This window comes from Perca fluviatilis, chromosome 21 (genome assembly GCF_010015445.1).
Source record: "Perca fluviatilis chromosome 21, GENO_Pfluv_1.0, whole genome shotgun sequence".
NCBI lineage: Eukaryota > Metazoa > Chordata > Actinopteri > Perciformes > Percidae > Perca > Perca fluviatilis.
The window spans coordinates 5918485-6204533 of NC_053132.1; the positions used below are offsets into that span (position 1 = coordinate 5918485).

Here is a 286049-nt window from a genome sequence, read left to right on the forward strand (position 1 = left end):
TTAATTTCCTCAATCTATCTCCACAAGACATATTTTTCATTCCTGGAATTAATTTAGTAGCTCTTCTCTGGACCCTTTTCAATTTTCCCTACATATTTTAATATTAAGAGTAATGAGCTAAAGAGCTTCAGGCAGTGTGCAGTGTTTCAGTATCTGAACATAATAATAACAGCGGAGTGGCCGGTTAATTGTGCATAACCTTTGTAAGATATCCTACGTTGTCCTTGAAGATGTAAATCTTGTTGCTGGGTTAGCTCAGTTGGTAGAGCAGGCGCACATACATAGAGGTTTATTCCTCGACGCAGAAGGTCCAGGGTTCAAGTCCGACCTGTGATGGTTTCCTGCATGTCTTCCCCTTCTCTCTCATACCTGAGCTTTCCTCTCTATTAAAGGTGGAAATGCCCAAGAAAGTAATCTTGAAGAAAAAAATAACAGCAGCAGCATTAAGGGATGTAGGGTAGAGACAGGCACATGCTTTAAACCGGATTCCTGATAGTTTGAGAAGACGCACGCTATATAATGCTATAAACCGTATCTCTAAATCACGTTTCAAAGTCATGGCCCGCGGGCCGAACCCGGCCCCTCGCAGGTTTTCCAGTGTGACCCTTAAGTCGGTGACACACCAACCCGAGTTGGCCCAAAAAAAAGTGCCTCGGAACACACCGATGCGATGCCTACTGCCGAGGGCAGCTGATTGGACGAACGCGTCACGTGGGTCTGGTTTCTCCGGAAATTCAAAGACAGACTGTGTCATTTCTCATAGTGGACTAAAATAGTTCACCGGAATGTGTTTCTGAAAACATGTTAAGCGAGAAATAGGCCGTGCAGTTGCTGAATCTGTCTTCGTCAAGGTCAGTTTAAAAGATTTTCGTCAGATTTTGCGAGGCGTTAGTCACGCTAATCCCGCTCGTCATTTCCAGGTTAGCACTCCACCAATCAGATTGGTCATTTGAGTCCGACTGCTGGCAGTGCCCGCCTTCCGTCCGAGCATGTCAGGTCGGCCAAAATGAAGGCCGACGGCCCCTCCGACAGACGACGGCACGGGACACACCGAACAGACTCGAGTCACCGACCTCGCCAGACTGTCCGACGGCCGATATTCGGGTTGGTGTGTCAGGGCCTTTAGGGAAAATGAGTTTGACACCTTTGCTTTAAATCAAGGGTGTCATACTCAATTTCACTAAGGGCCAGACATATATTAGTATAGTTTAGTTTATTGACATGCTTTTATTTAACAGAAAAAGTCAAATATGTTGACTGTATTATTGCATGTCTCATATAGCTTTCTAACTTACAGTTTGGGCCTCATAAAGCCCTAAAATAGAGAGATAAAGGTCCTTAGCCTTTGTGGTATCTTGTGAGGGGTAGAAAGCAAGAATAGAACAAAGCCCTTATAAGTCTCTAACAGAGACATAAGTTAAAGTGGAAATCTTCAGCTAAATTCCATACAGGCTCTTAACAGAACAAGAATAGAGCAAGGTTGTAAATCCAGATACTACACCTTCATAGAAAAAAGCGCCCAAAATGTTGAAAAAAACGCCAAAAATGTTGAAAAAAGCGCCAAAAAAGGTGAAAAAAGCAACAAAAAGGGAGGAAAAAGCGACAAAATTGTCTTAAAAAAGCGCCAATAACGTTGGAAAAAGCAACAACAAAAACTAGGTGGCCCAAAATGTATTGTGAACCTAAATGAATATGCGGGCTGGATCAAAATCTGCGAGGGGCCAGATTTGGCCCACGGGCCTCGAGTTTGACACATGCTCTAAATCAGTGGTTCCCAACCTTTTTTCCTTGGTGCCCCCCCTACTCATGTCTAAGAAAAGCTGAGCCCCCCCCCGAAACCGAAGTTGAGGTAACTCTCGAGATAGAGCCTTACTTTCTTTCTTTTTTGATACAGAGCAGTTATCAGCACTGTTACATCTGTCCACCATGTTTCATTCATGAAATAGTGATGCCGTGGCGGCAGGAAAGACGAGGATACAACAAAATATATAGTTTTCATACAGACTTTTGTATACATTATATATGTATTATATGTTTTATATATATGTTTAACATGTGCAAATATTTTGTTTTTTTTACCTCAACCTCAAACCAGATAAAGACTGTGATCTTTGCCGCCCCCCCTGGGGGTGCCCGGACCCCAGGTTGGGAACCACTGCTCTAAATGATCAGTTTTCCAGTCAGTGCATCAGTAGGACTCCTCCAAAAATGATTATAACAGGAATTATAACGGACACAACTGCTGACTGCTGGCATAATAATTATTTTATAGTAAAACAGAATGTCCAAAAGTCTGTCTTAACTCATTTTTACCTACATAATATGTATAGTTATTTCATTTTGTCTTTGTAGGGCAGCTTATTCCCTCAAAGTACTTCCTGTCTATTAACATTCAGGTCACAGTGATATGAAGATGAGCTCATCATCCCACATAAACAACAGACAGGCATTTACACTCCAGAGGACAAAGTAAGGGCCGAGGTGTCTCAGCATTACTTTAATCTCAGAGGGAATGTTTTTATTTCCCCGTGGAAATCATCTGTTTCATTATTACCAGTAAACAACTCAACAGATTTTATTGATGGTGTGCATGCAGAATCATTTCTGTCACCTTCAAACTAAATCTCTGATGCATGTAGACCTTGTACTTTAAATATGTACAGCAGCGGAGCCAGATATTGGGAACATTCAGTGCTCAGCCCAAACCTAGGGGTGTCCGGGGGGCATGCTCCATCTGCGGCAGCAATATGCACTATTTTTCAAGCAATTTGTTAAAACAATCCCTAAAAATCTGCACATCATTTGGGGAAAACATGATAGTTGTCGAGGAAAAGAATCCTCCTGTAGAGCTCCTCCATCCTGTTTTATATCTAACTGTTCTCCAAACTTCTTCCTCATTTTGAAACCAGAAGAGAACAAATGTTAAGGATGACTCATTTTCACTCCTGCCATAAGGGGGGGAAAACTGTCGGATGTTTCTATTTTTTAAGTTACATAACATTGGTAGGGTATAGGCATTTTGCATAAACAGCATTACAAATCTTTAAAGGTCCAGTGTGTAAGGTGTTTAGTTGTTCATTATCAAAATCTGTGTTGCCTGTTCACAAACTTGTCCTTTTTCATGAATATTTACCACCTCCATCAATTCCAAGTATTCCTAATGGCTTGAAATTTTACATTTGCATTTGCTCGACCTGGGGTAGACGCTCCATATTCATGCTCCATCTTGAAATACGTTAGCCGGTAAGGGACATACAGGACATACTGCTCCACCTTTCACGATTTTCGCTGTCACATAATAAAGTCACAGGTGCTGCTAACGCTGCTAACGGGTATCGTAGCTTCCCGGTCCCGGCAAGTTTAAAGAAGAAAACATGGAGGACCACACGTATTCAAAATCAAAATTTCAGGAACAGGAGTCTTCTTCTTCTTCGCCCAGAAAAAGAAAAATGAGATTGAAAAGAGCAAGAGACCGGCTTTTTGACGTCACTTTGACAGAGAATAACTTTACATCTGAAGCGTTAAAGACTCTATTTGTCCGTTGTTTATTTCTAAAGAAACACGACAATGTATAAAAGGCTCCATTACCTTGTACCTCACGTTATGGCTCCGTAGCAGACGCTTTTATAAAAATAGGCTAACGATTGGGTCATAACCACGAGACTTACTGTCACACAGTAGAGGAATTACCGTATAGTACAGGAGAAGCTCTCAGGCAGTTTGACTTCCATTATCTGTTTAGGTTTAATGACTAATGTTAACTAGCATGTTAGTGATCAGTAATTAGCCTGTGCCTATGTTATCTCCTTACATATACCTACGCTCTCCGTCTCTGTAAGATTGGGAATGATTGAGATTTCTCTCGGCACAGCTACCAGAAGACTTCACACTTTCAGACAGGTTGCTCACATCACATCTACGTCTTCAAGCTCAGTTGGAGGCTGCTCAGTAACGCTCAGCCAGCACCGGGAAACAGACTTCTGATATCCTTCACTGGTCTCCGTCGAAAACAATGGCGTCACTTTGTCCACTTCTTTAACTGTCTTTGGATATCTAATATAAAGCCAGAGACACACCGAGCCGATAATCGGCCGTCGGACAGTCTGGCGAGGTCGGTGACTCGAGTCTGTTCGGTGTGTCCCGTGCCGTCGTCCATCCGAGGGGCCGTCAGCCTTCATTTTGGCCGATTTGACGTGTCTAATCGGCGGGGCGGGCTCTGCCAGCAGTCGGACTCAAATGACCCGTCTGATTGGTGGAGAGCTAACAGGGAAATGGGGAGCTGAATGAGCGTGACTAGAGTCTCTCAAAATCTGAGGAAAATCTTTTAAACTGACCTTTGTCGATCGATTCAGCAACTGCATACACACACACACACACACACGGCCTATTTCTCTTAAAATGTTTTCAGAAACACGTTTCGGTGAATATGAGATCGTATTCTGAACGATTCTGAACAGTCTGGCTTTGAATTTCCGGAGAAACCAGACCCACCGCCCATTTTTGGGCGACAATACAGATTAGCGCCGCCTGCTGTCATGGAGACGTATTACTTCTCGTCTCTTCGGTGCGTTCCGAGGCGCTTTTTGGACAAACTCGGGGAGACCGATCAGTCCGACTGGCTTTTCTGCCGAGGGTCGGCCGTCTGGTCGGTGTGTCTGGGTCTTAATGGGCACCCCCCCCCCCCCCCAACGTTGAAACAAAACCATACGCCCTTGCTGATACCAGTAATAAAGTGGTCTGGGCATGCCCAGCCCGGTGGGTTGGGGGGGAGGGAGGGGAGGGGGGGAGGAGGAAGGGAAGAGAGGGAGAGTGGAAGAGTGGAAGATGTTTGAGAGCGGCGTGGGAGCGGCGGAGCAGTGAAGACACCGACGAAGATCTGTCCATTTCATCGCGTCTGTTTCCACCTGACGTGAAAGAGACCTCCCCCCCTCCCTCTCCTTCTCCTTCTCCCCTCCACACACACACACACACACACACTGATCACACACGGATCTGGAGGAAGCGGATATATATGTGGACCGCAGTGTCTCATTTGCAGCATCTCATCACCATCTCTGGGAGAAAAACGCTGCTGCTGCTCCAGAGATAACACCCCGTGTTCTGGTGAGTAGACTCCTCTCTGTAGCCAGCCGCGTTCGTGTTAGTCAAGGAATGACGGGTTTTTTCAGCAGCTCGTTGCGGGTTTTTTTTTTAGCGTGTTTGTTGCCCCTACGTGCAGAATTTAAGTGCACAACTTGAGCCACGTACTGTAGAGAGAGAGAGGGAGAGAGGGGGGGAGAGAGAGAGAGAGAGTGTGTGCACTGCATCACTGACACATCCAGCCGGACCTGTAGGAGGCAGAGCCCCCGGAGACACCTCACAAACACGGCTGCCGTTGACGCATCTGTGCGTGCCGCGCACAGCCCCGCATAGCCTCAGCTTAAGTTTCGCCCTTGGCAGGAAAAGTTGGCACTGTGAGTGTTTAATCTAAGGTGAGTGTGTACGTGAGAAGGTTTTAGATAAGTTTGTGTGCACCTGAACACACACACACACACACACACACACAGGACACACAGGTGAATGCAGGTATGCTGTGTTTTGAATCATATCTTCTAAAAGGTGATTTTGGGCTATCCTCTAAGATATATAGGCTACATTTGTTTTTTGTTTTTGCCTAAAATAATGAGATTTCATTTTTGAATGAATGCAAAAAAAAAATATAGTGATATCTTACTGCAGATGTTTTCTGCATTGCATAATTTGGCGTATCAGTCAAAACAATCACAAACTTTTCAATCCATTCAAAAGACTTCTCTTGCTTTTCATGAATGAAATCTAAACCAGAAACGACCGATTAGTCGATTGGACAGTATATTCATCTGCAACCCTTTTGATATTCTATCAATGTTTTTTTTATAAACCAACGTGTACTGGTTCCAGGACAAACTGTTCATCCATTCATAGACCTTTCTAGATTCTACATAAATTAAATCTAAAGCTAAAACAATTAGTCGATTAATCGATTAGTCGATCGGTAGAAAAATTAAGCTGCAACATTTTTTTTTTTTAAATTGACTAGTTCCAGCTACTCAAATTTGAATATACTTTATCCTGGTTATCTTCTTTGATAGTACAGTTAGTCAAATGTAAAGGCCATTTTCCGAATTTGCTGACATTTCACAAACCAAACAATCAATTGAGAAAAATAGTCAGAAAATGAATGAATAATGAAAATAATTGGTCGATGCAGCCCTAATGAAACCCAATTCTTTGGCTGTATGCGAATGCATGCTCCTGATGATAAATGACACTGCAGGAAAAGTGTCTTCTCTGCAGCTCAGAGAGGACAGAGCTGCATGTCCTGTTGAAGACTCTGTCAAATGCCCCCGTATAAGTTAACCGGAGAGCAGATCCATTCCCCCGCCGGCCGCCAAGGGCAGCTGGAAGCATTTTGTCTTCATTTGTTGCAGTTTATGAATTCCCCCATCTGGGGCTCAGTCTAGACTTTCAGTGAACGTACGGTGGGGGTAAAAAAAAGACTCTATTCTTCTCACCTTTCCAGGAGAGAAGTAAAACACGCACACACACACACACACACACAGAAACACATACATCGACTCCGACACGTCTGCAGGGCTGTTTGTCAGCGCGTCTCTCTCTGTGGAACCAGCTGCACACGCGATCTGCTTGTGTTAGTCACATTGCAGATATAAAACGTCATGTTGCTTTAGTTCTTTCATTGCTGTGACAATCAGGATCAATTTCAGCATCTTGTGTAGTTGATCAGGGATTGCTAAATGAGTTCACAAGAGTGAAAAAGTTGAAGGACAAGGTCAAAGACCAAAGCTACATCTACACTACTACTTTTTGGTTTAAAGATCCCATGGCATGAACATTTCACTTTATGAGGTTTTTTAACATTAATATGCGTTCCCCCAGCCTGCCTATGGTCCCCCAGTGGCTAGAAATGGTGATAGGTGTAAACCGAGCCCTGGGTATCCTGCTCTGCCTTTGAGAAAATGAAAGCTCAGATGGGCCGATCTGGAATCTTCTCCTTATGAGGTCATAAGGAGCAAGGTTACCTCCCCTTTCTCTGCTTTGCCCGCCCAGAGAATTTGGCCCACCCATGAGAGAGAGAGAGACATCATGGCTTTCAAACGAGCGAAGTGGCAGTTGGTCAAGGCCGTTGAAAACGGCGTGGTATTTTAACCTAACCAAGTAGATTTGTTGCCTAAACAGGTTCTGGCCTGCAGGCGCACTAATCACTCGTGTTGCTAATGACATCCATAGGATATAGCACGAAAAATTGTGCATAACCTTTTGTAAGATATCCTACGTTGTCCTTGAAGATGTAAATCTTGTGGCCGGGTTAGCTCAGCTTAGACTCCGACCTGCGGCCCTTTGCTGCATGTCATTCCCCCCTCTCTCTCCCCTTTCGTGTCTTCAGCTGTCTTATGGAAATAAAGGCCTAAAATGCCCGAAAAAATAATCACAGTGACAACTGGTCACAAATATAGTTTTATATTTAAAGGCTATATATTAAATAAGACTCAGCATTTTCCTTAAACACCTGGGATCTGTAGTTTTTATCAAACCTTACTTAAATAGGAGGAAGTATTGTGTTTGTTGGGGATTACTTTCAGCTGCGGATGAACACACATTTGTTGATCTAGTGAATATTAACAGCAGCAGGATGTGTATTTTCCTGACAGCCACGACACCAATGCCTTTAATGATTGTGTACCCCTAATTTTTCATGCAGTCGTTGAACAATGTGATACATCTGCTGGCACCTTATTAACCTCATAAACAGAGCTTGTGTTGGCCTTGTTTTGTAGCTTGGAACGTAACAGCCTGAATCAGCAAACAAGCGTCAATGAGCACAACAACATCAGACAAATTAAGAAATAAGAGGTGTGGGCACAGATTAACATCTCCTCCTCCAGAGAGCTAAACCAAGCTCAACGGCACAGAGGAAGAAGGTACATCAGGATCAATTCATTGTTGGTTGTGTTTTATTATTAAATGAAATGGCAATAATAGAGCTGCAAAGATGAATCTATTAGTTGTCAACTGTTAAATTAAACGCCAACTGTTTTGATCATTGATTAATCGGTTTGTCATTTCCGTCTCCGGTCTCCTGGATGAAAGTCCTGGGTTGTCCCATCCACCACCCCAACCTCCCTATGCGGATTTTCGGGCTTTCACACTACTCGCTACCGTAGTAGCTCTTAATGCTACGTCATCTTCTCATTGACTTTACATTGGCATTGTTTTCCGTGGTGGCCACACAGAGTTTTCACACATTTGACAACAGTTCGTGATCATTTCACAGAATTCTGTGAGACCGGGCTGTGACCGGGCTGTCTTGGGCTTCGGGAAACACTGATCCGCATTTTTTTTCTGACATTTTATAGACCAAACAACTAATAGATTAATAAAGCAAATAATCAACAGATTAATCAACAATGAAAACACTAGTTGCAGCCCTAGACAAAAATAAAAACGCAGAATATCGGCCTGCTTATCCTTCAGTTAGAGGACACAAGGTTGTGTTGTTGGAAGAAGGACACACACACATGCCTGTGTGAGAGCTGTGATAACAAAGTGGTTAGCGCTAACAATGTTTGGGCTCCCATCCGTTCTTATTGGAAGATTTAGATAGTCAGCCCCTCTGCTCGCCTGTTGTCAATGGTGCTGAGAAAACAGCATTAGTGAGCAAAGCGGTCTTGAATTACCGTTTTTGTCTCCTTCCCACGTCTGTTTTTACTTCTTCCTACACTCGCTCACTCTTTGCTCCCTCTCACTACCGCCTCTGTCTTTTTGTCATCATTTGCTCACAGCTTTTTGGTTGCCTTTTTTGTTTCAAAGAACTGAGCAGATTTCGCGAGCACAACAGTGAAGTCAGTGCAAGTGTAATGAAGAGCTATACGCTGTGTTTTCTGCTCGTAATATCCAGCGCTGAAAGCCAAGAATATACGTTTTCAGAGGTGTGACAGTGGGAGTGTTTAGGAGGTGAGAGCGCTGGCAATGAAAGGGGCCTTTTAGCATTTGGATGGGAGTGAGCGTGTGTGATGATGGCGGCCATTAGCATTTTACAATCCTGCTGTGTGTCCGTGTAATGAGTGGTCGTCTGCTGCTAGCTGCTCCAGTCTGCGAGGCCTTTTCTGTGTGTTGGCTGTGGTGCAGATGGAGAGCTTTGCAGGGGCTTGGGTCCTGTGGGATTAATAAAACGCAAATCTGTTGTAAAGGCGCTTTCTACTGACCTTTTTTCAAAACTGTGTGTTCTATTTATTATAGGTTGTATTTATTATTTAGAGGGTCTATTTTAGCTGAAACACTGCAAATGTCATTTATTGTGTACACTGCTGGGCCTGGGTCACACATTTTGTTCCGTTACGTTTTAACATGCTTGAATGACGATAATCCAATCTGAATCTGTATTTGAAACGCCTTCTTAGTGTTGTGTCGTGCTGCTCACTCAGGAACAGTTCAATATGAGTATTGGGGGATATACAGGCTTCAATCTTGGCTGTTTGGTAACATTTGGATGCCAGTAATTGATTTTCCTGACGCTTGATAGCCCACAACGTCTCGCTGTGTGTCCAGCAGCAAGTGATATCACAGTTTATCTAGTTCCAAGTGGTTCAATCAAGAAGCAGAGTTACATAAATTACTCAGGTAAAAATCCTCTGCTTTAATGGAAAAATTCTAGTATTTTTTTAGGTTTTAAGTGTCCAGCATGCCTTTTCACAACTGCTTGTTGGATGGTAAAATAACTTCGGAAACCGCCTCCCTCCACACCTTTCTGACGTCGGATTAAGATAAGATAAAACTTTATTTATCCCTGAGGTAAATTGCTGCAGTTTGCTCTTTTACATCCTTAGCCTGTGTATCTCATTACAGGCACCTCATTAGATGGACAATACAGGACGATGAATCCAAGATCTAATTAAACATCTCCTCTGTGAATAGTCGGAGCAGGCATTTGCTGCAGTTGCAATACAAAGAGGGAATATAAAGAATGAAGATATAAAATGTTGGAGGGGGCTGAGTCCAACCACTTCTGTAACTTTACGAAACCGCTAATCCGACATTCACACTTAACGCTGGGATTGGTCAGCTGTACAGAGGTGAGAAAGGATTATTTTTTTTTTTTTCTAAAGCTGTTTTCTCCCAGATGAACTCCGAACAATATCCGACAAATCAGGTGCGGGCATTGTCTGTAGCACACAACAGGAGATTGTCTGAGTTTGTGTCAGACCCGTTCTCACTTACAGGAAATCCTCCGTTTGGTTTAGATGAGGGGTGGCGCCTGGGTAGAGCGTGCAGTACGCATGGACATGACGTGGATCACGTAGCCGGTTTGTGGTCATTAACAAACCGAGTCTCTTGCCGTTACTTGAATTTGTCTGATGATTCCAGCTTCCTAACCTGATGCGCCAGATGGTTTGTTACACAGAACCATCTGAGGAGCTGTCATTGATAAAAACTGTTTGAAAAAAGGCAGCCACTTTAAAAAAAATACCTGGCCGGTGATTGGGTGAACCATCTGGCTATCATGTCCGGTCCGTGTAACGCTTATCAGTTCAATTTTCTAAGCACAAACGGACATTTGGAAAAACAGAAGAATGGGTTCCAATATCCAATTTTTCATTTTTTTCCGCCTTGACAATTTTTTTTTCTCCAATTTTCTGTTTTTATTCAGAGGATCAGAAATTTTGAAAATTACAAAATTGCGTCTGGGCTCCAATTATTCCATACTGCCATGGTATTCTTTCCCTCGTTCCGCCTAGCTACGCCCTGCTAAGATGGACTGCCCAGATGGATTGCTTCACATTTGCTCGGCATATCCATCTGGGAACTTTCCGTTGGAGAACTTTTGGGAAGGGGCGAAAATACTGGTTAGCTGATTGGATGAACCATCTGTCTATCACCTATGTTGGTGGTAGACGGGCCAAATCAATCAATCAGATCCACGAAGCGTATGAAAATATAACCACAAGCCAGGCTAACCCTGCTGCTGCAGGCAAAGCATAGCTTGTTAGCTCAGCAAGCAAGCAACATGTCGGTAAAGGATATTTGCCGTTTGTGTAACGAGAATTTAGGAATAAAAGGCACCCTTTCAGGTTCCCGGACCGCTGTCTGAAAATCCTGGTTAGCTGATTGGATAAACCATCTGTCTATCACCACCTAACCCACCTCAAAACCAACGCTGATTGGCCCGGTCGTTTGGCGAGCGGCTCCAAATTTTCTCTATCTCATGATGCCAGACTGATCTGCGAGTGGAAAACTGGAGCTCGCGAGATCAGGACGGTCTCACGAGGCTAACGCCCTGCCCCCCCCCACCCCCCCACTCGAAACCATCAGTTGCACCTCTGACCCCAAAGTCTATCAGTTTTTGTTTTCTTTTGTCCATATGCAGTGAATGACCTGCATATTCCACAAAGTAGAGGAAGAGAATACCATGGCAGTATTGAATAATTGAAGCTCAGACGCAATTTTGTGATTTTATCGTTTATCTAATTTCTGATCCTCTGAATAAAGAACAGAAAATTGGAAAAACAGGTTAAAGATTTTTTAATTTTTTTAGTTGTCAAGGTGGAAAAAAATGAAAAATTGGATATTTGAACCCATTTTTCTATTTTTCCAAATGTCCGTTTGTGCTTAGAAAATTGAACTGATAAGCGTTACACTGACCATGTCCGCCACTGTTGTTTTGAACAAACAGTCACGCTGTAGCAACCAGAAACTCTTCATCAGATCGGAAACAAACGCATAACTTGAAGCCCCGGAGCACGTTCAATCTCAAAATTGCGTGCACCGTTTTGCTACGCTTTCTGGAAAAAAATCTCCCTTGGGACAAATAATGAAATGTTGAATCCAGGGGCGGGGCTAGAAGGGAGGCACGGGATTTGCCCCCCCCATAGTGTCCCCACATTGGATATACAATTTGTTTAAATTAATATTTCCTATATTTCTAAGCAGCTTTTCTATGCTGTATTCTAATAAAATGTCCCCCCCAACTGCTGGAATCGCCCCTGGTTGAATCTTTATTATTGTTTTTAAGATTATTTTTTGGGGCATTTTCAGCCTTCAGCTGAAGACATTAAAGGGGAGAGAGAGGGGGGGAATGACATGCTGCAAAGGGCTGCAGGTCGGAGTTGAACACGGGCCCGCTGCGTCGAGGAGTAAACCTCTATATATGGGCGCCCGCTCTACCAACTGAGCTATCCGGGCGCCTCCCTGGATGCATCTTGACCGAAGTTAAGGAAAATCGGTTGATTTTCTGTCGCTCGCCTAATCGTTTTACCACTAATCAAAATGTAGGCTTCTGTGGGGAGTGAAGAACAGATTGAAAGAAAGAGGAGCTCCAATCCTGATCGCCCACTTGTCACATCCAAGGAGTTTATTTTTAAAACATCCTCCCCATCGATCAATGAGTGCCATTGTTTGTCTCAGCCAGACTCTCAAGTTCACTCACAGAGCTCGCCATTGCCCGATGGAGGCAATCAACGTAATCTTTTAATTTGATTGTCCTTAACGTTGTTTGTCTGAAATGGAGCAGCGGTCGAGATGTTGTGTGACTTTCCTAGCGGCTCCTGAAAGCGGCTCCCCGCTTTTAAAGACTGCCTCAGGAGTGCTGACGCTGCTGTTGGGTGTAAAAGCTGACTTGGTGGTGTTTGGTGCAGTCTGCAGAGATGGGATAATCACTGCATGTCATCTTCACCTGTAATCTCATACGCTCACAGAGGGAGACTGTTGACTTTAGTGCTTTTATTGAGCCAGACTTTGAGGAACAGATTTTGATCGATGAATCCCACGTCAGAGGCATGTCATTGTCAAACATCTCCAAACTTTTCAAGGTATTACTGTAAGTACTGTAAGTATAAGCTGCTTGAGCTGTGAGGTTGCCTGATTCATTTTCTGTCTTCTTAGAGGACCCGACTAGCTGATATTGTTACTCAGAGTCAGACGTGATCCTCCACTCAGGAGGACGCTGTATGTTGAGCGCCAGACTTTTGCTGAGGTTTCTGCTGTGGCTTTATTTAGATGAACGAGCTGCCTGCTCCAAGGGCTGAGTGGAGGTCAAAGATAAATGCTACAATGCTTACATTTGTTGACAATAAGAAAACTATCAAATACCGCCAAACTTTTCTTTTAATGCGCGTTTATTTTCCTTAATGGGGGACAGTCTGTATGTTTATCTATGTCTCTATATTAGCCTGTTATCTGTTTATGTCTGAGTGTGTTTGACCTTTTGCCTCCAATAATGTCCATCTGTCTGCAGTTTATTTCTTTGGCTCCCTCCTGTCTCCTTCTCCTTTACCTCCGACATCCCCTTTAACTGCAGCTAAATAATAAATAATGGTTATAGACTAATATTCATTCAGTCAGTCAGTCAGTCAATCTTTACTTAAAGGTGGTCAAATCAGAGTTGTTTACACTCTTTTACATGCGCGTAGAACAATAAAAGGAGAAGCGTTGCATAAAAAGAAAGTGTTTGTGGGGGGGTTTTAGTGAGAAAGATAGTCAGCATTTAAAGAGTTTAGATGGTGTTTTTTTTTTTTACTTTCCAAGACCAAAAACAAAAGAGCTAGGAATGAATTCAGAAGTGTGTTTGTCCGCTCTGACGTAAGGTGCAATCGTTAGCATGCCCAGCTAACTAGCTTACTAGCTACAGTAGAAACGGAGCGTTATTTCCAAAGCTAATTACACCATTAGCTAAAACTACATTAGCTTGTGGGGTTACGTGTGTTACATGCGTTCCTTTGTAACGTCTCCTCAGACAGAAACGTGTTTTTTTTTCCTTGTACCTGTCAGGAGTTAGCTAATCGACCGTTAGCATGTCAGAGTCTCAGTTTCTGCTATAGAGGGAAACCTTTGCCTTTCACTTTCTGTAGAATATCAATTAGTGGGGATGGGATGCCTAAAGGGGAGTTTTGTAGCTTTTTTTGTGATTTAAGATATTAATACATCAAGGCAGTGATCTCGATGTCTGTAACAGAGTGAAATATCTAGGGCATTTTGTTACAGACAGTTTAGTATGTGTTCTGATGCTGTAAAAATGTTTAATGATGCTTTGTTTAAAGCGCATTGTACACCTCTGTATACTAGAGCTGTCAGCCCTACTATATACTGCACACATGTAGGTTAATAACAAGAAAGGAAGCATGAAAAGATTACAGGTAGCATATAATTATGCTTTGAGAATAGTACTTAAAAGGCTTAGATGGGGTAGTGCTAGTGAGATGTTTGTGTCTGCACGAGTTAATAAGCTGTAAGAAATCTTGTGTACAAATTTATCCGCCGACTTAATGCGTTTATGAATGAGATTATCTTGATTATATCCAACATCAGATTCAGTACTGTTGTCAGTCTCAGATATGGAGACACCGGCACAAATGCCTCTTTTTATCAGAATCAGAATCAGAAAGGGTTTTATTGCCAAGTACGTTTTTTAACACATACAAGGAATTTGATTTGGTGTTGTTGGTGGCCATCACACATTCTCTAAATGGAATATTAAACAATATAAGTATAAGTATAAACAATATAAGTATAAGTATATGTACACTGTCGTCTAAGAGTATAGACAAGGTATTTAAATATGTATTTTTATACTTTATATCATGAAATTGTATTATGTCTCTTGGATTATGTATTACGCGTTGTGTGTATTGTGCTGTCACTTCATTGGACCATGAGTCCGTAATAAAGTCTTATATAATACAGGTGCGTTTCTTTACCGAGTGCAGCTTTAACTGAACCTGACAAGCCAGACCCACATCCAGACGTTGGGTCTGGGAACTCACCATTGGCAGAGCTCAATCCGAGGGGCGGGATAAACGGTTGTCTTTCAAATTCCCTCTGTACGCAATAGGATAGCATTACAACCAATCAGAGCAACGCAGATGGTAGCGGAGCTAGTTGATAGATTTAACTTTTGCTTGTCGGCAAAACTCCGAACACATCTTCCTTTTTTAAGAATGACTTCAGTGCCGTTCTTTGTTCTTTTCTCAAAGAAAAGCTGAACTCCAAGTCCTCCAGAGTTGCGGCCAAAGCCGATTCCAAAGACTGCTGTTCGCCAGCAGCAGCAGCCATCTTCTTTGTTTTCAAGTAGCGGGGAATTCACGCAGAACCGTCGCAACTCTGCCGTCATTATGTTAAGCCCCGCCCACCGACTCTATACACAATGTGATTGGCCTGACTAGAGTTTGTTTTTTCTGGCTCGCGAGCCAACGGAGAGTTACTAGACAACCCTGGCTGCAAATTACATTTTCTAGGCTAGCCTTATCTAAAACTTGTGCTTGGATTTGGTCATAAATGACAACATTGTGTAAAACCTTCAATGAATCAGGGATTGGAGGTAGTTTTATATTTATGAAACAAGTCCTATAGCTAGTGTGGATGTTGAGTCAACATGTACTGTACCTTCTTATGAAGATAAAATAAGACTGGAAAAGTGTTTTTCTTTTTGCTTCCTTGCTTCTCTTTAATATTTCAGTGGAGTGAGAGCGAGCCACTCCTTTCTCTCTCATGTTTTCAGACTCTATAAGAGGTCTCTGATACATCATATCTCACAAATGGCACTCTTTTTTTTTTTCTTTTTTCGTCCCTCTTAAAAAACTGAGTTACTGAATATTTGAATGAAAATTATTTACTTCCACAGCATTCAGAGGAACTATGATGTCACTCTTTATGCTCTATTAAATTATTTAAAAACTGGCACAAAATATAACATAAAGCAAAAAAAAACACTGACATATGTGCCAAATATAGATGTTACATAACATGGTCGAAGGTTTGTGGACCGTTGAACATTGCTAAACCATGAACTACAGTCCCAGAACAAAAGTACACAAAGTACTGTTACTATACGTGTCCATATCATTTTGTCGACATACTGTAGTTCTGTCAGATTTTGGAGGTAAAGATGGGGCAGGTTTGGATTTTTTCTTTTAAAAGTCTTTAGTTGTGAAGTTTAATTTAAAGTTTGTTTTTTGGGAACTTTATTGTCCAGAAAATGGGACCTTGTCTTTGGCTTCACCACAATAAAAACACCACAAGACTTAATGAAGAAAGACATCAGAATGGCACCTTCTATCAACATGAGATTTAAAACCGTTAAAAACTGTTATAAAGTCAACATTTAAGAATAAAATTCGGAATGACCAATAATGCTCGTCAATCTCAGGAGGCAGGAGAGATGAGAGAAAATTAAAAGTTTACTCTAATAAAATCAAGAATACATTTGTTGTCATATTTTATCTTTATCTATCTGCTCTTGCCTAGGGGATCGTTCATTTTTATTTATATTGATACCATTTTCGAGACGACAAATTCTTAATCTTAACAGGACTGTTATTGCTTTTATTGCAAAAAGTCTGTAACTGTTTGATTTCTCCTGTCTCAGTCGCTGTTTTTGTTTCAACGAGATGATTAGGCGGTCCACAGTGCTCTCGGCCGGTCCGACTATGTTTTGAATGATTTGCGGTGGGGAGGCTAGTCTTTACTTATGGTCTTTACGCACACACTGATCTCGCAAATCATTTTTCCTGTTCGCGCACGTATCTATTTTTAGACATAACGTTATATGATCCACTAGTCTCGATAGCAGTATCGATAAGCTCGGACCTTATTGGTTTTCAGGTTTTGAGAAATTTGAAACCATGTCTTTAATAGAACCGGGTCTCGAGAGCCATCCCTCCTCGTGCCACCCTGTCTCCAGAAAAAATTTAGTACGTATGTAGTTACGTACATTAAAATACAATGTCGTAACTACATTGTATTTTCCAGCGACTGGCGCATGTTGTAAAATGGTTGATGTTTTAAAGCTTTAGTGCGTAACGTTTTGATATTAATGAACGTCTGTTACATTCAAGCCATCGCCAAATGAGTTGCTACAAAGCTACAGTGCCTTGCGAAAGTATTCGGCCCCCTTGAACGTTTCGACCTTTTGCCACATTTCAGGCCTCAAACATAAAGATATAAAACTGTAATTTTTTGTGAAGAATCAACAACAAGTGGGTCCCAATTATGAAGTGGAACGAAATTCATTGGCTATTTCGAACTTTTTAACAAATAAAAAACTGAAAAAGTGGGCGTGCAAAATTATTCAGCCCCTTTACTTTCAGTGCAGCAAACTCTCTCCAGAAGTTCAGTGAGGATCTCTGAATGATCCAATGTTGACCTAAATGACTAATGATGATAAATAGAATCCAGCTGTGTGTAATCAAGTCTCCGTATAAATGCACCTGCTCTGTGATAGTCTCAGAGGTCCGTGTAAAAGCGCAGAGAGCATCATGAAGAACAAGGAACACACCAGGCAGGTCCGAGATACTGTTGTGGAGAAGTTTAAAGGCCGGATTGGATACAAAAAGATTTCCCAAGCTTTAAACATCCCAAGGAGCACTTTGCAAGCGATAATATTGAAATGGAAGGAGTATCAGACCACTACAAATCTGAAGACCCGGCCGTCCCTCTAAACTTTCAGCTCATACAATGAGAAGACTGATCAGAGATGCAGCCAAGAGGCCCATGATCACTCTGGATGAACTGCAGAGATCTACAGCTGAGGTGGGAGACTCTGTCCATAGGACAACAATCCGTGTATACTGCACAAATCTGGCCTTTATGGAAGAGTGGCAAGAAGAAAGCCATTTCTTAAAGATATCCATAAAAGTGTCGTTTAAAGTTTGCCAAAAGCCACCTGGGAGACACACCAAACATGTGGAAGAAGGTGCTGTGGTCAGATGAAACCAAAATCGAACTTTTGGCAACAATGCAAAACGTTTTGTTTGGCGTAAAAGCAACACAGCTCATCACCCTGAACACACCATCCCCACTGTCAAACATTGGTGGTGGCAGCATCATGGTTTGGGCCTGCTTTTCTTCAGCAGGGACAGGGAAGATGGTTAAAATTGATGGGAAGATGGATGGAGCCAAATACAGGACCATTCTGGAAGAAAACCTGATGGAGTCTGCAAAAGACCTGAGACTGGGACGGAGATTTGTCTTCCAACAAGACAATGATCCAAAACATAAAGCAAAATCTACAATGGAATGGTTCACAAATAAACATATCCAGGTGTTAGAATGGCCAAGTCAAAGTCCAGACCTGAATCCAATCGAGAATCTGTGGAAAGAACTGAAAACTGCTGTTCACAAACGCTCTCCATCCAACCTCACTGAGCTCGAGCTGTTTTGCAAGGAGGAATGGGCAAAAATGTCAGTCTCTCGATGTGCAAAACTGATAGAGACATACCCCAAGCGACTTACAGCTGTAATCGCGCAGCAAAGGTGGCGCTACAAAGTATTAACTTAAGGGGCTGAATAATTTTGCACGCCCAATATTTCAGTTTTTTATTTGTTTAAAAGGTTTGAAATATCCAATAAATTTCGTTCCACTTCATGATTGTGTCCCACTTGTTGTTGATTCTTCACAAAAAATTACAGTTTTATATCTTTATGTTTGAGGCCTGAAATGTGGCAAAAGGTCGAAAAGTTCAAGGGGGCCGAATACTTTCGCAAGGCACTGTAATTAAGACTATCAGCTCCACACAACTCTCTCTGTGTTTCTCAGTGGGACTATGTTCAGAAGATTGTGGCGTCTGGCGACTTGAGAAGCTCGAGTGATGATAATGATCTTCTGAAGAGTCCATCATGTTTTTTTAATCCTCCGTGTCCTCCTTGGCTACTAGCAACTGCGTTGAGGAGGAGGGGTCGGGGCACGTGCGCGATCACGTAAGGCTTGTATCATGTGGACGCGCGGTCAGTTTTGTTGTCATAACTTAGAATTCCTCATGGGGGCGACAGAAACTACACACTAAAGCTTTAAACATGGTTATTGTTGTGAATTAAATCAAAACTACTTGGTTAGGTTTAGAAAAAGACTGTGGTTTGGGTTCAAATAAGTATATTTGATACGAAATTGAAGTTACATATGTCTTAAATTAACGTAACGTACTTGATGTTGGTACATGACCAAGTCAGTGTCTACTTTTGGTTTCACACAGGACACAAACAGCGGCCCATTACAACCTTCTCCGTACGCAGACTTCTCGGACTTTGGCTCGAAACATATTCGTGATACGCCAAAGACAAACGGAATCCGGGACAAGATACGTTTCCCTCGAAACATAAATGAAATACAATTTAGTTGTACAGTAAAGGCAGGTAGTTTTTAGGAAGCCTTTACACTTCTGAGGCACTTCACCGACCCAAAGCTGGAACAAAGCCTTTAAAACATCCGGCTGGCTAACACTGGCACATTTACAGAAATGTTAATTAATGTGTGTTGTCGTTTATAAATAACAAAAAACATGCAAAAATGCACATGTAAAATTCCCAAAAACCACGTGTTGTATGTAAATATATCATCTGAAATGTTGTTCTTCATGTGATGAATTCACGTGTGGTGTAAAAGTTCTTATCTTATTTACCCCTGAAGTGTTTGGAAGGAGGGGGTCACATGCTTGAGATCAGACCACATGTCCAGTTTTCATCCACTCACATCTTCTTCTTTTTTTTCAAACTGTATCCCACTTGGAGAGGGGCCCTGTTTGTGCCTTTAAACATGCGATTGCCCACCCCTGTCTTATGCACATTCGCTCCTTGCAGCACCTCCCCATACCCCGCGCTAACTACTCCACACTGACTCAGCATGTATGTGAAAGGCAGAGGGAAGGGAAGGGAAGGGGGCAGGGCTGTAGGTGATGTGAGCCTGCTAACTGGCTGAGTGGGAGCGTTGCAGGCGAGGAGGGAGGCTGTGCCGGTCAGACAGGTCTGCACTGCTCTGCTGGAGAGAAAGAAGGAAGAAGGAATAAAGAAAGGATGAGAAAAAAGATAAACCATGTGGGAGGTGTAAATACTGTACGGGGGAAGCAGCTGTGAGAGGAGGAGAGGTGAGTGTGAGATTGAGAAGAAGATTGTGTGTGTGTGTGTGTGTCTACAGTACAAATAGCTGTGAGTGTCTCTGGTTTTCTGCTGCCAGATCAGGGTAAACAGGATCAACAACAGCTGAGGTGGCTGATGGGAGTTTGCACCACGATCCAGATGATCCAGATGTCATGTTGTCAGACTTATGAACCCAGTGACTAATGGGCAGAAGAAAGTGGGACTCTTTTTAAGTGTATTGGTGTGTGTGTGTGTGTGTGTGTGTGTGTGTGTGAATGAGAGATTGTGTGTGAAAATGAGGGACTGCACATTTTTGTATAATCAATCCATGTGAGCATGTCAGTACATGCAGTGCCACTGGTGTGTTTAAGACGGGTCGCTTGTGATCAACAGTTAGCTCTACACTCGGGCTGGGTGATAATTAGTATCATTATTGAGCTTCAGCAAATATATGAAGGGAGGATCTGATTCGTGATTGATATTTGCCGATATTTAAACTTTTTTTTAATAACCGTATATATATTTATATATTTTTCCCATACATTCTCTGGTTCCATCTTTTCAAAGTTGAGGATTTGGTCCTATTTTTTTTGTAAATTGTATGTCTTTGGGTTTTGAACTATTGGTGAGACAAAACAAGGACACCACAAATCATTTCCATTTTATATACTATTTTATATCAACATTGCTAGGTTGGCTCAACGCCTCTCCCTTAGCATGGCTTTGTCGGACAACTCTAATTCAAGTGTATGGTGACGCTCCACCATTTAGTTATAAATGTTAGCTCACACCAGTTACTGAAACAGAAGACTTGTCATGGCAATGTTACCTTCGAACAGATGTAGGTGTTCTTATTGATGGTGCTGATGTAGAGCTCAGTCTTCTGCACAGTTTCATCTTCAGGCTTTGGAAATTAAATAAATACCATATCATCGACATGATCAGGACGCCAAGTGTCATTGTTACATATCATCATGACATGTAGTTTGTAACATTTAGCGCTAATGTTGTGCAGGCACTCGAGTGGTGAGATGATGGAGGTTTTTGTTTTGTTTTACCCATAACCGATAAAGTTAATTATTAAAAAGTGTGTTACTTTAGCATCGCTACAACTCTGTAAGCGGTCTGCAAAACTTGCAAACAAACTGTTATCATGGTAAAACTCCAGGAAGCTATTCTTGTTTTTATTAGATTTTTTTGACTGTGTATTATGTTTACAGTTTCAGCTTTATTACATACTTGCTTAAAGCATTTAAACACACGTTTTTGTTCATTTTGACTAAAAGATTTTCATTTTTAGTGTGAAAGCATACCGGTTCCAAAGATGCCTTTTCGGTTTCATTAACTATTAATAATATTATGTATGTTGTTTATGGTCTCATTTATATTATTTATTGATTATTATATAGTGCACTAATATTGTAGGTGGTGGTTTGAGCTGAAGTGATAACATATTTGTTTGCTCCATCTGTTCACCTGTTTTTTTTGGGGGCTTGGACAGAGAGGGGGTGAGCCTGGGAGAGACACACTTTCTGTTGACCGCAACACTTATTTCGACTCACAAAGTAACTTTACATTTGGTAACTGCAGTGCTAGTTGTATTTTACGTGTGGAGAAATAAATCATTGCGATACAATCTCGTGCGCATCACAGTGTGTTTATGCATCTCTCAGTGTTAGGTCCCTCGCGGCAGCACTTTGGTGGACTGCTTACAGCCGCAACAATCGGTATTGATATCGGCCCTGAAAACCAGTATCAGTCGACCCCTAGCTGAAGTATTGAAGATGTTATTAAAAAAACATTGTGGTTCTAATAATGTTCTACTCAGACATGATGATAAATTGCTAGTGGTCTTGTTTGTTGGTCTCAGCGCTCTTTGGCTTTGATTTATCTAGACTGGCGTCTATTATCTCTGGTACTGTGTTAGCGGGCTGCATCAGCGTCCCTGGGCTGCTGCCCTCTCTCAAGTTGTGTACATTGACCCGTTTAGTACGACACGAGATGATAGGCTGAGCAAGGTCCCCTGCTGGGATTTGCTTTGAAATGTGAGTCACTTTTATTTGGATGGTGAAGATGTTGCAGGTTGGGAATCACAAACTGGAAATATAGATATATTGCAAGAAAATGTTTTATTGCTGGTTTTCCTAGTCTAGATCAACAGAAGTACATTTCCAGGGTAAAGACCCCTCCGCTTCCGCTCTCTGTGTGTTGCCGTTCTCCAAATCCCTTCGCTTCGGGAAACGATAACAAAATTAAATCTAGCGAACTACATGCTGAAAATGACAAGTTTTGAAGAAAATTTGGATGGTGCAACAAGGCAGGCCTGCTCGGTTCTTTCAGGGAATGATTGTAAAGATTTACAAAGAATATGTTTACAGTGTTTCCTCTCTAACTGGGACGTTTTGGGACCGATTGGTGGGATTGCTGTGGATGAAGTACACAAGGCGATCCACTAGTAAGAGCAAATGACGTTAAACCATGTATCCGACTAATTTAAATAGCTCACGTTACTGCATTGTGTAAACAGTTAACTACATTAATCCAAACAAGTTCATTTAGCCTACTATTTAAATTTATAAGTGATCTTTTTTCAAAAAGCCTGTCGTATAAGAAAAAAGATCTTTGTTCCAACTTCCAAGTGGCCTATAGCCTACGTTAGTCATGAATAAATTATGTTAAGAAATGTATAAATGACTCATTCTTGACAAAAGGCAAAAGAGCTGTGTGCGTGCGCACATTTGAATAATGTCGTTGTCAGTCCTCAAGACAGCGGCAGTCTCTTTTTTTCTTTCTCTCCCTTTTCCGGCGAGTGGCACGCTCGCGGCGTGAATAGCGTGTCCCCGTTATTCTCCGCCATGCACTCTAACAATCACTGCTGAAAAAAGCTGTCAATCCAAATGTACTTGTCGGGCTCGGGCCGAATCCTGTCGGGCTCGGGCCTTGTTTGTGGAGTCTATGAAGACTCTTTAATCCTGCACGTGGCAGCTCAGAGACGAGTGCAACCAGGAAAGACATCAATTTACTTAAAAAGAGTGACACAGTGCTCAGTAGTGAGAGTGAGGCTGCATGTTATCTTTCCATCTCCAGGTGCATTCATGCAGAAATTACAGTGGGGTTTGTATGCTGCATGTTAGCTTTTTGTCGGTAAATCAAAAATAAAAAAAAATGTTCCTACGGGAATGCCAGGTAGTAAGCGGAGGAGTTGTAGAGGCAGCAAGGTCACGGCCAATGTGGTGTCTCTCCCTTCTTTTCTCCACCAGTGAGCCTCTCCGCATCATTCTTCTCACACACTTTTCTGTGCCTCTGCATGAGTCAGAGGACCCGTCTCTTTTGTCTGAATGTGTCTTTGAAGGCAGCAAAAGGAGACAGCCTTATGTCAAACGCAAACAAAACTCATCTCTCTAAAGACAGCTCTGACACTCGCCTCTTTAATTCCTCTTCATCCTCCTCATCCTGTAGCCACCGCTTGGTTAATTACGATTCAGTGCGAGTGGAAGGAAGTTCGTCGAGCTCGAGCCGTGTATGTTGGGTGTGACAGTGAGCCCTGCTGCCTTTTCTTGGGAATTCGCATGAGTAAGCAGCTGTGCCAAATACAGTGTGATGTAACCTAATATTATGTAGAGAAATCAATAGCCATGAGCGGATGATGAGGGGTTGGATGTTGCACTGCGAACGTCCCTCGTCACCCATTAACTTCATACAAGCCCTGTTAATCCTCCAGGGCTTTAATGTGTTGCTACCTTAAACTGTCACATTGCTGGAATCATAGCTGCTAGTGCACAGCGCCAGCAACAAGCAGAGCTGAGAGCTAATATTAGCACGAGCCCCCACCACCACCAACACAACCTGCAGCCCATCACGGAGCTAATATTAGAGCTGCACATGCTGCCTGGGGTTTCATTACCTGTGCGATTTGACTCGTAAACGCCCGACTAGAGACCCGATGGAGTTTATCCGTGTGTGTGCGTGCGTGTGTGTCCTTGTGTTGTGTTGTGAGCATCGTGTCCCAGAAGGACAACAAGAGGATGAGTCATCATTATCCAGCAGCTGTGGCTTCTTGTGTTTAGGTTGGGTGTGTCAGGTGGTGCTGCTTAAACCTGGTGTTGTCCTTCAGTTTACAGCTCTGCCATCAAGTCTGTCTTTGTTTTTTTAACCCATGTGCATCCATGGAAGCTAAGAAGAGACATAACTATTTGAATTTTAACAGCTGCTGAATACATAATATTGAAGTATTTTACTTTGGCAACATGTATGTGAATTTAGGTTGTTCTGAATTCACCTCTTTTTTTTTCTTAACATAATTTTTTGGGCATTTTTAGGCCTTTATTTTCACAGGACAGATGAAGACATGAAAGGGGAGAGAGAGGCCTTGACCAACTGCCACTTTTCTCGTTTGAAAGCCATGATGTCTCTCTCTCTCTCATGGGTGGGCCAAATTCTCTGGGCGGGCAAAGCAGAGAAAGGGGAGGTAACCTTGCTCCTTATGACCTCATAAGGAGAAGATTCCTGATTGGCCCATCTGAGCTTTCATTTTCTCAAAGTCAGAGCAGGATACCCAGGGCTCGGTTTACACCTATCACCATTTCTAGCCACTGGGGGACCATAGGCAGGCTGGGGGAACTCACATTAATGTTAAAAAGTGAAATTTTCATGCCATGGGACCTTTAAATGGAGTTATGTGGGAAAAGGTGATTCAGGTGAACTGGTCCTTTAAACAGTTGCATTATCTGACTGCAGAGGATGAGGGTTGTGTTTCTGTGTGTTTCTAACACGGACCTTCCTGTAACTCTACACCGCCATCCCTCTGGCCGTCTGCCAGCACAGCCCTCTCCTTCACATCTGTGACTCCCTCATCTTCTCTCTCTCTCTCTCTCTCTCTCTCTCTCTCTCTCTCTCTCTCTCTCTCTCTCTCTCTCTCTCTCTTTGTGTTTCCTGCTCTCCATCCATCTCTCCTGTGCTCTTTCTTTCACCCGTCTTTATCGCTCTTGCTCCCATCAACATCGGTCTCAGATGATGAATTGACGGATCAAATGAAGTTCAGGCCCATCAGCTCTTTTCAACAATCGATAGCAGCCGACATCGTCCTGCAAACTTCCTCTGCAGATGACAAATCATACCTAATGATAATCCCTGTGGATCTATCCCCTTGAGCTGCTCTGTCACATTCATGGTGTAGCCAACAGGCTGTCCATGTGAAGCTCAAAACATTATTTACAGTATGTCCGTCGGCACGCGGCCATTTTCTTATCGATTTTAGTTCACAATAAAAACATCAAAACAACAGAAAAATCAATGCAGGGTTGTCGGGCAAAAAAACAGCTGCAAAAACTTTTGCTGCAATGCAACGCGCTGCATTGGTAAAACAAATACAAGCACACATTTGCGGTCAACAAGTCCTCCAAACCATACGACAATATAGGTCGTTTATTCCTACCCTCTGATACGACACACAGGAGCGTTTTCCGTAGTCACGGTTTTTAACACGTCGTTAACGTTGTGAAACGCTGACGACGTTCGCTAACGGGTTATGTTTAGGCACCAAAACTACTTACCGTATTTTCCGGACTATAGTCGCATCAGTCAAAAAATGCGTCATGAAGAGGAAAATAACATATATAAGTCGCACCGGACTATAAGTCGCATTTATTTAGAATAATTTTTTTTTTTTCATCTGTCGACTACACAATAGCACACAGAACAACAGGCTGAATACAGTAGGTGTCCGGTATGTTAACGTGACAGTTATTGAACTATGCAATAGCACCCAGAACAACTACCTACCAGGGCGTGGAGCATGGATGTATTAAAAGGCGTGGAGACGTTGACAAGCCCCTCCCGACTCGTTCCTCCAGCTCTGGCCGTCTTGCTTTCAGCCCGCGATTAGTCGATTAGCTTTCTTTGTTTTCTTCATTGCAGTAAGAGTCACCTTTTCGCCAGTCTCCCCCACAAGTTTCTCCCTCATTTCAAACATTCTTTCTGCTGTTTTCGGCTGCATATTTTACTACTTGTAGTTTGTTATCTCTTTTCTTTCTCAGTTGTCTTTAGCAGCAGCATTCTAGTTGTCACATGTAAAAACATGTTAAATTATATATATTTTGATATATAAGTCGCACCTGACTATAAGTCGCAGGACCAGCCAAAGTAGGAAAAAAAGTGCGACTTATAGTCCGGAAAATACGGTAGTTAAGTTAAGAAAAAGATTGTGGTTTGGTTTAAAATCAGACATGACTTCACTTTCGGTTACCCACGTGACGTAGTTGTTTGTTATGTCTGTCATGTTTGTCCTGTCAAAAAAAAACTCTCGGTTTACTTTTATTTTAAAAATGGGACATGAACCCCTGGGTCTCCTGGGTGAAAGTCCTGTGTTTGGCTCTCTTAACCGTCGGGTATACCGGAGCGCGTGCATGGGCCGTCGTAGTTAGCGTGCGCGCGCTACGAGAATGCACGGAGAAGTTTATGCTTAACGCATTGTACGCTGCAGTATTCTCCCAAACACCAGAGGGCATACAAACTAAATAATGTGTGAATAAACAAGAGCTAGAAGAGACCGGAAGTTAAGGAAAGCAGGCTGCCTGGCAGCGTATTTACAAATCCTACTATGGCCACGCCAAGACCCGCCCTTCAATAGCATTCACACACTACTATTGGCCAGGCGTCCATGCTTACGCAAGGTAACGTAGCCCCATTTGTTCAGGTCCTATCCCCTGACCAATCGGCTATCCTAACCTTAACCACTCAAGGTCAATGCCTAACCCAACCAATCGAGCTGCTTCGTAGAGAGTGGCCATAGTAGGATTCGTACATACGCTGCCTGTCAACAGTAGTAAACACATCCATGTTAAACACAGACGTACCGTGAAACATTACAATTATCTACTGTAATCGGTAACGTGACTGTTGTTTATCTCCAAATCGAAATGACTGGAAAACTGTTAAGAACACTCTTAGCTGTTTTTTTAGCTTTGACAAAACGATCTCTCCTGTTTTTGCACACGCTCCAGCAAAATGTTTCTTCTTCTCCCAGTGTGGTGTCTCTCTGAACACATGTTTAAGGCTGTTTGACTTCCTGTGGTCTGTACATAGAGAATAACACAGATGTTTGTACAGACGAACCTGCTCTTCCCAGCCGACTGTGTTGAACTGAAAGCGCAGCACGCAGTGGGCGCGTAGTTACAAAAAAATTAGAGGCCACGACCATAAATTAAGCTTTATACTCTGTCACCTTACTTCCTGCTATGCTCCCGTCATAACTGCTACAGCCTCTAGGGGGCGTCACCACTATTGACGTAAATATGAATTGTGATTGGTGCTTGAACAAATGACCTATGTTGGCGTTTGGGGGAGGACAGACTATTCTTGGTAGAGGACTTTGTAATGTGAATGTATATTTCTACCGTTTACCTCTGAGTAAAATACAGACTTCACTTATCCTGTACGAATGTGCCGCACGAAAAACGTAGTGGGGGTAAAACACATGAGGTCCCCCTGGTAATATTGGGGTCAGCCCTATGTTCCCACAGCCCAGTGGTCCCACAGCCCTATGTTCCCACATTTCTAAGATTTTAATTAAAATTAGGCCCTATGTTCCCACATTTCTAAGATTTTAATTAAAATTAGGACCTATGTTCCCACATTTCTAAGACATTTTCAAAATGAGGTCTTGTGTTCCTACATTTCCTTTCAAGGGTTAGGGTTGGGTTAGGGTGGGTTAGGCGAACATAGGGCCTAATTTTGAAAAAAATCTTAGAAATGTGGGAACTGTGGGAACATAGGGCCTAATTTTGAAAAAAATCTTTAAAATGTGGGAACATAGGGCCTAATTTTGAAAAAAATGTGGGAACATAGGGCTGTGGGAACATAGACACGCTAATATTAATCCTGTGAGAATAGGGTGGACGAAAGGGCCAAACCAGAGAGAAAACGGTGTGTTTGCAGTGTGGAAGTACTTTTCTTCTGGTAGTGACAAAGATGACAAATCTACTAATCAGCCAAGCGGCTTCATCACTAAACCATCTCTGTCACGTTAATGATGCAGCGGAGGAGCCACGTCGTCTTCCTCACACCTTGTTAGACAATGGGGCCTCGTGAAGCCACCAACAACTGGACAAAGGCCTTTCTTTGTGAATAGCTGTGGGAACACTAGCTCCGAGGTGTGAAAACGACAGAAAGGTAGGAGTGTGAGAAAGGGAGAGGCGCTAAAAGTTGAAGAAAAAGAAAAAAAGGAAACATTTTAACTTTATTTTTCAACAGTGAAGAGAAAATAAAAGTTAATCAGATCAGTTGAAACAGTGAAACCTACGTTGCTGTGACTCCATGCAGAGAGGCCGGGTAAATTAATTTAAGAATTTGTGATGGGATTGAGTTTGGTCTCTTTGAAGACGAGGGCAGAAACATCAGTTGGGGTCAGGGAGGGAAAGTGGCTCGCCTCCAGTGCCAACTCTCTCACAAGTTCTCTTTGTTCTGTCAACTTCCATTTTCAATGCACACGTTCTCTCCCACTGCTACCATACGGCAACTCCAATCTGTCGCTGCTGGCAGCAGTCTGAAGTTCACCATCCTCCTCTGAGTTCTGTTGTCTGAGGCTTTATTGGCGTGGAAAGTTGTTCTGCATGAGCGCTAAACAGAACGGTGACAATTGGACAGAATTCAGCTCAGTTGAGTTGAGTGAATGCCAAAAGATTTAGCTCAACAAAGAAGAAAAAGAGGCTCCAGCACAGGATTTAAATAGAATAATAAAGACATGTCTGTGATAAGAGTTTGGTAGCCTGGAAATCCAGACCCAAATCTGAAAGATTAAGGGTCTGGCACTGAGTAATGACAATGGCCCAACTCGAGGGGCGGCACCAAGCATGCATTTGAAAATCTCACTGCACACAATTGGATTACACGGGGTGACGTATCCAGAGCCCCATACGCTTAGCTACCAGCGGAGCTAACTGGTAGATTAAACTCTTAGCTACCAGCAGAGCTAACTGGTAGATTAAACTCTTAGCTACCAGCGGAGCTAACTGGTAGATTAAACTCTTAGCTACCAGCAGAGCTAACTGGTAGATTAAACTCTTAGCTACCAGCGGAGCTAACTGGTAGATTAAACTCTTAGCTACCAGAGGAGCTAACTGGTAGATTAAATTCTTAGCTACCAGAGGAGCTAACTGGTAGATTAAATTCTTAGCTACCAGAGGAGCTAACTGGTAGATTAAACTCTTAGCTACCAGAGGAGCTAACTGGTCGATTAAAATCTTAGCTACCAGAGGAGCTAACTGGTAGATTAAACTCTTAGCTACCAGAGGAGCTAACTGGTAGATTAAACTCTTAGCTACCAGCGGAGCTAACTGGTAGATTAAACTCTTAGCTACCAGAGGAGCTAACTAGTAGATTAAACTCTTTGGTAGATGGTAGATGGTAGGCCGAGTCTAACTCGTTCATTATAGCGGCCAAAGCCGTTTCAAACAACCGGTGTTCATCCGTAGTCATCTTGCAGTGTTTACTGATGACTTTGGCGTCACAGCGCTGTCGTCATCTGTTTAGCTCGCCTCTGGCCCGCCTATATCAGATACACCAATGTGATTGGTGCAGCTCGGCTACCAGCGCATAGTTAATGAGCATCGTTACTGAATGCCAGACTGACTCGCTGAGCAAATTCTAATTGTGCTCTCGCGAGAGTAAGAGTTTGATGCACGATGTGTTTGACCTGCATCTGATGTTTGACTCGTTTTCAGATCCTTTACTTTGACTTAAGCATGGACGTGCACATTATTATCATGTTGGTTTGTCCACACCCAGGCTTTTTCCTTATATATATATATATATATATATATATATATATATATATATATATATATATATATATATGTCCAGGCCAGGGCGGGTTCAATATCTGGATCAATATCATTAAGATGTCTTCTTCATCATCTCACTGTGAATGGATGTTTAGAGGAGGCTCAATGTGTAGATGTCTTTCTTCATAAAAATGAATAAGTGAATAAGGCCTCCACTGCCTTCTGTTGCATTTCAGTTGCGTGGCGGCTGCGTGGCGTTTTCTATGTCTTTGCACACCAGAAACGTCTGACGCGGCGCTGCTGCTAGCCTTGTCTGGACACATGGATGTTTCCCATTGATAAAATGAAATACCATGTTAAACATAAATATATACTGATTTGATTACAGTAAAGACAATGTCGGCAGTATTTACGGCAAAATAGGCTACAGAATATTTCGTTCTAGATTGACAGGTGCAATATTTGGAAATTGATAATTATTTATTATTATTTTTTTAAATTACATTCATATCTGCATTTATGTCAAAACCTAGAGACTTTCAAACATCAAATGTATTTGTGTCAAAATGACATATAAACATATCAGACGCGGCTCAAGATGTATAAAAATGAGAAAGGTCTTTGGCAATTGGACACCCATCGTGACCTCATCATATTTTAAAGGGAAGGAAAGGAAATGAGGAGCTGGAGGTGAACGGGGCGGAAGAGGGTCGCGATGATTCACGCTGAAATGAGAGCTGACAGCAACCGAGAGGAGAACATTTAAATGTTGACAGCAATCGGGCGCCTGGGTAGCTCACCAGGTAGAGCGCGCGCCCACATACAGAGGCTCAGTCCTTGATGCAGAGGCCGTGGGTTGGCTTCCGACCTGCGGCCCTTTGCTGCATGTCATTTCCCCTCTTTCTCCCCTTTCAAAGCCCTGTCAAAAATAAAATAAAAATGTCAAAAAAAAGAAATGGATAAATATGTTTTTTATATTATTTTTGGGTATTTTAGGCCTTTATTTTTTAAAGGAAAGCTTTAGACATGAAAGGGGAGAGAGAGGGGATAACATGCAGCAAAGGGCCGCAGGTCAGAGTCAAACCCACGGCCACTGCGTCGAAGCGTAAACCTCTATATGTGGGCGCACGCGCTACCAGGTGAGCTACCTAGGCACCCAAAAAAAGAATAATTTAAATAATAAAAAAATATTGACAACAACAATGTGATTGGCTGATAGAGGTTGCGGCTAAATCTGGTTGGTTTAACTTTAAAGAATTAACACCCCTAATCAGTTGATGGGGGGGGGGAAGAGAGAGAGGGTAGAAAACGAGTGAGTAACATAAGATAAAGTCTTCCTGACTGAACTTGCCTTGAACTGACAACTAGAAGTCCTTTCAGGAGGTGTGTCTTAAGTACACTGAGGCACAGTCATTCAATACATTAACCTGATTTGTACTTAGTCAATGTATATCTAATTCAGTCCAACAAGTCTGTGTTCACAGTAACAACAGCAGCGCCTTTCTAATGCAAGGATTTGCTGTAATGAGGCAGATATCAGCTGGCCTTGAACAGTCTGTACATCCTTATCTGCGTGCGTTTGGAGGAGGTGTAAATGAAATGGCTGCAATAATCTCTGAAGTGTATACCATCGTTTCGCCTATTTTGAGGCACTCGCCCTCTTCTTCTGAAGCTTGGCTAGCTGTAGTGTTTTGCTCCTCTTTTGTTTTTGGCAGAGAGAGTGCTTTTACTCTGTTTGAATATAAATTATTAAAGTATTATTATTTATTGTCGTATGAATCAATTAGCACGTCAAATAGCTTCAGTTTGTGTTTGTTATTTATGGGACAATAAAGAACAGGAAACATTAAGGCTGGAAACACAATGTATTTTTTATCGTTGTCAACAAATAGATATAGCTGCTGCTGTAAATTATTTTTTTATATATATATATTTGCAGTAGTGGAATGTAACAAAGTACTGTACTTACTTCTTTCCATTTTCTCCTTCTTTCTACTTGTACTCTACTACATCTCTGAGGAAAATATTGTACTTTTTACTCCACTACATTTGTCTGACAGCGTTAGTTACTTCTCAGATGACAGTTTTTCATCCCCTTCCTGTCCAGTGAAAACCACGTATCTCCAGATGTGCTGATGTTGAATGTTTGTGATAAACTGAAGGATGAATGGTTCCTTTATGTGTTGAGAAAATTCTCCTACTTTTTAAGCTGAATAACATCTTTAAAAAGCTGTAGGTAGTAGGTAGGTAGAACCTGAATACTTCTTCCAAATGTATGAACAAGCTTGGGGCTGACAGGGAAGTTGGAAAGTATTAAAGTGCCCATATTGTGCTCATTTTCAGGTTCATAATTGTATTTAGAGGTTATATCAGAATAGGTTTACATGGTTTAATTTTCAGAAAACACCATATTTGTGTTGTACTGCACATTGCTGCAGCTCATCCTTCTGCAGCTCCTCTTTTCACCCTCTGTTTTAGCTACAAAGTGAGGCATCTCACTTCTGTTCCATCTTTGTTGGGAGTCGCACATGCGCAGTACCTAGGTAAGGACTACTAGCCAGTCAGAAGGAGAGTATGAGGGCGTGCCCTGACAGTAGCTAGGTAAGGACTACTAGCCAGTCAGAAGGAGAGTATGAGGGCGTGCCCTGACAGTAGCTAGGTAAGGACTACTAGCCAGTCAGAAGCAGAGTATGAGGGCGTGCCCTGACAGTACCTAGGTAAGGACTACTAGCCAGTCAGAAGCAGAGTATGAGGGCGTGCCCTGACAGTACCTAGGTAAGGACTACTAGCCAGTCAGAAGCAGAGTATGAGGGTGTGCCCTGACAGTAGCTAGGTAAGGACTACTAGCCAGTCAGGAGCAGAGTATGAGGGCATGCCATGCTAGCAGCTAGGCGAGCATTATAACGTGTGTTACAAAGTGACCATGTTTGTCTCTGAAGTAAAGGCTGGACTACAATAGAGCTGTTTGGAGCAGTTGGTGAACAGTGTTTTCTGTTGGAGATGGTAAGTCCCTTTGGGGGGGACTTTGGGCTTTTTCACTTTGTAAACCTATAACATGCACAAAAAAGATATATAACACAACAATGGAAAGGGAAAACGCCAAAAAGCATAATATGAGCACTTTAAGAGACAGACACATTGTTGGTTTAGGTCTTTTCATGGCATTTCTTGCCAATAAGAAGAAATAGCAGCCTTATCCTGTTAATGTTGGTATCTTTTCATTTACTGCACAATGAATGTAAATAAAGAAACTGGTGTCACCACTAACAAGTTAATGGAATGGAATATCGTAACGAGTGTGTGTGTCGTTGTGTGCGTAACGAGTGTCAATTGAGGGACTCCAAAGACAACAGATCCTCCTTTTTTATTTCTGTCATTCACAGGTATGAAGAATAGGGAGCTGTTGGAGGTGTCCCATGGGCATGTTTGTCCTCTGGCCGTCCAGCCTGTGTGTCTCTGCTCTGCACACAGACGCTCTGGGAGGGAGAAGAAAGACCGTCTAAAAATAAACTGACACGCACCACCAGCAGAAAAACAAACCGACAAATAGAAGAAGAGGACACAAAAGAGTTTCCCTTTCCCTTTTTTGTCTCTCTCTCTCTCTCTCTCTCTCTCTCTCTCTCTCTCTCTCTCTCTCTCTGCTCCATTTCTGCTTCTCTGTCCTCATTACGGCTTGAGAGGAGGTCATGTCCCAGTCTGGAAAAGTCCTTCATTTGTATGTGGAAGTGAGGTCTGCCCCAGATCAGAGCGGAGGGAAGGAAGAGATTGCTCAGGGGCATTCGGATTCGGTTCAGGACAGTCCAGCGGAGCTCCTGTCTCAGCTAGCGAGCCAGACGTGCGTCACCAAGGCCTCCGCAGCTCACCGCCTGCTTCAGGACTGCACACACAGCCAGTCTCCTTCCAGAAACAGCTTTCAGCTCCAGCAAGCCAGCAGCTCCCCGACAGTCACCAAGCTCCGGAGTACACCGTGTGATGGAGTGTCTGCCGTCCACTCTTCGCCAATGATGCCCTCTTCTGGAAAGGTCTCCGTCCCTCACACGCCTCCCAACTGCCGGAGGTTTACCAAAGAAGAGGTCAGCGATGGCACGCGGTCTGTGGTCACCTTCAGCTACATTGAGAAGTCCAATGTGAAGACCGTGGAGAGTCCACGCAACTCTGTGTGCGAGAGAGGGACCAGAGAGGAACGATCTACCCCCTCTTACTTTCGTAAAAGACTCAGCGACCCAGTTTGGTTCGGGAGTCCCGATTCATCGCGCAGCTCTAGTCCCAAGCTGACATTTCGATCTCCGGGAAGTCACCAGCAGACGTTCTCTCCCGGCCTTCGGCAGTCAGCTTTGGACCCCATCGGCAGGGCAGCTACCCAGAGGGCTGTGGAGGAGTTTGGCTCCCCTCTACTGAGAATTAAACTAGCCCACGCACTTGAGCAATCCTCATCTTCGCGCTTCAACCAACAGCCACGCTGTCAGTCCTGGGCTGGCTCTCCTGTTCAGCGTCAGAACATCAGCGCAAATCTCAAAGACTTCACAGATAGGAGCCAGGCTATTTGTGGGCTGCCTCGGAGCCCCGCGTCAGACCAGCTATCCTCCCAGTCCAGGCAGTCTCCTCACGCAAAGCCAGAGTCCTGTGTCGAGTCCCAGAGCCCTCTTCGCTGGTCAGCAGAGGCCAGAGCTGTGGCAGGAAGTCCAGCCACCAAAAGACATGTTCACAGGTCCTGCAACAGGAGCACTCCCACACAGGGAACAATCCTCCAACTTGGCAATAATGTAGTTGAGGGCTTGAACCAGTTAAGTGACAGTAAATCCTCCTCTCCGGCTCATAGCCCTGAAGTCGCCCGCAGGTTAGCAGAGGAGGCTACCAAACTATCTTCCATTCTCACAGAGGCCCGCAGGTCCTCATTGCACAACGCTTTAGGCGATCCCGCCGGAGACTTTCACAGTCCAGCTCCAAACGCACAACAGTCTAAGCAAACGCTTAAGATGAACATCCCTTTAAACGAGCAACACGCGCAAGCAACTGACAACACGGACTCCCACCAGCCTGAAACCCCCCGTACTAATTATCAAACCCACCAGGAGGACCGCGTTCAGAAGTCCCAGCATCAGAGCTCAACTTTAGCAGCCGCTCAGAGTTCCCCCGCCATTCCTTCACGTGTTTTCCGTCCGTCTCATCCTCCCACTGAGCTCAGCTCTCCCATGAGGGACCCCAGGCTATTCCAAGCGGAGCTCCGAGCCCCAGATACCCCCACCCTGCATCGCCGTCAGCTCCGGTACGCCAGAGACTCCTGGACCCCGGGCCTGGACAAGAGAGGAGACCTGAGCTGTTTCGAGAGAGGCGACTGCACTGAGCTTGCACGCAGGCTCTTTATCACTCAGAGTGTTGAGGAGGCGCCGGTCAGCTGGACATCCAGACAGCAGTGGGGGACGCAGGTGGAGAACAGCCCGAGGCCGAACCCTGAGGCTGGATTTAGGTCTGTTGATGACCAAACGCCTGAGCGTCAATCCAGTCAGCGTCGCCGGCCGCTCAGTCCCACAGCCCAGCAGAAACGAGCTGAGCAGAGGAGGAGAGAGATCCTGCTTCTGGGCCCGGTGGTGCTGGACTCTCCAGAGGAGGACGAGGGTGAGGAAGGCCAGGGCGATGATGAGATGGACGGGTACGAGGCGGAGCAGCAGAGGGTTCAAGAGCCTCCAGAGGCGGAGCACAACGGAGCGATGGGAGGGTCGTCCTCGCGGAGCTCCAGTGGCGTGACGGGCAGCTTGGGGGACAGAGACTGTGTGTCCCCCGAGTCCAGTCAGTCCAGTCACCAGAGCAACGAGACCGGGGCCGCCACCTCAGGAATACAGGTGGGCTCTGTATGGGTGAACTGTTGATACTTATAACTGCTTTTTTTTTAAATTATATATAATTTAGAGACTTTAGAGTTAAAGGAATAGTTTGAAATTCTGGGAAATATTCAAATTCACTTTGTTGTCAAGAGCTCGATGAGAAAATTGTACAACTCTCATGTGTGTGCTGTAAGTGTGGAGCTGGAGCCATGTGGCTGTAAGCTTAGCTTAGCATAAAGACTGGAAGTAGGAGGAAACAGCTAGCGCTCTCCAAATTCAAAAATCTATCAACCAACACCACAAAATCCCACTAATGGTGAAACACTTTGTATATTTTTTTTATTTAATCCCCATACAAACAGACCTGTAAAACAGACTATTTTATTATGGGGAGTTACTTTCTGGAACTATTTCTTCACAAATTTATATTATATATCAGATATTTTATCAGAAATCAAGAAAATGTTGCATGTAACTCCCCCTAAAGCCACAAATTGTTGTTTTCACATTTCTGTTTGAGTGGAGATCAGACAAATGAGATATAGCGTGTCAATTAAGCTTAAAAGATGTTGGTTGATGTGTTTTATAACTCTCTAGTCTCTAGTCTTTATGCTAAGCTGACTAACTGACTCTTGCTTCATATTCACAAACATTACAGTGTTATCGATCTCATCTGACTCTAGACAAGAACAAACGAATTTCCCAAATGTAGTGCCATTCCTTTAATGCTGCACTGCAGAGCTAGCCTAATAAGTATGCCGCTGTGTGTGTGTGTGTGTGTGTGTGTGTGTGTGTGTGTGTGTGTGTGTGTGTGTGTGTGTGTGTGTGTGTCTTTCAGACGGACAGTGGCTGTGCAGTGCCCGTACCCTCGCTCCATTGTCAGAGGATCGCTCGTGCCAAGTGGGAGTTTTTATTCGGGACCCCTGCGGAGGAGGCTGCAAGCAGGGGGGAGAAACGTGAGAGCTTTCATCTAGTTACTGCACATCATGTTATACCAGTTTTCTTTTTATATATATATATATAAGCTATGTATCTCAGATCAACACAAACAGAGAGAGAGAAAGAAGATCAGACTGAAGCTGCAGAAACTTCACCTTCATCAACCTGCAGAGAAACTTAGAAAAGAAGAAGAAAGGTTAAAGGTCATAAAGGCATCTCTTATTGTGAAAAGTCTTAAATGAGCTCAAAAAAAATCATAAGAACGGGCTGATCGGAGCCTGATTCAGAGGAGGAAATCAGGCAGACCTAGACAAAAGTTCTCCAAGTGAATCTTGAGTGCCTTTGTAGCAGAATGGTTAAAGTGAATGCCATGTAACCACAATGTTCTGGGTTCGATGCCAGCTGGGGGCTTTTGTTTTATGCCATGCTGTGTTCCTGTTGAAATGGGTCGAAAATCTCAACCGGAACGCCCCCTGAAGTTGGATTTCACACTCTGATATTTTGGAGACGCGCACCAGCCCTAGTCTGGCGTTGCCAGACCTTACTCCACATCGCTGTAGAGTAAGGCAAATCTGGGTTGTTTGCATTTCTTTAAACCAATCACAATCGTCTTCGGCGGCGCTAAGCTCCGGACGCAGCGACGGTGGCTCTGCAATATAGTCTCGGGAAGGAACTTGTTTTACAAAAGAAAACCTCACAAACAATATTAAATGAAGTTAGCTGTTCACACAATACAGTAATGTGAGCTATTTAAATTAGCTGGATACATAAACCTCATTAGCTCTTACCAGTGTATCTCCGTGTGTTCTTCGTCCACAGCAATCCCACCAATCGGTCCCAAAACGTCCCAGTTAGAGAATGCCCTAAACATATTCTTTGTAAATCTTTCCAATCATTCCCTTAAATGTGATCAAAACTTGCCATATTCATTGTCTAGCTTGCTAGCTCGAAGGTTGTTGTTGTTGTCCCGAATCGAATGGAGTAGTTTGGTCCAGACTACATCAACCCCCGACCTCACAATCACAATACAACACGTTGCTACAGTGTTTGCACGTGTTATCAACTGGTATTGCTAATAATGGCTAACCTGGCTAGAGTCCCCCTGCCACTGTTTTTACGACCTATAACGTTAACTGGAGGACGATCAACTCGGGTGTGACGTCATTCCCAGTTCTGAATTTTGAGGTAAATAGTACGCGGCGCCATACGCCCATTTCCAGTCTGCCTCTCCGCTGTCAACTGTCCAATAAAGGAGAAAATGCCAAAAAAGAATCTTAAAAAAGACAAATCTTACCGGACGTCTTTCAGTACTTTTTTGATACCAAGGTTTGATACTCTGCCTTTAAATATAGTTATGGAACAATTAGAGCAATCAGATGATCTAAATATGTTTTCTGTGCAGTGACAACAGGGAATTAGCAAATATAGCCAATCACATTTAAAAAAAAACATCATTGATGTGGATGTTTAACTCTCTCCATGTGCAGATTCTCTGGAAGCCTCCACAGCTCCTCCCAGCGGTAACTCCAGCGAGTCTCCCACCCCGACTCCCCCTTCCTCCCTCCCTCTGCTTTCTGCCAATCACGAGGTGCAGCATGTGGAGGTCGAGCTGCTGACCCCTCCTCCGGCTATAATCGGGACGTCGCCCAAAACCGGCATCATTCGCCGCACGTTGAAGTACTCAGAAACCGACCTGGACGCGGTTCCGCTGCGCTGCTACCGGGAGACGGACATCGACGAGGTGCTGCTGGCCGAGCAGGAGGACGCCGACTCTGCGTTCGGGAGTAACCGCAGCGTGCAGGGCACCTCGGGGACAGGCAGCAGCCCGCTGGGGGGTCTGGCTTATGGCAGGACGGATGGGGAGGAGGGAAGGGGAGAGGGGGAGGAGGAAGACGAGGAGGAGGAGGAAGAGGAAGAAGAAATGGTGAGCTGGGCCAGTGTGAGGATGCAAGGAGACAACAGGAAGCAGCAGTACGCAGCTCAGGAGCAGTCAGACGTGTTTGGTCACGTTCTGAAGAGGTGAACATGAAACACACTCACTGTCACACACAAACCGAAGAACCGATGAAACACACACACACACACACACATAGTGTGCATTTCACTATCTTTGTGGGGACCTGCCATTGACATAATGCATTGACCATCACAACTAAATGCCTAACCTTAACCCTTACCCTCACCCTAACCATAACCTCATTCTATCCCTATTCCTAAAACCAAGTCTTAACCCTCAAACTGCCCTTTAAAGTTGTGGGCTCCAGCATTTTGGCCCCAGAAAGCTGTCCGGACCCCACAAATATAGTGTATTCCCGGTTTTTGGACCCCACGAATATAGTAAAACAGGTACACAGAGACACACACACACACAAACACACACACAGACACACAGTGACACACAGAGATACACAGACACAAGAAGGATTTTCCCCTGACCTACAATTTGATCCTCGTAACCTATTTTTCAAGTAGATTGTAAACAGAGATTAATCGATTAGTTGTCCCATATTAAATTAATCGCCAACTATTTTGATAATTGATTAATCTGTTTGAATCATTTTTCATTAAATAAAAGTAAAGATTCTCTGATTGCAGCTTGTTAAATGTGAATATGTTCTAGTGTCTTCTCTCCTCTGTGACAGTAAACTGAATATCTTTGAGTTGTGGACAAAAGAAGACATTTGAGGACGTCATCTTGGGCTTTTGGGAAACACCATCTACACTTTTAACCCTTGTGTTGTCTTCTCTGGTCAGAACTGAAAATTGACACATTTTTCTATGCTTTTTTCAACATTTTTCTATGCTTTTTTCAACATTTTTCTATGCTTTTTTAAACGTTTTTGTCGCTTTTTAAAACATTGTTAGTGCCTTGTTTGACACTTTTTTTAAAGCTTTATTTTGCTGTTTTCTAGGCTTTCAATGCCTTTGGTCGCTTTTTTCAATGTTTTTGGCACTTTTATGTCATTTTAGTCAACATTCTTTGACGTTTTTTAAAATATTTTAATTAAATTTTGTTGAAAGAAACCCACATTTCTTTTGAAAAGGGGTCAGTTCTTGACCCGAGGGTTAACAGCACAGCATGTCCTGACTTGATAGAAAATACAGTTGAAGTCTCTTTTTCTAGATGTTCCCACATTTCATTTTCTTCATAAACCATTTTTGTTGCAGTGTTTCTAAAACCTCCCTCTCTGTCCAGACCAATGGAAACGTTTTTTGACAGCCACCACCCGGCCCTGAAATCCCCCATCCTGGTCTCCGGTCCTCGCTGTGCAGCAGAGGACACCTTCAGCCGCCACTTTGAGAGCATCATGGAGTCTCACCGAGCCAAAGGCACGTCGTACAACAGCCTGGACAGCGAGGAGCTGCTAACCTCCAGCACCCAAACCGTCCTGACCTTTGACCTGCCCACACTAACCCCCGCCATCCATGGGCCGGTCTGCCAGAGCGCCAGGCAGATTGTCCAGCTTAGCTTCGCCCCGCTGGCACACGACGAGAGGCCCAGCATCTCTGACTCTATCTTCACCGTGACGGGGGACTCGGACGCCACCAGAGCCCCCTCAAGCGAGAGGCTGAGCAGCGGTTCGGACGACACACCGCCCAAAGGGCGAGGGTGTTCACAGCTGGGGAGCAGCTGGTACAGCAACCCGTCTTTCTCGTTACCAAGGTGAGTTAGCACCATAAAGACATGATTTCTCAATCCTAAGCGGGATGGATAAGCACATAAGAAGCTGTGTCCAGACTAGTTTAACGACAGCCAGACAGATTATTTTCAGAGGATGGAAATATGAAGGGGTGCCGTCAATCCAGGGGTGGGGGGAGATGGCTGAGATGGCTGAGAAAAACGTCAATAAAGGGTTTACCAGATTAGATGTCTATACTAGAAAATGGGGAAAGCAGCTGAACTTTCTGGAGGGCTCCGGTCTGGCGAGGTCGGTGACTCGAGTCTGTTCGGTGTGTCCCGTGCCGTCGTCCGTCCGAGGGGCCGTCGTCCTTCATTTTGGCCGATTTGACGTGTCTAATCGGTGGGGGCGGGCACTGCCAGCAGTCGGACTGAAATGACCCGTCTGATTGGTGGAGTGCCAACCCGGAAATGGGAAGCAGAATGAGCGTGACTAGAGTCTCTCAAAATCTGATGAAAATCTTTTAAACTGACCTTTGTTGATCTGAAATGAAGACAGATTCAGCAACTGTATATACACACACACACACACACACACACACACAGACAGACACACACACACACACACACACAGACAGACACACACACACACACACACACACACACAGACAGACACACACACACAGACAGACACACACACACACACACACAGACACACACACACACAGACAGACACACACACACAGACAGACACACACACACACACACAGACAGACACACACAGACACACACAGCCTATTTCTCGCTTAAAACGTTTTCAGAAACATGTTTTTCGGTGAACTATTTTAGTCCAATATGAGATCGGATTCTGAACGAGCCGCCATGACAGTCTGTCTTTGAATTTCTGGAGAAACCAAACCCACGTGACGCGTTCGTCCAATCAGCTGCCGGTTTTCATTTTTGGGCAACAATACAGATTAGCGCCGCCTGCTGTAATGGAGACATATTACGTCTTGTCGCTTCGGTGTGTTCAGAGGAACTTTTTGGTCCAACTCGGGGAGACTGATCAGCCCGACTGGCTTTTCTGCCGATGGATTGGCCGTCTGGTCGGTGTGTCTGCAGCTTTAAGAAGCTTTGTGCTGGCGAGAGATGTGTATCATGGGCTCATGGTGTTGTCATTTATACATACTGTATGTTCATTTGGTTTATTGTCTATTTTGTTACTATTTTGTTGAATGGTCTGGATTATTGTAGTCACACTGTCAACTTTTCTTGATTGTAGTGAGTGTAGGGTGGGTAGTGGTGACGAGGGGAGGGGAGGGGGGGTGTTCATGTTGTGAGTTGTGTGTTTTGTATGTTGCTAAAAGATGAAAATGAAATGGAAAATTGTGTTAATCACAAAAAAAACAAAAAGAATGATTTCCCCAGTTTTTTTATGGCTTCATCTTGCTAAATTACATGATTGTATTTTGAGGATAATCTTCCACTCCCCAGTGTTCTGTCTAGTTAAAGCAGCCGACAGTGTTGACAACTGAAATGCAGGCGACCTGCTCTTCAGTGATTCACCAAGAATCTGAGTGACGGAGGATCTGGGTCATGTTTGTTGTTGCATATCATTCTCTGTTTTCTGTTCATCTCCACTCTACACTGAAAAAGGGCAAGTGCAATCGTCTTATTAAAGCAACACTAACTGGGGATTTCCACCGAATGCAGAACGCCTGCGAATCTGCTGCGCTGCGTGTCGGCTCGCGAATTCTTGTAGAATATAACCACAAAACCACCACCAGTTAGTTTCCATCCAGAGGAGTAGAGGGGAAACAGCTCTGTGCCGTGTTTTCAAGGTGTAGTGCAGGGAAATATGATCCGCTGTGAGCACGGTGGATTTTATTTTGAAAATTAACCGGATGTTTTATTTTGTTTCTGTGCTCGACTTCCTGTCATGCACTATCTGCCCTGTTCTGAATTGCTGCGGAGCTCTCCGGCGTCCGGCAAAACTAGAAGCTCTGAGTATCAGCTCCGGAGGGCAGCGGACCGCCGGAGATGGGACGCAGTCGGCACGCAGTCAGTGGAAATACACACACTGACTTTAATGGAAACCTATTGACTCTGCCGCAGTTCCAGAGCAGATCCGCAGATGTTCCGCAACCGGTGGAAATTAGCAGTAAGGGCGTTTTCACACCGACAGCCTTTAGTTCGGTTGAATCGAACTAGAGTTTGTTTGCCCCGCTGGTGTGTTTCGTTTGGGTAGGAGAGAACGCGGCAATCGAACTCTGGTGCGCACCAAGAGCGGACCAAACAAGCGTACCGAGACCTGGTTGAAGAGGTGGTCTCGTGGTGGATCTGTAGTTCGAATGAGACATAATGAGACATTACGACAGCGTTAATGGACAATTCCGCTTCCAACCTGTAGGGGGGCCGAAGCGGGAAAAGTGCTTTAGTGTTGCTTTAACGCCATCACACAGTAGTGTCTATCATAGATAATGAGTCTTCTAAGTTTCAACGTGAGTTGAGCATGTTAAGTCTTATTCTGTATCTCATAGACACGTCTCTTTGCATTGATTATAAGGCTCAAAGAAAGACACAAACTTACACACATAGAGATGTTCCAGTACCAATTTTTCCAATACCTGAACTTGCACATCGGCCGATACAGAGTACCGATCCGATACTAGCAGTATTGTATAAAGTAGTTGAAAGCAATACTTGAGTAAAAGTACGTTAAGTATGTTACCTTAAAATGACTTTGGTAGAAGTTTAAGTCACCTTTTTAGAATATTTACTTAAAGTAAAGTCTTAAAGTATCTGATATTTCCTGTACTTAAGTATCAAAAGTAATTTTCAAAAAATTATTAAAAGTAAAAGTTAATAAACGGTGATTATGAACTTTATTGTGGCTTCCTTATAGTGAAGCAGAATATTCATGGTTTCCACACCTTCTTAAACATCAAATTCAAAAGTCTGACATCAACAAGGAGAAAATCAGAAACAGAATTAAAAATATTTTTGTGGGGAAGAATCTTTCACTCCCAACGTACAGAAACATATATATATACACACAATATAACGGCCTACAAGTCCAGCTGAAATGATGAGACCATTAAACACACAACCAGTTGGATCCTTTACACTTTCTAAAATGGGAGGATTTTTCTGCATTGAGTACTTTTACTTTTAATACTTTAATTATATTACATACTTTTACTTAAGTAACATTTTCAATGCAGGACTTTTACTTGTAAAAGATTCTTTTTAGAGTGTGGTATTAGTAAAAGGATCTGAATACTTCTTCCACCAATGTTAGCAAGTAACAGCTTATTAGTAGTTGGTTAGCTAACTTAAATGATTACTTTGCATTGGTAATCATGCTCACAGAAAAAACACAACCTGAACCAGGTCTCATGTCAGCCTGTTTCCTTTGAATGAAAAGTTCATAAACTCTTAGGAAGAAACATCATTAGCAGTTCAGCGTTAATGACTGTTGTCAGTCTCCAGATGAATGAGAGTGCAGAGCACTGCTGCAGTGCTATTCTGGAGCCCAGTAGCTTTAGAGGGAAGGTCGCTAGAAGGCTGCATGTGGTCCCTCTGCTGTGTGTGTGTATGTGTGTGTGTGTGTGTGTGTGTGTGTGTGTGTGTGTGTGTGTGCGTATGCGTGCATGAGTGCATGTGTGTGTCTGTATCTGTGTGTGTCACTGTGTGTCTGTGTGTGTGTGTGTGTGTGTGTGTGTGTGTGTGTGTGTGTGTGTGTGTGTGTGTGTGTGTGTGTGTGCGTGTGTGCGTGTATGAGTGCATGTGTGTGTCTGTATCTGTGTGTGTCACTGTGTGTCTGTGTGTGTGTGTGTGTGTGTGTGTGTGTGTGTGTGTGCGTGTGTGCGTGTATGCGTGCATGAGTGCATGCGTGTGTCTGTGTATCTGTGTGTGTCACTGTGTGTCTCTGTGTGTGTGTGTGTGTGTGTTTGTGTGTCTCTGTGTATGTCTCTGTACCTGTTTTACTATATTCGTGGGGTCCAAAAACCGGAGAATACAGTATACTTGTGGGGTCTGCACCGCCTTGTGGGGACCAAAATGTTGGACCCCACAAGGTTAAAGGGCTGTTTTAGGGTTAAGACTTGGTTTTAGGGTTAGGGTTAGAATTAGGTTATGGTCAGGGTGAGGGTAAGGGTTAAGGTTAGGCATTTAGTTGTGATGGTTAAGGTTAGGGTAAGGGGCTAGGGAATGCATTATGTCAATGACTGGTCCCCACAAAGATAGTGAAACAGACTTATGTGTGTGTGTGTCTCTGTGTGTGTGTGCGTGCGTGCGTGTGTGTATCTGTGTGTGTCTTTGTGCATGTGTATGTCTCTGTGTGTGTGTGCGTGTGTGTGTGTCTCTGTGTGCGTGTGTGTGAGTGTCTGTGTGTGTGTGAGTGTCTGTGTGTGTGTGAGTGTCTGTGTGTGTGTGCGCGTATGTGTGCATGCGTATGTGTGTGTGTGTGTGTGTGTGTGTGTGTGTGCGAGTGTCTGTGTGTGTGTGTGTGCGTATGTGTGTGTGTGTGTGTGTGTGTGTGTGTGTGTGTGTGTGTGTGTGTGTGTGTGTGTGGGTGTGTGTGTGTGTGTGTGTGTGTGTGTGTGTGTGTGTGTGTGTGTGTGTGTGTGTGTGTGTGTGTGTGTGTATGTGTGTATGTGACAGATGGCTGCCGCAGTAGCAGTGAGGGACTCACCTTGACTGTCAAAGTCCCAAAGACTCATCTTTTAATTCTCCACAGACTCCCTTGCGAGAGACTTGATTTTATATCCAGAATCCTTAGTCGTTATGTAACATTCAGAATATTCCTTAATAGCAAAACAGGAGCTCTCTTGATGCATCTTACATCTTCCTTCCCACAAGATAACTGGGATGATAGTCGGTTATTGTGGGGAAGTGATAATCTACAATTCTTATGTGTGACGCTGAGGTAGGCCGGCTTCGTGAAAGTCACCCTAACTGTGACAGCACTGCAGAGGCAGAGCGACTGCACCGGGTCACTCTGTTGCATTGGCCACTAGATGGCAGAAGAGGGTAGTAATCATCCTGGCAGGTGCTTTTTTTAATAATCTAATGCAGGTGGGTAACTGTAAGCAGCAGGGACATAACAGAGGTATGTCTGTGTTTGTGTCTGTGTGTGTGTGTGGGAGTCACAGAACGTCTCAAGTTTAATGAACAAATACTCTCTAAAAGGTTACAAACTGTTTAGCAGGTTCATTTTGCTCTCTTCTCTTCTTATTGAGCGTCTTTAAACATAAACTCACACATTTTTCTCCCCGCTGCCTGATAAAAGTCTTTATATTAAAGCCAAATCACACTAAACTAGCTCAGGTAAATGTTTGCTCAGCAGCGATCTTATCGCACTTTTATAACCGGCCCGACTCCGGCGGCCCCGGAGCTGTGGAATCCAGGGGGCGAGACGACGAGAGAAATATTTCTGAAGTTCATACTTTGATTAAAGTTGGAATTTCACTCCCCTCCCGTGCTCCTCCTTCTCTCCCTCCTTCCCTCACTTCGCCCCTTTTCAGACAGTCTGCACCACTAGACAGTGGCTCATTGTGCAGAGCTGCCCAGTGGACTGAGAGGAGGTTTAATGATGCGGGGATACCGTCGAAGCAAGAGGGCTGACACGGCACGAGGAATCCTCTCAGGACCTCTCGGATCCTGATGAGACAATGCAAACAGGTGGCAAAGCTTAAATCTGAGTGCCAGCTTAATCCTTCGATTGTGACCAATCAGTGCACGGCCTTTGAAAAGCAAAACTAAAGACCTACTTCTTTAATATGGCTTTTAATTGAACTTCTATCTATTTATGTATCCGTCTATTTATGCATTTTAGTCGTTTTTACCTCTTGGTGTATGTCAGTTTACACCAAGTTGGAGTTTGTATCTATTTCTAATCTTGCCTCTGGTGTTTCCTCACTGTAAATTAATATTTATGACCGATTTTCCTCTGCTCCTGTTTTTATTTTTTAGTGACTGCTGTTCTTTTATTTGCTACAGAGCCACGGATGGCTTTGTGTGATTTTTTTGTGAAGCACTTTGTGTTACGTATTGTGTGTGTGTGAAAAGTGCTATACAAATAAAGTCTGATTGGTTGATATATTGATGCAGTAAACAGACTCCACAATGGACTCAGGCGCTGACAAAAGGCCACCTTTTCTCTCCCCTGGGCAGGAAAGAGTTGAAATGCACACACCCAGCAGGTATATCGCTTTGAGTTTCAACCTGACACCTCGTATCTTTGTTTTCTCCGTACGTGTGCTAAAACGCTCCCAACAGAAACAAGGTAGATGAGAATTTGTACAACACCCAGAGGATGGATAAATACTGAGTGTGTGTAATTGGAGATTCAAAGAGAGAAAGAGGGCTAGGAAATAAGGGTAGGAAAAGGAAGGGAGGGGGGGGGGGGGATTTTTAGGCAACAGACAAGCCAAGTTTCATGCCATACTTCGAATCCAAGGTCAGCAGGGGACAGGGAGAGTTTACACAGTGGAACAGGGTGGGAGAAAAAGAGAGAGAGAGAGAGAGAGAGAGAGGGAGGAGTGAAAAAAGGGAACAACAGCAAACAGACTCAGAGAGAAAAAAGATAGAGCAGGAGAGGCACTGCAGGACAAACAGCTCTTTTAATTTGAGGGGGGAAGGAAGCTTGCTGTGAGGATCGAATGACAGAAAAGACAGAGGGAGAGTGAGAAAGTGAGAGGACAGAAAAGGGCTGGACCCACGAAGTCTCAGTTTGACTCAGAACAGAGCAGAGGAATGTCAACGTGTGCGGGCCTCGAGTCGGGACAGACTACAGGTGTGACTCTGCGACGGTGATGCGTTCAGGTAACGAGGCCGTTAGGAGAGGAGGGGTCGGTCGGGTCAGCGGTCTGAGGCGAGGTGGCCGCCAGGGGACACCGTCTGTCTTCTGCTGCCATGGCTCAGCTGCAGTCGGAGAGGAGAGGTATCGGTCGATTAGGCGGTCAGACCACAGGTAGGTCCCTCACCCAGGAACCTGTCTCACCTGTCTGCGTATGTTTATCAGAGGATTTGAATACAAAATATAAACCGGGAGGAAAATTCAAATGATCTTTTTAGGTGTCGGGAGGCATGCAGAGTGTATTTGCAAGCCTGTTTGCTTCATTTTAAAACAGTATTGATCTCCCAAAGGTGTCAGTATTAAAGCTGCAATAGTGAGATGTACACTTACATTTTGTGTTTTCTCTGCACTCATCTTAATGTTAACAAGACTGAAATATCTCAACAACTATCACATGGATTGCCATGACATTTTGTACAGACATTCATGTTTTCCCAGAGGAGCCGAGTGACTTTGGTGATCCTCCTACGTTCCATATCGCCTCCATGATGTTGACGTTTTGTGCATTTTTGTGAAATTTCCCAACACCGGGCTTACAGATACGATGGCCGAGACGGTTCAATGAAAATACAAAAGCCACAACACAAACGGAAGAATCCACAAGACAAACGCAAAATTAAGCCACAACACAAATGCAAGGAACCATGTTTCACTTACTTCTCAAACATACAAGAACTTTCCTCATGCTCATCCGCGGGCTCCCTTTGTCAACAGCACGCTCACTTCAGTTGTCGCTTATGTATTTGTGTTCATCCGTCTCGTCCACTGTATACATTTATCTTTCGGTAACAGTTCCACCTCGTCGTCGCTCCAAGATAATACATCCCTGCTCTTACTTTTTCACCGTTGTTGTTCTTTCTCAAAAGTATTTTCTGTATTTTCAACTTATACAAATTCGTGATTTACAACCGCAGAGTAACGTCAGACTATCTGCTTCCTGTTTACACCGGCACGCACATGCCCAGTGTGTGTGTGAATGGTCATGTGATACGTGTTGTCAGGCGTGTTAATACGGACGCAGATTAGTTCTGCTACTGGGGCTTAAACTCTTGTGTGGCCAGAAATCGGGTTTTTTTGTCTCCAAATGCCACTTAAAAAGGAAAACGTAGTAGTGTAGATGTAGCTTAAAGGAACACGCCGACTTATTGGGAATTTAGCTTATTCACCGTAACCCCCAGAGTAAGACAAGTCCATACATACCCTTCTCATCTCCATGCGTGCTGTAACGCTGTCTGACGTCTCCAGCATTAGCTTAGCCTAGCACAGATCCTGCAGGTAACTGGTTCCGCCCAGCCTACTGCTCCCAATTGTGACAAAAGTGACAACCCCCCATGTTCCTATTTACACCAACATGTTGTATTTTAGATCATTAGCGTGTACAAAAAAACGTAACATGAGATACAGCCATCTTCTAACCGTAAACAAACCGGGAACTATATTCTCAGACAGGCTTGCTGCGAGCATATCACTCCGCCCAAGTACTATATTCTTCCACCTGAGAATATAGTTCGCGGTTTGTTTACGGTTAGAAGATGGCTGTGTCTCATGTTACGTTGTTTTTTGTACACGCTGTGACTCTACAAATCACAACATGTAAATAGGAACATGTTGGTGTTATTTTGTCACTTATTGGGAGCAGTAGGATTACTGGAACCAGTCACCTGCCTGTTCTGTTATGGGCTGATGACGCTGGAGCCGTCAGACAGCCTTACAGCACGCACTGAGATGAGAAGGGTATGTATCGACTTGTCTTACTCTGGGGGTTACGGTTAATAAGCTAAATTCCCAATAAGTCGGCGTGTTCCTTTAAGATGCTTTTAGTAGTCAATCTTCAGAACATTGTAGTTTTACCACGACAGACCAACGTCAATAACATCGGCCGTCGCATAATACCGAGCCGAGTATAAGTGCACTCAGTTCTCTGAGCACTGTGGTTGTCTTGTCCTAAGTCCTTATGACTCCTCCTTCACATCTTTCCTTGACCGTATGGCATTTTCCAAACTCTACACACAATTCCCAAAACTGCACACACAAAATGCAAAATGTCTCACATCTCCTTCAAAATGAAGCATTTGCATCAAATGGCAAACACTTTTTTCATGATAATAGTACATTTTTGGATATACCATGTACACACTGTTGTTCTAAATCTAAAGCTCTTTTGTCTTTCATAGGCTTATATCTACATTTAAAATGTTCTAGAGAGAAAGTAATCTGCTGAGAGTGGCAGTGCACTGTAAAAAACAATGTAATGTTACAGTAAAACAGAAAATATTGATTGGGCAAAACCTCACATTTGTAAGAGTAGCACAATGTTGTATACAGTAGCATGAAACAAGAAAACAAAAGTACAAACATATGTAAACCAAAGGTATCATTTTTAGAATAACAAATGTGTGTTTAGTTGTGTGTGTGTGTGTGTGTGTGTGTGTGTGTGTGCGTGTCTGTGCGTGCTTGTGTGTCGGGGTGGGAAGGGGGTAATTGTATGCACTTTGTGCAAAACAAAGTCTGATTGATGTGTAATGCTGAAATAGTCATTAGATAGTTGCGTGCAGTATGGATGCCACTGTAAAGCTACTCAAGATGGGCTTCTCTCATTGGTCAGTCTGTGGTTGAGCACATGATGAATAAGTGTGGCCCTGATCTCATCATAGATGGCTCTCCTTCTTTCTCTTCTTCCCTCCTCCTCCTCCTCCTCCTCCTCCTCCTCCTCCTCCCTCTTCGTTGTTGTCCCCTGTCTCTCCCTCCTCCTCCTCTTGCTCTCTGTCTATTGTTGGCATCCATTGTTCAAAACCTTGACCTATGTATAGGCCTATACTGAATCAATGATTGGTTAGTGTTAAGTTATGACATAATGTGTTTGCAAATGTGAGGAGTGTGTGTGTGCCCTGGTAAATAAGTGTAGCATTTTGATTGGTTGTGTTTAGAAAAGGAAAGCAAGTCACTTCCTGTTAGATTTTTGTGTCTTAGGTAGAGAATTGTGTGTAGTGTTTTGAAAGAAGTGTTTTATGCAGTTGAAAACTGAGTGAAAGGCTGAGAAATAGCTTATGGTTTTGGAGATTTGCTGTGTAGTTTTGCACGTTGAGTGAGAGGTTTCAAAAATCGTGTGACATGAAAAGATTTTGTGTGTAAGCAGCTGGAAAAAAAGTGTAAGATATTTATGGTCCCAGGATGATGAATCCTAATAACTTGACCTCTTGACTTTTCATGTAGCGCCACCAGCAGCTTGACATTCATGGTTTTGGAGTGAAATGTTTCAACAACAATTGGATGGATTGGGATGAAGAACATACATTCATGTTTCCCTCGGGATGAAATGTGCTGACTTGGGTGATCATCGGACTTTTCATCTAATTTAAATTTGTTTATGACCAAATTAATGACATTCCAGCCTTAGCAGTACTTTGGGGCTTCATACTAATTAGCAGCATGCTAACACACTGACCTAAGATAGTGAACATGGTAACATTATAGCCTGCATCAACATGTTAGCATTTAGCTCAAAGCTCTGCTGTGCTTAGAGTAAGTCTACAGCCTCTCAGTGGCTGGCTGACTTAGTTCTTGTTCTTCTGTGTACTTTGTAAATCCAAAGTTGACCATTGAACCCTCGTAGCCTTCTTACCCAGTCAGCTTGTGTTATTAATTACTGTTTGCTCTGGTGTGATTTCACCCGACTCATTCACAGTGTAAGGATGTAGAAGCGTGGGAAGCAAAGCCCTGGGACTGTGGGTTTTCTTGGCGTGTTCCTGGCGTGCTGTGAAATCCAAATGAGAGCTGTGCTTGTTCAGGAAGTGTTTCTTGCTTTTTGGAATTTCAACTCTCAGCTGTTGAACTGTCATTGCTTTATATCGGCCCGGCTAACGTGACCAGAATGGTCGCAAAGCTCTCGACGGCGTCACGTCGAACTCTAAGTAACTGAACTCAGAGACCTCGTTCCTGTCAACCAGAAGCCAGAAAAGTAGTTCCCTTTCAGCTCAGAGCGAGATAACGTGCTTGAACTGTTATCACAGGATAATTCAGATGTAATAAGTTTTGCACTTCTGAACCGGTTAAAGCTTTGAGGGGGCTTAATTAGGAAGTGATAACAAGGAAGCGAGGAAGCTGGTAAAAAATTAGATTGGTGAAGTGTATAATCATGCCAGATGTTGTGTTTGAATACGAAATGATTTGCATACATTCTGTTATACTTGATACTAAATTAATGTCAAATATGGGCTTTGTTTACGACTGCATATTTATTATACCTTCTATTTCTCCATCAAATCCTCTTTCATCCACTCCCCATTAACCATGCATGCTTTTTTATTCTGTTTCATTAAACAGATATCTATCTTTTTATAGTAAGCTACTTTCTTTTGATAAGCTTTACTCTTTTCATCTCGCCCTTGTGTATTTTCCTGTCTTAAAACCTCTGATCATAAAACAGTTTCCAACTCTGATTTATGATCAGTGCTGCTCAGATCAGAAAAGTATTATTACATTATTAAAATACATTGTGTTATTAGTTTTATTATTATATCACCATCATTCTTTGTTCCTCCTTTAATCCCTTTCTCTTTTCCTTTTCAATTATTTACAAATCGATGTAATTTCTCCCCAAATGTTCTTCATTTCCCATCTTTCCCTTCCTTTCCAAAATCTTTTTCTGTCCGTCTATTTGTGTCTAATCACTATGTCTACCCCTCACACCCTCTCAGCAGAGACAAGGCCCGCCTGGCGACAGATTCGGAGCTGGACCAGGACCTCAGTGAACGACTGGGTCTGGACAGCAGCGAAACCCTCACCAATGGCAGCCACCGTGCTGACGTGGCAGCCGCCAGACGCTTGGCCAAACGTCTCTTCAACTTGGACGGCTTCAGGAAGTCCGATGTGGCGCGCCACCTCAGCAAGAAGTGAGATGCTGTTACTGTGTTGTGGCTTTAAGTGTCTCAAAAGTGAGGTTCTCTGAAGTGTGCTTGTCGTGTTGTATTTGTGCATAACGTAATATTATTATTCCGTTGCTTCTTCTCATAGCTACCACCCTAAACACCCAGGAGACCACCCTAAATAGACAGGCACCAATTAGCTGGTGCTAGCAAGGCCTGCTAGCCACGACCGTTCACAACACCCTAGCAACAACTTAGCGACCAACTACCTACCGCACTTTTCACGCCTTAGCGACCACAAACAGTAGCATATATCTGCTACACACCCAACTCCAAATCAGCGTGATGCCGCGCTAACACAAAAATCGCTTCCGGGTAGACAAATGGCCGGTGATTTGAATTGCGGAGATATGTAAAATCTGTAAACTTGTTTATTTCTGTTGTCATTTTCAGCCGTAACATTTAAAGATATATAGTGAAACACAGAGGTCTGACCTATCGGACGTCTCTGCTGTGCTTATTTTCTGTAGGCTACTTTGTAGCTTTGCTAGCGTCTTTGATAAACCAAATCTAAGATATTGTTACGAACGGCAACATCGCACCGCCGGTCAGACTGACTGCTAGCTTGGGTGGTGTCATTTTCTGTAGTACATTAGTGAAAGAGAAGTATATCCAGTTGTTCCTCGTCCTGGTTTGCTCAGCGCCCTCAAACTGTACAGGAGTTTTCTACCTGGAAGTTAATATAAACATACATTGTTATTGGGTCAGATAGCAAAACACATGACCAATTTGAGTATGCTAAGTGGTAGCCAATGTGTCCAAAGTGGACTAACAATATAAAATGTCTGAAGAAACGACTTCTGCTACTAATACATGCACCTTTACTACCCACTACCACATCATGGATTATGTAATTATGAATAGTTATACCAAGAGTGCCGCTGCTACTCTCTAAACAATAATAGCTAAGCTAAGCTATACAGCACTCCTCTTAACCAACATGCTAAGTATACTCTAAAACTGCAGTGTCATTTGTTTTCGGAAAAATCTCCTTTCTACTGCATCTTATGTTTAGTTAATGAACTCTACTGGTGCACATTCAGTTCCCTCTACATTTACTGTACTTAAATTCTGCCTACAAAGTGTTTTTGAAAAAACAAAGATATGTTTTTCTGCATTCTTGCAGCGCTGCTCGATCAGGCCTTCAGTCTGTCAGCTGCTTGCTCGTGCTGATGAGAAAAAAATTGGGATTAAAGGGTTTCCTCACTTTTTGACAGATGCACCCTGGGAATATCCTCCCTTTCTCTGTTATGTTTTTTGTTTTCTGGCCTCCGGTCTGCATCTCCAGCTGACTGACTGACAGCCCAAACTGATTCCTTCCTCTGAGCTGAGAAAGCTAGCATTTGAACAATTGATTGACATTTTGTGCTTTTATGTTCACTTTCTCAGCTTTTTGTTCTTTTTCTGTTGTTATATTCTTCCTTATATGTCATGTCTGTATCTCGTCTGTGTGTCTACAGTAATGACTTCAGCCGTATGGTAGCAGAAGAGTATCTGAGTTTCTTTACCTTCACAGGCCTCGCTCTTGACCAGGCGTTACGGTGAGAACACAGTAGTTACAGAGTACACACATGCAATTTTAAAAACATATCAATAAAATACATATTCAATATATTTCTTATGTGAAATAAAATATTCCTGCCAGTTTGTTTTTCACATAAAATAACTGCAAAAAGTTAAACGTATGTCAGGCACATAACCAAGTTGTTGTATTTTTAAAAACAATGAACAAAACATTCTTGTGATTAAAGGCTGGTTTTAAATGATGACCGCGTGTCATCTTCCTCTCACATGATTTTGCGTGATGGTGCCTTTGATTTGACCTCAATTTAGATTAAAATCTGCAAATATTAGAATCTTAGTTAGGACGTAGTCAACATTTTCCACTGTTAAACACTGCTCTCTAGAGGGCAGCTTTGGTGTTGCATTTAGAGTGAAATGACAGTTTGTACAGTAAGTACTATTGTTTAACAGAGGTTCATACTGTATTCCTTTTGTTTCACTTTTATTATATTTACTCAGATATTAGTTATACTAAGCATGTATCCTACATACTTTCTACTCACATTCTCACTTACAGTTTAACACATTTGAGTGGGGTATAACCGTAGCAATTGGTTGAGCAACATCCACTATCACGTGTTTTTAGATCTGCTTTTTCCTCAGAAAATAAACAGTTGGTAACTTAATTTAAGGGTAGAAGTACCGAGCTCCATTACTTAAAGCAGCAAAGCAGTAATACTACTATGTAAAGACTAAGTCCTGTATTTATTATTGAAAAGGTGCAGACATAGATATATATCAGGAAAATGTACTTCAAGTATCAAAAGTAAAAGAACTGATTATGCAGACTCCTATCACATAATTATACTACAACATTAAATATATTATATCATTATTGCTATTATTATTACCGATGCATTAACATTCAAGTTGCATGTTAATGTTGCAACAGGTAGAGGTGGAACTCATTATAACTCTTTACCTTATTAAGTAGTTCTGTAAGAATACATCAAATTTTATGAGTTGTAAGTAGCAAGTAGATAAATATAGATAATTATAATGTAGTAAAACAATTTAAAAAAACTTCCCTCTTAGTAGAAGTTAGTAGCATTAAAAGGAAACACTCGAGTAAGGAAGTGAGTTCAAAAAGTAGGTTTGCGCTTCAACAATGGAGACATGGGGGCATGTTCAAAAAGTGAACAAAGGTGGCACATCTCATGTTCCCAAGTTAAGGACAAAATACTCTCATTTCACTTATTTTATTATGCTCACATCACAATCTATGCAGTCTGACACGTTTCAAGTATTTTGTCCTCCTTAATTTAGGAACTTGAGCTGTGCTACCTTTTTTTCACTTAAGTAAGTAATACACTTGAATAAATGTACTGAGATACTTTCCAACTCTGGCCAACTAATTACATTTGATTACATTCAAATAATATTCAGTAATTTGAAAGTTATGTAATTACATGAAGAAAATGGAGCTCATACACAGTAATGTAACACTGCATATTGTTTAAAATGATATACATCTTTATATTCTGTGGTCATTTCAATTTTCAAATTTCAATAGTTTTTTCCAGTGGACTACAATGCTTATTATATTGTTTTTAATCTGTAATGGGTAAGTATTTGGATGGATAAGATCTTCTGTCATTGTGTGTGCGTCTGCAGGACTTTCCTGAGGCAGTTTGCCCTGATGGGGGAGACTCAGGAGAGGGAGAGAGTGCTGTCACACTTTTCTAAGCGTTACTTAGAGTGCAACCCAAAAACCATACCGTCAGAGGGTGAGTAGTGGTGCTATAGAGGAGTGTTTCAAAGGACCAGCAATGGAAAAATATATATTTCAGAAGTTAGTGGAGAAACAGTTAAAAGAGAGTGGCCATAATGTGCATTGGTTTGCAGTTTCAAGGTGACCCAATGTGGGGCACCCTTGAAACCTTTCTTTTCTTTTTTTGGGATCCTTGAAACTGTCAACAGCTAATATCGCTAACGTTAGCTAGCTAGTTAACTAACAGAAATATTCACTTTTAGAAAGAGATGAATGCATGACGAAACAAGCCTACTGTTGAAGTTAAAAAAGTTAAAACATTGGTGATGTTTTAGAGCAATATATTTTTAGGTCATAAATGTAACTTATTTTATGTAAACTGTTGTGAAACTGAGTGACACTGAAAACTGAGCCGAAAATGATTGTTTCAAATCACTGTAAACTTGAATAGAATCGGCACTACCATGATAAAAAACCTTTATCTGTGACCTGGAGTAAACCTGAAATTCAGAGGTTTGTCCTTATCCTGAGAGAATATAATTCGGAAACAGAGATGATTTCAGGACTGTTCTTGTGTGACTCCACAAGGAGAAGCATGATTTCAGTCCACTGTCAGCTGCAGTGTAACATTTGTTTTTGTCATGTCGTTTTCATCATGCTGTTTTATTAAACCTTTTGCGTAACTTTCAATTGGACCCAAGCCTCTCCTTCCTCCTCAGAAATCAAACGATTACATTCTTTTAGAATTTCTTAACACTACCCATTCTAAATTAATACGTTTATTTAATAAAAAACATTTTAAAAAAAGCATGACACTTCATTTTAGTATATTTGGTGGCGTCTTGAAAGACATTGAAGTTACTTTAATCCATCAGTCAACAGTTAGCCTAACTAACGTTAGCTAGCGAGAACGCTGTAGCTAACATAAAGATAATGTTGTAAAAGGTATGTTTACCATTTTTATGATAATTAAAATACTGACTACAGTGTATGCATGGCATATGTTAAGGATTATTTTTACTTCATGGTCAACACTGGACATATTCTAATAATTTTGTTGAATCTGTTTAATGCAATGACAGCAGTGCTGGGCTAGTAAAAGCTAACGGCATATAAAACCGCATTGTTAACTGTTTTTAGCTAATGCAAGGCAAAGTGCTTAACATAAAACTTTAAAGAAAATATAAAAACAGCTAAAATAGAATAAGACGGGTATAAAATACAAGAATAAAAGTTACAGTGCAGTGTAAGAAATGAACAAATAACATTACTTGATTTTAATAGAAGGCAGCATCAAAAAGAAAAGTCTTCAGCCTTGATAACTGATAACTTTAACTAACCTGCAGTTTGTTTCAGATATGTGGTGCATAAAAACTGAACACTGCTTACTTAATGCCATAATACTAGTGGAGGGTAACATTTTGTTGACACACATTGTATTTAAATATCTTTATTTTTTGTTGTATGGGGGGAGAGAGAGAAGTAGACATGCAGCAAAGGTCCCAAGGCTGGAATCGAACCTGAGACGTTGACGAGTATAGCATCAGCAGGCTAGCTGTGGCTGATTTCAACATAAGTGACCCAGGGAAACATACATTAAACATTGGACCTTGGGAAAAAAAACCATTAAAGGTTTTCTTATTGTGTCATATTATGAGGAATCGAGCTGGGGAACATACGACCCTGGCAACATGGATACACTCTAAGCTAACTCACTGTGTTCATCCTTTAGATGCAGTTCACACTCTCACCTGTGCCCTTATGCTGCTGAACACCGATCTACATGGTCAGGTGAGTAATAAATAACTAGTATCTGGTGGCATACATGTGTACATCCATGCGTCAAACAGAACCTACTGTACTGTAAGTGTGCAGGTAACATTACGGCAGGTGTTGCAGTCAGGCAGAGGAGAAACAAAAACAAGATGATGTTTTAAAAGCTGCGTTTTACGCAAATGCCCTTTTGATTAACTCTAGAGTTTGGGGACTATAAGCCTGATCACCAGCTGATCTGCAGATCTGCCTGCTGAGCGTCTTTCACCATCTTTAATGTGCTACTTTTATAGTCAGAGCCTCCCTTTGCAAATCTGGGCCACTCTTCTCAGTGAAAGTGCAGCTCTGCGGATGAATGATTAATTAAAGTGGCTGTAGAGGTGACTGGATAGAGGTTCAGCTCCTTTAGAAGTTTCAGCAAATGTAACAGATATATATATATATATACATTATATATACACACAGTTATACTGTAAATTTGATCTTTGTTGTGACTGTGATCATTCACTACCACCCTCATCATGATTATAGGGGCTGTAACTTTTTAAATGTTTTGATTAATCCAGCAATAATTCCTTAAATGACAGAAATTTATGTAAAATTCACATCATAATATCCCTGAGCTCAGTATGGTGTCTTTAAGTCCAACAGTATGATGTTTTAAAATGATACAAAAACTGTGAAAAGCAGCCACTCCTCACATTTGAAAAGCTTAAACATGTAAATATTATGTATTTTTGTTTACAAATGTCTTAAATTATTCCTTGATTATCAAAATTGTTGCAATTGTAATTGATTAATGGACTAATTGGATTAGGTATCAGTCTAAACTGGTCAGTACTAGTGATACGATAGCTGACTTTCAGATCTGATCTCAAACCAGTTATTTATTCTTTACCTTTCTTTGAGAAAATTTTTTATTTTTCTACACTCATGTTTTTCATTTAACAAATGAAGCAAAACATTAACTTTAATTAGAAAGAGGTGCATTCTTTTACATAAATTTTACATTGAATACAAATTTACTGAGTTAAATGAAATAAACCAAATTGTGTTATAAATTTTGATACTTGAATGCAGGACTTTCACTTGACTATTTCTACACTCTCTTATTGCTACTTTTACTTAAGCAAAAATATCGGAATACTTCTTACACCTCTGTGTGTACTGTAAGTATGAAATTTAAGTGAGTTTCTCTTTGTTCAGAACATCGGTAAGAGGATGTCGTGTACGCAGTTCATTGGCAACCTGGAAGGACTGAACGACGGCCAAGATTTTCACAAGGATCTGCTTAAAGTAAGCTCATGTCTAAAATAGCAAACACACACACACACACATGCTGTCATGTACAGACACACATCTCAAATGAGAGCGAGCAGACTGTGTGTGCCAGCATTGTATTGTCCCTCAGATATGTGCGACTGAGCCTGGCTGTCTGGCCTGCGCTCACTGCCAGCTGGCATTGCTCTCATCTCCAGAGGCCTCCAATCAGAGGCCTGCCGGGGCCCGCCACTTCCTGGTACACTCCAGCTACGGCGCAGGCTGAAAGACTAATTGTTATGTGATCTGGAGACGAGGAGACGTAGGCTGCCCTCGGGTATCTGTGCGTGACTTCAGCAGCATTAGATTAGGATATTAGCTTAACCCAGCTGAGTTTGGCTGCAATAGATTGTAACCGTCAGACAGGGTTCAGACAGAGGCTTGGGGCCACATGATGTGGCGAAATAACCCAATCAGTACAGGCTGTTTGTCCATTGGTGCGCCTAATGATGATGTCGTTGATTAGTTTTGTCTGCAGAGTGGTCCGTCAACATGCCACAGGGCCCCAGAGTGCAAGTCAACAAGTTGTGTTGGGGTATTTATAATTCATGAGAGAGAGAGAGAGAGAGAGAGCGAGAGAGAGAGAGAGAGAAAGGCCACATCATTCTGCTGAAATGAATTCTGAAATGAAAAGCTGTTATTAAGGGCAGATAGTATCCATGCGACCGGGAGCTAAGCGAGGCAGAGAGTGAAAGAAACAGTCCCACAGACGTGCATTAGCTGTTTTATTAATGCTAGATCCAGGAACAGTCATTTTAATCATGCCTTCCACTTTCCACAAGCTCTTTAAGTCTCTTTCTCTCTTGATGAGACTCTTTTTTACCCTCGAGCTACACTCTCGTTTCTCTCATTCCCTTGTTCTCTGATTCTCTAAATGTTCTGCCGGCCCACTCTCGCTTGCTCCTTATCATGGCTCTGTTAAGCTGCCGTGCAGTTTAATCTCCATCCTCAGGCTGTGTCTTACTGCCCCCTTTATCTGCACTCTTTCACCTCCACCCAGTTCTGCCTCCCCAAAACTGACCGGTCATCTCTCCTAACGCTCTCTGTCCTCTGCTTTTCTTTCTTCTCTCCTGGATTGTGTTGCACCAGCTAATATACATGATTAAATTTGAGCATTATGTCTTTTCTATGTTCTTACAACAGGTTATTTACTAAATCAAGTCGCACTACAGAACTGACATGCCTCTATGTACATTTAAAGCTTTAGTGTGTAACTTTTTGATATTAAAGGTCCCATGACATGGTGCTCTTTGGATGCTTTTATATAGACCTTAGTGGTCCCCTAATACTGTATCTGAAGTCTCTTTTATATAGACCTTAGTGGTCCCCTAATACTGTATCTGAAGTCTCTTTTATATAGACCTTAGTGGTCCCCTAATACTGTATCTGAAGTCTCTTTTATATAGGCCTTAGTGGTCCCCTAATACTGTATCTGAAGTCTCTTTTATATAGACCTTAGTGGTCCCCTAATACTGTATCTGAAGTCTCTTTTTATATAGGCCTTAGTGGTCCCCTAATACTGTATCTGAAGTCTCTTTTTATATAGGCCTTAGTGGTCCCCTAATACTGTATCTGAAGTCTCTTTTATATAGACCTTAGTGGTCCCTAATACTGTATCTGAAGTCTCTTTTATATAGACCTTAGTGGTCCCCTAATACTGTATCTGAAGTCTCTTTCCCGAAATTCAGCCTTGGTGCAGAATTACAGCCACTAGAGCCAGTCCCACAATGAGCTTTCCTTAGGATGTGCCATTTCTGTGTCTGTAGCTATTGAGGAGGAGAGAGGGGGGGCAAGGTGGAGGGTGGGGGTGTGGCCTTGACCAACTGCCACTTTGCTTGTTTGAAAGCCATGATGTCTCTCTCTCTCTCATGGGTGGGCCAAATTCTCTGGGCGGGCAAAGCAGAGAAAGGGGAGGTAACCTTGCTCCTTATGACCTCATAAGGAGAAGATTCCTGATTGGCCCATCTGAGCTTTCATTTTCTCAAAGGCAGAGCAGGATACCCAGGGCTCGGTTTACACCTATCACCATTTCTAGCCACTGGGGGACCATATGCAGGCTGGGGAAACTCATATTAATGTTAAAAAACCTCATAAAGTGAAATTTTCATGCCATGGGACCTTTAATGAACATCCGTTACATTCAAGCCATTGAGCCATGAGTTGCTACAAAGCTAATTAAGACTATAAGCTCCACACAATTCTCTTTATTTATTTCTCAGTATGGCTATGTTCAGAAGATTGTGTCGTCCGGTGACTTTCCCGCACAGAAGCTCGTGTGAAGATAATGACCTCTTCTGAAGAGTCCATCATGTTTTTTTAATCATCCGTGTCCTCCCTGCCTACTAGCAACTGTGTGGGGGTTATATTCCCTGTAACACTCTTCAGTCGAAACCGGACACATATTAGCAAGCTAGTTTTGTCACTTGGCAGTTAATAGGTGTAAATATTGAACAACTAAACCTCTACGGAAGAATTTGTTTTTGTAGTGCAACTTAATTGTAAAGCTTGAATCTCCTCTTTGTACCATTTCCTTTCTTGTTTATTCTATCTCTTTTTCTCTGGTATCTCTCAATCATTTCCTGCAACAAAATAAATGCCATTCCTCTCCCCCTCCCTCCATCCTTCCCTCATTTCCTCCACTTATTTTCTTGCTTTTCCATTTCCCCTGGTCTGTGTCTGGTATCTGTGTTTGTATGTGCTGTAAATACATTAGGAATGAGCCTTAGAAATCCGTCACTCTGTCTTCTTTTCTCCCTGGTGCTCGTTATATAGCAACACACTCAGGTTCTGTATATCTCACACATTGTCCCAGACTCAACTCGTGTTTTGTCTGTCACCATTTCTGCAACAGCATCATAGTGGCCATTGTGCTTCCATCACATCTTTGCTTCGTTTCTCTATCGTCCTTCTGTGCCTCTTTCCTTGCCTTATCGCTCAGATTAAAGTGTTTCAGGTTATCATCCAAACCCTTTATTCTTTCTAATTTCCCATCTAGATCTTAATTTTCACATCTGTCTTTACATATTTATATATACAATATAGTTTTTAAATGTACATTAGAAAGTATTTTTCACCAACATTGTCCTGAGTCCACAGCAGTAAAAGAAATCTATTTTGTTGGTATTTATTTTGGTGGATAGTCAATTCATACAACAATACGAAGTAGCAACATGTCTTTGATAAAAAATGTCTCCCAGTCTGCATTATTTTTCCTACAAAAAAATGGGTGGGTAACCTTGATCAGATATTTATGTCTTTCTAAATTGCACAGCAGCAAGCGTTTTATGTTTTTGTTTTTAGCAATGCTAGTCTCATGGCTCTTATGTAAGGCAATGTCTGTTGGTCGGTCCACCATTTTGGCCCAGAATGAAATATCTAACTATTTAACATATTGCTATGAAATGTTGTACAGACATTCATGCTCCCCAGAGGATGAACCCCAATGACTTTGGTGATCCTCTGACTTTTGATCACTAGGACGATGACATACGTGCTTCTGAGTGAAATATCTCAAGAACCACTGGATGGATTACCATGAAATTTGGTTCAGATAATCTGAAATTTTAACTTTGCGGGAGCACAACCGGTCATTGCGTTCTTCAAATCAGCGAGTTTTAGAAGTGCCAAGGTCAAGGTATAAACGTTGGGGTGATCAGGCTTTTGCAGTTGCTGCCCCGAGACTCTGGAACAAGTTGCCCCCTGATATTCGCACTATCACAGATGGAGCTCTTTTTAGGTCCAAACTCAAAACGTATCTGTTTCGTCTGGCCTTTAATACGTAGCAGTGCTGTGACAATTTCATTCTTTTGTTTCTGTGTAACCTTTTCTGATTTTACTGTTTTCTATGTTCATTCTTTCTATTGTATGACATGTTTTTCTGATGTTAAGCACTTTGGATACCTGCTGGTTTTTGTAAAGTGCTATATAAATAAATTTTGATTGATTGATTGATTGATTGATTGATTGATAATCATGGTGTAGAGAGGATCCCTTCATCCCTTTTTTTCTGTGGCACTACCTGCAGGTCAAAGTGTGAAATATGTCAGCATCCACTACATGGATTCACGGTCATGCTCCACTCAGAATTACTTGAACTTTGATCATCCTCTGACTTTTCTTCAATACTTTGGTTTATGACCAAATACCTGCAAAATAATGGCATTCCCTTTAGAGTCCGAAAATATTGGCACTACACAAAATGATTTATACTTTTGATTATAAACTCAATACAAATTGTGAACTAATTATAGTGCTTTTCAAGGATATTTGTTATGTCTTTCTATATATAATAATGACACACAGAGCAGAATTGTTTAATACATTTAATAATGCATTTCAGGCAGTCTTAGGTTTGACATTTATACATTTTGGAGACAAACTCTGCATTTATTCAGAGTTATATAAAAGTCAAAACTCTGCATTAATGTGTGCTACATCCATCATAACGCACAGTAAAATGTGATTATTTAAGACTGTGCCATATGTTGAGGCTTTGCTCTGAGGGACAGGAGGAAACAGTGCTGAGCCCTGTAGCTAAAACAGAATATCAGCTGCCTGGTGGACTGGAAAATAATAAGAGGGGCTTTGCATCCCCATGACACCTCCTGCCACCTCTGTCCCTCAGGTACACTACCCTCTGTCTCTCAGCATCAATTAGTTCCACCGTTTTTTTTGCTTCTATAACTCTCTCGATTGTCGCTGATTTTTCCTCTCTCTTAATTATTCCTTTTCTTTCTCTTTTGATTAAACCTTGTGATATGTTTCCCATTACCACCACAATAGAGGAGCAGAATGGAGCAATCTCCTGAACTGAGCGTGTGCAGCTTTGGCTTCAAAACCCTCTCTTTGTTTCCAAATATTTGTATTATGTTATTTCTTTAAACAAATACACAAATGTGTACAGTGTATGCATATCACAGGAAAAATGAAGAAAGAAAAATACAGCCCATTCCCTAATCCCTCCCCCAAACCACATCTAACGGCCGGTACTCGAACAAGCACACACAGTCTGGAGCTCCAACAAAGAGATAGGTGCTGGAAGTTAGGTTAAATAGTAACTGAACGTAAATACATAGATAAGTAAAAAGCCGATAGTAATCTCAAAATGAAATCAAAAACAAACGAGTAACTGGGGATTTCCACCGAATGCAGAACGTCAGCGGACCGGCTCCGCTGCGTGTCGGCTCCGTGCTCCGCCGTCCGTCAATACCCACCAGGTCTGGATTTGTTGCGTAACGCCTGCGGCCATGGCTGACAGCTGAAGTCACGAGGACCCACGAGATCTCGCGAATTCACGTATGATTGCGCGATATAACAGGATGTAGTTTCTGTGAACAGAACCACAAAACCTATAATCCTATTGTATTTGTTATTTCCCCAGTTGTGACCTGGTTTTATTTGTGCAGCATTATTGCTGTGATATGTGAGAGGAAGTGGATTTTATAGGACTGCTTGGCTAATCAAATAACAATGATCATCTCCCAACTGGCACTGTATTGTGTGTTGTAACGTAACGTCGGCGAAACGGCTGCCATCAGTAACGTTATGGATACAAACAAGATTTTATATTTTATATTAAGCTGTTCTTGTCTTTACTAAAATCAAAACTAATCAAAGGGCAGAGTGCTCTTACAAATCACGAGGGAGCGATTTGACGTAATAGATGCGCTGTTTTTGCTGATGCTGAATCATCTTTAGCATACAATACATTCATTACAAATGTAACTTTAAGTTAAACATGTGTGTTTAAACTTCACCTGGGGAAACTGGCTTCACCTTCAGAGGCTCTGGGGGGGGGGGCAGCTCAGTCTCTCCAGCCGGGTTGCAGGGCCATCATACTGCAGCAGACTCGCTGTGTGTGAGCCAGACTGAGCAAACGCCGCTCGCACGTTTGAATCAGGGACGTAGCTAGGTATTTGAGGGGCAGGGGGCTAATTATACATTTAAAATTAAAAATTAAATTGTTCACTTTTGGTAAATGTATTGTTTAGTTCAATGTTTTGAGAAGCTTGTGGACATAGTGGCGGGTTGTTTTTACAAGTTCAGTTTTTGGATCACCAAAGTTAGGGGGGCAGCTGGGGGGGCAAGGCTCTACAGGGGGGCAAGGGGGGTCACCTGCCCCCCCTTGTCCCCCTGTAGAGCCGCCCCTGAGCTCGGGTGATAATTATCTGGGGATCAGTATGAGCGACTTCGAGAGATATCGCTGTCAGCAGAATTATTTTAGTTTTTCTCATATTTTGTCTTAAAAACGTGTTGTAGACTTTGATCAAGGTCAGTGCATTAAGCAGCATTGTAAATGTAAAGTGGAAACTGTCGCGCCTGAAGTTATTTTTTGTTGTTGCTTTGTTTTGTTGAGGCCCATCGCAGAGCAGAATTAAATCATGCATGAGTTTCCAACCATATGTTCATGTAACTTGATTGAAAGTTGATTAAGTTTTATATACTAATTTAAATCGAATGAAATGTTCCTAGAATATGAAAATGACAATATGATTGTACTGAGCTGATAGGTGCGCATGTCACTACATCTCACCAGTAACAGGATAGATGGAGGTTGCACACAGTGCACATGTCTAGTCGAGTACTGATGCTTGTTTGTCTCAATTAGCGTGTTGTTGTTCCAGGGTTCATAATGAGGCAATAAACTATTTTATTGTGCTCCAGAGGATATTTCCGTCCGCAGTTACCCACACCAGACTATCAGTCAGGGGAGATGTGACAGGCTGACAGGCTGCTCATAAACCGAGCACAGAGGCCAGTCAACAACATTCACCCGCAATCACATACCTGTAAGATACAGTAGCTAGTCCTGTCTTTGACGTTATTGGAGGCCCAGGGTTATTCGGGTGTATTTCAACCTGGGTCTGATTTTAAAAACATCGGTAAAAAGAAGTCAGACTGGTCGGACATCCAGGTCATCCATAGTTGGAAGAGAAAACAAACCAAACTCTAAAAGTATTCTCTGTGGAACATATCCATCACAGTTTACAGACAAAACTTCTGTTTCCACTTTGACTGTAAGTTTTCCAGTGCAATGAGAATTTATTATTACGTGTCATTTAGCTGACGCTTTTATCTAAAGCGACTTACAATTGCTATATATTTATATGCCAGAGGTCGCACGCCTCTGGAGCAGCTAGGGGTTAAGTGTCTTGCTCAGGGACACGTTGGTTGATGTATCACAGTGGGAATCGAACTCAGATCATCCACACCAAAGGTATGTGTCATCTCCACTGCGCCACCACCACCACCACCCCAGTTTGCTCTCTTTCAGTTTTTCCTCCAAATGAAGTAGTTTAAATAATCTGGTTAAAGTTACGATGTGTTTACAACTGCTCATGTTTCTTGCACTGCTGGACATCGTTGTCAAGATATTAAAGTAGTTTGGCATTTTGGGAAAAATACTCATTAGCTCTCAGCTAGATTAATACCACTCTCGTATTTGTTGGCTAAATATGAAGCTACAGCCAGTTAGCTTCGCTTAGCAAAAAGGCTGGTCTGAAGGGCCCACTAGAACCTCTAAACCTGACTTATTAATTATGTCTCGTTTGTTTAACCGAAACTGTGTTTTATGTTCTGGACTATTTCTTTGCTCTAAGCAGTTGCCAGGCAACCATCAAAAATAGTCAACCAAGATGTAACGTGTTGATTAGAAACATTTAGAGAGTAGAATGTGTTACCTTTGGACAGAGCCAGGCTAACTGTTTCCCCCTGTTTCCAGTCTTTGTGCTAAGCTAAGCTAACCAACCTTCATATTTAACCAACATATATTAGAGTGCTGTCAATCTTCTCATCTAACCTCCCACCAGAAAGCGTGTATTTCCCAAAGATGTCTAAACTATTTCTTTAAGAATTTGACATCAACATTGTGAATACATATCGAAAAAAAATTGGCCAAAGTTTTCCTTCTAAGGTTAATCTTGTGAACCAGAAACCATGCGGTACTGTAATTTGTCCACTTTTATACTTAATCTAGATGTTTATTTCTTTGCTAACTAATTTTTGTCAAAGCAGTTTTTGCAGCACTGCAGTGTTTGGACCTTATGTGTCCGTAAGCGGCTCACTGTTTGGGCAATTACCTCAAAAAGAAATGATGAAGACTTGTGGTCCCAATGCCACAATAAGCTTTTAAGCCTTCATAACCACTTCTTGTTCCTTTATACCAGCTTGCATGGAAAACAGAGCTGCTGTGTAGCTACCGCAGCTCCCTGCAGAGTCGGAAACTCTGGCTGCCGGCCCAAGCTAGTGCTTTAGAGGAAACTTTCTTTCTTTATTGTGAGGCTCAGAGATGCATAGGTTTGCACTCCTCTCTCTCTCTCTCTCTCTCTCTCTCTCTCTCTCTCTCTCTCTCTTCTCTCTCTCTCTCTCTCTCTTCAGCACTGCTCAGGGCTTAAAGCTTGAAGAGTGATCTAACGATGCACTGAAGTAGGTTACCAGCCCGCATCAGAGCAGGAGAACAAATTCCGCTGGAATGAAAATGTTGTACAGCTCAATCAAGACGCCCGAACCGCGCTCCTCCAACAGTAATTAGGTGCACTGATGTTATCGATTGCGCAGCAGCATTGATGGCTAGGGAAAAGACGGATGACTTATTTGTATTTGTAAATGAGGGCGAAGGAACCATTCTTGAATGAGCCGCTGCTGTCAGTCTGGCAGTAGCTACGAATGTGTCTGAAATCTGCACAGCAAGCTTTAGTGCCAGCGTTCGACGGCCTCGCCAGCCTGGGCAAAGACAAGCAAGTAATGTCTGAGGAGGGAGAGAAACCAAAGACAGATGCTACTTTTTTTACTCGTATCATTACACGTTCAGTGTGTACAGCGAGGAAATGTCACTGTTTAAATGGTAAAACACATTTTAATAAAATTCTTGCAGGAGAAGGGACAAGAGACAGGGTAGTGAAAGAGAGAGAGAGAGTGTGAAGAAGAGGCAGCTGCTGAGGTCAGCAGAGACGTGAGGATGTGGATCCTCTCCCCCTCTCCCCCGCCCTGTCTGGACCCTCCATGAGTGACAGAGGGAGAGATTTAGACAGGATGTGAAATATTGAGTGGGATGGAGAGACTGACAGCAGACGGGAAAACTGATAGAAGGCATAAGGTAAAAAAAAAGACGGCTGATTTATTTGGCCTTTTACCGTCGTTTGGGTTGCTTTCGGGGAGCAGGTGTTGGGCAGTCTGCTGCAGCGCCGTACCAGAGTACCTCTGGGTTAAGTGCTTTGTTTAAAGGCAACTCGATGCTTTTCTTCAGATTCAAGCTACAAGCCCACAAGCTGCTGCTGCCGCCCACAGAGTGTAAGGGAGGAAGGTTAAGAGGACCGACGAAGCAGAGAGGCAGCGGCAGAAATCAACACGGAAGCTTTGACCTCCTCCTGTAACAGGCTGTCCTCTCGACGCAGGTTGTTTCGGGGTTTTCGCAGTCTAAGGTTAGCTCCACTTCCTCCTCCACCGGCTCGCTGATGTTCCTTTATATCTTCCCTCGTGGTTAAAGTCACGGCTCGCCAACATGTCCTCCCCCCGATGGCGCATGTCAAAAGACAGACGCCGGTCTTGAGAGAGGGACGGGTTTCGTTCGGTCACAGCAGCACCCATTAAACTTTTATTACGTTTTAAATTTAGCAAAGGGCATGCAACGCAGAAGAAAAGCAGGAGGACGAGGTAGTCAATTGGACAACAACAAATACACCGGTGCAGTTCATTACACAGAGGTTTGGACGCATTCATTTTAATAGTTAATGCGCCTAAACCTTTGTGTGATGAAACAACAACAACAGAAGGAATAGAAAGAAGTAGAGCATTAAACAATGTCTGTTTTCTGAGGGTTGTAGGAAGTGGTTTAGGTGGATGATGAGCACGCAAGGTGCAGGACTATGGTTCACACTGTATGGTATCAGGTAACACTGATAGAGTAAACACATCCTGTCTCGTGCTTGAAGTCACTTTTTGACCTGCTCCCCCTGGCAATGTGTTCGCCATTGTACACCTCATTCGATAAAGGGGGGGGGACAGTGGTCGCCTAAAGGTTAGAGACGCGAGCTTGTGACCGGGAGGTCGTCGGTTCAATCCCCCAGACCCGACAGGATAAAATCTGGGGGGGGAAAGTGCAAGAGCGGTGCTTGTCCCTCCCTCATTACCTTTGAGCAACCTCCAACCGCTCCAGTGGAGCTGCTCAGTGCGCAGTACAGCCACAGTCTGACCTGAGCAGACTGCGTATGAATGTGTAATTGTGTGAATGTTGCAAATGAGAATTTGTTCTCAAACAGCTTACCTGGATAAATAAGAAGAGTTATTGTGAGCGGGGGGAATAAAGCTCTACAAACTCATTATCTTATTAGCTTGGTTTCTTATGGGACAACATTTTTATGGGTTATTCAAAAGATGTTTTCGTACCATCGACTCCTGTCTCATAACCTGTCTGCAAACCGAGCAGTTCATACTCCGACAGAGGAGGTTAAATAAAAGTGAATGATCCAACACTCGCAGCTAAAAAGCTACGATACTTTTTCTGGCTCTCCGTCCCATCTTGGGAAACTGAGCTCTGAATCTTTTGTTTTGATTTTCAGACTTAAAATCAGTCCGATCGATACAAGTCTGTGATTGACAGAGTGATTCAATCTCCCGTCACACTCCTGTAGCTCATGTTGTCCCAGTTACTCCCTCTCAAGTCAATAATTCCACTGGGGCGATTTCTCTCGGGGACACACGTCTTCAATTTTGTCTTGTAAGCAAAGGTTTCTGTCAGATGCTCAATTTTCTGAGTTGCCTCCTTTTTTTTTTTTTTTGCTGCTTCCCCTTTTTGTTATGGTTTGTTTTTTGTTTATTTTTCTGGGAGTAATCGTCGAAAGGAATTTGAAGATTTGGCTCCATGTCCGCTTTAGGGCACTTAAAGTGTTCTTTTTATAGATTTGCTGCAGAGGTCATGTTTGGTTGCTTTTTAAATTTGATTTTGGGGTGGGAATAGTTTGACTGAATGCAGAGAAGATTTGTGTCGGCCCTTGTCGGTGGCTTATCAGACGATTTTGCATGTTGAATTGGCCGTCGGTGAGAGAAATCTCTTGGCTGTTCAGCTTAAAGCGTAACTCTCGCCAAAATGCAACCTGTGGTCTTTTTGTGAATGTGCACGAGTCAAACATTGGTTTAAAAGCTTATTTAGGACAGAAGCGCCACTTTTAAGATTTTTAATTTTTAGACTTTTTTGGTCAAATGGCCTTTTGAATGGGAGTGATAAGGGCACTTTCATGCTAGCCTCAAAATAGCTATTTTTAAAACACTAAGAAGGCTCGACACAACACAAAACGTTGCTCGAAGTATCACCAGGGGCTCTACACCTTAACGGAAGCATTGACAACGTTGTTTGTGGACCCAGAGTTTACTAAAAATAAAGGTTTTGAACAACTCACCGTAGCTCTTGTTGTTTCCGGCTGCAGCCATTTTATCAGTCATAAACAATCGATTTCCGAATGCAACATAACAGGGAGGAGAGTAAAGATGGAAAGCTCCTAAAGTTTAGTTCCATATAAATGCACGGATTATTTTTTGTTTTGTCATTAGTGAAAAACAGCATTGACCTTGTAGTTGAAAAAGGAGCCTCGTATGGAGTCTGTTCATTCGCATTCGGATATCGACTCATTTTGACTGCCGAGGTGGTAGCGGCCGGAAACAACAAGAGCTACGGTGAGTTGTTCAAAACCTTTCTTTTTAGTAAACTCTGGGTCCACAAACAACGTTGTCAATGCTTCCGTTAAGGTGTAGAGCCCCTGGTGATACTTCGAGCAACGTTTTGTGTTGTGTCGAGCCTTCTTAGTGTTTTAAAAATAGCTATTTTGAGGCTAGCATGAAAGTGCCCTTATCACTCCCATTCAAAAGGCCATTTGACCAAAAAAACGAAAATACGGTAAATCTTAAAAGTGGCTCTTCCGTCCTAAATATGCTTTTAAACCAAAGTTTGACTCGTGTACATTCACAAAAAGACCCTAAGTTGCATTTTGGCGAGAGTTACGCTTTAAGCGAATCGGTGCACAAGGACAAAAACAGAAGTGAGGAAATCAAGCAAACGACTAAATTCAAGAGGGCGTGAGATTGATGATTTTATTTTCATTGAGCTCATTAGCAGAAATAGTTGTTTGTCTTATTGTTCACTAGCGCACGGTAAAATATCATTTGTTGTCAATGTGGTAGCTGGCTAACTAGCGTCTTGAGTCCGTCCTGCCAGCCTTCCGGTATCCCTTTTTGAATGACGAATACAGACTACCGCCACATGCTGGTCTAGAGAGTTATTTCCTCTCACGTAGGCGCAGAACGTACGTGCTAGTCGGCCGCTGGCTGTAGTCTTTGCTGTGTTTTCACGTGCATCTTTTTGGCCCAGACACAGGCGATGTGAGGCGACGCAACAGTCGGCCTTCGTCGCCGCTAGTTTTTTTATGCCGGTTTGGTGCGTCTGGGCCCTTTAGACATGAAACTGACTCTGATCTCTCCCAACATGTTCAACTATTCCTTTAATTCACAGCGTTGCTGAATACACACATCTTTTCACACTGCCCCTGTGCTGCCCATTTTTTGTTGCATGTTTCTTTCTCCTCTCTCTTTACCCATCTCCCCCACAAGACTAGCACTGAATACTAAATTGCCATTGCGAGTATATTTAAAAAAAAAAAGCATGCATGTGTGCGTAACCTCGCCTGCATTTGTGTGTGTGTGTGTGTGTGTGTGTGTGTGTGTGTAAGAAGCAGACTGTGATTTGCTAGCAATGACTGAGAGAGGGAGGGAGGGAGGTACGCATTGAAGAAGCAAAGGCAGAGGGAGGCAGAGAGAGCGAGAGCACCGTCCCTATCAGCTTCGTTTTTTTCGCTCCGCGATTCAGGCAGCCAGCTCTCCTTTCCTCTCCTCCTCCTCCTCCTCCTCCGCAGCAAAAGCAGCAGCAGCAGGGAGAAGGGAAGCAAGAGGAGCGCTGGATTGGACGTAAATATTGCAACAGATAGATAAACCAGACATCCACATTCTTCACACAGCAGAAGAGGAAGGCATGAAGAGCAGCAGGAGGGCTGCCTTTTTTTCCCCCAAACCCGCCAAACGTACGATGCGAAGAGACTAAAACCAAAGAGTCTGAGAGAAAATACTGACTGAGACAAGTGGATCACAGAGGAGGGGGTAAACAGTCACAGCGGACCTCCACACATGGACAGAGAGCAGCAGGAAGAAATTAGATAATCTGACAATCAGCACTGTGACTGTAAAACTGATGGTATCCATTTTACAGTGGGAGCAACAGGAACGTGCAGCGCTAAATCTCTGATTCTTCTCCATCCGCCTCTTTTTTCGTAGCATTTACTCCTCTTTAATTTCTATCATATTTTTGGGCTTGTGACGAAATCCACCTTGCTCTTTGGATTCCCGTCTCTGAAGTCCGAAGGCGGCTGTCCTCCCCTCCCACCCCTCTGTACCTCCCTCTATTGTGTGTGTGTGTGTGTGTGTGTGTGTGTTTTTTTTTTTGTCTATGTGTTTGTGTTCATATATGCATAAAGAGCTTATTGTAGGCCTGCGTGTGTTTTTTACCTCTTGATTTCCGCATTTTGCACCCATCTGTTTCACACTGGTTGTCCGTTCACACCTCTGCTTTTCGTACCATCTGCGAAAGTGTGAGCTTTTGTCCCTCTGTGTGTGTTCGTGCAAGTGTGTACCTGTGAGTGCAGGTTTAAGCATTCATCTCTGTAGTGTGTTGTCACTGGCTTTCTCTAAAAGAGGACAGCTGGACACCTTTGGGTAACTTGGCAGAGGCTCGTATCCTGCTGAGAGTGTGCGTTCACTCACCTCTACGCACACGTCACCTGGACAAAGTTACACATTTAACTGCAGTTTATTTTCCATTTAAACTTCATAGACTGAGCGCTCACATTGGAAGAAAAGTGCTGGATGTATTGTCACTTGCGGAAGAAAGTCTTGCCTTCCTGATTTGCAGCAAAGGAGTAATTTCTGTACATGTATAATACATGGCTGCCTTATCAATAATTCAGCGTCATGTGGTCTCCCCGGTGTTGCCTGGTGGGCGTTGATCAAGACACTCAGGGGCGCGACTGTTAGGGTTTGATGCATGCTGATAGCCGCTGACAGCAGACTGATGATGTGTTGCCTCTCTATGCGGTCTCCGCTGATCCCCAGCTGCTTTCAGTAACAGCTGAATTCACTTCCAGCTGTCTGGTGGCACATCCACATCAACTGGACAGCATCCAGATCAGACGATCATTTCACACTTTGGATCAACTTATTTTCTCCAGGACTTAAAAATAAAAGACTGAATCATTTGGACAGATTTTTTAATGTCCAGTGTTTTTTGCACCGTTGTCTCTGAGCATGATCGGTGTTAACAGCCTGCACTCTGCGGGGCGCCTACGCTCACGCTCTCTTTGCACCGTGCGCTACGGAAGGGACTTTCGGATGATGGACCCGTTTCGCTGTCCCAGAACCCCACGCTCACGTTCACTCAAACCCCTGGTGTTTCCAGACCTGCTGGGAAAGGCTCAGGACGGACAGAATCACCCGCAGGCCAGAAAGAGGAGGAAGGTACAGAAAAACTCTTGGTTATTTCATGTTACTTTTACTTTTACAAGTCATTCAGACACATCGTTATTCATCACAAAAGTGCTCCTGATCCACATCTTCAAAACTAAATCCCCAAAAGACAGAGATTAATAATGTTTTCCTACTTCATTTCCTGAAACGTGTCATGATAAATGATTTCTTACCCCAGATAACGTGGAATAATAGCTCGCAATAGCTGGTGGATTGCTTATTTCAGCCACGTTTAACTCATCATCCTCACACAACAAACCATTATTGCATTACAAATTCTGAAACTACTATTGTATTATTGATTTATCATCTATTTGTAAGATGTTTTTATACAACCACTCACATATGGATTGTAGAGCGTTTGATGAAGGAGGTTGGTCGGCTGCCAGCATATTGTGTCAAGCCACCAATCAAGGCTAATGGCTCTCATTTGCTGGCACTCGGTGACGTTTATGAAGCAAGTAGGTGAAGGTGACGAACATCCATCCTTGTCTCAATGAGCCTCCAGACTGAGGGAGTCTGACTCGGAGTTATACTCCACCTCAATCAATCCACCTTTTTTTTTATACGTACTTCCCTCTTTAGTCTTCTGTCTTTAAATCCACAGAGTTCCTCTGCTGTTGATACTGCGTGCTCCCTTTTTATTATTTACAACAGGAGGTGTTTTCTTTTTGTACAAATGAAACATTTTCCTCAGGAATAAAATGACCTTTAACACAGTTTCACTTACACTAAATCTGTCCCATGTTGGCTAGGGTAAACTATAGAAATATATGCACACTTATACATTTAACCCCATGAAAAACTTCTCATGAAAAAAGATGGTAAGTTGCACCACAATTAAAAATGTCATTATTAATGAATCTTCGGACAGAAAGAGGCATTTATACTAATTCAATTGTCTAAAGACATTTATCAAGCACAAATGCCAAACAATTCTAGCTTTGTTCGTCTTATGTGATAATAAACTGAATATCTTTGAAGTTTGGAAGTGTTTGTTGGACAAAACGAGCAATTCAAAAGAATAGTTCACCCAAAAACAATATAAATTGTATATAGTACTCACCTTCCTTGGCTCTCTATGGTCCCAGAATTTTTTTTTCTACCAAATGGCGTTAAGGAGAGCATATCGCTGCAAACAAAAGGCCAAACGAAAGACATTAAAAAAGGTTATAAAACATCCAAACACAATTATTGCTACTAAACAAAGCATTTTCGAGTTATCCTCCCATGAAGTGATTTTTTTTTTTCATATTATATAAACAGTGTTTGGTTGTAGGGTAAATGCCTTCTAGCCACAGCTCCAAGCTTAGTTTTATTGCCAAATCTTTTGAAAGCCATTTTCTTCATTCACACATAATGAACCTCTGTAGACAGAATATGTTGCTGTTATGGCACATCATTAAACAATTGAAATCAGCCGACTCCGGTAAGCTCAGCTGTATTTCTTGTCTGTGATTATTAAAATGTATGAGCACATTTTAGTTTGAGTCATAGTTTAATTGCTAAGACTTTTACAGTACAGCGATTATTCAAACCAGAACTTAAATCTGTAATGGTCCAGAGGCTAGATGGTCGTTAATATTCATGGAACTATTTCTGATTAAGCCCAGAAAACTCTGGAAATGAACCTGATTGGGCACGCTGAATCAAAACCCCATTATAAATCCAATTTCATTTGACTAAAAAGTCGCAATACAACAAAATCATATTCATAATAGGTTGGTAAGTCTAAAACAGCAGAATCCAAGTGACGACCATTAGCAGCAGCTCTTTAATCAAAGGAATGTAATGGGAAAGGATCGATTTTAGCTAGGGAGTGACGTTTCTTCCCCCACACATGGCAGTTATAGTCACGGTGGGAGTGAAAGTATGATGTGGGTCTACAAGGGATTCAGAGGTGAACGGGGTGGGAATGAAGTGCCTTTAAGTGTCCTCTCCATCACCTCTGCTGTCACTGCTGTCTGTCAGCTGCACCCACAGCCTCCATCTGTGTGTTTAGCGCTTCGGGTCTGATGGCTCCATGATGTCTGCTCTGTAAAGTGTCCACAGGGCTGGATCGTCGCTACAGATTTTGAGGAAGTTGAAGCCAAAATGTGCTGCGTTTCTGAAGCCTTTCAGAGCAGAGATCACCTCTCTTTTATTCTCCCCGCTGCTATTTTATTGTTGATTCTCATGATAATGAAAGTAAAAGAGTTTTTTTTTTCTCCCGGGAGTGTAAACAATGACCCGAAAAAAATGCAAAAAAAAAAAACTGGTGGAAAGAAGTGAAAAGGTGTGTTTTTTTAACATCAAGTTAGCCCAAATAAAGTGTGTCGAAATTAGGCAGACATGCAGAAACGCCCAATTTCAGCGATATACGTAGCGAACTTGGTGGTGATGCGACAGTAATTTGCCTTTTATTCAAAGGGAGTTATCCCTTTACAGTAATACAGTATGTCTGGTTTTATTAGACCAATGCTGCAAATCTTTGATATTGACATTACGTTGCTTCATGACATTATTGGATTTTTATTGGAGTTTTGCTTCGATTCATCAGGTATTTAATTAGATAGATTTATCTAAAACCGTCACTCCTGTCGGTGATTTTATCCATTAAACAGTTCCTCAATTGATTTTGTAGGAAATATTACTGTATCGTGATCTATCAAGTACACATTTGAGGTACTTTGAGGTACTACTTAAGTAGTTCCATTTTATTTGTTATTTTATACTTCTACCCCAATACTTTGATTTGCAAATATAACACTTTTCACTCCGCATTCATTTGACTGCTAATGATCATATTATAAAATATAATGTGTTATACATTAAACAACCGAGCAGTACATAAGGTAGCTAAAAACTAGCTAAACATTAACCGACTACATTTTAAAAGAATCCATTCTGCATAATGAGTACTAAGTACATGTTGGTGTTAACATGAATGTTTGAATGGAGTACTTTATATATAGTTATATTATGAGTCTTTTTACATGTTATATTGCAGCTGAAGTAACAGATCATCTAACACTGCTCCTAGGTGCAACTAATGGTTGTTTTCATTGATTAATCTGTCGATTAATTGAATCGATCATTTAGTACTATCAAATTAAATGTTGAAAAATGTCCATCGCAACTCCCTACGGCCCAAAGTGACGTCTGACCAACAGTCCAAAACAGGAGTAAGTTCTATGGATTTTTGTCATTGATAATAACTTAAAACTGAGGAAAGCTGCAAATCTTGAGTTAATAAAGACATCCTGCTTCACTAGTCAATCAATCAATCAATCAATCAATCAATCAACTAATTGATCAGCACTACAGCATTGAGAGAAATGTGTAAACTCAGCTGTGTGTTTTCACTAATGTCTTTGTCATATTTTTATAGTTACGTTTTTTATGTTCATGTTCTTAAGCTGTAGCTTAATTTCGCTTCATGCCGGTCGATGCGTTTTCTGAATTATTTATCGGGCTGATTGATTTGCTCGTCTCTCCGTCGACAGGCCCGGGTGCTCTGCGGATAATGGCTTTGTAACTGATGTTGTGGTGGTTGGACTGATTGGATGACTGATGGATTGTTTTGGCAAAATAAAATGAGTTAGGCTCAGGCAAAGAGCAGTTTGAGCAGCGTGAGAAGGGATGACATTTCAGAGTACAATTTATTGAATGAAGCCGGCTTGCTTACTGTGCAGCTTCCACAGAAAACCACAATGGACCTGCCCACCCCTCCTGTAATATGTGATCAAATCGCCAACAGCTGAACATAGCTGCTGTTGACTGAAAATGTGATTTTCTTGTTTTTTCTCTGCAGGCTCTCTACAACTCAATCAAGAATCAGAAGCTGCAATGGACTCTGTAAGTCATTCGATGTTGATATTATTCACCTTAAACTACATTTATGTTTTTTACTCTTCCTCTGTGACTCTGTTTCTGTCCTTTTCCTCGTCAATGATTAACTGAAACACATTCAAAAACACACACGTTGTCCTGAAGGAAAGGAAACATTAAGGGATATTGATTAACTTGTTAGCATCCTCTTTAATGACGTGAGTGTTGTCTGGCATGTGAAGGCAACATTAGTGTGTCAAGGGTTGCTATTCTGGATCACAGTTGCAGAGTGCCTCGGAGATGCCAATTAAGTCACTAGCTTCCCGAGCTTTGTTGCCATAGTTACGGCACCATGGATACGACTCCATGGCTACTGCATTGCTCTTTCCTCCCTGTGTCTCTCAGCAGCAAACACACACGGTAGCAGAGAGATATACTGTATGTACTAATGTACACAGGAGGCATATTTGCATGTGCGTATGCTTCTGTACATGTGAAAATGGAGAAAACAAACAGACAATGACTAAGAGAGAGAGAGAGAGACTCATTTTAAATGGCTCTTTACCTGCATCCTGTACAAAGGTGTGACCACAGCCTCCCACTACCTCTCCAAAAATAGCTGCAGCAGCGCTCCCGAAGCAGCCGAATAAAAGTGGTCAGAGGAGCAGATCGAGGAGGAGATCCACAGAGAGGCAGGCAATCAGTTCAAACATCTCCGCTGACATATAGACAGCTATTTAAACACTGCCACCGCATAAGAGGCCACCCCCTAGTAGAAAAGATGTCGTTTTTTAGACACGTAAACACCACCGAGCAAAGAGAGAATCCACCTCCAAACTAAATGAATTACAGACTTACAGATTCAGCCCACAGCGGTCTGGTTTTTTCTAGCTTTGGCAGCAGAGCATTGCACATGTTCATTTTTAATATTTCAGCTGGCCGAGACCATTGACATAGAGCGAAATCTGTCTCTGCTTTGAAAACCCTATTTGGAAGCAGAGCACAGTGTCACTTCTGCCACCACTTTCACACCCTACTGGCTTAGTTGATGCATATTTCATCACACAGAGGAACATTTTTTCACTTGCTTACTCACTTGACTGAGATCCCAACACACGGACTGACACCGTGTGACGATGCATTCTGAGGCTCCAAATGCTGCTTTTGTTTGTCCTCCTACAGGTCTTGCTGGGAAGTGTTTGCCACGGTTTGTGCGTTTGCAATTTGCACATTGTAATCGCAGCACAAGAAAGTGTGTATTCTGTAGAGCTGTGCAATTATTAATTTGCGATCAAAAAAAACCAATGTGATTGAGAAAAACAATTTAAAGGAATACGCCACCGTTTGTTGAAATAGTTCTTATCACGGTCTACCCTGGCTGTAGATAGGTGGGCCAACGCATTTTTTGTCTCCGTGCAAGTAATTAGGTTGTTTTTTTTTGTCTTTTGTTGGCTCACTTTTACTCACAACATGCTAACCGGCAACATAGGATTCCATTCACTACGCTAAGCTAACTAGCGGCTGCGCTGCCAGTGTTGCACCGGACTAAAACAATGCATGCACAAAAAATGCGTTGGCCCACCTATCTACAGCTAGGGGAGACCGTGATGAGCCCTATTTCAACAAACGGTGGAATATCCCTTTAATTTAAACTGTTATTTTGTCTAAATGACACACGCACTTTCATCCCTCCCGAAAGCTAAACTCATGCAGCCAACAATTTAATATATTATTTATTTTAAGGGGGATTAAAAAAGTTCAACAGGAAAAGTATTAAGGGAAATTTCACAGTTCAAGGTGTCAACTGTTTCACTGTTCCTTTAAATTAAATAAATGCATCTTTCCAAAAGTCATTTTTTCCGTAATCTAGCAGCCCTATATTCGATTTTATTCAGAAACAGGTTCATTGCCAAGTAGCTTCTTTTACATACAAGGAATTTGTCTTGGTATGCTGGTGCATAACGAAAAACAAGTATCGCAAAAGTCACGAATCATCAACATAAATAATAATGGGCAACAAAACAATATACAAGTAGCACTAAAGGAAGAAATAAATAGAAGATGAGAACTTAATTATATTTACAAGGAAGATATTCATTTTTTTATTAACTTTCTTTATTGGGAGCAATTTCACAGGCAACAACATTACAGTTCCATGTAACAGAGAGGGCTTCCATTCTTTCATTTTTTCCCCTTGATTTTTTCCCGCAATCCCACCCCACCCAAGAGAGAACAATTCTCAAGGTAAATCCAAAATTGACATGTGAACAGTATAATGTACATAAAACAAAACAGATATATAAATAATTAAGGATCCACATCCTAAGGAAAGCTCATTGTGGGACTGGCTCTAGTGGCTGTAATTCTGCACCAAGGCTGAATTTCGGGAAAGAGACTTCAGATACAGTATTAGGGGACCACTAAGGTCTATATAAAAGAGACTTCAGATACAGTATTATTTTTTTTTTTTTTTTTTTTTTTAAAAATTTTTTTTATTTTTGGGGCCTAGTTTTTAAAAGAGATTAGATACAGTATTAGGGGACCACTAAGGTCTATATAAAAGAGACTTCAGATACAGTATTAGGGGACCACTAAGGTCTATATAAAAGAGACTTCAGATACAGTATTAGGGGACCACTAAGGTCTATATAAAAGAGACTTCAGATATCATCCAAAAAGCACCATGTCATGGGACCTTTAAAAAAACACTCTCCGGTACAGTGAAAGGCCTGTGATAGAGCTGTGATTTTCAGACACTAAAACAAAGTGTGTGCTGTGATTACATGACTACAAATTGTATATGTGCATCTCATTACAGGTGTGTGTGTGTGTGTGTGTGTGTGTGTGTGTGTGTGTGTGTGTGTGTGTGTGTGTGTGTGTGTGTGTGTGTGGGCATGCAGTGTTTTAATTCAACGCGCAACAGGGCGATGGATGTTATTTCACACCCCCACAGAGAAAAGACACGGCCACTCTCAACGGTGCAGTTAGATGCACCCACATGTTCTTCGCTCGCAAACACACACAGATACAAACACAGACATATACAGTACACACATGCTTCCTCATTCAGGAGCGGGGGTGGAGAGCAGAGGGAGAGAGGTGGGGGCTGTGATCATTGTGCACTGAAAGAGAGACACAACAGGTCACAGATACAGGGAGATCTGTGCATAGAAACTAGGGTTGGGAACCACTGTGTACCTCATACATGGCTCACCATACAGAAATTATGCGATAATCAATGTATTGCTAGACAATCCTATAATGATGCATTACGATACCGGTCTAACTATGAATACAAAATGCCCGTTAAAACGTTAAGTGCAAGGTTTTCTCTCTGCAAATTAAAATTACACAACTATATAGCAACTAGCGGTTCAGACTTTGGACTTAAAGACCTCATATTATGCTCATTTCCAAGGTTAATAATACATTTTCAAAAACACCATATTTGCTGCAGCTCCTCTTTTCACCCTCTGTGTTGAGCTCTCTGTTTTAGCTACAGAGTGAGACATCTCACTTCTGTTCCATTTTTGTTGGGAGTCGCACATGCGCAGTACCTAGGTAAGGACTACTAGCCAGTCAGAAGTATGAGGGCGTGCCATGCTAGCAGCTAGGCGAGCATTATAACGTTTGTCTCTGAAGTAAAGGCTGGACTACAATAGAGCTGTTTGGAGCAGTTTGTGAACAGTGTTTCCTGTTGGAGATGGTAAGTCCCTTTGGGGTGGACTTTGGGCTTTTTCACTTTGTAAACCTATAACATGTACAACAAAGATATATAACACAATAAAGGAAAGGGAAAACGCCAGAAAGCATAATATGAGCACTAGGGCCACGCCAAAGCCGGTCTACAGAAAGCCGTTCCACTCCCTATTCAGCCCCATTGTACCGAATTTGGTTGCAGTTCCACCAGAGTTACACTGGGGGTGATCGCGGTCCAGTGCAAAATGAATGGGACTCTATGGAGCTAGACGGCTAAATTTGTCTCTTTCACCCGATTGTCGTTGAGAAACCTCAGATTTGATTGTAGTTTTTGCAAGTTCAACATGGGTTATAGGTCGAAAGTTGAATGAACGAGTACTTATGTCCTTTTGATTTCTTACAGGGTGAGTCGTTGTTGCCCATAACACACTAGCATTCTGCTAATGGATGCTGATTGGTCAGTGAAGGTCTGATTACGATCAGAGATCCCGCTTGACGGCATCCGAAGCAGAGCCTGAATGTCAGAGTAAATATTTCGGCGTAGTCTTTAAAACATCAGCAAACCTCTTTCTAGCACGTGTATTAACAGAGAGAGTCTAACCTATCAGCTGTGTTGTATTAACAGAGAGAGAGTCTAACCTATCAGCTGAGTTGTATTAACAGAGAGAGAGTCTAACCTATCAGCTGTGTTGTATTAACAGAGAGAGAGTCTAACCTATCAGCTGAGTTGTATTAACAGAGAGAGAGTCTAACCTATCAGCTGAGTTGTCGATGCCTCGAGAGAACAAAGGAAGTGACTCAGAGCTTGCCGTAAAGCAGTATCTCCGGCCGTATATGTGTATGACGTCATTAACATTTTAAAAGGCTTTTTAGAACAAAAAAGCGACTTTAAAAAAATCTAACACACAGCAGTGTGTATTTTCTTAGCCTTTTCGAATGCAACATTCAAATTACTAGACAAAAAATTATATCCTGAGAAAAGGGTTTTGAGGGGTATATCTCCATAGAGCCCCATTCATTCTGCACTGGCCTGTGAGCGCCCCCTATATGGAACTCTGGTGGAACTGCAACCAGTTCAGAAGCTGGAAGTAACGAGGGAGTGGCACTTCTTGATATATTAGAAGTTCTTTGGCCACACCATTGAAAAGCTCTTCCTGTTCAGCCAGTTAAAGGTGCAGTAAGTGGTGCTGCGCAAAGATTGTTGATATTTGAACACAACTGCCAAACATATACAACTGGCTCGAGCGAGAAAATCCAGCTCATCGTCACCCAGAAAACGTCCGTTTGGTTCGATTATGCAAGCAGCTCATAACGACCCACAATTACGTTTCCTGTTAGGTGGCGACCTCTCACGGCTGTGGTAGTTAACGCGAGAGCAAACGAGGAAGTGAGGTGACAAAATATACAAGCGCCTGAATTCTGTAAGGGGGGGGAAGGTTGGGGTGGTTTTGGGGTCAAACAAACGCGGTGAAGTCTGGGACGCCACGTTAAGTCCTCATTTTGGTAGTTTTACGTGACTCTTTTGAAGCCGATCCCTGATGTTTTACTAACCCTAAGTATTTTTGTCACCTAAACATAACTAGTCCTGTTTTACAACGTTAACCATGTGTTTAAAACTGCGCCCGTTACGTTAAATAGAACGGTCACATGATTAAATCGCCACCATGCTGCAGTGAATAGAATGACCGTAGGTGTCGTTTAAGGAGTCCTTGGAAATCAGCCTATAATTTTGGTATGAGAATGAGTTGCAAAAATCAGGCGTGGACTTAGCATTTCCCAAAAAAATAACAATATCCAGTCTAATAAAACACTACAAGACGTTTACAATCTCTTCATATTAGATTATAAATTAGCATCCTCTTTAAAAAGAAGTCCTTCTCAGGATGATGTAAAGGTGAACCTGCCGCCTGTGTGACTGTCCTCTTTCAGTTGACTGCTGTCTCGTCAGAGTCACAGGTGAATCACAGCAGCTCTGTTCATTGGGTTACTGATGCTGCAACATCAGCACAAAGATCCCAGCATGCACTTCTTTCAACTGGCCAACTTCTTCGTCCGTCATTTCTTCATATTGCATCAACACACTTTTCTCTCCCTGTTTCCTCTCCTTCCTGTTTTTTTCTTTTTTTTTTTTTTTTTTTTTTTTTTTTTTTTTTTTTTTTTTTTTTTTTTTTTTTTTTTTTTTTTTTTTTTCTCCTTCCTCCCTCTTTCGCTTTCTCTCCTTCCCTCTTCCTCTCCCTCTTTCCTTTCTCCCTGTTTCCCCTCTCCTCTCCGGTCCTCCCCTCCTTCCCTGTTTCCTCTCCTTCCCTGTTTCCTCTCCTTATGTTCTCTCCCCTCCCTGTCCTTCTCCTCTCCCTGTTTCCTCTCCTTTCCTGTTTATCTGATTCCCATGAGCTCCTTATTCCCCCCCCCCCCTCCCCCCCCCTTACTTTCCTATTTTCAAATGTTTCTTGGTGAAGGGTTGGTTTTGGCTTTTTGGCTCCCCCCCCGTATCCTCATTCGTTCCCCCCCCTTCTTTTATTCCCTTTCCCTCCCTTTCTCTTTATTCTTTTCTTTCTTTTTCTCTTATCTCCCCACTCCTCTCCCCTCTTTTCCTTTAATTTCAAATTTTCGAATTAATTCCTTGCTTTTCTTTTCCTTACCTGTATATTTTCTCTTTTCTTTCCCTTCGTTAGTTTTCATTCCTCTGGTTTTATTTCCTTTCTTTTCCTCTACTTTCTCCTCTTTTTCTTTTTATTTCCTTTCCATTTTGTTCTCATTTCTTTTCTTTCCTCTGCTTTTCTTTCATCTCCTTTCCTTTCCTTTATGTTTTCCTTACCTGTCTTTTCCTCTTCTCTCATTTCCTTTAGTTTCTTTTTGTTTCCCATTTTTCTCTCTCTTTCTTTCTTTTTTTTTCTTTTTTTTTTTTTTTTTTTTTTTTCCTCTTTTTTTTTTTCTTTTTCCTTTTCTTTCTTTTTTTTTTTTTTTTTTTCTTTTTCCCCTCCCCTCTTCTCTTTTTTTTTGGTTGCCATCTGGGAAGGATCAGCTTTGTCTTTTCTATCTCTCCCCCTCCTCTGTCCCTGTCTCCTCATTTCTTTATCGCTCTCCTCCATCCATCCATCCATCCATCCTCCCCCCTCACTTTGTCTCTATGTAGAATGGGACTCAGGCAGGCCAGCAGTTACCAGGCAACAGGCTACATGCTCATTGGCTCCGTCTCTGCCTCCCGTTTCTCTCTCTGGCTCCTGCACCGGGTTAACTGCTGTTATGTTCTGTTGGTTACTCATAGCGTGGTCTCGGGGGGGTTCGGCATCCAGCCATTTTTCTATTTTCGGGCTGAACTTTTGCATGGGTGCCGCCTGGTGAGGTAACAAGTGGAATTGCCATGTTACTTCACCGGGCGGATGCAGAGACACTCGCTGTTGTTTTGCCTAAAGCATCTATCATCTCCTAATGTGACAAATCCCTTTAAAAACACCAAAAGAAGGCATACGGTGCATTGTGAGCGGTTATTTAGACGAGAAAGGATTAGCACTGCTGTAGTCATGGGTACAGCACCGCTACGTAATGTCTGTCTTTCAAACACAATATATACAATACTGTAATATATATTTATATAATAATCTGCATTTGTACTAAAGAACAGAAGTTTGTAATTATTTTAACAAACAGATGAAAATAAACAAGAATGGGTACACAAATAATAAAGATATTACATTTTAAAGAATGGTAGTAAAACAGAAATAGAATGAATACAAAATAAAAAAGGGGCTAATAGACAAGAATATATAGTAAGATGAAAATAAAACAAAACAAATGGTGATAAAATGATAAAATAAATATAAAGGACCTAGTAGACAAGAATGTAAGATGAGAACTAAATATAATGGGCTAAGAAACACAGATTACAAGTTATAACACAATTCTGTCATCATCTAAACTAAAATATAAAGGCACTGTTCACTTGGAGAAAGTCGACTAAAAGTCGTTAAACTTGACTTGTTTTGACAGACTTGTTTGTGTGAAATCGACACACACACACACACACACACACACACACACACACACACACACACACACACACACACACACACACACACACACGGAGTTCAGCAGCTCATCAGAATCCTCATTTACAAAGATGGCTCCCCGAAGCCTGTTTCTAATGAGTGATGTGCACAGAAACTTTAACAACTCTCAGCCTGAAAACGTACTTTAATAAAGAATGGAGTCTGGTAAATGATATTATATTTAGAGACATGTCAGTGCTCTGTAAATACTTCTTTAAAGTTAGAATGAAAGAACATTTATTATTACAACTCAGGTAAGAAGCTTTTCACTGCAGAGACTGTGTGCTGTAAGAGAGAACCAGTTAAACATCAGCCACATGAAAAACAGGAATATAGGTTCAGAAAGCAGCACATTCCCAGAGATTTAAAAACAAAGTCATATACAGCGTATTACTGCACCATCAGAGAGATCAGGACTCGTACCTGGTCTACTTCATGAGAACCACCGAGTCAGAATAACAGGGGAAAAGGAAGACGACAAAAATTCAAAAAAGAAAGAAAATGTAGAAAGAAATTTGGATTCAAAGGACAAAAACGACACAATATCTGAAACCAAACCCCCTAAAAAAAGGTATAAATAATATAATCCCAGTCCAGCAAAATGGGACCAACCTACAATTCAGCAATCCAGCAATAAAACAGTATCATGTTCAAGTTTGTATTTTTTAAGCTACAATTAAAACAATAAAGTTTCAAATAACACGAACCAGAAAGACAAAAGCAAACAGCCAATGTTAGGATTTGGTAGCAAGAATAAAAATAAGGGAAAAAAAGATAAATCAGATAAAACATCAGTACAAATTATAATGCTTGCCTAGCTGCTAGCGTGGCACGCCCTCGTTCTCTGTTTCTGACTAGCTAGCAGTACTGAGCATGTGCGACTCCCAACAAAGATGGTACAGAAGTCTGATGCCTCACTCTGTAGCTAAAACAGAGAGCTCAATACACAGGGTGAAAAGAGGAGCTGCAGCAACGTGCAGTACGACAAAAATATGGTCTTTTTTGAAAACTAAACCTATTCTGGTACAACCTCTAAATACAATTATGAACCTGAAAATGAGCATGATATGAGCACTTTAAAGCGCCCATATTATGCTCATTTTCAGGTTCATAACTGTATTTTAAGGTTGTACCACAATAGGTTTACATGGTTTAATTTAAAAAAACACCATATTTTTGTTGTACTGCACAGCTCTCTCTCACTGCTGCAGATCCTCTTTTCACCAGGTCTCTGTTTCAGAGTGAGACCTCTTTTCTTCTTCTTCTTCTGTACTATCTTTGATTGCACTCACACATGCAAGTTGTATGCGTGTGGAAGCACCAGAGACACAAAATAACACCCCAAATCCCAGAAAAAGTGATTTTTTCATAATATGGGCACTTTAATTGGGGGAATGCTGTTTTACAGCATTCCACCTATTGTTATCCTGTTCTTTATTATTCTTTTTCGTTTTATTCCGTACGTTTTTTGGCTCTCTGTAACTTCTGCATACTTCCACCGATTTAAACCATTCAACTTTTCAAATGTTCAGCTCTTTCAGCTAATGATGGGACTTCTTCAACTTTTTTTCTACTATTTATACTTTTTTTAAATTTTAAGCTTTTTAACACTTTTTTTTACATTGAAGTCAATGAGAGCAGACTTCAACCCCTTAAAATCTTCTTCCGCTCCCAAAAGTTTTCAACTCCTTCATACTTTCACCTACAGACGCCAAACAAACTTTAAAATGTTCACAAATATTCAGCCTAGCCGGGGTCTACTTTTCAGTTTGATATCTTTTACAGTTTTTGTTAAAAAGCTGTTTAAGTTTAGTGATTATTTCAGGAAATTTTATCGATTAAACAGGGTGTGTATTGCGCTGCTTAGAGTGGATGACATCACAGCTAGAGGGGAAGCTTCGAAAAAAATATCTTAGTTCCTGCTGTCGTAGCACTCTCACGCCCACAATATCTACTTGTCATACACAATTTATACATCAAAACGTAGGTATTTTTGTCTAGTTTCAGAAAATCTGCTCGGTTTTGTGATACGTCTCATACTTTTGGCTCAGCGAGCTTCCAAATGACGAGAAAAACAAATTTCTCTCAATCCGCAGCAATGATAAAAGGCGTCCATATTTTCCAGCGAAGAGCAGAACGAACCACTTTTTTAAATTGCTGACATGCCCACATTTTTATGTTTATCCATATAAATTTTATACCGATACGTTCACAAAGGCCGTGTGCCTCTAACGGTCAAGTCGCTGTTTCGATAGCATTAACTGTTGTGGATTTATTAAGGCTTGTTTGAAGGGTTCTCTCACACTGTCTCTCACTCATTAGGTGTGGCGATTAATGATCAAAGGGAGGCTTTATAAATACTGAAGGACCTTGCCTTGTCTGATCTAAAGATAGCTCAGTGGTTATGCTGCAGGGCTTTGGTGTGGAGGACCAGGGTTCGAATCCTGCCGTGGTAAATCAATCAATGTGTCCCAGTGTAGGATGTTGTTGTACTTTTTCAACCACTCTCGCTACTTAAACTTATTCTTACGTATTTAAGCTATTCATCCAGTTTAGCAGACACACACACAAAGACACACACACCCAGACACACACAAAAACACACACACAGACACACACCTATACACACACACACGCACAAACACACACACACACAGACACACACCTATACACACACACACAGAACACACACACACAGATACACACACACACACAGACAGACAGACACACACCTACACACACACACACACACACACACACACACACAGACAGACAGACACACACCTACACACACACACACGCACACACAAAGACACACACAGAGACACAGACACACAAACACAAACACAGACACACAGACACACACACACACGCAAGCACACACAGACAGACACACACTACACACACACACACACCCCCAAAGACACACAGAGACACAGACAAACAAACACACACACAGACAGACACACAGACACACAAACACACACGCACACACAACCCACACACACATACAACATACACAGACACACATACACAAAGCATGTTCATAACATACATCACCACCTGTCTTTTTAATCAAAGTCCTGTTCTGTCTTTCTTTTCTTTCCTCTCTTTTTCTCTCCTCTCTTTCCCTCTTCCTCTCTCTCCTCTTTATTCTTTCTCTCCTCTCTTTATTCTCTTTCTCTCCTCTCTCTTTCTTTTCTTCTTCTCTCTTTCTCTCCTTGTCTCTTTCCTCTCTTTCTTCTTCTCCTTTTCCCTTATTTCCCTCTCTCCCTTCATTGTCCATTCTATGTTCCTTTCTTCTTTCATCTTTCTTTTGTTTTTTTTTTCTCATATTGTCTTTTCTCTCACACCTCTTTTTTTTCCATTTTTTATTCCTTTCAGTTCCATTTCCGTTCTTTCTTTTCCTTCCATTTCCTTTTTTCTTCCTTTCTTCCTTCATTTCTATTCCTTCATTATTCTTTTTTTTCCACTCTTTATTCTCTTTTCTTTTCCATTTTCCACTCCTTTTTCTCTTTCTTTTTTTTTCTTTCTTTCCTTTTGTCTTTTTGTGTTGTTGGCTTTTTGGTTCCCATTTCTTTCTCTGTTTATCCATTTCTCTTCCGTGTTGTCAGATCATGTGTTATATTTTTTTTCCTTTTTTTCTGTTTCCTCTCCTTGTCCTTGTCTCTCTCTCTCCTCTTGTCTTTTTTCTCTTCTCTCTCTTCTTTCTCTTTTTCTCTTTCCTTCTCCTCTCTCTCCTCTTCTCTCTCCTCTCTCTCTTCCTCTGTCTCTTTCCTCTGTTTCTCTTTCTGTCTTCTCTCCTCCTCTCCTCCTCTCCTTTCTCTCTCCTGTCTCTTTCTCTTTTCTCTCCTTCTTTCTCTCTCTCCCTCCTCTCCTTCTCTCTGTTTCTCTTTTCTTCTCTCTCCCTTTTCTCTTCTTTTTCTCTTCTTCTCCCTCTCTCTCTGTCCTCCCTCCCTCTCTCTCTTCTCTCTCTCTTTCTCTCTCTCCTTTCTCCACCCTTCTCCCTCCTCTCTATCTCTCTTTTCTCTTTCTCTCTCTCTCTCCCTGTTTCTTTCTCTTTTCTCTCTCTGTCTTCTTCCATCCCTCCTTCTCCCTCCCTCTCTCTGTCCCTCCTTCTCTATCTCTTGTCTTTCTCTCTCTCTCCTCTCTCCTCCTTCTCTCTCTCTCTCTTTTTCTCTCCTTCTTTCTCCATCCCCTTCTCCCTCCTCTCTCTCTGTTTCTCTTTTCTTTCTCTCTCTCTCCCTGTTTCTCTCTCTTTTCTCTCTCTCTGTCCTCTCTCCATCCCTCTCTCTCTCTCTCTCTCTCTCTTTTCTCTCTCTCCTTCTTTTCTCCTTCCTCTCTCTCTGTTTCTCTTTTCTTTCTCTCTCTCTCTCTCTTTCTCTCTCTCTCTGTCCCTCTCTCCATCCCTCCATCTCTCTCTGTCTCTCTCTCTCTTTCTCTCTCTCTCCTTCTCTCTCATCCACCTTCTCCCTCCCTCTCTCCCTGTCTCTTTCCTCTTTTTTTCTCTCCTTCTTTTCCTCCATCCCTTCTCCCTCCCTCTCTATCTCTCTGTTTCTCTTTTCTTTCTCTCTCTCTCCCTGTTTCTCTCTCTTTTCTCTCTCTCTGTCCTCTCTCCATCTCTCCATCTCTCTCTGTCTCTCTCTCTCTTTTTCTCTCTCTCTCCTTCTCTCTCATCCCGCCTTCTCCCTCTCTCTCTCCCTGTTTCTTTCTCTTTTCTCTCTCTCTGTCCTCTCTCCATCCCTCCTTCTTCCTCCCTCTCTCTGTTCTCTCTCCATACCTCCTTCTCCCTCCATCTCTCTATGTCTCTCTCTCTCTTTTTCTCTCTCTCTCCTTCTCTCTCATCCCGACTTCTCCCTCCCTCTCTCCCTTTCTCTTTTTCTCTCTCTCTCCTTCTTTCTCCATCCCTCCTCCCTCCCTCTCTTACTTTCTTTAACTTATTGAGACCAATTTCTTTTTTCAACTATTCTTCAGCTTCAGCTAAAGACTTCACAATGTTCTACATATTTTTGTTTTTGTTTTTTAAAGGCCAACAATTTGCGATCAACTTTGAACTTTTTAACGATTTCCACTTTTTCAACTATTCTCTCTACTTCAACTTCTTCTTACAGATTTCAGCTATTCAACCAGTTAGCTTTAGCAGTTCAGCTGTTCAGCATTCCCACGCATTTTCCGCAGGAAATGCATTTTCTAGTATAAATATGATTGTCACACAAATTGTTGTGGAGCTTTTGATTGTATCACAGATTGCAGATGAAGTTGACATGGAAATTATACATTTCATTCCCATATGAATTATTTCTGAGCATTTGAAGGACTTCTCATCCACGTTGTCTTATAAATTAAGACTGAGATTGTCTGTTGTATCACTGTGCTAAAAGGTTTGGTTAGCACCATTAATCCTTCCTCTGTGAGTCTGTAGAGCCTCAATTTTTTGTTGTAAGGAAGAAAAGTCTTTCTCACCTCTATGAGGCTTCAAGAGGAGGAAGAGTAACACCCCCCCCCCCTCCGACCCCCCACCCCCTGGGTAAAGATGCCCCTGTTTTTCACCTCAAAGCTGGAATAAGATAGATGGTGTCACTCTTTAGCTGTGGTACTTTTTGATCAAGCAGAGTGGAGACTGCTTCTCCGGAGAACCGGAGCAGGAAAACACACAATTATAACTTTGAAGGCAGCTTCATTCACTCAGTTAACCCCCTAGATACATGAGGCTTTGTAAACGTCTCTGCCAAGACAGCAGCAGCAGCACGTCGCATATTACTCATGTGTTCTTTATGAAATGAAAAGTTTCCCAGTAAGTGTGTGAGTGTGTGTAATCTCTGCACCTCTTGTCCTGTGCTGTAACGAGCACAGAGTGAGAGGCAAACAGACAGGATGAATGATGTGTTTGCTCGCTTGGCTAATGAGACATGACACATAAGTGTTGATTACCATGTCTTCTTTTTTTTATTTCTTTATTTCTTTTCATTATTTTGTCTCCATAGTGACGAGGAAGAGCTGCGGAAGTCGTTTTCGGAGCTCGGGGACAGCCTGTGTGACTCCTCTGCCTCCAGATCGGTGAAGGGGGAGGGCAGCAGCGGGAAGCCCCTGCCGGACGAGCCGTCCGGATCGCTGCTGTACAAGAACGGATTCCTCGTCCGCAAAGTCCACGCAGACTCGGACGGCAAGAGAAGTACGAAGCCTCAGACCCTTCTCTCTTTTACGTTGTTCCATTTCGAGTTTCAAAATTCAGTTGTTATTTCCTCGGAAACAGCAAAACGATCTCAGCTCAAGGTCCATTTAGTAGATGTTTAGGAGCCTCACGTGACCATCATCAGTAGATATAGTTAACGTTATCCATCGTCCCATCCAAAAATGAAGGTAAAAATAAAATAGCATAATCCCAGTTTGGAAAAAAGGGGACCAACCTACAATTTAGTCCAGCTTTGATGTCATCATAAAGTTTCTATTTTCAAAATCATAATAAAAACAATAACGTTTCAAAGTGCTTTCAAAAAAGAAAAGAAATAGAAGGGTGGGGCGACCTCTAGCTCACCCAGTAGAGTGTGCGCCCCACGTACGCCAAGTCCTAGAGCAGCAGATAACGTTCGCTCAGTTGATTTCATCCATCTTGTTTTAGCTAAAATGCTATTCTCCAATAATGTAAAGCGTATATTGTACGGTGTGTTACCACTTCTCAGTTTCTACTGGGTCAAAATATAGACACGTCTGGATTACTGCAGTGGCATCTCACTTTAAAACCTGCCCATAAAACTGGGTGGCATTTGTAGGATTGTGACTTAGTGTCCTATCTTAGTGTCCTATCTTAGTGTCCTATCTTAGTGTCCTATCTTAGTGTCCTATCTTAGTGTCCGGCGCAGCGCAAAGCCTGACGCAAGCGTCTGAAATAGGGCCCTTAGTGTCCTCCTTTCCCCATTTGTTTCACTTCTGTTCTCAGTGTTTATGCTGTTTGTCAAAGTGCAAAATGTAAAGAATCTAACAGCGTGATATAAAACAGCATGATACTGCATCAATGTGTATAACTACAGGTATACTATTAACACTTTCCTCCTCCTCGCAGCACCAAGAGGGAAGAGAGGCTGGAAGACCTTCTATGTGATCCTAAAAGGGCTAATTCTCTATCTACAGAAAGTAAGTCGCTCACTTTATTATATACAGAGTATATGTAAAGTGTGTATATAAGTATATATTTGTGACAGTAAAAAAAAGCTACTACTTAATATTCATTATTCCACCTTTAAAATAACTGCAGCTCCATAAACATTCTGGTTAACTTTGGTAGTATGGCAGCAACACATTCGTAACCGAAGGTGAATCTTTATCCCTGCAGTGGCGATCCGAAAGGTTCCTTTGTATCAGGTCACCTTCTTACACATTATTCCCAAAATGCTTTACTTTTAATTTTTATTTTTTGGGGCATTTTTAGGCCTTTATTGACAGGACAGCTGACTAAATGAAAGGGGAGAGAGAGGGGGGAATGACATGCAGCAAAGGGCCGCAGGTCAGAGTCGAACACGGGCCCGCTGCATCGAGGAGTAAACCTCTATATATGGGTGCCCGCTGTACCGACTGAGCTATCCGGGCGCCCAAAATACTTTACTTTTAAATGCTTTTAATCTGTCTATCCAAGGGAGCCACTTTAGTGAACCCATTTCCTGTTTAGATGTCTAAAAGTGCTATGACGGCTATGTCCTGACTTTGGGGTGGGGCAACCTCTGCCAGCATAACAGGCCACTGTGGCTCAACAAAAAAAAATACTACCTCAGTTTGAGAATGAGCCTCTAGTGACACCCTAGTTTGGTTTTCTTGGGCTGGATATCGAACCTCAATACATTTTTGGTACCGACTAAAATGTGTCCGTATCAAACTGTCGAGTACTGAAAAGTTGGGATTAAATGTCTGCTCGGACTTTCTTGCTTACTTGATCTTGGATTGGATCGTCCATCCATCCATCTTTGTCCGCTTATCCGGTGTCGGGTCGCGGGGGGAGCAGCTCCAGCAGGGGACCCCAAACTTCCCTTTCCCGAGCAACATTAACCAGCTCCGACTGGGGGATCCCGAGGCGTTCCCAGGCCAGGTTGGAGATATAATCCCTCCACCTAGTCCTGGGTCTTCCCCGAGGCCTCCTCCCAGCTGGACGTGCCTGGAACACCTCCCTAGGGAGGCGCCCAGGGGCATCCTTACCAGATGCCCGAACCACCTCAACTGGCTCCTTCGACGCAAAGGAGCAGTGGCTCTCGACGAGCTCCTCACGGATGACTGAGCTTCTCACCCTATCTCTAAGGGAGACGCCAGCCACCCTCCTGAGGAAACCCATTTCGACGCTTGCACCCTGGATCCGTTCTTTCGGTCATGACCCAGCCTTCATGACCATAGGTGAGGGTAGGAACGAAAACGGACGGTAGATCGAGAGCTTTGCCTTCTGGCTCAGCTCTCTTTTACATCTAGCGGTGCGATTTTTTTTTTAAAGAACGGTTAAGTCTGTTTATTAATTTCTAATTTTATTGCAAGTAAATAAAAAAAACAGCGCTTTGAAAGATTTAAAACAATGCCCACTTCATAATAAATTAACCTGTAATTTGAAAAGACTTTTCTAAGTTTGTTTAGCTGTTATGATTATTTAGTTTGTTGAAAAATCTCACCTGCAGTCATGGAAATTCAGGGAACCTTTTTTATGTTTTCATTTCTCAGTGTCGTGTCAAAACATAAAGTAGGGTATCAGAAAAAGCTGTTGTTTTGGTATTGGTACAGAAACTATCATTGATACGCTGCGCTGATGTTCTTCAGTCCATCAGATCTGTTCAGATCAGAGACTCAATCAGTTGTTTTCAGATGGGCTGCTTCCAATGCAGTGCTGTGTTTTTTTCAGCTCTTTAACTCTAATAAGTGTTAGGACCCCTCAGTGTTAATCATAGCATTCATTTCTTATTTATAACTGCCATGCCAGGGGGAGTACAGGCCTGAAAAACAGCTATCTGAGGAGGACCTGAAGAACGCTGTGTCCATCCACCACTCTCTGGCCATGAAAGCTTCAGACTACAGCAAGAGGCCCAACGTCTTTTACCTGCGCACTGCTGACTGGAGGGTGTACCTCTTCCAGGCACCGTGAGTCCTGATTTATGTTCCTCACTGAGCTCAAATGATGTGTAGAGAATTATACACATACTGCACAGTTATCCACACCACAGCATCTGCAGCAGACCTTAAAATTCAATCATATGAAACATATACGATGTGAAAAAAAACTAAACTTGAATCATACGCTGCAGAGACGTCTTATTTTCTGTCTGCTTGAGCCATGTTTCTTTTTCTGTACAAACTACAGGATGTGGTCAAAAGTATGTGGCACCCTTTTAGTTCTAGAGCAGTTTTTTTTAAAGGTTTGGGCTCGCTCTTAATGCTACAGTGGACATTATTGCTACATTAATGCTACAGCATCAGTAGTTTTAAGGAATTGGGTCATGATTTTTGAATTTTTGAATAGTTATTCAATCATTTTTTTTAAAGCGCCCATATTATACTCATTTTCAGGTTCATAACTGTATTTTAAGGTTGTACCAGAATAGGTTTACATGGTTTAATTTTCAAAAAACACCATATTTTTGTTGTACTGCACAGCTCTCTCTCACTGCTGCAGATCCTCTTTTCACCTGGTTTCTGTTTTAGCTACAGAGTGAGACCTCTTTTCTTCTTCTTCTTCTTCTGTACTATCTTTGATTGCACTCGCACATGCTCAGTAGCTCAGATGTAGATCATGTCAGCTAGCTCCATAGAAGTAAAAGACAGGCTGTTTCTCCAACTTCAGTCAGTTACAAGGCAGGATTAGCTGGGAGACTTCTAAATGAGGGCGCACATGTAAGTAGTTCTTTTGTAGATTATGGTGAACTTGTGTGTGTTGTAGCAGTGCTTTGCTATTGAGAACGAGGTACCATGCTAGTGTTAGCATTAGCTACGAGCTAACGGTTGTGGTTAGCCAGCTCATTTCGGACTGTGACGTCACAGTCCGAGCCGATTTTGAACAGCTCACCAGGAGACTGAAGGCAGAACACATTCAGAAACCGTATCTCACTCAAAACAGCATGGATGGATTTTTTCAAAGTTTGTATGTGTGTGGAAGCACCAGAGACACAAAAGAACACCCCAAATCCCAGAAAAAGTGTTTTTTTCATAATATGGGCACTTTAAATCAAATAGTTTATGCGACTTGTTTAAACGCCTAGTAATAGCACCGTTAGAAATGCCAGTAAAATGTGTGTGGCACATTCAGTTTGGCTCTTTCAGAGCATGTAAGCGAAGTGGAGCGCTGAGAATGTACACACAGATCTTCAAAGAATGGTCGAAGAGTGAATCTCTAATAGTATTTTGGCTTGAAATGCCCATCCCTATAGTGCGCTTACATGCACTCAAGTTACCAGGTTACTGTAAATCTGTGTATACATGCAGCACATCAGTAATCAGACTTCTGCCTCACCACAGAGGGCGATTTCCCTCACAGCGCAAATGTGTCTGAATTTAACAAGTAGTCAAACATTCAGTGGGGGAAACTGACTTAATAAGACTAATGCTACTTTGTGTTAGTTCAGTTTGAGTCGCAGTTTGGATAGAATAATTTCAAAATCTATATTTAAACTATCTTTCCTTTCATCCACACACTCCACTGTTACTGCAGTCTTGTTAAAGGCCGATCAGAAGCCTGGTTACTCGTAAAATGGGCAAGAACAGGTTTCTCTAATCCTCTCTAATTTATCCCGAATTACAGTACATGTAGTTTAAGAAATCAGATAGCAACCCAGTTACTTAAGTGCATGTAAACACACTTTTAGACAATAGTGTTCTTCTAGCTTTGTGGCAGCAATTTGGTGAATATCCTCTTCTGTTTCATCTCGACAGTAACCCCTGTGTACAAAGCCAGCTCCATAAAGCAGCTCGGTGGCCCAATGGTTAGCACTGTGGCCTCCCAGCAAAAAGGTACCGGGTTTGAACCCTGGTCGCCCCGGCCTTTCTGTGTGGAGTTTGCATGTTCTCCCCCGGTTTCTCCAGGTGCTCCGGTTTCCCCCACCACCAAAAAACATGTTCCCCACTCTACCAAGCTGAGATGTGGTGAGCGTCTGGCGTCGTAAGGCTGCTTTGCATCCAAAAGATAGAGCACTGAAATGAAATGTTAACCGATCATTAACCATTGACCAACAAGCAGGAGTATATCAGTTCAGTGAGTCTCAGTTCACCCGTCCGGGAGGCTCTGACACATTTTCTGCACTCCGTGTCCGCAGACAGCTGTAGGCTTGGACCGGTTAATGTTCTGTGCATTGTCGGACACATGCAGCCACTTTCCTGAAACCACTGGTCCACAGCAGCCCGTGGCGTTTATGTCCGAGCCTGTCTCCACCACCTCCACCTGCAGGTTGTTAACTCTGTGGTTTGGAATAAAAGGGAGGAAACAGGACAGAGCAACACGGCAGATATCGTTCATATACATTTTTTTGTTGTTGTTGACGACGTAGTTAAGGCGGCAGTCGTGTGTCGTGCAAAGTGCTGCGGGAAACCCTGAGAGCGTAGTCCCCCCCCCCCCTTGAAGCGCTTTGAGTGTCTATGACAAAGCGCTTCATAAATGTAATGAATTAGTAGAAAGAAATGGTTTTCCCAGTTTGGTGTGGAAGAACGTGACTGGTCTGCACAGAGCTCTGACCTCAACCTCATCCAACAGCTTTGGGATGGCGATTCTGAGAGAGCAGGGACGTGCACAGGTACGGGCTATTGTTGCCCAGGCAACAGCCCTTTTGCCCTGTTTGGCTTAGCTGCCCCTCTGGTGAAAGAGCCTAAATACACTTTTCTTTCTTTCTTTTTTTCTTCTAATCATTACTAAAGTTAAATCAAAGTAAATCCCTATTTCATCCAGTCTTGCACTCAGCGATGCCCTCGGCCCCCAGTCACGTGACTTTGTTAATATTCTCACACACGGAGTACCGCATATGAAAGAGGGAAAGCCAAGCCTTTTGCCTTTCACGTGAGTTTTTAAAGTTATGGAGATTATGACAAATGCCCTGTGAATAGTAACCAAAAGAATCCACTTGCCTTTTTTGCCAGATTAGAGCAATAGCCCCTTCAAATGTCTGTGCACGTCCCTGTGAGAGAGACCTGATCACCCAACATCAGTGTTGGACCTCATTAATGCTTTTGTGTCTGAATGTGAGAATATCTCTACAGCAGGTTCAAGCATCTGCTGGACAGACTGAAACTAGAACATTAAGCAGCAGATGAATACCCATGTCTTTGTTCAACAAGCACACACATGTAGTGTAGCTGCGGCTGGCTGACCACAGCTGAGCACCCAACCTCAGCTATAACAGCATGCTGCGCCAGCTGTGCACATGTGCATATGGTGTGCAGAACACATGCACACGGATCAATGAAACACACACACACACATGTTGAAGTGGATGTTAAGAGGAAAGGTGGAGGTGTGCATGTGTGTGTTATCAGGATCCAGGAAGTGGCACATGAGTGGCCACATGCTTCAGCCCCCAGGAGGACAGGCTCTGTGCTCCAGTTGCAGCTTGCATTTGTCCCAGATACTGTACCCCTCTCTGTGTCTCTCTCTGCTCTTTCCGTCTCTCTTCCTCTTTGTCTCTTTCTCTCTCTGTCTCTCCCTGGGGATTTAAGCAAGGCTGTCTGATTCAATCTGATATTTCTCATGGGCCCCTAATGGGTCTGTTAGTGTAAAATAGGCCCTTTTCTCTCATGCATTAATTGGCTCCAAAATAATTTCTTTGTCAACAGCAAGGCTGCATTCTCCGATAATTATTCCCTTTGATGTTGTGAGCTGGCCTTGTGCTGGTGTGAGCATGGAGAGGAGCTGATAAGTGTGTGTGTTTGTACCTACTGCTTTAGATCTGTTGGCAGTTGCTTTTTGTGTGTGTTATCCATCGTAGGAACGCGGAGCAGATGCAGTCTTGGATCACACGGATCAACGCGGTGGCCGCCATGTTCTCAGCTCCTCCTTTCCCAGCAGCCATCGGCTCGCAGAAGAAGTTCAGCCGGCCGCTGCTGCCGGGGACGATGTCCAAGCTGTCCGAGGTATCTCAATGTGAACAGCTATTTCCAGTGATGGAGGAAGTATTCTGATCTTTTGCTTAAGTAAAATACCAAATAGTTCAAATAAAAAGCCCTGCATTGAAAATGTTTCAGTAAAAGTATGTCATTATAATCAGGAAAATGAAGTTAAAGTATAGGAATGTTCCCTGTGACTGTTATACACATTATTATTATACGTGATATTAGATATTCTCCATTAATCGATTGATTGTTTGTTTTGTAAAAATAGTGAAAATAGTTTGTTTCTTAAATCTTAATTCGTGAAGTAACTTACAGTATGCTGTCAGATAAATATAGTGAAGTAAGCAGTACTTTCTTTCTTTCTCTAAGATGCAGAAAGCAACGTTAACAGTTCATTTGACATTTGGGCACCTGTTTGAGGCCACACTTGCAAATGTGCGAAGCTGTCCTTTAAATCAAATCATCTGTGTGTGCGATTCCAAATAAACAGATGCAAAAGGGACAACAAATGTGGTGTAAAAAAGCAACAGGAAGACTTGACACTAAAGCAGAACAATCCGCTGGGAAACTGAGGGGAAAGCGGCCGTTGTATGTGTTGGGATGTGGGAGTCAGTGCTACAGTAAAGATTTAGAAACTGGAAATTAAAGAAGGTGGGTGTTCATTCTTTCCTTCGCCTCCCTGATGTCGGTGTTGACCTCGTGCTTACAGGAGGAGCAGATCAGATCCCACGAAGCTCGATTCAGAGCGCTCTCCCATGAACTGTCTGAGCTGCGCTCCTACACTCCTGACCGCAAGGTCAAAGGGCGCGAGCTGGAAGAGCACCGGCAGCGAGACGAGTATCTGGACTTTGAGGTGAGCTGGACTCAGAGAAATAAATAAACGGGAAAGGCACTGAAGCATTAAATTTAAATTAAATTATTACAGTACTGCAGCTCTCTCTGCCACGGGTGGAGCCAGAAGTTGTAAGTGTGCCATTTGCACTATTTTTCAAGCCATTTGATGAGAATGTATACACAGATCTTCAAAGAATGGTCGAAGAGTGAATATCTAATAGTATTTTGGCTTGAAATGCCCATCCTATAGTGCGCTTACATGCACTCAAGTTACCAGGTTACTGTAAATCTGTGTATACATGCAGCACATCAGTAATCAGACTTCTGCCTCACCACAGAGGGCGATTTCTTACAACATGATAGACGCTGTGGAAAAGAATCATCCTGAAGAGCCGACATCCTATTTTGTGTCTATTGTTCTTTGACTGTCTTCGTCATTTTGAAACCAGAACAGAACAAATGTTGAGGTTGACTCATTTTCACTCTATCCACCTAAAAAGAGGCAAACATTATCTGATGTTTCTGTTGTTTAAGTTACATAACGTAGGTAGGTAGGGTAGGAATTTGGCGTCAACAGCATTACTAATCTTGAAACCTATTTTCAGTAGAGTTTACAGAATGAATTGGCGATATTTCCACGGTAACAGGACGTTTGGTTCATTGATTTGCCGGTCCAGTCAGAGAGACTGCGGAAAAATTACAAAAAGTTAAAGTTATTTTAAAGCCCTAAAAGATATTGGGGCTTTTGAGAAAACATTCGGAGCTGGTGCCCAAGAAGCCAACCCCTCGCTCCGCCCCCCTGTTCTCAGCTGTCCGCTGTCTCTCTCTGCACCTTTACAGAAAACCCGGTACGCGACGTACGTCATGCTGCTGCGAGCTAAAGTCCGGAGCGGTGAGGAGGACCTGTCCGTGTTTGAGTCCAAGCTCCTGGAGGACAACAGGCTGCAGAGGGCTCACTCCAGCCCCACGCTGCAGGACAGCAGCCAGGCCAGCCAGATCAGCCAGGCCAGCAGCGCCAGGGACGGGGGCAACAGCAGCAAAGCCAGCGGCTGCAGCAGCAAGCCTCGACAGGAAGGCCAAAGACACAGCTACCGGCAGGCCGTCAAGAAGTGAGACGGGCCGGGGGGCGCCGGGAGCGGCACAGTGTTGCACTGCCAGCGGCAGGCTGTCTCCCTGCAAAGGTTTTTATTTCAGATCCAGGAGGGTTTGGAGCTCTGCTTGAAGGGGGAGCAGGTGTGAGGGTCTACCCCACACCCTCCCCCAAACCATGAGGCCCCACCCGGCACCCCAATCTTCTCATTGAACAGAGGAGGTGCAGATCCTGTGACTGGCAGAGTGGCTGAGAAACACCAGCGGGAACGTTGGTGGGGAGGACCGGCTGGGAGGTCACAGATCTGCAGAGACGAGGTGTCTTTGAGAACGTTGGCTGGGTGCTGCAGCACACCGAACTGTGCAGCGAGAGGTAAAGAGAAGTGCTAAGAGATCGAACAGAGACATAACATCCAGCATCTTTTCCTTTTCTCCCCTTTTGTTCTTTCAAGGCACCTCTCCGGCCACGTTCTCCCACCTTTTTTCTTGACCTTTTAACTCAGTTTTTGGGACCAAACATTTAAAAAAAAATAAAAAAACATCACATTTTAGACCACTGATGATTTTGACGCCACTCTAATTTGGAAGCGCTGTACAGTCACTGGACTCATAACACATGACCAAGGTTTTTTGGAGCCATTTTACATTCCAGCTCCTTGATTTTTGCCACATCGACGCGGTGTGTTCACATTCCACGCAGGAGTGGGACATTACAGCTTTTTAGCTCCTGTTTCACCGAAGGTGGTATCAAGTTGAATCTACAGACTGTGCGTGTTGAGTGCGTGGCTGCAGTGCACGACGTGAGGAGACGGGTGCAGCTCGTCTTTTTCTCTAGTCACTGATGGCCGATTAGAGGCGACGACGTCAGTCGATCTTCCCAGTTCTCCTGATATGCAGCGACTGCATCTCAACTGGAGGGGTCCTTTTTCTTGCTGTACTTGAACAAGAGACAGGAGATCTCTTTCCCCCGGTTGCTTTGGCTTCTGTCCCGTGGTGTGCTTCTGTTCTCTTTCTATTTCTTGGCCGAATGTTGTTTTTCTCCAGTGATCCGCATGCCTGCATCCAGCACTGCTTCTTTTAGGCCTTTTACTACTTTGAGGGCAAAACTGAGAGCAGCAAAAAAGAAGTTCTCGGGGGTGATTTAAGTCCTTTTTTCCCCCCTCATGCCAGTGCCATATTCAACACGTGTAATCTCTGTCTGTACTTCTAGTCTCTCATTTATAAACCCTATTTTAACACTCACCAGGCAGACCCTGAATGTTCTTGTTTTTTCAATATTTTTACAGTATTTTACAGTCGTTTGTTGATGTTGAACCTATTCCTCCTGTGTACGTCATGTGTATGATGAACTATGATATTGAAAATGTAAAAGGAAAATATGTTATCCATACTCTTTGTAAACACCCAGGATGTGTTGTGTGTATATATAACGCACTGTCAGCTTATATTGTAGGATATATGACGTATATATTTACAATATATTCAAACACAGTATTGTGAAGATGCAGTAGGTGCACTCAAAGTTTCTTCTTGTAAGTCCCAAACGCTCTACACAATAATCATGTGTTTGTTTTTTTCTAACATGGTGTTAATAATTCAGCACAATATGAGTATTATAGTGACGCCTATGTACCTATCAAAGATTAGTAAGTTATCAATGGGTGTTTGTAACGGGATTACACATGTAAGAGAGGATTTCAGCTGCCGTGGGATGTAATCCAAAGACAGCGCATGGTTGGCTGTGACCTACAAGCATGATTTTAAAGGAATCAGGGTTGTTAGAGATGCATGAAAAAAGGTGAAGAATGTAAAAATGAAAAGAAAGGAACTCCTCATGCAGGAGGGCTTGGGCCGCCTGGTTGGAATACTGAAACATATAATCTTTTGGTAGCCATAAACGCCTCATAGCTAGGGATGCAACGATACACTCAACTCACCATTCGAATACGATTCACGATTTCAAGTTCACGATACGATTTTTCTCGCGATCTTTGTTTTTACAGAATGAGCTGCAGACAAATGACTGAAAAATATTCCGTCATTTCTAGAAACAGATGTGTCCACTTGTCAAAAGTGCAAACTGAAACTGTATTTTATCTTAAATAAAAACAGTAAATAAAAAATGAACAATTAGATGTGTAAAAGAAATCACACATCAAAATAACTAAATACACAGAAGAAAAGACGTGACGTCTGAAGTCAAACAAGTAAAAATCAAAAGTAGTTTATGCCCTGGGACGTTTAAAAATTGCATCACGATTCATTTTTTCATCCCAACCGGTCTTTCCCAATCCTTACCCATTTATATTGATATTTCACAGATTCGCGATGCATCGTTACATCCCTACTCATAGCATTATAGCCATTTTCTACTCAGGCTTTAAAATGACACCAACCAACCAGCAGGGAGCGCTGTCAACGTTCATGTTTTTTCAGCCATAATCACACCTGCTGCACCTGCAGTGAATATGCATGGCACCTCACCTGAAGGTGGCGGTGGGTATCGCAGGGCTAAATGACACAACACCTGTTTGTATTAACTTTGGATGTGGGTGTGTGTGTGTGTGTGTGTGTGTGTGTGTGTGTGTGTGTGTGTGTGTGTGTGTGTGTGTTGTCAGTCTCGATGTATGTGGATGTCAGCGTGTGCATGCTACGCTGTTCGAGGACTTTTCCAGCCGGTCGTCATGTCGTCTGACGCTTCTTCCATCCAGCTTCAGTTCCCATCTTGTTTACGCTAAATGTAAAAAAAAATTTAAAGACACATGATTTAACATTCACGCTTAAGCATAGCTAAGTATTAGCCTCTAAATCACGTTTGCCTGTAGTTTCAGAGCTGAACCGATTAATCGATTAGCCGATCGACAGAAAGTTAATCAGCAACTATTTTTCTTTGTGTCATTTTTCAAGCAAAAATGCAAAACATTCCCAGTTCCAGCTTCTTAATTATTATTTTCTCTTTGTCCTATGTGACAGTAGAACTGAGTATCTTTAAGTTTTGGACACAAGAAGAAATTCGAAGACATCTATATTTACTTTCTGTACTTTTGTCAACCAAGCGATTAATCGATAATTCAAAATAATCATAAGTTGCAGTCTAGTCTGTGGGCCCCACGATACGATAACATCACAATACTTATGTCACAAAACAATATTATTGCGATTTTAAACATATTGTGATACTTATATTTCGGTTTACCTTTTGTTACAACGTCAAATTATGACTCCAAAACTTTGTCAACGTCTGTTTTATCTAAAAAGATAAATTTCTCCTGCTGACCTCAGAAACAGAACCTCAACTGCACCATCTAGCGGACTGAAAAGGCAATTCATTTTATCATTCTTGTACCAAAACGTTAAATTGTCGTGCAGTTTAAATAATACAAGAGCGATACTTGGGGTCTGTGTATTGATACAGTATTGCCACGGAAAATATCGCGATACCATGCTGTATCGATTGTTTCCCCCACCCCTACTGTTCTGACTCACCGCGTAGACTTTTTGTAAAAGCCTGCCATTGGCCGCCTATTTTGACTCATTTCCCTCCCCTTCCGCTATCTCCGCTATCTATTCTGCAAGGGCACCGTCGCTGCATCTGGGGCTTTGCGCGGCCTAAGACGGTTCTGATTGTTTTAAAGAAATACAAGCGTGCCAAAGCGTTTTTCCCCCTGTAGCAGAATGATATTGGGTGCAGCCAGTCCTTTCTCCGGTGCTGACATGGCTCTGAGATAGTTGCAGGCAGCCTTTCTGCGGTTTATTTTCATCTATAGCTCATCTCATTCTCTGCTTCTCTTGTCTTTCCTTCACCTCAGTCACTTTTCCGTCGGTGGTTTTTAAAAAAAGCTTTGTGTGGATATTGTTGCCATAGCTGACATCATGTACCTTTCACCAGTTATGTAATTTGACATTACAGCTCTGTGTGTATTAATAGTGTTCGACTCTGCTGTTTATAATGTGGCCAAACTGTCAAAGAGCAGCCAGACTCATGTTGAGTGCCATTCATGGTGTACTGAGTGGAAGGACAATGAGGTTTGATTCATTCACTTACATCAGATAAACACCAATATTTCATACATTTGAAGGCACTTTTCACAGATTTTTATCCTGGAATCTTAAAGTGCTCATATTATGCTCATTTTCAGGTTCATAATTGTATTTAGAGGTTATATCAGAATAGGTTTACATGGTTTAAAAACACCATATTTTTGTCGTATTGCACTTTCCTGCAGCTCCTCTTTTCACCCTGTGTGTTGAGCTCTCTGTTTTAGCTACAGAGTGAGACATCTCCTGTTCCATCTTTGTTGGGAGTCGCACATGCTCAGTACCTAGGTAAGGACTACTAGCCAGTCAGAAGCAGAGTATGAGGCATGCTCTGACAGTACCTAGGTAAGGACTACTAGCCAGTCAGAAGCAGAGTATGAGGGCGTGCCCTGACAGTACCTAGGTAAGGACTACTAGCCAGTCAGAAGCAGAGTATGAGGGCGTGCCCTGACAGTACCTAGGTAAGGACTACTAGCCAGTCAGAAGCAGACTATGAGGGCGTGCCCTGACAGTACCTAAGTAAGGACTACTAGCCAGTCAGAAGCAGAGTATGAGGGCGTGCCATGCTAACAGCTAGGCGAGCATTATAACGTGTGTTCCAAAGTGACCCATGTTTGTCTCTGAAGTAAAGGCTGGACTACAATAGAGCTGTTTGGAGCAGTTGGTGAACAGTGTTTTCTGTTGGAGATGGTAAGGCCCTTTGGGGGGGGACTTTGGGCTTTTTCACTTTGTAAACCTATAACGTGCACAAAAAAGATATATAACACAATAGAGGAAAGGGAAAAAGCCAAAAAGCATAATATGAGCACTTTAAATGTATATATAGCATCTGGATTTTTGGAATGTTTGTCAGACTATTTTTGAACATGTTCATGGACCATTTTCTCAATTAATTGCTTGCTCAGCAGATACATTTCAATTGTGGCTCATGCACTCCTTTCTGTTTGTTTTCCATTTACACAGCCATGGCTGTGTATTAACACTGGATTTTTTTTCAGCGGGCACAGAAAATAAAGAGCTAGGTGACCGTGAGGAGATATTCACTGAATTTGATAAAAATAAATTTATTGGATTAATGTCGCTTACTATGCCTTTAAGAAGCTGGAATCAGAAAATTTGTACTTTCTTTTTTCTTCGTAAAAAAAGGAGTCAAACCAATTAATCGATTATCAAAATAGTTGCCGATTAATTGAATAGTTGGCAACTAATCGATGACTCTTTGCAGCTCTGCTCTCCGTACAGTATGGATGGGTGTAGAATGAAAGGAAGGCAGCTCTTCGGAGCCTCCACCTTGACAAACTCTCCAAGGTCCTCCTGCCCTCTCCTGTCTTCACCTCCCCGCCTCCTCTCTCCATGTCTTGTCACCGCTCACGTACATCAGAGAGCAGCTGCAGCATCTCCATGGCACTGGTTAGCATGGAAATGTCTGGTTCCCCTGGTGACGGCTCTGTGATGCTCAAGTGAAAGTCACCCTGTTTTGTACTTGCGTTGGCAGCGGTAGATGTAATACCTCTGTTAAAGCAGCAGTGCATGGCTGCAGCAGTTTGAGGCAAACTGTGCTCTCAAAAAAACACTAAAATACTGTTTTTATTTCTGCCCATGAACGCCTCATTTCTGAATGTGACATGTAAATAAAGCATGAGATATTATGGCCTGTTTTCATTTATATTATGGTTAGGGTATTACAATGAAGGGTTCATATTTAAGGTAGGTCAACATGTTTGTTTCCTGTCCTTGAGCTCATGGTCATTTTGTTTCTTTTCTCTCAGTGGGAATGAAGGAAATGGCTATATTTAACGCTGTTGTATGCTGTTGTGTTTTAGAGAGAATCGAGCCAGCTCATACAAATCTTTTTACATGTAGAGGTCTGATCGGATCCATCTCAGTGTTTTTAGGCAATGTTCATTTAACGCTACACATACAGTGAGCTTCATGTGTCACTGCCTTGTTAAAACTCACCGAGGAAAATGTTGTTTGTGAGCTTCTCATTTTGGGAGGCATAGAGGGTTAAAATAAAAGTGTTTTGAAAGGGTTAAATGTGTCCGAACATCATTGTGTGGAATGCAGCGATGGAGTACTTGAGTCCGACTCAAGTCGCTATTCTCTGGACTTGTGACTCGAGCTCTCAAGACTTAGACTTGGACTCGCACTCGAGGAGCTCATGAAACTTGGACTTGAGCATTCGGAAGTCGGATGAAGTTTCGTACTAATTCTGTGTGTGATCGAGTAGGCTACTCAAGTTATGGACTCTGATTTGAGTCAGAGTCAGACTCGAGTTGCTATTTTTTGGACTTGTGATTTGACTCGGACTCAAACTCAGGTAATGGTGACTCGACTTAGGCTTTTCTTTGGTGACTCAGACTTGGACTTGGACTCAAACACTGGGGACTCGAGACTTGACAGTTGGTGACTAAACTACAACACTGGTGGAATGTAACAAAGCAATGCAATGCAAGACAATGACTGTGACCCAATAATATAATATAGGATACAATAATACTGACAGAGGCCATTCTGCTGCATAATGACAATTTTATTTTAGATACTTTAAGTTCATCTTGATGATAATGTAGGCTACTTTTACTCAAGTCAAATTCTGACTGCAAGACATTTTCCTATAATAACTATTTGTATAGCACCTTTCATACATTAAATGTAGCTCCAAAGTGCTTTACAGTTTAGCATTAAAAACAAAACAATAGAGAAAAGACAACGCACTGCACAGAAGATAAATAAGTTCACAAGAATAGAATAAAAGGCCTATATCCGACCTGCCCTTTACGACTAAAGTTCTTGAGAAAGGGTTTTTTAGTCGACCTTAATACCTCCGATGCATAACAATCTCAACACCCCCCATGATCCATATCATGTGCACACAATATAGCCTGTAGATCAATAGCCTACCTTGTGTGTTGTAGTCAGTCTCTGGAATCCATCTTTGTTGAGATTGTACATTCATGGTGATAATACTTAAACAAACCTTAACATCCTCAAAAGCCAAGTAATACATGTGAACCTGTGGGTTTTATGGGCCCCTGGGGATCTTTGGCCCCAGGTCAGTTTCCCATTTTGCCTGGTTGGAAGTCCAGCCTTTTTGTGCCCACAAGCTACAAATAAAAAGAAACATTTTGGGACTTCAGGGCCGCATAGATTTGAGGAAATGATCTTAATTTTTCCTCCACCACTAGTGGGAAATAACTTACTGTATGTGAGGATCCAAATACCCAAATGTAATTTGAAGGGTGAAATGAGTGAGAATCCTGAAAATAGTGAATCATATGCCCTTCTAGAAGTGCATACGTTAAGCATCAATATTAACCCGAATTAAAATAAAGAAGTAGGCCTACTAAAAGTACTCATTGTGCACAATGACCCATGACCCATGACCCATACTCATTGTGCACAATGACCCATTCCTGAATATGCAAAGTAACTAAAGCTATCAAATAAATGTAGTGCAGTAAAAAGTACAATATCTCCCTCTGAACTGAAGTGAAGTAGTACGAAAGTTGTATAAAATGGAAATGCTCAAGTAAAGTACAACCTCAACATTGTGCTTGCACTTTGCAATAGATTCCCCCAATGGCCATGCGCAGCAGTGTCATAGGATTAAAACATACACCCATGATTAAAACCTATATTATGGTATATTATAATTATATAGGATTATATTAAATATATTGGGGTATTCATTTCTTAATGTAAAGGTTGTTAAACAGCTTTAGCCGGTTGAACGCAGCAGGTGTTTTTGTTCTTGAACGCGCCCCGGTTACATTTTCAAGAAACACAGCCGGGTGACGTCACGTCGGAAAGTACTGATTATCACGGTGCTGCTGCATTGACTCGAAAACAACCGACATCACGAAGTTATACCGGAATACGGCTCATGACACTTTCATAGAAACGCAAAGTAAGTCTCAAAACTCGCTTTAGCAACGGAAACATTAATTTAAACGTCGCTAAACTGGCGTCGAAGCCTTCATTTCCTAATCCTAGCGAGCTGGCGCCGTCTATTTCCTGGAATGTATTCGGCTTGGTGGGCTAAACTGTTGATGTAGCTAGCTATCCGTTAAGTAGCTAGCTAGTTAGCTGTTTGCCAGTTAGCAAATAATAAAAAACATTTTGCTTTGAGTGTGTATTTTGCATACCTGCTATGCTCATTTAAACAGGCCACATATGTCAAATTGCCAAAAATGTGTGAAATATTTAGACATTGGTATTGTGCAAGCAGTAATGCAATGCAATGCAATGCAATCTGACATTAGCTTGGCAGGTGTTCTGGATGTAGCCATGTCCCTGAGGGGAATTTACGTTTCCTAGGACTGCGAAGGCATGGTCCGCCCTACTCTGCCTCTGATTGGCTTACCTTAATCAATCTCACCCTTCATACCTAAACCTAACCAATCCAACCAACGAAGGCCACGAGTTCTAGCCAATCAGAGGTGGAGTAGGGCGGGTCATGCCTTCGCCATTCTAGGAAAACGCAAATTTCCCTGATTTTTATTTGGCTGGCTAGATAGGAGTTCAAACATCGCAATCAGTTTGTGCCTTTAAAATAAATACTATCGGATATAAGTTAACTCTGTCCTGTACTCGTTATTTCTACTCTTTGGTCTAGCTTGAGAGGCAACAACAATGGAGAAACCTCCCTTCAGGCAGAACCAGAACTGTGGAGACTGGGAGCTGAAAGAGAGACTGGGAATGGGCGGGTTTGCCCATGTTTACCTCTACCAACATCACGTGAGATTGGAGCCATTTAACCCAGACACATACCTGACACTGAAACACTGTCATTAAGAAGTAGACACCCCTGTAAAGCAACCAGTATCCTAACTGTGTCACTATTTACCTCCTTCCTTATTGGGAGTAATACAGTTATCTTTTTTGTTGTGACATGTTATGTTGACATACAGGGAGCAGCTCCTCTAAAACTACACACAAACTGCTATTTTTTGGTATACTTGAGTTCACTGATGTAACAATGGAACTTCTGTCTGTTTTGTAGGAAACAAATGAAAAACTAGCTGTGAAAATGTGCCGTCTGGAGCTCACACCAAGGAATAAGGACAGATGGAGCAGAGAAATCCAGATCATGAAAAAGTTTGACATATTTTATTATACTATTACATTATTCCTTCTGTGGGGCACAGTAACTTTATATAGCACATTGATTTAAATATCATAATGACGATACTTATTCACAGCTATATACGTTAATAAGTATCTAAAGGAAACTGCTGACATTCAGTGGATGACTTTGCACAATCTGTATGGGCATCATTAAATAGTAATGTAATTTTTGACTCCCTCTTCTCTTTCTCTCAGGTTGAATCACATCAATGTCGTGACAGCCCGAGAAGTCCCGGAGGAAATGAGGCACATAGCCTTAAATGATCTTCCACTGTTGGCCATGGAGTACTGCTCCAGGGGAGACCTGAGGAAGGTGACTGACTCCTGGAAAAAAAAAAAAGCTTAGAATATGTCCACATCAAGCCAGCTAAATTTGAAAGTTCATTTTCTTTTGTTTTTGTCTTTTTGTTTCCACTAAGAGAGCAGTTTTTTACCCAACAATTTAGTTTTTTTTATTACTTTAAATCAGTCTCCAGAGTGAATAAATCTAAAACCACCCACGTCACATTGAGTGTAGGTAGGGGAAAAAAGCTTTACTGATCTATTTTCTTCAAGACACCTTACCTACAAATATGAGGAATACTGTATATTATTCACTCCCCTGCCCAGTTAGTGTCAGTTCACCTGCAGAGCAGCCGGCCCAAACTCAACTCCTATATCACCCTACATGAGTCTCACATTTTACTGGTAACGCCCCCTTTTATAATGCATTTGTTCATCATCTTTGAACACATTTACTTACCATCAGAGAAATGGAAAGTATGCATCCTGATCATAGTTCGGTTGTGAAATCTTACAGTGTCTCCTTGGCCGGGTTGCTGACCGCTCTGTCAGGCGAAGAGTATGTCACACTTGACATAGCGTGCACCACCACAGCGTCTGGTTCAAAAGGAGTTTAGCCGACTTCACTGACATTCAACGCAGAGAGCGTCAGAGCAGCCAACAGACATGAGTCAGGCCCTCTGCGTTAACATCACCTTTCTCTAATTCTATCACACTTAGTTTTGTGTTTACACTAAGTCATGATGAGATGACACTCGGTTTAAAAAGTTTATAGCCTGCAATTGCTGTTGCTCTGTGTACAATGACGCAGCTAAAAAAGAAAATGTGCAGTGATTTGACTGATAAAATGCAAATCAACTCAGGGTCTTATCATCTTTTATGGGGCAGCCCTATAGTTCAGCTGGTTAACAGGTAACAAGTCTTTCACAGTGCAGATGTGCAAGGGTTAAAGTTTCATCACATACTGTACATGATGAGGCTGATATTCTGCTCTAACAGTAGTTGTGCAGCTTATCAGATTGTGTCACCATTTTGTCATGTAATGTAGGTTTACTGCGGATGTGATAGAATTGTATTTGTCTGGGTTACAGATGCTGAGCAAACCTGAAAACTGCTGCGGTTTGAAAGAAAGTGAAGTGCTTTCGTTACTCAATGATGTTGGTATGTTCAATGTTTTTTTTTTTATGCGCGGCTTGTTTATTCAGACATGTCTTTTTTTAGAGCCTCATCATTCAGTTAAACCACTGTATTCTGCACCAGGATCTGGTATCCAGTATCTGCACGAAAACAAGATCATACACAGAGACCTTAAACCTGAAAACATAGTGCTGCAAGATATTAACGGAAAGGTAAACTGGCTTTATGTTTTTGTTCTGTTTTACTTTACAACTTAAAGAAACTGTCTTACATTTACTTATTCTTTATCTGCAGCTGGTTCACAAAATCATTGACCTGGGCTATGCTAAAGACCTGGACCAGGGCAGTCTGTGTACCTCCTTCGTTGGCACGCTTCAGTACCTGGTAAGCAAACAAGTAGTTATTTCTTTATCCTCAGATGCACCTTACTTTATGTAATCTCTGAGTAATTACATGCTTAATTTTGTATTGAAATCCTTTCATCTTTTTTTCCTGCCTTCACAAATATATAAATGCCAAATAACACAAGTTGTCGATCAAATGTATTATGTTGAAATGCACCTCTTTTTCTCTGCAGGCACCTGAACTGTTTGAGAATAAGGCATACACTGTTACTGTGGACTACTGGAGCTTTGGCACAATGGTATTTGAATGCAGTTGTGGTTTCCGTCCCTTCCTGCACAACCTGCAACCTGTGCAGTGGTAAGTAATGTAAATGGACTGTATTTATATAGCGCTTTTCTAGTCTTAATGACTACTCAAAGTGCTTTTTACATATTACAGGCACCATTCACACACATTCATACACTGTGGCTAAGGTTACCGTACAAGGTGCCACCTGCTCATCGGATACATATTCACTCACATTTACACACCGATGGTGCAGCATTGGGAGCAATTCAGGGGTTCAGTGTCTTGCCCAAGGACACTTCAACTTGGGACTGGAGGGCCAGGGATCAAACCACGACCTTCCGATTGACAGACGCTCGACCACCTGAGTCACAGCCGCCCCAAAGTTGACCTTATAAGCAAAACATTTAGTGATTTTATTTTACCAGATTGATGAAAGCATATTGGAGACTTTAGTTGGCTCATAAATCAAAGGCAAATTGCCTTAAATCGCCTCGTCAGTCTACGGCAGATGTTGAGTGAAAGGGAAGACCTGAGGCAAAGAAACTGAGTGACATGAAAGAGACAGGTGTATGTTGGTGTTATGAAAACAACAGGCTATTGTCATTGTAGTTTGGTCTGCTCAATTTGTCAGCAGTTGCAGCCGCATAAGAGCGTGACATATACCTCATGAAGGCAATTTAATTACTTTAAAACCTCCGGTACCCGATTTGTAACAAAAATGAAACTCCTCTGAGTCATAACTCAATCAAATCTTAACACACAGACATAATACACATTTTTAGATTCGGTGTCACTACAGTTTCCGAGGATTATAATTATTTCTGATTTCCAACACGAATAAACGTCAAGAAATGAAAGAAAAATATGCTCTTTATAACTGCAGAACTTGCCTGAGAATCATCATGTAAGCATCATTTAAATTTTCTTCTATCAAAATAATCCAGTGATAGCTGACTATACATCCTTAAGTACACTGCAAACAGGTGTTGCAAATAGATCATTTGGCATACTATTAATGGTGCCAGTTTGCCCAAACATTTAAACAAATATAGTAATTATAGCATTGGATAGTTCTTCAACCAATCAGACCAACGATCCGGGTGACGTAGCAGCGACAGCGGCATCAACGGGTTGCTCAACGGTTGTGATTGGTGTGAAGCCCGCCTCAACGGTTGTGATTGGTGTAGAGCCCGCCTCAACGGTTGTGATTGGTGTAGAGCCCGCCTCAACGGTTGTGATTGGTGCCTCGATTTGGAAAATTGGAAATGGGCTTGAATGGGCTCTTGGCCAGACTGACTTGCAGAGTAAATCTCAAATTTGCCAGAAGTTTGTCAGGGCTTTCCCAGGCTAACCTGGCCGGCCTTTGTAAACAAAAAATAAAACAAAACCTTTGCTTACCTCTCTAACCAGAACACAAGTTTGTTTACCTCTCTAAACAGAACTAAGTGCCACCCCTACACCTAGTGTGTTGGACAATGATCATTCCTTCTTGAAAAATGAGTTGTTTTATTGAAAATCTAAAAACCCAATCGGAAGAAGGTTCCTCATTCACAACTGCATCTTCTACGACTACCAAGTCTTATCAAGACTTTTTGATGTATGTGAAATGTTTAATTTCCCATCAAACTACTACTATGCTTTTGTGCTTTGTAAAGAAAATGAACAGGAATCATTTTAAGATGTGAAACTATCCATCCTCTCGCCCCTTCTCATCCACAGGGCCAGCAAAGTGAGGAATAAAGGTCCAAAAGACATCATGGCTGTAGAGGAGCAGAACGGAGAAGTCAGGTTCTCCACACACCTCCCCTACCCCAACAATCTCAGCAGGTTAGGACCCTGTCACTGCAAAAAATTACATCACTTCAAACATTATTCATACCGGGTGTTGATATTTTTTCTCTGCAATGTGAGTGAAAGTACATTGTTGTCCATTAGTCACTTAAATGAAAGCTAAAATAGACTTGAGCCACCGGCTGTGTGTTTCAAGTATTTGGACAGTGTTTGGTGCCAATTTCTCTCCTTGAACATGTACTTTAATTGCTGTTATTTAGGACGCTGTTGGAGCCAATGGAAGCTCTGCTGCAGCTGATGTTAAAGTGGGACCCTGTCCAGAGAGGAGGCAAAGTCAACTCCGACACCAAGAAGCCCATGTGCTTTGAAAAGCTGGAGCAGATACTGAGTATGAAGGTGCGTTACTGGCAGAGATTTATCTAAAGAGTCAGCCTTTCATCTGTGTGTTTGAGCCAGTTGTATCTGGGTCAACCAGCATTTACATATTTTTCTTGTAACTGAAACCGTTCATTTCCTAAATGTTGAAGGTTGTTCTGTCATCAGGGTTTTGTTTGAATTTCATTTATACCGGTCGTGATACGATACTTGCGTTTCTGTACAGATATCCCAACAATGTTCTGTGTTTTCAAATTTGAAATGACTAAACACAAACTGACATAATTTTGAATTAACTCACTATCTGATCGAAGAACGAGTAAACAAGATTAGGAATTTGACTGAACATTTAATGGCAGCTTTCAGTACTTTACAGGTGCTATGAACAAATCACAGTATACAGTACAGTGGCCTTCAGTATACCAAACATTTCAGTAAATGATGACCAGTACTTTGTACTAACCAGTTTTTCTTCTCCGTGTCTCTCCAGGTCGTCCACATCCTGAACATGACCACAGCTCAGGTCCACTCTTTCCAGCTGACTCCGGAGGAAAGTCTCCACAGTCTGCAGAAGCGCATCGAGGCCGAGACGAATATCGAAGTGATGAACCAGGAGCTGCTGCAGGAGACGGGAGTGTCACTGGATCCCAGGAAGCACGCTGCGCAGTGTGTCCTAGATGGTGTGGTAAGTTGACTCTCTGTAACAGTCCTGTTAAAACCTGCATCAGGTGGTGTCCCGCTAGGGTTGGGCATCGTTTTGATTTTAACAATTCTGATTCCGATTCTTCCTTTCGACTCCGGTTCTTATCGATTCCGATTCTTTGAGGGGTGGAGTTGAAACGGGTCACATGCTTATTTCACAGATAAGAGGAACATTTTTATTTAGATTCAATGGTGATTTACAGTTTTAACTGGAAATGCTGTTTTAAGCGACAGGAAAGCTATTTGCAGGCTGTTTCAAGTGGTGATTTTCTTCCCTCCTGTGTAGAGAGGGTGGGATAGCTACATCGTCTATCTGTTTGACAAGAGCATCACCAAGTACTCCGGTCCCCTCAGTGCCAGACAGCTGCCCGATAAAGTCAACACTATAGGTGAGTCTATTTTAAGGTATATCTGCTGATGAGGAGACAATGAAGCAAACTGTAAAATGTGCCTTGATGCATCAGTTTGAATACATTTAACACAGCACAGGTTACGCACATTTCCTGTCTCCGTCAGGTTGTCAACTACAATTCTGTAATCTATTTATATTTTGTACCGCAATGAGCCACTAAATGGCAGTTTTGTGTTCTCCATTCTGTTTTTAACACCACGTAGTGCAACTCTCATGAGTTTTGTTTTAACTTTGCAGTTCAAGAGGCCAAGACACAGCTGCCCCTGGTGGTGTTGAAGAAGGTTTGGGGTGAAGCAGTGAGCTACATCTGTGGGCTGAAGGATGACTACAGCCGGCTATTCCAAGGACAGAGGGCTGCTATGTGAGTCACACGACAGACTTCTGTAATCGCTTTTTCTTTTACCACAAAAACGTAACGAATATTTAATTGACGAAAGACTCAAAAGTCAGCATATATGTGTTAACACACTTTTTTTTTTTTTTTTATTAAGTTGAATGTTGGTCCATTTATTAATAGTTAACTTGTCCGTCGTACAGACTCAGAATCACGGATTAGACAACTTGTCTAATTTGAATTGCGGAGATATGTGAAATCAGCAAACTTGTTTATTTCTGTTGTCCTTTCCAGTTGTAACTGTAACGTTTAAAAATATAGTTAAACACGTTTGTCTGACCTATCTGACGTCTCTGCTGTGCTTATTTTCTGTAATGTGTTGCTAGTGTCTTTGATAAACCAAATCTAGCGTTAGGAACAGCAACGTCTCACCGCCAGTCAGACAGACTTCTAGTTTAGTGGTGTCGTTTTCTTTAGTGGCCCAACAGGTAAATTAGCTTAGTGTTGACATATAAAAAAAACATCAAACATGCATTTTAGATGAATGAGATGAGAGTATATCCAGTTGTTCCTCGCCCCCGTTAGCTGTTAAATTGTATGTACAGGACGCTGGAGTTTTCTACCTGGAAGTTATTGTAAACAAACATTGTGATTGGGTCTATATTATTTACAGTAGACTCTTTTTATTTTACATAACGCCCATGTGATCCATGTAAGTTGCTTTATTTGCAAATGTAATCATGTAGGTGATGGAACGGACTACCCTGGCCTGGGGAAAGCTTTTTAATGCCCATTTCACCGTACACTGTGGTCCTTGTCACTGCTATCTCCTGCTGTCGGTTTGGGGAGGGTTTGAACAGCTCACCAGCTGCTTCAGGTGCTCCCATCGTAACTTCCTGCAGATACTGGTTATTCTGATTGATTCGGCAACCAGCCGCACCAAAAAGATTGCGCCTGGGTAATTGAACTCGAGCCTCTGCTCTAATGGTGCTTTTTTCCCCCCTTCCAAACCTCTCTAACTCTGAATTGTCTCCTTTCCTTCCCCTCCAGGTTGAGTCTCCTGCGCTACAACACCAACCTGACCAGGTGTAAGAACAGCATGTTTGGCTTCTCTCAGCAGCTGAAGGCCAAGCTGGACTTCTTCAAGAGCAGCATCCAGTACGACCTGGAAAAATACAGCGATCAGATGCACTATGGCATATGTGAGTACCCTTTTAATGGATCGAATATTTACAAAAATATTTTAATAGCACGGTTTGTTTTGATGAGCTGTGTGTGTTTGTTTAAAGCTTCTGAAAAGATGCTGAAAGCCTGGCAAGAGAACGAGGAACGAGCTGCTGCTTTTGCACAGGTAATGCATGTTTTCAAAATGTTTAAAACATTTAGAAGGCCTGTAATGTTTCTCAGTACAACTCCTTATGGTGGCATGATTCCTGGTTTGTCCTGCAGGTGGCAGAGGTGAGCCATCTGGATGATGAGATCATGGCTCTGCACTCAGAGATAGTGGAACTTCAGAGGAGCCCGTATGCTCGACGCCAAGGAGACAAGATGGAGCAGCTGTGAGTGTTTAATGTGATCTCACCATACTGCAATATGTCCTCTAAATAGTTATCAACATAGTCTTTCTCCCATGTTTTGTTGATTTGAAAGACACAAGTGAATATATAGCTAGAGCCTGATGGTTCTTCTTGTGTTGGTTTGTAAACCTTCTGTGTACATAATGATGTGTAGAGTTGTCTCAACAAAATTGATAGATTTTTGTGACCACCTAACTTTTTATTAACAGCACCATTATCAGGTCAAAATACCCTGTTTTACACAATAATGTTTGACTTAGACGGAACCAAAGAATCCTGCACAGTATTGTACTCCCTTTACTTTATCAACACCATTTTGATAAAAGAATATTTCAGAGGTTTACAGACAGAAAGATGTTGGGAGTGGGGATTACATGCAATAAAGGTGTACACCAGGCATTGAAATCAGGATATTGAGATTACTCCTAAAAAATATAACTACATGTCGTGCTACAGAGATCCCATATGAGGAGCACAAGAACTGTGATTGGCCAGCTTGTGTTTTCTCCTAAAAAGTCTCTGATGCTGGTGGACATTGTTGATATAAGACAACATGAAGAAAGTAAATATAAAAGGTTAAATTATCTTCTCCTTTTCCATAATGCGCATCAAGCAAAGCCATCTCAACCTCAAACCCTCTGCTCACCAAAACCCCTTCTCTCAAGCAATTATTAAAACAAAGTGAATATGCACAGAATATTCACTAATGAACCAGGGCCGAGCCTCCCACCATCACGTGTATCACAAAGTAAATGAAAGAATGTGAGCACAGTTACTGTGTAATAAATACTTAAAGCATGGTACGGCCTGATCACATACGATACACCTTCTAGTGTTGCGGAGGTGATATCAATGAGTGAAATCCAACGCTGAAGTATAAATCAAAAACCTACGCAACAGGTATCTATGTTGAAACTCGAGTTTTTTATCCTACACATCTGTCAATAACACCGGACAATTTAAAATCTAATGTGCAGATTGGCATTAAATTCTAGGAATATACTAAAGTGAAAACCCTCCTCTGTGCTGCTGTATAAGTAGTGACTGGTGTCACCTCCATGGTGCAAACAGTCAAGACAGGATGGATGTCTAACTGCATTTTAAACATGCTGCATTTAATGATAATCTGCTGTGTAAAAGACCACAAAATAAACTGCTGTTAGTTCTTCTTTGCTGACGATTTTTACAATTTATGTCATTTACTTAAGTGTAAATATTTAAATGTGACTTAATTCATTTTGCAGAGAAGAAAAAGCGATTGAGCTCTACAAGCAACTGAAGATGAAATGCAAAAGTAAGTAACATCCTGATCGTATGTATGTATATTATGATATCAATGTAAATGCTTACTTTTCCTTATCAATCTAAATAGAAATCAAATTAATCCATGTGTTAAACTTAGTGTGTTTATCTGATTATCGCTCAGCACCTGAGCCAGATGTGAGCAGTGACAGCTCTGAGATGGTGAAGGCCATTATTCAGACTGTCCAGAACCAAGACAAGGTCCTGAAAGACCTGTACACCCACCTCAGGTAAGAGTCCAACATCCCTCAAAGACATTCAGTGTTTGATTCTACAGACCTGTAGGGAACAACAGCTTTTCTGTGACTCTTCAATATAAAAACACCATCCTTGGTAGATATACTAATACCGTATGTTAACGTCTGCCATGTCTCGACTCCTCCTAACAGCAAGATCCTGATCAGCAAACAAAAGATCATTGACTTGTTTCCACGAATTGAGAAAACCTTGGAGAACATCAAGGATGCTGACAACACAGTGATGCAGATGCAGATCAAGAGACAAAGAGAGTTCTGGCATTTACTGAAGATCGCCTGTGTAAGTGACTCTGCGTTCTTTATTTTATAAGTTTAGTGTGATGTGAAGTGTGTGGGTTTATGTGTATCAACGCTCAGGAATCGTACTTTTTAGGGTCGGCGTGCTATCACTGAGGGCTCTAATATTCAAAATAATCTACCGTAATTGAATTAAACCATGTCACACTGTCCTAGGGCTGCAACTAGGCATTATTTTTATTATCAGCTTCTCTGCTGATTATTCGCTTGATTTAACTAATTCATCTTTGGTCCACACAATGTCATAAAATAATGAAAAATGCCTTTGGATGTGGAATTCTCAGTATATTGGAGAAGAAGCTGAATATTTACAAGAGCCAGATTCAAAAGTGATTATACTGGGAATATCAGAGGTAGTTAGTAAACTGCCTGCCTCAAGACAGCACTCTAGAGGGCTAATAGCCGCAAATAAAAGTCCCTCTAGTGAAGCTGTACATCACAGAACTAACTGACACATTACACCTGGAGAGAATTACGTTTATCTCGAATTATAAACTGAAGCAATTTAAAAAAAATATGGCCACTACGGCGAGTTCGATGGCTATATCCCCCCTTTTTTCTTTTAGTTTTTCCCGTTCTCTTCCTTTCTCTTTTATTCTACGTCATTTTTGGGAAATAGTGTAAAAATTTTAATATGAATAAATCCTATTCTGTATGAATGTCAATTTTGGGCCGTAAAGCCTTAAGGTTAGAGAAGTGAGCTTGTGACCAACAGGATAAATCTGAGTGGGGGATGTGAAAGAGCAGCACTTGTCCCTCCCTCATTACCACCACTGAGGTGCCCTTGAGCAAGGCCCTTAACCCCAATCCGCTCCAGTGGAGCTGCTCAGTGGCCAGCAGATCAGACTGTGGTTGTACTGGGCAGCTTCCAGCTGTAAATGTGTGCAAGTGTGTGAATGTGATCAGAGGGCGTTCCTGCAAAAGAACCTTCCCTGAATAAATAAAGGTTAAAAAAAATAAAAAGGTGTTTGCACTAATGCTCCTAATAATTTTTTTTATTTTTCATTAATAAAATAATGAAAAATGTCCATCCCAATTTCCTAAAGCAAAGATGACGTCTTCACATTGCTTGTTTTGAGATGGGATATAGATAAAACAAACAAATAAACTGCAGTAGGGCTGCAACTAATGATTATTTTCATTATGGATTAGAAAAGTAGTGAAAACTGGCAAAGAAATGCTTGTGACCAAGTCCAAAACCCCCATAAGACAAAGGAAAACAGGAAATCCTCACAATTAAGGAGCTAGAAGTTGGTAAAAAATGGCTTGAAAACTCATTTAAATTATTAATTAATCACAAAAGAAGTTGTGTCCAGGGCGCCCGGGTAGCTCAGTTGGTAGAGCAGGTGTCCATATAAAGAGGTTTACTCCTCGACGCAGCGGCCGCGGACTGGACACCGACCTGCGCCCCTTTGCTGCATGTCGTTCCCCCTCTCTCTCTCCCCTTTCATTTCTTCAGCTGTTCTGTCAAAATAAAGGCTAAAATTCCCAAAGAAATAACCTGAAAAAATAATTGTGTCCGTCTCTGCAGCTGATAAGCCCGTCCTGTTCGTCAGCTGTGGTACTTTCTGTTCTCTGTTACCTCCTCAGACTTGGCTTCTCTAATGGATCACAAACAGAATCAGCGGGAGGATGAGCCGCCTGCATTCCTTCTTTTAGGAGAAAGATGTTTATTATGTATTATGTATCTGCATAATCTCTCTCCTCCAGGCTCAAAACTCAACACGAAACTCAATAGCAGCCAGTCCCGAGTCGTCCAACCTGCTGCAGGTTTCTCCGTGGTCACAGTCGGCACAACCCGTCAGCTCCCCACATCCCCTAACCTCCCTGCCTGGGCCTAATGACAGGTAACGGACCGATCGATCGATCAATCGATTGATTCAGAACATTCACGTCACTTATGATTGCTCTGTCAATGCCAGTATAGAAATGATTCGCCCCCTTGACCGTTTCATGTTGAACTGTGTGAAAACAATTCTCTACAAATTGATCTAATCTCACTATAAACGGAGAACACAAAATACTTGAATCGCATAAATGTTCATCAATATTTTCTGGAAGCACCTTTTTAAGTTCTTTTGTTTCATTGTTCAAAAAACATGAGTCAAACCACGGGGTTGAACACTTAATGTATCGGGAATATCGTTATAGGGCTGCAACTAACGATTATTTTCATAGTCGATTATTTTTCTGTCGATTATTTTTCTCCATTAGTTTGGTCTCTAAAATGTCAGAAAATGGTGAAAAATGCCGATCAGTGTTTCTAAAAGCCCAAGATGACGTCCTCAAATGTCTTAGCCTGGTTGACACCGGACCCTTCTCAGTTGGAGCTGCGAGTGGGTCTGGGGCAAGCTTCATTCACAGCCCATTCCCAAAGGGGCGTCACCAACGGACGCCGCTCAAATGCCTCTGGGCGCAAATTGGATAGTCCTTCAACCAATCAGACCAACGATCCTGGTGACGTAGCAGCGACGGCGGCATCAAGGGGCTGCTGCGCTTCGGTGGCCGTCGTGTGGAATGTAAACAAAAAGCTGCTCGCTGTCGCTGCGCTATCGTCATCCTGTAAAGCCCTCCTCAACAGTTGTGATTGGTGCCTCGATTTGGAAAAATTGGAAATGGGCTTGAATGGGCTCTTGGCCAGACTGACTGACTCAAATTTCGTTCTGACTCAAAAATCAAGTCCGTCAGGGTTTTCCCAGGCTACAAATGTCTGGTTTTGTCCACAACTCAAAGATATTCAGTTTACTGTCACAGAGGAGAGAAGAAACTAGAACAATATTTACATTTAAGAAGCTGGATTCAGATATTTTTTTTAAACTGATTAAAAATAGTTGGTGATTAATTTAATAGTTGACAACTAATCAATTGATTAATCTTTGCAGCTCTATATCATTACCCTTTGACATTTTATACAACCCTAACAAAATGGAGCTTTGTTACTTGTTTGATGTTGTATATTAATAACGTGTTCATGCTACAGTCATGTGAATTTTATATTATGCTATACAGAGTTTTGTCATTGCATTTTCTCCCCTGTGGCGTTCTTCTGTAGCCGCTAAAATACTAAACACATGGCGACACATTGTACATGTGATGAAACGGGCCTCTTTATGTGTGTTTCCTTCAGTGACGCCGCTCCGCGTCTGCTGCAGGAGAACCAGAAGTACCTCAGTCAGCTGACGAGCCTGATGCAGGAAGCTGCTGATGAACAGGCCAAAAGCATAGTGGTGAGTTCACTTCTTTTTAACTTATGGTATTTCAGTTCTGCACCTTTTTTAATGCACTCCCTCGGACATAACTGCAAAGACAGGCCAGGAAAACAAACGCAGTCACATCAAATTCTCTGAATGAACTGAAGGTGACAAGAATCTTCAAAATGTGTCCAAGTTGTGATTTTTTTTATATAGTTTATGAATTCCTTAACAAACACTTGTTTAGCTACTTGTGTCAGCTATATACCAGGAACAAGAAACCGTAAATGAATCTCTAATAGTATAATAAATTTGCATACAACATACTTTGACACAAACTCTTCTTGCAACACACACACACACACACACACACACACACACACACACACACCCAGTGTGCATACAGATCTACTATTTCAGCTTTTTTGATTGCTCAACTGACATAATTACCTTGTAGTGACCTGATATTTTCCCACATTTATCACTCAACTTTAGGTTACATAATGCCAGAGTTTACTGTCTCACGAAACAGAGTCAAACTTCCCACTGTGACTGACACTAACTGAGTTTTTATGATGTAAGATCGATGCATCCCTAAGTGTACACGACTACAATGAGGAAAACTTGTTGGTTTGGTTGTGTACGCTGATGTTTGACAGATGTTTAAATTCACTGAGAGGTGATCAGAATGATTTATATTTAAGGCTGCCCCCTCTCAGTCCATTAGTCGACTAATCTGTCGTTTTGGTCTTGACCAACTAAGAATTCTTTAGTCCAATAGTCTTTTTTTATTTTATTTTATTTTTTATGCTTTTTTCATGCTGAATGACTTACTTCCAAGAAACATATGAGCACTTCTCTGTCAAACACAAGACTTAAAGCTTGATCGTCGTGGAGAAACTCAGTTTTACAGATCTGTCGAATTAAATCAACTAATCAATTAGTCAAAATAATCATACAAGTGTTCACCGACTAAGAATGTTTTAAATCAAGGACCGTACTATTTATATAAGTCACGGTGACAGAATATTCAAATCAGCCATATTGATACAGTTAAGATCACCAGATAGGAAGCAGGACGTACTTTTCTGAACAATTATTAAAGATTGGTGTAGTGTCACAAAAACTAAATAGGTACAGTAAATATTATTTTTACGCAGATGTTGTTGCAGTTCATTCTAGGGAAGTTTCCTCCTATTTTATACAGGATTTCTTTGTGTGTATAAAACCATTTTAAAAGATGTTTTTGTATCGTTCTGGTTCATCATCACGACTCCTAAACACCTGATGGTTTTCCTCTTTCAAGGACCAAGACTGGAGCTGGACGAAATACGAAACCCTAACCACCAAATTAAAAAAGAGAAATGCGTGAGCGTTTTGTTGCGTCCTTCCATCCCTGCCTGTGCTCCGAGTAACACTAAAGACTGTAAGCGGCTAACACAAGCAGAGTGGCGTCAAACGTTGTACAGTTGTACAAGGACTCGGGATATTCTCTTTAAAAATGGCTCTCACGGCAGAGTTCAACACACGCCCAGTGGTGTCTGCCCGCTCCAGTCTGATGAACAATGAAGCTGTGTCACTCTACTTTTTTGTCCTTTTGCTGCACAATATACATCATGATTCATAAAAACTGATGATATAAATTGTCACTGTTATTGCAAAATTGAGCAAACTGTAGCACCAGATTTGAGGGTGTGGAAGGTGGATTTATCGCACGAGAGTGTTGGACAGAAATATGGGAACGAGTTCAACCGCGAGACATACAAGGAAAACACAGGAAGTGGTAGGGGGGTGTGGGTGGGGGGGGGGGTCGAGGAGGAAATTACAATCAAGCAAACAGCACTTTGATACTCCCATGTATCCTCTCTGTAACGAGATGAGACGATCCAGGCTGCCAAAAACTGTCGCACGCAGAACTCACAGATTTACAAACTGTTATTCAACTCCTATTGTCATATTCTCATAATCAATTTGATATATTTTGCTATACATAGTCTGGGAGGGGTTAGATTCTATGTAAATGTTTTGATTTTTGATTTTTGAAGTTTTCCCGTTTATTAAAGTGTTATGTATCATAGGCAGAAGTCTTTTGACATGATATCTGTGACAGACGTGGCTGGCCCTCATGTTTATACAATGTCTATACTGTCTTTTAAATTGTCTGCCAGATACAAAGAGTTTTGTTGTCTCGTTATGTGCACATTTAATTTCACTGGACGGTTCATGCTGCTTTCACGTCATATAGAGTTGAAACGATTAGTCGAGAGTAAAGTTTCCATCCAAAATTAGGGCAGATTTTTAACAACTTTCCAGAAAAATCATCAAAAGAAAATGCAAGTAAATGCATGTTTCCAATCCAGTACTGTTGAATATTATGAGTTGGTTCATGGAGATAAACGCATGCCATGAAACCATTGCAAAAGAAGAGGACATACTTAACAGAGCTCCAGTCAAACGAGAGAGAACCATGTTGAAAACCATGTAAATATAACATTCCTGTCTCCTTATCGCTGCACTCAGATCTGATGTTTTCAGCTCTTCAGTGAACGTTTAACTTAGTCGGACAAAACAAGCAGTTACTAGACATCACATCAGAGAGGAAATTATTATTATATTAGCATATTTCACTATTTTATGTCATCTGACAAAAAGAAATGTTAATCAAGAAAGTAACCAGCAGATTAATCAATAATAGTAGTTCAACTGTCTTGAGTGATCTGATGCTTGTAAGTAGTCAATGGGACTGAAGTCTGGCTTGCCGGATGTACAGTGTGGGTAAAATGCTTGACGTGCTATCTCCGCTCTATCTATTTAGCAAGGGCACCATCGCTGCACCCCGGGGCTTAGCGCCGCTAAGATAAGATAAGCCAAGATAATTGTGATTGGTTTAAAGAAATACAAACAAGTCAGAACGTTTATTTCCCTCTGTAAGAACGATAACTCATGCAGTCAGACAATACTCCGGTGGTGTCGCAGTGCCGTGGAGATCTGGCAAAGCAAGACTAATGAGACTGCAATTCATCAAATTAATTTTGTTTTTTTACTCAATTTTCTGTATAAAATGTCAGAAAATAGTGAAAAATGCCTGTTAACATTTTACTATGTCACTTCATACTTCAACAGTCTGAAACCTAAAGATATACAACGTACGGTTATAAAAACAGAGAAAAGCAGTAAATCATCCCATTTGAGAAGCTGTAACCAGAGAATATTTGGCATTTTTTTGCTTGAAAAATCACTGAGACAATGAATCCGTTAACAAAACTGTAGCTGAATAATCAACTTATCGATTAACAATGGATTCTTTCAGCTCTAGTCGTGAACATGGGACTCTTTTCCTTCATCGTCTAACCATTTATGACATGAACGTTGCATTGAAGCACAGTCGGCGTTTTGGGTTGTTGAGGGTGAAATCAATGTGAATGATTGGAAACCAGGATAGGAAATGGTTGAATGCACTGCAGTTACACAGTTAGGGAGAGGTTAACCCTTTGAGTTGTATTAATGAAGTTACAGTGCAATGGAAAAATATTTTTTCTGTATTTAAGTAACTGGATCTGTCATGTTTTTTCCATTTAAGTATTTGTTTCCATCTGATGGTTTAAAATTGTCTGAATGTTTAATTTTTAGAAATGTTATTGTAAAAAGATCAAATGTTTGCCTGGTAATAAAATAAAATGACTTTGGCATGATTCTGCTTTCAGTTCACTGTTTATTATAAGCTCAACTAATAATTATTAACCCAGTCTTATCGGGCAGGAAATGTTCAGTTTATGGTTTCTGTTTTTTAAACTTCTTTTATAGAATAAAACTATTTACTTCTAAAATAAAACGTATAAAGAGAGCAGCAACTTTACGCGGTTCAATTCTTTTAAAAAGTCCACAACTAAAAGCATGAGTTCCTACACCTCCTACACGTTTCCTAATTTCTTAGAACGTCATAACAAGTGAGGTTAATGTGACCGCTGTGATTACACACCTGCTGTCACCTCAACACTAAATCTAGTGATTTCTCCGATTGTGACACAGTAGAAAACACTGGAAAGGTACAGTGGCTCTTTGTCCTGTTCTCTAAAAGGAGAAACTGTAGACAATGGAGATCCTTTTACTCTACTCTTAAACAGTATCACAGCCTTCAAACTGAGTGATTAATAGTGAGTCACAGAGATTATCTTACTCCTTCTCATGACAGGTTTTGAAGTCTTTTCTGGTTCAGTTGAGGCCTCACTTTGAGACAACCTTGTCTGAAATGATTTGTCAGGAGTGTTTCAAGCATGAAAAATGTCACGTTCGTTCACTGGAGAGTTTTAATAATAATCACAATTTTTTTTAGTGTGTCATCTGTGATATTGTGTTTTGACATTTAAGATCATTTAGCACGGAGTCTGAGACAAGGTCGCAGTCAGAAACCTTAAAGGTGCCCTAAGCGATGTTGGGTGACGTCACTTCTTGTTGACGTGCGAAGTACTGTCAAACAAGCTCGCCCCTCCCTCCTCCTCATCCCGTCCCCTCCCTTCCGCGCACTAACCCCCCCACCCCCAAATCCTTCTTGTCGGTTATTGGCTGGAACACTGTTTATGTTTGGTGGTGCAGGTTGGCCAGTTTGTTTTTGTTGCCGTTTGTGGCGCCTGGGCTGTCCACAGAGACCGCGTTTTTTACAGTGTGTTCAGGAGACAGGCAGCTAGCAGATAGTGAGGAGATGTTTTTTACAGTGTGTTCAGGGGACAGACAGCTAGCAGATAGTGAGGAGATGTTTTTTACAGTGTGTTCAGGAGACAGGCAGATAGTGAGGAGATGTTTTTTACAGTGTGTTCAGGAGACAGACAGCTAGCAGATAGTGAGGAGATGTTTTTTACAGTGTGTTCAGGAGACAGGCAGCTAGCAGATAGTGAGGAGATGTTTTTTACAGTGTGTTCAGGAGACGGGCAGCTAGCAGATAGTGAGGAGATGTTTTTTACAGTGTGTTCAGGGGACAGGCAGCTAGCAGATAGTGAGGAGATGTTTTTTACAGTGTGTTCAGGGGACAGACAGCTAGCAGATAGTGAGGAGATGTTTTTACAGTGTGTTCAGGGGACAGGCAGCTAGCAGATAGTGAGGAGATGTTTTTACAGTGTGTTCAGGGAGACAGGCAGCTAGCAGATAGTGAGGAGATGTTTTTTACAGTGTGTTCAGGGAGAGAGGCAGCTAGCAGATAGTGAGGAGATGTTTTTCTGTGTGTTCAGGAGACAGGCAGCTAGCAGATAGTGAGGAGATGTTTTTACAGTGTGTTCAGGAGACAGGCAGCTAGCAGATAGTGAGGAGATGTTTTTACAGTGTGTTCAGGGGACAGGCAGCTAGCAGATAGTGAGGAGATGTTTTTACAGTGTGTTCAGGGGACAGACAGCTAGCAGATAGTGAGGAGATGTTTTTTACAGTGTGTTCAGGGGACAGACAGCTAGCAGATAGTGAGGAGATGTTTTTACAGTGTGTTCAGGGGACAGACAGCTAGCAGATAGTGAGGAGATGTTTTTTACAGTGTGTTCAGGGGACAGGCAGCTAGCAGATAGTGAGGAGATGTTTTTTACAGTGTGTTCAGGGGACAGACAGCTAGTAGTGGTGGGCAGATCGAGGCTTCGTGAAACAGTGAAACAGTTGAAGCAAATGTGCCATATTGTGTCGAGGCTTCGAAACAATCTGACACCCGTCTCAACGATGACACCTAGTGGTCACTTGCAGGTGTTGATCTGAAACAACCTTGATAACGAGCCATTAAAAAAATAAAAAATGTATTATTGTATTGTATAATTTTTCTAATATGTGAAGCTTGTAAGGCTTGCAGACTCCTCACTGTGCATAATGCTATTTTGGTCATAAAAAATGAATATTAATAAAAGAAATCAAGCCACAATGTCTCATTTTTATAGATTTTCATTCAAAAATATTTATTTCTCTGCTGTGGAAGGACTTAGCCTACTTCGTGTTTTACAGATAATTTCTTCAGCCTTTGAAAAGATCCTCTCACAAGGGACACTTGTTGCTAGCATGCAAAGATATTTTTTAGCAAGGACATACAAATGAGGAAAGATTACTGCTCTTTCTTTCCAGTAAGTTAGGGGATCATGAGTTCTGGGCAAAAACGCATAGTTGTGGTATTTTTTCACTTCCACTGTGGCTTCAGCTGTAGCATTATGTATAATCTGGGTTTTACGGATACAATCATTAAAACGTTCCCATAAACTGTCCCTATCTATCTATCTATCTATCTATCTATCTATCTATCTATCTATCTATCTATGTGTCACTGTATGTAGGTCTATACTCTGTCTGTCTCAGTATATCAGTCAATGTGTAAATTTAAATGTAAGCCTAAATATAACTAAACAACTCGCACTATGAATGTCACTATATCCCCAAATATCCGCTATCTCAAAATCAAACTCATCTCACAAAAACCCACGAGGTCAAGGTGCGTTGACTTCACTTTTATACTGATGTGCGATGTGTGTTCCCGACCCTGTCAATCAAACGCTGATTTGGCGGACCATGCCACCTGTTGAAACACTAGTGAAACACTCCGGTGTTTCATTTAGCCGTAGTCACGTGACATCAGTGTTTTGAATCGCGCTTCGGATCAGTGTTTCGAAACATCTGCGCTTCGGGATCTCGGCAAAGCTTCGGAACATCAGTTTCACTTCAGCCATCCCCAACAGCTAGCAGATAGTGAGGAGATGTTTTTTACAGTGTGTTCAGGAGACAGACAGCTAGCAGATAGTGAGGAGATGTTTTTTACAGTGTGTTCAGGAGACAGACAGCTAGCAGATAGTGAGGAGATGTTTTTTACAGTGTGTTCAGGGGACAGGCAGCTAGCAGATAGTGAGGAGATGTTTTTTACAGTGTGTTCAGGGACAGGCAGCTAGCAGATAGTGAGGAGATGTTTTTTACAGTGTGTTCAGGGGACAGGCAGCTAGCAGATAGTGAGGAGATGTTTTTTACAGTGTGTTCAGGGGACAGACAGCTAGTAATAGTGAGGCAGATGGATGTGAGGCAGTGTTTGAAACAGTGTCAGGGACAAGTGGGAGTGGGCAGATCGTAAACAGTGTAACAGTTGAAGTGTGCCATAGTCTTCAAAAAAAAATCTGACCGTCTCAATGATGACACCTAGTGGTCACTTGCAGGTGTTGATCTGAAACAACCTTGATAACGAGCCATTAAAAAAATAAAAAATGTATTATTGTATTGTATAATTTTTCTAATATGTGAAGCTTGTAAGGCTTGCAGACTCCTCACTGTGCATAATGCTATTTTGGTCATAAAAAATGAATATTAATAAAAGAAATCAAGCCACAATGTCTCATTTTTATAGATTTTCATTCAAAAATATTTATTTCTCTGCTGTGGAAGGACTTAGCCTACGCCGTGTTTTACAGATAATTTCTTCAGCCTTTGAAAAGATCCTCTCACAAGGGACACTTGTTGCTAGCATGCAAAGATATTTTTAGCAAGGACATACAAATGAGGAAAGATTACTGCTCTTTCTTTCCAGTAAGTTAGGGGATCATGAGTTCTGGGCAAAAACGCATAGTTGTGGTATTTTTTCACTTCCACTGTGGCTTCAGCTGTAGCATTATGTATAATCTGGGTTTTACGGATACAATCATTAAAACGTTCCCATAAACTGTCCCTATCTATCTATCTATCTATCTATCTATCTATCTATCTATCTATCTATCTATCTATCTATGTGTCACTGTATGTAGGTCTATACTCTGTCTGTCTCAGTATATCAGTCAATGTGTAAATTTAAATGTAAGCCTAAATATAACTAAACAACTCGCACTATGAATGTCACTATATCCCCAAATATCCGCTATCTCAAAATCAAACTCATCTCACAAAAACCCACGAGGTCAAGGTGCGTTGACTTCACTTTTATACTGATGTGCGATGTGTGTTCCCGACCCTGTCAATCAAACGCTGATTTGGCGGACCATGCCACCTGTTGAAACACTAGTGAAACACTCCGGTGTTTCATTTAGCCGTAGTCACGTGACATCAGTGTTTTGAATCGGGGCTCGGATCAGTGTTTCGAAACATCTGCGGCGCGATCTCGGCAAAGCTTGAACATCAGTTTCACTTCAGCCATCCCCAACAGCTAGCAGATAGTGAGGAGATGTTTTTACAGTGTGTTCAGGAGACAGACAGCTAGCAGATAGTGAGGAGATGTTTTTACAGTGTGTTCAGGAGACAGACAGCTAGCAGATAGTGAGGAGATGTTTTTTACAGTGTGTTCAGGGGACAGACAGCTAGCAGATAGTGAGGAGATGTTTTTACAGTGTGTTCAGGAGACAGACAGCTAGCAGATAGTGAGGAGATGTTTTTACAGTGTGTTCAGGGGACAGGCAGCTAGCAGATAGTGAGGAGATGTTTTTACAGTGTGTTCAGGGGACAGGCAGCTAGCAGATAGTGAGGAGATGTTTTTACAGTGTGTTCAGGGGACAGGCAGCTAGCAGATAGTGAGGAGATGTTTTTACAGTGTGTTCAGGAGACAGGCAGCTAGCAGATAGTGAGGAGATGTTTTTACAGTGTGTTCAGGGGACAGACAGCTAGCAGATAGTGAGGAGATGTTTTTACAGTGTGTTCAGGAGACAGACAGCTAGCAGATAGTGAGGAGATGTTTTTACAGTGTGTTCAGGAGACAGACAGCTAGCAGATAGTGAGGAGATGTTTTTACAGTGTGTTCAGGGGACAGACAGCTAGCAGATAGTGAGGAGATGTTTTTACAGTGTGTTCAGGGGACAGACAGCTAGCAGATAGTGAGGAGATGTTTGCTGTATGTGACAAAAAATGTTGTAGCCTAAACGTGTGACATCGCTAAGAGCACCTTTTTAAAACAAGGATCGTAAATCACCAGAGAAGTTAAAATTCAACACAAAAAAGATCCACACAAAGACCTATTGTGGTTTTACTGTCGTCTGTGTGTTGTTGGAAAGTCGTTGTGTGGATTATTCTGAAACTGAAAAAAATCAGAACAAACAGATGGCTGCATGTTTGACTAAACATCCTGATCCCCTTTGAAGACCGATGTGGTCATCGCATATCATCTCCTGCAGAATGAGCCCGGTAAAGTGCTGATGAGAGAGCAACAAGCTGAGACAAAGCTTTGCTGTATAACAAGTTCCACTCATTGTAAACAGTGTTTTATGAGCTTCTCAGATTGTGAATCAGAGTGAGTCAGATGAGCTCTCAGTGAGAAACCAGGTTTCCTGCCAAAATCAGATCATTGCCCCCCATTTACAGTTAGATTTATACATCTGACATTAAATATTTGGCAGGATTAGTGTGACAAAGGATTTACGAGGAGGTTTTTCATGAGTTCTTACTTTGTGGCAACAGATTTGTGTTTTAACATAGCAATGCTCTCGTGCATGAAGCCAGCTCCATAAAGAAATGTTTTCCCAGTTTGGTGTGGAAGAACTTGGGGGGGTCTGCACAGACCGCAGACCTCATCACCCAACATCAGTGTTGGACCTCACGGATGCTTTCGTTGCTAAATAGGAGCAAATCCCTGCAGCAGTTTCAACATCTGGCGGAAAGACTGAAACCAGAAGAGAGCATGTATGTAGCGTCAACCCCCCCTGTATGGTCAGAGAAAGTTCTCATCAATGACGCATTCAGTTTCTCTGTGGTTTGTCAAGCAGCCTTAGGAAGATTTGGTCACTTAGTTGGTCTGCTACTCAGCCTCTATTATGTATGTCTAATAAATCACATGTCTGATAGAGCTTGACTGAGACTGGAATGAAGTTAAAGAGTCTGCTAACAATATATCGGGCAGCTGGTGTTAGTTTTTTATTCGGCCATGCTGCTGTTGCTGTAAGTTAATGAGAGCTGTGAGAGTGAATGAAAACAGTAAAGTTGTAAAATGAGCTGAAAGTTGCTAAAAACCTGTAGCGTTGATACCAATATATTAACTCAGACATTATACATTTAAACAAGACTAAAGCCTTGGTTATACCACAGAGGGTACGTGGTAGTTCTCTTTATACTATTTTCTGGAGGATGAGTTAGATCGTTAGCTTCCACATATAGCGTAGTCACAACAAATTAGAGGTACGGGGACGTCTGCACAGAGAGCCTGCGCCTACACCCTCTGATGACAAAGTTTACGTCACGCAGACCGTTGTGTACTCACGGATACGGAATCATTTTTGCTTAAGAGTCTGCCGTCACTCTGTGAGTGCTTCGGCTAAATGAGCCTGATGGGAATGTCATTAGTTCTGCAGGTATTTCAGTTCTTCCAGAAAAACGCGATTATGCGATCGCATAATTCAATGCATAATCAGCCAAAGTCTGCATATTTTTTCCAAATACGCCGCACTTTAACCGCATAAATTGACGATTTCCGCGCAAAATATGCGGGGCTTGCATGATTTCATAATCCCCGCATTTTTGTTGCAAAAAGTCCCATAATATATCTTAGCAGAAAGTTGAAAAATGTTGCATTTCCTTCACACAAGAGCAGCCATTTTCCCCTGTTGTCATGGGAACGTTATGAAGTGACGTAATTACGCGACGTGAACATCATCGAAAAGCAGGGTGTTGGGGGGGGATCACTTTTTTTCTTCTCTTTTTTTTTTTCTTCGCAAGTTCCCGCAATTTCATCGCATGAAATTGCATAAATATCATATAGCATATTCCATCGCATTTTTTTAAGAAAACGTGCTGCATAATCAAGGATTTTTGCCCGCAACAATCACAAAAAAACTCAAAACACATTTTTCTGGAAGGACTGTTATTTGATCATAAACCAAAGTATTGGACACATTACATTTTGACCTGATGATGGCGCTAGATGAAAAGTCAAGGAATTCCATAAGTTCTAACGATTGATCCTGCGGGGAACATGAATGTCTGAAAATGTCAGGCTCTTCATTTACGAAATGACTTAGAAAGTTCTGGGTTTGTTTCCCTCGGGAACTCTGACTCCGTGTTAAACAAACGAACCCATCAGCCTTCGCGTGCGACCGTTTCAGAAGCCTGAGCAGGAAACGCAGATGATGGGAGCTCAGCTGACTCACTGCTGCTTCTCACACCCGCTTCCTTCAGCTTCTCACCAGAGACAAATAAATATAAATGAACTGTTAACTGACGTGTTTGCTGGGAAGAACAATAGAAGACTCCTCAGTATAGGTTAATACAAATGTTACACAAGAGGACACAAAAACAGCACAGAGAAGTACTTCATTGAGAAACATTTTTAATCATTATGCAATTCACAAAATAATAATAAACCTCTGAGGGAAAACACAGCCGATACATCTGCTGATGCAACATGATCATACTTTTGTAATAAAGTGCACTTTATTTCTTAAAACAAAAGGCCCTCTTATTCTTACGGGAATTCATTCAGGTTTAAAAAGGCCTATTGTGATCGTGCCAACTGATATTTTGGATTTTTTTAAACTTATCAGTGATATGCTACTAATTCACTACAAAAAAAAACATACAAGTGCAGTAAAAAAGTTGTTTCTTGAGGCTCTGTCACACACACGGCCTCGGGACTGGAAACAAACAAAGCATGAACCACAGTAACTCCCACAGGTCGTCTGAATACTGTGTGTACCATTCAGAAGTTTTCAAGTACAGTGCAGAGGGACACAAAATAAACCTTGTAGAAGACACAGACTGGCTTTGGACAGTTAAGGGACTGTATGAAAATGATGAGGGTGGGGAGAGCAGCTTGTTGAAACTTTTCAACGGCTTCCTCCTCCACCAGCCCAGTGATGTGTTTCAGCGGCGAGTTCGCTTCGTTTCACTAGCTCTCTTAAAAAAAAAAAAAATCATAAACAAAATATTAACACATATTGTCCCTATTAGAGATGTAAGAAGACGGAAGGGCGGGTCTCAGAGTCGGATAAAGGATCAATGAGTCAGCCAGACAAGACTAACCTTTTCAACTTAACAACCTATCTGCCTCTGCACTCTCTCTGCTACTAGTGGATGGCATTTTGGTAATTTTGCTAAAAATGAATTGCCTCCTGCTCACCACTTTCATAGCGTCGTTTTTCAGAGAAACATATGGAAAAAGCCACTGTAGTCTACCTGCTCAGCAGCAAACAGACACAGTTAGAGACTAGCTGATGGACATAGAGGAGAATTTAGCATCTAAAAGAGAGAGATTTTTCCTCAGGAGGTGGTGGAGACCAAAAACCGAGCTAAAAACACCAAACTTCTCATAAGTAATTACGGCAAACGTTCCAGCCACAGAACACCCGCCCCTGCTCTTCCAAAAAGCGTGCGACTACCCTCCCTTCACCCAAAAGAAACAATAAATACTACCCTCCCCTCTTTTTGACTCTCCTTCACTCTAATAATTTTCATACCGTCCCTTGCACAGACATCAAATAAATATTTGAAAAGTAGATTTTCACGTGAGCACCGTTTTGCTCATGCTGTAATGAGACAACTTAATGTTAAAGCAAGTGAGCAGAAATAACGTTTTACAAACCCCTAACAACTGCAACAGCAGTTACATTAATGGAGAGTTTTCCCCGAAAATCACTTTTCCACAGCAGCTGTGAAGCTGTTGGTCATCAAAGACATTCTCAGTCGGTGAAGCTGGGGTCACATTGCGCCATCTTTAAGACAAAGCGGCAACTTTTCCAAACTCTTTGGCCTCTGTGACTCACATGAATGATCCCAAAAAAAGATTGCTCTCTTATGTTCAACTACATGCTGCAACTTTTAATGAGCCTTTCATGTGAGTCTGTGAACTTGTGGCTTCGCTGGAGGCAGAGGAGGGCTGGGCTTGACTGGAGGTACAGGAGGAGGACTTGGTCTGGCTGCCTTATTCTGAAAAGCAAAACAAGATGAATGTTTAGACAATTTTATAAAGGTGAAGTTGCTACTTGTGATTTTATTTGGTCCCAAAAAAAAAAAGAAGAGCAGTCGAACTCATGACAATAAAATGGGCTGCGACTTTAAGATAAAGCTGTAATGATTCCCAGAGGAGAAACTCGCATGTTACAGCAGCACAAGAAACTGTCTAAACAGGCAAGAAACTGATAAATAATAATCTTCACATTGGAGAAGCTGAAACTGACAAATGTTGCTTCACTACTGAACGTCTTCTTGAACTAAGCCAATCATCTGCAAAGAGACGAGTGAGAGCAGCTGTAGGCGTGACTCACCGGAGTTAGATTCAGAGGAGGTAAAGGTTTAGATGGAGGTAGCGGTTTGGTCTGTGGTGAAGAAAAAGAAGAAAGTCACTGAGACATTTGATTTTTCACTTTTAAACACACATACTCAGGGATATCTGCACACAGAGTTAAAGCACAAGTCTGGTATTATTCTATATTTTTCTTTTTGTCAATAAATCCCATGAAAAGACCAACCGTGAATGTATCTAGAAACAAGTACGGTGTGTGTGTAACAAAGCCTGATATAATCATAAGCCATGAGCTACACTGTTGCACTGGGTGACATGTAACACACACACACACACACACACACACACACACACACACACACACACACACACACACACACACACACACACACACACACCGTCCTGCTGCCACAAATACTAGAGCATCAAATGTGGATTAATCTGCCGCTGAAAATAGTCAGTGACCGAAACTATTGAGCCTTTTAAAAAATTAAAAAAAAATTTTTTTTTTTTTAAAAAAAAAAATTTTTTTTAAAAAAAAACATTTTTTCTTCACTGCAGCAATGTATTGAGAGACGGACTGACACGTTGTTCTTTTTGGTCTTTTCGTGATTTGTTAACACCAGCCTCATCCTTTGAGCAGATACACATATCCTTCTCCATGTATTTTTTAATTCGACTTTAGCAGTCGTTCAGTTGACTTCAATTGCCAAATCTGAATGTGATCCTCAGTTTGCATAATGCATGAGATCACATTGCAAGTTTTTATTTATTTATTTATTTGTTTAAGCTTACCGGCTCAGTTTGTGAGGTAGACGACACTGAAGACAGATTCTTTGGTGGCTGGAAGCAAAAAAAGTAGTGAATAACCAGCACAGTTCTTTGTTTGGACATAGTAAACATTTCCAAGCTGTTCATCTGTAACTTTCCCACACATGAGTAACTAGCTGATCCCTGGACATTTATTTCCATGAGTAATTCCTTTTGTATCGGTGCTGTCTGTACCTGTGGAGCGGCTCTGCTGGGACTCCCGGTAACAATCAGAGGAGCGTAGGCTTGCGTTGCTGTTGACTCCATGAAAGTGGGCTGACTGATCTGAGGTCTGTCTTGAAACATCGGGTTCAACTTGTCTGGAGCCGAATGCACTTTCCTGTGAACACAAAATGTATTTAGCTGGGAAATGGAAGACGGAAACAAAGAAACAGGCGTTGACAGAGCTGCATATGAGACGCGAGAGAATTCATTTTAGAACAAACTACCTTTTGGCCATGTAGTTGTCCACGTTGTCCTTCTTGCAGCACATCAGCCCCGCGATCACTGTAGTGATCACCAGAAGGATGGAGAGAGCTGCACACACACCGGCTATTATCCCACTCTGACCTGTAGGCATGGAAATCACACTGTTGTATCTGTTCTTATAATCCTTTTATTTACGTCACACTGTATGGAAAAAGGATCTAGTTAAAACAAGAAAATTAGTGATGTGGTTTTTTTGGGGGGCATTGTGGCAGAAATATGACAAACAATGAGAAGACCAAAACTGTACAATGCCTCAGCTAAACCTTTGCACAAAAACAAGGAGGAGCTGTTCCTGTTACTCAGAAAACAGTGAGGTCATTTCCAGGTTGCTAGCAGCTAGCATCATTGCTGCCATGTTATTATTTTGTTGGTCAACATATCATAATTTAAGGGAAGAAGGCGTTGTACACTCTGTGCCAAGGTATTTCATAACTTCCACCTGCAAAGTGTCTTTTCTTCCTCTTTTATTTGTTTTTGTCCATTTACTGTGAAGACGTTGCACAATCACTTGGCAAACTTTCTATTGTGGCAGTTAGCTCCTTGTGCAATGTTTTCCCCCATATTCAGTTGTTTCATACCGATGCACAGCGCAGTAACTTAAATGGAAATTGAGATCAAAACTCTTTGAGGTCAATTGTAAGATATATCAGGAACACTTGAGGAGATCAATGTGTCATAATGAATGACTCGTGTTACTGGAAGAATGATTCATGGAGCAGGTGTGACATGATTTCGTCTGTGCTGCTCACTGAGAGCTGATGGTGTTGACTGATATAACATGTTGTATTTAGCAACCAAAGAAATACATTTACTGTCAAAAACTCAATTTCCCCCGAAGCGTTGTGTACCTTGAGGTAAATCTGCATACTGGAGGTCACAGTAGGGGGGAGCCCAGCCGGGGTTACAGTGGCACTCTCTCTTGTGATTACACACCTGAAGATAAAATGCCACAACTTTAACTTTGATTTATTGATATAGCACCTTTCATTCAAGCATGCAGCCCAAAGTGCTTCACAGAACAAAATCACAAAATGAAAACACAGATGAGACAGACTGATCTCATAAAGTGGCGTATGTATGACACCCCAATTCGTATGCGGTTTTTGCGCGTTATCAAGACGCATAATCGCTTTTTAGTGAAGTACACATGTAAGTAGTATGAAAAGACGCAAGTCCGCGGATGGGTAAAACACAGGACTTTCACCCAGGGGAGCCGGCATCCTTCCCCAATGTTTCTTTTCCTAAACCCAACCGTTTGTTTTCCTAAGCGTGTGACGTTGGTCACCGTCGTGTTTTTGTCGTTTTTTTGTTGTTTTTTTGTGTTACTAAAGTCTTTCCCAATGTTCTTTTCCTAAACCCAACCGTTTTTTGTTTTTTTTAACCCGCGTGTGACGTTGTTCTCGCGATAATACGGCACGTTCTCGCGATAAGACGCCACGTCTATGTTTACATCCGCTGTATAAAGCGTAGACGTACACGTGGATAGCTCAAAAGGCGTACAGCTAACACGCCATTTGGCTTTAGGAAAGTGGCGTGCATGTTTATGCAAAGTCATGATGCCATGTTTGATGAGAAGGGGAAAAGCAAGACTAAAAAGTACAACAATTAAAAAATAAAAAAAATAAATTAATGTTAAAACCAACAAAATAAAATGAACACCAGGGATAAAAAACATTTAAAAAAACATTTGTTAACACTTATAAAACAATGCAATAACATTACTCCGAATTAAAAGCCAGATTAAAAAGATAAGTCTTTAGTTATTTATTTAAACAGGCAGTTGGACTTTGGTCCAAGAGAGTCAAATTGAAAACAGCTGCAAGTGATTGCAAACCCTAAAATATTTCACTCACTCACCCCATTGTTGTTGCATTTCTTTGCACAATCCTCCTCTTTCCCATAAACTAAAATATCCACACATCTGTTGTCGAGGCAAACCTGCACACAAATGTTTGATTCTGAGCAAAGCATCCAACATAAGTAACCAGACTGCTCCAGGTGATGTGTCTCCCCACTGGAAGTCTTACCTTATTTGGTCCACATCTGGTTCCTTTTGGCACCATGTCGATGTTTCTGGTCTTATCGTCATCCACAGCTAGATTACATTCGATGCTTTTCACAGTGTAGGCTGCTCTTTTACCTGTGATGGACTCGCCCCCTCCTCCACAAAACATAGATCCGCACTTAAGATTCCTATATAAAAAGAACAAATTGATTAAGAACACATTAACAACTAGAGGTGTTGAAATTAATCAAATAATCGAATGCATGGAATTGTGGACATGGACGACGCTGCATCGATAATCGGCCGGGCCATAATCGATTATTTCTGTTTATAATTTAATGTAGGCCTAACAACTTTTCTGTTTACATATTCTGGTATGTTTTGCACATTCAGGAAGTGCCATGTGCTCAGTGCTGTATAGTTTTATGTATCTAATTTATTTAGTATTAGAGCACTGCAGAATGTTTGGTTTTTCAAGCTTGAAAAGCTATGAATGAAATATCCGACATGGCTTTTAAAGAAAAATTTATTTGATGCATCGAGATATAGAATCCAATTGAATCGCTGACATGATAATCGTAATCGAATCAGGAGATCAGTGAAGATTCACACCTCTATTAACGACATTGCACAAACCTAAAAACTAGCCTCAAACATACAACATTTCTTGTTTGTGTTTTCTGATAGTCTCTGCTACTTCTCAGTACTGGCACTGGTTCGTTTTGTGTGCCAGGTTTCCTTTAGGAGCATTTTGTGATACACTTTGGATAGAAACCGAGCCAGGCCTTCAGCAGGAAGTTCAGTGTAACTGTTGATGATACGTACGCTTCAGTGCAGGGGGTGTAGCCAAATTTGTTCCTCCCACAGTTAGCTCCTTCTTCGCCACGTTTGTTCAGGTTAAAACACACATCTGGTCCAACTCTGGCCCCTGAGGAGAGAAGATATTCATAGTTAACCTCTTAAATTATGGAAGCCCATTAAGGCCAGGAGAAGGAAAAAAAAGATGAAAAGTTACAGACGATAAAATAAATATCTCATGATGAGTCAAAAGTATGAAATATTAAGTCAACTATTTGACTTTTTAAACCTGAATTGAATTATCATAGAATAAAAAATAAGTTTTTGTGGGTTTGAACATTTTTTTGGCTACCAAGCATGATTTTGTAATAACAAATCCACAGATTAGCCACTGGAGTGTATATGGAAGCCCTTTTGTGCCAGGAAAAGGAAATTAGATGAAAAATCAGAAATAATAATAAGATACTACGTCAACGTTGACTTCCTGAGTCACAAATTTTGTCTTTTTGTTGACTTTTCTAAGTTAAACATATGTAATACCAAGTCATCATTTGTTTAATTCTAGTAGAGATGATGCCTGATGTGCCTGGCAGAATTTTAGGGGAAATATTGCACAAGACATCTACAATATTTCCTTCATTTCATTTGATAGAGTGCTGCAGCCATACAAACATGCAGTCTTGGGTTTGCTGAGCTGATACATTTATACAGAATATATACGATTCCGGATATCTCAATCAAGTTTTTTGATTTGATTTTAGCCTATAGCAATACATTAAAATATGCACACACAAATGCACACTGCTTTTCATTACATTTTCTGTAGGCCTTTATATAATACAAATGCACACTATCAAAGCAATCTTTCTTAGAAAACCATGTGACAACCTGAGACTTCTAGACACAGACTAATGACTAAAGCTCCTTGAGGCTCAGCTTGTCTATTCAAAAGAAAAGGAAAACACTGAAACCCCTGTCTTTGCTTGAATGACCCCTGTGACAGCAGTGTGTTGAGTGTACCTGGTCCAAACAGCCTCCAGCAGTGCTGCTGATGTGTGGGGCATTGTCCGTTGTAGCAGTAGCCCTGTGCCTGGTCGTAGCAGGGCTTGCCGTTCATCTCAAAACTATCTTCAGGACAAGCCTCCGATGCTCCGGTGCAGTATTCAGACAGATCACAGTCACCGGCTGACTTTCTGCACACACTTCCAGCCGGTTTGAACTGTGGGTTAAAGCAAATGTCAGGTAGATTTAGTTAGAATAAAGAGTAGAGATGGGACAAAAGATTGATATCGCATTATATCTTTTCTTGTTATTTCTGCTCCCAGTACTTCATGTTCGGCAAGAGGACTTGACGGTTCGAGCAAAGAGGTTTTTAACGGGATGGCGGACAACAGTTAGAGGACCCATAGTTTCTCTACAGTTCTGTGATTTTAATTTACAGACTGAAAAACTTGTGCTGCAGAATTGGGCCTTTTCATTTCTTATTCATAGTTCGACCAATATCGTGACGTATCATTATGGGATTGTCTAGCAATATATTGATTATTGCAGAATAGCTGTATCGTGATATTTTCTGTATTGAAAGCATCGTATCGTGAGGTACCCTGTAATTCCACACCCTAATAAAGAGCCTGCTCAAGTAGAAGTTAGTTAAACAGTGTATATAATTGGCTTGTGTATTTATGTCGTATTGCATGACTTGCACCTCCTCTTCCAGTCTTTGACACTGTCATTGGAGGAAGGATGTGGTGAGTTACAGTACATAGAAACAGCAGGATAATACCCTCTGTTTCCTGTGATTATTGAACTGCTGCTGTTTCAATGTGGTTTGCCCATGGATGATTGGGTTTGCGTCCTGTCACAATATTTATTTATAAGATTATTTTTTAGGGCATTTTAGGCCTTTAATTTCTTTTTCTTTTTTTAATTTCTTTATTTTTGAAAGGGGACAGTGAACATTAATCAACATTAAAATAATGTAAATGTTCCCGAATTAGCTCAAGTGCTCATTTTCAAAGGTAGTCCCCCAGCCAGATGTAGAACTTTAATTCCACAGGACAGATGAAGACATGAAAGGAGAGAGAGAGAAGGGGGAATGACATGCAGCAAAGGGCCGCAGGTTGGAGTCGAACCCGCAACCGCTGCATCGAGGAGTAAACCTCTATATATGCAAGCCTGCTCTACCAACTGAGCTAACCCGGCCACACTTGTCACAATTTCAATGGCCACAGTTATTAGCCACAAGCAGGGTGTTGTTATGGAAAAACTCAGGAGCAGCTCCACCAAGACTTTGTAATATGACCAAATATATAAAAAAGTCATGATTTCCTATAGGCATTAGCTACACTTAGTGTGCTAATTAACAAATATCAGCATGCTAACACACTAAACTAAGATTATGAACATGGTAATCAATTTGCATGCTACACATCAGCATTTAGCTCAAACCAATGCTGTGCAGCCTCACAGAGCTGCTAGTATCGTTAGTGTAAATCAGAGGTTTGGGACCATCAGGTGGAAATTCACATAGCAGACATTTTGTTACTCTGGAGTTTATAGCTGAAAGAGTATAAGAACCCCACTTTAAAAGGTAGCTACAGTACCTGACAGTTGTCACAGCATTGTCCGTGAGCACACTGGGATCCTGAAGTCAGGCGACAAGTTGAGGCATCACAACACAGGTTTGTGCATTCCTAGAAAGAAAAATCTTTTTGAGTTGTCGTGTTTGTGTATCCAGTTAGACTTTAAACAGGAATTGCAGTGATTAAAAGTTGAGTCAAACAGATCAGATTTAAATCTCCCACACACAGCCTCTTTGCCAAGAAATGTCTCTCTGATAAGATGTGAGCACACAGGAAAACTATGTCAATTTTTGAGGCCAAACCCCAGCTTAGAATGCCCTGAATCACCACTGCCTTCCCTTTTATTAGCTGTAACCTCGCACACAGGAAACCACACCACTCAGCTAAAACAGAGAACCTAAATGGTATTTTCCTTTACCAAAGGATATATTTAAACTTTCCAAGGTCCAAAAAAATGACTAATCTGTTTCGACCCAGTCCTATTAGCTTTTACCTCCACAGTGCCACAGTCACAATCTTCTCCAGGGTCCAGCAGGGCGTTGCCGCAGCTAGGGCCTGCAGCGATGATCTTAACGGAGCTGGGTTTGGACAAGCAGCTGGGCTGAGCTCGCTCCATGAATTCAGCGAGCTGCTCCGTACTGCAGCCGCTGAAAAGCTCCGGGAACGCTTGATTTCCTGTCCTAAAGAGAAGCAAGGAGATTTCAGCTTTGCAAAAGACTCTGTGAACATTTGTTCATTTTGCGATTCTCATTTAAAGGTCCCATGACATGGTGCTCTTTGGATGCTTTTATATAGGCCGTAGTGGTCCCCTAATACTGTATCTGAAGTCTCTTTTATATAGGCCTTAGTGGTCCCCTAATACTGTATCTGAAGTCTCTTTTATATAGACCTTAGTGGTCCCCTAATACTGTATCTGAAGTCTCTATTATATAGGCCTTAGTGGTCCCCTAATACTGTAGCTGAAGTCTCTTTTATATAGACCTTAGTGGTCCCCTAATACTGTATCTGAAGTCTCTTTTATATAGACCTTAGTGGTCCCCTAATACTGTATCTGAAGTCTCTTTTATATAGGCCTTTGGTCCCCTAATACTGTATCTGAGTCTTTTATATAGACCTTAGTGGTCCCCTAATACTGTATCTGAAGTCTCTTTTATATAGACCTTAGTGGTCCCCTAATACTGTATCTGAAGTCTCTTTTATATAGACCTTAGTGGTCCCCCTAATACTGTATCTGAAGTCTCTATTATATAGACCTTAGTGGTCCCCTAATACTGTATCTGAAGTCTCTTTTATATAGGCCTTAGTGGTCCCCTAATACTGTATCTGAAGTCTCTTTTATATAGGCCTTAGTGGTCCCCTAATACTGTATCTGAAGTCTCTTTTATATAGACCTTAGTGGTCCCCTAATACTGTATCTGAAGTCTCTTTTATATAGACCTTAGTGGTCCCCTAATACTGTATCTGAAGTCTCTTTTATATAGACCTTAGTGGTCCCCTAATACTGTATCTGAAGTCTCTTTCCTGAAATTCAGCCTTGGTGCAGAATTACAGCCACTAGAGCCAGTCCCACAATGAGCTTTCCTTAGGATGTGCCATTTCTGTGTCTGTAGCTATTGAGGAGGAGAGAGGGGGCAAGGTGGAGGGTGGGGATGTGGCCTTGACCAACTGCCACTTTGCTTGTTTGAAAGCCATGATGTCTCTCTCTCTCTCTCTCTCATGGGTGGGCCAAATTCTCTGGGTGGGCAAAGCAGAGAAAGGGGAGGTAACCTTGCTCCTTATGACCTCATAAGGAGAAGATTCCTGATTGGCCCATCTGAGCTTTCATTTTCTCAAAGTCAGAGCAGGATACCCAGGGCTGGGTTTACACCTATCACCATTTCTAGCCACTGGGGGACCATAGGCAGGCTGGGGGAACGCATATTAATGTTAAAAAACCACATAAAGTGAAATTTTCATGCCATGGGACCTTTTTCTTATTCAAATTTTGCCATATTGAGTTTATTTCAGGTCCTATTTTAAATGTATTTGTTCTGTAAATTAGGTTTTAGTAAACTGGTGAGGCTTTGCTTTAAGCCCCCCACAGGTTTCTGACCTCACCAGTACACACTCTTTCTCTTTCTATGTGAAAGAGATGTGTTGTGATTTATGTTGTATTGTTGTTATTTTAAAAATTTTTTATAAATGTGTGCGAACAAATACATAATAACATAATAATAATAATAATAATAATAGACCATTAGTGATTTCCAACACTGATGTTGGGTAAAGGTCTGGCTCACAGTGAGTGTTCCAGTTCATCCAAAAGGTGTTGGACGGGGTTAAGGTCTGAGTTCTGTGCAGTACCAGTCAAGTTCTTTCACACAAAACTGGGAAAAACATTTCCTTATGGAGCTGGCTTTGAGCACCGAGGCGTTGTCATGTTGAAACAGGAAAGGGACAAACACAAACTGTTGCCACAAAGTTGTTGGAAACACACTATTGTAGGGCTGCATCTACAATTATTTTCATTATCGATTAATCTGTTGATTATTTTCTCGATTAGTTGTTTGGTCTATAAAAAGTCAGAAAATGGAGAAAAAAAATTCATAAAGAAATGACACATGCCCTGAATTGGAACTAAGTGGCCCAAACAAAGGCCAGCTGGTGTTTACATACTTTTGGCAACATATGTTTGTGCAAACTGAATGTTCATAATGTTCTAGCTGAAGTATGATTCTCCCAAACAAACAAAAAAAATCATGAAAAAGTTTTACAAGAGAGTTTTACAAGAAATATATGTGCATATATAGTATATGTGCATTAAAGCTGCAGCAAAACAGACCCAAAGGATGTTTTTTACCTGAGCTTGTCTGCCATCACACAGTTCCCACTGCTGTAAGACGGACCACACATACAACGTTCAGTATCATGGGACAAGCCGAAATTATGTCCCATCTCATGAGCGATGGTGGAGGCGAGGCCTATTGGGTTTTCATGGTGATCCTGGCAGAGAAATGCAGAACTGTCACTTTAAATTCAGCAGGATGCATCGTAAAATACCAAATATACTTTCTTCATCTCCAGTTGTTAAAGGATTAATGCAAGTTAGAAGTGATGATTCATACCTGATTGACTCCACCTGAGTTTTCAGTACACATGGCAAACTTATTTGCCAGTCCAACTGTATCGTCTTTAAAATCTTTGCCACTGTTGAGAGAAAGAAAAGTCTAGCATCAGGTCAAACTGGCAGCATTAGCGTTAAACATCTGCACAGACATCTAAGACTGATCCTCACGTCACAAACTGGGCATTGTCGTGCTTCGTCCTCTGCAGGAGATCGGCCTGCCGCCACGTTAGAAAATTGTCCAGGGTCGTCTCTGAATTAATGTCAACGTCAATCAAGTCTTTGTATGACCAAATCTCCAAGCCCACCAGCATGATGCGAATGTTCAGAGGTCGATACAGCTGCAGGCAGAGGAGGAGACGTTATTCAGGAGTGAACCCGAGCTCTCAGAGCTGTCGGCTAAGAGCACTGATGGCATGACGCCAGGCAGACAGCTTCCAAAACAAATATTACCTTGTCGACGTGATTTATAACTCCGAGAACACGGGATTTAGTCTCGCTTCCGTATCGATTGTACTGGAGGAAGAGAAGACAAAACATGATCCGATTAATTAATCTATCCAGCCATTTGTCTATACATAGTCCAGACGTCTCTCTCCCCAGCAACATTTTCCAGCTCCTCCTAGGGGACCCTGAGGCATTCCCAGGCCTGATGAGACACATAACCTCTCCAGCGTGTTCTGGGTCTACCCCGGGGTCTCCTACCGGTTGTACGTGCCCGGAAAACCCTCAAAAAGAGGCGCCCAGGTAGATCCCAATCAGAAGCCTGAACCACCTCAGCATCGGCTCTATTGCAAGCTCCCTCTGGATGTCTGAGCTCCTCAGCCGATAGGCCTCTTTACAGTCGCCGTTCCCGACCTGTCGCGCAACAATGTGACGTAGATCTCACTGTCGCGCCAGGATTTAAAGTGCACGACAAAGCGGAAATGGGAAGCATGGACGAGTTCGAGGGCAACCGGATGCCAGAACTCTCAGTGACTGCAAGTCTCTCTTGTAAACTTACTGGTTTAAGATAGGTCATCGAATCGTTGTGCAGACATTCTGAAGTATTCAAAGTGCTTCTCTTCGTCTATCATCCTCATTTGTTTCACGAGGATATTGAACTCACCATATTTATGTCTGGCGTTATTCAAAGGACCAACATTCTACCTTCTTTTTCTTGGTTTCTTTGCAAGCAGGCTCAAAAGCAGCTGTTCTTCCTCTTCTTAGCCACTGCTGACATTGACGTCAATGCTGCTGCCAGTTCTGCCATTGTTTACCTTTTTCTTCCAGACCTAGTGTCATGTGTAGGGGTGAGCCCAGTTATATCAAGTTGGTACTGCAGGTTGTGGGCCAGCTGGGCCTAACCCCATGGGTCAAGGCCCGGCCACCAGACCAGATTCATTTAGTGATGGATATAATAGTTGTAAAGGAATAAAAATGAGATATTTACCTCGGTATTGTCCACCACCACAAACAGCTCGAGAAATCTCTGTGGACCTGTGATGGGTTTAGTTTTCTTAAGAAAAAAAAGAAACCTTCAAATTAATATTCTCATTTAAATAGATAAACCATACATTTTTAAATGTTTTATCACAAAACCATGTTACCTACCCATGATCTGGACCTGAAGAGACCAGAGAGCCGAGGGCCCTGGGCCTGGTCCTGGTCGTACAGCGGGGTGGTGTTGGACGAGGAGCCGCAGCCGGCGGTGCCGCTGATCTTCAGGTCCTCTCGTCTGTAAACTACGTGGTCACCGTCCTCGGACTGTCCCAGAGGCTCTATCAGGTAAACCTGCTGCCGGGCTCTCACAAAGCCACTGCAAACGCAGAAAACAGAAGACAAACACTTCATCTGTAAACAGCATAAATGTGTTCTGACATACAAATGAAAATAGTTTAGTCCACTATAAACAATATGTAAAGACAAAAGTGCAAAGGACCAATTAATCTCTTCTGTATAAATGTTTTTGTTTAAAAATTATAAAATCTTTCTGCTAGGCAATTTAAAGCTATAGTGTGTAGTTTCTGCCGCCCCCATGAGGAATTCTAAGTAATGACAACAAAACTGTCGGCGCGTCCACATGATACAAGCCTTCTGTGACCGCGACAAAGGGGAGGTAACCTTGCTCCTTATGACCTCATAAGAAGAAGATTCCTGATTGGCCCATCTGAGCTTTAATTTTCTCAAAGGCAGAGCAGGATACCCAGGGCTCGGTTTACACCTATCACCATTTCTAGCCACTGGGGGACCATAGGCAGGCTGGGGGAACTCATATTAATGTTAAAAACCTCATAAAGTGAAGTTTTCATGCCATGGGACCTTTAAAAAAACATGATGGAGTCTTCAGAAGAGGTGATTATCTTCACTCAAGTTTCTGCGCACGAAAGTCACCGGACGCCACAATCTTCTGAACACAGCCATACTGAGAAATACAGAGAGAGTTGTGCGGAGCTGATAGGCTCGAATGTAACGGACGTTCATTAATTTCAAAAAGTTACACACTGAAGCTTTAATTTGTATAACACTTTCCAAACACAGAGGCAATTTAAAGTGGTTTAAGTAGGGCAAAGAGATGCATCAGATTTAAAAACACAATAAAAAGACTAGAAATACAGTTAACGTGCAGATACAGTGCAGTAATAGGATAAGGTGTCCCAAATATAATCGTATAAAAAGCTGCAATCTTCAAAAACACCTTGAAAAACTAACTGATTACTAAATATCATGAAGCAACACATTTCTCAAGAATCTAAGAAACTTTTACTGAAAATAATGTAATCGGCAAATTACAAACGGGAAGTTTGAAGCTGTATAAATATCCCGATTTTCTTACCTAATGCCTGAACAAATCCCAACGCTGACCGAAGAGTCCTTCATGCCTTCAATGTGGCCGTGATAGTAGCAGTGCTCCTGGACGGAAATACATCATCAGATTAAATATCTCAGCGTGTTCAATTACTCACAAAGGCTTTCTTTGTTTGTATAACGTCCATGATGTTAAGAATCACAGGTTAAGAATCTCAGATATTTATCATGTTGGGTTCACTTAAACCCCACACTGATGAGCTGAAATTAGAAGTTTCACGTTATATACATTTTAAGGTGAAATACAAAAGTTTTCAGATCCAAAAGTAGCATTTATTTTTGTATAACCTCCATGTATTTGTTATAATGTCTGACATATTACATTTTAGTTTCTTTGCAGGTAAGGACTATGGACATGAAGGTTGTATAATTATAATTTTTAGACTTTTTCTTACATTTGATAAGTTCCCATAATGTACGTTAGGGTAGCAACGAACAATCATTTTCATTACCGATTAATCTCTTGATTCTATTTTGAATCAATTGATAAATTTTTTTGTTTATAAAATGTCCTAAAATAGAGAAACAACACCTAATTTCCCCCGACTATAAACCATCACTTTCAACAACTATAAAAATTCCATCTTTCTACGCAGACACCTTTTCAATTTGTCCTTATTTAATGCTTCACGGGTAAATTAAAGTAAAAACTCACTTCATTTGGTGAAGTTGTCACCCGTTTTCCATCTTCTGAATAGTGTGTTTCAGTGTAGCCTCTCCCAATGAGATTCCTTTAAAATACAGGTGGAAAGAAGTTATTTATATATATATATACACTCACCTAAAGGATTATTAGGAACACCATACTAATACGATGTTTGACCTTATCCTATCAATATGAGCCAACATTTCTAAAGAATGCTTCCAGCACCTTGTTGAATCAATGACACAAAGAATTAAGGCAGTTCTGAAGGTGAAAGAGATCCCCCACACCATTACACCACCTCCACCACCTCCAGCAGCCTGCCCAGTGGTAACAAGGCATGACGGATCCATGTTCTCTCTCTGTTTACGCCAAATTCTGACTCTACCATCTGAATGTCTCAACAGAAATCGAGACTCATCAGACCAGGAAACATTTTTACAGTCTTCAACTGTCCAATTTTGGTGAGCTCGTACAAATTGTAGCCTCATGTTCCTATTGTTAGTGGAGATGAGTGGTACCTGGTGGGGTCTTCTGCTGGTGTAGCCCATCCTCCTCAAGGTTGTGCGTGTTGTGGCTTCACAAATGCTTTGCTGCAGACCTTGGTTGTAACGAGTGGTTATTTGAGTCAAAGTTGATCTTCTATCTGCTTGAATCTTTCGGCCCATTCTCCTCTGACCTCTAGCATCAACAAGGCATTTTCGCCCCCCAGGACTGCAGCATCCTGGATGTTTTTCCTTTTTCAGACCATTCTTTGTAAACCCTAGAAATGGTTGTGCGTGAAAATCCCAGTAACTGAGCAGATTGTGAAACACTCAGACCAGCCTGTCTGGCACCAACAACCATGCCACGCTCAAAGTTGCTTAGATCACCTTTCTTTCTCATTCTGACATTCAGTTTGGAGTTCAGCAGATTGTCTAGACCTGGACCACACCCCTAAATGCATTGAAGCAGCTGACATGTGATTGGTCGATTAGATAATTTCATTAATGTGAAATTTAACAGGTGTTCCTAATAATCCTTTAGGTGAGTGTATATATATGTTTAAATATTAAAGCTATAGTGCGTAGTTTCTGTCTCCCCCATGAGGAATTCTAGGTAATGACAACAAAACTGTTGGTGTGTCCACATGATACAAGCCTTCTGTGATCACCTCGCAGTTGCTAGTAGCCAAGAAGGACACGGAGGATTAAAAAAACATGATGGAGTCTTCAGAAGAGGTCATTATATTCACTCAAGTTTCTGCGTGGGAAAGTCGCCAGACACCACAATCTTCTGAACATAGCCATACTGAGAAATACAGACAGAGTTGTGTGGAGCTGATAGTCTTAATTAGCTTTGTAGCAACTCATTTGGCGAATGCTAAATGTAACGGACGTTCATTAATATCAAAAAGTTACGCACTAAAGCTTTTAAAATACATTCTATATAAGGATTAAAAACAAGGATTTTCTATTAAAAAAACAATGTTTACCTGTTTTTTTCCAGATGAATCGTGTGGTTCCTCCCTTCAATGGCCAACTTGTACTGGACCGTATCAGGATACAGCTGTTGAACAATCGTCCGTCAGTCACACGACAACAATTAATTACTGAAAGTTTCAACAGTCAGGCCAATCTGCAGGACTGGAAGAAGAAGAACTCACATCCTTTACTAACCGCATTAATACAAATACTCAGCTACAGGTAAAAGTACTACATTCAAGTTTAAGTTAAAGTACAGAAGTATTATCAGCTAAAGTTACTTAAAGTATCAGAAGTAAAAGTTCTCATTGTGCAGAATGTCCCCTTTAAGAATGTTGTTTTAGTTTAAATATTGAATTATTGTTACTGATGCACAGATGTAAAAGTAACATTTTAATGTTATAGTAGGTCAAGAGGAAACTAATTTCAGTTACTTAACTGTTGGGAAGTTTCATTTCTAACACAGTGGTGTAAAGTAACCAAGTACATTTACTCTGTACTTACTTATGCTAATACTCCATCACATTTCAGGGGGAAATATTGTACTTTTTTACTGCACAAGATTTATTTGACAACTTTGAATATTTAGGTTTTTTTTTAACTGCAAAGAATAATCGATTCAACTATAAATCGCCAACTATTTTAATAATCGATTAATTGGTTTGAATCCTTTTATTATTATTATTATTATTATTATTATTATTATTATTATTATTATTATTATTATTATTCTGGTTCCAGCTTGTTAAATGTGAATATGTTTCTAGTTTCTTCTCTCCTCTGTGACAGTAAACTGAATATCTTTGAGTTGTGGACAAAACAAGACATTTGAGGACGTCCTCTTGGGCTTTTGGGAAACACTGATCCACATTTTTCACAATTTTCTGACATTTTAGAGACCAAACAACTAATGGATTAAACGAGAAAATAATCAACAGATTATTCACCAATAATAATTTAAACAAATCGTTAGTTGCAGCCCTAGTTGTTGTTTTAACATATAAAATAGAGCTGGGCAATACATCGATATTATATCGATATTGTGATACGAGACTAGATATCGTCTTAGATTTTGGATATCGTAATATCATAATATGGCATAAGTGTTGTCTTTTCCTGGTTTTAAAGGCTGCATTACAGTAAAGTGATGTCATACCAGACTGTAACTGTTCTATTATTTGCCTTTACCCACTTAGACATTATGTCCACATTACTGATGATTATTTATCTAAAATCTAAGTGTGAAGATATTTTGTTAAAGCACCAATTGTCAACCCTAGAATATCGCCGCAATATCGATATCAAGGTATTTGGTCGAGAATATTGTGATATCTGATTTTCTCCATACCGCCCTGCCTTATTATAAAATATGACGCACTGTTTCAGATTCAACTACCCAACAACATAAAGTAGTAATAACAAATTACCAGCTACAGCTCGACAGTAAAATTCTGCATGCACAGTAATTAATCCGTAAAACTAAATAATGATAATGATAATAATAACACTGACAGGAATTATCTTTAAGGACATTTTGCTGATAACTTTTCTGTACCTGCACTAGTAGTAAGATGGTGAATACTTCTGCCACTACTGATCATATTCTATAAGATAAAGATGGGTGAGTCAGGTGAGGTTTATTCATTTACTCACCTGGTTGTCCCGCAGGCTCCTCTTCTGTCTCCCCTCGAGTCTCTGAGGTCGGACCACCTCATATCTCTCCACGTGAGACAACATCCCAGAGGTCTGCACCAGACAAACTGTAGCGGGGTGAAGGTATGTTTAATGTTTGACATTCGTCCTTTTTTTTGCGGATGTTACCTTCAATATAGCTCCGTGCCAGTGATTAGATTTCTCCCACTTTTAGGGTATGTTGAAGAGCTTATTAGGACAGATGTTTTACAGTTTGGATGATCTCAAAATCACCAAATATGACGATGCAGTTGAGAGCGCAAAGAACTGAACATCTGTCCAACTCGCTCGTCACTATAGGTGGCTATAGTAAGGGACCGTCGTAAAGGTTATTTCGAATTTTTTGAACAATATTCACAAAAAATAAACCAAATTATTTTTTTTTCTACGACAGGGGGAATTCAGGTGAAACGTCAAACTACATAGAAGCAGGAGTAATTTATTGTAGAAAAGTATTCACAAAAATAAATAAACAAAATGACTTTTGACGAATGGCAAACATTAAACTACCTTCAACCCGCTACAAAACCGTACACAACACAACCAATTACTGTTTTTCACATTTACACGAACTATCTTAATTCACGTAAGCACTTTAATCTGTTTGAAAGACTTCAAGGAAGCCATAACTGCACGGTTATATTTCCTCTTTTGGAAAAAAAAACATTGACAAAGCAACAAAAAGTACTTTTCATGTAGACTCACAAACAAGTCGTGCCATTATAACAAGCGGGACGTCAGCACATGAACCGCTTCTTATCCAACCTTTACCTGTCAAACAGCCTTCCACTTTCCTACTTTGGCTATTATAAGCAGGTTGTTGTAGTCAACGAGGCAAATGTCGGACAACAATTTTCTCATAGTGAAAGTATTTTATTTAAAGAGTAAACTTACCCCATGTCAGCCACAGTGAGACCATGTTCGCTCCCATGATGGTGCGCTCTGCTCGGTCACTGCCGCTCATCTTCCCGTGAATCATCGGTAGCAGCAGCGGCAGCTCTTCCGTGAAGGCTCCGCCTCCGGTTAGTTCTTATCGCCGCCTCACATATGGGAATAAAACCGAACTAGAAGAAGGAAAAAACACGCAAAACTGACTTCCGGTCAAATACATTTCAAAATAAAATCACTGTAGGCCTACTGATACGTTAACTTATGTGGACAAAGACCCTGATGACCCTTTTCTATAGGTCATTTGTTGAATCAGTTGTCACCTTATCCTTAATCTGCTGGTATGGGTCCATTACTGTAAAAATAATTTAATAAAATAACTCCCTTTCCAGGTTAATTAAGGTGAGGAGCTGCATCACAGGTTCTAGGCAGAAAGGCCTGGAGGAACTTTATCAGAAGCAGATGCTAAGAAGGGTTGAATCTATCCTGTCAGATAGTTGTCATCCCTTACAGGCTGAATTTCAGATGTTGCCATCTGGATCACGCTTTAAACTCCCCAAAATTCATAACCAAGATATATAAACACTCTTTTGTACCTGCAGCCATTCTACTTAATGCTATAAAGAACCATAGATAACTTATTGACTTACTATTTATTGTTAACTGGTTTTTTTTTTATTGTTTTTAACTATGCCTGCAAGGCGATTTCTATATTGTGTGTGATTTGTACCATACTATCTGCTGCACAACAAATTGCCCCATTGGGGGACAATAAAGTTCCTTGAACTTGAACTTAGGTAGCTAACTTTAGCTCTTATCTGATGAACTACAAGGCAAACGTTTTGTAAAGATGTGACTTTAACTACAAAGTTGATAGTGTGAAGAATTCTGAAGGGGGAATGTGTTAGGGGAGTACGAATTCTTAATAATTATAATAACTGAATTTATTTCACCGTATTACTAGTACAAACTAGACCAAGAAGTAGCACTGAACCGTTGACGCTACCTGACTCGGTCAACGGTTATAAACGTTGCTTTTTGTTTTAATGTATATAATACATTTCAAAACTACAAATCAACCCTACTGCAATCTTCCGGTGGTTATCTCGTTCAGTGTTATACTATCACGCTACTACACCTCGAACCGTTATTCATAATGGGAACGTTTCTAAAACATTCTTTATATTAAAGGTTACCTCTTTGCTGGGATAAACCATGTTTAGTTTAGGCAGATGTTCAGAGTCTTAATTCATTCAGTAAAGTCTTGTTTTAATGAATACAAACCTACATTTTCATTGTACAGGTACAATAAGTTACCCATAAGGAGTGCCATGACTTTCATTTTCAAAGCAGAATGAACATACTAGTTCCACATTTCTTAAAATTTACAATTTGAATCATTGAAATGAGGCTGCAAACATCACACTGTAACTCTACATTTCATACATAATATATAATATACACACTGAGGCATCAGCTCTTTTAAACAACAGCCAGTGTCTGTATGGTAATTGTCTGGGCGGTTGGCTGTTAGAGTGATGGACAGACATGAGGAAAGGACATTTTATTGCTGGTTGACAGTTAATACACACAAAGACACAACATGCTACACGGATGCTTTCTGACTCCGCTCGATGGCCATCCTTTCCAGCCGCTCGGTGTAGAATCCATTGAAATCCAGCCTGTGAAATCATAACAGCAGAGTTAGCAAATTATCATTATCATTTACAAAAATATCAAAACAGTAATGATCATTTTCTACAATAACTCAATCTATACTGCATGATGTCGGAAATAAATGAAAACCAATAATTGGATGGTAAGAAAAAATAAATAAAAAAACTGGTTTGCTTTACTTAAAAAAAATCTATAAAAACTAAAAAACACAAAATAATCAAAGTACACGTCAAATACATTTCTCCCAAAGATAGTTTCTGTCATTTTAGGTAGTTCTGATCACGCTGATGTTTGTTCAAGTGTTCATTTTTCCTGATACGTTTGGTTTTTATTAGTTATCTGAAGCTATTAAAAGGGATTGAAACGTCATGATTGACAGGTGGGATTGACTCGCGATTGGTCGGGTGGGACTGCGATACCGCGGCTCCACCGCCCGATCACTACTGCGCAGACTCTGGCTTCAAAATTACTAGATGGCAGCGCCCGTACCCGGGAGATTTTGGCAACACTTTTGTACAGTGGGAGGAAGTGGAGACGCGTCGTCCATCTTTATTTACAGTCAGAGTATTACATGCAAAAACAAAAGCGCTTTACCTGTAGATGATGCTGATCATGCTGTGCTCACAGTCGTTGGTGCTGTAGATGCTCAGCTTGTCCAGCAGGTCCAGCAGCAGCATGCTGAAGTTACTGTCAAACTTGCTGATGGTGGCTTCAAAGCCTGCGTCTGACTGGAGGATGTCCGCGTGCTCAGCTAATAACTGAAGCAGCCAAAGAACACAAACATGTTACTTGAGACATGTTGAGACGCAAAAGCTGCATTTGTTTTCATGCACCAGTTGTTAATATAGCACCTTAGTGCTTTTTTGTACAGCATTTTCATTTTCTGGTTCGGATGCTATGTTGAAGAGCTTTTCAATAAGTGTTCACATTTCCCAGTCTAGTTGTTTCTCTGATGGGGGCAGGCATGGCGATGAGCGTTCTGGAAATACCTTTGTGGTCAGCCTCTTCTTCTCTGCCTCCTCAGCATGTTCGCTCCGAGTGGGAGGCCCGTCCATGGTCCCTTGTTCCATGGAGAGGCGGTCTAACCTCATGCTCTGAGTGTACCGCTTTAACAGCCAAGACAAGAAAAACATCTTAGTACGAGGATCTGATCCTTTTCATTAAAGGGGCAGTATGCAGTCAGGGTTCATACGCATTTTAACCAATACTTTTCGGCAAATTTCCATGACTATGTATTCCTGAAAACGTCAGTCGACATTATACAACAAGAATAAAATTCTGTGTTAAAGTTTACCCTCAGAGGTTTAACAATAAAATGAATGACAATTTATGTGGTTCATAGTGGGATTCATAATATCTCTCCCCGAATACAACGTTGAGGTTAAGACGACGTGAAAATATATTTATTAATGACATATTATTATACTGTGTTAAAAAAAAATTCCATGACTTTTCCAAAACTTTCTGGGTCTTTAGGTTTCCAAAACCTTTCCAGGCCTGGAATTTGCATTTTTCAAATTCCATAACTTTTCAAAACGTATGAACCCTATGCAGTTTTGGCCGTTTCTTCGCTTTTGCTCACAGGTTTCTCTATAGAGCTCCCCCTACAGCTTCAGAATAGATATTTTTGCAGCTCCGATGTTTACTCGTGACCCATCGCTACCTTGTTCTTATAGCTAGCCGGTTCCTGTAAGCCTATGTGTGCGGTGCCGTGAAGCAATTCGTTACATCGCGAGACCTGATATCATGCAATACTTCCTGATGCTGAGGCCGGCGGCCCAAAGTTGCAATGGTGTTTTTTCCGCTCACAGGCGCTAGTGGGGAGCGAGACGACCACCATTCAACCTGAAAAAAGTCATAACCATTCCAATGACTCCGAAGCTGTTCAGTTAAGGTAAATTAAGCTAAAAAAAAAAACTGCATAGTTCCCCTTTAAGCCAAAAAAGTTAAAAACTTTCTGTATAGAAATTACCAGCTTTCGTACTATGGGGTCCATGGAGCAGGCGCTCTAAAGACCTAAATTAAGTAATTGTATTGTCTGTCTCTTCTAAACTTTCGAAAGGTTATCGGACAGAATGGATCAAATTCTGATTACGATTCATTTTGCGGAGGTCGTGACACTTTAAAAAAGTTATCCACCGATTTAAGGACGTCTCTTAAGTCTATAAACCTATAGAAAAAAAAACTCTTTTTGGGCCCCATGGCCTCATGTGATGGACACGGAAGATGTAAATCCACCGTTTGGCCGCTATTTCAAATTGGCTTCAAAGCCTAGCACACTTCCTGGGGGCCTGGTTTTAACTCCCTTCACTATTGCATTTCTGTACAAATCTTGTGTTCAATCGAAGCAGAACATGAAATGCAATATGAATACTTTAAACGATTAAGTCCAAGAGCGGAAACAAGCGGCTGAAAACATTTCCTCTTTACCATCCTGTCAACAAACCTGCATGCAGTTTGTGAACATGACGCAGACAGACATGAGTTTGGAGAAGATCCTGAGGAGCTCGGGGTTGGTCAGCATGCAGTCCTTCAGGCAGTTGTCCAGGAAGCTGGTGTGATGGCAAAGCACGTCATCGATGTTTGACGCCTGGAGAAGGAGAAGACAGACGGTCAAGCAGAAAAAAACGGCTGTCAGCTGGCTGGGTTTCTGTTACGATAACTGTGAGCGATCTGGGCCGGAGAGCTCGTTCACTCACCGTTTTCAGGTTGTTCTCCATGATGTGCCAGGTGGGCTCCATCACCTCAAACATCATGTAGTACTGGATGTTCTGCACAAAGTTGAGCATGCGCTGTCGGAGGGCGAATGCAGCAGAAAACCTGCATGCAGGCAGTTTGAACAGAGTGTGAGACATAATGCTGTTTTTTTTATTTTTATTTTTTATACATAAATTCACCTTAAATTCTACGTCAACTCACCATTTGGCAGAATGTAAGGAGTACAGCTTGAAATCTTTGCTGCTGATCCACACGTTGCACAGCAGCCTCTCCACATGTTTGCAGTAAAATATGTGTCTGAACAACATCTGGTACCTCGTCAGGGCTTTCCTGGAAAATGAATACAAATGAAAGGTTTTAAAATGTATTCATAGATTACTTTTCAAAAGTTACAAAGTGCTGTCTAAAAGAGGATATCAAAATACACAAGAATAACAAAATATAATAAAAACAGAACCAGCAAATGTCGAGCATTTTGCTTAAAACATGACCAGAGTACAAACGATCAACGTTAATTCACTGTATCGACAGCCATCCAGGTTCGCCAGCGCGGAATTGTCGCCACGGAGAGCTTTCCGTGGTGGCGATAGGGTTAATCTGCTTTGTGTGAACTCGTTTTGGCTTTAATGTAACTGACGTTCATTTATATGTAAAAGTAGAGTGCACTCTAGTTTTAAGAAAACAATATGAAACATATAAATGAGATCCAATCAACAGGCAGAACCTGTTGATGATGAGTGAGAGCGGCCACTTGACGATGTAGTCGAAGGAGAAGGCCTCCAGCCCGCTGAGGGCCACGTCTGTTGATTCCGCGTTAATGATGGCCTTCTCCTGTTTGGTCTCGATGGCCAGCACCCGCAGCAGCTGAGTGATGACGTCATGAGGCATTAAATCGATCTGTGGAAAGAAGAGGGGAAGTTTAAGTGAAACAGCATTGCCCATAAATCATGAGATCGGTCTGCGAGTGAAGGAAGACTTAATAGATTAGTAATGGAATGATGAAGGAATGGTCAGCTGTTTAAAGCTTTCGTTTTGTTCCCTGTAATTTCTATCTATTTGAATTTACTTTGCAGGGATTTTGTCCATTTATTTTCTGCTGGTCCTTCTAACTCTGGCAGTTTTACTGCATTGAAGTTTACTGAGCACTAGGGTTGCGTGATACATCGACTCAATATCGTTATCGCGCTAATATTATATCAAAAGTGGCGTGATAAGTATGCAATATTTTGTGGAACGCTGCGTCCCGTCCGTTGGCTGTGTGGCTTAGTTGCGTACGATTTAGAGCCTGCTTGAAATGCTATAATGATCCTGTTTCATTGGCCAGTTACCTTGCCACTTGCACATGTTAGTGCACGTCAGCGCACGGGTCCACTACGTGACAAACCCTGTGGAGCGTACCACGTGTGGCCATATTTCCACAGAGTGACGGTGTAAGTGAAGAAATACATGTAGATAGAGATAACAAAACGGAACGAATCAGAGAAGAGAAAGACAAGTTGTGTCCTGTTCTCTTTATTTATTTCATACTGTACAACCAGTACAACATGTCCTGTTCTGTAGACATGGACCTCATTTATTTATTTATTTATTTATTCATGTTGTACCAGTCCAATATGACAGTCAGTTGAAATAAACCTTGTGTTGTATTTTCCCATAATCTTTTTTTTTTTTTTAAGATAATTTTTTGGGGGCTCTTTCCCTTTATTATATAGTGACAGTGGTTAGACTTGAAAGGGGGAGAGAGATGGGGGATGACACGCAGCAAAGGGCAGCAGGTTGGATTCGAACCCGCGCCGCTGCAGGACTCAGCCAACATGGGGCGAACGCTCTTACTGGGTGAGCTAGAGGCCGCCCCCATATTTTCCCATAACTTTTGTAATTTTACGTACGTTTAAAAATATCGAAATTAACATCGATATCGCAATATCACATTTTGTCAATATCGTGCAACCCTACTGAGCACATAGTCTGGAGCTTTCTAGTCTTATTTCCACCCACCTTGAGGTCGTCTTTGAAGGGGTCTGTGTTGGCTGTGCTCATCCTCAGGGCCAGCTCCAGCAGGGCTTCTAGTCTGGTAGGAACAATGTCGTCCACCGGCTTCTTCAGCTCTTCCTCAGTCAGGTCCATGAAGTGCACAAAGAAATCACCTTTGTCCATCAAAAAGTAGTGCTTGATGGATCTAATAAAAGAAACACAGGCCGATATAGTTTCATAAGTACATCAGTAAATCACTACATGCAAAGATTATGGACATGCAAGTCTAATATCTAAGGGTAAGAACTACAGACAGGTGACAAATTAAAAGAAAATACTTGCAACACAGAGTCCATTTCCGTTTTTTAATCTAGACATAAGACTTTTTATAAATGTCGTTTTTGACTCTGGAAAGGAGCTTATGTCATTATTATAAGATGAAATAAATGCAGATGCTTTCATACAGGACACAAGGGCTTTTGAATTCAACGCACAAACGTTGCAGCATCACATCCTCTCGCTCGGTTATCTTTCCGGTCACCCAATCTTTATAAATTACTTACAAATACCATTAACTATTTACCTCAGGCGTGAAACCAGCTCCTTCTCCTCCATGAGGAAGGCCAGCAGGACCTTGCTGGCGTAGTTGTAAGCTTTCTCTATCTGCTCCACATAAGCCCTTTCCTTCAGGGTGTACAGGACCTCCTTAGCATCAGGACACGTCACATCGCGGCCACATTCCCGCACCACATTGAGGTATTTCCCTACGCAACAACAGAGAAGGGAATTCAATCTTTTGTCTCAAGGAACATGTCCACAGTGGTGGGGTATCTTTCCTGGAGGAATCGCCCCACTTCCCTGCATTGGATGCTTGATAGTCTTGCCACTAGCAGTTATCAGTTTCTCTTCAATGACCAATGAAAACAGGCTACACCCTCCGAAAACCGCGAAGGCTGCACCTGATTGGACGAATGCTTTCTCGTGGGGCTGTCTGCCCCCACATTTCAAACCTGACTAACACGGCAGCTCGTTTGGAAACTTTCTATTATTTTACGAAAATAGTTCACCAAAAAGTGTTTCTCAAAACATTTTATGCAAAAAAAAAAGTTATGCAGTTTCTGAATCAGTCTTCATTTTAGATTGACGGTCAGTTTAAGAGGGTTTAGAGAGGCGGCAAGTCGAGCTGAACGCCTCTGATTTGCCTTGACCTTAACTCTGTGCACACGAGGAGCGGGCAACTCTGCGCCCCGTCTCTTGAAGTTTGCGACGACGCTACCAGAAGGCATTGCAAGGCTGCTTACATAGACCGTGAATGGGAAGCATGGAAATGACGCCCCCTGTGAACATTTACCTTAATAAAGGCTCTTAGAATGTTTAACATTTACTTTTTTTGTTACCTGTGCTTAATATTTTGTCTGCCATTTTCTGTAGAAAGGAGGGAATCCGATGTTGTACGATGGTGTATCTCTGATCCCAGTACTTATCGTTGTAGTCCTCCTGAATTTTTTCTTTCTGCAGCTCATGCTCTTCCACCATGAACTCGCTGCGAGGACACACAAACATCAGATTTGAACACAAAGCAGATACAGTGGTACAAAAGTGTGTTTTCAGATTAAACTGTACCTGTATGGATCCTTGATGATGCCCCTGTAGATCCACTTCTCCAGGATTTCAAAGTAAGGGACGCTGGCTGCTTTAGTGAGGTAGAGACACAGCTCCTGAGCCTGGCTGTCACCCGTGTAGTTGAAGGTTCGATCATGAAGAAGACTCAGTGTCGACCCCCCCATACACTCTCCTTTATCTACCGAGGACGCTGTGAAATTAGTGGAAGGAAAATAATTTTTTATTTTATTTTAATTTTTTGTAAAGTGCTAGTTATCTAAAGCTATGAAAAAGTAAAAGTTTGGTTAGTGCAGTTATCTTCAGGAAGAAACTTAATGTTTCTAGCAACCCTGTCGTGAAAGTAACAGTAAAGCATCACCACATGCTACAACACTTACTGGTTTCATTTTGAATTGTTTACTGATGAAATACAACAGATGTAATGTCAACATCTGTGTCCAATCTGCTGGTGTTGTTTCTCTAAACCTTGGTCAGAGCGCCCTCAAGTGGTCAAAATGAGCCCTTTCCCACTGGCCAAAAAAATCCACCTAGGCTCACTAACATCTGGCTTTTGTCTGCAATGGGAAAGGTGTCTATCAGCTATTTTTAGCAGGTTTACCGGTGTTTCAAAAACCTGCATATACACACGAATTTCGGTGGAAAAAAGGCTTTTAACTATCCCCATGAACCAAAGACGCAAAACTCATGTTCTCAGACGCTTACCAATGGAGGCCAGTATCTCCATGGTCCTCATGGTGGGCTGGATGTAAAACCAGAGCTTCTGCAGGGACAGCATGACCTGCCGCTGGAGGTGCTCCAGCTGCGTGACCAGGATCAGGTACTCCTTTATCAACGTCCTCATTGCCGCCGTCAGCGCGTGGTTCACCTGGCCGTACTCGAAGGACGACTTCTCCTCAATGAAGCTGAAGAAGAAATACAACACCGCCATCTAATCATCTGTCCTCGCTTAGAAATGTATGTGAGCAGATGACACACTCACCGTGTTATAGTGGAGTAATACGACGCAACCGGTAATATTCTGTTAACCAGCTCTTTGATAGACATGTCCAGTGTTGAATCGACAATGAAGGAGCGGTTCTGTCTCCCCAGTACAGGCTGAGCTGTGATGTCTCTCCCATCAACTCCAACCAGGACAAACAGCAGATCCTCCACCAGAGCTTGTTCCTGAGCAGGCAGGGGCATCGTACCTGGTCGCAGACAACACCGTTATGAATACTACCACCAAGTACAAGTACACTTAGTTGATGTTTCAGTATTTAAGGAACATTTAATAAATGAGCTAGTGTCTTGCACATAGACTGTAAAAATAATGAGCAAAGCTTCCGGGTCTGAAAAGTGAAGCCAATGCGCTGAATTCTAGCTAATTTCCAGCAGGGGGCGACTCCCCTGGCTCCCAATAGAAGTCTGTTTCTATAGAAGCCTATGAGAAAATGACCCTAGTACTCACTTGATTTATTACCTCAGTAAACATTTTTAAAATGAGTTTATGGTCTCAATCGCTAGTTTCAAGTCTTCTTCAATACAGCATGATGTTCATTTAGTAAATTATGGTCCCATTTATTTTAAAATGGACGATAAAGCGGGGGATGCTTTAAGCGCGTGGCTACACGATGACCCGTCAATCAGGACAGAGCCTTAGCGATGCTAACCATGGCGCTGTGTACATTAAAATAGACCTGAACTCGTCTTGGGGTGTTGTCCGTGGTTCATCTTAAACGTTGACCCTCTCACAAGACCAAAAAACATGGGCGTCACTGTGTGTTTTAACCTCATCAAAGTAAATTGGAACATTAGGTCGCCTAAAAATCGGCCAACGTAGCTAGCTACTTAAGGGAAGGTTTGCAGATTCTCTGTACTGCCGTACATGCAGATGAATGGTGGCAGTACCCGTAGGGCCGCAATTACCCGTCGGTAAATCTACACTGGATGACTCCTTTCAGAAGGGTTGAAAATCAGCAACGTTACCTCTTTAGCGTTTAGCTAAGCACAGCACCATGAAACCATAAACAACCCTGGCTTGGCTGCGTCATCCTCCCCAGCTCCACCCTCTCTTTCAAGAATCACCACATCTGGTTTAAACCCCCCCACCCCCCCCAAGATGGCGACTCCCAGGCTTCAAAACAGCAGTTCACAAACCAATGGGTGACGTCATTGATGCTACGTCTTGCAGCAGACTGCATGTAGCAGAAATTAATTTCAAAATGTTTTGGCTTACCAATAGCCACAGCTGAATCTCCTGGAGGGGTGGGGCTGGTGATGAAGTCTCCGAGGAGAGCAGGACGGTCGTACACCCAGTTAGGAAACACAGGGTTGGGCTGGGTGGGGTTCTTCTTGTTGTGTTTGTCTCTCAGCATCTTCCGTGTGACTTCAGCAGGCTGCAGGCAAAAACACAAAGAGTGACGGGAGAATTTAAAGCAGCGGCAGATATTACATTTAAACTTTCTATTCAACAGCAGGTTGCACCCGTGAAACGTAGGTCTTCAGGCAAGAATAATATAACAGGGGGAGCTAGCTAATAAAATATTTGCCCTGATCATTCAAATTAAATTCATGCTAGAAGAGAACTAGTTTGTACAACCGCATCAGAAATCAAAAGCGTTTATAGCTGCTCAACAACAGCCACACTGGAAGGCGGAGTGAATAGCCGATCGTCACAGAGAGTGGAAAAATGCAACAGCTGTTTAATTGTTGGATTAACAATGAACATTTTCAGACAGTCTCTCCTGGAACTCACAGTGTTGCACTCTTTTACAACGAGGCCTTTGTTTGATATCTATCGGTTTCCTTTATGACGTGTGCAGTGACACATCCTACAGTTTCACGAGCCAACCGAAACCTTCAGATCGTTTGCATCGGAGTAAGAAACGCTCACCAGAGGAGCGTTGGAGCTGGCCGTCACGTTGCCGAGCTTCTTTCGCAGCTCATCCAGTTCCTGCATGGACATCTTGGTGCTGGTCTGAGGCAGAGTGTAACTGGTAGTTGTGGTTGACGTTGTGTTCGCTGATGACTCGGACCTCTCTTTGGCATTCTGCTGCAGAAACTGGAGTGTCTACGAAAAATATACGGACAAAGCTGTGAGATATTGGATAAGGATGGTCGACTACTAAGGTTCTATAAGACAGTATTTATAACTTTTATTAACAAGGAGGAAATCAAACTAAGCCACTTCCAACACCTAATGATGAGGTTTCAATCTTCTCTTTCTATTTATATTAGTCTTGTTTGTGTAGAAAAACAAATCATTTAAAATTTCATTTAAAACACCAAAGGGTGAAATAAATTGATTTGAAGTAATAACAAAACCATACAATTAGCTGGTTGTTAATGACGTATTACCTCTTTATCCTCACAGAGTTTGGAGAGCAGATAAACCAGAGGGTCGAGGTTTCGCACATTTTTGGACTTGAGCTCCTCGTACTTCCTCAAGAAGTCTTCTGGGGTTTTAGAGAACTCTGCTAATTTGACCTGAAAACAATATAACAGGCAATATATAGAGAATAACAGTAAGAACTTTAGCTGAAAAATGTTACACAAACTGGTGTTGAAAGACAAAATATGCACACAAGTCTAAATAGAGCTCTAATGTCTGCTGCCAGTTGTTGCAGGAACATCTGGCCAGTGATGCCTGTTAAAGTTTATAAACGCATCACTTTCGAGATATTATGGTCAATTCTGTATGTTCCAGGACTTTGTTTCCGTGCCCTGAAAGGTGTACTAAAGCCTTCCTACGTGGGTAACACCCACCTTGGCACTGTGAGCAGACACTGTGGTTGTAACATAGGGAGTCCTGTGTTTCTGCAGTAGGTCTATGTAGCCCTCTGCTCCATCACCTCCCCGAACATGAAGCAGGCTGAGCAGCTCGTTCACATCATGGTGGATCCTGAACTCACTCATGGCTCAGCCAGCTGAAATGACAACACCACAAGAGTACCTTAGCCCCATTAACAGCTCATATCAACATTAGGCTATTTGCTCATAATGACAAAACATCCCCCGTAGCTGAGCTGAGTAGCTACATGCAGTTATTTAGGCTTTGTCTCAACCAAAGATTTTAAAGAGTTTAAAGTGATGCTGAGCTCAACAGTTAACGTTATATGGTGCTAGCTTGCTAAGTGGCTAAAGAGCCAGCCCCGGGTAAAATGAACTATGAGGATGCTAACTGCGTAGCTAGCTAGCTCACCCCGAATAAAACAATTCGCCGCAGAGTTATAACAACGTAACTCAGTGATAATTGCCTTATTACAGGTGCAGCCCAAGTCTCGACCAAGCACTATACCTGACAGTCGTGTCTGCTTCAATACAACAGCAAACAGGGCAGGTACCAAACGCGCCCACCACTAGTCAAAATTATTCTTCTTCTGCTGCTGTAATACCCGCAGCGATGGCGCCACACTGCCCCCATCGGTTAAATATCGACGCTACAACTTTAATTTATTAGCTAATAATAATAATAATAATCATAATCAGAACCATACGGAGGCCCATTTCATGTTATGAAAAAAGATCCTCCTGAGTACTTTTCTCAAAATAATGAGTGACTAATTTTCTTAAAGAGGGTGGCAGTAGGTCAGTCCGTATACAGGGCCCTTGTCGAGGCACCAAACCCCAAACTCCTGTGTATAATAATAATCAATCAATCAATCAATCAATCAATCAATCAATCAATCAATCAATCAATCAATCAAGTATATCGTAATCTTAATGACTTATTTAAAGTAACATTAAACAAATAGTTGTTTTGTTTTTTTAAGTAAATTGTATTTTGTACTTATTTGTATTTTTAAATTATTGGAATTGAATCTTATTTAATTTGATTTCCTTTTAATTGTTTCAAAATACATATACTTGAGAATAGGGCTGGGCGATATGGAGAAAATCAAATATCACGATATTTTTGAGGAAATACCTCGATATCGATACTGCAACGATATTGTAGTGTTGACTTTTTTATAAATAATCATCAGTAATGTGGATATAATGACTAAGTGGATAAAGGCAAATAATAGAACAGTTACAACAGTCTGGTAAGATCAGAAAATGACATCACTTTACTGTAATGCAGCCTTTAAAACTAGGAAAAGACAACAACTTATGTTATATCACGATATTACGATATCCAAACTCTAAGACGATATCTAGTCTCATATCACGATATCGATATAATATCGATATATTGCCCAGCTCTACTTGAGAATATAATAGAACATATTGTTTATGTATATATGTGTGCATCCCTATATTTAACTTGCACTATTTCATGTCTTATGTCTTAGATTCTCATCTAGCCTGAAACCCAAGATTTTCAGTGACAATGACTGCTTCAAGTTCTGTAACTGTTGTGCATCTGACAAAAAATAACCCGAGAAGCTTAACGAAAACATTTGCTTTTATTTTGAAAAATGACGACACAGCGGAAGTAAACAGTAATCACGTTACAACCCGGAAGAATTGCCTCTCTCCGATTAACGTTTGAATAGACTAGAATGAGCAATTTATCTCGGGAAGAAACGATTAAACGCGATGCTGCTAACATCGCACAGCCTTTGAGAGACATATCCGTGTCTTAATCTTCGGTGCCGTCGGAGTCACAGGCGGTCGAGTGTGAGCAGCAACGCCCTGATGCCAGCAGCCACCCCGTCGGAGAAAAATACCCTCGCTCTGTTTACAAATCGGCTGGGAGACATCGTTTCCTCGCAGTGTGTCGTTAGCTAGCTAATCGTGCGGTTGTGTGTGTTTTTCAGACGAAGAAAAAAACATGGCTGAACTGCATGTTGTGGAACAGAGCGGCACTGCCACCATAGAGCAGCCCGAGCACCGCGATGTCCGAGGCTCGGTGCGCCTGGCGTCGCCCACTCTCGTGGTTCCTCCGCCGCGGAGCAGCCAGCTCAGTCCCGGCGGGGGGTCGAGCGGCAGTGGCGGACGCACCGTGTTCGGGTTCCCGGCGAAGAGCAACCCGAGCTCCCCGTCCGAACCGGTGGACAAGCCTGGCTCGCGCTGGGCTCGTCTGAACGTCGGCGGGACCTACTTCATTACGACCAAACAGACGCTGTGTCGGGACCCCAAATCTTTCCTGTTCCGACTATGTCAAGAAGACCCCGACCTGGACTCCGACAAAGTGAGCACATAAAGTCATAATAACGATTGAGTTGTTTGTAGTAGAGCAGCAAAGATGAATCGATTAATCGATCAGTTGTCAACTATTAAATTAATCTGCAGCTATTTTGATAATAGATTAATCGTGTTGAGTTATTTTCTATGAAAAAATTAAAGAGTTTCTGATTCCAGCTTCTTAAATGTGAAGTTTGAATAGTTTCTCCTCTGTGACAGTAAACTGCAATTCTTTAAGTCGGGGACAAAACAAGACATTTGAGGACGTCATCTTGGGCTTTTTCACCATTTTATAGATCAAACAACTAAACGATTAATCGAGAAAATACTCAACAGATTAATTGACTCTGAAAATAATTGTTAGTTGCTGCCCTACTTTACTTTTCAGACAATATATGAAAGTAAAAATCCAGTAAAAAGTATGTGTGGATCTTAGAAACGAGCTTCACTGTTTCCTTCATGTTATTTATAAATTTGTCTTAATAATAATGTGTTTTTAGGCCAGTGGTGGAAAGTAGCATTTACTCAATTACTTTGAGGTACTTAACTTAAGAATTTCCATTTTATACTACTTTATACTTTTACTTTGCAAATTTTGTACTTTTTACTCGACTACATTTATTTAATAACTTTAGTTACTTTGCGGATTCAGATTAATAATACAATTTTTTTAATTATGATGTATTATTATAGGTTAAGATAAAACTCTACAGATCCCTGGGGGGAATTCACAAGTTACCCAGCAGTATACTTGTACTGTACTTATGACAGACCTTTTTGTTATAGAGTAAAATCCTTTTTAACCTGTAACGGCTCCAAAATTGCCATTGCCAAACTAACCAGACTCCATTTAAATAAACAGTACTTTTAGCCAGCACATTTGCACATGTAAATGGGTGAATTAAGGGTTTATTTCAACCTAGTGTCGCTTTGCCGGACCCTCCTCCGAAGCGCGCTGGAGGAGGGTGAATGGAGCAATCCCAGAAGTGGAACGTCAAGCATATAGACTAATTTGAACCAAACCAGAGTGGTGATTGTTGGAACATTGGAAAGACAAGTCAACTTTCGATGAAGTGTGTTTTACGATGAAAAAAATCATGTTTATTTACATGGAGTCTGGTGGGTTTGGAGATTTCTGAGCGGTGTCTGGTTAAACAAAAATGATTTGACTCTTTAACAAAAAGGTCTATCTCTTTGGGGATCCTTTCCATAATGTTGTCAGACACTTCGAATAGTAATCTAGACTCAGATCAGTGGCAAAAAGAGCACTTTTAGTGAACGGAAATTGAAGGGTTACAATTGTCCACTAACGTTACATTGCAGCTTGTTTCGCCGCTGCCCACTGAAGCGTTCTTGTTTAATACTGGACCAATTTCAAAAATAGTTTTTCCCATCAGTCACTTAGACACAAAAAAATTGTAAAATAGGGTTGGAAAATACAGAAGTTTTCCCTTTAATGGAATGAACTAATTCTTCTCCTTTCTGTAATTTTTTTCCTGGACATTATTGGACTCAACATTTTTCCCTCTTCCAATTTCTGCAAAGTGACGACAAAACCATTCCTCCTCACAAAATGTCGACCCTTTATGTTTTTCCTACAGGACGAGACAGGAGCCTACCTGATCGACAGGGACCCCACATACTTTGGCCCCATCCTGAATTACCTTCGGCACGGAAAACTGATCATGGATAAAAACCTGGCCGAGGAAGGTAAAACGTTTTGATCCCTGTTGCTGCAGGGTTGATATCTGTTGGAGAACATCAATTTAGAGCTAATAGAAACCAAACGACGAAATCTATTGATACGTATTTTTCATGTCAGGTGTTCTTGAGGAAGCCGAGTTCTACAACATTGCGTCTCTGGTGAGGCTGGTTAAAGAAAGGATACGGGACAACGAGAACCGGACATCTCAGGTACAGAAAACGGAGACCGATAAATCTGTACACCATTAGGATTCAAATAACTTTATTTGTCCCTGAGGGCCAATTAGGAGGCATGAAGAGTAGCACATAAAAGGACAGTTCACAGACAAGGTACAAATACAAATAAATATATAAATAAGTACATGGTATTGTATAATGCTGTCCTTTTTAAAGTGCTATTCCAGTAAAAGTCAGTAAAAACCAAAATTAGAAAAGGTGCTGTGGTGCAGTTCTTAATTTTGAGTCTGAGCACGGGGTGGTAATGGATGCTGGATCAGGGAGGTTGGGAGTTTAGAAGATGGACCGCCCTGGGGACAAAGGTCGCCCTTCTTCTCTGCGTCCTGCAGCATAGGCAGCAAAGTCTGCGTCCCGAAGGGAGCCTCTCAAACACCGTAAAGAGAAAAAAAAAGACTTTCTTCGGGTACAAACATAACCAAAATAGCTATTTGTGTGCACATTATTGATGTTATTTTCTCTCTGTGTGTGTGTTTTGTTTACGTCCCTCAGGGTCCTGTGAAGCATGTGTATCGAGTGCTACAGTGCCAAGAGGAGGAGCTCACACAGATGGTCTCAACCATGTCGGACGGTTGGAAGTTTGAGCAGGTGCAGAAAATACAGCTTTTTTTTTTTTCCCTCTCTCGTCACGTTTTAGTTCAAAGCTGCTGTTTGGAGAAAGGCCTAAAACTTTTTATTAAGACATATGTAATATCATTGAATTCTAAGAGATTTATTACTAGAAGATAAAACATTGGGATGCCATTTAATTCATGTTTGGGATCAATATCAAACCTCAATATTGTTTTGAAGTGCTGATAGTTAGCATCATGTCAGGTCACACTCAAGGCTGCTACTAATGATTCATTTTCTTTTTAATTTGCTGATTATTTTGTGTAAAATGCCCATGACATAAACAATCCAGCCTGTTACATTGGCTCTGGAGGTGACTCGTTTTGTGCAACCAACAGTCCCAAACTTAAAGATATTTAATTATCACATTCTAAGAGACTTTATTGTCTTCTGAAACCACAACAGAAGCTGGAGACAGCGCATTTTGGGCATTGTAGCATAAAGAATTACTCTAAAGATGAATGCTGGTATAACATAACTGCATCAAATATGTTATTTATACAAAGAAGGGTGAATCAAAGTGAACTCCCAGTGATAAAATGTGAGACACCGACATGTTTCAATTCTCCATCTGATACATGTGAAATCTATCTCAAAAGTTGCTTATATAACAAAGCTGAATTTACACCAGTAACATTATATTCACTGCCCAGTGACCAACAAGGACAACACAAGGATTATGTACTTCCGTTTACTTTGTTGAGAATTGCTCTCTAAACAAGGGTTAATACAGCACCTTAGTTCTTGTTTGTACAGCATTTTGGTCAGCTTAAACTGTGTTTAAATGTGTTCTAGAAATAAACTTTACTTACTTACTTTACAAGAAACAGGATTTAGAGAGCAATTCTCAACAAAGTAAAGGGAAGTACATAATCCTTGTGTTGTCCTTCGGGTCACTGGGACCCGAAGGACCACACAAGGGTTAACATGACTTTTATCTTCTATAGATCGCTTCGTCATTCTGTCAATAAAATGTCTACAAATAGAGAAAAATATGATGCACGATTCCCCAGAGCCCAAGGAAATGAATTCAAATTGCTTGTTATGTTGGCTCAGTAATCTAAACCCCAAAGACATTCAATTTATAATTACTAGTACAGAGCCCGTTGAAAGTGTGCCTGTTTGGAACGGCCGATTGCTTGGCCTGTGGTATTGCTGCTTGTAGAATTCTTCAAAATCAAATTGTACCCCAAAATTACTTACTTACATTTTGTAATCACAAAATATGACAATGAAAATGTGGAGTAATCAGACATTAGCGTCATGGACTCATGGCAGTGCGCTACCCACCCGGCCCGTTATGAGAGCTAATCAGCACATATCTGTGTTTATCAACCACCTGTGTGTGTGTGTGTGTGTGTGTGTGTGTGTGTGTGTGTGTGTGTGTGTGTGTGTGTGTGTGTGTGTGTGTGTGTGTGTGTGGGCGCGCGCAGAGAGAGAGGTAGGTAGAGAGAGAGAGAGAGAGAGAGAGAGAGTTGTCTGGTGTCGTATGATCGTTAACAAATTTAACATTTCAGCAGAGGTGTTCATTTCCATACAGGTTTAGTAGCTTGGCGGTTAACGGTGAAGTAGGGGATTTAATTTGCGGGGGTATTTTGGCGACGGTAATGTTATTAGTGTAGACTTAATTAATCCGACCCAGGGTGCTGTGTCTGCCCGTTTCAACTCTGAGATGTTCTCGCATTGCACAGCGCTGTGAAGGAATAATCTCAGAGATTACGTTATGTTCTGCCAGCTCACAGACATTTAATAGATATAAATGCAGGAAAAGAGTCAAAGGCTGTAACGCCCCCCCGCTGTTGTAAAGCGTTCTGCATGTGGCGTCTGCGTGTGATGTGCAGGTTACCTCCCTATTTTTGCTCCAGTGACTTCATTGAAAATGTCAGGGAACTTAATATTTCTACCTTTCGTCTTTTTTCCCCCCATCCTCAGCTTATAAGCATCGGCTCCTCTTATAACTACGGCAACGAGGACCAGGCTGAGTTTCTATGTGTAGTTTCCCGGGAACTCAACAACTCCACCAACGGCATCGTCATCGAGCCCACCGAGAAGGCCAAGGTGAGCTGAAACGTCTGCTGAACACCAGTCGCTCAAAACCATATCCTTTATTTTTCTATTTGTTAACAAATCCCATGAAAAGACCCAAACCACCAGTGAATTCATACTAACAAGTATTGTCTGTGCATAGAAATCCAATATAAGTTACATTATTTTATACTTTCTTTGGTTACACTTTACTTGAAGGTATCTACATAAGAGTGACATGACACGTCATGAATGTGTCATGAACATTAGAAACAAGTCATAAACGTTGATGACATAACGCTTCTGTCAGTAATAAGTGTCATTCGGTTTGTGTCATGACAAGTTATGGTTATGGTTAGGCTTAGAGTTAGGGTTCATGTGTCATGACACTCTTATGTAGATACCTTCAAGTAAAGTGTTACCCTTTATTCTTTAGTTTTGTCTTTTTTCTTTTTCACATCTTAATGCCTTTTTAAAATAATAAAATCTGAGAAGGGGAAAAAAGGTTGGGAAACACCGAACTAGAGCCCCAAATGTGGATTAATTCACCACTGAAAATAGTCCGCGACAAATGAACTATTATCTCCTCCTCTGTGACCAGCTGTTTCAGGAAACTGCTTTATTTTTTCTTTATTTTTTATGAAACTACATATTTGTGAGCCGTGTTTCAGGATTTACGTTTTCAGTAGGAACCTGAGAGCCACAGACTCAGAGTAGGAAAATCAGAAAGTGCTGACAGACGGACGGATTTCGTGAGCTTAGAATTATAAGGTTCTATCTCCACTTTTGGCCGAAATTGAGTTTTTGACATAATCTGATCCCTTAGGTGTTTATTAATGCCTGTGTGGTGTTATTTTTGTAAAAAAATATTTTCTTAGTTAGTTATTAATAAAATAAAAAGGTTCCATCTCACAAAATAGCTGGGATGTAAAAACTTTGATGCTCAATATCTCAGAACTACCCTAAACGGAGATAGACCCTTATAATTCTCAGCTCACGATTTGTTGACAATCAGAAAAAGATAAAATATCAGCAGTAAGGCTGAAACTAAAAAAAAATTCTTTATTGATAAATCTGTTGATTGATTTGATAATTGTTTAGTCTAAAAAATGTCAAATTGTGTAAAATGGTTCACAAACAGTTCAAGACATTCAACTTAAAATCATATTAAAGATCCTCACATTTGAGAAGCTTGAACCTGAAAATATATGTGTTAATTTCCCTTTTTTAAATGACTTAAAGGTCCCATGGCATGAAAATGTCACTTTATGAGGTTTTTTAACATTAATATGCGTTCCCCCAGCCTGCCTATGGTCCCCCAGTGGTTAGAAATGGTGATAGGTGTAAACCGAGCCCTGGGTATCCTGCTCTGACTTTGAGAAAATGAAAGCTCAGATGGGCCGATCTGGAATCTTCTCCTTATGAGGTCATAAGGAGCAAGGTTACCTCCCCTTTCTCTGCTTTACCCGCCCAGAGAATTTGGCCCACCCATGAGAGAGAGAGAGAGAGACATCATGGCTTTCAAACAAGCAAAGTGGCAGTTGGTCAAGGCCACACCCCCACCCTCCACCTTGCCCCCCCCCCCCTCTCCTCCTCAATAGCTACAGACACAGAAATGGCAAATCCTAAGGAAAGCTCATTGTGGGACTGGCTCTAGTGGCTGTAATTCTGCACCAAGGCTGAATTTCGGGAAAAAGACTTCAGATACAGTATTAGGGGACCACTAAGGTCTATATAAAAGAGACTTCAGATACAGTATTAGGGGACCACTAAGGTCTATATAAAAGAGACTTCAGATACAGTATTAGGGGACCACTGAGGTCTATATAAAAGAGACTTCAGATACAGTATTAGAGGACCACTAAGGTCTATATAAAAGAGACTTCAGATACAGTATTATGGGACCACTAAGGTCTATATAAAAGAGACTTCAGATACAGTATTAGGGGACCACTAAGGTCTATATAAAAGAGACTTCAGATACAGTATTAGGGGACCACTAAGGTCTATATAAAAGAGACTTCAGATAGAGTATTAGGGGACCACTAAGGCCTATCTAAGAGCACCATGTCATGGGACCTTTAAACAATGACTTGATCACACCAGCTTCAGTTAACCTTCGCACAACTGGGACATTTTAAGGGACTTGTGTGTCATTCACTCACTTTATTCTTCCTTCTGCCTTCACAGATCCTTCAGGAGCGAGGCTCGCGGATGTAAAGAGACGCTGAGCTAAATAACACTTTATCAACAAAAACAAAACAATAACATGAACATTATCTCCAGTTTTCATCACGATCCGTGAGTTTACCCTCCTCCTCCTCCTCCTCCTCTTCTACCATCGCCGCCTTCACCATCGTCATCAACCCCCCCCCCTCGTCCCTCCTCCTCCTCTGGTGTGCCTTTCCACAGCGGGGGGGCCGCCCGACGCCTCCCTCTCCTCCACTGCTGCAGCGCCACCCTGATTTGTCTTCCCCTCCATCGCCGGCTGTGGAACACTTCAGGGGGAAGTTTTAAAAGGGATTACAAGTGAGTGGTTTTCCTCATAGCAGCTTTAGTGATGGTCAGTGTCACTGCGGTGCTTGTTGTAGCCCGTTGTTATTGTGAGTGGATGGACGCCGAGCACAGAGCTACTATGAATCATCATCTTCATCGTTATCATCATATATAATATATACATATTGGCTCCTCAGGACTCTCAAAGGACATAAAGGAACGAACACAGCTCCACTGACTGAGCCTCTATACCTGAATCTGTTAATGAAGTGAACGCCCCGCCGCGTCCCTCTGCGCTCTCTGCGCTCCCAGACTCCTCGGCTGATGTCTGAGGGCGGGTCGCGGCACAACACAACCGAGCCAGGAGGTGGAGCGTTTTCATCCGCTCTCTCTCTTTCTCTCTCTCGTCATTAGAAACCTCTTAAACGAGCGACAACATCTAACAGGCGTCCTGTCTCGGAACATCACGACATCCTACTCCTCCTGGTTCCTGTTCCCGGGCTCGATTTTTGGTTTGTCCTCCCCAGGGAGAGCATTTAGGATATTTCCACGCAAAAAAAAAGAAAGAAAACCAATGCCTCAAAAAAAGACTACACCTGTGTACAATTTGTCAAGGCATGTGAGGAATCTATATATATATATATATATCTATATCTATATAGGCTACATGATGAAATTATATGAAATGCATATGGTGGAATTACTGATTTCTGTATCATAGTTGTCATATATTTACATATTCTTGGTGGGTGAGTCTATTTAAATGATGGGAGAAAATATCATATTTTTTTTTCATAACCAGTTGTCTTGAAGGTTTCCCGCCCGGTAACACGGATATGAGTACGTGGATGCAGTGCCTCTCTGCTTTCTGTCCAGGACTGAAATATCACAGTGTTTTTTTCAGCTGCACGTTTTCTGTAGTGTTCCTCGAAACGTTTTCTCTTAGATATCCTACCTTTGATCTCTTGCATATCTTAAAATTGTAATTAGGGATGCGGAAAACTGTGGTTGCCATTTGTCCAGGCGAGCGTGGCGTGGCGTGGATTGGACCGTGGCCCGTTTGTATGCTGCCTCAAACCTCTTAAAGCACCCCTCTCTCCATGGCCTTGTGCTAATCTCAATATTCACTCACTTTGCAGCTGCCTCTGTTGCCGGTCCTCAACTTAATGACTGTGTTGTCTTACATTCATGCAGCACTTGTAGCAACTGTGTGACGCAAGCTGAATTTTTCTTCTCGCCCTTAAAGCCCTGAGATACCCGAGCCTACATCATCACAGAGATTTACAGACTGTAAGCGAACCTGCCACACAGGTTCAGTTTCCTGAGCTTCAGAGCAAAGCCTTTTATTTCAGATGTTATGTGACGTTGTTTTTCTTGGCTAAAGTATATTTCTCTTGAAATGTACTTGACATTAAGTTGCGGTGTGATAGTGCTGATTTAAACACTTGAAACAACATTGGAGCAACGTGTAAATACATATAAACTAGCCTGATTCTATCCCTCTGAACCGCTGCACATAGCTCCGATTTTATATAGAAACTTAACGATTCTCATGCTAAATATATAAAAGTATGTGTTCTTAAATTTATTTATAAGTCATCTGCACTTTTGTGCAGGTAAACAGAATTGGCTTTTACTTCAAATGTGCATTTACAAAACCTGTAGTGCTGCAAGTAACTTGAAGCTGAAGTCAATTAAGTGATTAGTCGATTAACAGAAAATGTATCTGCAACCATAACTTGCTTTTCTCTGTTTTATATCATTATACTTGTATTATCTTTGGGGGTTTTGATCTGATAAAACAAGACGTGTGAAGATGTGTCTTTGGGCTCCAGAGATATGTGACATTTTGACTTTTTTTTTAGATTAAACTTTTAATCGCGTTATTGAGAAAGTAATAGGTGAAATAATCGTTCGTTGCTGCCATAGCAGTCACCAAACTGTAGGGCTTCAACTTATGATGGTTTTCATCATGATGACTCTTTTTATTTTATTTTTTTCCTTCAAAATAATCAATGAATCGTTTAGTCTATAAAATCAATCACTTTATCATGTGCACAACCGAGAAGCAGGGAAGCAGCAGTCGTTGGCAATAAAACTCAGGCTCAAATATGTATAAAAATAAAACAAAATGAGAATCCAAACATAAAATAGTGTGAGCTAAAATATAACACATACAGAGAAATAGACACTATAACAATAAAACAAAAGAAAAGAAAAAAAAGAGAGAAAATTAGAGGAGGAGCTTGAGACATGGAAACCATCCTCGGTACCATCTCACCTCCACTCTTAAAATGTCAGAAAATTGTGAAAAAAAAGCCAAATGCAAGAAGTTTTTGCCGGTTAATTGGCTGAATTTTTCCCTCGATCGACTAACCAATTCATTGATTAATTGGTTTCACCACTTCACCCAATATAATGTTGTTACTGGTGCATATGCAGCCTTGTTATATGAGCAACTTAATGCAAAGTTTGAGCCATAATTTACACATATCAGATGGAGAATCGAAGCATCTCGTCGTCGCCCATCCTGCAGACTGAACTCGCGTTTTAAATCGCCGTCCCTAAAAGCTAAATCTTGAATCATTTTGATACACCCTTCTTTGTATAAAGAACATATTTGATGCAGTTATGTTATATCAAGCATGAACAAATAAGAGTGCGAGAGGAAAAAAAAAATAGCTGTGCTCTTGTCCCTGACGTTCAGTCAGGCTTCCGAGCTTAAACTTTGATGTGACCTCTTCTTTGTTGTTTTTTTTTTTTAGGTTTTCCTCTCGCGTGTGTGTGTGTGTGTTGTGCAGTTTTATTCTGCTAATCCGAGTCGTGAGCACACCGCGTGCTGCTAAAAATGCCCAAACGGCTCATTGAGGAGCACTTTTTTTCTCCGTCGTTGTCTCTGGGCCTTTTTTCAAAGCACCTTGGGTGTCTGTTTCCCCTTCGTGTGTGTCCAGTGTTGTGCCTTTTGACCTGTGTTGTGCACAGTTGTTCTCCCCTCTTTTATTATAAGGTGCCTCTCGTACCTTTTTAAAAAAAAAAAGAAAAAAAAAGCCAGGAGGCTTCTCCCTGAGGTATGAGGTATAATGTGGTCTTTAGCTTGTTTTCTATGTTTGATGTTTCAGTGAGAGGCAAGCCAAACAAATCCACTGTCCCCTGCATTATTTTATGTTTTATGATACCGACAAAACTGAAAATGATTACCAGCTGCTGTCTTTGTGCAATTTGCACAAATTCCACCCACAGCCCCTTATCGCTCCTGGAGGTTCAAGATTGTGTCCCAATCTGCTGTAAACACTGGTGGTTGGTGGTGTTGCGTTATGTTTTACCAAACTGGGAGGGAAGCAGGGAGCAATAGACAGCAGGGAGACCAGTCAGAGCAGATTTTCCCTCCTCTGCTTTTATCTTCAGTCAGCTTCACTTTGACTATTAACTCGCCCGTCAGTGGGCGTCTTCGTTCTCCTTGAGTTGCATGCTGAAGCCATCTCTAATGATCCCATTCTTAGATGTATGTAATCAACCTTTTTAAAGCACTTACTGTACCTGTCACCTTTGTGGACCCAGTTATATCTTCCCTTGGTTGCGTAGCTCAGTGGTTCCCAAACTGAGGGGGAGTCCGGACCCGAAGAAAGAGATTACTCACAAGATGGTTCAAAAGATAGGACAGTCCCTCCAGAAAAACGTGATTATGCGATCGCATAATTCAACGCATAATCAGCCAAAGTCTGCATATTTATGCGGGGGCCGCATTTTTTCAAATACGCCGCACTTTCGCCGCATAAATTGCCGATTTCCGTGCAAAATATGCGAGGCTTTGCATGATTTCATAATCCCCGCATTTTTGTTGCAAAAAAGTCCCATAATATATCTTAGCAGAAAGTTGAAAAATTTTGCGTTTACTTCACACAAGAGCAGCCATTTTCCCCTGTTGACATGGGAACGTTATGAAGTGACGTAATTACGCGACGTGAACATCATCGAAAAGCAGGGTGTTGGGGGGGGGGGACTTTTTTTTCTCTTTTTCATCAAACTGCAGTTTTTGCAAGTTCCCACAATTTCATCGCATAAATATCATATAGCATATTCCATTTTTTAAGAAAACGTGCCGCATACTCAAGTATTTTTGCCCGCAACAACAACGAAAACCTACTTCTGCTTATTGTTTTTCATTCTTTCCTCTAATTATTATGTTTTATTAGCCATGCTAGCAGCGTGCCTCTATCGTCCAAACTCAAATTTCTCAGCAACTATTGCAATGAAATGTTGCGCGGACATTCCCGGTCCCCAGAGGGTGAATCCTACGGACTTCGATGATTCTCTGACTTTTCACCTAGCGCCACCATGAGGTCAAAATTTCAATGTGTGCAATACTTTGGTTCTTGATAAAATACCTCCCAAACTGTTAACATTGCCATCAGCCTCAGCTGTTCTTTGTGCTACAGTAAGGTGGTTAGCAAGGTAAACATTTGCTGCGTTCACGTGCTCCTCGGATCGTTCTTCTGACTTGGGTGTGTTCATGAGCTTTAACCCTTGTGTTGTCTTCACGTCAACCTTGGACTTTTTTTTTTTTTTAGCTTCTACACATTTTCAGCGCTTATTTCTACGTCCCATTTTTTCTGATATAAAACAAAAATTAAAAACGGGTCATTTTGACCCGAAGTTAACACAAGGGTTAAGTCGTAATGTGGAAACAACATGGCGTCTACAAAGAAGTCGCGTTGTATTGTATTGCTCAGAGCGTTTAAACAACACGTTGATGGCTGTTTCCAGTCGTTTGGTTGTTTGAGCTTCATCTCCATAAAGCATGGCTGCCCCTTCGTCTCCGTGAAGATTCATATTGCATGCTGAAACAGTTTGAAGCTTTATATTTTGTCCCAGACTCGTTGTAGCACCAGTACACTCCCTAAAACCACTCAAATATTTTGCTTAACCCGCTAACTTGCTATCAGGTTAATGCTCAGAAATAAGTTTTCTAACTAATCTAAGTCACTCAACGTGCAACTAATGGTTACTAACGGTAATACCCTATTACAAATAACATGCGAAACATGTATATGCAATACATGAATTAATTAAACTTTTCTTAAAGGGGCGCTATGCAGTTTTGGCCATTTCTTCACTGTTTTCTGGCTTTTTGCTGTCAGGTTTCTCTATAGAGCCCCCCTACAGGTTTCTCTATAGAGCCCCCCTACAGGTTTCTCTATAGAGCCCCCCTACAGGTTTCTCTATAGAGCCCCCCTACAGGTTTCTCTATAGAGCCCCCCTATAGGTTTCTCTATAGAGCCCCCCTACAGGTTTCTCTATAGAGCCCCCCTACAGGTTTCTCTATAGAGCCCCCCTACAGGTTTCTCTATAGAGCCCCCCTACAGGTTTCTCTATAGAGCCCCCACAGCTCCGATGTTTACTCGTGTCTGAGTCCTGTCTCGGTCAGTCTGCCGTTTCCTCTTCCTCTGTTCCTCCGACGATGCTTTCCGAGCTTTCTGCTTCTTTTTTGCGGCTCAGCCATGACGATAGTGTGAAAAACTCCATCGCTACCTTGTTCTTATAGCTAGCCGGTTCCTGTATGGGGGCGTGCAGGCCCATGTGAGCGGTGCCGTGAAGCAATTCGTTACATGGCGAGACCTGATATCACGCCATACTTCCCGCTGGCCGAAAGTTGCCAGGGTGGTTTTTCCGCTCACAGGCGCTAGGGGGGAGCGAGACGACCACCATTCAACTCGAAAAAAAGTCATCTAACCATTCCAGTGTCTCCGAAGCTGTTCAGTTAAGTTAAATTAAGCTAAAAAAAAAACAACCTGCATAGTTCCCCTTTAACATCAACCCCCCGTTGACTTTTGTCCGCCTTGTTTCTGCGTGACGTGTCGTCCACTCGGCACGTCGTGTACCAGACTTACTAACCCTGACTTTCCAAGTTGTTGTTTTTTTTTTTTCAACTTCACCGCGTTCACGTGAATTATCGCAGTCAGGAACTCATTTTTTCCGATTATTCCGATGCCACATGAATGCAGCAATTATACCCGCCAAACAGTAGCTACTGAACTCAAAGCCTAAGAACAGCCTTTCAGAGCTGCTAGCATGGCTGTAGAGTTTTGACCATATTTCTTGTTAATCACCAGACATATATATATATATATATATATATATATATATATAAGGAACTGAACTGGTCACAACCGATAGACTTATTTTAAAAGATCACAAACAGGTTGGGAACCACTGACCACTTGCAGCGTGATTATCTGAACATTTTGAATCAAACACCCATTTTTTTTTAAACAAAAAAAGAACTATTGCCCATTATTTTTTACCTTCACAGGCTCTAGTTAGTCTACAAGATAATGTGCAATCTTAACAAATCTGCACACAAAAAAAGAAAAATATATCTCTGTCGTTTGGGCACGTGAAAACACGAGAGCATGCATTGTTCTAGAGATTATGATGTGTACTGTGTACTGGGTTTATTCTGACCTCTGTGTTGGTGCAACGTGTATGTGATGCATGGTGGGGGAGCAGAGGGACGGCATGGCTCCGTGGTTTGTAGGTGTAGCTTTCTTGTTGGTCTACAACTAGACATGTTCTCTCCTCACACGTTTCTTTGTTGTTTTTGTATCTTTGTCATGTCCGTTCAACCGATACAGAATAGCTAGCTTCAAACTCAAATCAACCAACCAATCAGATTGGTTCCTAACCCCGGTTTAAAAGCGTTCAACACACAGAAGAAAGTTTTTTTTTTTTTTTTTTTTTTTTTTTTTAAATCCATGGATCATGTTGCCAGTTAATCTGTAAACACTTGCATGCGTTTGTGGACATGCACATCTCATTTAGAGGTATTGAAAAAATTCACCTATTAACCGTTACTTTGTGTTCATTTATCAACAGTATTGATGTCAAATGTGAATATTGTCAACGGAGACTGTGGAGAAAAATGTTTGGAAGCTGACAAAACATTTTATTTGTCTGATTTGTTTGTTTCACTTTTATTTATTTTATATTTTTTGAATTTTGTCTACCGATGTTGTTTCTTTACATGTAACAATTTTAACAAAACCCAGTCTGGTTTTTATCATAAAATGTGTCTGTGTTTTAAACAACGTGGCTCACTGACTGTCTGTCGGCTCTGTTTACCGTGGATTTCAGAAGAAGATGAACATACTGAAGTGTTTCTATCAAGAACATAGGGATGTAACGATACACTTAACTCACGATTGGATACGATGCACAATTTTAAGTTCACAATATTACAAAGAGTGAGGTGCAGACAAATGACTGAAAAAAAATCCTCTTAATATAAACTGAGCAAAACAACAAGTGCGTCCTCTTATTAAAAGTGATTAGATTAGATTTCTAAAACAAATCACACATCAAATTAACTAAATAAATGGAAAGAAAACTCTTCAGATAAATAAACATAGCAGACGTAGTGAAGTCAAACAAGTGAAATCTAAAGTAGATTACGCCCTAGGATGTTTAAAAATTGCATCGTGATTCAGTTTTTATATCAACCGTTTGTAATCTTTACCCATTTATATTGATTTTTATCCGATTCACGATGCATTGTTACCAGAATATTTTTACCTATAACCCCCTTTGAAACTGGTCCTACCAGGCAGTAATATTTTACTACTTAATTATTTGCATCTATTTCTATTGCTCACAGTGTAGTGAGGGGTAGAGTACTCAGTTTAAGGTAACATACATTATAGTCAATATTAAGATGTCAATATTAAGATTCTTTATCCTTTAAAGGGTCAGTTCGCCTATATCACACACATTTTCTTAGTTCTTTTCAGCCATGCAGATAGTTTTGGATTTGAGATATCTGCCTCTGAAACAACTTCTGCCACTTCAATACAAAGAACGTGAATTAAATTGTAGGCCTATGTGTGCTGCTCAAAATAATAAATAAATACACGGTAATAGACTCAACAGCAACACACCCTAACCAGTAGGGCTGTGTTCGATTGAAGAAATTCTTAGTCGACTAACACTCATTCAATTGTATCGACTAATCGAGTAGTTGATTTAATCGACAGATCTGTAAATCTGAGTTTCTCCGCAAAGAAAAGGATGCATATAGTGAATAAGATAATAGCTTCCTTTGCATATTTAAACACATTTCAGAAAACGTGTAATACAACAAATAATTGCCTTAATGAAAGTAATCAAACTAGGTTTCACGGTGATATCTATTAGGTCAAATGTCAACCCTTAATTCTTGTGTTTACCAGAGATGTGCTCGTACGTTTCTTGGAAATAAGTCATTCAGCATGAAAAAAGCATAAAACATGACTAATCGACTAAAGAAATCTAAGTTGACTAAGACCAAAACGACCGATTAGTCGACTAATCCACTAAGAGGGAGCAGCTCTACTAACCAGTGTTCGGATTATACCGTGGCCTTTGGGGGAGCCCACTTTTCGTGCGCTTGCGACTTATCAAGGTCCATAACAGCTACAAGTGTATGCACTATACAGGATTTACCCTATTATACTTCATTGACAGGAATTGATAGGTCAAACAGCCACCCACAAATAGCCTAGTCTATAAACAAAGCATCAGGCTGTCTGAGATTTCACATGAACAACGGTTAAAGTTACTCAGGCTACCGAAGAATACCATAATTCCTCCGTTCAATTAGGCCTAAGCGACGCAGCCCCTGCTTCCATCCTTGACCGTTTTGCCACCAGCATGTTAGCATTTGACCAAAGTGCTGTGTCCGCAGTGCGTGCAGACTTACAGTGTTGCCTGAGGCCTTTTGGAGGAGCAACACTTAGGTTTTAGTTCGTGATCTCCCTACAGGGTAAACGGAATTGCCTCCAGCCTGAAAATAAACAAGAACATCAAAGGATGCGGCCATGTATATGGGCTCTTCCAGTCTCTCCACCGCTGGGCTGTTCCAATTTAACGAGAGAGAGGACCAAGAAGGGTTAGGATCGTGACCGGACTCTGACGGGCTGATACCAACACCATCTTCAGCCAGAGAGGACATTATTTCTTCAGCTTCTTCTTGCTGTTGTCACCCGGCGGTAGGTGTGCTAACAGTAGGCCTGGGCGTATCGATCTAAATATCGATAGTATCGATACCAAGCAGAGTATTGGTATCGGGTCGATACTGTCGTGATGAGATCGATACTTTTGTTGCAGTTTCTCTCCGAGTTCATGCGAGCACAGCGTCTCTCCAAGTCTGCGCAGTGTGCAAACAGCGCACCTCTCTCTCTCTCTCTCTCTCTCTCTCTCTCTCTCTCTCTCTCTCTCTCTCTCTCTCTGCCCCCTCCCCCTCCCTGCTCTGCCGCAGGCGGAGAGTGGAGAGTCAGAGAGAGAAGCTCATGATGATGGCGGAAAGAAAGAGAAGCGCTGTGTGGAGTTTATTCACTCCAGCGGATACGGACACTGCCACATGTGATGTGTGCAAAAAAGTAATTCGCCACTGTGGTAACACCACCAATTTGCATAAAGACATTAAAACATTTATGTTTGCCTAAATTCTTTGTCCTGTGTTTTATCATAATCATAATCAACTAACTAAAGGCAAAATCACAACATTATTAAATGATTGTGACGTTACAAGTAAAAAGTATCGGTATCGGCGATACTATCCCTGTATTTACTTGGTATCGGACCGATACCAAAATTCCCAGTATCGCCCACCCCTAGCTAACAGGGCTTCCAGCAGGTGAATCGGTCGTGCTATTGACATCATCGCTACACTATTTCTTAGTAAAACCAAAATTAATTAAACTGCCTTGTTTTCTTTTTGCCATGGCTATATGATAACTGCTAATTGCAGAATAGAATTCAAGGACTTTGCCGATTAATGGCCTCCAACGTTTATATTTTTTCTATGAATCTTTCGTGTAGCATAGGCTACTAAACATGAGTTGAATTTGCACCGCAGCGCCGCCACGCCTTGATGCTCATAACAACAATAGCATGTATAGTTGTCTTTATTGAGGTGAATTAGGTTTAAATCGCCGTCATGTGTGAATGAATATTTTTGCAATTTTACACATAATAATCCACGATGACCACATTACACAAAACTGAAATAGCACGTCAAAATGACACATTGTCTATATTTTTAGAGACCCCCCAAAATTTCACAAATACACGTTTTCAGGGGAGCCCATGTCTTATTAAGGGGAGCCGAGATCCCCCTAGCTCCCCCGTAGTTCGCACCCTAACCCTAACCCTAGAAACCATTTCTTCTTCTTCTTCTTCTTCTTCTTCTTCTTCTTCAGTGACATGATTAGATACCTCTGGTATTACGTGAGAGTGATCAGTTGTACAGATTCACATGTAGGCACATTTGGTTGTGAAATTTAGAACATTATGTGAAAAATATTTCATTTGTGGACACGTGATAAAAACGTCACGTAAAATGTTTTTTTACATGGCGTAATATTTCACATTAAGAGTAGGGCCTAATGTTTTTTTCAAAATAAAACATAAATTTCACGTGTTTTTTTGCATATCAACTGCAGCTAAAGCAGAAGCAAATTGATTGCTAGTAAAAACAGTGAACATTTTCAATCGTTCATAAACCATCCAAACCAAGGCTTAGAATATCTCCACAATGGATGTGATGTGTATATATATATATACAGTATCTCACAAAAGTGAGTACACCCCTCACATTTTAGTAAATATTTCATTATATCTTTTAATGGGACAACACTAAAGAAATTACGCTTTGCTACAATGTAAAGTATTAAGTGTACAGCTTGTATAACAGTGTAAATGTGCTGTCCCCTCAAAATAACTCAACACAGCCATTAATGTCTAAACTGCTGGCACCCAAGTGAGTACACCCCTATGTTAAATTCCCATAGAGGCAGGCAGAGTTTTATTTTGAAAGGCCAGTTATTTCATGGATCCAGGATACTATGCATCCTGATAAAGTTCCCTTGGCCTTTGGAATTAAAATACGGGCCCCCACACACACATCACATACCCTTCACCATACCTAGAGATTGGCATGGGGTACTTTCCATAAGATCATCTCTCTATCATCTCTTTATAAGGATGCATTGTATCCAGGATACTATGCATCCTGATAAAGTTCACTTGGCCTTTGGAATAAAAATATCCCCACATCATCACATACCCTTCACCATACTTGGCATGGTTTTATTTCAGTTAGCCTAATAGCTGGTTTGATTTGCATTGAGAGATGATTTTATGGAAAGTACCCCATGCCAATCTCTAACTATGGTGAAGGGTATGTGATGATGTGGGGGGGGGGCTATTTTAATTCCAAAGGCCAAGGGAACTTTATCAGGATGCATAGTATCCTGGATCTATGAAATAACTGGCCTTTCAAAATAAAACTCTGCCTGCCTCTATGGGAATTTAACATAGGGGTGTACTCACTTTTGGTGCCAGCAGTTTAGACATTAATGGCTGTGTGTTGAGTTATTTTGAGGGGACTGCACAATGCACATTTACACTGTTATACAAGCTGTACACTTAATACTTTACATTGTAGCAAAGCGTACTTTCTTCGGTCTTATCCCATTTAAAGATATAATGAAATATTTACTAAAATGTGATGGGACTTTTGTGAGATACTGTATAAATATATACACACCCATGAGAACTGCCGCCTGTGTGTGGTGCAGCAGGGCTGGGCGGGGCCTGCACAGCGCCCGCTTACGACCCTCCCAGCTCGGCCTCGTCAGTCTCCTCCCACCGCGGAGAGCTCCGTGCCGACGAGCTGACCCCCGCTCGGCCAGACAGCGTGTACTGCTCCGGTAGTCATCGAGGAGCGACCGCGCCTATATATATATATATATATTTATATGTGTGTGTGTGTGTGTTTGTGTGTATATGTGTAGAGACTGACGGGAAGCTGGACGACAACAAGCAACATAAACAAGGTGATTTGCTATTTTATATAGCCTATTGATATAAATTCAAGGAAGATATTGATGTTTGAATCGCTTCCTCTTCGCTCCGAAAGTGATGATGCAGTGATGTTTATCCGTTAGGGTGAAATCACACTGATGGGAACAGGAACACGATATGTAGTAAAATCTCCTTTTTAAGAAGCGATACATATGACTGAGTAAAGGTAATTTGATATAACTGGGTTGTGAAGGAGTCTGGACCGTGTTTATGTGCTTGTCATCCGCAAACAAGCTGAAATGTTTACCAGTTGCCACGTGGGTGAACGTGTAAAAAAAAAAAAGCCTGCGTGTTTAAAAATAGTTAATATTTTATGCTGATGAAGCTCAGTTTGTGCAGCTTGATGCAAGTGTACAAATTCTGACATGTAAAACAGCAGCGCTCTCATCCCTCCACGGGCTGTCCCACAGGAAGGATCCTCTGCTCAGCATCACATTTATTTACCAGCGGAGAGTTCTCCTTACAAACACCCCAGGGGCATTTATGTACTATGTGCAAAAGGACATACAGATGCAGGAGAGAGTGCAGGACGTGAACGAGTAAAAACATGCCTTCGTGGGTCAGATTGCAGAGATATGTGAGGCCTTTTTACCCCACACTGATCCATTACACACTCAGAGGAGGAAGAGGAATATGAAGGATAGTCACTCTACATGGCCAAAAGTGTGTAGACACCCCGGCCCTGTCCACATACTTTTGTGTGCTTTTGTTCTGGCCCAGAAGGTTGTTTAGGAACACTTAACGCTCTTCTGAATTTATTTCCACAACCCTCAAAGACTCTTCTAAACATCTAGATGAAAAATATTCTGTCTTTTGTACAAAAAAATCACTTTAAGAGGAGACACTATTGGTAAATAGGGTATAAAAAAAGAACACACTAATAGATATCATGAAACTTCCCCAGTTCATATTCAATATTACAAAAGCAACTTTATGCAAAAGCAACTTTATGCAAAAGCAACGGAAAAATGAGAGAATTTGCATTTTCCATTTCAATGACAAATAGATACTTACAGTAAGACCATCATTTTTTGTATTACAAGTTTTATGAAATTTTATGTGTATATATGCAAATGAGGCATTGTCTTGTTAAGTACGTGCTGATTTGCATATATTTCCAGAACACAAATGTGAACATTGGATAAAGCCAGGTTCAAAGTTCTTGTTTCATTTTTGTTGACATATTGGAGTCAGGGTTTTTTTACAGAGGGGATTTTTGGATATCTCTTTTTATCACTCCATAAATCAGAAAATAAGCAATATGCATGGTGACGGAGCAGAGGGACGGAATGGCTCTGTGGTTTTTAGGTGTAGATTTCTCGTTGGTCTACAACTAGACATGTTCTCTACTCACTTGTTTCTTTTTTTTTTTTTATCTTTGTTAGTCAGTTCAACAGATACAGAATAGCTAGCTTCAAACTTAAATTAGCAGCTCAACACACAGAAGATACTGTCAACAGCCATAAAAATCAATTTTCTTCATGTTTTTAGGCATAAAATGTTGTTTGAATCAGGCTGTGAATTATATATGAACAGAGCCCTGTGTAAAAAGATCCAGAATCTAGATGGGAATGAAAGAGGAAAGTTTGGTGTCTGTAAGTGCTACTGAAGTGGGACAAGAACAAAACCTTTAAAGATATGGATTGTAAAATTCAGACTTTGTGAAGTACTATTCAATACAGGTGAATAGGGTCAAAAATATATATACTAATAGATACCACCATTAGACTGTTGATCACTTAAGACAATTAATTTTTATTACAAGTTTTTAGAAATGTTATGTTTACATATGCAAATGAGACATTATTTAATGCTAACTTTTGGTGAATTTAGGAGAAATCTATAGACAAAGTAGTTAAACAAACACTTAAATGTGTATTTTGGATGTTTTTTCCCACTAATCTGAAAGAAGACATGTTATGGAAGCAGAAGAGCCCCAAATCTCTAAATTGACTAGCTCATGAAACACAAATTAACCAACCAATCAGATATTTGCCTATATTGTCTCGCCTTAAACTCAGTTTTGTGAAGGAAAAGTTTGGCATTTGGTGGATTTTTAGGTGAGAAGATTGATACTACTCTCATATCTGTACAGTGAATATGTGCAATATGTCAGAGCACAGTGACATTAACCAAGAGTTGTATTCTCAGGAGAATAATCTGGGGGGATGTTGCTCTGCTCAGTCGTTGGTACATCTGGAAATTATATTACGAGTCTTTGGGGCGGAAAATCTACTGGAGCATTTTGCACAGAAGGCCGTTCATTCACATGGGTTTTCACAAGTGCATGTTTGTTTCAGCCAGATTCTCTTTGCATCCACTCGCAGACATATTTAACCCAGCAGACATCTCCTCACAGTCTGACCTGCAGACATAAAGTCATGGACGTCTTGTAATTTTCTGATAAAAATGAAGCACCTGAAGCGTCTACAGGAAATGTGTAGCTGCAGGCACCTTGGCTTTCATTTTGCACAGGAGACAAGAAATATTAGGTTGGTTCTAGACTGACTGAAGTTTCTTTAAAAATGTTAGTAACAAGTCCATCTGCCAACTCAGGAGCATTGCCAAGATTAGGGCATTTCTTTGATTTTAGGAAGCTTAGCTTTAGATTACTGTAACTTGGACGACTTCAGAAATGAACTCATCGCCTCCAGCTTGTACAAAACATAGCCGCCAGAAGATTTGAGCACTGGTTTCCCTGCACCTGTTACCTACTGTATTTTATTGCTTCCTTTTAAAGAACAGGCAGTCATTGTTCCATTGACTACTGTTTACCTCTCTCCATACACCTGTGTGATCGTAGGCTGATGAAAGATTGTGTCGTCAGGCTCCAAACCTCTGGATTAGTCTTGTGTTTGCTCCTGGAAAACTCTATTAAAGCTGCTTTAATCAATATGTTTGTATTAACAATAGATGAAATGACTATGTGTAATGTGAAAGGTGTCCTTCGTAGTGAGGAACCGAAAGAGAAATCACCCAACTCTGCAGTATCACTCAGCTCTACAGAGCATTTAAGTTTCTTTTAGCTCATTGTTTAATTGTTACAGCCTGCAATTTACTAGGCTACATCTACACTACTATGTTTCGGTTCAAAAAACGAACATATTTTGCTACGTTTACACCTCACGTCCACAATACTACGGTGTTTACGAGCCCATAATACGGAGACTTTTGGAAATTCTGTTTTGGTTTGAAAACTCTGAGGTTGCTTTGTAGTCTGGACGGACGGAAATGGAGACCTTTGGAAACGACGACCATGTCAGTCAGTCTCATCGGTTAGGTAGCTTACAGACCTTTCAGTAACAGTTCCACCTCGTCCTCGCTCCAAGATAATAAATCCCTGCTCTTACTTTTCACCATTGTTGTTCTTTCTCCAAATTATTTTCTGTATTTTCAACTTATACATCCATGATTTACAACCGCAGAGTAACGTCAGACAATCTGCTTCCTGTTTACACCGACACGCACGTGCCCAGTGTGTGTGAATGGTCATGTGATATGTGTTGTCAGACGTGTTGATATGGACGGAGATTAGTTCTGCTAATGGAGCTAAAGCTCTTCGTTTTTGTCTCAAAACGCTGCATAAAAATGAAAACGCAGTAGTGTAGCTGTAGCCTCAGTTCAAAGTGTCAGCATGCTAACATTTGCTAATTAACACTAAACAGAAGGTACAGCTGACGCTGATTTATGTATTTAGTCATACATCAAAATATTGCGCAATTTCAACCAAAGTTATCACAATTAATCCTGAAGGGAACATGAACCTTTGTACCCAATTTCATTGCAATCCATCCAACAGTTGTTGAGATATTTCACTCAAAACTGGGTCAGGGGATCATTAGACCACCGCCCATAAAAACCTTTCACCACTTCAGCTGCTCTACACAACCTGATTGACCAGATTGTTTGCTTTGTCGTTACAGGTTTCCCTGAATGTCGTGGCATTTACAGTGCCATGGACAGCAAAAGTAATTACACACCCTGCAGAGCTAACACAGGAGCCTCTCCTGAACTGGAGAACAGAAAATGACTCAGAGAAATGGAATCAGAGGGACGAGTGATCGCAGCCTCCACTCCGAGGCCTCTGGGGACCTGGAGCCGGCAGGGGCCGGTATGGAGAAAGTCCACGAGGCCAACGACGGTATGGAGAAAGTCCACGAGGCCAACGACGGTGAATCTGAGGAGGGGGCTCAGGGAAATGAATGCAGAGACTCCGCGCCTGTAACGGGAGCAGTCACAGCTCCAGATGGCGGTTGGGGCTGGGTGGTGCTGGCCGCCACCATCATAGTCCTGGCTTTGACCCTGGCGTTCCCCTCCTGTGTGGGAATCTTCTACACCGACCTGCAGAATGAGTTCCACGCCTCCAACAGCGAGACCTCCTGGGTGCCGTCCATCATGACGTCAGTGCTTCACGCAGGAGGTAAAGTAGACGGAGCAGGAAATAAACTGGGCTCTGTTCTCCTTTTAGTTAATGTGTAACCTTAATGCTGTACACATTACATCTTAATTTACCTTTTGTTTTACTCATTAAGGCTGTGTAATTTAACTTTATGATGCATAATATGTTTTTAGTTTGAATAATTCCACAATATTATTTGGGGATTTTGCAGAGTTTTATCACTTATCATCAACTACAATGATATTAATATTATTAGATGTGTAATAAGTTGTCCTTTAATGCTCCCCAGCCTCAGGGTAACTTAAATCCCTACCTCCTGTTGTTCGGGGAAAATGTGAAACCTGTGAGAGAGAATTTGTGCTTGCTGTGCTGGTGTTGATTTAAAGACGTTCATTCCTTTCCAGATGAAAACTCCAGTTGAACTCCTAAGCAATAAAACGCACCTTTGGTTAAGTTAATACACTGAGCGGTGTTGCTGCTTCAGCCTCACTTGGTCTGGTATGTCCGGTAGCTTATGGGGACTTACAGGCCTGGAATTTTATTATTTTAGGGGCAAGGCCACTTGACTTTTAGTGTTGAGGGCCCAAAAGCCAAATGCCAGGGCAGCAAGGCCATCGAATAAAACAATGATTTTAAGTTCACGTAAATAATTAATTTAACTTGAGGCTACTCTCGCTTTGCCAGACCCTCCTCCAAAGCGCATTGAAGGAGGGTCTGGCAAAGCGGCGGTCAAGGCGCTCATGGCTCCCATGAACTTTCTGCCTGAGTGGCTGATGTGAGCAAACATAAAATATTGATGTTTCATACTTTGGGGCTTTCAGAAGACTTTTAGGCACAGCATTTGTCATATTTTATTTACAAGAACTAAATATTAGATGTTGTTTAATGAAGAAAAATGTTAGTTAGGGTTCTTTAAAGCTCTAATCTGTAGGATTTCAGTCTTGGTTGTTCGGTTGGTGGCAATAAACCACAAATGTTAGTCTGCTGATCGTTTTACAAAGACTGCGTGAGCCATATCTCCACTCAGTAATATCAACTTCCTTCCTCAGTGACGCATTATGTAACTTGCGTGAAACAGGAAGTAGTGCTTTTAAATGGCAATTAAAGTCAACATAGAAGGTCAAGGTGACCGCTTTATTTATTTTGGTAACTTCATGTTTCCATCTGTGTGAAGCAGAATGTAGATTCTGTGACGAGGATGATTTTTTGCTGATGCCAGCATACTGTTTCCTCCTAAAACAAGTCATAGTGCCAGGGGCGATTCTAGGATCAGACCTTTAGGGGGGGCTCAGCCCCTGATGAGAATGTGACACGGTGCCTGGCAAACGTGTTAACCCTCCCCTGCTAAATCAGTAATTTCATTAGCCGATAATCTCTGAGCTAGAACAACGTCAGCTAACATTTTTTGACACTATTAACACTATGATGGAAATAAACCTGACACTTTATAAGTCACAGTGATGACGACCAATTTGACACAATGTTCTAACATTCAGCAATTTGCGTTTCAATTTGGGTTCTAATCTGCGCCATGAAATGACCAACTTCTCCCCTGGGGACTACCAACGATAAACTTGACAACCGTCTCCTGTTCTCCCTCTGACAGATCAGATAGAGACTCAGCCAAAGGTCTCTCTGATTAGCCAACCTTACGTTTCTGTTAACCCTTTCCTTGACTGGGTTACAGGTGCGTAGCATCGGCGACAGACACACAGGATGTTAAACTTATTTCAAGCCCTTTGAACCTGTAATTGTTTGTCCTCTGTCACTAACAGACAAGTTCGCAAATTCTAACTTGAAGCACTAAAATTGATTTGTGAAATGTTTTTTATTATAATTTTTAGGGGGGCTGAGATGAAATTTACGGGGATCTGAGCCCCCCTAAAAAGGGTCTAAAATCGCCAATGCTTGGTGGTAGGATAGATGCAAATAATACAGGGTTTTACCCAATTATAATCAACATATGACAACAATGTTAACATTCAAAGTGCAAAATCGCCAACTTAAATGAAAAGTGGGTGGAAGTCACTCAATGTGTTGAAACTTCTCCATGTTTTTAGATACATTTGATAACGTCCTACACTCCCATTTTATCAGCATCAGCTTTTAAAAATAGTGATTTAAAATGAGTGCTCTCTCTACTGTGTAGTGTGTAGTGTAGTTTATCTGTGGGCGGTGCTCAGTAATTACCTCCTGCACCCTTTTTTTTTGTCAAAAGAAGTTCTGTAGTTACAAAAGAATCTGAACTGGTCTGTGCCTTAGATTCCTTCTACGTTCCTCCCTCTATTTCTGAAAATACAACAGAAAGCACTTTATTTTTGGCTCACATGTGGCCCAATAAGTTATGTATTAATATACATTTGAACAGATTTCTACCTTTATCCCTCACCACATCCAGCGTCTGTTTAAATTATGTCTAATTTATGATGAACAGACCTCTTAACATTAAATATTAAATGTATCGTACGAAAATATAAATGTATGATTAGATGAAAGGGATGAAATATGAACCTTTTTAAAAGATCATGATTACTAAAAGGCACCTCAAATGATTGCATAAAAGTTGGCCTTTAAAATGAGTTTTTCTGAAATGACTAATCTGAATACCAACAATTTGCAGAGGTCACTGAAGACATCCTACATTCTGTTTTTGTAATTTACATTTAGAGGTAAATCTGGTGATCATCTGTATTTCTCTTATTGTCAACAAGCATGAAAAGACCAAAACCAACAAGTAAATGTGTGTGTATCCAAACCCTGATATATCAAATCAAATCAAACTTTATTTCTATAGCACATTTCATATAAGTTAATATAACACAATGTGCTTCGTACAAAAAAGTACACTTACAAATAAAACACGTTATACATAGTTATACAGAGGATATTAGGCACACACACACACACACACACACACACACACACACACACACACACACACACACACACACACACACACACACACACACACACACACACACTTAAAAGATCAACATTGAACAGCGACAAACTTATTCATAAGCTTTTGTAAAAAGAAAGGTTTTTATCCTTGTTTTTTAAATATTCAGTGTGGAGGCTCTCTCAGTTCCACTGGCAGTGTGTTCCATATCTTTGGGGCATATATCTCATTACTCTGTGCCGTAGAGCTGCATTGTTATCGAAAACCTGCTGTCCTGCTGCCACAAATACTTACTGTACTAGAGCCCCAAATGTGGATTAACCCGCTTAACCCAACAAGTGCACTATTTCCTCCTTTTTGAGAAACGCATGATAAAAACTGCAGTGACCAGCTGTTTTAGGAAATATACTGAACCTATTTATAAAATAGAAATCATATATTTGGGAGCCATTGTTAATGATTTACGTCTTCAGTAGGAACCAGTGGCCCTTAGGGCTAAACAGCTTAATGGAGTCCAGTATTATTCAGGGACACACGTAATAGATGGACACACACACACACACACACACACACACACACACACACACACACACACACACACACACACACACACACACACACACACACACACACACACACACACACACACACACACACCTCTTGAGCAAAGAGGGCCTTTTTTATAGTCCAGTTTATATAAACAGAACTTTAGCATTGTGGATATGATAACTGCAGTGCTGGAATATAACTAAGTACATTTACTCAAGTACTGTACATAAGTACAAATTTGTACTTTACTTGAGTCTTTTCTTTTCATACCACTTTCTACTTCTACTCCGCTATATTTCAGAGAGAAAAATTGTACTTTTTACTCCACTACATTCATCTGACAACTTTAGTTACTAGTTACTTTACACATTAAGATTTTTGCACACAAAACACATTTAGTTTATAAATGCCGATGTTTTATTATAAATTAAACTACCCAACAATATAACGGCCTACAAGTCCAGCTGACATGATTAGACCATTACTGTTTTGTTTCCAGTTTTCTAAAATGGGAGGATTTTTCTGCATGGAGTACTTTTACTTTTAATACTTTCAGTGCATTTTCCTGATATGTTCATACTTTTACTCAAGTAACAGGACTTTTACTTATTACAGAGTATTTTTACAGTGTGGTATTATTATTTTTCCCACAAGTAAAGGATCTGGATACTTCTTGAGGGTTTTTGCAGACAGGAATGCTCTGATCTTTCCCTGAGCAGACAGAAATGTGACGAGGATCTGGCTTTGACTCTGGCGAACGTGACAAGGGTCTGAGGATTATCTTCATGACTCTGCACAAAAGTCTGAGTTGCTCATGTTGACGTGGACGGAGCCGCCTCCACTGGGAATTCTGTGGGTTGAAGAAAGGATTCAGCAGCAATTGAAACCATAATGTTAGTTCACCTAGAAGTAAAATACAGACTTAAAACAAGTAGAATAGATCTTTATTGTCATTGTTTCACGACAACAAAACACAGTTTAGCAGCTCTCCGAATAGTACAAATGGCAAAGAAAATATAAAATAGCAAAATTGAACTAGTAAAATACATAAATCAAGATGAGTAGACACGATGAGGTGACACAATATACATGTATAAGGTTATTGCACTTTCAGTTCTTGGGGTTTATTGCACATTAGTCAAGTTCAATTCAATGTTTGATCTTTGAGGCTACTTTTGCAAACCTTAGTCTGAGAACGCTAAGGTTCAGTAGGTCCAGGTATTATCCCCGTCAGTACCTTTCAGCCCTGTTGCCTAACAACAAAGGCGCGTGTTGAATTTCCCACCCCCGTCGGTGACCTTTAACCAATATACCCCGCTGCATTTAGCTCCGAGGCTTCAGAATACTGAAAGTGGAACTTTCTCTTTAGGCAAATTGAGGGATGGATGATAGCAACCGATACATTCGCCCTGCAGTGCAGCTTATTTTCATACTAGCGTGACAAAAAAACACAGTTATATGGGTCAACTAACGGCTAAACTTTAGTTAAACACCATGTGCACACAGAGTGCGAGAGAGAGAGAGCGAGAGAGAGCAAACATATGTTCAGTCACGCTTTCATTCATCCGGTACAGATTACAGCTGAACACCATCAGCAGAGACCTCGCCTCTTTTGTATAAGCCTTTGTCCGTTCCTGCTCCAGTGTGCAATAAACTAAGAGCCTTACATCTGATCCACAGGTCCCTTTTGTAGCGTGCTGGTGGAGAAACTTGGTTGCCGAGCGACGGTCATGTTGGGCGGCGTCCTGAGTGGGCTGGGAATGGCTGCCAGTTCATTTACCCAGTCCATCACACAGCTCTACATCACAGCCGGTGTTATCACAGGTCAGCAAACATTCAGCAGATTTATTACCCCAGCTGACACCTGATGAACAACGGCACTCTACCTGGCCAGCACCGAACAGCAGTCAGAGACGAGCTGAACATCTGGCAGCTGAAGATTTTTCTCTGCAGTTAGCGGAGACCAAAACCAGAAATATTGGACAAAAACATGACTCCAAATGAAAGCTAACTTTGCTCCATTTTTAAAACAGGCATTAGCAATCAAAATTTAATAAAGCAAACGTGTGTTAGAGTTGTTTTCTGCCCCCCAAGTGGTCAGAGAAATCAATGAATGCAGCTTTAAAGTTAAAGGAGCAGTGTGTAGGATTTAGTGGCACCTATCTGTGAGGTTGTGGATCGGCTCAGGGTATCATTAGATAATCCGTTATTCATTTGTAATTAGAAGAACATTTTTTTTTTGTGGTGTCAGAATCAAAAAACGAACAAATTGATCAAAAACAGCCCGTTTTTGGTTTTTGGCAATTCCTTTTATCGTTATTCCTTTTGGATTGAAGAATGAAAACGTTCATGTTCAATTTGTTTTATCGTTAGAAACCAAAAACGGAAGTCATGTGGGTTATTTGTTTTTTGTTTCAAACGAGAGTCTAATTTAGTTTTTCTGCAAGTTCATATTTTAGTTTTACCTTTTTTGAAGAAAGAAATCAAGAAAGATGATGTGAATTAAAAGTAAATGTGTCAAAATAAAAGCATGGGGGAGCGTGTTAGATGAAAAAACACTGAAGGCCCTCTTTAGAGCCGTGGTTTGGTTTGTCCTTTCTGGGCTACTGTAGAAACATGGTGGTGCAACATGGCGAGCTCAAGAGAAGAGGACCCGCTTCTTTTATGGATATGGGGTCTCATTCTTAGCTAACAAAAGCCCAACAATTCACAACGAGGTGATTATACACTAATGAAAACATATATATGAATATTGATATTCTATTTATGCCAATAGATCCTTCTTAATCCTACACACTTCTCCTTTAAAATAACAAAATAAAAGCCAATTTAAACGTGAAGGATAATTCCAATTCATTACAACTTTGGTCTTATTTTTTAAGTCAAATTACTTTATGACATTTATGACTAAATTGTACTCGCCAAAGTAATTGCTAAGATTGCAAACAAACCAATAGTTGAGTAGGGCTGGGCAATATATTGATATTATATCGATATCGTGATACAAGATTAGATATCGTGTTAGATTTTAGATATCATTATATCGTAATTTGGCAAGTGTTGTCTTTTCCTGGTTTTAAAGGCTGCATTACTGTAAAGTGATGTCATTTTCTGAATTTACCAGACTGTTCTAGCTGTTTTATTATTTGCCTTTACCCACTTATATATATCCACATTACTGATGAGTATTTGTCAAAAATCTCATTGTGTAAATATTTTGTGAAAGCACCAATAGTCAACCCTACAGTATCGACATCGAGGTGTTTGGTCCAAAATATCATGATATTTGATTTTTCTCCATATCGCCCAGCCCTACAGTTCAGCCAGATTATCTAAAGGACGTTGTTCAAAGGTAAATCTGAAAAGTAGGTAATAAGGCTTCCTTAAGGAAAACTACGGTAAATACAATACAGTAACAGTTAAACTAGGAAGTCTTTTTAGGAACTAATAATTATACCATTTGCTCTCGTTTTATCTTTCAAATAAGTTTAGCTGACCTGAGGCTTTGTTTAAAACTGTCTGATGGTCTGACTTATGGTCTGTCTCTGTGTTCCAACATCTCAGCAACTAACTTTTTAATTTTATATCAATAAACACATGTTTACCTCTGATGTTGTATCACTCTGAATGTCTTCTTCCGTCGTTACAGGACTTGGTTTCTGCTTCAGCTTCCAGCCAGCGGTGACGATCCTCGGACACTACTTTGTGCGTCGCCGTGCGTTCGCCAACGCGATGTCGTCCACGGGCACAGCGCTGGGACTGTGCTTTCTGCCTTTCCTGGGTGACTATCTCCACACAGAGCTGGGCTGGAGGGGAAGTTTCCTTGTTTTGGGGGCCGTCCTGTTGAACTGCTGCGTGTGCGGAGCAGTGATGAGGCCCCTGCAGCCCCCCAAGCATCGCGGCCAGCCGCTCATGAACCACGGACCCCCTCCGCCCGAAGAGGAAACTGTGCGGACGGAAAACGGGAGGATGAGAAGGATATGGAGCTCCTTGGGGGCTTCTCTGAGCAAACACATGGCCTTTGATCAGCTGTGCCACAACACACGTTACTGTGTGTACGCCATAGGCATCACCTGGATGATGCTTGGGTTCGTGGTGCCTTTAATTTACCTGGTTCCCTACGCCACAGCTAACGACATGGAGCAGAGCCGGGCCGCGCTGCTGCTCGGCATCCTGGGTATGGTTAACATCGTGGTGCGGCCGCCCTTCGGCATCCTCTTCAGCATGTCATGGTTCAAAGGGCGTCACATTTACGTATTTTCCGCTGCTTTGCTGGTCAACGGGCTCAGTAACAGCATCTGCTGCATCGGGCCCAGCTTCCCCGTGCTGCTGGCTTATGTGGCGGTCTACGGGCTGTCCATGAGCGTGGTGGGCTCCCTGATGTTCACTGTCCTCATGGAGATTGTGGAGATGAGCCGCTTCCCCTCAGCTCTAGGTCTGCTCGCCATCATGGAGAGCGTCACGCTGCTCATCGGGCCTCCGCTGGCAGGTAACGTACAAAGTTTTAGGAATGGAGAGAAGAGATCTGGTGGGAATTGTAGGGAATTATGTAAAAATAAGGCCCTGAGGCCTGTCAAATCTGACTCCAATTTATTAATTCCTGCGCCTTCTTTCATCTGATTTAAGTTTACCAGAACACAAGGATCATTCTGAGACGAAGAGTTCAGTTAAGCAAGTTTACTGAAGTCCAGCATTTAAGTTATACACACGTGTGGATACACCAAAAATATCCTAAGTTTCCCTGGCCACAGACAAAGGTATCCGGGGTTCAGGTTCACTCAGTCTCTCTCAAATTGTGAACCTCGTCTAACCATATCCCTAATCTTTTATGTTCTCCCTTGACGGCTCGATTAATCAGTTTAAGTCATTTTTTATGAATAATTCTCTGATTCCAGCTTCTTAAATGTGAATATTTTCTGGTTCCTTTACTCCTCTGTGACACTTGTTAGGCTTTGGGAAACACAGATTGACATTTTATTGACCAAACAACTAATCGATGAATCGAGAAAATAATCAATGGTTTAATCGACAATGAAAATAATCGTTAGTTGCAGCCCTAGTTGAGTTAAACGTCAATTATGGAACCCCCAAAACCAGTAAAGAAACACCACTGTGTCCCATATTTATAGGAAGGTTCCTGAAAGACTTATAAAATGGTACTAAAAAAACAGAGTGTTAATTGGTACAATTCTGATAATTTAATTCCAATTAATTGCTAAAGCAGTGGTTCCCAAGGGGGCGTAAGACAAATCAAGTCAAGAGACGATTAACAGGAAAGGAAAAGTAGAAAAAAACGTTTTGTCTTGAGTTGTGAAAAAACAACACTTTGGTCCCAGCCGGTAGAGACATGCAGCTGATGATGGTCGCAATGTACACATTCCTTCATTTTAAGGACTCAACAGCAAAAATGTTTGGGAACCACTGACCTAGAGTCTGTTAGTCGATGCACTGCAGGTCGGCTGAAATATGTCTGCAGGCAAAAATATAATTCTACACAAATGAGACATATAAAGTTTGCAACTGTGAATGAATCATGTTTAACATATATTGGATTTAAATGGGGAAAATTCCTCTGATTTTAAACACAGCTTTAATATTCTGACAACTAACTAACTCTCTTTACACTATAATTAGTCTTGCTTTGCCAGACCCTCCTCCAAAGTGCTACTCCGCACAGCATTTGGAGATGGGAGGAAAACGTGCTCTGGTTAAATGGCATTTCTTTAAACCAATCAGAATCGTCGTGGGCGGTGCTAAACTCCGCACAGAGCCGCTGCAAAATAGTCGTGCGAGAGAAAACTCAGATTGGACAGATAGTCTAGCTAGCTGTCTGGATTTACCCTGCAGAGATCTGAGGAGCAGTTAACCATAGTCGTCATCCATACTCAAAAATCCACCGAATTTAAAATTCCAACACAAAGAAAGCGAAAGGAAACGTTAAAGACATGCATCCGACGGAATCTCCTGCAGCACCGGAGCAATCCTGGAAGTGGAACGTCAAGGATATAGACTACACTATAATAAATACCAAATAATTAAGGTTTTTTGTTGAAAACTTTCTAAAGAATTATAAGGAATTTACAGACCCAAAACATAATTCCTTTGATGACAACCTAACCCTTTTTCAGTTGTAAAAGAGCAAACCCATTCAGCTGTGTGAAGGGATCCTGTTGGGACTCTTTGGTCACAGCTACATGAGCGCTCAGATAAACATACTGTCATATGAGACGAGGCAGCCTCTGTCCTTCTCTGCTGACACTGAACTAAAACTCCACTCCTTGAGAATGAAGCACACACTCGTTCCCTTTGTTCTCTGTGTGTACCAGACAAATTAACTGAGAACAGGATGTTATTTACAGCAACAGCCTCGGGCTGGGGGAATGTTTTATCCCTGTATTTATGCCATTCACATAACAGAAAGAAGCAGAAACAACACGGCACACATGCAGGTCATCTGACTGCACACGTGACTTGGAAGTTCTCTAGTGTTTCTGAATCTATTTCAAGTTGGCATTTCTGCTGTAGAGCTACAGCAGGTAGACAGGAAACATGGACACGCAGCAAGAAAGTTTACTGCGCTTCAAAGCCATTCCTAAAAATCCGACAAGAATTACCGCCTCCCAGTCAAGTTGCTGTTCACATCCATATCTGTCCAGACTCAAAGAATATATATGAATTCCTTTCTGTTTTTTAAAACAAAATGTTTGAGTTTTCCACATTTTATGAAACATAATTATATTTAAAAAAAAAAAAAAGTGTATGCATTATGTTTTGCAGTTACAATACCCAAGTATGTAACACTTGTATTGGTCTACATTCATCTACAACAGATTCTAAAAAGAAATATGAGTCAAGTCATGTTTATTTATACAGTATAGCACATTTAAAACAACAGAAGTCGAGCCAAAGTCAAAGGTACATAACAAAATGCCAAATGTACATAAGCAACAATACAACATGTTATACAAAACAACTGACATGATAAGCCAAAGTCAAGTAAAGAAATCCGATGTTAGAAGAGAAGAATACAATTCAACAATAGATTAAAAAAGCAGTGTAGGGAATACAAAAAATTTGACAGAAGACAAGCAGCTTCAAACTGAACTAAAAGTGTAAAGACCTATAAAATCAAATGTTAAAACATGCTGACGTTATTATTAATACAAGCTCTCTTTTCCAATGTTTAATTAAATGCATTTTCCTGATTACAGCACAAATAAAAAGTAATAGAAAAACCATATTAAAAATTACAGTACAAATAAATAATATGATCATAAAAATAATCTGATCATAAAACAATACCTAAATTACGATATGTAAAAAAATAAGCCATGGAACAATCACAGAATTACAGTACCTATAAACCATAAAAACAAATGAGAATCACTGATGTAGGCGAATAAGAGGAGTCCCTGTTTAACACATTTTCCAGCATCATCGTGAACGTCCCAATGGAAACGAGTTGTTCTAATTTGAGAGAATCCTGAAGCCAGTTCCATCTGTCAGGAGCGTAAAAAAAAGATAAAAGCTCTCTTTCCTAATTTACAATTGAAGCGTGGCGTGATAAGTCTAATCTGTGTCTGCTATCTGATATGTTGTTTTAGTCAAATGTAGCAGCGAAAGACAGACGTAGGTGAATCATGCCACATAAAGCCTTGTAAATAAACAGTAAACAATGTTGCTCTCTCTGGATGGTGAGACAGGGCCAGCCCACTGTTGCATACAAAATACAATGCTGGGTGAGAAACCCATCACCAGCTATTGATGATTTGTCTTGTTGTTGTTGTAGGAGTCCTGATCGACAGAACAGGCCAGTACTTCCACGTCTTCTTTGCCTGCAGTGCCGTCGTTGCCTCCTCCGCTGTGTTCCTCATGGTGTCATTTTGCTGGCTGGATAAAAGGGACAGCGAGTTATCCAAGCAGGGTCAGCCCCCCGCTCGACCTGAACCAGCTGTTGACTTGGCTCCTGGCTGTCAGTACATCAGCGTTCCCACAGAGGGAGACAAAGACAAGGCCTCGTCTAACGGGGCAGAGTACAGTGTATGACCGGCCTCTGAGCCAGCTCTCACCGTGTGGCACTTTTAACACACAGCACGCTCCGGCTCAGACAGCTTTTGCGGATTATTTCCCCATGTTTGGATCGGCTTGTTCGGTGCCCCAGATGTTGCCAAGTTTCTGCCATCTGGTGCGCCATTAAGGTCGAAACAAACATGAATAATCTTGCACAGTTTATCCAAAGTTAGACACTTGATCCTACTTACCAAAATGAAGAGATGTGCACTTAGTATCACAAAATGCTGCTGATCTTATCTACGTGATCACACAAGCTATCCTATATCGTCTCTGTCGGAGCAGAAACCTTGTATCTCCGTATTCTGTCATTTAAATCTGTTTTCATAAATCGGTGGTATTGGTCACCCTTTACATATTTTACAAATATTTCAACAGTGACGAGGCGATTTTGTCTGACTTCGTCTGAGGTAAATAGCTCAACAAAACGATTTTAAAATGAGCTTTTTTTTTCTGAAAAAGAACGGCTTTGGACATACAAGGTTTTCACCCGACGGAGACAATATAAGGTATCTCACTTCATCAAGCCAAGTTACATCAATCAATCAATCAATGTATTTGTCACGTGAAATCATATAAAATACGATTCCAGTGAAATGTAATCCTGTCAGTTGCTTCAATTTATGCGTTTAAACAGTCAAAATGTTTGCTGGAGTGTTTAATGTTGATCTTACAGACACACCGAATGAGTCTGATTGGTTACTGTGGAACCATACAGTATAGGCCAAGTGATTTTGAGGAAGAAAACAAGTAAACTGAGCAGTGATATAAATATAGGTAAAATGAAAGTGATGGTAAACACAGGGGAGTAGGAAGTGGCTCCTAGAGAGTGCTTAATTATCAAGAGTTAAAGGATACGTCTAGTGTTATTATTCTATATTTTTCCTACCTGGCCTCAGACATGAAGTGTGTAAAATTAATTTGTAGTAATATTGATATGTATGCCTTGAAAACACATTAAGGACTGATATAATAGAGCTCTGAATACTCCTCAACTTAGTGCCTCAACATATGCAATAGTCGCCATCAGGGTTCAAAATTAGCCCAAAAAAACAATGGTAATCTATTGAGTGGCTGGTAACATTTCAACATTTACTAGCCATTTGGCTGGTGGAAATTTTTTTTAAATTTTGAACCCTGGTCACCATCTTAAGTTCCTCATCAGTAATGGTTTTGTGTTTGGATGCGCTCCAGAACCAGACTGGCACGGTGCCTGTTAGTGCCAGTTGAGCACAGTTTCCACTTTGTTTCAATTCAGCAGACAAAGCAGCAGATCTAGGGTGACCTGTAGGGTGACACCCGGTAGAGCGTGCGCCCCATTTTTCGGCCGAGTCGTTGGCAGTGTCAAATCCAAACCCATGGCCCTTTGCTGCGTGTCATCCCCCTTCCCCTTTACTGTCTGTCTAAACTATATTTAATTTAAAAAGCCCCAGACAAAGCAGTAGATCACAAATATATAATTTCATTTTTTCATGACCTCAGTAAGGATGTAACGATAAACTCAACTCGAACACGATTTTTAAGTTTACAATAAGATTTTCTCAGGATTTCTTTGAGCTGCAGACAACTGACTGAAAAATATTCCTTTGTTTCTATAAACTGTGCAAAACCACAGACGTGTCCTCTTATAAAAAGTGCAACTGAAATTTTATTAAAAATAAAAAAAATGAAATGGGGAAAAAAATAAAGATTAGATTTTAAAAACAAATCCCACACCAAAATAACTGAAAAAATACAAAAGAAATCTCTTCAAACAAATTAACTAAGAAGACGTAGTGACATCGGAAGTCAAACAAGTGAAATCTAAAGTAGATTACGCCCTAGGCCGTTTAAAAATTGCACCACGATTAATTTGTTTAAATCTTAACCGGTTGTAATCCTTACACATTTATATTGATTGTTAACTGATTCATGATGCATCGTTACATCCCTAGACCTTAGTAATTTCCTAAAACAGCTGGACACCAAATGCCACTCAAACAGGAGGAAATAGCACAGAGGAAGATACGAGATATAATTGCTAGAAGATGCATTCACTGTTGGTCTTTTAAAATATATATATATGTATATGTTTTTTTATTTTTTTTTGACAATAGGACAAATATAAAATATCACTAGACTTAACCTTTAATTATCAAGTGTTACAGTATGCCTTTAATCTGTCACAATAGGATATAGAAAATGATTGTGTTTTGACATCTTTAAAGTAGGGGAATGTATTTTCAATTTATTGTGAAGACATTGAACACAGCATGCTGATTATCTTACACCAGTGTTGATGAGTATGTGCTGCTTTAGATCATTGTCATTCACTGTCACATGTACAAAATGAATATATGTTTAAGCGGTAATTACTCATGTTTTTAAATGTTAACACGCTTTTTATTCCTTAATGGAACTGTGCCTTTTTTATAGAACCGGTGTGTTTACAACCACAGGATAAAATCAAACCCTTTCAGGAAGACAGAAGCAGAAGATTTCATGTTGTGAAACATTGAATGAGAGGAATATTTTGAAGACACTGAGGAGTTTTATGACACTGTAACTGAGTTTACCTTCAGTCCCAATCAAAGATTGTACTGTATGTGACAGATGTATCTTTTGATAAATGAACATGGAGACTATTTTATGTCATATGTGACTGAAAGTTAAATACACATTTCAGGTATGAGCTGCAGTAAATAAAAGTGTAACCAGAGGCTCCTTTCTGCAATGAGAGGTTGTATTAATGCTTTATTTATACATTATGATCAGAGGAAAAATAAATGTTTGAATATCAAAGTTATCTTCGTTGTGGGCTTTTTATATTTAGGTGTCCCACCCTACTGTGCCTTACTCTGACTCTGATTGGCTTACCCTAATCAATCTAGCCAACTACTAGCCAATCAGAGGCAGAGGAGGTTGGGTCATGCCTTCGCCATCCTGGGAAACGCAATCTTGCATGGCTGCTGATAGCCGTTGAGTCTGTTTATGAGAGTAAAATTGGAAGCTCAAGTTTAAAAAGACGCACCCTATCACACCCTATACATTCTGATGCTGCTGTTACTTGAAGTTTCAGGTGGAACAGGGCAAGTCATGACTGGACGCTTGGATGATCACTCTCGAGGGCCGTGTCATATCTGAGGGTATCACGCCAAACTTTTTGACAGGACTTATTAATATAGCACATTTCAGCAACAGAGCAATTCAAAGTGCTTTACCCAAAACATTAAAGAGCAGATTGAAATGAATAAAAAATTAAAAACTGATAAAATACGAGAATAAAATTCACAGTGCAGTATAAGAAATTAAAGAAAGGCAACATCAAAAACAAAGGTCTTCAGCTTTGATTTAAAAGAACTGAGAGTTGCGGCAGATCTGCAGTTTTCTGGGAGTTTGTTCCAGACATGTGGAGCATAAAAACTGAATGCTGCTTCCCCCTGTTTAGTTCTGACTCTGGGGACAGAAAGCAGACCTGTCCCAGATGACCTGAGAGGTCTGGGTGGTTCATGGTGTAGTAGCAGATCAGAAATGTATTTTGGAGCCTAAACCGTTTAGTGATTTATAAAACAGCAGAAGTATTTTGAAATCAATTATTTGAGGGACAGGAAGCCAGTGTAAAGACTTCAGAACTGGAGTGATGTGATCCACTTTCTTGGTCTTAGTGAGGACTCGAGCAGCAGCGTTCTCAATCAGCTGCAGCTGTCTGATTGCATGGACAAGTTTTTTTTCCAAATCCTGCTGAGACATACAGTACAGGCCAAAAGTTTGGACACACCTTCTCATTCAATGTGTTTCCTTTTTATTTTCATGACTATTTACATTGTAGATTCTCACTGAAGGCATCAAAACTATGAATGAACACATATGGAATTATGTACTTAACAAAAAAGTGTGAAATAACTGAAAACATGTCTTATATTTTAGATTCTTCAAAGTAGCCACCCTGAAATTGTATCATATTTGAATTTGTTTTGCCTGGACACTGTGACAACACATATCCTGTACTTGATATGGAGGCACTGACTGTTTGTCTAATTTTCTAAATTTTGTCTCTGATGGCAAAGTCATTGCAAGCCTTGGTAGAGAATAGCTCAGATGCTACTGGTACTGGAGGGTTTGTTTACCTATGGACAGTAGCAAACAAAGCACGTGAATTATTATTGTTTCTGGCAATAATGTCAGAGAAGAAGGACCGCCTTACTTTCTTCTATGGGGTTCAATATTTGTAATTTTACAATTGAAATTATCTACAAGCTCACTGACTGAGACCCCAGAGAGGGCGGGTGTGGAGGAGAAAAGCTGAATGAATGATTCACTGGTGTTTTCAGTGATATACCGTTTTCTGATTACCTTTGTTTAAACACTTTTGTGCACAGAGATAGTGCTGTTAAAGAAAACACAGGAATGATCAGAGAGAGCAACATCAGTCACCACAACCTTGGAAATGTTCAGACCCTTGGAGATAATCAAGTCCAGAGTGTGCCCCTTATTGTGTGTGGGCTCCGTCACATGCTGAGTCAGTCCATAGCTCTCAAAAACACAACACAGTTCTTTGGTCCCTCTGTCCTGGGGGTTGTCAACATGAATGTTGAAATCACCAGCAATAGTTACACAGTCAAAGTTAATACAGATTATAGACAGCAGTTCAGTAAAGTCATCGAAGAAGGTTGCACAGTATTTAGGTTGCCTGTAGATATTTAGAAATATAACTTGAGGGGAGGACCTTAACTGAAGAGCTACATATTCAAAAGAAGCAAAATTTCCATAAGATATTTGCGTACATGAGTCATTAAACAAAATGGCGACTCCACATCTTATTCACTCTATTCTCACTCATACAACTGAAGTTAGGGGGAGCTGACTTGATAAGAACAGCAGCACTGTTATTATGGTCTAACCAGGTTTCAGTTTAAAACATAAAATCAAGATTGTGTAATGTTTAAAATGTAATAAAATAATTGATTAAAAATGATTTTCTAATTTTTTGGGACAGGCTGTGGCTGACGAGGAATGGATGCTAAATTTACTATGTTTGCATTTAAGTGCTTCTTATAACTTAGCGGATTCACCACTTTGTATGGTCTATTATTGATTATAACTGGAATAATAGAGCTGGTCTGTGGGAGAACCATAGACTGTATATATTAATATACAGTCTATGGGGATAGCAGAGTTATTTGAGAAGTCAGACAACAGGGGGCTGCAGGGGGCGCTCTTGGGGAAAACAGATAGAGATATGGGTTGATTTGTAGAGGAAGAAGAGCTTGGCTGGGGCATGGGCATGGGCATCTTCTTATATATTGTCTATGATGGGCATGGGGCGTACGCATAGACATGGGAGAGTGTGCTTGCGCACGTGTTTACGAAATGTAAACAGTCAATCCATGGCCTACCCATGAGAACTGCCGCCTGTGTGTGGTGCAGCAGGGCTGGGCGAGGCCTGCACAGCGCCCGCTTACGACCCTCCCAGCTCGGCCTCGTCAGTCTCCTCCCACCGCGGAGAGCTCCGTGCCGACGAGCTGCCCCCCGCTCGGCCAGACAGCGTGTACTGCTCCGGTAGTCATCGAGGAGCGACCGTCCCTGTGTGTATATGTATATATGTGTAGAGACTGACGGGAAGCTGGACGACAACAAGGAACATAAACAAGGTGATTTGCTATTTTATATAGCCTATTGATATAAATTCAAGGAAGATATTGATGGTTGAATCGCTTCCTCTTCGCTCCGAAAGTGATGATGCAGTGATGTTTATCCGTTAGGGTGAAATCACACTGACGGGAAACACAATATAAACTCAGCAAAAAAAAATGAAACGTCCTCTCATTTGCAACTGCTTTTATTTTCAGCCAACTTAACATGCGTAAAACTTTGTATGAACATAAAACAATTCAGCTGAACTAAACTGAACAACGTTTCACAGACATGTGACTAACAGAAATGGAAAAATGTGTCCCTGAACAAAGGATGGTCAAAATCAAAAGTCCCGGTCAGTATCTGGTGTGGCCACCGCCAGCAGCTGTATTAAGTACTGCAGTGCATCTCCTCCTCATGGACTGCACCAGGTTTGCCAGTTCTTGCTGTGAGATGTTACCACACTCTTCCACCAAGGCACCTGCAAGTTCCTAATCATTTCTGGGGGGCATAGTTCTCGCCCTTACCCTCCGAACCAACAGGTCCCAGACGTGCTCAATGGGACTGGGATCCGGGCTCTTCACTGACCATGGCAGAACACTAACATTCCTGTCTTGCAGGAAATCGCGCACAGAACGAGCGGTGTGGCTGGTGGCATAATCATGCTGGAGGGTCATGTCAGGATGAGCCTGCAGGAAGGGGACCACATGAGGGGGGAGGTTTTCCCTGTAACGTTCTGCAACTTTGGATTTTTGACCATCCTTTGTTTTTCCATTTATGTTAGTCATATGTCTGTTAAACGTTGTACAGTTTAGTTCTTAGTAGTTGAATTTTGTTATGTTCATACTAAGTTTTATACATGTTAAGTTGGCTGAAAATAAAAGCAGTTAAAAGTGAGAGGACGTTTCTTTTTTTGCTGAGTGTATATATATGTGGTAAACTCTCCTGATCAGATGACTGAGTAAATGTAATTTGATATAACTGGGTTGTGAAGGAGTCTGGACCGTGTTTATGTGCTTGTCATCTGCAAACAAGCTGAAATGATTACCAGTTGCCACGTGGATGAATGTGTAAAAATAAATAAATAAAGGCTGCGTGTTTAAAAATAGTTAATATTGTATGCTGATGAAGCTCAGTTTGTGCAGTTTGATGCAAGTGTACAAATTCTATCTGACATAAAACAGCAGCGCTCTCATCCCTCCACGGGCTGTCCCACAGGAAGGATCCTCTGCTCAGCATCACATTTATTTACCAGCGGAGAGTTCTCCTTACAAACACCCCAGGGGCATTTATGTACTATGTGCAAAAGGACATATAGCTGCAGGAGGTAAACGAGTAAAAACATGCCTTGGTGGGTCAGATTGCAGAGATATGTGAGGCCTTTTTACCCCACACTGATCCATTACACACTCAGAGGAGGAAGAGGAATATGAAGGATAGTCACTCTACATGGCCAAAAGTGTGTAGACACCCCGGCCCTGTCCACATACTTTTGTGTGCTTTTGTTCTGGCCCAGAAGGTTGTTTAGGAACACTTAACACTCTTCTGAATTTATTTCCACAACCCTCAAAGACTCTTCTAAACATCTAGATGAAAAATATTCTGTCTTTTGTACAAAAAAAACATTAACACAGTATCAAAATGAACTGGCCACATACGCAGAGAGAACAATGGTCTACTGATGGATCTGCACGAATTGTGGTGGGAACCAGAGGCCTGGACCAGGTGCACATACATCGTTGCAGAAGGAGGAATCTGAAGAAGGATAAAGAGAGAGGGTAATGTTAGGTCGGGCATTCAGACTCCCGGAAAGACTGTTGGCGGTAAGGCGAGAGAGGATTGTCTTGAAGGAAGTCTGATTCCTTATGCATAAGCTGTAACTACTTGCAATATTGTCACTAAAGATGATTGACTTCATCTACAAGTTATTTCTGGCCTACCATTAAACGAACACGAAAGTTAAAAGGTGCACTTGGAATGATCCTAAATCGACCCTGGCCACTGGGGCCAGGCCCGAACCAGCACCAGAACCACAAAATATTCAGTATATATGCAAATGAGGCATTGTCTTGTTAAGTACGTGCTGATTTGCATATATTTCCAGAACACAAATGTGAACATTGGATAAAGCCAGGATCAAAGTTCTTGTTTCATTTTTGTTGACATATTGGAGTCAAAGGTTTTTTTACAGAGGGGATTTTTGGATATCTCTTTTTATCACTCCATAAAGCAATATGCATGGTGACGGAGCAGAGGGACGGAATGGCTCTGTGGTTTTTAGGTGTAGATTTCTCGTTGGTCTACAACTAGACATGTTCTCTACTCACTTGTTTCTTTGTTTTTTTTGTATCTTTGTTAGTCAGTTCAACAGATACAGAATAGCTAGCTGCAAACTCAAAATTAACCAACCAATCAGATGGGCTCCTAACCCCGGTTTAAAAGCATTTCTCGCAGCTCAACACACAGAAAATACTGTCAACAGCCATAAAAATCAATTTTCTTCATGTTTTTAGGAATAAAATGTTGTTTGAATCAGGCTGTGAATTATATATGAACAAAGCCCTGTGTAAAAAGATCCAGAATCTAGATGGGAATGAAAGAGGAAAGTTTGGTGTCTGTAAGTGCTACTGAAGTGGGACAAGAACAATTTTTTAAATTATTTTTTTAGAAATGTTATGTTTACATATGCAAATGAGAGATTATTTAATGCTAACTTTTGGTGAATTTAGGAAAAATCTACAGACAAAGTAGTTAAACAAACAAGATGTTTTTTTCCACTAGTCTGAAAGAAGACATGTTGACAAGCTGCCCCCCCCCCCCATCTAGGACACTCAGATCACCTCTCATTGTTTCTAATTTTGCTGCGATCCGACTGCGTCCCAGCTCCGACGCCGGAGAGCTCCGCAGCAATTCAGCACAGGACAGATTGTGCAGGACAAGAAGTCGAGCACAGAAACAAAATAAAACATTCGGTTAATTGTCAAAATAAAATACACAGTGCTCACGTCGGATCATATTTCCCCACGCCTAAAGTCAGCACAGAGTTGTTTCCCCTTTACTCCTCTGGATGGAAACAAACTGTTGTTGGTTTTGTGGTTCTGTTTATAGAAACGACATCCTGTTATATCACGCGATCATACGTGAATTCGTGAGATTTCGTGGGTCCTCGTGACTTCAGCTGTCAGTCATGGCCGCATCCGTTCCGCAACAACTCCGGACCTGGTGGGTATTGACGGACGGCGGAGCACGGAGCAGACACGCAGCCGTTCCGCAGTTGGTGGAAATTGCGGGTGACCCCCGACGCATGTGGCAAGGCATCCAGGCCATCACAGACTACTACTAACTCCAACCCCCCCTGTCACCGACACCTCCTTGCCTGATGAGCTGAACCACTTCTACGGCCGCTTTGATAGGGACAACAAGGAGGTGGCCATCAAGGCTGTGGTCTCCGCAGATCACCAGCCCCTCACACTCAACACCACCGATGTGTGTGTGGCACTGAGCAGGACTAATGCACGTAAGGCTGCTGGTCCTGATGGTATCCCCGGACGCGTACTCTGGGCCTGTGCTGTGCAGTTGAATGAGGTTTGGACTGACCTATTTAATCTGTCACTAGCCAAGGCAGCTGTCCCCGCGTGCTTTAAAACCAACTCCATCGTGCCGGTGCCAAAACAGTCCACTGCAACAAGCGTAACTCTCGCCAAAATGCAACCTAGGGTCTTTTTGTGAATGTACCCGAGTCAAACTTTCGTTTAAAAGCATAATTAGGTAGCCTCGTGAGACCGTCCTGATCTTGCAAGCTCCAGTTTTCCACTCGCAGATCAGTCTGGCATCTTGTGATAGAGAAAATTTGGAGCCGTTCGCCAAACGACCGACCAATCAGCGTTGGTTTTGAGGCGGGTTTAGGTGGTGATAGACAGATGGTTTATCCAATCAGCTAACCAGTATTTTCAGCCAGCAGTAGCCCTAATTCTGTTAGCTGCTCGCTAATGTTTTTTTCTCTTGGATCCTTCTTTTGGAATATGGACCGGGAACCTGAAAGGGTGCCTTTTTATTTGTAAATTCTCGTTACACAAACGGCAAATATCCTTTACTGACATGTTGCGCGCTTGCTGAGCTAACGAGCTATGCTTTGCCTGCAGCAGCAGGGGCTTGTGGTTGTATTTTCATACGCTTCGTTGATCTGATTGGTTGATTTGGCCCGTCTATCACCAACATAGGTGATAGACAGATGGTTTATCCAATCAGCTAACCAGTATTTTCACCCCTTCCCAAAAATATCCCAGATGGATATGCTGAGCAAATGTGAAGCAATCCATCTGGCGGAGTCAGGTTAATAATTAGGACGGAAACGGCACTTTTAAGATTTACCGTATTCTCGTTTTCAGTCAAATGGCCTTTTTTCAATGGGAGTGATAGGGGCACTACTATGATCGCATCAAAATCACTCTTTTTAAAACACTAAGAAGGCTCGACACAACATGAAACTTTGCTCCAAGTATCACCAGGGGCTTTACACATGAACTCAGCATTGAGAACATTGTTTATGTACACAGAGTTTACTAAAAAGGTTTTGAACAACTCACTTTAGCAGTTGTTGTTTACACTTGCCGCCATCTTGCCAGTCAAAAAGTGTCGATCTCCAAACCAAACCTCTGGATTAGTCTTCTGTTTGCTCCTGGAAAACTCTATTAAAGCTGCTTTAATCAATATTTGTGTATTAACAATAGATGAAATGACTATGTGTAATGTGAAAGGTGTCCTTCGTAGTGAGGAACCGACAGAGAAATCACCCGACTCTGCAGTATCTCTCAGCTCTACAGAGCATTTAAGTTTCTTTTAGCTTATTGTTTAATTGTTACAGCCTGCAACTTACTAGGCTACATCTACACTACTATGTTTTGGTTTTTAAAAACTAATATCTTTTGCTACATTTACACCTCACGTCCACAATACTGCGGCGTTTCCGAGCCCATAAAACGGAGACATTTGGAAACACTGCTGCCCCCGTTTTGGTTTGAAAACTCCGGGGTTGTTTTGTAGTCTGGACGGACACAAACTGAGACCTTTGGAAACGATGATTCACGTTTTATCGGTTACGTAGCTTACTGACCTTTCAGTAACAGTTCCACCTCGTCGTCGCTCCAAGATAATAAATCCCTGCTCTTACTTTTTGCCATTGTTCTTCTTTCTCCAAAGTATTTTCTGTATTTTCAACTTATACATCCATGATTTACAACCGCAGAGTAACGTCAGACAATCTGCTTCCTGTTTACACCGGCACGCACATGCCCAGTGTGTGTGAATGGTCATGTGATATGTGTTGTCAGACGTGTTGATATGGACGGAGATTAGTTCTGCTAATGGAGATAAAACTCTTGTGTGGACAGAGATCGTTTTTGTTTCAAAACGCCACTTAAAAAATTAAAACGTAGTAGTGTAGCTGTAGCCTCAGTTCAAAGTGTCAGCATGCTAACGTTTGCTAATTAACACTAAACAGAAGGTACAGCTGAGGCTGATTTACGTATTTAGTCATACACCAAAATATTGCGCAATTTCAACCAAAGTTATCACAATTAATCCTGAAGGGAACATGAACCTTTGTACCCAATTTCATTGCAATCCATCCAACAGTTGTTGAGATATTTCACTCAAAACTGGGTCAGGGGATCATTAGACCACCGTCCATAAAAACCTTTCACCACTTCAGCTGCTCTACACAACCTGATTGACCAGATTGTTTGCTTTGTCGTTACAGGTTTCCCTGAATGTCGTGGCATTTACAGTGCCATGGACAGCAAAAGTAATTACACACCCTGCAGAGCTAACACAGGAGCCTCTCCTGAACTGGAGAACAGAAAATGACTCAGAGAAATGGAATCAGAGGGACGAGTGATCGCAGCCTCCACTCCGAGGCCTCTGGGGACCTGGAGCCGGCAGGGGCCGGTATGGAGAAAGTCCACGAGGCCAACGACGGTATGGAGAAAGTCCACGAGGCCAACGACGGTATGGAGAAAGTTCAAGAGGCCAACGACGGTATGGAGAAAGTCCACGAGGCCAACGACGGTGAATCTGAGGAGGGGGCTCAGGGAAATGAATGCAGAGACTCCGCGCCTGTAACGGGAGCAGTCACAGCTCCAGATGGCGGTTGGGGCTGGGTGGTGCTGGCCGCCACCATCATAGTCCTGGCTTTGACCCTGGCGTTCCCCTCCTGTGTGGGAATCTTCTACACCGACCTGCAGAATGAGTTCCACGCCTCCAACAGCGAGACCTCCTGGGTGCCGTCCATCATGACGTCAGTGCTTCACGCAGGAGGTAAAGTAGACGGAGCAGGAAATAAACTGGGCTCTGTTCTCCTTTTAGTTAAAGGTGCTCTAAGCGATGTTGGGTGACGTTACTTCTTGTTGACGTTCAAAGTATTTTCAAACAAAATGGAGACTAGCTCGCTCCTCCTTCCTCCTCATCCCGTCCCCTCCCCCTCCCTTCTGTACAATGCCCGCTTTTGAGGGGGCACGGCGGTCAAGGCGCTCATGGCTTCCATGAACTTTCTGCCCTAGTGGCTAATGTGAGCAAACATAAAAAATTGGTGTTTCATACTTTGGGGCTTTCAGAAGACTTTTTGGCACAGTATTTTATTTACAAGAACTAAATATTAGATGTTGTTTAATGAAGAAAAATGTTCGTTAGGGTTCTTACAGCTAAACGCCATCAGCAGAGACCTCGCCTCTTTTGTATAAGCCTTTGTCCGTTTCTGCTCCGGTGTGCAATAAACTAAGAGCCTTACATCTGATCCACAGGTCCCTTTTGTAGCGTGCTGGTGGAGAAACTTGGTTGCCGAGCAACGGTCATGTTGGGCGGCGTCCTGAGTGGGCTGGGAATGGCTGCCAGTTCATTTACCCAGTCCATCACACAGCTCTACATCACGGCCGGGGTTATCACAGGTCAGCAAACATTCAGCAGATTTATTACCCCAGCTGACACCTGATGAACAACGGCACTCTACCTGGCCAGCACCGAACAGCAGCTCAACTTTTTATTGTTTTTTATGCAAAAATACACAACAGCAACAGAGAAATACAAAGTGAATAAGAAAAAAAAACCTCACCCACCCCCCACCCTCTGCAAACTCAAGGAAAAAAACTAACAGCAACCAATAAACAAACAGAAATCGCACCTTGCCTTGTCACTCTGCTCTAGTTCTTGTGGCGCTGAGATCATTGAACCTGATATTTGTGCTGTTGCACTTTCCCATAGGTCTATAGTCGATGATTTAGCTTTGTTAATCCTTGCTGTAGAGAGCTCAAGCATAACTATGTCCAGAAAGTATGCCAACCACTGTTTTATACAAAGCAAGTGGGGGGGGAGCCAGCGCTGAGCTATCATTTTCTTGGTCGTGGTTGAGCCGGCTAGCCAAATTTTCCTCTGTCTCCCAAGCAGGTGTAATTTAGAGTCGTCGTTAAGTAACACATCAGATATTATTGATGTTGTTTTATTCCAGAACTCATGCACCTGTTCACACTCCCAGACCATATAGAAAAGTTCCAGTTTGTTCAGGTTGACAGAATGGGCAATAGGGAGTTGGAATGACTTTGGAGACGTATCTCTTCTGAGGAGTCCAGTATGTCCTATGACCAGGGTTCCAAATTGGCACCGTTTACCAGCCAAATGCTGGTGAAATATGCAAGTGGCTGGTAGATTTGCTTCACTCACCAGCCAAAAAACCCAATGGTAATCTATTGAGTGGCTGGTAATATTTGAACATTCATTAGCCATTTGGCTGGTAGACGAAAAAGTTAATTTTGAAGCCTGCCTATGACATATGTTGAAGTGGATCTGCTGGTGATTTGGGTTGGACAGTGGAAAATGTTGTCCCAAACTGTCTCCCAATTAATTGCGTTCCCCTCAGTGCTCAGCTCTTGCTCCCATTTCCCCACTATTGGAAGTTCTCCTATGGACACTTGCATCAGTTTAGCATAAATCCTGGACACTAATCCTCTCACAGGAAAATCAACAAACCATTTAATGACTGGGTGTGCCTCAAGACTGTTTCCCCATGGCACTGCGTAACATTTTAGGGCTGATCTTAATCGAAGATAAAAGAAAAATGATGTCCTGGGAAATCAAAACTAGCTCTCAGGTCTTCAAAACTCAACTTACCTTTCTCATTGAATAGCTGGTCTAAAGTATAAATACCTCTGTCACTCCACTGGTTACAAGCAAAGGGCTTGTTACCAGACATTAAGTGTGCATTGTGCCATATTAGGGTATTCAAATGCCACTTATTGGTATAGCGTAGTTGCTCCTTTACCTGTTTAAGGTTGGTCGATGTGTTGGTGATAATAGGGCTATAGGCTAACATACATTTAGGGGGGTGGTCCAGGGCTAGACAATCTCCTGAACTCCAAACTGAATGTCAGAATGGGAACAAAAGGTGATCTAAGCAACTTTGAGCGTGGCATGGTTGTTGGTGCCAGACGGGCTGGTCTGAGTATTTCACAATCTGCTCAGTTACTGGGATTTTCACGCACAACCATTTCTAGGGTTTACAAAGAATGGTCTGAAAAACGAAAAGCATCCAGTATACGGCAGTCCTGTGGGCGAAAATGCCTTGTTGATGCTAGAGGTCAGAGGAGAATGGGCCGAGTGATTCAAGCTGATAGAAGATCGACTTTGACTCAAATAACCACTCGTTACAACCAAGGTATGCAGCAACGCACAACCTTGAGGCGGATGGGCCACACCAGCAGAAGACCCCACCGGGTACCACTCATCTCCACTAAAAATAGGAAAATGAGGCTACAATTTGCACGAGCGCACCAAAATTGGACAGTTGAAGACTGGAAACATGTTTCCTGGTCTGATGAGTCTCAATTTCTGTTGAGACATTCAGATGGTAGAGTCAGAATTTGGCGTAAACAGAATGAGAACATGGATCCGTCATGCCTTGTTACCACTGGGCAGGCTGGAGGTGGTGGGGGTGTAATGGTGTGGGGGATCCCTTTCACCTTCAGAACTGCCTTAATTCTTTGTGTCATTGATTCAACAAGGTGCTGGAAGCATTCTTTAGAAATGTTGGCCCATATTGAGAGGATAGGGTCAAACACGGTGTTAGTATGGTGTTCCTAATAATCCTTTAGGTGAGTGTATATGAATATTGATATTCTATTTATGCCAATAGATCCATTTTAATCATATACACTGCTCCTTTAAAATATATTTTTTAAGTCAAATTACTTTATGACATTTATGACTAAATTGTACTCGCCAAAGTAATTGCTGAGATTGCAAACAAACCAACTGTTCGGTCCGATTTTCTAAAGGACGTTGTTCAAAGGTAAATCTGAAAAGTAGGTAATAAGGCTTCCTTAACGAAAACTACGGTAAATACAATACAGTAATAGTTGAACTAGGAAGTCTTTTTAGGAACTAATAATTATACCATTTGCTCTCGTTTTATCTTCCAAATAAGTTTAGCTGACCTGAGGCTTTGTTTAAAAATGTCTGATGGTCTGACTTATGGTCTGTCTCTGTGTTCCAACATCTCAGCAACTAACTTGATGAGCACAATCTTTTTATTTCCATTAGGAATTGTAGCTAAAAAACTATGAAATAAAGGCCCAAATTGTAATTAAAGCTGCAAGCAGCGTATGACGAAAAGTTTTCAATTTAATAACTTTTCATCTTTAACATCTTAAGATGGCACAGACCAAATTTGAAGTCGATCAGATGAACTCTCTAGGAGGAGTTAGTTAAAGTACGACGTGGAAATCGCACTAATTTCGAACTTTCATTTCAAAATGGCGGACTTCCTGTTGCGTAAAGGGTATGGTTCCAATGAGCTTTTTTGTACGTCTTGACATGCTACATTTGTGTACCACGTTTTGTTAGTCTACGTTAAACGTACTGCAGGGGCTAAATTTTTTAAATTTTGTAGGGGGCGCTAGCAAGCCATTTTTGTGCGCCTATTCCTGAAACACTTAAAATACGAACATTTTCACCAGGCTTGATGCGACCGCCAATTTGGGTGAGTTTTTGAATATGTTAAGCCCCTCAAAAAGCCAATTAATTTGCCGGGAAAAAAAAGAAGAAGAATTCCTTCAGTTTCAATAGGGCCTAATAAACCAGATACAAATCAAATGTTCAGAATACTTCAGATTGGTCTGGGACACATCTTTACGTACTGCACGTTTATTTTCTATGCATAGTTTTTTATATCAATAAACACATGTTTACCTCTGATGTTGTATCACTCTGAATGTCTTCTTCCGTCGTTACAGGACTTGGTTTCTGCTTCAGCTTCCAGCCAGCGGTGACGATCCTCGGACACTACTTTGTGCGTCGCCGTGCGTTCGCCAACGCGATGTCGTCCACAGGCACACCGCTGGGACTGTGCTTTCTGCCTTTCCTGGGTGACTATCTCCACACAGAGCTGGGCTGGAGGGGAAGTTTCCTTGTTTTGGGGGCCGTCCTGCTGAACTGCTGCGTGTGCGGAGCAGTGATGAGGCCCCTGCAGCCCCCCAAGCATCGCGGCCAGCCGCTCATGAACCACGGACCCCCTCCGCCCGAAGAGGAAACTGTGAGGACGGAAAACGGGAGGATGAGAAGGATATGGAGCTCCTTGGGGGCTTCTCTGAGCAAACACATGGCCTTTGATCAGCTGTGCCACAACACACGTTACTGTGTGTACGCCATAGGCATCACCTGGATGATGCTTGGGTTAGGGGTGCCTTTAGTTTACCTGGTTCCCTACACCACAGCTAACGACATGGAGCAGAGCCGGGCCGCGCTGCTGCTCGGCATCCTGGGTATGGTTAACATCGTGGTGCGGCCACCCTTTGGCATCCTCTTCAGCATGTCATGGTTCAAAGGGCGTCACATTTACGTATTTTCCGCTGCTTTGCTGGTCAACGGGCTCAGTAACAGCATCTGCTGCATCGGGCCCAGCTTCCCCGTGCTGCTGGCTTATGTGGCGGTCTACGGGCTGTCCATGAGCGTGGTGGGCTCCCTGATGTTCACTGTCCTCATGGAGATTGTGGAGATGAGCCGCTTCCCCTCAGCTCTAGGTCTGCTCGCCATCATGGAGAGCGTCACGCTGCTCATCGGGCCTCCGCTGGCAGGTAACGTACAAAGTTTTAGGAATGGAGAGAAGAGATCTGGTGGGAATGTGGGGCACACTATCTTATAATCACAAAGTCTAGATGGATTTTGCCTCAGATGGTTTTTACAGGCTTCAGGCAGATTGGAGATTTAGGTATAAACAGCTTTAATCGTGGAAGAGCTGCTCTGGAGGAAGATTGGTTCATTGGTTGAGTTTAGAGCTGCAAAGATTAATCAAGTTGTCAACTATTAAATGAATCGCCAACTATTTTGATAATCGATTAATCAGATTAAGTCATTTCTTATGAAAAATTCTCTGATTCCAGCTTCTATGGGGCGCAGCGCCATGGGGGCGCTGTGAGCACTGAGTGAGCAGGTACGAGCGCACAATTGAGTTGTTGTCTATGGAAAAAGATGGATAAAGCAAAAAAGCTGTCTGGGGATAAAAATAGAAAAAAGAGGGAAAAGGAGATGGCATGTCAAGGGATGCAACAGCAGTTAAATAAGTGGACGGTGAAAGGCAACATGTAGGATTTAAAGTGTGACGTCTGTGCTTGGAGGCTTGCAAATATTTATGTTAACAGACTAGCTAGTGTTTGCTAACACTGGAAATGTTGCAGCCAAATGGGGGTTTACGACTAACTTAGAATATGCAAAACTGATGTTGCTGAGCTGAAAACTGGAAAATATAGGGTAGCATGTACAATAAATGACAAGAATCTGGAAAACATAACTAATGCAATAACTCTGGTTTACCATGGAATCATGCATGGATTTGCTACAAAACTTGGAGGCTTGCAAATATTCATAATAACAGACTGTTCTCAGACTAGCTAGTGTTTGCTAACACTAGCAGCTAAAGTAGGGTTTGGGGCTAGCTTAATGGGTTAGGGTTAAAAATCCGACAAGAGTTAATATTTATCAACTGTTTGAGATTAAAGGTGGTCAAAATCTTGAGTATATAACTGCAAATGACTTTTATTTGATCACAGCACTCATACACTCACACAAAATACAATGCTGGGTGAGAAACCCATCACCAGTTATTGATGATTTGTCTTGTTGTTGTTGTAGGAGTCCTGATCGACAGAACAGGCCAGTACTTCCACGTCTTCTTTGCCTGCAGTGCCGTCGTTGCCTCCTCCGCTGTGTTCCTCATGGTGTCATTTTGCTGGCTGGATAAAAGGGACAGCGAGTTATCCAAGCAGGGTCAGCCCCCCCGCTCGACCTGAACCAGCTGTTGACTTGGCTCCTGGCTGTCAGTACATCAGCGTTCCCACAGAGGGAGACAAAGACAAGGCCTCGTCTAACGGGGCAGAGTACAGTGTATGACCGGCCTCTGAACCAGCCATAGACTGTTAATATTAATATACAGTCTATGGAACCAGCTCTCACCGTGTGACACTTTTAACACACATCGCACTGAAACGGGTAATTGCATCTGAACTGTATGATTAAATGGAAAAACTTCCAAGCCAGCTCATCCTCAAATTGATCTATTGCAGCTAAACTGTCTGAAAGCCATAAAGCTATAGTCGAAAAGAACAGAGGTTATCTATGCAAAGTAGTTGATGTTGATTTATATTGATTGTTAACTGATTCATGATGCATCGTTACATCCCTAGACCTTAGTAATTTCCTAAGACAGCCGGACACCAAATGCCACTCAAACAGGAGGAAATAGCACAGAGGAAGATACGAGATATAATTGCTAGAAGATGCATTCACTGTTGGTCTTTTAATATATATTAATGTCTATATATTTTTGACAATAAGACAAATATAAAATATCAATTCAATTTTATTTATAGCATCAAATCATAACGAGTTATCTCAAGACACTTTACAGATAGAGTAGGTCTAGACCACACTATAATTTACAAAGACCCAACAAGTTCAGTAATTCCCTAGTAATCACTAGACTTAACCTTTAATTATCAAGTGTTACAGTAGGCCTTTAATCTGTCACAACAGGATATAGAAAATGATTGTGTTTTGACATCTTCAATATCTTCAAAGTAGGGGAATGTATTTTCAATTTATTGTGAAGACATTGAACACAGCATGCTGAGTATCTTACACCAGTGTTGATGAGTATGTGCTGCTTTAGATCATTGTCATTCACTGTCACATGTACAAAATAAATATATGTTTAAGCGGTAATTACTCATGTTTTTAATTGTTAACACGCTTTTTATTCCTTAATGGAACTGTGCCTTTTTTATAGAACTGGTGTGTTTACAACCACAGGATAAAATCAAACCCTTTCAGGAAGACAGAAGCAGAAGATTTCATGTTGTGAAACATTGAATGAGAGGAATATTTCGAAGACACTGAGGAGTTTTATGACACTGTAACTGAGTTTACCTTCAGTCCCAATCAAAGATTGTACTGTATGTGACAGATGTATCTTTTGATAAATGAACATGGAGACTATTTTATGTCATATGTGACTGAAAGTTAAATACACATTTCAGGTATGAGCTGCAGTAAATAAAAGTGTAACCAGAGGCTCCTTTCTGCAATGAGAGGTTGTATTAGCTGCTTTGGGCCAAATGATAAAGTTATTATAAATGCTTGATTTATGTATTATGATCAGAGGAAAAATAAATGTTTGAATATCAAAGTTATCTTCGTTGTGTGTTTTTTTATATTTAGCTGTCCCGCCCTACTGTGCCTTACTCTGACTCTGATTGGCTTACCGTAATCAATCTTATTTCCCTGACTAAATCTAACCAATCCAACCAACGAAGGCAACGTACTAGCCAATCAGAGGCAGAGGAGGTTGGGTCATGCCTTCGCCATCCTAGGAAATGCAAACTTGCATGACTGCTGATAGCCGTAGAGTCTGTTTATGAGAGTAAAATTGGAAGCTCAAGTTTAGAAAGTGTCAAATGTACGACAAAAACAGAAAAGAAGTTCATGAGTGCCGTGTTTGCATGTCATGTGTTATCTCTTTGTTGGGGTTGCTACAGTTGAACCATGCGTCACCCAACAGAAAGTAAAAGTGAAAGTGAACCAGCTCACTGAAACAGTAAGCTAACTGTCGACTGTGAGGGGAAATACACGGTAAGTCATCCAAATTAGGCTCGATAACCTCAAGTTTAACAACATATTAGCGTGTTACAGAGTTGGTTAGCTAAATGTTAAACAGGAGCAAGGCCAGAAGCGACCCTAAAATGTTATTAACAAGTGTTATTAATAGTCTTAGCTAACGTTACCAAAACCTACAGAAGGCCTTCAAAAGACCTGGCTTCTAAAATAATGTAACACTTTGTAGCTCGTTAAAATGACCGTTATAACGCATAATCTTACAGGTATTAGTGATGTTTGTATGGACTTCAGTGGACTTGGATGCTGCTGAGGCCCCTCTGTACTCTCTCACTAACTGTAACAGGAATCACATGTACATTTATATTCTCTGCAACTTTGGCAAAGTGCAATATATATCTTTTTGTACATATAATTTATAATTACCCCCATTCTGCACACCTAATGCACATCTAATGTGCACACTGTATGCATGCACGTTTAATAAAGGGCATACTTTTTGTTTACTTTTCTATCTATCTATTCATCCATTTATCTATCTACATCTAAAAGATAGATAGAAACATAGATGGATCTAAAAGGCTAGTCTAAAAGATAGATGGATAGATAGATATTATTTACAGATAGATAGATAGATAGATAGATAGATAGATAGATAGATAGATAGATAGAGATATCTAAAAGGCTAGTCTAAAAGATAGATAGACTAAGGTTACCACACACTACTAACAGAAAAGTCAGAATATAATGTTTGTGTGTTTTTAGGCACTGTTGATTAAGTACAATTTTGAGCTACTTGAAGGTTTGTGTTTTATGCTACTTTATTCTTATACTCCACTACATTTCAGAGCGAAATATTATGCTTAAGGACTGTAACTTAAACCTAAACTGTATAACAGAAATATGTGTCTTTCTAGGATCCGCTTAAACTTCCTGCAGTCTCATTGTCCAGCAAAGGAAAATGAATCAAGTGTCAGCATGTGGATTATTCATTATTCTGTTCGACGCTGTGCTTTGTTTGGCACTGTGGGCCGGACTGGTGCTGCTGAAGTGCTCCAGTTGTGGTGGACTGGCAGGTGTGTGGGCCTTTGGGGCAGCAAAGTGGGTCATTCTCCATGTTTTCACATCTGTACTGACGGATGGGAAGCCCCAGGCTGTGCTCCGCAGGTTCGTGGCACTCCTCTGCCTTCTCTCTCCTGTGTTTGAAAGCGGACGGATCTTTATGGCGCCTCCCTCAGAGGGGTACACAGGACCATCTCCTAACCTCAGCATGCTGCTCCTGGGCCTCATGTCCTCGTCGCTGGCCTGTGTGTTTTGGGAAAACCTCTGTGGTGATTCAACGAAGAAAAAGGACAACACTAAGCAGGATGCCTGGCCGCTGCTTGTGAGGATGCTGAAATACTTCAAACCAGACACCCTTTACCTTATTGCAGCTTTCGGTTTCCTCATCTTAGGTGTCATCTGTAAGTGTGAAATGTCGACGTTCTACAGAATATTTCACATGGTACACCTGCATATGCCTTCTTACCTTTTGAAAATTGACTCCCTTGTATTTTCAGAAGAATACAGAAACTTTTAACGGATACATTTTTAAAAGTGTAAACTTTCTTGATGTCAACAAAAGACCAAAACCAACAACGTGTTATTTTGTCTTTCAATACTTTCTAACTCCCCCACCCTGTCTGTAGCACTCAGCCCCAAGCCCATTGATTTCACCTGATGTAAATCTTTTAAAATGGGTCACAAATATATAGTTTAATTGTTAGAATATGCTCAGAAATTTCGTTGTAGTTTTTTAGCAAGAGTTACTCAAAGAGAAGTTAAAAAGTGCATTTGTTTGTATCCATTTGAAAGTAAAGCTTACATCACAGAAACGTATAATTTCCTGTTTACCTAATCCGTGTCATTCATCTTTCCTGACAGGTGATACATACATCCCATTGTATCAGGGGTACGTCATTGATATGCTCAGAGGTGAACTACTTCAAACCAGCTTCTGTTATGCAGTTGGACAGCTGGCACTTGTCTCTCTTGGAAGGTAATGAGATAACATGTGTATATATTCTTGTCCTTTGTGTTTTAGAGAAATGTTATTTGTTTCAGTGATGTGATAAATAAACTGTCATTTTAAATGTCTCCATCCAACAGCGCTCTGTTCTCCAGCTTTAGAGGAGGCATATTTATGTACACCCTGACCAGACTGAACAAGAGACTGAAACATCTGCTGTTTCACACCCTCCTGCAGCAGGAAGTGCACTTCTTTGAGGAGAACAAACCTGGTGAGAACCACGTAGTAAACATGTTTGTTATTATGTTATAGCGATGCAGTGATTTAAAGAGTCAAGAAACCCTCCTATTTTTTCCACATAGACTTATTTTCCAGAGTATGCTACATGGCCAAAAGTATGTGCGAGGGCACAAAATGGTATAAATAGGAATGGATCAGCACTTTGCAGCAGTCCGCCTTATTTACCCCTGGTAACCCTGTGGTTTAACATCACAACACTATAAACTGTGGGTTATTCCCTCAGGAAAAGTCTGCAGAAATGAGGACATACTGTACGTCGGAAAGTGTTCATAAAGGGGTCCAAAGGTCTGCAAGAGAGCCCTCACGGACTTGAGGATTTTGACAGTGAAACGACCAAAGGTTCAAGTTTGAAAGCACTTAATTAGAAGTCGCTTTGGATAAATTCATTGGAGTCATGGAGAAGTTCTCTCAGTGCTGATGTTTTCCCTGATAGGTTGGGTATGAACTTTCCAATAAAATTGCGTCAGCTAAATGACATGTAATGTAATGTAACCCTAAACCCTCACAAACTTAACAGGAATGCGCCTCAAAGTCCGTGAGTGTGGATATCGGGATTGGGCCAATGTCATGTTGAAACAAACTAAAACTGTTGACACAAAGTTTGAAATAAAAATGTATGCGTTATCTCCATAATATGTAACACACATTGAAACTGCTCTTGAATGTGGCCTTTTCTCCCTTTCACCACTCAGGACGTCTTTCCTCCCGCCTGCACTCGGATGTGGACAGGATGGGCCGTACAGTTGCAATGAACGCCAACGTGCTGGTCCGCAGCACAGTCAAAACCTGCCTCATGCTCACAGTGATGCTACGCCTGTCCTGGGAGCTCACTGTGCTCACCTGCATAGAGATGCCACTCTTGGCCATCCTGCAGAACAAATACAGCACCTTGTCCAAGGTAGGTGTGAGGAGACTGACCCTGGACTACTCTGAACAGTCAGCAGGGGTTGTATTGTGTTTTTGCTTTACTCACCATAATCACAAGTGTTTTGTTGGTTTGTTTGCTAATTTGTTTGTTTTGCAAAAGTATTCAAGGACATTTTGAATCACTTTTCTGAAAGATGTGTAGTCACTGACAATGTAGTTCATTAATTGTATCCAAGCATCAGTGTTCAGGATGTCAATAGGTCTGTCTGCTGTTGGTTGCTCTGGCTTTTGCAGTCCTTAAGTCGGCCTTTAACAAGGAAGTATTTTACTGTATATCACAGCTAAGGTGAAACTGGTGCTTTCAGTCACCAGTAAGTGGAGCTCCAATGCAAAATGTTACTGATTTGGTCAGTAATTCCTAGATGGAAGTGAATAAATTGTGAATTACTAAATTTGATGTTTGCCTATGTGCAGTTTGAAATTAGAAGGCCATTTTCACATTAATCTGCTGAAGGGGAACTTCTGTCTCTTTGCTCACCTTAAATCTGAGTTTATGAATGAAAACATAGAAAAATAATTATTCAAAACAGATGATTTTTTTTATGTCTGGAAGGTGATCATTAAAGATGAAAATAGAATCAAGCCACCTCCTTCCTGTTGTCCTCCACTACACCAGACAAGATAAAAATGTTTTTTTATATATATAAAAATATATATAATCATCAGGAAAAGGAAACAGCAGGGTGGATTTAGTTATGTATCTTTGGAGAGAGGAGGAAGAAGGAGACAAGAAGAAGGATAACTAAGTTACAGTATGAACAAAATGAGAAACAGTAAGAACATCTGGACATAATCAAGTTAATGATAAACAGTACCTCAGTAGTTGAAGGATTTTGTTTCTCCAAAGCATGAAAACCAGTACAACCTTTAAATGCACTGGAATGTAAGATTTCTGGAACTGTAGTGCAAAATGTGACATCAAAGATAAGAAACTGAGGAAATTATGTGCAGCGCAGGTCAAGAAGCAGACCTGAACCTGCGATGATGTCCTGAGTGCAGCATCAGTGTGCTCATGTGCGTTGTCCTTTTGCTGAATCCGTCTTTGTCAAACAGGAGCTGAAAGATCAGATGCAGGACTGCCAAGCTCAGAACAAAGACCTGGCCACCCAGACCTTAAGCGGGATTCACACGGTCCGAAGCTTTAAGGGAGAGAAAGATGAACTGAGAAGGTTTAAGGAGTCTCTGGACCGCATGTGCGCTGTGCAGAGACGTTCAAGTATCTACAGCGCAGTCTTCTGCTTAATACGCAGGGTAAGATGGCAGCGGTGTACATCCATGGATCATATGAGAGCAAGAGAACGTGTTGAGCTTTCAACTCGTTGTATGGCGACCCATTTCCACCAGCAAAAGAAAAGAAGATAGGAAAAGTATAATTAGGGATAATCAAAATAAAAACATATGTGTGGTCAGTAAATACTATTACTATAAAACTTTTTTACTCAACATTAAGTCAGATTTTGACATTTGAAGTCAGAATTATGAAATAGTAACGCAAAAATTTGATTTTTGGTATTAAACATATGAGATACAAAGTTATGCTTTTAAGATAGTCACAAGAAGTTAAATCTTTTAATCATTTAGTCAGAATTATGATATAATAATTTAAACCTTTGAGATAACAAGTGTGAAGTACCGTATACTTCATAAGTATGTCATAACTGCGTCTATCCATGAGTATATATTTGTCATTTCTAACATTTTGATATCTTTTAGAGATATTTAATATCTTTTCCTGGCAGGCAAGTGTACTGCTCCAATAATGTTGAAAAACCTTTCTGTTTTCTGGCATGTTTTAAAAAAAGTTGAACAAAATTGTGAGTAATGGTCTGTTTCCATGTAGCTGGTGACTGTGGGGATAAAGATACTGATGCTGGTCCAGGCCCGCGGGCTCATCTCGTCGGGTCACCTCAGCATCGGTAGTCTCGTCTCTTTCTTCTTGTACCAGAAGCCCATGTCAAACAATTTAAAGGTGAGCTGCGTTACACATATTTCCCACTGCAGAATAGCTTCTAATGTATTTGAGTTGTGAAATATAAAATGCCTGTTGTTGACGAAGATCATTTATTTTTGTCACAGGAGCTTATGTATTGCTGCGGAGATACGATGTCCACAGTCGGAGTCATCTCCAAAGTGTTCAGTTATCTTGACAGAACACCAAAGTGTAAGAAGGCGGGAGAGTTAGCTCCTGAGAAGCTGGAGGGAAGAATTGTTTTCCAAAATGTCACCTTCACGTATCCCTCCTCTTCTGAAGATAAACCAGCTCTGAAGGTACGTTGTGTCCTACAGCATCGTTATATTTAGAATGGGGTTAAACATTAATCCAGGTCATCATTAACGTGTTCTGGACAGTCGGTTTCTATAGAACTTCGGCCAGGACAGATGACCGCCCTGGTGGGTCCCTCTGGCAGTGGGAAGACTTCCTGCGTCAGCCTCCTGAAGAGGCTGTATGAACCTCAGGAGGGACAGATCCTGCTGGACGGAGAACCGCTGCACCATTACGAACCCAAATACCTTCATCAAAAGGTACAGTTGCCTCGTTGGAAGGAGGCTTTAATCGCCACAGCAAATGCATTTAATTCAGGAATGCTCACTTTTTTTTTTGCTGTTGTAAGAGAGTAAAGTGTATTTAATATAATATTCTTTCCATATCAGATGAATCGTTTCACAATAAAAGACAAAAACAAGACATAACATACAGACACAATATAAGAGTAATAAAAAAAAGGATCAAAATACATTAAAATAAACAAAGGCAAGTTGCACCACTTTGTCTACTTGGCAAAAAAGAACTACAGAAGTGTCAAGAAGGCGTTATTATGGATCCCACGTAACTTCTAGGCAAGTCCCGCCCTACGAAGCAGCTCGATTGGTTGGGGTTAGGCATTGACCTCGAGTGGTTAAGGTTAGGATAGCCGATTGGTCAGGGGATAGGACAGGTAAGCATGGACGCCTGGCCAATAGTAGTGTGTGAATGGTATCAAAGCCCGGGGCGTGCCTAGAAGTTGCGTGGGTTCCATAATAACGCATCAAGAAGCTGGTAGCAAAATGGCTGCACGATTGATGGCAGTTCACATCTTAACAAAATAGAATATATATATTTTGTTTAATTGTTCAGTCTTGCTTAATTTTCCATCAACGGCACTGTACAATATATACATTTTCATACAATTACTTATTTTTTCAGCTGTATATAGCATTTGTACACATTATATTAGTATAAAAAGGCATTAATATCTGCAAAATATATAAACATTTTTTGTTGGGTTTGTATATGAACCAAAGTATTTGACAAAATAAGGTTAAAAACAAAACAAACCGGACGTACAGATTGGGAGGTTTTGTGCTTGTGAGAAACAACAGTTCAGTTGCTTTATTTGTGGATACATTGCTTTTAAAATCTTGATTTGCAGGTTTAGGTTTTTTCCACTTTCTAATCACACAAACGTGAAACAATTATATATTTGCACCAAACACGCTCCATACATAAATTCCAATCCTGACAACTAGCACTGCACTAATACTAGTGTGTGTTTCAACTTCATGTATTTAGATGGCCCTGGTATCCCAGAATCCCGTGCTGTTTTCTGGTTCGCTGAAATACAACATTGCGTACGGCCTGAAGGACTGCCCCATTGAGAAGGTGAAGGAAGCTGCAAAGAAAGCCAACGCAGATGACTTCATCTCTAAACTGGAGAAGGAATATGAAACAGGTACAGAGTGGGGACAGATATTTAGACGCATATATATATATATATATATATATATATATATATATATATATATATATATATATATTACATTAATACCATACAAGACTCATTAAATCACTAATCAGATCTGAATGCTACAAATTCAGTTTTCCTTTGTTTTTTAATGCTATCCTATTTAGGTTAAAGTTAACTGTCTAACACCATTGCTTTTGTTGTTATTGTCCATTTATTGCCATTAAGGTGACTTAGTGTGTACTTTTTGTTATTTTAATAGTTTTAACAGTTTGATGCAGGAGTAGTCTGCTTATGTTCTGTATTTGTACTACAGTATAAGGGCAACTGGCACAGGTTTTTAATTGCAATAAAACAAATTACAGCTTTCTTTTCAGAAAGAGTGACATGAAATAACAATAAAATGTTTCGCAGATTAATTTTGTGTAGCTAAAACCTGTACAGAGAGCTGCACTGTGTTCGGTGTAATGGAAACTGTAACTGACATATTCTGATATGAAAAGTAGTTAAATATGAACTTTTAACAGACAATGGTCATGGCAGATGGGATGATTGGAGAAAGTCTTTGTTTATACGTAGCTAATAGCGGTGTCCGGCCGGTGATCAAAGAAACTGTTCAGAAATGATTGACTGAAAAATTCAGATGGAGATTCCTCATTTCTTTAATCATCTGAATAATCTATATAAGCGTGTTTGGTCTTTACAGATATCGGTGAATGTGGTGGCAAACTTTCAGACGGACAGAGGCAGTGCATCGCCGTCGTCAGAGCTCTGGTTCGAGAGCCGCAGGTCATCATACTGGATGAGGCAACCAGCAAACTGGATGTTGAAGTGCACCACGCTGTAAGTTAAAAAACACGGTCATAGCCACTGATGACACCGATCTTAACAGGAGCACACGCTCAGTCATTACACTTTCTCCTTTACAAACAGTTATTCCTATTAACGATGGCTCTGTTCCATTTAAGTGTCCCAGTAAGCCACGACAGTGTGAAAGCGAGCCGGCATGCACAATACCAGCACCCTGACACTCAAGCTGCTTAAAAAATTTCAGCCATCATTCATGTTATTATTCATCTAGTGCTTTTCCTACTGTGACGTGTCAAAAATATCCGACATAAAGAGGCCTAAGACACCTGATCTGAATTATTGTATGCTGCTGCATGGCCTCCATGAGTGTGGGGTTATCTTGTCTGCAATAAGACAACTTGCTCTATTAGACCTGCATCTTCCATTTTAAAATAAACAACTTGTGAGAGATGTTATACTAAATACATACAACCTGTAGCTTTTTGCACAGCCTGCTTGAGATACCAGGAAGAGTTGACCTAATTATAATAATATAAAATATAATAATAATAATAATCTTTTAATCTTTAGTAATCTTTCTATTAATCTTTTGGGGGAATGTTTTTTTTCTCTCAAGAATGTGGCCAAACAGTTACAGCTGGCTGAGATCTGATCACAGTGGCAGCCACACCACACCATTTACATCTGGTATTAACAATATATGAGGACAAATAATAATAATTCATTTATATAGTGCTTTATCATAGACACTCAAAGCGCTTCAGGGGGGAGGACTACTCTCTATCAACACCAATGTGTAGCACCCACCTGGGTGATGCACCTTATGACGCCAGACGCTCACCACACCTCAGCTCGGCAGAGAGGGAGGGGAACGTGTTTTTAGTGGTGGGGGAAACCAGAGCAAAAACTAATAAATTAAATGAATAAAATTAAATTATGAGTACAGCTATAAAATCAAAAAAAATTTAAAAAGTATTTTGAATCTGTTGGTTTTGGCTCTTTGGGGTTTAAAACAAAGAAATGCAAAGAAATGGAAGCTGTCACACCGAACTGTACTTTCTTTTACAACAGTTATACAAAACAGATTTTTCCGTTGAGTGACTTTGCTGCAGGAAATCATTTAGCTTATCAGCTAAGCCAATTTGCTTCTTCAGGACTGCGTGGGGGAGGTTTGATCACATTTAACCGTCTGTGATCTGGCAACAGAAGCCAACAATCTCACAAACCGTTAAACTGCTAAATCCTGGTGGGTTCTGGTTGTTAAAACACACGGACAGAATCTCTCGTGTGAAATAACCCAAACTGTTGTGTGTTCATGTTGGACTAATTTGCCTCTGGGGGTTGAACACAAGGTGTAAATGCTAATGTCGCTCTGTGTTTGTGTTGTGCTCGGCCCTCTAATGCAATCTGCACACTTTGGCCACATTCCTAACCCACTAACTGTTGTATGGAGTGACAGGAAGAGGACCCAAATGCAGAGGGAGAAAGGCAGGCAGGAGATGGTTGAACTCAAAGATTTTAATATAACAAAAAACAGCAGCACAAGGGCTGGAAAACCGGCAGGTAAAACAAAGGCAGGAGTAAACTGTAAAAAACACAAGGCACAGGGAAACAACACTAGACGCAGGGGTGAACACAAGGGCATGGATACAAACGCAACAGGCACGGGACAAAACGATCTGACAAGACACAAAGGGATTCAAAGGGGTTAAATACATGAGGTAGGGAGCAAACAAGGAACAGGTGGTGACATCAGGTGAAACACATCAGGGCGGGGCAGGACAATCAACAAAGGCGGGAAAACACAGGAAGTAAACTGGATAAGACAAGACAAAAAACCAGACTATCAAAATAAAACAGGAAACAGAACACAAACAGGGAACATGACAAACACAGACCAAAATACACAGAAAACATACAGAAACCAACAAGGCAACAGAAACGAACAATCAGGCAACAGAAATGGGGCAAAATACAGAACAAAACACTGAAACCACAACACTAACTCCACCCTCCACTTCTTCCTGTTAGCTGCCATCAAGCAGCTACAGTCAATCAACAGAAAAATGATCTGCAAACGTTTGGATAATTAAATTAATTTTTCAAGCAGAAATGCCAAAAACCAAATGCTGTTTTCAGCCTCTCGAGTAAGATGCTTTTCTTAGTTTAATATCATTGTACATTGAATATTTTGGATTTTCTTTAATTGTTCGCTGGACAAATCACGACATTTGAGAATTATTAAGAATAAAATATACATTTAATAATGTTAAACACATAATTTAAACATGTAAATATCTGTCAAATGTACACTGTATATACTTAAGACCATCGTCATCATATCCACCTACCTCAGATATATAAGCAACCTGTTATATTAATAATTGTTAATTTATTCCAGCAGCATTTGCACTTTTGCATTGCCCTATTGTTTTACTGTTTAAATTCCTCAGATAGCTGTTTGTGTGTGTGTGTGTGCGCGCGCGTGTGTGTGTGATGTACGATGTACGCATGTGTAAATGATATACACTTTTATATATACAAACTTATATCTATACATACAGTAGTAGTTAAATGTTCATGTTTACCTTGTTCAGCTTTGTTGCCCTTGTTTTTAGCCGTATGTCTATTTCTGCGTGTGTACTTTAAAGCAGTGTTTCTCAAATGGGGGTACGTGTCCCCCTAGGGGTACTTTGGAGGACTGCAGGGGGTACGTGACGTTTTTTGCAAATTTTTTTTTTTTTTCAAAGTTTTTGTCGCTGTTTTTGAAGTTTGTCACCTTTTTTGAAGGTTTTGTTGCTTGTTTTGACCTATTCTTGCCTTTCTTCCTTACATTTTTCTATTGTCTTTTTTTCAGTTTATTTTCTGCTTTTTTCAAAGTTTTTGTCACTTTTTTCAAAGTTTGTCACTTATTTGAATTTTTTTAATTTATCGCTGACATCGCTGTATTGTTCATCTTTATATAGACTTTTTTTTCTACCAAAAATTATTCACGCTGGTCAGGGGGTACATGGCTTAAAAAAACTGTTCAAAGGGGGAACATTATTGAAGAAAGCTTGAGAACCACAGCTTTAGAGCAACAAAAAGCTGAAGCCAAATTCCCTGTATGTGTTCACACTTACTAGGCCATTAGTCTCGCATTGCCAGACCTTCCTCCACAGCGCTGTGGAGGAAGGTCTGGAACATGTGTACATTCAAAAGTTGTTTTAGTCTTGCAACAGAAAACTCAGATTGGACAGATAGTCTAGCTAGCTGTCTGGATTTACCCTGCAGAGATCTGAGGAGCAGTTAACCATAGTCCTCACAAATCAGCCGGAGGTTAGAACGCCAACACAAAGAAGGTGAGGGACATCCGGCCGAAAATGAGAGACCAGAATATCCGGCAGCACTGGACTCTGAGAAACTTGAATGGATAATTTTTCACAGTTTTCTGAAACATTATAGACTAAACAATTAATCACGCAAATAATTGATCATGAAAGTAATCGTTAGTTGCAGCCCCAGAGCCAGGAAATAGTCTGGAGTTTTTTTTTTACCTCTAAAGATCTTATGCATTTAAACCTCATTTATCGTCCTCCAGATAAGTTATATAAGTCGTCCATATACAGCTGTAACTTGGTGTTTGATTGTTGGGTTGTGTTACAGGTGCTGCAGGAGGTTCTGGCTCGTGGGCGGACCGTCCTGTTGGTGACTCATCAGCTGAAGACTGCGGAGAAGGCGGATCACATCATCTTCATGGAGAAGGGAGCAGTCGCGGAGGAGGGGACGCACCAAGAGCTCATGGCCAAGAGAGAACGCTACTATCGTCTGAAAGAGGAACTGTTCTCTAAACTCATCTGAGAAGAGTTTCTACATGAATGTTAGATGCAACAAGTGATTTGAAATATTCAGCCCAACCTGGTAATCCGCCTGTTTTTCATCTAGAAAAGATTTGTCAGTCGAATCATCTGCGGTAGGAAGGATGTGGTGTGTTCTGCATGTTTTGATGTCGTCACACACAGACATAGGTGACTTTAGAAAGAACTGAAACTCTAACGCTCTAGTGATCTGAGACATTATCAGTATTGTTTTATAAGGCAGTTTTGTATTTTGTAGTATTTCAAGGTGTGCTAGTTAAACTCTAGCTGAAAAGCAAACACTGTGACCACGAGTGATAATTATCGCATAATACTAAATCATAGTAGAACAATCAGTAATATCCGCTACACAGCAATGTATCTCTAAATGTTGCTACAGCTAGCTACTTCTCATACCAAACCATGTAAGACTGAAGCATAACGCAGAACCATCGAGTGTATCTAATTAAACCAGGCTTTGCTTTTCTTCATTTGAGATGAAGAAGGGTTTTTGTGACGAACACTTTTAGTAAAAGGATTTTTCCACCACTGACTTTCTTTTGATGATATTTGATAATAATAACAATACATTTATTTTTTATAGAGCTTTTCTAAACATTCACAGTTACAGTTTGGGTTACAAACAAACAAAAGGTACGTAGACAAGATTAGATGACAGACAAAAAGAAAAGGAAAACACACAGGTGCATGGACAAGCACAGGCAAAGCAGGAGAGGTGGGCAACGAAAAACTGGGAAAGTCTGTTAACAGGAAAAAGCAAGTTCAAAGAGGTGGGTTTTGAGGGCCTGTTTGAAGGATGGTAGGGTGCTTGACTGTTCAGGGAGGGCTTTCCAGAGGGTGGGTGCAGCAGCAGAGAATGCTGTGTCGCCCCAGGTCCGGAGCTTAGTCCTGATGGTCTTCAGGGCGTTGGCGGACCTGAGGGAGGCGAGCGGGAGTGTGGCGGGTGAAGAGGTCGGAGAGGTATGGAGGACCAAGGTTATTTAGTGCTTTGTATGTATTTTATGCTTTCTACGTATTTTGAAGTTGATTCTGTGTTTGACTGGGAGCCAGCGGAGGTTGTGGAGAACAGGGGTGATGTGGTCTTGCTTTTATGTGATTTTTTTTTTTTTTTATTGCTTTTATTCTTTCATTTGTATTTATAATTAAGTTTGTCTTGCTTTGTTTGGTCTTACTGTTTGGCTTTCTGTTGTATTGTCTTATGAGTGTCCTACTTTGTCAAAGCCATAGACTCTATAAAATAAGTAAAAGCAAAACACTTTGTAAACTGTGTTTTTAAGGTGCATTAAATGAAGTTATTATTATTACTATTATTATTATTATTATTATATACACAACAATAAGGCTACAGTAAAGCCGTTGTTGGCAATGAAATTCTTAGATCTCAGGCTCCCTCTAACAGTTCTCTTATAGATATGTTAAAAAAATACATATATAAAGATAACTTACGCATAGTAACTAAGTGGAACAAAGTCTAATTAGAAACTATGACATAAAATAGTGCAGCAGTAAAAATATAGGAATGTAATATAACTGACACTTGTAAAACCTTGGTGGTTCAAAGTCCCCCCTTCAGTGAAACACATGGTTTTCTTCTTGTTCCTTCACACTAGTGCAGAGACCGTGGAAAATGGGCCTGTTTGGAAGGGGCCGATTGCTTGGCCTGTGGTATTGCTGCTTGTAGAATTCATCAAGACTAAATTGTACCCCAAAATTACTTACAGAAAACCACTTCATATGCAACTCCCCTGTATACCCTACTACTAACCTACTGATTTACCTGACCGAGAACTTCGCAGATTCTGAATGTAATCACAAAATATCGCAATGAAAATGTGGAGTAATGTTGCCGGGTTGGCTCAGTGGGTAGAGCAGGCGCACATATAATTAGAGGTTTATGCCTCGATGCAGTAGTCAAGGGTTTGATTCTGACCTGTGACGATTTTCTGCATGTCTTCCCCCTCTCTCTCCCCTTTCTCACTTAGCTGTCCTGTCGAATAAAGGCGGAAAAGCCCAAAAAAATTATCTTTAAAAAAATGGCAGTGTGCTACCCACCCGGCCCATTATGAGAGCTAATCAGCACATATCTATCTGCGTTAATCACCACCAGAACCGGACTGTTTGTGTGTGTGTGTGTGTGTGTGTGTGTGTGTGTGTGTGTGCGTGTGTGTGCGCGCGCGCAGAGAGAAGGAGAGATTAACCTGGGTTGAGTCTGATGAAACCGACTGATCTCATGAATTGGCGTATTCATGACACGCCAATGCATATGCCATTTTGGCGTGTTATCAAGACGTATAATCGCTTTTTAGCGTGTTTACCAACGCAATTCGCCCGCCATTGAACTACATTACGAGTGAATTTTTGCCGTAGCGAGTAGTATAAAGGGCCGTAGGTCTGCGTAAGGAGGTTGGTTGGGGTGGCGGAGGGGTAAAACAGGACTTTCACCCAGGAGAGCCGGGATCGCGTGTGGCGATTTTTGGCCGTTTTTTTATTTATTTTTTCAAGCCTTCCCCAATATTTCTTTCCTAAACCCAACCGTTTATTGTTTTCCTAAGCGTGTGACGTTCTCGCGATAGTACGTCACGTTCTCGCGATAACACGCAACGTGACAACGCCACTTGGGTATGTTTACGTCAGCTGTATACAGCGTAGACATACACGTGGATAGCTGAAAATGCGTACAGATAACACGCCATTTGGCTTTAGGAAAGTGGCGTGTATGTTTACGCAAAGTCATGATGCCATGTTGGATGAAAAGTGCTGAGTCTGCCTGGTTCAGTTCTGAGATTTTCTCGCATTGCACAGCGCTGTGAACGAATAATCTGAAGCTTTTTTTTTTCGTCAACCTTATTCCACACAACAGTCTCCATGAGGTGTATTTCACATTTTAGCTGCCAAAGCTCCGTTGCTTTCTTCGACCCTCTCTGTCTCTGGTCCTGCGCTCTGCTCAGTCAGTGTGCAGTGCGAGAGGGGGAGTGGTCAGCGGCTAGAGAGATATGCGCATAGCACACACACACACACACACACACACGCACACACACACACAAACACACACACACACACACACACACACACAGACGTTCCTGCAATTTATATATAGATGTTTACTGAATAAGCAGATGGTTTGACACTAGAAGGCTGTTTCCACATTTATCTACTGAAGGGGGAAAGTTTCTCTCAATAAAACCGACTCCAGTGCACATACACACTGAGAATGGACTTTTCAGTGAATAAGAGACATCTTGTGTGCAGTTGAAAAATATTTGCATAGATTCTGGATTGTTCAATGAGAGAAAAGGAGTAGATGTAATTTAAATGTTTAACAAGTGAATATTTTTATTAGTCTAAGCATTTCTTGCCTACTACTTTTATTCAATTCAATTATACTTTATTGTCCCCCTTGGGGAAACTTGGCGCTGACAACTGTAGCAATAACAATAAAGACCAACACATAGAGACAGTAATACAGAGATTAATAAATAGGAACAATGAAAACAAAGTCAATAAATAGAGAGAAAAAAATTAAAACACCAACAATCCACAAGATTGTTGCTTTTTTATTCTCTTTTCTGTTTCATGTCTGGATCTAATCAGTGGCCCTAAAGATGTCTTCCCTGCAGCGCACGGCGTCACCAGTAGGACGCTGCTTTCTGAAAACATGTGTGTCAACTCGGATCAAGGTCCGAGCAAGTAGCTGCCAGCCGGCCAATAGCTGCAGACTGCTGTCCCGTACACTATATAGTCGGAGTAGATGTCCTGCTGATCACTATCAGTCGCTGTAAGTGCAGGTTTCTCCAAGTCAATCTGAAGAAGTTCTCTGTTTACTATCTGCTTTACTTCAGTGCGCGCAGGGCGCGGTGAGCTGCAGCTGCACAATGATCCCCAAGATTGCCTTGTGCGCCCAGTTTCTTCGTCGGAACAACCGTGTTTTTACCAGATCTTTAAAGGTTTTACAGAGACAATGGACACGTCATCCAGGATTACCTGCAGCGAGTCGGTAAGTCACATAAACTCATATAGTATCCGTATGAAAGGTATAAATAATATCCTGACGATAGTCTATCAGTCGAGATTTGCCTACTTTCACTTTAAAGCTCTTATGGCTGCAGAAGCGAGAGAAAGTTTTTTTGTTTACTAATAATGAAGACTTATTTTATCAATGTATTCTTTACATATATGTATTAAACGTTCTCTTTGTTGATAACTTTGATGATGTAGACAAAGTCGCCGCGCGTACTCGGAAAGATCATATGATTTTCATGACTAGAGGTTTTCTTAAACTCCCAGTTCCCCGTTTTGCACATTCTTCTGATATAAATAGGCTAATACAAATATGAGGATGAAAATTGCTCACGTGAGCGTCTGGAGGAAGGGGAGGGGACTAAACAAACACAAGAGACTAAATGTAAAAATAGTTCTTAAGATGGTTGTTTTGTTTTGCAGATGTTCAGATTATTGTGTCCACCCCCTGCCTTGCTGTGATACCCTCAACAATAACTGAAACCACTGATTCAGAGTCAGTTTTGCAGCCTGCTGAACACAGTAACTATAGTAGGCTAATGATAAGTAAAACCATTGTAAGTAATATTGTAAGTAATTCATATCAATTATATTTATAGTGTTAACTCATAACAAGCGTTATCTCAAGGAACTTTACAGATAGAGTAGGTCTAGACCACACTATAATTTACATAGACCCAACTATTCCCCCAAGAGCAAGCATTTAGTGGCGAGGAAAAACTTCCTTTTCAGGCAGAAACCTTGGACAGACCCAGGCTGTTGGTGGGCGGCCATCTGCCGGTGCCAGTTGGGACACAGAGACACTGTGACAAAATATTAGGCTACTCGAGTTTTCTTGCTGATACAGCTATAGAGAAATATGACTCATAATAATTATAGTAGTTGGTATGATTAACATTGGCAATTATAGTAACAATAAAGATAATGGAACTATGACTAGATATAATAGTTGAAGCAGTTCAGAGTGTAGCAGGGCATAGAGGGGCGTAGCAGGGCATAGAGGGGCGTAGCAGGGCATAGAGGGGCGTAGCAGGGCATAGAGGGGCATAGCAGGGCATAGAGGGCTGTAGCAGGGCATAGAGGGGCGTAGCAGGGCATAGAGAGGTGTAGCAGGGCAAAGAGAGGCGTAGCCAGTAGCGTTTTTTGGCATGGGCGAACCGGGGGCATTTTTTCATGTCACATGGATGGCGGCACGTGAACTTGAAAAAAAATAAAAATCCTCTGCGCCGTGAATCAGTTTTCTGTTATCTATCATTTCTCTGTGTGGGGAATTGGCAAATAGGCGCCCCCTCCAGCTGCAGGCGCGCTGCTTGCTGAGAGAGGAGAATCTCGCTGCAGCCCACGGGAAGGCGGGGACATCCGCCTTCTTATGCACAGAAGCCATGTGAGAAATGTTAAGGGGAGGGGGGCGCGGGGGACAGTTCACCTCTGGGTCTCACAAATGGAACGGTCAGGACAAGGGGGGGAACGGGGAACCACGAGCCTCCTTGAGCTCATCACCTTTATGCATGATAAGGATCTATCAGATACCTATCCCAACTTTTGGACTGCTCTGAGGATTGCATTTACTCTATCAGTCACTGTGGCTCAAGCAGAGAGGAGCTTTTCAAAACTAAAGATGATCAAGTCATACCTGAGGTTAACCTTGTCCCAGGAACGGGGACATGGTTCAATATCAATCACTCAATAGGGGAGCAGATTTCATACGATGACATCATTGATGATTTTGCATCAAGGAAGGCCAGAAAGGTTAGGTTTAAGTTTTAGTTTGTGTTTTCTGTTCTTAGTGCAATAGTGTAATAATTAGATTCTCTTTAGTGTGTCTTCACATTTGTGCTATTTAGAATATTTATTCTATATTTTATTTGTATATTATTGTTAATATTTTATATTATTGTTGTTCTCTGCTCTTGTTAAATCTTTTATGATTGTATACTGTATATTTTTGGCACATTTATGTATATAGTGTATATTTATTTTAAGTTCTGATAACCTATACTGTCATATTTTGTGCAGAATTGTGTGTAAAAAGCCTGTAATCGCATTGTTTTGTTTTTATTAAAAACTTTAGAAATGTATGTTATCAGCGTTAAAAGTAAATTATGGCTGTTGGCGGATTAACTATTTTAACAGATGATTTACTGTATCTAAAATAATATAAGGGCATCTCCGGGAACCACAATCGGAAGAAAAAGGTGAATGAAAACAACTCGCTAACTGTGTTTGAGAATGAGCAGAGCACTGCTCATTTTTTTGAGAGTTGCTCAGTGGCGCATGAAGCCAAAAAAGTTCAGTTTCTGCGTATAAAATGACCCAGATGATCGACGCTGCTTCCGTACTGTGGGGCCCATAGAGCAGGTGCACAATAGACCTCCGCTGGCTGACCTGGCTACTTAAGGTTTAGAGGTTTAGCGCATTACTTGAATGGGGATTAAAGCTCCCATTTTATGCTCATTTTCAGGTTCATAATTGTATTTTAAGGTTGTACCAGAATAGGTTTATGTGGTTTCCTTTTCAAAAAACACCATCTTTTTGTTTTACTGCACAGCTCTTTCTTGATTTATTAACCATGTTAGGCAGACTATAAAACGTTTTTTCTTTTTCTAAAAACATGGCATCTGCTTTTGTCGACCATCCTGTTGATGAAGAAAGCTGTATTACTTCAGCTTTACTTCGCAGGGTGTTATATGTCTGGAGATGATATTGAAACCCAGACATTTTAATTTTCAGATAACTTATTATTATTGTTTTTCTTCCCAGTCAGCTCTTACATCCCAGCACATTCTTTGTGTCGCAATATGTACGGCAGTTTTCTTTACAACACTGGTGATGCGGAGCATATTAGTAAAGCCACTGTATAGCAAAGCGCCGTCAGAAGAGTGTGACTCGCTCTGAAACGTGTTTTAAACATTTTTGTAGTGTTCCCTGGACACAAACAGTAAGACATTAAAAAGGAGGCAGATTGTATCCTGCAAATTGTAAGGAGTGTCGTTGTGGCTGTGTTATTGCTAAAATCTCCTGTTTGATAATCTTTTCAAAAGCTTTCCTAATGAGAGAAGTGAGGGCCACTGGTCTAAATTCATTAAGTGATTTAGGTCCTTTGGTCTTAGGCACAGGCACAATCACTGACTCTTTCCAGAGATGAGGGACCCGGTGTGATTGAAGTGACTTATTGAATATGAAGGCAAGTATGTCAGCACCGTAGCATGTGCGCATGAGTATTTCCACCGACCAGTTTGTTTGTGGTTGTTACCATGGTTAATCATAGTATCATGGCTCCATTCATGCTGCCTTTTTATTGTGGTGGTGAACGCGCGTGAAGCTACTCCGAGTTGATTGAACCAACTCATATCAGCTGTTCTGGAACCAAAAACTCAGAGTTCCCCATCTCAGGGTAAATTAACTCAGAGATCAGGGTTACACTCAGAGTTTGTTAAGCCTCCTTCCTGAAACGGGCCCCAGATTACAACACACACAGACTGACTTTAGTCTCTTCTCAGGATGCCATTACTCCAATATATATTTACATATCAAACAGTTGTTTGCTGCTATATTAATGTTCTGAATGTCGTGTATAGCGCCTTTAAAATACATACGTTAGCTTGTTGATAATTGAAATAGCATTGCCTTCAGCTTCAGAACCTTTTTGTATCTATCTATTTTTGTTTGTATTTGGATTGTACCTTTTAAAGTTTTATTATGCTACTTATTTTTTTACTTTATTAACAAAGATAAAATAGAACAAAGATATAGAGAAAACAGGATACAAAATAATTAGAAATGACAGGAAAGGGAACAGAACAAACACACAAATTGACCTTCAGTCTGCAAATAAAACCTTAATGTCATCAGAAGTCAACCCTGCGGTAAATTACCCTTCTATCTGTATCTTCAGCACAGATATCCGACTCCCTGGGTCATTAAGTTATTCTGTGTGAAAGGTGAAATGGCTGTAAAACCAATATGAACCTTTACCTCCATCCATCCATCCATCTTTGTCCACTTGGCAGCAGCTCCAGCAGCCTTTACCTCAACCGTTATAATTTGACTTATCACTAATACGTTCAACAAACGATTAGGTCACGTTACACCTGATGCACCTGATGATAACTTTACAGAAGAGATTTAAAGGAAGTTACTGAGGTTGCAAGAGTTATAATAAAACTAAACCGTAGTTCTTTTTCCCTGTATCTGAAAACATCTTGTCACTCTTGTTTCCCTGCAGTGGTATTCATGTGGACTCTCCGCCCATCATCCCGACTCTCACTACCAGCTACGCCCACGGCACGTCTTCCACATCTCTGCGCCACGCAACAGTAGGAGAGGCTCTGCTGAAGGCTGTGGAGCGCTCGCCTGACAGAGAGGCCGTGGCCTTTCTACAAGACGGAGTCCGCAAGACCTTTGCACAGCTTCAGCAGGATGTGAGTCACTTCCTCAGTGTCCAGTCAAATGTGTCTGACTCCCCCCCCCCCCCACAGCTGATGAATCCAACAATGTTAAGGCTGGTTGAGGTTGAACGTTGGAAATCCGACAAGTAACATGTAAATTGCAGCCATGTTTGATAAAAGGCACAACACTTTAAACTTGGCTTTTGAAGCTAAACATGAAAGTCCTGGGAAGAAAAAAGGTTTTATTCTTATTCTGCAACTTCTGACTGGGTCATAACAACTTTGCAAATGAAAGTAAACACAGAAAGTAGCCCCCTGGATTTCCCTCAATATACATTGTTTTCCTGAATCTTTACAACGAAGGTGGAAAATGGTTTTGATCCAGAGTCAGGAAGGCCACAATAATGAGCAAAATCAAAACCCTGATTTTGGAAATGAGAACATCTCCAGTCCACATTTTGCTTTACAAGCCGTAGAAAGTGATAGAAAGTGATGGGCCTGGCTTCACCTTCTCTACCTGCTCCACAGAAAACAATAGCCAGACCTATAAAATTGTTTTTGTTAAAATTGCTCCTGGGCTTTTTTTTTTACATTCTACGGTTTTATATGAAAGTGAAATGGAGGGAGTTGTAAATTAACCTTAAACCTAATTTGACTAACTAACTGCAACACCCTGTTACTCTTGTCTATGGAAGCTGGAAGCAAGCCTTTCCATGCCTAAATGCATAAAGTGTGAGAACAGAACAATTACTTGATTTAACAGAATGCAGCGTCAAACAGAAAAGTCTTCAGCCTTGATTTAAAAGAACGGAGAGTTGCAGCTGACCTGCAGTTTTCTGGGAGAATGTTTCAGATAGGTGGAGGATAAAAACCTCTCAGGCAAAGTAAAGGTTCGCCAAACTTATCGGTGGAGGTTGATGGGGGCAAAATGCAACCTGAGAGCACGAAAAAAAGGGATATTGTGTCCCTCGCATTAATGGAGCAGTGTAAATAACTCAGACACCAGACTGATGAAAAGCCGAATAATATTGGAATTGTATTATTTTCTTCTGAACAGACATGGTTAACCTGTTCATGTCTCTGTAATGTCTGCGTAGGTGGATCAAGCTGCAGCCGGGCTGTTGGCAATCGGACTGCAAAAAGGAGACCGGCTCGGCATGTGGGGGCCAAACACTTATGAATGGATCCTGTTCCAGTTTGCCACAGCCAAAGCCGGCATTATATTGGTGAGTCTAAGCTACAGCTTATTGCATTAGCAAGAAGGCAAACTCAATTTCAGAGAAACGGTGCCCATACTCTCAACTGATACTGTTGCACCGGCTGACATGTACAGTGACCAGCTGTTAGGTCTTTTTGATGATTGCTGGAGGGTGACCTTACAGATGTTTTTATGTTGTTGTTTATTCTGTGGATTGTTGGAACAGTAATGCAAGGAACATTTCTGTGTGAACAGACACAGTTTTATCATATCTTATCATAGTTGGGACTAACACATTGTTGACAATAAGAAAAATATAGAATATCATCAATATCACACCCCCAACCGGCACCGTCAGACACCACTTACCAAGAGCCTGGGTCTGCCGAGGTTTCTTCCTAAAAGGGAGTTTCTCCTCGCCACTGTCGCTATAGCTACTGCTAATGCTTGCTCTTGAGGGAATTACTGTAATTGTTGGGGCTTTGTAAATTATTGAGTGTGGTCTAGACCTACTCTAGCTGTAAAGAGTCTCGAGATAACTCTTGTTATGATTTGATACTATAAATAAAATTGAATTGAATCATCAGCTTTATCATTTCACATATTATGTAAATCAACATAATGCAATATAATAAATCCATCTTAAAGAAGAGCAGTTCAAAAGTATATAAGTGAGGAAAACAGGCCTACACAATGAAATAAGGTATTGGCTAATGATGCTTATTTTTGGGTCTTTTTGTGATATAAATATAAATAAGTGAAAACGTTTTTGAAAGAAAAACAAGCGTGTGGGCACCTTTTAACTAAAAGAAATATATTGGTGAAAACAGCCATTCCCAGGGATAAAGTTGCACATATCTCGTCAGCAGTTTGTTCATGATGTACATTGTCTTTGATTGGGCTGTGGTCCAATGTTTAATCTGTCAACCTTCAGTTTCTGTTCCATCGTGAGCAATGGTTTTACCACCCAACAGGTATCCGTGAACCCGGCGTACCAGCTGCAGGAGGTGGAGTTTGCATTGCGGAAGGTGAGCGACTTTTACAAACCTGATTTTACTGTTGTGACACGCAGAGACTGTATCGCATTCAGGTGAATCCAATGCTCCTCTTCTCGCAGGTTGGGTGTAAAGCCATAGTGTGCCCGACACAGTTTAAGACTCAGAAGTACTGTGACATGCTGAGACAGATCTGTCCGGAGATCGAGACTTCCACCCCAGGAGACATCAGGAGTGCACGGTACAGCCGCTGGTGCTCACCTGTCATTGTCACTGGTCTTAACTTTTTTAATATTCTGTATGTTTAAATTCTGGAGCAATGCAAAACACATATGCAAATGTCACAGTGCAGTGTGAGAACAGAACAATTACTTGATTTAATAGAATGCAGCGTCAAACAGAAAAGTCTTCAGCCTTGATTTAAAAGAACTGAGAGTCGCAGCCGACCTGCAGTTTTCTGGGAGTGGAGGGAAAAAAGCCCCCCCAAAAAAATAATCTTAAAAAAAACTAAAACTAAACACTGCTTCTCCAGGAACTAATCCCAAGGCTAGTTGGTGAACTGGAGTAGCTGCCGAGCTAACGGCTAACATACTAGCAATCTCAGACATAGTAGTGCTAGTCAGTCACAATAGCACTAATGGGAAAATTACGTTAAAGGTGGCATGAAAATGTCACTTTATGAGGTTTTTGCCTATGGTCCCCCAGTGTCTAGAAATGGTGATAGGTGTAAACCGAGCCCTGGGTATCCTGCTCTGCCTTTGAGAAAATGAAAGCTCAGATGGGCCGATCTGGAATCTTCTCCTTATGAGGTCATAAGGAGCAAGGTTACCTCCCCTTTCTCTGCTTTGGGCTGTTATTGTTGGATTTGAATACCTGTGTGTTCTTAATCTTCTGCAGACTTAAGGAGTTGCATGAGAGCCGAGGCCATTTCCATACCCTGCGCCACATATCTCGCGCTTTCAAAATACTGCACCATTGTTGTCTCTGCCCCCTCCGATCAGAGGAGACCTTTTCTCAGGCAATATCCCACACTCCCTTTATAATGTCTTATCACTTTAAAAGCCAGATGGCCTCTCATAACCCAGACACGCAGAGACAACAAGGTCAGCTTCATGAACTCTAAAAACCTCTCACTTTATTCTCACAAAATATATTCTAACACTACAGACACAGAAATGGCACATACTAAGTAAAGCTCATTGTGGGACTGGCTCTAGTGGCTGTAATTCTGCACCAAGGCTGAATTTCGGGAAAGAGACTTCAGATACAGTATTAGGGGACCACTAAGGTCTATATAAAATAGACTTCAGATACAGTATTAGGGGACCACTAAGGTCTATCTAAAAGAGACTTCAGATACAGTATTAGGGGACCACTAAGGCCTATATAAAAGAGACTTCAGATACAGTATTAGGGGACCACTAAGGTCTATATAAAAGCATCTAAAGAGCACCATGTCATGGGACCTTTAACAATAGACATATTTGTGCCATCGACTCATGCCTATAATGTCTGTAAGTCTTTCCTCTCTAGTTTATAGTCTGACAAAGGAGGTAAAAGCTGATGGTGCAGCACAGTTAATAAAAACTACGAAAGCTCTGATTTTGGACTGCCTGGCTCTCCGTTCCCCTCAAAGGACATTTAGCTATTTTAAATGCTGGTCTGTGACAGGCCCTTCAATACCTTGTTTGTGTTATGTGAAACATTTCTTTGAAGAGATGGAGCTGGGAGGATTTAAACTCCTGACCTTAGTGTGTGAATTATTCTAGCTTCAGTCCTTTTTTTTTCTACATTAACAGAAAGATTAGTTCAGCTTAACAGGAAGTACAGTGTAACCTGAAGCTCCTTAGTTTGAAAGCATGACCAACATTTCTTTCTTTTGTTTGATTTCTCCCCTCAGGCTCCCAGACCTCCGCTCTGTGATTGTCATTGATAGTCGACAACCAGGAATGTTCCATCTTGAGGATGTGATGCAGGCAGGAAGCAGCCAGTACATACAGCAGCTTCAGGATCTGCAGAAGAAGATCTCCTTTGACGACCCCATAAACATCCAGTTCACTTCGGTAATTGTTGGATAATTCCTGCTAAACTTAAGGATTGTTTAAGAGCCCTGTTGGGGTCTGTGGAAGCTGAAACTTTTTGAATGTGTGCCAGGTTTTGTTCTTTTATGGCAGGATGTCCTGGTTTTTCCTTCTTCTGGGAAAAAAAAACACTGCACACTGGATTACAGCTCTCAAACTTTATTAGACTGAAAAGGGAATGTTTTAACCCTTAAAGGGACAGTTCAGATGTTTTGAAGTGTGGTTGTATGAGCTACTTCTGCATAGTCGGTGTGTTAGCTACAGGAGATGGCGGTCGAAACACCCACAGTTTGCAGAAGCAGACAGGAGTACCGTAAGCAACGTCCTGCTGTGGACGGGGGCAGCAGCTAAATGCATTTAAGACACCTAAAAAGCTACAGTGGGTAGAATAAAATAGACACACCATCTACTGTAGCTAACACACTGACTAAGTACCTCATACACCCATACTTCAAAACCTCTGAACTATCCCTTTTAAGGGTTTAAACGTTCCCTTTTCAGTCTAATAAAGTTTGAGAGCTGTGTTCAGTGTGCAGTTTTTTTTCCAGAGGAGGAAAAAACACTTTAAAAAATGTGGTTGTATAAATTGGGATTGAGATGGAAAAAAGATTCCCACAAACTGACTAAATTTCATGCTTGTGACAGAGATGTTCACTATTCTCTTATAAATTCTTAACATTTTGTCACATTTTGGACATGTAGTAGATTGGTCTTGCATTTGAAGTGTGCCAGGTTTTTGTGATGAAGAAAAAAAAAATGCAAAGTGCTATATACTGTTTATCATACTGATGTCATGTTCAACCAATCAAGTAATGCTATTAAGATAAACCCTTTTAATAACTAGATGTATTTAAAAAAAAAAAACTGAAATGAATCGGCAACTATTTGTATGTATTTACAAAGACAGACACCTGTTTATAGTATCACTAGTCTATATCGACGATGTTTCATTTCCGGGAATGCTCCGGTGCCGTCAGAAAACCGCCGGATGTTCGTTACCTTCGTCTTTCTCTGTGTTGGCGCTCTAACCTCCGGTGGATTTGTGAGGACTATGGTTAACTGCTCCTTAGATCTCTGCAGGGTAAATCCAGACAGCTAGCTAGACTATCTGTCCAATCTGAGGTTTCTGTCGCACGACTAAAACTACTTTTGAACGTACACACGTTCCACCAAAACAAGTTCCTTCCAGAGGCTATTTAGCAGAGGCGCCGTGGCTCCGTCCGGCGCTTAGCACCGCCCAAGACGATTGTGATTGGTTTAAAGAAATGCCAATAAACCAGAGCACGTTTTTCTCCCATCCCGGAATGCTGTGTGGACTAGCCAGACCTTCCTCCGCAGCGCTGTGGAGGAAGGTCTGTCAATGCGAGACTGTAATATCATTGACTGAAGGTTTGCTTCACCTTGTTTAGAGAGTAATACAAGAATTGTATCAGACTCACCGTCATTTATTTCTAATATATGTTACCAGGGCACAACTGGGGCTCCAAAGGGTGCCACCTTGTCTCATCACAACATCATCAACAATGCCTACTTTGTTGGCAGTAGAATGGGATACACATGGAGGGTGAGTCTTAACCGACACGTTGTCTCATGTGTCCTCTCTGTTTCATTAACCTCTAATGAACATTAAGAATGTGTTTAGTTCTTGAAGTTATCAACTGAGTTTGGGGTATGATATAAAATAAACAAAATGGAACATACAGTAGATTCACAAAAAGGCCAAAACCAGTATTGTGTGTGTATCACAGCCTGATATGTCTTCTTTTATATCAACAAACAAACAAAAAATATTGAGTTATGTGCACAGGGGCATTGTTATGTTATGTTATGTTATGTAACAGGAAAGGTATAAACTGTTGTCACAAAGTGGAAATAAAAATCTGTCTAAAATAGGAAAGGATCTACAGACTTTTGGCCATATAGCACAACTGAACCAGGCAGGATGGTGGTAGTTTCTCAATGCATAATGATTCATCACCCTCTTTCTTTCAATAACGTATTCCTCCACAATTTGAACCCTTTCTGTCTCCTAATCCTTTCCCACAGCCTGACCTTCGTATCTGCCTGCCTGTGCCTATGTACCACTGCTTCGGCTCTGTGGGTGGTGGGATGTGTGTTGCCGTGCACGGCATCTCCATTGTATTTCCCTCTTCAGGGTACGATGGAAAGGCCACTTTAGCAGCTCTGGAGAGTGAAAGGTAACGTCAGAAATCCTTAGCCAGGTCCATAAATGTAGACTGTATTAAACCTGTACAACCGAAAGCTGTTTGATCTTTTATATCCTGTAAAAAAGGATTAAATGTGCTGAGAATATAATCCTCATTAATTCTGGAGCTGCTCCGTGATACAAAGGTAAAAAAGGAGGGTTGCTTTGTGATTAACTTACTTCAAGTTGAATAATCAAATCTAAAGGAATTCCGTCTTTAGCTGTGGAGAGGTTGAAAGTGTGCAAACTGGTTTTCACAGATTTCCTCGGCTTACATGTTGGAATAAATCAACAGCAAAGTGCAAACATAAAACCGACATGCACGTAAAATAATCTTCATATATTGACATGTATGCTTGAAGGTTACAGAGAGGGATAATTATGCTTTAGCTTGTGTGTAGACCCAGTTTTGGGTCAAAGGTTCAAATGTTGCGTGCCGTCTCATGGTAAGTCTACAGAGGTCTGGTTAGCATTAGTGTCGGATCCTCTGATCAGATGGACCATTCCTGAGTGGGATCAGATATAACATGTTATTTTGTTGGTCAGGGACAAAGAGAAGTGACTCAACAATCACATCTAAGTAATCTCTAGCTATTAGACTTTTATTTCTTCCCAAAACAAAGTAGCCCTATTTAGCAAAACTTTTTTATCAGTGTTTCCCAAAGCCCAAGACGACATGCTCAAATCTCTTGTTTTGTCCACAACTCAAAGATATTCAGTTTACTGTCACAGAGGAGAGAAGAAACTAGAACAATATTCACATTTAACACGCTGCAAAAGGAGAATTTTTGACAAACGACTCAAACCGATTAATTGATTATTTAAATAACTGACAATTAATTTATAAGGTGACAACTAAAAGATTCATCTTTGCTCTAGCCCTGTTAGGATGACATAAAGCAATGTATTGTGTAGTATTGTTCAGAGTGACCAAAAGTGGGGATATACAGACGTTTTTCAAAGCAGGAAAAGCACAGGTTGAACTACTAACTTTAACGTGGCTGGCTCTGTTGCTGAAAGCCACGACAGTGAGCCAGCATTTACATGACCAGAAACCCTAGAAATCTTAATACTGACCTCTGAGAAAGAGAAATATAGGAAGAATGTACATATAGGCCCCACTGCCCCCCTGTTGCTCTATAAGCAGTCAGTATTTATCCAGCTGTGTTTGTGCTTAGCTAACCAGCAGCTGGCTGTAGCTTTATACTCTACTGTAATATCGATCCACTCATCTAACTCTCAGCAAATAAGCGTTTGTTTTTTTCCAAAATGTCAAACTTTGCCTTTTGACCTAAATCAAACAGTGTCATTTCAACAGAGTAGAAGAGTACCTCTCTTTAGTTGCACTTTGCTGTATCTCAAAATAAGTTTCTTTGATAGAAGTGAATTATGAAAATAGAAATCCAAGCATGTGCAGGCACATTATGTAGAGTATCTCCTAAAGAGCAGCAAATGTGCACCACTTCCAGAGAGAGTTGGATTCACCGACAAATTTTCATATTTTTGAAACTGTGCTTTGCAGTCACCAATTTGCAAACTCATCTACTGTTGCTTTAATTATTACTTTTGGATTCAAGAACTTATTTAGTTTGAAATAAAATATACAAACATACCCATAGAAAATAATTCAAATTCTGAGCACATTTTTGCAGCTTTATTTTTGCAGTTTTTCAAAATGAGGGTGCAGGGTTTCCCCCAGCGTATTGCAAGCCTGGTGGCCAACTGGGCCTAAGTCTCTGGGAATTAATTTTTTTATGTATTTTAAAACGTTTTTTGAACTATAGTTACAATTCAATTCAACTTTATTTATAGTATCAAATCATAACAAGAGTTATCTCAAGACACTTTACAGATAGAGTAGGTCTAGACCACACGCTGTAATTTACAAAACCCCAACAATTCCCGTATTTCCCACAAGAATTAGGCAGAAACCTCGGGTGGTGAGGAAATCTTCCTTTTAGGGAGAAACCTCAGACAGACCCAGGCTCTTGGTGGGCGGTTGTCTGCCGGGGCCGGTTTGGGGGAGTGATGAACAGTGGCAACTATGGTCACCATAAAGATAATGGAACTAGACTAGAAATATTAGTTGTTGTAGTTGTTCATGGCGTAGCAGGGCGTAGCAGGGTGTAGCAGGACATAACAGGGCACTGCAGGGCGTAACTGGACGTAGCAGGGTGTAGCAGGGGGAGCAGGACCACGGTGACAGCTGCAACCAGATCTGCGTTTAGCTTTTTAAATTCTCAATTTCACGATTCCGTCCACAATTCTGATATGTTATTTTTTTTTTTTTTTGGGGGGGGGGACCCTGAGATGCATTCTGTTAATTTGTCTATTTCTCCTCTCAGGTGCACCTACATCTACGGCACCCCCACCATGTATGTTGACTGGATCAACCAGCCAGACTTGGCTAAATATGACTTGTCGTCAGTTCGCTCAGGTGAGAAAAAGGCCGATATTCAGCTTTTATTGATAAGACGAAATAAGTCCTTTTTTCTGTCAAGGTTTTTTTATTGAATGACAAAATTGCAAAAAACAATTACTGTACAATGGGATATGCATATTTTCCTCTTTTTAACCAGAACATACCCCCCATATCCCACCCTCCCACCCACTTACAAACAAACCTGTATTAAGGATTACTACAAGAGATATTTTAAAACACAGTCTAAATTATAATACATAAAACATAAAGGTTGAGAAGGTACAGAATGACAAAAAAATATATATTAAACACACACCATAAAATAATAATAAAATATATATATATATATATAAAAGGGGGGGAAGGGGATAGCTACTCTGAAATTGTTGTAGTTGGTTTCTCAAAAAATGTCAAGAAGGGGCGCCATATTTTGTAAAATGTATCCTCAGATCCCTGGGTAGTGCAACGTATTTTCTCTAAATTCATACAGGACATAATGTCTCTGGGGAGGCAGGGTCTTTCCACTTGAGTAAGATAATCCTACGAGCCAGTAAGGAGGAGAAGGCCAATACCTTCAGCTTCACCTTAGGCAAACCCAAATTGGGACACATCCAGAACATGTGAAAGAGAGACGCAGGTGCGCTCTTGCAGCTATCGCAGGTCGGGTCGACGGTAGGGAACATACGAGCTAGTTTGGTTTTAGATATGTGGAGGCGATGAGCTACTTTAAATTACACAAGAGCATGACGGGCGCACATGGAGGTAGAGTGTATCCGATCCAGGACTGAATCGCACATGTGATCTGTGAAGGCAGAACCTAGAGTAGCCTATGCAACTTCGAAATAAAGTTATAAAAGACCGAAATTGTGCCTTTTAATGTAGGTTCAACAGAAAGCAACATATCGACAGGATTGGCTGGGGGTTTATTAGGGAATTGGGGAATTAACTTCTGTATATAATGCCTAATTTGTAAAAATCTGAAAAAATCAGTCTTTACTACAACAAAGTTATTCGTCAATTGAGAAAAGCTAACAAATAGATCATTAATAAATAAATTGCCAATGCAGATTAAGCCTTTTTTATGCCAGACCTTAAATGCACCGTCCACCATCGAGGGAGCAAACAAATGATTAGCTGCAATTGGGCTGAGAAGTGAAAAAGTCTGCAGTCCAAAATTCTTCCTAAATTGGGTCCAGATTCGAAGGGAATGCTTAACCACAGGATTACTGTTGGGAATAGCAGAAGAGAGGGAGTGCGGCGCTTAGGAGGGCAGATAGAGACAATGGGCTAATAGCGCTGGGCTCCATTGTTACCCAGACTGGGGCTGAGTCGTCGAGGTGAAAATGCCCCCAATACACTAAAGAGCGAATGTTAGCAGCCCAGTAATAGTATTGGAAATTAGGCAGGGCCATTCCACCTGTTTGTTTGGGTCTTTGAAGAAAAGCTTTCCGTAATCGAGGGTGTTTACCATTCCAAATATAATTAATCATTAAAGAGTCCAGGGCCTGAAAAAAGGATTTGGGGAGAAAAATGGGGAGACATTGGAAAAGATATAGGAACTTTGGGAGTAATGCCATTTTAATTGAATTTATTCTACCTATAAGAGAAAAAGACAGAGGAGACCACTGGACTGGCCATCTGGCATACCGGGCATTTTGGGGGCTGACGCACTTTTGGGCCGAATCGCCGATATAAATAGGCCTTTTTCTTTTTTTTTTGGCTGCGCCGGACCATAAACAACTTACAGCGGCCCATTGGTTAATTTTCTTTATTGGCACTGGCCTGGCCCAATCAAATCCAGGAACAAATTTACGAATCCCACTATGGTCACTCCTCCCGGCCCTGAGAAGTGAGCTGTAATAGTTATGCTGGAAGTTTAGCATCCACGTTATAATGTACAAACGACCACCAACGCGCAAGGGAGGTGCAGAGAAATTACAGGAGAAAAAAGATTAAGAATCTACAGGCGGATTCCTCAAAATGTGCCTAAATTTCTGACATGTTTGGGGCTGTAGTAGCTGCTTCAACATCAGCATTACCTGAAGCCGAGGAGGAGGAGAGGTGGCTGGCTACACAGAGAAGCAGAAACAGCTTCATGACAGGGAAGAAGCCGAGGAGGAGGAGAGTGACCATGACAGGGCCATGGGAGCGAGTGAGGAAAAGATGGAAGAGAGAGTAGATGACGATGTGGTAAGGAGTAGGCAAATTAACTGTCAGGAAGGCTGTGTGTGTGTGTGTGTGTGTGTGTGTGTGTGTGTGTGTGTGTGTGTGTGTGTGTGTGTGTGTGTGTGTGTGTGTGTGTGTGTGTGTGTGTGTGTGTGTGTGTGTGTGTGTGTGTGTGGCAAGGCGACCACGTCATAACGACAACAAGCAGTTTGACTGTAACATTAAAGTTAGTGGCTGTCAGGTAACCTAACTGTTAAGAATTTTTTTTTATTTTTTTTTGTTAATTAGCTTCTACTTTTGTATTGGTGCTCTATTGGTGCATATACTACCCTCAGCTTTATTGTAACTTTTGGGAAGGGTTATGGTTATTGTATTTAGCAGACACATTTGTCCAAAGTGACAAAATATGAATCTTACAATAGTTAAAATTAACAGTAAACAGTTTTTAAAGTATAATAGTATATAATAGTAATAATAACAATAATGGCAATACAATATCAAATATCAATAATAAAAAATTATAAAAAATACCATAAATATACAAATCATAACTCTGAGAATGAATGAATTATTTAAGTGTAAGCTCAACAGATAAGTTTTGAAGGATCCAAGACGATCACATGAACACTAGGTAACTCATTTAATAGAATGCACGCATATTTTAAGAGGACTGTCTGCAGGGAATGTGTCTGACCAATCACGGTGGGTGTGGGCCACCTGGGCCAAAAATGCCAGGGCTGATTTTTTGTCCCAGTCCAGCCCTGGCTTCACCTGATCCAATAATTTGAGGAAATTCAATCTAAATAGGTTTTTTAAATTTCTGGTAACACATACCCCAAAATAGCTCAGATGATCTGTCGCCACTTTGAATGGAAGAGCTGTATAATTAAATTTAAGAGCTTCTGTATTAATTGGAAAGAGTTCGCTCTTACTCAAGTTCAGTTCAACACAGAAAAGTGCCTCCGGTAGGGAGGTGGCTGGCTTTGAAAGAAGCAAAAGTAAGTCATCAGCGTATAATAATATCCTATGTTCGATTCCCCCTCTCCATATTCCCCGTATCCGTTCGTTACTGCGAATGGCAATCGCAAGTGGTTCAATTGCAATAGCAAAAAGGAGTGGACTCAAAGGACAACCCTGCCGGGTCCCACGATGCAAATCAAAACTACTCAAGTAATGGCAGAAGGGCATGCATACAATAGTTTAACCCAAGAAGTGAAAACAGGACCCAAACCAAATTTTTCAAGGGTAAAAAACAACAACAAATAATCTCATTCTACTCTGTCAAATGCTTTTTCAGCATCCATAGAAGCGAGGCATTCTGGTTCAATATTTTTGGGGGAGTATAATATATTCATTAACCAGCAGGTATTATAAAATGAATGGCGTCCCTTTATGAACCCAGTTTGGTCGGGGGATATGATAGAGGGAAGAACATCCTCCAACCTGTGGGCGAGGATTTTGGCAAGTACCTTTACATCCGTATTTAATAGTGAAATCGATCTGTATGATGCACAATCTAGTGGAATAAGTCATTTTTTAAAGATTATTTTGCCTTTGTCTGCGGGTATTTCCATCAACTGATTGCTGTTGATTTCACAGGTTACATGCTCTTATATTTGTTTTTTATGTAGGCATCATGGCTGGTTCCCCTTGTCCTCCAGAAGTTGTGAAGAAGGTCATTACTATGATGGGCGTCAAAGAAATAACAGTGAGTCGATTTTACAAAGACAACTATTTAAAGTCAAATTAAAGTTACATTTTCTGTTTTTTAAATTGTTATTACAGATAGTATAAGAAGCAAATGTATCTCACCAAACAAATGTGATCAGAAATTCACTTTAGTACAAAATGATTCAGTGATGCAGTTCAGCTTTCACACACCAGGGGGAGACAACATCCTAAGGGAAACACAGCATGAATGTACACAGGAAGTCCTGTTGGGAGACTTTTTTATTCAGAGAGCCAACATCCGGCATCTTGTAGAAAAGTAAAGAGTAAGACAAAAAAAAGGCTTAATTTTGTAGAAGGTTTATTGTATGTGAGCACTTCCAAAAGTCAAGGAAATAAAGATATTGAATATACATTAGATATACATAAAGTCAACAGTCAGTCAGTCTCAGATTTTGTGTGCAAGAAATTCTTACAATTTAAATCAATGAAATGTTGAGAAAATGTTAAGAATGTTAAAAATATTTTGCATTAAAGTAAATCGAAAATAGCACAACACATACCATTAATCTCTTTTGACTTATTCATGTCTACATTCTTAGCTGAAGCACAAAAAAGGTAAATCCAGTTTCAAAGATCCTTGGAGTGTTAAAATACCTTCATATGGGGAAAATGGCACGAAAAGAAAGGCAGATACAATTTGTAAATTGCCTCCTATGATTCACCAAATAATACCCTACATCTTCAAAGTCTTATTGTCTCTTAAACTTCTTGGAGAAATAAGTCTTCCTCTACGGTTCGTGCTTTTTGTGGTCACTTTCTCGGTTTTCTCAGTCAGTGAGGGTGTAAGACTGACATCACAAAGTAGAAAAGAGGGTAAGCGAGTGTTGGAGGATGTATTTCTCTGCCTCTTTATCTTTTTTGGAGCCATAGTTGATTCATTGTTTATAAAGGTAACCACCAAAATAAAGGAGACTTCATGTCCAGTATATTAAAGCTGCACTAATCATAATTTTTGTCTATCAATGATGGATCAAGTGACTGTGTGTAAAGAGTTCACTTGAATTCTTTTATGGATTAAATTTACAATATATAACGTGTAAATTAGTGTGCTTTAGAGGTGCTGGTAAGTTGGACATAGGCTAGCTGTTTCCCCCTGTTTCCAGTCTTTGTGCTAAGCTAAGCTAACTGGCTGCTGGTAGCTTCAAGACCTTGATCTTGAAGAGTGGTATAGATCTTCTCATATCTCTCTAAGTTTAAGCATAATTTCCCCCAAAATGTCAAACATTCCCTTTAAGCTCATCTGGTTTGAGTTTACATTATTGTCATGCTCATCAAGAATTTTAAACTTAGAAGAGAACTTTCTCCTCAGGGAAGAGCATTCAGACTTTTTGTATTCATTGTTCTCTGAGATCCTGAACGCACCAGGAAAACACAACATATTTGCCCTTAATGCTTTTTGTAGCCTTCATTTACTCAAACTGCGCCCTTTGTTTGGGGGTTACTTTAATTTTGCACTTTTCCACTTCAAATTTAAGTCTTTATCTATAATATAAATAAATGAAAATTAAGCTCTTGATGTGTTTGGGTGTGAGAGAAACAGACAGAGACAGAAGTGTATTTATGAATGTGTTTGTTGACACAAGTGACAATATTTGACGGATGAATAGATGGACAGTCTTGAAGTAGAATGAGTTAGCATTGCTTTTCGTTGCATGTGTAGCCAGTCACCTGGACAGGCTCCTCCTCGGCATCTCCTGTGGAAAAGACACAAAATCAGCAGCCAAATTAAACAGTCTGCCCTCCAACAAGAGACCCCATGACCTGGACTCGGTGAACTGGACCCCAGGGCCGACATGGAAAAGTTCAGACGGGGACAGAAAGTTCTGTGGTCAGGAAGAGAGGACTGAAAAACAAAATCATGCAAAGCCAGCTGTGGGTCACTCCAAAACCAACTTAAACCTCATGTGGTAGCGTCTCTAATCCAATGTTGCATTGTACATAATTCCAGCTGAAAACCTTTACACCAAACCACCACAGGAGGGATGTGATTTTGAACAAAACTGCACCTCAGGTATTTGCAAAAGTAGCGATCAGTGAGGGTGTCACTTGAAAAACATTTAACTTAACTATCATTTAACTTTATTTAAAGTTGGAGTGTCTCCAGTCATATATTTGGATGCCACGTTTGCAAAAACGATAGATAAAACTGGTTTCTTTCAAATGTTACTGATTTATGGGTACCATTTAAAGCCCCTAGGGTCAGTAAAGACATTTAGGGAAATTTGCTTATTCATGTTTTTACTGAGAGTTAGATGAGCAGATTAGTATAACTCTCATGTCTGTACAGTACAATGAGAAGCTACAGCCAGCAGCCAATTAGCTTAGCTTTGCACAAAGACTTTAAATGGGGAAACAGCTAGGCTGGCTCTGTCTGAAGGTGAGAAAATCCATCTACCAGCACCTCAAAAGCTCGCTAGTCCAGCAAATAACTTCCTGTGAAACCATAGATGTTTTTTTTAACCTTGTTTTCTGTACAGATCAAACAAACAAGATGTAACGTCTTTATTAGTGAGCTTTACAGAGGTGGTGGTAGGTGGATTTTGTTACCTTTTGACCCCTGTTTTCAAGTCTGTATGCTAAGCTAATCTTCTGGCTGTAGCTTCATATTTATCGCACAGACACGAGTGGTATTGATCTTCTCATCTAGCCCTCAGCAAAAAAAAGCACATTTCCCAAATATCGACCTAATCCTTTATTGTGGATTTTATTCTCTGTTTATGTCAGTTTGTGAGATGTGGATAATGTAGAACAAAATTGTCTTTTCTCGTTGTGTCCTCGGCTTGTTCAGTGGCAGTTACCTGTACAGCTGCGTGTTCAATGACGTGTGCCCTTTTTGGCTCTCTTTGACTTGACTTTGCAGCCGCTGAAGGCGGCGCTGTCTCTCACTTGCTTTCCTTTCTGCTGAGGTGGAGATGCACACACTGCATCTGGACGATTGCGGCTAGAGTCCATCCACCTGCGGGTAGAAACCAGAAGATAAGGAGCAGAGAGTTTGTGCCGCTAGCGGGGCTGTATAGTGTTGTTTCAGGTGAGTCTCACCTGCGCAATGGAGCTAGCTGGCACGTGCAGCTCCATGGATTGCTGGAGAGCGTGAGGTTGGTGAGGGTGCCAAATTCAAGGCTTTTGGGAAGGAACTTTAGCCTGTTGTTGTCCAGGTGCAGTGACTTGACCGCCGTCACACCAGTGAACGCACCATCTGAGAACTAGAAAAAGGACAAGCCGTATGAGTTGTCGTTTTTTATTTTTTTTTATCTGAATGGCTGCATTTTCATAGGACTTTTCTGACACTCGTCCATTCACACACACACACCGATAGCACTGAGGTACCATGCAAGGTGCTGGCCCTGCCATCAGAAGCAATTTGAGGTTTTGAGTCTTGCCCAAGAACAACAACATGTGAAGATAAGGATCAAAGCATTAAGAAATCCTTTTTGGCAATAATTTAAAAGGTCCCTTATTGTAAAATTGTACAAATGTACACAGCCCGTATTCAGAAACTGTGCCTTTAAACAAGCCGTGAGGACTTCCGTACGGTTGTGATGTCACAACTATATACTATATATAGGTAGAAATTGCCGTTACAGTCATTCTCCGGCTGCAATGATGGTGCAGAGACGCAGAGAGGGCAGATGCAGAAGACCCGGAAATGCAGACCAATCGGAGCGGACTGGACTTTTTCGGGAGGGGGGCTTAAAGACACAGGCGTTAAAACAGAGCGTTTCAGACAGACGGTGAATACAGGTATATTCAGACAGACATTATGAGAAAAATTTGATTTTTTTTTAACATAAAGCATGTAAACATATTCTAGTAGAAACCCCAAATACGATCATGAACATGAAAATGAGCATGACATGGGACCTTTTAAAGGCCCCATGAATCAATGCACATTTTATTGTAGTTCTTAGCTTGTAGTGCATGCAGTGTTGATAACATGGTTCACACCACACACCGGGCAGGCTGACCCTGACCAACACCAACAGCCATCCTTGTGTCTGTCAGACAGATGCAGAGCGAGGGAATCTCACCAGTGTGTCTCTGGCATGAAAGCCTCCTCTCATCCTTCCTTCTGCACTCGCACTTCTGTAAACACTGGCGGTCACTGTCCTGCGTCTTTCTCGCTACTTCATATGCATCTGCGAGGGCGCTAAAAGCTTCAGAGAGGTGCGAGGTGAACCGTCGTGTCAAAGTTTAGTCTCCTCCAGGAGGAAGAGGAGGGCGGATGAGAGCTTTTGAGCTTTTGAAGGGTTGTTTTATGCGAGTCTGGAGGAGATGAGGCTGTTTGGAAAATTCCACTGTATAGCGACAAGTGGCCGCGGGTTTAGTATTTTGAAGCAATGAAAGATGGATGACTTCCAGCATGGCCAAGGTGTTTTTGCTCTCTCTGTCGTCTCTCTCTTTGCCAGGAAGGCTTGCAAAGGGCCCAATTGTCCATTCAACTAGGGCGATGGCAAGCTAAAAATACTCCTCTTCATGCACTGTGGAACACCCTGCCTCTCTATTTACCTGTCTCCTCACCCCTCCTCACCTGTTTACAAGACGCTCCCCGGGAAAGTAGAAAACACAACTTGCTGAAAATAACACTTGTGTAATAATTAGACTCGGACATGCTTGGCCGAGAACCAGCAAACAAAAACACTCTAAAAATACCTGCATTCGGCTGGAAAATGGTTTAATCTCCTCGGCTATGTGTGCTGCTTCCACCTGGCTCGCACACAGCGTGAGAAGGTTGTTATTTTACAGTTTTCCCCTCTGGGATAACTCCATACTGTGGCACAGGTACACTCAAATATTGGATTAACCTCAAGTATGAAGCAAATGTGCACTCAAGGATGTCTGAGAAGTAGTGTGGTATAGCATAGAGCTCATACTGTATACGTTCATAGTGAAGCTGTGTAAGATCTGAACGAACAGATGGATGTGGAAACCTCTGTCTTTCTGATATTTCAATATCATGTCATGATGAAGATTGAAACCCTGGATTAGGGTCAAACGTTCACCATTTAGCAGCCAGACTGTAGTATTCATGATTATGGGCTGCTGCTTATTGGTTGTATAAAATGGAGCCTGAATGTCTAGGAAGGCATCATCTTCAGTCTGTTGTGGAAGTAAAATTATGAAGTAGTACTTTCCAGCTGTCTCACTTGTTGGGAGTAAAAGGTTCGGTTCACCCAAATTACAAAAAAGAAAAGACATATTTTGGTATCACTTAGATCTTAACCTGCAGATCACTTTAATCTTGATAATCGATTATTCCTTTTTGTTTATAAAATTGTGAAAAATGTATCTCAATTTTCCAGAGCTTAAGTTTACGTCTTCAAATGTCTCGTGTTGTTCGGTCAGAAGTCCAAAACTTCAGGATATTCAGTTGACAGTAATATAAAAAAAGAGAAAAAGACATCCTCACATTTTTTAAGCTGGAACCAGCAAAGTATTGGCATTTCTGCTTGAAAAGTAAATCAAACAATTATTCAGTTATCAAAATTGTTGATTATCTTTCTGTCAATCGACTTATTGATTAATAGACTTAGCGTTACAGCTCTAACTTCTTTTTTAGGGTTTTAGGGAGAAAGCTAGAAGATGTAAAACCAAAACTATCATCATGGCTATATACCAAAGGTTTTTGTAATTTAGGTAAACAGACCCAGTAAAAAGTTTCTCCAAAGGGAAGTTCATGACTGATGGTTTAGCTTTGTATATTGAAGTTGCACGGCCATTAAGACTTTTTTATGTTCACGACAAGTCAGAGCTCAACACTAGACATCAGGAGCTATACAGAGTACGGCAAAAGATTGAAACATGCAGCATCAGGTTTGCATTATCATGTCACACTGAGGCAGATGGAGATGAGCTAGAACCCATAACCCAACCACTGCATACTTCAAAATATTCAGTCACAAAATCTGCTTCTAATAGGATTAATGAATATGAACTACTGTAGAGGCATCCATTCACACAGGTGTCAAGATATATACTGTGTGAAAAATGCCTGTTGGCTGCAGACAAGGGGGTGTCGACCATTGGCAAGCCCCTACATGTAAATATGCTAACGAAATATAGTCGAGACAGGTTGCCTGACCAAAACAAATATTATTCCAACACACAGTATAGTATAGAGACTTTTTCATGAGAGGAACTTGTTATTCTGACCTTGATTTAGACAATTTTATTGAATGTAATGTAATTAAAATCACTTGCAAACACTGTATTTCCAACGGCTAGCTCTCTGTCATGCCCTCTGCATGACTCTATCTTTTCTTTTTATCTGAAATGTAGTTGAATAGAATAGTTTAGAATATTTTGACAGGCGATAAGTAGCGCTTGATCTATCTTACCTCGCAGTTATGGTGCCCTTTATGGAGTTTCAGTTCAACTCCAAGGGGCTTTATTGGCATGGACAACATACGTTTACATTGCCAAAGCATATGTGAAATAAAAACAAAAAGGTTCATACAATAAGTAAAGATCTAGTAGAATAAAGTGTAAACAAAGCTGTCTGAAATATTTGGCAGCCTTCGGTGCTTTGAATGTTTACATGTTAGGCATTAGATATTTGAAATCATGCCACGTCTGTCTAGGAAATATTCAGTAACACCATAGACTGACCTTTTCCAGACCCATGTTGTCCAGGTATAGTTTCTCCATGTAGCGCCCAAAGCTCTGGAAGGCAAAGTCTGGGATGGTCCTCATGGGGTTCTTCCCCAGCGTGAGTTCCTCCACCACTCGTAGTTTGCTCATTGCCACGATGGGATAGGTGGACAGCTTGTTCCTCTCCAGGTGAAGTATAGCCAGGTTCTCCACGTCGTCCAGAGAGCCCGGCTGCAGGGTCGTCAGCTCGTTCCCGCTCATGTGCAGCCAGCGCAAGTCTGAGGCACCGGCGAAGGTCCCCGGCCGCAGCTCCCGGAGCTTGTTGTCGTTGAGCTGCAGAATGAAGAGGTTGATCATGGGGGAGAAGATGCCCTTAGCGAGGTCGCTGATCTGGTTCCCATCTAGGTAGAGGTAGGTGAGCTCGGTCAGGTCCTCGAAGGCGCCGGGCTTGATGCTGTTGATTTCGTTGTTGGACAGGTAGAGGTAGATGAGCTTCTTCAGCCCCTTGAAGGCCTGGGATCCGATCTCTCGGAGCTGACAATGCTGCATGTGCAGAGAGATAAGTCCCTTGCTTTCGCCGAAGGCCCCCGTGGGTATGCTGCCCAGGTTGTTCCTCTGCAGGTTCAGCAAACGGGTGACCTCTGACACCCGCGGGATCTTCTTCAGCCCGACGTTGTCGCAGATGACGTGCTGGAGGTCCCCGTGGCAGTGGCACAGGCTGGGGCACTGGCCCGGGGCTCCCTGCACCGCGGGGCCCAGGACCAGGAGGCAGGTCCCCAGCAACAACCAGCTCACACAACGCATGCTGACGAGCTCGCTGACTTGGTTAGAGCGTCTTCCAGTCTGTTACCAGAAGAAGAGCGAGCAGACGAGTCCTGTAAAAAGCTTCAGAGGGAAGCAGAGGAGATCTCTAAAGAAGAGCGGTTGATTAAGAGAAAGGTGTTAAGAGAGTAACAGACGGAGAGAGAAGGAGTGAAAGGTGAGTGACTGAGCGAAGGTGGGCGATGCAATTTTGAGAGGAGGATGGCCGGTCAACAGAACACACGGCACTATTTATAACATTTACTTGAGGAAAAAAACGAGGAGGGCTTGCCAGGGTGTTAGAGTGAGAGGTCCGCAAGAGGAACTCAAGTGTCTGTGAGAATTTAACCCTAAATGAGCAGTAAGACGACGCAGGGCGAACTCTTTCTCTTTGCTGCATTTTTTAGCAGAACATAAACAGCCTGACATTGTGCTGGATGCACATGTGCAGACAAATCATAAGAGAGAAGACACATGCTCTCTGCTAGTTTCAGTTTATAGGCGATTGTTTAACAACGTGGCAGGTCAGGTTCGATCCGTGCACGCTCCCAGACGCCTCTATTGTTTTTCAGTCTGCGGTGGCAGGAAAAGGAGCCACCCCTGTTCAGCTTTATAACCTATAATAGTCTCCAGATGGCTGGCAAGAAGAGAGATGATGTTTCAAGTCATAACAATTGCAAAAAGATATTCACAAAGGAAAGTTTCAGATGCCACTTTACATTCCTGTGTGCATTCCTTCTTTTGAAAAGGAGCGCTGTATTATGTAATGGTCTTTTTCAGGCAAACCTGTGAGTTGTTAAGGTGATCGTGGCTCTCAGGTTTCAACGGCAAGACATCGAGTAGTTATTTTTCAAAGCCTGTCACTGTGAGAAAAAAAAAAAAAAAAAGATGAACTTGAGCCACAACCAGTCAGATCTGAGAACAAAGCTTTTGGTGTTCATTACACCTGCTTTTAATAAGAAAAGAAGGTTTAGGAAAAAAGTGCAGCTGCATTTTGTTCACTGGCTCGGGTCAGTTTGGCTTCAGTTGGCTGCGTTTATAAGTTGGATGGACCCACCCAGGATAAATGGAATCTAGAGTTTACTTAACAAATCTGACATTTTATTGGGAATATCGTCTCCTCCCTGATTTTTCCAGTTAAAGTTCTCACCTCTAAAAGGCCCTGATGGTCTTGTTTGTCCACCAGTCTTTAACCTTTCTCCATCTGATTGATTGTATATTTTATGCCACCAACCTGTCTCTCTTCTCTTCAGATTTTCTTATTTCTTATTAGAAAAAACACTTTATTTTCCGTTTAAACAGGAGTATTTAAGTACAGCAGTTGAGTAAAAAAAACTCACTTTAATTAAGATTTAGAGATCATTGTTTGAGTAGCTCTTTAAGCAACTGTCAAATCAAGAAGTGTGTGTGTGTGTGTGTGTGTGTGTGTGTGTGTGTGTGTGTGTGTGTGTGTGTGTGTGTGTGTGTGTGTGTGTGTGTGTGTGTGTGTGTGTGTGTGTGTGTGTGTGTGTGTGTGTGTGTGTGTGTGTGTGTGTGTGTGTGTGTGTGTGTGTGTGTGTTGAACCTTCTCTGCTCACCACATGCTGTTTGTGTGATTGACAGATTGGATACGGCACTACGGAGAACAGCCCCGTGACGTTCTGCGGCTCGCCGTCAGACAACCTGGACAGGAAGTGTGACACCGTCGGCTACATCATGGACCACATAGAGGTACTTTAAACATCCATTCAGACCCTATGTACAAAATGTATTATTACCAGTTTGTGTCCAGTGTATGTACCAGTTATAATAAGTATAACCTGCATAACCGTGTCTAAACTTGTAGTTTAGGACAAACCCAAAAAATTTGGGAAAAAGTATCCTAATAAGCCACTTCCTGTCCAACAGGGAGGTTTAGATTTGCTCCTAGTTGGATATTAGTGTTGGTGTTTTTAAAATCTCATTCTCAACAGTCGGGATACTTAAGCATTTATGCCAAGACATCTAGAATTCCTCCCACTGCTTATGTTTACTTATGGTGTTGACCTCCAGTTCCCATTTACCCTTTACATCTAATATATTGTCAGTTGAATCCAAGCGAATAGCACTGTATAGACAAGATACTATTTTCTCAATCCAGTACTGTTTGAAACTAGTTGGTACTTATCCAGGGAAGTTATTTCGCCCTCTGTAGGGTCGTTATCAAGATCATCGGTAACGGCTTCTTTTGTTAGTGCTTGTGGCTGTGATGGTCGTTGGAGACACCTGAGGCCAAGTCTGAACGGCCATTGTTGGCATTGTTACATGAGGCCAAATGTGAGCATTTGTACTTCTTTAATGTTGTCCCATTCCTTGTATGTCACCAAAAATGTTGTATCTGAAAATATCTAAACAGTTCATTAGATGCAAAACCATAATTAACTTTGTGTAATAAATAACTAATGTATAATCGAATGCTCCACAGGCTAAAATCGTGAACCCTTCAACAGGAGAGATCGTGCCTCTGGGGATGCTGGGGGAGATTATGATCAGGGGCTACTGCGTGATGTTGGAGTACTGGGGGGACGAAGCCAAGACACGAGAGTGCATCACTAAAGAAGGATGGTACAAAACTGGGTGAGTGAAAGCTGTCAGTTAATGTATCTCTCTTGTATTTATACTGCACCAATATTAAACTTTATTTTGGAAGCAGCACTGACAACAGAAAAACCTCAAAGGCAATATGAAAGTATATGAAATAAAAAGACCTGTAGTATTTTGTCTTTATTTATGAGACAACCACAGTCAAATATTTAAAAAAAAACACTTAAGTGAATACTTTTCTTAGTCCAGTTGCTGATGTTTAAATGTTTTCTGTTTTCCCTGCAGAGACATTGGCAGCTTGGATGTGCACAGCTACCTCCGAATCGAGGGCAGGATCAAAGACATGATCATCAGAGGAGGAGAGAACATTTACCCAGCGGAGATCGAACAGTTTCTGCACACGCACCCCAAAATCAAGGAGGCACAGGTGAGCTCAAACAGCCGGCGCTACGAAAAGCATGACATGAACATTTTCTATTCATTCGTTCATTTTATTTATTAAAACCTCTGAAAAGACATTGGGGAAGAACCCTCTTTTTCAATGGCGAGGAAAATAAAATAAATGCAGGTAACTAAAATGAAAAAGTATAGACCCAATTCACGGCAATGTCTTTTCAAAGTCCGGATGCTTATGGTTATATGGTGATTCTGGGCTAAAATCACGAGCATTTCCTTATTCTTTTTTTTCTTTTTTCTTTTCTTTCTTTATTCCTTGGTTGGTTATATATTCTAGTCAGTTGACTATGTGTTGAGGATGTCAGAAACGTTGATAAAAGGGGTTGGTGATGTAATGTAATGGATGCTGATGTTGTTGATTATATTGTGTCATCTTTGTAGGCTGATATGAACTTTTCCTACCCTACGCTGCTATCTGTGCACCTTGTACTGGTATTTATTTGTCCTGGTACTGTTACGGTTGTGTTCCAGTTGGACTGTGTGTAGAACTTGTATGTATTTATGTATCTTGTATGTGTTTATACTTGCTGCACACCTAATCGCCCTTCAGGGACACAAATAAAGTTGAAGTTATTGCTTAATCCGATTGCAAAGTATAACTTGATCATCCCCTGCGTTAATTACATGAGTTGCGGTGGCGACTGGCGTGATTACATTGATCCAACCTTCCTTGACAAGAAAAACGCTATTTGTTCTGAGTTTCTTTCTCGTAAATTTGTGACTTTAATCTCAGAGATTTTCTGATATTTTTCTCACCAATTTGCTGTATGACTCTCAGATGGTTTTCAAGTTTGTTTCTCGTAAATGTACAACTTTAATTTCCGAAATTCAGAATTTGTTCTCAGATTATCAACCCCCCTCTCCCGGCTTCGTCATTTTGGGCTTTTTACCTACAATGGCCCTAATAAACCTAATTAATAAATCTTCAGAGATGTCATTTTAGAACCAGACGCAACTTATTATTGAAAGAAGATAATTTTCAAATGTCTTAAACTGTGTCTGTATTTGATCATCTGATTTGATGTTTCTGTACACTGTACGTTTTGCATCAGAAACGATACCTTTTTTTCTTTTGCTGCAGAGCTACATGTTTTTGTTTTTCTCAGGTGGTCGGAGTTGCGGACCCCCGCATGGGTGAAGAAGTCTGTGCCTGTATCAAACTAGTAGACGGAGAGGACTGCACTGAAGAAGAAATCAAAGCTTACTGCAAAGGACAGGTGAGGCCCAATAATTATTATATTATTATTTCATAATAATTATTTTGTACTTTCTCTTCCTGTCAAACATGTTTGAATGACTCTGCTCCATCTGCTCCCTTCAGATCGCTCACTTCAAGATTCCTCGCTACGTACTCTTTGTGACCAGCTACCCGCTCACCATTACTGGAAAGGTAAGAGCTCATATATATTCCTATGAATGACAGACAAACTGGTTTATTTGACTGTGTTTGTTAAGACACATCCAGACTTAGGGCTGGGCGATATGAAGAAACTTAATATGAATATAAATAATATCACGATTTCAGCAAAAACTTCAATATCGAGACAATATTGTAGGGTTGACTATTGGTGCTTTCACAAAAGGAAATGTAATGAGATTTTTGATAAATAATCATCACATGGATATAATAAATGAGAGCTGCGCTGCGGAGGAGGGTCTGGCTAGTCCACACAGCATTCTGGGATGGGAGAAAAACCTGCTCTGGTTTATTGGCATTTCTTTTCAACTAGAGCCCGACCGATAAAGGATTTTTAAGGCTGATACTGATATAAATAAAATTTGATGATTTAAAAATCCGATATTCCGATATATCAGCCGATAATATCTACTTTAAACCAATCACAATTGTCTTGGGCGGGGCTAAGCTCCGCATGGAGCCGCTGCAAAATAGCCTTGGGAAGGAACGTGTACGTTCAAAAGTTGTTTTAGTCGTGCGAGAGAAAACTCATTACTTGTTTTCAGGCATTTAAAGGCCCTGAACACCCACACAGGTGTTGTGAGTTAATCTGGCTGATTGGACCTCTGCCCAGGTTAGTGCGGGAGTGTTTAGACTGATTGATTGACATCATCCTGAGTCTCTTGTTAACTTTGTTGCACCATTTAGGGCAGGACAAATGACAGCTTTACCATTCTTATTGGTAGAAAAGATTTGTGACCTAATAAATTGCAATCTGAGCTCCGGCCCACCTTCAACCAGAGCGGAGGTCTAATGGACCTTTTTCACAGCAGACATGTTGACTTGTCATAGTAGGAACAGCACAGCTGAGATTCATAACCTTAACGATGGCTCAGTTCCATCAAGTGTCCCAGTAAGATATTTCAGTGAGTCAGCATGCACAATACCAGGACCTCTCCTAAGTGGAATGCAGCCATCAGTAATGGTTTAATACCAGGACCTCTCCTAAGTGGAATACAGCCATCAGTAATGGTTTAATACCAGGGCCTCTCCTAAGTGGAATGCAGCCATCATTAATGGTTTAATACCAGGACCTCTCCTAAGTGGAATGCAGCCATCAGTAATGGTTTAATACCAGGGTCTCTCCTAAGTGGAATGCAGCCATCATTAATGGTTTAATACCAGGACCTCTCCTAAGTGGAATGCAGCCATCATTAATGGTTTAATACCAGGACCTCTCCTAAGTGGAATGCAGCCATCATTAATGGTTTAATACCAGGACCTCTCCTAAGTGGAATGCAGCCATCATTAATGGTTTAATACCAGGACCTCTCCTAAGTGGAATGCAGCCATCATTAATGGTTTAATACCAGGACCTCTCTAAAGTGGAATGCAGCCATCATTAATGGTTTAATACCAGGACCTCTCCTAAGTGGAATGCAGCCATCATTAATGGTTTAATACCAGGACCTCTCCTAAGTGGAATGCAGCCATCATTAATGGTTTAATACCAGGACCTCTCCTAAGTGGAATACAGCCATCAGTAATGGTTTAATACCAGGGTCTCTCCTAAGTGGAATGCAGCCATCAGTAATGGTTTAATACCAGGACCTCTCCTAAGTGGAATGCAGCCATCAGTAATGGTTTAATACCAGGGTCTCTCCTAAGTGGAATGCAGCCATCAGTAATGGTTTAATACCAGGACCTCTCCTAAGTGGAATGCAGCCATCAGTAATGGTTTAATACCAGGACCTCTCCTAAGTGGAATGCAGCCATCAGTAATGGTTTAATACCAGGACCTCTCCTAAGTGGAATACAGCCATCATTAATGGTTTTGAATACACCTGTGCTTTTCCTACTATGACATGTCAACATGTCTGCCGTGAAAAAGGTCTATTAGCCACAATAACTGAAATCACCTGTGTGTGTGTTCAGAGGCTTACAAACCAGAAAAGCAACAACATTTATGTTAAAATCTAAGACGATATCTAATCTCATATCACGATATCTATATAACATCGACATATTGCCCAGTCCTATCAAGACTAAGAAAGAGATCTGTAATAGTCCCTGATAAATAAGGTGATGTCCAACGCAAGAATCTCAACTCCCCTCTGGTTCTTGTATTTCTCTCATGGGATGCTGTTTAATATAATTTACTATAGCCATGGCGTTGTGTTTGAACAGGCCTGCCCCTGAACGCCCCCAGACAGGAGGGAAAGGGAGCTATTAGCATGTCTGCACGCACACCGCGTCCTGTTAGATGAACCCAGAAGGGCGGTGGACCTTGTCCCAAAGCAGCGAATCAGATAAAACCAGCCCCTCGATCTGACACTCCTTTTACTTCATTTAACTTGATTTATAATCCAGTCAGGAATAACAGTGCTTTTCAGCGAGTCCTAGGTACATAACATCAACACAGGAGTCACATTTGAAAGCCTGTAGACTATTTCATTTAACTGATTCCAGATAAGTGACACATAGTACTGAAGGAGATCCCCCCCCCCCCCTCTCTGAAGCCTTTGACCAAACAGTTCTAGTATTGGGGGTGAAATGTGATGCATGTACAGTTACTGTAAAGGAAGAGACATACTATGCTATAACTTTTTTTGTATTACTTTTCGACATACTATGCTATGACTTTTTTGTACTTTTTTGACATACTTTTTCAACACATGTTTTTGACATACTATACTACTATATAACTTTTTTATTTACTTTATACGTTATACTATGACTTCTTTTTTACTTTTTTTCGACATATTATACTATGATTTTTTATTTTTATGTCTTTCGACATTATATAATTCAATTTTATTTGAATATTACTTCACAGATAGAGTAGGTATAGACCACACTCTATAATTTACAAAGCCCCAACAATTCTAATAATTCCCCCAAGAGCAAGCAGTGCGACGGTGGCGAGGAAAAACTCCCTATTAGAAAGAAACAGAAAAATGGAAAAATATAGAGCTCAACAGTGTGGTTCCGGAAGTAAAAATCCCCTTGATTTTCTCCATAAGGATTTAGATTATCAGCCATAATGTCTAAACCATCCGAGGTAGCCTGATCCCGAGCTACGTGGTTGTGAAACGAAAGTTTCTGCTCCTGTAGAAGCTAGAAGTCTGTATGAAATCCACCTTGTTTTAAGAAAAACATGATTTATCCGCGATCTTATGGAGAAAAACTACACTACCCACAATCCTAAGCGTAACAGCAATGTCTCTGATTGGTCCAGTTTGCTGTTACCATAGAAATGTTTACCGTACCTGCAAAACCGCGAAAGGCTAGCGTTAGCTTCTGCCATTGAAGCCTCTGATAGTTTCTGTACACGGTCTTTTATGCCGTTTTCAGAATGTTTTTTTTGCACTGAATCAAATGTTTTCTGGTCACTAGTCATCTCGTAGCTGGTTCCAGACTTTAAACTCTTTATACAAGCAATCTTCGAAACGTCAATGAAACAAATGAATGGGAAAAACACTTCTGGAACCAGAGCTGTTAAAAAAGTGGGTGGTCACTGTTGAGCTCAATACTATGACTCGTTTTACTTTTTCGACATACCATGACTTTTTTTTCGACATGTTATTCTATGACTTTTTCAGTTTTTTTCAGTTAAATAATGAATTTTTTTTACTTTTTTCAACATACTTGTATTACTTTTTATCGACATACTATACTATGACGTTTTTTTTGTCTGACTTTTTTTTGACATGCTATACTGACTTTTTTTTAAACTTTTTTCCGACATACTGTACATTACTATGACTTTTATTAATTTTTATCGACATACTATACTATGACTTTTTAGACTTTTTTTGACATATTATACTATGACTATTTTTTGTCCTGAATCAAATGTCTTATGCTCTCTATTAAGCTCATAGCTGGTTGGCTTGGGTTCCATGACTTTTTTCGACATACTATACTATGACTTTTTTTTAATCTTTTCGACATACTATACTATGACTTTTTTTATCTTTTCAACATACTATACTGACTTTTTTTATCTTTTCGACATACTATACTATGACTTTTCAACATACTATACTATGACTTTTTTTTAATCTTTTCGACATACTATACTATGACATTTTTCGACATACTATACTATGACTTTTTGGACTTTTTTCGACTTACTATGCTATGATTTTTTTCCCAACATACTATATTATGACTCTTTTTTACTTTTTTTCGACATATTATACTATGACTTTTTAGACCTTTTTTGACATACTATACTATGACTTTTTTAAACTCTTTTCGACATACTATACTATGACTATTTTTTGTCCTGAATCAAATGTCTTATGCTCTCTATTAAGCTCATAGCTGGTTGGCTTGGGTTCCATGACTTTTTTCGACATACTATACTATGACTTTTTTTATCTTTTCGACATACTATACTTTTTGAGACATACTATTTTCATGATTTTTCGTATGACTATACTATGACTTTTGACACTTTTTATACTATGACTTTTTTCGACATACTATACTATATGACTTTTTTTATCTTTTCGACATACTATACTACGAAACTTTTTCGACATACTATACTATGACTTTTTTTATCTTTTCGACATACTATACCTATGACTTTTTTCGACCATACTACTATGACTTTTTTCGACATACTATACTATGACTTTTTCGACACTACTATGACTTTTTTCGACATACTATACTATGACTTTTTCACTTTTTCGACATAATATACTATGACTTTATTAACTTTTTTTGACATACTATACTATGACTTTTTTTTATCTTTTCGACATACTACACCATGACTTTTTTGATCTTTTCAACATACTATACTGACTTTTTTTTATCTATTCGACATACTATACTATGACTTTTTTTAATCTTTTCCGACATACTATACTATGACTTTTTTTAATTTTCCGACATACTATACTATGACTTTTTTTATCTTTTCGACATACTATACTATGACTTTTTTCGACATACTATACTATGACTTTTTTATCTTTTCGACATACTATACTATGACTTTTTCGACATACTATACTATGACTTTTTTTATCTTTTCGACATACTATACTATGACTTTTTTCGACATACTATACTATGACTTTTTTTATCTTTTCGACATACTATACTATGACTTTTTTCGACATACTATACTATGACTTTTTTTATCTTTTCGACATACTATACTATGACTTTTTTCGACATACTACTATGACTTTTTTCGACATACTATACTATGACTTTTTTCGACATACTACTATGACTTTTTTCGACATACTATACTATGACTTTTTTCACTTTTTTCGACATAATATACTATGACTTTATTAACTTTTTTCGACATACTATACTATGACTTTTTTTTTATCTTTTCGACATACTACACTATGACTTTTTTTGATCTTTTCAACATACTATACTGACTTTTTTTTATCTATTCGACATACTATACTATGACTTTTTTTATCTTTTCGACATACTATACTATGACTTTTTTTATCTTTTCGACATACTATACTATGACTTTTTTTATCTTTTCGACATACTATACTATGACTTTTTTTATCTTTTCGACATACTATACTATGACTTTTTTATCTTTTCGACATACTATACTATGACTTTTTCGACATACTATACTATGACTTTTTTTGATCTTTTCAACATACTATACTGACTTTTTTTATCTTTTCGACATACTATACTATGACTTTATTAACTTTTTTCGACATACTATACTATGACTTTTTTTTTATCTTTTCGACATACTACACTGACTTTTTTTATCTTTTCGACATACTATACTATGACTTTTTTTATCTCGACATACTATACTATGACTTTTTTTATCTTTTTCGACATACTATACTATGACTTTTTTATCTTTCGACATATATACTATGACTTTTTTCCGACATACTATACTATGACTTTTTTATCTTTTCGACATACACAATACTAACCTTTTTTATCTTTTCGACATTTTATACTATGACTTTTTCGACATACTATACTATGACTTTTTTTGATCTTTTCAACATACTATACTGACTTTTTTTATCTTTTCGACATACTATACTATGACTTTATTAACTTTTTTCGACATACTATACTATGACTTTTTTTTTATCTTTTCGACATACTACACTGACTTTTTTTGATCTTTTCAACATACTATACTGACTTTTTTTATCTATTCGACATACTATACTATGACTTTTTTTATCTTTTCGACATACTATACTATGACTTTTTTTATCTTTTCGACATACTATACTATGACTTTTTTATCTTTTCGACATACTATACTATGACTTTTTCGACATACTATACTATGACTTTTTTTATCTTTTCAACATACTATACTATGACTTTTTTTATCTTTTCAACATACTATACTATGACTTTTTTGATCTTTTCAACATACTATACTGACTTTTTTTATCTTTTCAACATACTATACTATGACTTTTTTTATCTTTTCGACATACTATACTATGACTTTTTTCGACATACTATACTATGACTTTTTTAACTTTTTTCGACATAATATACTATGACTTTTTTCGACATACTATACTATGACTTTTTTCGACATACTATACTATGACTTTTTTTTTATCTTTTCGACATACTACTCTATGACTTTTTTTGATCTTTTCAACATACTATACTGACTTTTTTATCTTTTCGACATACTACACTATGACTTTTTTTGATCTTTTCAACATACTATACTGACTTTTTTTATCTTTTCGACATACTATACTATGACTTTTTTCGACATACTATACTATGACTTTTTTCGACATACTATACTATGACTTTTTTATCTTTTCGACATACTATACTATGACTTTTTTGACATACTATACTATGACTTTTTTTTATCTTTTCAACATACTATACTATGACTTCTTTTATCTTTTCGACATACTATACTATGACTTTTTTCGACATACTATGACTTTTTTCGACATACTATACTATGACTTTTTTAACTTTTTTCGACATAATATACTATGACTTTTTTTTATCTTTTCGACATACTATACTATGACCTTTTTCGACATACTATACTATGACTTTTTTTACTTTTTTTGACATAATATACTATGACTTTTTTATCTTTTCGACATACTATACTATGACTTTTTTTTATCTTTTCGACATACTATGACTTTTTTATCTTTTCGACATAATATACTATGACTTTTTTTATCTTTTCGACATACTATACTATGACTTTTTTAACTTTTTTCGACATACTATACTATGACTTTTTTTTATCTTTTCGACATATTATACTATGTCTTTTTAGACTTTTTTTGACATACTATACTATGACCTTTTTAAACTCTTTTCAACATAGTATACTATGACAATTTTTTGTTCTGAATCAAATGTCTTATGCTCTCTATTAAGCTCATGGCTGGTTGGCTTGGTTTCCATGACTTTTTTCAACATACTATACTATGACTTTTTTTTATCTTTTCGACATACTATACTATGACTTTTTTCGACATGTTATACTGTGACTTTTTTGACTTTTTTTCGACATAATATACAGTACAGGCCAAAAGTTTGGACACACCTTCTCATTCAATGTATTTCTTTATTTTCATGACTATTTACATTGTAGATTCTCACTGAAGGCATAAAAACTATGAATGAACACATATGGAATTATGTACTTAACAAAAAAGTGTGAGATAACTGAAAACATGTCTTATATTTTAGATTCCTCAAAGTAGCCACCCTTTGCTTTTTTGATAGCGCTGCAAACCCTTGGTGTTCTCTCAATGAGCTTCATGAGGTAGTCACCTGAAATGGTTTTCACTTCACAGGTGTGCCTTGTCAGGGTTAATTAGTGGAATTTCAATCAGGAGAGACTTCTTTGCAATTATGAACATATTTATTGTACATACAAACATGTAAATGTACGAGTCTCTGGAGATTGGACTCCATCGAACCCAAATATCCTAAAGGGTTTAAGGAACCCAAACAAATCCCCTGATGGAGTCCAGACACTGGTGGTGCTGAATAAGCAGAGGAACCATCGACAGCCAAGCATAGATGAAACCCAGGTCCGAGGGCGTGACCACCGGTGGCAGAAGGGGAGGAGGCGGGACGGTTGATACACAGCCGACAGCCCTATTGGACAACTGTTAGAATTCATATTATGGCAAGAACCAATCGGCTAAGTAAAGAGAAACGAGTGGCCATCATTACTTTAACAAATGGTCAGTCAGTCCGGAAAATTGCGAAAACTTTGAATGTGTCCCCAAGTGCAGTCGCAAAAACCATCAAGCGCTACAACGAAACTGGCTCACATGAGGACCGCCCCAGGAAAGGAAGACCAAGAGTCACCTCTGCTGCTGAGGATAAGTTCATCCGAGTCACCAGCCTCAGAAATCACAAGTTAACAGCAGCTCAGATTAGAGACCAGATGAATGCCACACAGAGTTCTAGCAGCAGACACATCTCTAGAACAACTGTTAAGAGGAGACTGCGCGAATCAGGCCTTCATGGTCAAGTAGCTGCTAGGAAACCACTGCTAAGGAGAGGCAACAAGCAGAAGAGATTTGTTTGGGCCAAGAAACAAAAGGAATGGACATTAGACAAGTGGAAATCTGTGCTTTGGTCTGATGAGTCCAAATTTGAGATCTTGGGTTCCAACCACCGTGTCTTTGTGCGACGCAGAAAAGGTGAACGGATGGATTCTACATGCCTGGTTCCCACCCTGAAGCATGGAGGAGGAGGTGTGATGGTGTGGGGGTGCTTTGCTGGTAACACTGTTGGGGATTTATTCAAAATTGAAGGCATACTGAACCAGCATGGCTACCACAACATCCTGCAGCGACATGCTATCCCATCCGGTTTGCGTTTAGTTGGACCATCATTTATTTTTCAACAGGACAATGACCCCAAACACACCTCCAGGCTGTGTAAGGGCTATTTGACCAAGAAGGAGAGTGATGGAATGCTGCGCCAGATGACCTGGCCTCCACAGTCACCGGACCTGAACCCAATCGAGATGGTTTGGGGTGAGCTGGACCGCAGAGTGAAGGCAAACGGGCCAACAAGTGCTAAGCATCTCTGGGAACTCCTTCAAGACTGTTGGAAAACCATTTCAGGTGACTACCTCTTGAAGCTCATCAAGAGAATGCCAAGAGTGTGCAAAGCAGTAATCAGAGCAAAGGGTGGCTACTTTGAAGAAACTAGAATATATGACATGTTTTCAGTTATTTCACACTTTTATGTTAAGTACATAATTCCACATGTGTTCATTCATAGTTTTGATGCCTTCAGTGAGAATCTACAATGTAAATAGTCATGAAAATAAAGGAAACTCATTGAATGAGAAAGTGTGTCCAAACTTTTGGCCTGTACTGTACTATGATGTTTTTTTTACTTTTTGACATACTATACTATGACTTTTTTTACTTTTTTCAACTTTTTTACACTATATTTGACTTTTTTTGACTTAATATACTATGATTTTTTTTTTCTCACTTTTCTATATTTCTATCTTTTACTATAGTATGACTATTTTTCCTTTTTTTCCTTTTTCGACATATTATACTATGACGTTTTGGACTTCTTTTGACATTCTATACTATGATTTTTTTAAACTGTTTTCGACATAGTATACTATGACTATTTAGACTTTTTTTCGACATACTATGACTATTTTTTGCCCTGAATCAAATGTCTTATGCTCACTATTAAGCTCGTAGCTGGTTGGTTTGGGTTCTATGACTTTTTTCGACATACTATACTATGACTTTTTTGACATACTTTTTCAACATACCATGACTTTTGTTATACTGTAGACTTTTTTCGACATGCTATACTATGATTTTTTTTTTGACATACATTACTATGACTTTTTTTTTTTACACTTTTCAACATACTATACTATGACTTTTTTGACATACTATACTATGACTTTTTTGACATACTTTTTCAACATACCATGACTTTTTTTCGACATGTTATACTATGACTTTTTTTTACTTTTTTTCTATACCATTACTTTTTTTTTACTTTTCGACATATTATACTATGACGTTTTGGACTTTTTTCGACATACTATACTATGACAATTTTTTGCCCTGAATCAAATGTCTTATGCTCACTATTAAGCTCATAGCTGGTTGGTTTGGGTTCCATGACTTTTTTGGACATACTATACTATGACTTTTTGATTTTTTTTTAATCAACCATGACTTTTGGGACTTTTTTGGACATACTATACAGTATAGTATGTCGAAAAAAGTCCCAAAAGTCATGGTATAGTTTATACTATAACTTTTTTGGACATACTTTACTATTACTTTTTGAATTTTTTTGAATACTATACTATGACTTTTTTTGACATACTATACTGTGACTTTTTTAAACTCTTTTCGACATACTATACTATGACTATTTTTTGCCCTGAATCAAATGTCTTATGCTCACTATTAAGCTCATAGCTGGTTGGCTTGGGTTCCATGACTTTTTTCGACATACTTTACTATGACTTTTTTTCAACATACTATACTATGACTTTTTTATTTTTTCGACATTCTATAATATTACTTTTTTCGGCATACTATACTATGACTTGTTTTGGCTTACTTCTTTTAAACCAGAGCCGTTACAAAGTGGGTGCTCACTGTTGAGCTCTACACTATGACTTTTTGGACTTTTTTCGACATGTTATAACTGTGACTTTTTTTGGCCATCCTATACTATGACTTTTTTTATTAAGTTTTTCGACATTTTATACTATGACTTTTTTTATTACTTTTATCGACATGTTATACTATGGCTTTTTTTATTTTTTCGACATACTATGACTATGATTTTCTTAAACTCTTTTCGAGCTTATAGCTGGTTGGCTTGGGTTCCATGACTTTTTTTACTTTTTTCAACATACTATACTATGACTTATTTTTTTTGCATGTGTACATGTATAAGTTTTTTTTTTTTTTTTGCTCTGTGTAGACAGAAATAGAAACAAAGAAAACAAGAAACAAAAACAACATTCAGCTTTTATGTACATACAAGTAGGTGAAAGTGTGTGTGTGTGTGTGTGTATATATGTATGTATATATATATGTATGTATGTATGTGTGTGTGTATATATGTATGTATATATATATATGTATATATAGTATATATATATATATATATATATATATATATATATATATATATATATATGTATATATATATATGTATATATATATATGTATGTATATATATGTGTATGTATATATATATATGTATGTATGTATGTATATATATATGTGTATGTATATATATAAATATATATATAGCTATGTATATATCTAGATACGATAGAGATAGATGAGATAGATGTATATATACGATATGTATATATGAGATAGATGATACTAGAGATATAGATAGATATATATATATATATATATATATAGAGAGAGAGATATAGATATAGATAGAGAGATATATATATATATATATATATATATATGTATATATATAGAGAGATATATATATAGATATATATATATATATATATATATATATAGATATATATATATATGAGATAGACACATGTGTGGCACAGGATGTCAGAGGTTGATGGGAGAGCAGAAAGCAGTTGGAGTACAAGGTTCTGTCTGCATCTCCTGCAAATCCCATAGAAAGCTGCTGCTCCTCCAACAACTGACAGCACTGCAAAACCTGCTGTCACACAAGAACTACATTGTTTGGTGGAAGAATGATTATTTGTTATGAATAAATTATTGCATGTTTTGTTGCTGTATTTTTTTGTTTATGATACATAGCATAATGTCATAGTATGTCGAAAAAAGTAATAGAATAGTACATCAAAAAAATCATAGTATAGTACATCGAAAAAAGTCGTCATTGTATAGTATGTAGAAAAAATTCGAAAAATAGTATAGCGTGTCGAAAAATAGTACATATATAAAGTAGTACATTGAAAAAGTAAAAAAATTATTGTATAGCATTTTGAGAAGATATAAAAAGTGTTAGTATAGTATGTCGAAAAAAGTCATAGTATAGTATGCCAAATAAATGTCATAAAAAAGTCATAGTAAACCTCACAGGTACAGTACATTTGATGAATAAGTGGTATGCATGCTATAAAAAGCAACAGCCATGCGTTGCAGTCGTGCATAATGACAGCTGTTCTGGTGCAAAACCTCACTGACAGTCTGTTAAATTGCATTTTTTTTCTTTGCTGTTGTTCACACAGGTGCACATGACAGAATTATGATTTTTTTTTTAGTTTTGGAGAGGCTTTTACATTTTCAAAAATCTTGATTAACTCCTAAATTGTTACATGTGTTACATCCAGTTGCAGTTTTCTCCTTCAGTAAAACTCACATATGGTTCTGTCTCTTCTTTCAGATCCAGAAGAACAAACTACGCGCGGAAGCTGAGAAGCTGCTCGAACTGAGGAAGAAAAAATGAGGACCAGCTCATGTATAGAGAATTCAACTACTGTGTATCATTTACCACAAACTTCAATTGTCCATATGTTTAGGCAAGTTACTGAGCCTTTTGTAAATTACATATTGACAATTATATACTGACAATATATTATATATAATTTGTGACCCATTTTTAAGAATTCTATCTTCAGTAAGAACCAATGGGTTTAGGGTTGAGTGACAAACGTTAGGAAAGTTGTAAAGTATTTCGAGATGGACTAACCGATTCTTTGGTTTGGTCTTTTCAAGGGATTTGACAATAACAAAAATAAAGACTAACAGTCTTATATTTAACATCATTCTCTGTAATAATAGAGGTGTAATAGGAAATGTGAACATGCAGTATACTGAAAATAAGCGCAGAAATAGTTGGTGCTCAGTGCTCCACTGTTCTTTTTCATTCTGCAAAAAGCTATTCAAATATTTTTACATCAACTTGAAATAAACTTTGTACTACATTATTAAAACCAGGCATGGGTGTTTCTCTTTTTACGGGAAGAATGAAGGTATTTCTTATTGATCTCTGTGGCAGGTGCTCACCTCTTAAGCCCTTGGAATGCCATTCAGAAACACATAGACACTTACTGAAAATGAGAACTTTGTGGCATTTAAAATGAATAAGTATCACAGACACACTCTCAAAGCTGTAAAGAATTTCCTCTCGATTCTGACCGAGCTACATGTGCAGTCCAACCGACGCTGGGCTGCAGGATCGGATGTCGTCGTCTGTCTAGACCTAAAGGACTCGGCCCAGAAATAGCTCTTAATAGTCCGAAAGAAAACAAACAGTATTCCTGGCTCTTCAGAATGAACCTCAAAGTTTATTTGACATATTTTTGGGTTTGGGATTCATGGTATTCTTATAGAGTGCCAAGAGTCGACCAGTTGGCTTTAAGGTGCTCCAGCATCTGTCCCAGTTCTTAGGAAATCACTTCAACCCAAAAGAATGTACATTTTTGGGCATAAAAGTCTATATACACATATTCACTGGCATTGATCCTACAATCAGTGAGCCTAAATTTACAAGTGAGATTTGGTTACTTCTCTCTATACACTTTAAAACACAACAGGTTGGAAGTCAACTAAATAAATTGGCAATGTTTTTGTTCCATTAACAATCAACTGTATTAATCTCTCACAAAACAGCCCTTCACTTCAACAAAAACTATCCAGTCTCCCTCCTGTGGTCAGAAAGAGCATAACATTTAAATGTTACGTGACGGAATGGGAGCAAATCCCTGCAGCAGGTTCAAACATCTGGTGGAAACACTGAAACCTGAAGAGTGGGGGTGTGATGTTTGGGTGCCCATATATTTTTAAGTTAAAAAAAAGTTCTTATACTCTCATAGAGAGCCAACTTATCCACTTATATACACAAAACTCCCACATAGGCCTGTCACGATAACAAATTTTGCTGGACGATAAATTGTCCCAGAAATTATTGCGATAAACGATAATATTGTCATCGAGAGACCATTTGCATCTAATATAATGATAATGGCATAATAATACAGGTACACCTTTTCAAAGATCAATACACTTTTATTTCTAAATAATATTTAACACTGGAACTGGAAGACATTTTAAATATCCAGAACATGTCTTTGATCTCCTTTAGTATGTCGTCTTTCACGCTGATGTACAGTTGTGGAATTGCCGTTTGTGACACGTAAGTTCTCAGACTACAGACTCTGTACTACATTTTACAATTATTTAACTCTAAATATTAAATTTAAATAATATATAATTAATAAATTAAATCTATCTGTATGGCTATCTGCCACATGGCGAGTAAATGTACCAAAATAGTTCTGTTTTTCAGTCTTCATTTTTGGGGCGAGGTGGCTTCTGCTCCTCTTCAGGTCGGAGCTTCGGGCGTGGACACACACACACACACACACACACACACACACACACACACACACACACACACACACACACACACACACACACACACACACACACACACACACACACACACACACACACACACACACACACACACACACACACACACACACACACACACACACACACACACACACACACACACACACACACACACACACACACACACACACACACACACACACACACACAACTCTGACATACTTTCCACACTCCGTGTCCGCGGACAGCTGTAGGCTTGTACCAATGTTCTGTGCATTGTCGGAAACATGCAGCCACTTTCCTGAAAACCGGGCGAGACTGACCAGCGGCGCGTGATGTCCGAGCCCGTCTCCACAGTCTCCACCTGCAGGTTGTCAGCTGTGTGGTTTGGATTGAAGGGAGAAACGAGACGCCAAATAACACGGTGGATATCGGCTCATATAGGCCTACTTTCTTTTGACGGGCTTTAACTGCAAAGTGCCGCGGAAACCCTGCTCCAACTCTCAACTAGCGTGTTTGTCTGTCTCTGTCTCTCTGTCCGCAGTCCCGCCCCCACAAAGACCATGCGACTGACAAGAGGGTTCACTCCTCGTTACGCTAAGGAACCGAGAGTGGTCCTCCAGTCTCTTTGGTAGAGAGAGACGAGGAAAACAAACAAGCATGCAAATGGAAATTATCGCGGCCGGAAAAATTATCGAGCTCATTTTTTTTTATCGTGCGATAACTCGATTTATTGACTATCGCGACAGGCCTACTCCCACATATGCCAGCTGTAACTTAGTCTTTGGGCAGCGGGATGCCGACTGCAGTCTGCTGTCCCTGCATCTGCTGCTCCGCTCGGGCCACCTGCTCCTCGGTGCAGCAGTCCTGCAGAAACACAGCAGCCAGGTTGCGCAGGCGGGGGCTCTCTGAGAGGGAGAAGCGCAGCATGCACTGCAGGATGGCCGGAACAGTGATCTCAGAGCGGGACGAGGGCGTCGTGAGGTTCATTAGTGTTGTGATGGCCGACAGGACAGTCTCCTCCCTCTGGCTCGACAGACAATTTGTGACCAAGCTGATCCCGTTGCTCTGCAGGATAATGTCTCGGCATTCAGGGTCCATACTCAGGTTACACAGCCCCCCTGAGGACATGACACACACAAGAGAAGTGATTACATTTTAGGTTGGAAGACAGCATTTGCACAATGTAAAAACAATAGGAGAGAGATAAGGACTTGTACACACCCATCCCGAACTCCACAAAGTTGTCATTCTCCTCAGTGAGCATGTCCAAGAAGAGGTCGGTCACTTGCAGCTCCCTCAGATACTCCATGTTCTTTGGGTCGTACGCAAAGTTGGCCAGGTTAGCCAGCACTTGCTCCTTTGCCTCTGATGAAGTGAAATGAGTAAATTAATGCGTATACCATAACTTTTGCTAGGAAAGTAGTAACTAGAGATGGTCCGATACCAATTTTTGCTTCCCGATACCGATTCTGATACCTGAACGTTCGTATCGGCCGATACCAGTGTGTCATATATTTTAACAACTGTATACTACTATCCCTGTATGGATGTGATATGATTTCTATCTTTGTTGTCGGTCTGGCTCAGGTTAAACTCTTTGTGAAACATGAACAAACAAACAATTAATGCCACACAACTTTCTTTTATTATGAAGTTTGACAGTCAGTTATAACGGAAAAAGAACATGAATAAACTACTTTAACGTAGATTTTCTTCAGGGCTTTATTACGTGGTATTGGATCGGTGCATAAACTCCAGTACTTCCCGATCCCAGCGTTTTAGGCAGTATCGGAGCCGATACCGATACTGGTATCAGAACATCTCTAGTAGTAACTCCTCCATATTCACTAAGGTTATCAGTTAGACACAGGGCCGGATTGGGACTCATTTTCAGCCCTGGATTTTCATGCCTTAGACCGGCCCACTTTACTTCACGAATGACTATATTAAAAAAATGTAATCAAAACCTTAGTATATAGGTCTGCAATAGCGCCCTGTCCTCTACATCCTTGTAATTCGGTGTATTTTGTAAAATATCACTATTTCCAAGTGTTGCCTCACAATGTAGATTTATTAGAAAAGTTAACATCTTAACAACAACCCAATATCAGAATCTGTTTCTGTGCAAATAAGTAATCACAGATTAAATAAAGAACAAGATACATTGTATTGCACTTTCTAATGACACCATAATCTATTTTTTCCTTTGAATAGGCCTAGTTAATACAACTTTCATAATGGGTCACAAGTAATATTTGGTCATAAAAAGTGATTATATTGTAGCTAATCTGATCATGTTTGCTTGTTCACACACACTGATACAACAGCTTACAGTAGATGTGCCATCCACACTGACAGCAGCTATCCCTAATGCGCACTACTGGCTCTGCTTCTGACACTAAATCACATTTTATAAATTGTCATAATTCTCAGGACAAATCTCTCCTTTTTACAAAGCTTTCTGATCAAGTCATGTCAGTGTCATTATGGTAGTGCCGAATCATCTGGCATCATTAATTATCCCAGGCCATTTTTCATATAGAGCAGGTCAACACCACACTCTTATTAATTATTATAATACTCAGTCAATGAGCAACCCTACCTGCCCAAACTGGACTTCTGGGCTCATATAGCTGCTGCTTGGTAACCTTACTGGCTCTTCATTGTCACTGTTAGCAGCAAACTGGACTAGTAGGCCTACTAGCTGCTGCTGTGGAGCTATAAGAACAAGTTTGATTCATAAACATAGACGCTGGTTTGCAGGCACCTCTCCTAACTAACTTAGCTTAGCCGTCTCAACGTCTTCATTTGGCGTTTTGCTAAAAATAGAAAAAGTTCATCTGGCCGCGTCACTTTCTAGAGCTCTACTTTTAAAATTGACGCTTTTTCAGTGCCGTTTTGCGCTTTCTATTACCCGTTTAAAACATCTTCTTTTTGCTCGCGGTGGCATCCTCCAAGAAGCCCCTGTGAATTGTGTACGATGACTTTTTTTTTTTTTTTAGCAAGGTGCTGCCGTCGGAGGACTCCGAACATAAATAGGTCATCATTAACCAGGCTGCACTCTGCGAGTGGGCTGCAAGAAAAAATAAATACTGTAAATACAAAAAGTGGGCTGCGAGTGCAGGCAGCATAGGGACAGCATCCATAATATTCAACTATGATTTCAACCCAGTGCCATACCTGAACACCGGCCCTCACAACCAAACAACCAGACCGGCCCACCGGGAATTCTCCCGGTGCTCCCGATTAGCCATCCGGGCCTGGTTAGACATGATCGGAAGCGTACACAGATGAAATACTTGATGGTAGTACTGTAACTGTGCATACTTTGGCAGCGGTAAAAGTATGAATATATATGCTAGAACACCCCTCCCACCCTGCCAGGTCCCTCTTCCAACTACTGCCCTCCGGAAAGAGAGTTCAAAGTCTCAGGGGCAAAACATCCCGCTTCACAGTACTTACCCCGCCACTATTAGGCTCCTTAATGCTCAGGCACCTTGCAAAATAAACCTGTACTAAATGCACCTTATAGATTACAAGGTCTATACAGCTTTTTAGTGGTTGGAATCATTGTCGATGTGATTGTCCTTTATGTACTGTATGTTCCTGTGTATGTATTGCCTTTTCTTTTTTACCTTATTGGCACCAAGACAAATGTCAATCAACTGTGTTGACATGGCAATAAAGTATTGAACTAAAGTAGCATGAAATGGAAATACTCAAGTATAGTGCAAGATCGTACTTGAGTAAATGTACTTCCAACCTTTATCTTTACCTTTGTCATTGTTAGACTGCAGCAGTTTCTAATCCTGTTGTGTTTTGGAGGTGGTGTTACCCTGTGTTTACACGACGGATTGGGCCTTCCAAATGTAAAACTAGCTAGCTATGTGTAGTTTCACCAGATATATCTTAAAGACCTTTTTAGGGTTTCTCAGGGAACTTAACATACATATCCCATCGACTCATGACATGTAGAACTAAAAAGTGTACACACCTTCACTGTCGGTGTCCTGAAACTCAGTGACCAGAGTTTGGAGATATTCAAACCGGTCGGAGCCCTCAGACGAGCCTTTTCTCCACATCTCTGGCTTCTTTAGCTTAGCATCAGACCCGGTGTTCATTCAAACATACGATTAAACAAGCTAACGTCAACACCGCGGGGTATTAACGTTAAAGGAACACAACACACAAACTATTCTCATTTTCCGCCATTCCTTGTTTTGGTCCGTCTCTTAAATGCGTCCGTCTGTTAAATGTGTCCGTACAACTGCGCACTTCCGCCTAAAACTTATACTGTTTATAATTATTTGTTATTATCGACTTAAACTCTATCAAACCACTTTTAAACATATTAAAATATCATAAATATTCTGGCGTGGGTGGTTATATGTTTACTATTTTTTGGGGGGATGATTTTGATTCATAAAATTGGGAAACGGAAGTCGTGTTACGTGAGTAACTGCACGATATGAAGGAGGTGTGTCGCTAGCAGGGAGCTAACGCTAGCTCTAAAGGTCAGCTAAGAAGCAAATGTAGGTTAATTCTCTGTTTATATTTCGGTCTGTAGCCACTTCTCTTTAATTTAATTATAATGAAGCAACACCAACTGTCCGCTGCAAAGCGTCTGACGAAACCCATTTTATTTGGGACACTAATTGTGGGACTAGCCACTGCTTTCTTTAACAGGTGAGTTATGATTCATTATTGCATGCAGGCTTGAAAATTAACTTTTTCGTCTACCAGCCAAATGGCTAATGAATGTTCAAATATTACCAGCCATTCAATAGATTACCATTGGGTTTTTTGGCTGGTGAGTGAAGCAAATCTACCAGCCACTTGCATATTTCACCAGCATTTGGCTGGTAAACGGTGCTAATTTAGAACCCTGATTGCATGCTGTGTATTTTGTAACTGTCACCTGGAAATGTTAAGTACATAACGTTATTATTAAAGGACACCTTCACGATAACCATGTATCAAAAACCTGCAGTGTGTTATGATGCACCTTGGTCCACTTTCCTTCACACAAATGACATTTACTGTCATTTCCCCATTTTTCCCTTATTAATCAGCAGCTGCATACAACTAGCATTATTGTGCATAGAAACATTACTTATGTAGTAGTAAACGGTGTTTTTAATTACACATCAACAGCACCAAATAAACTAGAAGTTAAAAACAATGAAATGGGTCCAATAAAAAATTAAATGGTAGAAATTAAGATATTTTGCAGGACAAATAATGCACAATATCTGCATAATTTCTTAATGAGTCCTTCCCAGGTGCAACATATTCCTGAGGGACTTTTTCCTTTACAAAATGTCAGAAATCCCCATAACTTACCATAATTCTAGGCAACGTCTGACAAACTGATTAAAAATGCACATTAATATCCTGACTGTTAGTCCTGGCATGTTGGGCCTACATAAATACATATTTCTCTATTCCTTTTTTTTTTTAACTATGAAGGGCATATGTGCTTTACATTAATCAGTGATGTCTTATAGTGAATTCTTCCATCATTCATCTTTATATAATTCCTCCTCGTCCGTGCAGGCACAGGTTCTTTGAGGATGTGGAGGAGCTCAGGGCTCAGGAGCGAGCTCGCAATGACGCCAAGAGGATGGAGGTCTTGGAGAGGAGGATGAGGCAGATAGACGAGGTGGCCGAGAAGAAGAGAGGAGGGATCAGCTGAACCACAGCCTGAACTATTACTGTTGTACTACACAAATCTTCAGACTCTACAGATGTGGATACTACGTATATTATATCTAACCGTACACAGCCCAACAATATCTGTACTGGAGACATCTGTCTTGCAAGAAGCCAAACTGTTTGTGTTTTGATAAACAAAGCATCGGTGGATGAATTTTTGTTAATTCACACACACATGAACGGGAAATGTAATCTACTATTTTGTGTCTGTTTTGAGACATAAATATTAATAATTAAATGACCAAACTGCTAATTATCAACTTTCTTTTTCTTGTACTTAACATGTTTGTCCAGCAGGGGGCAGTGCTGATAACAACTTGGGCATTTTTACAAGTTTTATCCCCTTAACTATGTATGATGTATTCTTTATATTTTCAAATGCACGCTGCAGAGTTTCCTTATGTTAGTTTCTATTAATTTCCATTAGCCATACAAATCACATGACAGAATCTTGAAACTTGCTAGCATTGTCAAATCTCTGTTTTGTAAATTACATTATCAATTTAATATCAAAATGAATGCTGACATGCTGGATTACGCAATTCAAGCACGTTTCAAGAAACTGCTGCTTGAGAAGTAGACAGTCTAAAATACTGTGTTATATTAGTTCTCAATACACTTAAATCATGTTTAATTTCCTCGTGATGAAAATTAATTACTAGATCATCTAACAGAAAATTAACCACAGGGTTTCCACTGGGTCTTTAAAAAGTCTAAAATTTCAAAATCAAAATTTAAGGCCTTAAAAAGTATTACATTTAGTGAAGTATTGTGTTCTAGGTCTTAAATAATTTTAAACCGGTCTTAATTTTCCTACATCCATGTAACGCTACATCTAATGCTCATTGAAATGCTCCCGCAGCAATTTATAATTATTATTTTTTTGATTCTGTGGTGTTGTAGTTCTTTCTTTCGCTATTCAAAATATAATTTGCTGTATTGCAACTACAAATGAGACCAACATGCAACTTCAATCAGCTTTCGTGTTATTATTGTGAGACTCTTTCGGACTGTACCACAGACAAAAAATGGATTTTATTCTTTAGCTGTGGGGGAAGTGCAAGTTTAATTTGAGTTTGAGTTAATATGAAAATGTCATCTTGGGCTCAGAGAACTTATTGTGGACATTTTGTAGATTTTACAATTAATTCATTGAACAATTAACAGATACATTGATACGGCAACTAACAGTTATTTTCATAATTATTTAATCCGTTGATTGTTTTAAAGGTCCCATGGCATGAAAATTTCACTTTGAGTTTTTTTTTTTTACATTAATATGAGCTAAGCCTGCCTATGGTCCCCCAGTGGCTAGAAATGGTGATAGGTGTAAACCGAGCCCTGGGTATCCTGCTCTGTCTTTGAGAAAATG

At 41.0% G+C, this 286049-nt stretch overlaps 11 protein-coding genes across 15 annotated transcripts; 7 read left to right on the plus strand and 4 right to left on the minus strand.

Moving 5' to 3' along the window:
• Window positions 1–4856: 4856 nt before the first annotated feature.
• LOC120551191 (PH and SEC7 domain-containing protein 1-like) lies at window positions 4857–100682 on the plus strand. 4 transcript variants are annotated; one of them, XM_039788415.1, is made up of 17 exons: window positions 4857–5103; window positions 33041–35497; window positions 36318–36435; window positions 37906–38437; window positions 39615–40082; window positions 51597–51791; window positions 53285–53365; window positions 55002–55114; window positions 56831–56889; window positions 58078–58167; window positions 76544–76587; window positions 90290–90477; window positions 91366–91436; window positions 93253–93410; window positions 97235–97379; window positions 98068–98211; window positions 99033–100682. In XM_039788415.1, exons 2-17 carry the CDS (start codon window positions 33344–33346, stop codon window positions 99303–99305), a joined length of 4833 nt encoding a protein of 1610 aa, XP_039644349.1. In that variant the 5' UTR covers window positions 4857–5103; window positions 33041–33343; the 3' UTR covers window positions 99306–100682. The 4 variants fall into 4 exon arrangements, with proteins under 4 accessions (XP_039644349.1, XP_039644351.1, XP_039644350.1 ...); XM_039788417.1 differs by lacking the exon at window positions 4857–5103 and adding an exon at window positions 5265–5471; XM_039788416.1 differs by lacking the exon at window positions 4857–5103 and adding an exon at window positions 19706–19886.
• Window positions 100683–107087: 6405 nt separating this feature from the next.
• Window positions 107088–124431, plus strand: LOC120551300 (inhibitor of nuclear factor kappa-B kinase subunit alpha-like). Its single transcript, XM_039788606.1, has 22 exons — window positions 107088–107229; window positions 107938–108059; window positions 108325–108419; window positions 108645–108762; window positions 109823–109892; window positions 109992–110080; window positions 110163–110252; window positions 110446–110570; window positions 112221–112328; window positions 112553–112688; window positions 113158–113352; window positions 113656–113758; window positions 114019–114142; window positions 115166–115317; window positions 115405–115466; window positions 115565–115674; window positions 116937–116986; window positions 117119–117224; window positions 117384–117531; window positions 119259–119395; window positions 120676–120775; window positions 122046–124431. Exons 2-22 carry the CDS (start codon window positions 107955–107957, stop codon window positions 122109–122111), a joined length of 2289 nt encoding a protein of 762 aa, XP_039644540.1. The 5' UTR covers window positions 107088–107229; window positions 107938–107954; the 3' UTR covers window positions 122112–124431.
• Window positions 124432–131955: 7524 nt separating this feature from the next.
• Window positions 131956–151356, minus strand: LOC120551676 (disintegrin and metalloproteinase domain-containing protein 8-like). The gene is made up of 23 exons (XM_039789167.1): window positions 151210–151356; window positions 150277–150383; window positions 148635–148708; window positions 147173–147248; window positions 146486–146562; window positions 145264–145468; window positions 145103–145168; window positions 144124–144186; window positions 143842–144011; window positions 143672–143753; window positions 143407–143549; window positions 141061–141247; window positions 140589–140678; window positions 139006–139204; window positions 138013–138115; window positions 137210–137375; window positions 137040–137120; window positions 136031–136115; window positions 135143–135263; window positions 134889–135033; window positions 134679–134726; window positions 133906–133956; window positions 131956–133567 (listed from the first exon to the last, which is right to left on the minus strand). Exons 1-23 carry the CDS (start codon window positions 151292–151294, stop codon window positions 133472–133474), a joined length of 2520 nt encoding a protein of 839 aa, XP_039645101.1. The 5' UTR covers window positions 151295–151356; the 3' UTR covers window positions 131956–133471.
• Window positions 151357–152451: 1095 nt separating this feature from the next.
• tubgcp2 (tubulin, gamma complex associated protein 2) lies at window positions 152452–163585 on the minus strand. Its single transcript, XM_039789242.1, has 18 exons — window positions 163472–163585; window positions 162940–163100; window positions 162532–162660; window positions 162068–162244; window positions 161411–161570; window positions 160175–160382; window positions 159898–160097; window positions 159196–159385; window positions 158970–159115; window positions 158156–158336; window positions 157597–157777; window positions 156323–156495; window positions 155800–155928; window positions 155580–155700; window positions 155327–155470; window positions 153870–153986; window positions 153475–153638; window positions 152452–152885 (listed from the first exon to the last, which is right to left on the minus strand). Exons 2-18 carry the CDS (start codon window positions 163087–163089, stop codon window positions 152810–152812), a joined length of 2646 nt encoding a protein of 881 aa, XP_039645176.1. The 5' UTR covers window positions 163090–163100; window positions 163472–163585; the 3' UTR covers window positions 152452–152809.
• Window positions 163586–164617: 1032 nt separating this feature from the next.
• kctd2 (potassium channel tetramerization domain containing 2) lies at window positions 164618–174254 on the plus strand. Of its 2 annotated transcripts, XR_005637869.1 has the most exons (7): window positions 164951–165310; window positions 166905–167013; window positions 167126–167217; window positions 167734–167829; window positions 169786–169911; window positions 172069–172407; window positions 172572–174254. XR_005637869.1 is itself a non-coding variant. In XM_039788779.1 (6 exons), the coding sequence occupies exons 1-6, from the start codon at window positions 164951–164953 to the stop codon at window positions 172096–172098; spliced, it is 813 nt and encodes a 270-aa protein (XP_039644713.1). In that variant the 5' UTR covers window positions 164618–164950; the 3' UTR covers window positions 172099–174254. The 2 variants fall into 2 exon arrangements, 1 of the variants encoding a protein (XP_039644713.1); XM_039788779.1 differs by having other exon boundaries at window positions 164618–165310; window positions 172069–174254.
• Window positions 174255–184064: 9810 nt separating this feature from the next.
• LOC120551246 (monocarboxylate transporter 6-like) lies at window positions 184065–219529 on the plus strand. The gene is made up of 6 exons (XM_039788509.1): window positions 184065–184244; window positions 188196–188692; window positions 193800–193943; window positions 195769–196608; window positions 199909–202908; window positions 219431–219529. The coding sequence occupies exons 2-5, from the start codon at window positions 188299–188301 to the stop codon at window positions 200163–200165; spliced, it is 1635 nt and encodes a 544-aa protein (XP_039644443.1). The 5' UTR covers window positions 184065–184244; window positions 188196–188298; the 3' UTR covers window positions 200166–202908; window positions 219431–219529.
• On the plus strand, window positions 205454–219525 carry LOC120551245 (monocarboxylate transporter 6-like). Its single transcript, XM_039788508.1, is given in 6 exon segments — window positions 205454–205819; window positions 211561–212117; window positions 212600–212743; window positions 216080–216919; window positions 217974–218122; window positions 218124–219525. Coding segments are annotated over 5 exon segments (1695 nt in total). The 5' UTR covers window positions 205454–205819; window positions 211561–211663; the 3' UTR covers window positions 218232–219525.
• A 184-nt stretch (window positions 219530–219713) lies between the features above and the next one.
• tap2t (transporter associated with antigen processing, subunit type t, teleost specific) lies at window positions 219714–232044 on the plus strand. The gene is made up of 12 exons (XM_039789142.1): window positions 219714–219968; window positions 220868–221413; window positions 221874–221988; window positions 222099–222229; window positions 222951–223156; window positions 224239–224436; window positions 225026–225154; window positions 225262–225453; window positions 225535–225708; window positions 226736–226895; window positions 227614–227750; window positions 231363–232044. Exons 2-12 carry the CDS (start codon window positions 220912–220914, stop codon window positions 231555–231557), a joined length of 2139 nt encoding a protein of 712 aa, XP_039645076.1. The 5' UTR covers window positions 219714–219968; window positions 220868–220911; the 3' UTR covers window positions 231558–232044.
• Window positions 232045–235223: 3179 nt separating this feature from the next.
• On the plus strand, window positions 235224–277539 carry acsf2 (acyl-CoA synthetase family member 2). Its single transcript, XM_039788352.1, has 16 exons — window positions 235224–235568; window positions 239817–240012; window positions 241077–241205; window positions 242152–242205; window positions 242295–242413; window positions 244073–244235; window positions 245722–245817; window positions 246300–246451; window positions 248805–248896; window positions 252679–252755; window positions 261770–261877; window positions 262611–262762; window positions 263015–263156; window positions 264292–264402; window positions 264507–264575; window positions 276987–277539. Exons 1-16 carry the CDS (start codon window positions 235447–235449, stop codon window positions 277047–277049), a joined length of 1845 nt encoding a protein of 614 aa, XP_039644286.1. The 5' UTR covers window positions 235224–235446; the 3' UTR covers window positions 277050–277539.
• chad (chondroadherin) lies at window positions 253060–260412 on the minus strand. The gene is made up of 4 exons (XM_039788353.1): window positions 259385–260412; window positions 255818–255981; window positions 255577–255734; window positions 253060–254472 (listed from the first exon to the last, which is right to left on the minus strand). Exons 1-3 carry the CDS (start codon window positions 260168–260170, stop codon window positions 255593–255595), a joined length of 1092 nt encoding a protein of 363 aa, XP_039644287.1. The 5' UTR covers window positions 260171–260412; the 3' UTR covers window positions 253060–254472; window positions 255577–255592.
• Window positions 277540–279670: 2131 nt separating the features above from the next.
• On the minus strand, window positions 279671–283218 carry armc7 (armadillo repeat containing 7). Its single transcript, XM_039788354.1, has 3 exons — window positions 282957–283218; window positions 280184–280327; window positions 279671–280080 (listed from the first exon to the last, which is right to left on the minus strand). The coding sequence occupies exons 1-3, from the start codon at window positions 283081–283083 to the stop codon at window positions 279737–279739; spliced, it is 615 nt and encodes a 204-aa protein (XP_039644288.1). The 5' UTR covers window positions 283084–283218; the 3' UTR covers window positions 279671–279736.
• Between the last annotated feature and the right edge of the window lie 2831 nt (window positions 283219–286049).

Excerpts from the sequence above, each read along its gene's own strand:
- LOC120551191 (XM_039788415.1), top strand. The coding sequence starts at position 33,344 with ATGTCCCAGTCTGGAAAAGTCCTTCATTTGTATGTGGAAGTGAGGTCT. Across the intron at positions 35,498-36,317 it reads CCGCCACCTCAGGAATACAG|ACGGACAGTGGCTGTGCAGT; the intron begins GTGGGCTCTGTA and ends TGTGTCTTTCAG. Across the intron at positions 90,478-91,365 it reads AGACTCGGACGGCAAGAGAA|CACCAAGAGGGAAGAGAGGC; the intron begins GTACGAAGCCTC and ends TCCTCCTCGCAG.
- LOC120551300 (XM_039788606.1), top strand. The coding sequence starts at position 107,955 with ATGGAGAAACCTCCCTTCAGGCAGAACCAGAACTGTGGAGACTGGGAG. Across the intron at positions 114,143-115,165 it reads CAAGGACAGAGGGCTGCTAT|GTTGAGTCTCCTGCGCTACA; the intron begins GTGAGTCACACG and ends CTTCCCCTCCAG. Across the intron at positions 116,987-117,118 it reads ACTGAAGATGAAATGCAAAA|CACCTGAGCCAGATGTGAGC; the intron begins GTAAGTAACATC and ends ATTATCGCTCAG.
- LOC120551676 (XM_039789167.1), bottom strand. The coding sequence starts at position 151,294 with ATGATTCACGGGAAGATGAGCGGCAGTGACCGAGCAGAGCGCACCATC. Across the intron at positions 139,205-140,588 it reads AATGCTGTGACAACTGTCAG|TTCAAACCGGCTGGAAGTGT; the intron begins GTACTGTAGCTA and ends TTTAACCCACAG. Across the intron at positions 133,568-133,905 it reads CTCCTCTGAATCTAACTCCG|AATAAGGCAGCCAGACCAAG; the intron begins GTGAGTCACGCC and ends TTTGCTTTTCAG.
- tubgcp2 (XM_039789242.1), bottom strand. The coding sequence starts at position 163,089 with ATGAGTGAGTTCAGGATCCACCATGATGTGAACGAGCTGCTCAGCCTG. Across the intron at positions 162,245-162,531 it reads AACTCTGTGAGGATAAAGAG|ACACTCCAGTTTCTGCAGCA; the intron begins GTAATACGTCAT and ends TATTTTTCGTAG. Across the intron at positions 153,987-155,326 it reads TGTTCACAAACTGCATGCAG|CGGTACACTCAGAGCATGAG; the intron begins GTTTGTTGACAG and ends TGGCTGTTAAAG.
- kctd2 (XM_039788779.1), top strand. The coding sequence starts at position 164,951 with ATGGCTGAACTGCATGTTGTGGAACAGAGCGGCACTGCCACCATAGAG. Across the intron at positions 167,014-167,125 it reads TAAAAACCTGGCCGAGGAAG|GTGTTCTTGAGGAAGCCGAG; the intron begins GTAAAACGTTTT and ends TTTTCATGTCAG. Across the intron at positions 167,218-167,733 it reads ACGAGAACCGGACATCTCAG|GGTCCTGTGAAGCATGTGTA; the intron begins GTACAGAAAACG and ends TACGTCCCTCAG.
- LOC120551246 (XM_039788509.1), top strand. The coding sequence starts at position 188,299 with ATGACTCAGAGAAATGGAATCAGAGGGACGAGTGATCGCAGCCTCCAC. Across the intron at positions 193,944-195,768 it reads CACAGCCGGTGTTATCACAG|GACTTGGTTTCTGCTTCAGC; the intron begins GTCAGCAAACAT and ends CCGTCGTTACAG. Across the intron at positions 196,609-199,908 it reads CATCGGGCCTCCGCTGGCAG|GAGTCCTGATCGACAGAACA; the intron begins GTAACGTACAAA and ends TTGTTGTTGTAG.
- tap2t (XM_039789142.1), top strand. The coding sequence starts at position 220,912 with ATGAATCAAGTGTCAGCATGTGGATTATTCATTATTCTGTTCGACGCT. Across the intron at positions 221,414-221,873 it reads CCTCATCTTAGGTGTCATCT|GTGATACATACATCCCATTG; the intron begins GTAAGTGTGAAA and ends CTTTCCTGACAG. Across the intron at positions 227,751-231,362 it reads ATGTTGAAGTGCACCACGCT|GTGCTGCAGGAGGTTCTGGC; the intron begins GTAAGTTAAAAA and ends GTTGTGTTACAG.
- acsf2 (XM_039788352.1), top strand. The coding sequence starts at position 235,447 with ATGATCCCCAAGATTGCCTTGTGCGCCCAGTTTCTTCGTCGGAACAAC. Across the intron at positions 263,157-264,291 it reads CCAAAATCAAGGAGGCACAG|GTGGTCGGAGTTGCGGACCC; the intron begins GTGAGCTCAAAC and ends TGTTTTTCTCAG. Across the intron at positions 264,403-264,506 it reads AAGCTTACTGCAAAGGACAG|ATCGCTCACTTCAAGATTCC; the intron begins GTGAGGCCCAAT and ends TGCTCCCTTCAG.
- chad (XM_039788353.1), bottom strand. The coding sequence starts at position 260,170 with ATGCGTTGTGTGAGCTGGTTGTTGCTGGGGACCTGCCTCCTGGTCCTG. Across the intron at positions 255,982-259,384 it reads ACAACATGGGTCTGGAAAAG|TTCTCAGATGGTGCGTTCAC; the intron begins GTCAGTCTATGG and ends TCCTTTTTCTAG. Across the intron at positions 255,735-255,817 it reads CAGCTAGCTCCATTGCGCAG|GTGGATGGACTCTAGCCGCA; the intron begins GTGAGACTCACC and ends TTCTACCCGCAG.
- armc7 (XM_039788354.1), bottom strand. The coding sequence starts at position 283,083 with ATGAACACCGGGTCTGATGCTAAGCTAAAGAAGCCAGAGATGTGGAGA. Across the intron at positions 280,328-282,956 it reads TCAGGACACCGACAGTGAAG|AGGCAAAGGAGCAAGTGCTG; the intron begins GTGTGTACACTT and ends TCACTTCATCAG. Across the intron at positions 280,081-280,183 it reads CTTTGTGGAGTTCGGGATGG|GGGGGCTGTGTAACCTGAGT; the intron begins GTGTGTACAAGT and ends TCATGTCCTCAG.